Source organism: Phlebotomus papatasi, chromosome 1 (assembly GCF_024763615.1).
Source record: "Phlebotomus papatasi isolate M1 chromosome 1, Ppap_2.1, whole genome shotgun sequence".
Lineage (NCBI taxonomy): Eukaryota > Metazoa > Arthropoda > Insecta > Diptera > Psychodidae > Phlebotomus > Phlebotomus papatasi.
This window is the reverse complement of record NC_077222.1, coordinates 3,681,952-3,953,803: the sequence shown is the minus strand read 5'-3', so window position 1 is coordinate 3,953,803 and position 271,852 is coordinate 3,681,952. Positions and strand designations below refer to the sequence as shown.

The following is a 271,852-nucleotide window of genomic DNA, read 5'->3' as shown; positions in this document are numbered from 1 at the left end:
TCTGGATAGAGCGCAAATTAATGAGGCCACGTTGATAGAGATGATGTCAACGATATTCTTATATTTTGTCAGTATCACGATATTGTACGCAAAAAGAAGAACAAAGTGGAAAAGACTTTGACAATGTTCTCGCAAGTTCAATGATTTAACGAGGAACAAACATTTTATAGCCACGGATTTGAATATTAACATCTCCTCATGAAGAATTTTAAACCACGCCCCCTCTTGCATTACTAACAGTTTAACAAACATTTTAATTTTTGAACTTATTGATTTTATTAAATAAAGAGATGCAATAAAATTAATGGATCATACTATTTGCTCCTCTGAAATGAAGATAAGAAACACGAGGGGCCACGCCCTTGAAAGAAAAGGCTACGCCCCCCCACAGAGAAACAGTTCGGTAATAAAAATTAAGTAATTTTCAAAACTATCACTTTCACTAATTTTATGACTGTGATAAATCAACCCATTTAGCACTAATTAATCAGCTAGGACCTGGTTTTGGGTATAAGTGCGCAATTAGCGGAAACTCCCTTCTCATTTCATCGCGTGCATCTCACCTAAATCTTTTTTAATTGGCTGCATTTCCTAGGAGACAACAGTGTAGGGGAATGGTGCAATATATCAGACAATTCGGCTAACACAAGGTAAGCTGTTTCCTAGCGCAATTCTCTAATTAAAGACATTAACTATGATCTTAAATAAAGGTTTTGTCCAACAGCATAAAATAAGTCCTTAATAAGTACTTAATTAAAGCATTTTTTTGGCTATAGTTATGACATCTGGCGGTTAAAAGTCGAAACTGGAAGAATATCGAATGCGAATTAAAATAAAATAAAATAAAAAGAGATGGATCAACAAACTGCTACTACACAAACAGCTTAATAAAAGACTTTTACAAAGAGCTTAATTAAGTACTTAGTGTTAAGGCTGAGTCATGCCATATTGTTTTCACTATTCACCACAAAGTGCAGACGTTTGTCTCATTTTCATTTTTTAAGTAGAATGTTTTACAACACCTGTATTTTATGTAATTGAGTTAAGAACTAATGAAGTTCATAAAAAAATACTTAATGGTGCTATTCCAATGAAAAAGTGACCATATTTTTTTAGCACATTACTGTTCTCAAGTACTAAAAAAGACCATGTCCGTTCCTATACGTAATTTCAAGGAAAATAACGAGTAGAGAATATTAATGCTGCTCGCCGACTTTTATTTTGTATTTTTTTATATTTTTCTTCAAAATAATTCCTAAAATTGATTAAAAATGTCGTGGAATTTTCACAGAAAATTTCTACATAAAAAAAAACATTCACAAATAAATTGAGCATCAGTGCCAGTTGGCAACTTTGAACTGTATCAGACAACCCCATAGCAAAAAAAGCGGAATAGGAATAACACAAGCGAAAAATTCCTAGGAATTTTCCACTATTTTTCCTTAAAAAATTCCATAGGAATTTTCCATTAATACGTTCCAACGAAAATTTGATGGATTTATGCTGGATTTTTTATATAGAATACATCCATGGAAATTCTCTTGGAATTTATGTGGATTTTTCCACCAAAATAAAATGGAGAAAAAATGAAGCTGTCACATGCACCTCATGATTTTACTTCCGAATATTAAAGAAATAGCAAAGATTACGAGGATTATAATATGTTTTACTGAACCAGCAATAACAAATTAACACTTTGAGCAATAAAAAAATGTTTTATAAAAAAAAATTAATTTTTACTAAAATATATAATATATTAAATAATATAAAAACAGTATTATTTTAGGTTGGCGGCCTATTTAATGTAATCACGTTACTATTATCTACACGAAACGCAGTGTCGCATAATTAATTATATTATAATTCGTCGCAGGAGTCACTAAAAATGTTTGCGGAAGGTTTGGAAATAAATTTTCAATGTTGTCACAACACCATTTTATTTGTTTGGCATTTGAGAAAAATGTGGAAAAAACCATATAAAACCCTATGGAAAGATAGTGGAAATTTCTATATGATTTTTCCAGCTTATACCGTGGACGTTTCACGTGTGAGTTTCAATATAAATGTTCCACGGAACTCCGCGGAATTTAACGCTGGAATTCCAGCATATCGTACATGAAATTCCATGGAGAGCAAAGATTCCAATGGAATTATCGACTCCAAATTCCATAGGAAAACTTAGTGGAATTTTTACGTCAAATTCCGGCGAATTTTGCAATTTGGACGCAAGTTTTCCACTGGAATTTCAGCGCAATTTTGCTGTGGGGAAACACTCATAGTTGTTCTACTTTCGAGTTGAAGATATTGCTACCATATCGTACATTTGGATTTGAGTATGACTAGCTCGCGCGAATTATACCGCTAGAGTGAAAAAACAATTGCGGAATTTTCGCGTTTACTTTCATGAAGCCTTGGCCGCAAAGTTATCAGAAAATCTACTACGAATATTCAATGAAAATTTTTGTTTCAATTTCCAGGGAATGTTCTGAAGTGTATAAGAAGAAAATCCTTCGGATATATTTCGCGTATATCCAAACGAAAGAAAGATGATAACTTTGTGGAACTCCTACGCAGGCAGAATATTAGAAAGTTATTCCGTGGAGGCTACCGCGGAAAAATAGAGTATAAATTCCACAGATTCTTCTTTTAAAGCGAAACTTTGCGGTCTATCGGCTATAGGGTAGAAGGATGTTTTTGATTTTGGCAAGTGTTTGACAGCTGTCATCCGGATATCGGACAGTGATCTGCACTATTTTTTTTAACAAGAATATTGTTTCCAACACTTTAAAGCAATTTATCTCCTTTTGTTTTCTTTATAATCCGAGTTTTTTGAATCTTAACAATTTTTTTTGTTTTTAACTATTTTTTTTATTATTTTCCAAATTTTTTTTTCACTGATTTTTTTGCATTTTTTTATCTTTCATCTGCCACAAATTTGTAAGAGGGAAATACCCTATTTTTTGTGATGAATAAATGAATTGAATTGAATTGAATAATAATTCCTAATATCTTTAAAAGCTAATAAACATGTAGATATTACTTTGGGTAATATAAGAGACACCTGGTTTGGGAGAAAATGTAATACCGTACACCTTCTGTGAAATATCGTACAGGTCAATAGAAAATTTTAGCTCTTCCGGAAAATTTCCTAAATTTTTTTCACAGCAATTTGTTCATAGAGGTGAAACTTTCTTGCTTTTTTAGTCATTCTACATCTATAACTTATAAATTAAAAAATAAATATTTAGTTTATAGAACTTTGAAAAGTATGCAAATGTACGATATTACAAACACAGATATACTGACGAACCGCTGAGAAAATATCTACTTTTTCATTTTAAACGTAATGCACCTGGGAAATTTCAATCTCTAGATCTACAGTGCTCAAACCCTTTGTTCAGATTTAACTGGGAGCCTTTCATACACTCATATTTTGATTCAAATGAAGGTAAAAGAAACACTATTTCTAAAATATTGATTTCAATCAATATTCAATCCATCAAATGAGTTTCAGTGTCCGATATTTCAAGCAGTCCGAAATATTGCCCTGTTTCCTTATATTACCGTAAGTTTTACTTATTAAATACTGTAAAGATGTCTCTGATAGCCCGTCTGGAGGGCTGTTTGCCCTAGGGAAGAGATGTATTCCATAATTGAATTCTTTAACGACTTTGGTTGAGGCCATAACCGTCAAACTTCAATCTTTCCTACAATTTACGAACTTTGCATTTTAATTGAAAGTTTTATTCAAAATACATTTATTGAGTGTTGATTTTGAGACGAATCTGAAGAAGGGGAAAATATTAAAAACTCATATCAACATTAGGTAATAATCCTTTGAAATTTACCATAAAGTGATAAAAAAGATTGTGTTATAGGGATAAATAATATCCGAGATATAGGAATCTCAATATCGATAGATTATAGTATTGTTCTATCTCTTCTGTGTTTGAGCAATAAAATCCTTCTCACAACTCACTTTAGCCAAGAGCTTCAACTTAGCACTTTGGTACTCTTTGGCACTCACAAATTACCTATGTCAGTTCCAGAGAAATATAACACTCTGACGAATCATACAAAATTGGCCGCAAGGCTATAAACTATATATATTCACACTGTAGTGAGAAACCAGTCACTAAATGATAGTCCCTGCCAAGGGTTGAAGGTGACTCTTGTGTTAGGACAGGAAATAGACTGACAGGCGATGAAGAATATCTCTTTAACTAGATTTTCAACCATATACTCATTAAATTTACTCTCAAGCCACTCAAAGTCTGGAAAATTCATTCTTCCTGAGATTATTGAAGGGAAAGATAATAGTTACTACATCTCAGTAAATTAGTTATGTATTTTTTTCATTTTTTTCTTGTATATTATATAACAACTTTTTGTCTTTCATTTTAAAATATTTATGGCTCATCGAATCGTGTAATACCGATAAAGGGGTAGCGAGGCTTCCAAGCTTTGCAGGATGCTTGAATAACTTCGAGTTTCCATCTTTAATATAAACTCCGAGATGCAAAGAATATAGGTCATTTTTATTTTTCATTTATTGATTTAACACCGATTTAGATCGATTTATAAATTACCTCAAAACCTCTCTTAAAATGCGTAGAAGTAAAACAGTAATTAAAGAAAAATTTTATTCATTTATTTTTATTTATTTAAATATTTATAAATATTTCCTCAAGAGTTTTCTTACACTTATGACCTTGAAAACTGTTAAAAGGAATGTTTCAAGGTCATCATTATATGGTTAAAATTTCTGTCTGAATAACCTTTAAATCATATACACAAACAAACAAATGTTCGAACCGTTCTTGAAATACATAGAACAGGAGTATCAGTTTACTACCCAAGAAGCAAAATAGCTGCCTTATAGAACCAAGTATTAAACAAGTCTTTTAGTGCACTTTTAAAAGACTTAAAGTGAGAATTTTATGTTGAAATTCCTATAGAAGCTCTTAAGATCCTTAAGAGTACGCCACTGTACTTATTGTAATCTCAGTGATGGAACCAAGAGCATTACAAGCAAATAAAAAGATTTTTGGTTCTATAGTGTCTTACTTAAGGAATCCTACAAGACTTATATTAAGAAAAAATTGTTTCTTGGATAGTTCCTGAGCCCATTTTAAGGTTTTTCTCATCCGTACACTGACATTAAATAGTAAATCACACAGTGACCGCCATCATTTTATCAACTATCAAAGGTAAAAGTGCATAAGACTGGCTGAATTCCACGAATTTCATAATATTTAAATCACATAAACTCTAATTAAAAATTTACCGAAAGTAATTCAGTGAATAGCGTAAGAGGAACGAATAAAGACGACAAAAGAGACAACTTAAAATTATTAAGGTTTTCGCATTCTGGTTAATAAGTCAGCAATCAATGCGAAAACCCAAAAGAAAGGAAGTAAATAAAGTTATAGGGACATTGTGCCAAATTCTGGACATTCTTGTAATATCGGACATTTTATTTGTTTCTTAAAATTTGACAAATTTTTAGATTTTTCGATTTCTAAAGATTGTACAGCCCCAAAATGTATCTACAGTTGTACTGGGACATGAATCCACAAGCAAATAAATAAATACAGTAGAATCTCGCTTATCCCTGGACTTTTCGTGCGTATGACATAAAATAGTCCGTGAGTCAATTGAATTTTAAAAGTTTTATTGACTTATTATTCACGTTTTAGAAGTTTTCTAAAGCAAATGTGTTTCGGTTAGGTCAGGATTCAGTCCACTAACATCCTGTAAATAAAAAATCGTTGGATTTCACACGATTTAATGTATATCAATCTCTTAATCCGTGTGATATTTTGGTTCCGCTTGAACGGATAAGTAAGAGATGTTGTAGAAAAGTGTATGAAAAAGGTTCGAAAGGGTAGAACGGTTAGAATCTTTAACCCATTCCTTACCATGGTATCATACATCATACGCGAATTGAGTGATTTTAGATGATTTATTTCATGCAAAATTATGGATTATGATCAATTACACTGTGCAACGATGATTTTGTCCCTGAGTTCTCATGCTATTTTTTTCTATTGATAGGGTCAAATGATTTACGAAAATACTTACCATTTTGATTTCATTTGGATTTTGCGCCTGGAATCTAGGCAAAACCGTTTTTTTCCGTTTTTTGATACTTGGGTGCCTATATCTCCGAATTTGCTGAACCGATTTATTTCTCACTATGGAATAATTTGGTCTCCTTTATATGACCGATAAATCCTCTGAACAGATGAAGTTCGTACAACTGATACCAGGGGCGCTGAAGTCTCAAATATGTCAAAAAAACATGGAAAAATCGAACTTTTTAGCAACTTTGATCAAAAATATCTTGAAAACTAGGACTCTCCCTAACAATCTGTTTTATGGGTTTGATAGAGAATTTAATCAGCTACATCTTCGTCCATGTACAACTTTTCTCTCAGATTGTTTTTTAACCTCGATATTGAGGTTCAAACGAAAAATGAGCATTCAGCCAACAGGGCCAAAAAAAGTTCAAAATTGTTGCATAGCGTTATAGGATTATAGGATTATGATCAATCCGTTGTACTTTTAAGTAATCGTCAAGGGGTGAATAAGTGGCTCTAAGATTGAACCGTGAGCGACAATCGGCAAAAATGTGCCAATCAAGAGGTAAAAATAGACAGATCGACACAATTTGTTCAGAAATCGATAGATCGGCATGTTGAACATACCATGTTCATTCACATAAATCGGCAGATCGGCGCGATTTTAGTGAGGAATCGGCAGTTTAAGTGTCAGTTCTCTGTTATAAAGTTTGACGTTCGTTTAAGCTCATGTAACATTATAAATTTCCTACCGACAATTACAGTAGTAAATTTTAATATTCTATACTGGAAACAGTAATCTTGTAAACTTACTTGCGGCAGACCGGCGATCGATGGATCGGTACTCGAATGAACCGTGAGCGACAGAATTATCTACCTCTTGGTAATCGTATCTCCTGATCACTACTTTATGCCGGAAAACGTAGATTAGAATGGGAAAGCAAAGTGCGGTGGAGCGCAGGGTCTTGAGTAGGGAGGTGTCCTTAAAACCTCAAGCCGCTATCTCAAACAGTTTAGCCTTCAAATCCCATAAAGAGACATGCGAATCTGTAAACAGCGTTATATAATTTATCACAAAGCAAAGGCGTGCGGAAATATCGACGTATCTTAAAAAAAAAACAGAGGAATTATACATATTACATATTACATATTGCTCCTGCTCTGTGAAGTTCGAGCAATAAAAGAAGCAGCTAAGACAGTAAGCTTTTAAGAGCTTTATGTGCACTTATACATAATTGTCGGTTTATGGTAAGTAGTATACATTTCAAACTAATTTACTCAACAGTACTTTTTATAGACTAAGACTGTACTTCTCTCAATTTCAGACCATTTTACATAATCATAAGGATTTTGGAAAGCCACTCGAAATTGTTTTATGTGATGTATGATTGAAAACAAATCATTTCTTTCCCGGTAATTTTGAGTTCATAAAAATTCGAAATGATTCCATTTTACCTTCTGGTAAGGGATTATCGAGTCAGGGATTGCATTATCTCATTCATCATTCTTAATGACCGATACTTTTGTGTGAAAATTAATTTATTACCATTTTTGTGTCATCGAATTGCAATACAGAGAGACACCAATAAACACACAAGTTGTACAATGAAAGTGACGACTTTGAGCCAATCAAAAAGAAATTCGATGCAATGAATATTTTATATGCCACCAAGTGTGATCACTGCATGAAGTAATGAATATCAATGTGCATAAATACATTTATCTCCTTTACTTGAAAGATTGTGCACAAGACTCATGAGATGACCAGGAGTCTGTGAGATTATTCATTCTCTTTGCCAGATTCTCTCTTTCACTCGCTACGGAAATTTAGCAATAAGCACCTGGAAGGGGAATTTAGTTGCTAAAAGTAATAAAAAAAAGAAACATCGATTTATAGGTAGTTATTTTTTAAAAAGAATCTGCAACACGGTCCCAAAACTGTGATAGTATTTTTTTCGGAGAGACACTTAAATGTTATTAATGACACAAAAACCACAAAAAACATCAAAGAACAGACGTTCTGTTCTAATTGTAAGAACTTGATGATCTAGATAACGCTAATAAAAGGTCTTACAGAACCCTACAACTTGGGATATTTGAAATTAATTAGAATGCGCAAGAGGCGATATTGTTGCAAAAACTTTATGAACCAATTTCCATGATTTTTTTCTGCATAATTGCAGAAAGAATTAGGGGAAGGCTTTCAGGTTTCGCACACGCTCTGACTTAGAACACTTGATATTTTTTCCCATATTGGCTCTGTTTAGTAATAACCTTTCGAAGATTCGAAAATCTACCGGATGCCTAAAGTTCAGGTTCACGTATTCGCCGCTTTAGCGCTAATTGTTCTAGCACTTCGAATTTCGGTATTGCTGACGGTATTCTTTGAATTGCAGTTTCATTAAAATAAATGTTCTTTTTATGAACTTGCTCACTTTTGTGTACATAGTCAGTGTTAGAACTTCTAACGAGTTTTTAGCTACCTAAGTTCTCTTTGATATACCTTCGAATCGGTACAGAAAAAAGTTCAACCGGAGAGAACTCCCAAACCAGGAAGGTTATTACTGAACGAGAGGATTCTGTCCCTTATTTTATTCAAATTTCATTAAGTCACAGGTTTTCTGGAAAAAATGGCTCTGATTCATAAAAGGAATATGGGAAAAATCGGATACAGCCAAAACCCCGTAAGACAAAATCCGAAATTTTCGAAATACTAAAGAGGATGAATTTATATGGAGGATAATGTGTAGAATAATTTCCCAAGACACAGAAAATTTCCCTTTGCCTCCAGCAAGCGCGGGTGCAATCGTAAGAGTAGCTATGACATTTTTAAGAATTTGCGATTTTGGCCTATTCAGGATTTTGGCTTTCGGGAATTCTGAGTTCGGGATTTTGGCCTTCGAGACTTTGACTTTCAAGATTTTGGCCCATTCGGGATTTTGGCTTTCGAGATTTTGGCTTTCAAGGTTTTTGCCCATTCAGGATTTTGGCTTTCGGGATTTCGACGTTCGGGATTTTACCATTCGGTATTTTAGCTTTCGAGATCTTTCAAGATTTTGGCCCATTCGGGATTTTGCCATTCGGGATTTTGGCTTTCAAGATTTTGGCCCATTCGGGATTTTGCCATTCGGGATTTTGGCTTTCGAGATTTTGACTTTCAAGATTTAAACCCATTCGAGATTTTGTCTTTCGGGTTTTCGGCGTTCGGGATTTTGGTTTTCGAGATTTTGGCTTCCAAGATTTTGGCCCATTCAGGATTTTGGCTTTAGGGATTTTGGCTTTCGAGATTTTGGCTTTCAAGATTTTGGCCCATTCAAGATTTTGGCTTTCGGAATTTTGGCTTTCGCGATTTTGGCCCATTCGGGATCTTGGCTTTCGGGATTTTGACCGGGATCGGAAAATATATATATGATATGAAGTGTTCGAAGCCAGAGTGTGTACGAAACTTGAACGCCTTCCCCTATTCAGATTTCTTTTCAGTTTCAAATGTAAGAAAAATTACATTTTTACGACTTTCGTGTTGAATTACAATAAGAATCCTACCAATCGTAAATTAAAAACCAGCTCATTTGGTATTTTAGTAAGAAACTTTTTGACTTTTAACTTGCCAAACTGAGTCAATGATTAGTACGAATGGTAAATGCAGTTACAATAGCAACTATTATGCGTTGAACTTTAGTGTCCCAGGGCTTTATTTTATTATTACTAATATCTAAAGAGAGGCTTAAATTTCCGTGTTCCTGCAGACACAGAAAAGGCACTTTATCATAAATCACCTCATCCCCGGAAATTAATTTCCTTGGGAGAAGAATCATCTGAGATTTACTTACATAAAATTTTTATTAATTGTCCCACACAGTTAGGTTCAAATGCTCCCCCAGAGGATCCAATTTCCATCGGTGGGGCGCAATCATTTATCGTCTATTCCCTTGGACTCTTGCATTGGATATTCCTTGGAGCGAGTACATTTTGTGGCATAGAATGATATATTGTCACTTAAAATGTTAGAGAGGCACAAAAACAAACATAAGAGACAACCAAGAGTTTTATTACATTCATAAAATAATGTAATTTAACAGTGTTTTCCGTAAGATCTTTGGTAATAGTGTGGAAAATATCTAGGAAAAATTCAAAATATTTCTGCTGATCATGTAACAGTTGATCTTGACTCTAATAAGAATCCTTTGTTGAATGAATATCTATATAGTTCTTAAAAATTCTAAAAAAAAATACTCATAATCTTTCAGCCCTCTGCATTCATCTTTGGGAAGCATTTTAGAAATGATTCTCCTATATACCAAAATGCCAGTGCAAAGGTAAGATGGACAGAAGGTTATGAAAGAAAAAGAAGTGGAAAAACTCACGCCAAAAAGGGAGATGATTCACAAAGGGACAGACAACAGCATCTTTTTGAAACCTCCAAGAATAAGAATAGCATCACGACCAAAACAAAGAGGAAGAAGAGGCACAAAAAAAATGAATGCACCTGCGGTTAAAATTAAGATCATTTCTTTTTTCCCCTCAACGTTAACTCCTCCTGGAACTTACATATGTTACTTTTGCACAACATAATCTTCCTTTTTTTGTATATTCCAGTCCACTTTTCTGGTATTATATATCAAGTAACACAATGCTTTATGTACATGGTAGGCTATTTAAATTGCTTCAGGTTTGGCTGACTTTTTTTGTGTTAGCCGAGTTTAAAGAACAAGAAACATGGAATGTTTTGATGTTCTTTAAATCGTTGATTGCATTATGTTATTAAAAAGGTATGTTTACATAATTAAATAAATTTAAGAAGAAATTATAACTGTGTATTTCATTTGGAAATTAATATAAAAAAAATTAAGGGAAGGAACACACCGACCGACTAATCCCTACCAATCCGCAATCCCTAGCATGTCGATCGATATATCGGAATATCGTTCGATTTGTCGTACTGCAGAAAATTCAAACATTCTTGAAAATTGACAAGTAAATGAACGAAGAAACTGAACGAAAATCTACTAATATTAAAAGTCATCGAAAAGCTAATCCAATAGCACAATGTCGACTAGGAACGATAAATCGACTTAACGCTATTCAGGTTCTGTACACTCTCAAAGTATTATAGTGAGTTTGATCGATCTTTCGTTGAGTTGGCCTTTATGTACATCATACGTTGGTCACTGAACGTTAGTAGCTGAACGAAGTGGACTGCTAATATTAAAAGCTATCGAAATACCAATCCAAATGCCGATCAACAATTGGCAGCTGCGCTCAGAGTATTTCAGCAAGTTCGATTAATCTTTCGTTCAGTTGGCCTTTATGTACATTAATAACGTTATTAAAAATACTACACTTTTAGTATTTGACGTAGCGTAGAAAATCCAAATAGTCTTTCATATGCCTATATTCTGGAAGCAAGGAAGAAGCATTGACACAACAGGAAGGCGCTCCTGAACGGTCTTACAATGGACTTAGCAGATTCTTCTAACGCGGGATATGACATTGTAAAAAATGTTTACCTTGTAATACAAATATCTCGATACAATTAATAATAATATGCCCATCGAGAAAAAATGACAAGTAACTGAACGAAGAATCTGAATGAAGGGATCAGCAAATATTAAAAGTTACCAAAATACCAACCAATCAATATACCAGAATTTTTCAGCATTTTAAGCATTAGATGAAAACGTCAAAATTCTGTGAAAATGCATTTTTTGACGAAACTTACTCCCAATGTGTAAAGACCTTAAGACAAAAAGCCTTTTCTTTGGTTTCTGAAACAGATCATTGATTTAGTTTACTACTCGAACTCAAAGAAAGAGCAGCAATATCATCGGTTTTTTTTTTTTTTTTGAACTTGACACAGTTCTGGAGCCTGAACGGTAAGAGATATCGACTTGCGGTCTTCGATCACCCCCAATAAAAAGACAATGTCTCCAGACGTTTTTTTTCTGTTCCCAACCACCCTCCAACCCCTCCTAAACCATGTTTTTTCGGTTTTTTTCAAAATTGGCCCAAGCTTTTTAAATGTTTTTTGAATGTTTTAGAGGTAGTCCAGGCGAACATTTCGTTCAAACATACCTATAACCGGAAAATTCGCCATTTTGAATTATTGGAGATCAAAGTTTAACTACTTTGGAAGGCCCATTTTTCAACCAATTTGATTAAATATGATTTTTTGGAAAAGTATTGAAATTACGAATCCGATTGTATAGGTTTTCGTAAGTAATGAACCGGTTAAGTACCGATTTTGGATAATGTTTTCGATTTTTTTTTATTTGACCTTAAATTTGTTCCTGAGCTAGAGGTCAAACTGTAAGAGATATCGACTTCCAGTCCCCGATGACCCCCAATAAAAAACAATATCTCTTCTAGATGTTTTTCCTTTTTTTTTAATTTACAGCTGTGAGAAAAGTAAATAAAGGAAATTGTAGGATGTAGAAGTTAAAGGATTATTTTTCTGCTAAACATTCATAATGTATTTTCTCGAATAAATTTAAACCTTTAATCCTTAACTAATCACACAGAGTGGCTATATTAACGCTAAGCCAAGACACACACGCCAGTGGTGATTGTCTGTGCTACAGTCTGTCGCTTTCCTACATCTACAACCAGGGGGTGGCATTAGCTCTGAAAAATGCGACCAGTTTTAGTGTAATTTTTTCCTGTTTTCGTATACATTTCACGAGATAACTCCGGAACTACGTAGGTTGCGAATTTGGGGTTTTCGGCTGCACATTCCATATTAAATTGGCTTTTATTTTGTATTTGTATTTTTTGCTAATTTATTCCACAATGACAGAAAACACCGAATAAACTCGAAACTTTTCTCGGCACGCTAGAAATATAGGAAACGTCATGCCCCTGTCTACAACAGTTAAATCGAATAAAATAAGAAAATTTGAAACTAATTTAAAGTAAAAAGAAAAACCAGTTAGGGTAAGTGTGCCAAATTTCGGCATAGTTGCATGCAAGCGTCAAAGTCTCAAGTTTGAAATGTAATATTTTAAATACAAATTGATTTTTTTAATCTTTCCTCTGAAAGAGTGTTGCTTGGAACCTTGTAAAGAGTTTACCGTCTTTATTTACTCTAAAATCATTCTAAATATATTTTAAAATGAATAAAAATGTAGACATAGCTTTGGTGCCCTATTTCGGCCACCTTCATTCTCATAGGTCCTTGCCCTTCGGGAATTCTTTCAATATCTTTTTCACGTCATCTCGTTTGTCGAAGCTACATTTTTTGTTATTCTTTTGCATTGTATAATCTGTAGAGTACGTAAAATCTAAAAGTTCATGGAAATTCGAGGAACAAAAAAGGTGGCCGAAATTACAAGCTGGCCGGAATTTGACACATGTACCCTACACCTAAATTATATTAAAAAAAATATTTTTAAGGGCTGTTTTACATGTGTCTCGGCTAGCCATAATTATAATTGATAATTTTATCGGTCAATCTGTTTAATCCCTAAGTTTATATTCGAGAAACAATTGCAAAAAATAATGTATATATGTGAGAACAATGCAGACGAGGTAACTTTTTCTTGCTTTTCGTCGCCTAATGGTGCAATTCGATATAAAGTCAATGACGTTAGTACTTGCAGTCTTCAGCAAATAATCACAAGCCAGACAGACAGCAACTATCGTTAAAAAAAAATATGCTCAGTGTTCATCCGAAAATAATATTGGCGAATTTCAATGCAGTTGCAATATAATTGCGAATTTGGGGTAATTTTTGCCGCTTTAATTGCACTTAAAGAAGCTTCGTATTTTATGCGTTTTCACCCAAAGGCAGAGAACTTCCAAGATGATCGTGGTGGGTGCGAATAATTTCACTGGATGTTGAACATATATGTAGTCTCCTCCGTGTTGGAATATTTTACTCCACATTCAATAAAACCAACTAGTCCCCTGCAATATCTTCAGTCTGTGTTTGGCTTTTGAACAGTGCGGATGTGCCTTAAGTTAGTGTTTCGCGGTGTAACGTGATTTTGTTCTTACGTGCAGACATAAGAAATAATAGTTGTAAATTGAAAACTACTCGTAGTGAAGTGTACTAAGTAAAACAGTTCAGTTTATTGATAACTTTGAAACGTTCATGTGTAAATTTTATGTTTAAACTTAGCGTAAAAAACATTAAGGAATAAATAAACTATAAATTGGGTGAATATCTTGTGTAAGTTGATACTGTGTGAAATTATTTATGAAGCATTAATCTAAGACCAAAATCAATTAATGACCAAACGGTCGAGATAGTTGAAAAAAAAACGTTCCTGGGGAGACGGAGACTTATCTTGCAAACAAATGATTAACTTAACATGTTTGAGAAGTCTGCAGAAAAATCTCACGCGACTTTTCTCATGTCACCTTTTCCCATCCGGATCGCTAACATTATTGTCTCATAGAAAATCAAAAGGATTTTTAAAATGCAAGAGATGGAATAAATTGAAGTTTGGCCTTGCTTTGTGAGTGACAAATATTTGCACTTGTTGAATAAATTGCCCGACTGGCGCCTAAAAACGCTACTGGGGTTCATCACTAAAGCACCTCTCAAAGCTCAGGAAAAGATCATATTAAATAGTTAAATACATAATATTGAATTATTGAGACAGAGAAAAACCGCCATGAGTGAGACAAGAAGATATTCATGTGAAGGAATCTCGTTCCGGGTGATTAATGTACACATAAATAATATATGATACTGTACGCGAGCGCGAAGCGACTAAGCACAGGAATGTGATTATTATTATTAACTTTCATATGAGCACTAAATATCCAACATATTTGATTAGATTAAATATTTAGTCACATTTCAAAATTTCAAATGGAGATAGTGACACTTTCCGAATGCCGCACTAAACATAGCCATAACCATGCCACTTATGTACATAAGTATAATATCCGAATCACACGATGACCATTGACTTATTTCTACTCACCCGTTGTGATTTTTTTTTAGTTCATAGTTTTTTTTTTTTTTTTGCTTGTGATCTTGTTGCTATTACTCTCTATTTGACGTCCAATTTGGTCTCAATATCTCCGAGTTCAATTGACTGCATTTTGCATTATTGTAAAATTTTCCACGTTGTTATGCATCGTCGTCTTCATTAGCAAGTATCGTTTAAATATTTTAGGAGATTTTAAAGTGTAATTTTTTTTGGCTAATAATATTTTAAAAAGATGTCATTGCCTAAATAATATAAATCCATAAAAAAACGAATTGAAAATGAGTGTGGCTAAGTGGTTAATTAGTAGTAAAACCTAATCAGTGAAAAATATTTTAGAAAATCTGAAAAATAGACGGAAGAAAAATAAAGAAAATTTAATTACTACAAGCGTTACCTGTCTAAATTAATTCATTAACGAAGATATTTAAAGCAGTGATAAAAATTATTGCTTTATTGTGCTGATTGTGCTGATTGTGCTATTTCAATGAAAATAAGCATTTGTTTTTTAGAAATTTACTGTTCTCAAGTGCTTCTGCATAATCGATATTTCTTTGTTTAGGGCTCTGTCACAGCTATCTGATTGTTTCAGGACACAACGAGGACTAGGGCAAACAGTCGAGACAGGAACCAACACAAAGGAAAATCTATAATGCAGAAGCATTTAAGAACAGTGAAGTAATAAAAAAAATCCTCAATTTGCAAAAGCTTAACTTTCAATTAAGGATTAAATATTTAATTGAATTCGATTGTTTCTTTACTTAAAGATTTTAAATAGAAGATATACCTAAGCAATATTTTAACCAGGGGCCTCTCGACATTTCATTCTTCCATACGTTTTTGCATAGAGGCACTGAAAACTATTGGCAAGTTTTTTCCTAAAGAGAATTGACTTATAAGTCTGATATATTTCGAAATCGTGCATTAAAATCTATCTAAAAATACATATTTCATAATGCTCGCCGAAATAATACAAGAACTACGAGCAAATTTGTTTGAGACGCGGTGCAATAGCTGCAAAATTTTTACAAGGAAAAGTGAAAAATATCTTCACTTTTTATTAGGCTTGATGGGCCCCTGATTTTAACTACATTATTATCCAGTATTTTTTGTTTGATATATTGCAAAACATTTTGAAAAAATAAATAACTTCCCTTTTACATGGTATTCCCAACTGTTCTCAATTTGTAATTCTCATTAGGATTTCATACGAAAAAGTATAAAATCAAATTGTCGCATAAATTTGTTAATAAATATTTTCCATGTGAATATGTTTTTAAGAAAATATGTTTTAAAAAAAATATAAATAGGACAATATCAAAATTAAAATCAAAGTGGCAGAATTTCACTGATTTTTTAATTTTTTCTCACAAGCGGCGCTGTCAACTGTTCTCAATTTTGCATTTCCGAGTTTAAGTCGGAAAGTCTAAGAAAATGATCAGTTATGGGCCATTTTCATTGAGAAAATTTTCAGATTTTTGTAATTCTCAAAAGCTCACAATAAAGCTAAGCTTTCAATCTGAACATCTCATTGCTATTTAATGGTTTTGATTTAGCTTATTGGTAAAAAAGTGGTTTAAACAACCGAAAAATTCATTAAATCACTGTTAAAGGATATCTTTAGTCGTTTAATATGTGAATTGAAGGATTAAAAGAGATAATAAAGGAAATTTCTAACCATTACCACTTTAAAACAGCTAAGCATACTTTTTTTTCAACACAATTCGAACACTCTGCCTGCCTTTATCGTAAATCAAAGTTCGGGACATACCGTATCGTACACACACACTGAGAAAAAAGAGGGTGCGATTAACTACTTTTTTTCCTCATAACTTTAACACTTTAGGTGTTAAAATATATCAACATTTTTTAATGTTAATTTTACACCTTTTTAAGGGTAAAATTAACATGAAAAAGGGTAACTTTAACCTCCAATACACCTAAAAAGGGTAATATTTACACGGATTTCGGATCAATACGGAAAGCACTATTTTCACCTCCAAGGAACTCAAAATTACTTGATTTACATCTAAAAACACCTTCACTGTGAAATGAAAGCAAGTTTTTTTTTATAAGAATTCGCTCAGCTGACGACTGTCATGTAAGTGTCAGAATAAAACTCGATAGATGGCGCTGTTTCCGATAGGAACAGTCTGGAAAAAACTATTCCCATTTTTTTAATTTTAAGCTTTTGTACGAAAAAGTTCAACTAAATTGAACTTTTTCTCATAAAAGCATCAATTTTTAACTGCTCGAATTCCAAGACAGAGCAATTTCCATTTTCATTTGAAGTTGAAAATTTTCTAATAAATTTGTTGAGAAATTTTGCAAAGGAAATGGCCCATTAAAAGCAAAAAATTTATCAAGTAAAAAGTAAAGTACAATCATTAAAACATATATTAAAAAACTATAAGAAAAGGCTGAGAAATTGTAGAGCATTGAAAAAACAAATCATCAGGATAATTTTGGTGAAAGGAAAATTAAGATAATTTGATTATCCTAACAATTTTATTAGATGTGTTCACTTAAAATAAATCATTTAGGTTATTTTGTCTTAAAAAATTACAGTTTTACTATTTTATTGTTTTTAATTTTCTATTTACATGAGAGCACAAAATTCTAAGTTTTGCATGCCTTGGTTTTTAAAAGTTAATAAAAAACTTTCAATTGAATAGATTTATAAAAAATTAGTTGACTTTTAACCGCTTTAACTTTGATCAGAGATTTTGTTACGTGTGGATATTTAAGCACTATTTTATCTAGTTTTAGTATTTTCTAGTATATTTTTTCAATGTTTGTCTTTAAAGGAATTAAATGTATTCACTTCTAGATGGCGTTCTCAACTGTTCTCAAATGAAATATACCAAAGCTTTCGTTTTTTTAAGATGTAAATTAAAATCATGGCATAAATTTGTTAATAAATTCTCTTCAACTGAATACGTTGTTAGGAAAAGTTTTTTCAATAAAAGTATTGATTTATAATAATATCACAAATAAAATCAATCAAAGGACTTCAGTAATTCTGGAAGTCGTGCTGTCAACTGTTCTCATTTTTTCCTTTTTGAGCTTTAAATCGAAAACTCAAGTCATTACTGTTAATTTTTATTTTTGTCTTACCTTAACTGCTTATATACTTTTCGATTTAATGGTAATCAATTAATCGAAACAGTTCCTCTTCCACTATTGAACAGTAATTGAAATTTATTACATCGAAAGAGTTATTTCAAAATCGTCTATAGACGGTTATACGGGCTTCAGACCTAAGGCTTAGCCAAATGACTTAGCTTCTCTAACTGGGTGTTGATAAAGATTTTTGGGAAAATTTTGATTTAGGATTGAATATTGAAAACAAGTTGTAGCACGAATGCTACAGGCCCTACACCAGAACATGCAGGACCACCCTTAATCGGTAGCTTCCCGGAATTGAGCCTCATTGCCCATTTCAAGAAAGCCACGATTCTGGCGTCCTCCTCGCTTCGCTGATGAAGACCGATTGAGGAACCAATTCGATTGTGCCTTCGGAATATCTCGTTGAGCACTCACAACCCCATCTCTAGCTATAAGAACTAGCGATATCGTAATTTGAGGTTTTGCCGTTATAGCACCCCTCAGAGTTACCACCCCAGCTGAACAGTGATTGGTACCGTTGGCTTAGAAGAGTCTTCATCAGAACGGGCTTTCCAATTCCTCTAGCCAGTAAAAGTGATTGCGTTATTCAGGATCTTGAAACCTTCGGGAACGGGGCTAAACCTTCAGTCTGAAGACCACTTTAGTCTTCAAAGCAGAAAGACTAGATGTTTCTTCTGTTATTCTTCAAAGATGTACTTACTCATTAATTTTTTAGTAGAGGTAAAATTAATAATATTTCGCACAAAAAAAATTATATCTTTAGTATTTAATTAGCGACTAATAAGGCTTTTAATAGCAACTTTTTTATCTGAAATTTTCCAAATGCCAGTAAGACAATCACTGACAGAAACGACAATAAGTTCTCTCAATATTTGCAATACATGTAGCTTATAGGAAAAGGCTCTTGCCCCTACAAAGTTCATTATTGGCCAAATGATCAATTCAAATTGACCTCACGGGTATTTTGCTAAATGGAAAAGATGAATGAGAGTTGAATAAATTTGCAATATTTTGATTAAAGCTCTAAATAATATATGGCACCGGTGGACATATTACTATTAATTAATCTGTATAAATTTTACTCTAACTCGCCATATAATTTATTTTATTTATTTTCTAATGAAGACTACTGACTTTTCGTACTCTTTTAAATCATCTGCAAGATGTGTGCGATCCGGTGTTGAGTCTCAAATCATGTATATATGCAAATATATAAGTATACATATTTTACGTGTCTCATGGCAGAGAGAAATTCGTTGAAATAATATTTTTAGCTTGTTTGATGGTACAAGAGAAAATGAGCTAAAAAAAAGAAACAAAATAAACCTTTGCAAAAAAATGAAGATCAATTTAATAACTCTGACCAAATGATATGTATAAATTTTGTTTGTTATTAGAAATGCGTGATTAACATGCAAAACGTGACATAGGAGGATTTTTAAAGTAAAAGTTTAATGATCTTTGTACTTCTTTGATCACTTGCGTAACATATATTGTTTTAGAGACGATTTACAGCTAGAGGCTAAAGAGTATCAAAAACGTAGATCAAATTTGCCGAATATTGAATTGATTTTTTATTGCTCGAGTTATGGGAGAACAATATATTTCATTGATTTGCAAAAAATATTTGTCCATTTATCCGTTGCTGAATAGCGGCCAAACGGTTAGAGATAGTGCCTTTAGGGGTTGCGATGACCCACCCCTCAATAAATTAAACTTCAACGAAAGACGGCTGTTCTTTAATATCTCCCTATTTCTTTTTCAGCATGTTTCACAATGAAAGTATTATAATAATATCCAGAAAATTCACAAAAAATGCTGCAGAGAAGTTAATTATGCTGTTAGTGAGTTAAACACGAACATAATTTTTGTGTGTGACCAAAAAGTGCATTCTCTACAACCCAAAAGACACAAGAGGATGATTTTCAGATGCAGAGATCAATTTTCCATACGTGATAAATTGTGAGAAAAAGACGAGAAACTGTCACAAAAATTTTGTGACAATGACTAATTTAAATCGAATACGTGTTGTGGTTCTGGGCAGCTCAAAAACGGGAAAGACAGGTGAGTTAAAATCAATCAATTAAATTTTATGAAGGAAATTCTCTCGACCGAAAGACAAAGTAAAAAAAAAAAAATAAACTTCAAAATTTAAGTTCGATTAGAAACTTCCTCTTTTTTGCAAATTTCACAAATATTTCACAAGGCAAAATTAATGGTATTTTCACATGGGGAGAATGTAAAGATCATTGTAAATTATTGCTGAAAAGTAAAATGATGTCACCAGTGAAATTTGTTGTAATAAAAATGGCAATAAAAAGTAAATGGCACCTTTTTTCAAATGCCCCATTAAGTCAAAGGCATAATTCAGAGATTTAACACAAAAATCGTTTTATTTTAATTTGATCACCTTTCTTGTAATTGCATACAAATCACCAAATCAAATTTGTTTCTTTACCAATCTACATTAGATTTTTATTGGGATGGTGAAAATGTTGCGTATCGACTTTTTGTATAATATTTGCGACTTCTGATTTTCTTGTGTAACATTTTTGCGTTCGTGAAAGATGGGTGTTTCTATTATTCCTCCAGCTTATTGCTAAAATTAATTACTCAACATTAAATAGACAGGATATTAGTCAAGACAAAGTGTTATGCTGCAGAAGAAAAATTGGCTTTTCTTTTGAAATATAATATTTAGCACAGAAAAAAATTTTAGAATAATTTGACCTTTGGAGGATTAAAAATGGAGACGCGTCTCGACTTATGGTAACTTTAGATTAAAAGTTTAAATAATGAGTGATTTAACCTACTTTTTCGCCTGATTTTTTTCGAATTATTTGTAACTGAGGATGGTAGGGGAAGGCTTTCAGGCTTCGCACAAGTTCTAGCTTAGAACACTTCCAATTTTTCCTATATTCCAGTAATAAAACTGACTTAATTTTTTCAGGAAATGTGTGACTTAATAATAGGGGAATGTAGGCATGGTTCGCACAGAGGGAACCATGCTTAAATTTTTACAAATTGTCGATCTTATGGCTAAGAAATTACTAACAATCTGTTTGCAAATAAAGAGAAAATTTGCGTTGTTTGAAGGTTCACTCTGTGCGAACCATGCCAATATTCCCTTAGCTCTTAATATCGGAGGCAGCCTAAATTCCGAAAACCAATATCCCGGAACACAAAATCCCGAAAGCCAATATTCCGAACGCCAAAATCCCGAAAGCCAAAATCCCGAAAACTAAAATCCCGAATTTCAAAATCCTGAAAGGGATTAAATCGATGAAATTATATGGAGGATAATGTGTAGAAAAAATTTCACAAGCCACAGAAAAAAGAAGTAGGTATTACACTTTCAAGAATTGGGAATTTTGGCATTCGGAATTTTGCCTTTCGGATTTTTGGCTTTCGGGATTTTGACCCTTTCGGGACTATGGATTTTGGGATATTGACCGGGACCCTATTAAAATATATTACCATAGGTTAGATTTCTTAAAGGAATATGGAAAAAAAATATGAAGTGTTCGAAGCCAGACTATACGTGCGAAGCCTGAAAGCATTCCCTTACATATGTAGCAGTTTGATAATCTTTGAGGCATTATTTTAAAGTCTTACAAAGAAAACCAAAATGCAAGAAATAAAGAAGAATTTGTAAAAATTAGAATAAAAAAATATCGGTGATTAAGTGCAGCGCCTTAAATCCGAAAGAATTCCTAGACCAACTGACAAAGCAAGAAAATTGTAGATTTGACCACTGAGGGAGGCTTAGAGCCCGAGCTGAAAGCTTTAAGAAAAATCGATCTTTTCAAAACTATCCCCCTACCCAGAAGCATTTTTTAAATATAGTTTTGTAAAAGTTTCTAAGTAAGACGTTATTATAAAACCTTTTTTAAACCTTTTTTAACCTTTTTTTTACCTTTACTTCTATATAAAGTGAAATGGCATATTCTTATGCCGGCTTCAGTCCTGAGGTTTAGCCCAGTTCCCTAAAGTCTCAAATTTTAAAATAGCAACCAATTTTATTGATTTTTCAGAATTAACCGGATAATTTGCCTATAGTGTCCAATCCTAAGTAATATTTTCCCAATAAATCTGGACTGAAAAGGAAGTAGAGAAGTTAAGCCATATAGCTAAGTCTTAGGTCTGAAGCCTTTATAAAGGGGCTTAAGAGCTTCTACAGGACTTTCAACACAAAATTATCATTAGTTCTGAAGATAGCTATTTAGTTTCTTGGGCATCCCCCGATGCTCATCGGTTCCCTATTATTAAATCAATTCGTCGGAATATACTCAAAATACATCTTAGAACATAAAAGATATTTCACATTTCGATAAAGTTTACGATAAATTTACGGTATTATTACGATGGATTTCGTAAACCTTTAAAGAGAAGCAAAATGCAGCAATATTTCGTTGTCAGTAAATAAATTTTAACAAGAAAAAGTCACGTGATTGAGTATTTTTTTTAAATATCTTACGGTAAGTTGACTTACAGTAATAATGGTGCTATTCCAATGAAAAATCAACGTTTTTTTTAGCACTTTACTGTTCTTAAGTGCTTCTGCATTATCGACTTTTCTTGGAGTAGGTTTCTGTCACAACTGTTCGATGGTTGTAGAACACAGCGAAGACTGAGAAAAACAGTGGATACAGGAACCAACACAAATAATGGCCGATAATGCAGAAGTGTTTAAGAACAGTAAAGTTGTAAAACAGACCTGTGTTCGTTAAAAGACGTATAATATCGGAAATTTTGTGTTGATAATTTTAATGGAAATTACAGATAGCAATACTGGTAACACTAATCCCGCTTATTCATGGTGCCATGATGAATATTTTTGCGCAAAAAAGACATAATAGAAAGAAAACTCTCATAAAAATAAATTGTCTTCTTATTATCTTTGTCGGAAGACGGATAGCTGTTCACTACACATCCTTTTACTTGAATCTTGCAGAAATACAAAGAAATTAAATGCAAATATCACTTCAAATGGAAAGTTCTTAAATTACAGATAGAGACACAAGTAACTCACTTGACAAACGTCTGACGGCGCTGCGGTTGAAAAAAATCTCTAAAATTCCACAAAATATTTTCTTCTCTATTTTATGCTTATTAACAGGTCGTGTCCCTTCTTCTACTATGTACTTTTGCATTCCTTATTAACCAAAATAGTGTTGTACAAAATGGTTTTTCTCAAACCTATCCTGAATTTTGGGACAGCTCAAAAGAATATGAGTCTTCCAGATCAAAATTTCATCCCAATGTTTTTATTGTAATATCGACAATTATTCACAATTAACTCAAATATAACTGTATTCAACTAAATTATTAAAAGCATTTTCTTGTGAAAATGAGTTAACTCTAAGGAATTAAACAATTTTCACATTAAAAAAACCTTTCATTTTCTCTACATGAATTTTCGCGGCATTTCGAAGAATGCCAACTGGCACCACCAAATTCACTTCGGCTTTTCTTTTAGTTCAGGCCTGTTCTAAAACTTAGCTAAAATTTCAATTTCATTGAAATAGCACCATAATACGTTATTGAAAAGTTACTTTTACCTTTTTTCTTAACTTAGAAACCTACGGACCGTTTTTGATCGTTTTTCCTAGCGCGTTCGGACAAATAACAGACCGCGGCAGGGTAAGATACTCAACAAATTTTTCTTGGAAAAGAGCAAAAGATTAAAATTTAAATAATAAAAAAAATTTTACATGCAAATTTTAAGAAATTCATAAAATTTGATAGTGACATTGTACCGTTTAAATACATATGTGTTAATTTTAAAAAGTTTTTAAACCGCACAATTTGACCGGGTCTTGGTAGGTTTAGTGCTAAAAAATTATAAGATAGTAAATAATGAGTATTTTATAGCACAAAGACATTTCTTTTATAGAGTAATTCTAACGTAATCAACCAAGGTAAAAATTACCGAAAATTAACGTCGTCATGACCACGTTAGAATGACGTTATGCTGACGTGAATTTTATCATTCGGACATACCTGTACTACAGCTCTCAGAAATACTTATTGAAAACTGGGGCACCACCAAACACGGGGTAGCACCAAACACTAATTTTTATTTCTAAACTATTTGGACTATCTCGACCCTTTCAACAGTGGACAAGCATAACCATAATGCCTATAAATTTCTATAAGTTTTGTTCTCTGAAGTTGAATATCCGATTAAAAACTTGCAGTGTTTGGTGCTACCCCGTGTTTAGTAATGCCCTAATTTTCTCTACACTTAATAATTTGAAAAGTAATATTTTTTTTTCTAATTTTTTGCACTTTGAGTGTCAGAAATTGTTTAAAGTCACGGTATTAAACCTCCAATCTAAAGCCCGCATTGCCAATCCATCCAAGACTCTGAAAGATATTTGTGCAGAAAATAACGTATTTCTAGCGTCTAAAGTGGATCACGTAAGAGGTTCTGAAGATGATCTCATAATGTACATATTGAGTGAATTCCAGGCTCGTGTTTTCAGCTCTTCCTTTTTTTTCGAAGTCGGTTATCTGTCGACATCATCAATTTGGTGCATCATTCTCTTGTTAACATATCTTCTCAATGTGCATAAAGCTAGAAATGATTAATTATAGCCTCGATAATACCACGCGATAACGGATCATGTCAATAGTTAATTTCTTTTAGCCATCTTCAACACAACGTAGTCACTTTTCCACTCTTGTTAGAATTCAATTGATACATAAGATATATGTATGGGTCCAATACAAAATGCAACAGATGCAAAAATTGAGGGAAGGGTGCATTACTTGAATCTTTGAGTGGATATACAGAAAAAAAAATCTATTGCATATTGTGCTTCAATTTGAAGGAAGCTTAATTATAATTTATGATGATTTTTCACCTGACCGAAGAGCAGGTCAAATCATTGAGTTGAGAGGCGACAAAGGTCAGACGGAACAGAAGATAGCTGTTCATTAGTCACACCTTCATTTTCACCTTCCATCGTTCTATCCATGCAATCAATGGGTTTTTCATTCGAACATTTTAGAAGTGTTAGAGTTGCTGGAACAGCATATCAGATACAAAACTTGCAATATTAAAATATCTCATAAATATACACTGAGAAAAATTTGAGGGTAAAATGTGAATAAATCGGGGTTTGTCGTTACACTAAATTGTAATCAATTAAAACAAATAACAAACAATGAAAGGTTTCATACGATTTCATTAAAATCGTTTGGATAGTTTTGATACTGTTACACTTAACGCAATACTTTCCGTCACTAAGCCAGTGCTTAGTCTAGGCTTCGTACACACTCTGGCTTCGATCATTTTATATCTTTCCCCTATTGCTCTAATGAATCTGGCTTATCTATGACAATATATATTTTTTATTTAAGAATTTTATTTATTTGTAAAACATAGGTTGTTATTTTTACCCTTACTTTAAACCTTACTTCCCTGATTTCTTTCTCTGAGTATAGTAATCACGTGCCAAAGCCTATACAAATTCAAAAAACTGAAACTTGTTATATGGGATGATCTAAGTTGAGATCAACAATCTCCCATATTATTGAGAAGATTTAACTCCAGCAGACTTATGAATGATTTTTTAATGGATTATAACTTAAGTATTGACATAAAATAAAATCATTTTTTTCTCTTTCACTTGGCACTCACCACACGCAGTTAAGAAGTGCAAAAGTGTAATATATATGATGGATATATGAAAATAAAAAAATGCCCCTCTTTGCAAGTGACAAACTTTCGCGTTAATCTCACTTTTACAATAAAATCCAAGACTGAGTGAAAGAAGCCCCATAGAAAAAAGGCAAACGCATCCAACTTTATGATAAATTGGAGTAAAATTGTGCTTTTTTTTTCAAAAAAAAAAGAAAAAATAATCTCAGTTTTATGACTCCTAAAGGTTCGCTTTCGTTTCTTGGTAAACATCTGAAAATTGCATGAAGAGTAAATGAAATGGGAAAATCTCTGACCCTGAACCCATCATCATCTTCATCGTAAAAACATCTGAGGTGGTCACAAGATAATCCATCTCACTCGTCAACATACAGAAAAAGGCATTTGTGTCTCGAGATGTATCTGACCTGAATTGCAATTCAGATAATCTTTCACTCTCCCTGCATCACCCAAAAACAACAAAAAATGGCTAGGGATAATTCGCAGAATGCTCGAATTCACGATGAAAAAAAAAGAAAAAAAATCATTCTTTTAGGACTGCACCGGTGGATTACTGATACTTGATATTTCAAAGCCAAATCCGGTTTAGAAGTAAACCCGGAAAGATGGTATAACTTTAACCTTAAATATGAACGAAAAGTTTGTCTCAATTGCCTCCAAAACTCATCTAAAAAATGAATTACAAAAGCGTTCCAACTTTGCCGAGTGTTCGAAATCTCGAGATAGAGCTGTCCCTGAAGTATCCTTTCGAATAATTTTTGGATATATAGCGGTCTAGTATTACTTTGAAATGGTTTATAAATTACCAAAAAAAAATCTCAAAATTGAAAATTGAAAAATACGTTGTAACCGTTTTCAAAACTTATGAAAATCTTGATTTTCAATGGAAAATGTAGAGATTTAGGCGGAAAAAGTAAAACGCGTCTAAAGCGGTGGTAGCCAGAATCCCGTAATACGAGCTTCAGGCTGAAGACTTAGCCATATGGCTTTACTGCTCTAAATTCTTATCAATTAAGATTTCCTTGAAAAAATAACTTAGAATTGGTTTATTCTAAAGTTTCTGAAGTTTCTTATTCTGAAGTTTCTGAAAAAGCTATAACTTTGGTTGCTATTTAGGGTTTTGTGGCCTTCAGGAACGCGGCTAAACCTTTAGTATGAAGACCGTTTAAGGTTAAAAATCGGAAAAGTCATAATCCCGAAAGTCAAAATGCCAAAAGCCAAATCCCGAACGTTGAAATCCTAAAATCCAAAATCCCGAATTGACCAAAATCCTCAAAGCGATAATCCCGAAAGACAAAATTCCAAAAGCCAAAATGCCAAAAGCCAAATCTCGAAAGGTAAAATCCCGAATGTTGAAATCCTAAAAGTCAAAATCCCGAAATCACCAAAATATCGTGAGAGATAATCTCAAAAGCCAAAATCCCGAAAGCCATTAACCCGAACGACATAATCCCGAAAGTTAAAGTGCCAAAAGCCAAATTCCGAAAGACAAAATCCCGAACGTTGAAATTCCAAAAAACCAAAATTCCGAAAAAAAACCAAAATTCCGAAAGCCAATAACCCGAAGGCTAAAATCTAGAAAGCCAAAATGCCAAAAGCCAAATCCTGAAGGCAAAATCCTGAACGTTGAAATCCTAAAAGCCAAAATCTCCAAAGAACCAAAATCCCGCCAAAAGCCATGATTCCTCAAGCTAAAATCTTGAATCGAAATCTGTGCGTTTGGGTTTTTTGTCCTTTCTGGACTTTGGCTTTCCGAGTTTGACCGGGACCTATCTAGAGAATGTTAGTTTTTAGTAAGAGGCATTACGGAATGGTAGACAATATCCCTTATCATTTGATCTCTAGATCTGTAACAGATAGATAGGTAAAATAGAAACATAGCGGTACGAAAAAATATGATCCTCCAACAGATAACGTCTAAAAATATCCATAAGTATTATTAAATCAATGGATTGTATATATAGCTTCCTCTTAGAGTTCGAGCAACAAAAATCATCCATGAGAATCTGAAATTCTCGTGTGGTAAGGTGGAAATTGAAACAAATAATAATCGAATGATCTCATCGTAACGATAACCTATAATTTACTATACCCATTTTCCTTATACCCAGATATCAAAACTACCCGAACTTGGTGAAATAAAATTGAAACCACCAACTCTATACGCATAATTGCAAATGCTGAAGTTGAAAAGAAGCGAAAACGCCAAGAGAAAGAATAATACAATCAATTTGCAATTCACTAAACCACATTCATCAGCATCAAGCAGCAAACTCTCCCTATAGTGCATTCTTACGAGAAAATGAACCAATTGATCATTTACCTATACTTCCTGAGCACCGTCAATTTTAGTTGGCTTTTAAATCTCTTAATGCCAAACAATATTGTATTAAAGTTTTTCAATAGGACTTGTGCAACGACACAATTTTCTATATTCCACATCTTCCGCGCCAGTCAGAAAAAAAAGGCACTGATTCCTTATATACCATCTCACTCTTTCTCATCCATCTCACCCAGCCCCATGCTTAATTTCAAAATTGTGTGGTTGCCGCCAAAGACAACCTAGTTACAGACGCGATTTGTGACTATTATGCGAGGCATTTCGCTTTTATACCACTTTATTTATTGCTTGATGCACTCTGTTCCTGTGTGCTTCTCTCTGACTCCTTAGCTGGGACGATCGTTGACATATATTATGTACATACATAACGAACTCTCAATGTAGTACAATTATTTACTATACACTAAAAAGCAATCTAAAAAGTATTCTTCCTTCATTTCTTCCCCTGGTGAAAAGGGACGTCTAGAAATTCAAGAGTTTCTTTGGGATACGTAATTGACTAAGTGGTAGGACATATGATGATAGAGGTGTTCCGGGTTCGAGTATCCTTTAATCGAGCATTCAATTTTCTTTTATGATACCGGTATTGTCAAATTGTTTTCAGAAAGTTTAAATGTTATTTAATGTCATGGAAGACTGAGGGATTGATAACAGTATCTTTGTAAGCCCTCGAGTGAGTGGTTCGAGACTCCTCAACCCTCCGGCAATATATCTTTGAGTCTCCCACAGCTTCATATACTCGCTTTAGCCCAAATTTGCAAATATACCGGCTTGAGCGTAATAATTAACACTTGAGCATATACTTCGGGAGGGCAAGACATATGCCTTTGTCTTTAGAAAAAACACTAGGGGAAAGTACTCTCCCTTTGAACGTTCATGCCTTCGAATAATGTGAATTTAATGACGCGGTTCATAACCGATAACTAATTTTTATTCGAAGTTCAATTATATTACTCCTGAGATATATTTTGGTCAATATTCTGAGTGATTTATAAATCGGTTCAAACCGGTTGTGAACTGATAATGAACCGCTAATGAAGCGATAAGTAATTGTTGTCCTAAAATCGATTTTATTACTCTTAAAACTATTTTAGGGGTGCTTTGAGTGATTTATAAATCGGTTTAAATCGGTTGAGAACCGGTAAACAGTAAATGATGCGAAAGTACTTTTGAGGTATAGCATCTATAAGTCTTTGTCACCCCTTTTTAATAAACGAACTTGAGTAAAGAAAACTACTTAACCTAAAAAGAAATCTCAAATTCTTAAAGCGCTCTGCTCAGTCACTATAAGCTTTCCTCAGTAAGTTGAAAGAGCAGGAAAAATGGGGTCATGGGTTTAGGATTTTAGAGGATCTTGCCTTACCTTATAAACATGTTTGTTATTGAGAAATCAACTAACTAAAATATGTAGTCGACATCGACATATTGCTCTTTACAGCTTAAGCTTTTTATTAGAATTCATTAAGAAATATAAATTTTTATTAAAAACGCCCTATTACAAAATCATACTAATTGCGTTAATATTTTAATTATGCTAGAGCCCGTAACACAAAAACATATTGTAGTTCGCTAAGAATATGAGCAATTTATATCTCATTTTCCACTTTACCACCATTAAATGCAGAATGCAGGTGTTCCCAAAGTTATTATTAACTCCTCACTTAACTTGCGGTGCAAAAGATGATTGTTAAATGCTACATTAGTTGTGTGCAAATGTCTCTCCTTAAAAAACAATATTCTTGAACGAAGTTCTTCGCAGCATTTGCCAGGTACCTTTTGTCATCTATCAATTAATACAAGAAAAGGTGTTGCTGATTCGAATTCCATCTATGGAATATTCATTCATCTCTATATGCTTAGCTTCATCCTAAGCTCATTGATTGAGTTTATATGCGAAATAGTCTTGATCTCAAAGTATATTCCTGGATTAAATTTATATACGATACGTTTTTGCAATTCTGAAAGTCCGATAACGTCATATTGGGAATTAAACGAAAAAATATTTAATGACGTTCCTTGTGATCGAGTCGGTATAACCTAGTGACGTAGTGGCGAAAATCGTAACAGTTTCAGCGAAAATAGGAACAGTTCCGGCGAAAATAAGAACAGTTCCGGCGAAATTAGGAACAGTCGCGACAAAGGAAAAATTGGGATTTATTTCTGATTTACCCAAATAAATTACTATTTTGAAAGATTATTGCAGCGTATAAACGCAGTAGATGCGTTCATTTTCAAACAAACCAGAGATGCTCAATGGATATATTTATATACTTTATAACACACACCGTGTACAATTTCGCAAATATGCATACTTTACAATTACTAAATATTTTCCTAATCTTCATTACACACGACAAAAACAAAATAATGTTCAATGAGTGTCGTGGTGTCGTGTAATAAATAAGACGATAACTGTTTATTCCTTGTAGTCAATCTTTACTGTCGTCACTGCGTGCCGTTTGGCGAGTAACTTAGAAAGCTTTCCCAACCTGCTGAAGAGCCAAAAGAGAGATTTTCATTGCCACTTTGTCAACAGTTAATTTGATGTATTATGCTAACCATATCTCACATTCTTGCATTTGGGTATATTTTGAGATAATGCAGTCAGCAATTCATTGAGTAATTTTTTTCATCAACTACAACATACAATTACATTTCGTCGTAGACAATGAAAACCTAGATGAGTTTGGAAAAGCTGTGGATTCTCTATAGAGAACAATTTTTAACAGATTGGATTCTTTACCACAAACCGCAAATCAATATAAAAAGCACATGTAAAAAATTAACATACTATCATTGCTCCAACTCAAAGAGAGAGAGTGATATATATTATAATCCCCCGATTTTGCGATACGCACATAATCTCCATGCCCCCAGCGATCACATTCCGAAAAAAAACTTACATAACAATCGTGTTGACGTTTGTCCGTTTATCCGTTTGACCGGCTGTAATGCACATAGGCGCTAAAAATTGAAATTCCGGCCAAACATTTAAGAGTTCGGACAATCTTCTAAAAATTGGATAGGGTAAGTGTGCCAAATTTCGGCATAGATGCATGCTAACGCCAAGGTCTCAAGTTTGAAATATAATGTTTTTTAATAAAAATTGATTTTCTTATTACTTCTTTTTAAGGAGTGTTACTTGGAACCCTGTAGACAGTTTATCGTCTTTATTTTTTCTAAAATCATTCTTAATACATTTTAAAATGAATAAAAATTTAGGCATAACTTTGGTGGCTTATTTCGGCCACCTTCATTCTCATAGTTCCTTGAACATCCGGAATCCTTCCAATGTTTTTTCACGTTATGTCGTTTGTCGAATCGCCATTTTTATTTTTGTATTGTATAATCTCTAGAGTATGGAAAAACAAAAAATCATGGAAATTCGAGGAGTAAAAAAACTGGCCGGAATTGCAAGCTGGCCGAAATTTAGTACACTTACCCTATACAAGTAATTAAATAATTTTCAAAGTACTCTAGAGTTGAATATTTTCAAATTTTATTGCTGGATTATCAAAGGCAGAATTTCCTCATTAATTTGTCCGAAATTCTGCACTGTCCGAAATTTCAAACCCTACCCTTCTGTAGCTTCCGCTTTAACAATGACTGTTCACAAAATTCAAATATTCTCTATGTCCATTGTCTAAAAATCTCAAAGTTCCTTTCGAATTATGTTCGATACAGTACACTAAATTAGTAAACATAGATTTTTTATATTGTATGAAAAATAAAAATTGCTATATACAGTCGTATTTCTCAACCGTTTTTAACAAAAATCAGGTTAATCTGAAGAGTTTTTAAATAAATTAGAAAACTAAATTTGATGCATACAAAAAATGCATAGAAATAAATAAGAAAAAGATACTTAGGGCAGAGCAGTGATGTTTGTTAAATATTTTCTATATGAAGAAAAGCCTTTTAGATTAGATTAGGAAAAGCGAGTAAAGTTTAGCCACATATTAAAAATTAAAAACGACTTGAAATTTCCTTAGGTGAATTCCAAAAATAAAACGATTTATTTTAGTGATATAACCAAGGATATAACCATCAATTAAATCGTGAGTAATAAAAATACAACGAATATCGAAGTAATATTTGCTAAAAGTAGGAAAACATTTTTTTTTCAACCTAAGACGATTTGTACAACTGCTCTCTTTTGTAGTCCGAGCAATTAAAAAAAGTTTTTACAGTGTTTATTAAAAATCCTCGAAGTTAATTTTTACAATGATTATCTTGTGTAAAACAAACTAAGTGATTATCGTGTACAATAAAAACAATTTAATTATTTTAGCAATATTTGGAAAGTTTAATCGTAGCAAAAAACTAAATGTTTCAAGCGAAAGTAAATTTTTACAACGATTATCGCGAGTAATAAAAATAAACGTGATTATCTTGGAGATATTTACAACGATTAATCGTGACAAAAAATCATTTTTCAACCGAAAAATAGTTTTTACAATATTTATTAAAATTCCTCGGAGTTAATTTTTACAACGATTATCTTGTATAAAAAAAACTAAGTGATTGTCATGTACAATAAAAACCAACGATTATCGCGAGTAATAAAAATAAACGTGATTATCATGGTAAAATTTACAACGATTAATCGTGGAAAAAAATCATTTTTCAATCATAAGGTGATTTTTACAATGTTCATCATTTTAAATTCCTCAAAGTTTATTCTTACAACGATTATCATGTTTAAAAAAAAATTAAGAGATTGTCGTGTACAATAGGAATAATGTTATATTAGTAATATTAGGAAAGATTAATCGTAGCATAAAACTTAATGTTTTAACCGAAAGTTGAGTTTTACAGCTATTATCGTGAGTGCAAAAAGAACGTGATTATCGTAGTAATATCTACAACGGTTAACGTAACAAAATCATTTTTTTCTATCAAGAGTTGATTTTTACACTGTTTATCGTAGTATTCTTCTACCATAAAACAAATTCCTACGATTATCCTGTGGAATTGGTATCAATATTTCCAATGTATTTGTTGTTTTGTTTTGTCATACGAAAGAAGAAGAAGATCAATATTTCCAACGATTAATTGCAGCAAGAAGTTTACAAAAATTTAATTTTACAGAAATTATCGTTTAAAACACATATTAAAAGCGAATCAAAATTTCCTTCAGAAAAATTAATCCATAATTACCTTCGATAATCGTAGTAATTTGACTTACAGTGGAAGATTACGAAAGCATTTGCAGTATACAACTTTCAATTGAAGAATGATTTTTTTTATTACTAAGATGATTATGTTAGTCTTATTACACACGATAAACGTAGTAATTTATTTTGCAGTGTAGAAAATAATTTATATTTATTTGATAAAGAGGAAAGTTTAAGAAGTTTGAAGTACCTAGAATATCCTAGTCTTCCTATAAAGTAGAGTGGAATCACCACTTCTCGCCAGTGTCCCATTTCTCGCCACTTATATTGAAATCGCTAGTTTTTCACAATATATGAAATAAATGAGCCGAAAAGTTATTTATATTTTTATTGCTGCTACGTATAGAGTCGAAAAATAATAATTATTCGTTTTGGATTTAAAATTTTGAGCATTTTTTAGAGCAATATTTTAAGCAAGTGCATCGAATCCAATATTTCTTACCAAATATAACAAGTGTCATTAAATTTTCATTGAACAAAATTTACGTTTTTGGATAAATAATCTGTCTCTTGAATATTTAATTACATTCGTAGAATACATAAAATTTCTATTTAGTTATTAATTATTTCATTAAATATTATTTTTATGTAAAAATTAGGCATGGCGGAAAGTGGTAATGTTTTGAATTGATTTTACCACCTGTCGCCATTGCTTGCCAATAGGCGATGCTAACTTAACTTTGTAGATTCTCAGTTGTCAAATCTGCTTTGTTTACTTTTTGCAACAGTCTAATAATTTAATTTCAATAATAAAACCGAAGAAAATTTATTTAAAGTGAGTAATAATAAGGTGGTCATGACGAAAAAGAAATGCTGAATGTATTTGCATAATATTTCCCAAAAGTAATCCAGTTTGGACGTTTATAAGAGGGTGGCGAGAAATGGTTACAAAACTGGCAAAAAGTGGTAAAGAGTGGCGACGAGGTGATTATTTTTGCATTGTTAATAAAAATTAGTTTTTTAAGTAGTCCAGCGTTAAATTGGAGTAGTACTTTTTTGACGAATCTGGAGTCAATACATCTTAGTAACTTTGTGTCAAATTTGGAATATCTTATAATAAGGGGTCAAAAGTTATAATCGAATTAATTTCATATTTTTCTAAAAGTGGCGATAACTGGTTACTTCACCCTACATTATATATCAAAAGTATATTCTTTCGCTTATTTCCCAAAACTTTTACATATGCTTTTTCTTTGGGAGTAACAACCTGTTTAAAACCAAAAATAATAACTAAAACAAAACGTGTAGTAAGTTCGAGCATTCCGCGAATTCTTCCTCGTCAATTTGTATTTTTTTTATTTCTCGCGCCTTTAGACAATGTTTTTGTATCCGATGAAGATAATAAATTTTAATTTTATTAAGTTACACTTTCCCATGATCAATTTGCCTTCATAAAAAAATATAAGACCAAAAAAATACTTAAGATTTTTATCAACTGTCCCCTCATCATTAATTTTCTTCTTGGCTTTTGCTTTTTTTCTCATTAAATACACCACGATCGTTCACTATACATTAACCGAGACCTTTCAGTGTGAAAATCCAGACTTTGGTAGTCAAAACTTAATGTCAGGTTTAAAAAAATATATTGCAAAAATTAATGATTAGGTGGATTAGGTAATATTCTTGTTCTTATTGCTATCAAGAAGGTTCTAATGGTTTAGAGTTGCTTTTTGAAGGTGAATATCAATAAATCCCTATCTTAGAAGGTTCTAACAACTTGTGTATGGTATTTTCGTGAATTGTAATAAAATAATTAATTTGTAAATAAATATTGTGTTGTGATAGAACTTTGTGTTTATATTGATGTAAAGCCAGAGTCTTCATCAATTTCTTCTCTTGCTTTCTCTTTCTTTCATGCACTTTGCATTATAGATTGGTGTTTTGACTGAGAAAATCATCTATAGTGTACATCTTAAGACACACCATTGGATGCTTGTTATAACATCCACGAGAACATGATGATTTTGTTGCTCTTTGGAGGCCAAAAATCACCATGTGATTATCTTGTGTGTGAGAGAGGAGAAAAAGCAACTATGTATTCACGATTTTCATGTTTTAAATATACTCTTAAACTCATAAATATTACTACAATTTACTTTACTCTTATTTATTAACTTCTTAAAGATCCCCCTTTCAATTTTCATAAACCTAGGTCTATTGCCTGCATGGAAGTTAGGGATATTAAACTTATTTTTTAAATAAAAAAAAAGCTCACAGATAAAAAGCTTCAATTATTTATTTGATTTAGTTCGTTAGACGCATCTTTTGATAATTTATTTTCCATAATAATTGTTTTATTTGGAATTCAAGTGAAGCTCTAATAGTGGTAATAATCATATATAAGAGCTTCAATCCAAATACGATTTCACTGCAATTCTTGCTCCTTCAAATGGTATATGAGATTTTATTTCTATTCCGCAACATATTTCGAAAAAACCATAAAGATAAGAATTTGCACTTTCTTTATATGTCATACTCTTATGCCAATCTAAGTAAAAGTATTTATACATTATATGTAGGTATATTCTGGAAAGTGCAAAAATATTGCCATACTTCTTTTCGATGGATCGTTTAAATTGAAAAATATAATAAAAACTTAGACGTTGTTCAAGTGGAGGGACGACAAAAGCTCTCTTTCACATTGTAGGAGGAAATTTTAACTTTTAATTTCACCTTCAAGTATGTGTGAAAAAAAAACGATCAGCAACTCTTCACGTCAAAAGACATTTGATCGTATTTGAAGGTGAAAATAATTTTTCACTCCGTGAAGTGGAAAAAAGAGAGAAATACAAGAAAAAAAAACACTTAGGAGAAAATTGATGATAAAATAATAAAAAGGGCATCTTTCAGTCGAGAAATTTAACACAGGTCATTTTCTTGTAATTTAATTATTATTTTTTTCACTTTTTTTTTCACCTCTGCAGCTGTGACAGTTCGTTACCTAACAAAACGCTACATCGGCGAGTACAGTTCAACAAGTGGTAAGTCTTTCTATTTCTTTGATACTGAAGAATACAACTATTTTTTTTTAGACAACACACTTTTCCTTTCATGTTACACCTTAGCAAAACTCTTTGAATAACTTTGGAGAAATAAACTATTGTTGTGCGTGAAGGAAACCAAAGCAATTTAGACAATAATGCTCATTCATATTTTGATCTTAGAGAGAGGTAAAAATTATTCATAGTGATATCTTAAGTTAATTGATGGCTATTTGTGCTGAAATATGATATTCATTTCACAAAAGTACTCAGAAACAAATACTCTTTAAAATAACTATCGTGAAAAACATGTGAAAACAATGATGTTTAGATACTTTACACATGTATATGTACTAAAAAGAAATTTGCTACGCAGTAAATAAATATTTTAGTTTCTAGGGTGAAAGGAACGTCTATTGACACTTCAAGAACTCGTGTTGACACCCTACCCCGTACCATTGGGGATATAAAATTTGAACATCTCTGTTTATAGTAAAAGATATATTATAGAAAAAACGTTATATTACTTATATTTTACTAAATACATTAAATAATTTTCAACATTTTGACAAAAGTGTCAATAGGGGTTCCCTGTCGAACAGACGTTCCTCCGACCCTATTTAAAAATTTGAGGATGAACTTTTCAGTGAGCTTCTTGATCTATTTTACAACTTGAAGCGTATACGATCTCGTCAATGGTCAACGGTTTTAGAATCAAGTAAATAAATGTTTAAAATTTTGATATTTAAAGTCATATGATCTATGCTTTAAGTACTTTCTTCATATTTTAGAAATAAAAAAAAACATCTTTCAAGATTTTATTTAAAATGGGGGTCCGGAAATCGTCGGAAGTGGAAAATCACTCAGGAAAAAGGCATCAACTTTTTCCAGAGTTTTCGGCTCAATCTCCTAGCCTTCATTGGTAGTCAAGCCTTCAGGTTCTTCTCTGAGTTTCGTTCAACTTGATCTGACTTATTTAGACCGGGCACATTTAGAGAATGGTGACACATTCTTACTAATTTTCACTACTCTAGGCATTAACAAATTTTATATTTTCCTTTTTCTCGGGATTTTTGTGGTGTCAGGGAGGCAGTCTTTGTTCGCACAGTGTGCGAAAAATTGTTAAATTAGTATGAAAGTGTCAGTGAAGTCCACTGATGAAGGCTTGGAGACTGAGCCGAAAGCTCTGGAAAAAGTTCATGCATTTTTCCTGAGTGATTTTCCACTTCCGAAAATTTCCGGACTTCCATTGATAAAACTAGTTTCACATCGGTTTTTTCTTAACAATAAAATAATACTAGATTTTTTCGTTTTGGTTAGCTTAAAGATTAAAGGATATCGACTTTCGGTTTGCGATGATCCCCCCCCCCTCCTGACCAGTGTAAGGTAGGCTTTCGACCTGAGACTCATGCCAGTTCCTCACTAAGATGGCTTTGTTAGTGGCTGAAGATGAGCCAGAAACCTTTTCAGACCTAAATCAAAACTTAGTGTTTAGATTCTGACAACATCCCATACTTCCCATATAACCTAGTGAGTTTCACATACTTGAATTTGGAAAAGATCGTTATACACGACAAAAGACTATACAGCCTGAGAAGAAGCATTTCCGCCGTTTGGCTTTGGAGGCTGGTCACCAACGCTGAGTCGGCGGCGGACGCATGGTATAGGGAATTTTTGTAAAGACACATGTTGGCAAATAAATTACATACATACATACATACATACATACATACATCGTGTAAACCCTATCAATCCTGACCCATTTCCTATCAATCTCGTCAACCTAAGAATCTGACCGATAGTTTACAATTGGAATCTGGCGGGCTGTCAAATGGCATTTTCCGAAAACATAAACAAAGTTTAATTTTGTTTTTGGTATCTCATTTTTTCGTTCAAAACATAATAAAATAGGGGAAACTCGCTACCTTCGGACGATTTATGCTTCCCACAAATCATTTTTTTTCAAGGTGTTTTAAATGAATTTGGCTCATTATAATATTATATTTTAATAGCTAATCCCATGCCTCAAATTTTCAGAAAAGAGCTATGGGTGAAATCCATAAGGAACATAGAGAAAAAATTGAATTGTTCGAGGCTTGACTCGACCGAATACTACCTGAATACGTGTATAATTCTTTTTTCATCTCTATCATGACAGATTTTCCTGACTAAGAAAGCACTAAACCTTCATTTCAATGACAAGTTAGCTAAGTTTCCAAATTTTTAGGCTTAGCCATAACTCGAGATTTTCAGACTAAGACTTAAACGTTAAGTCTCAGCCATAAGTCTCAAATCTGCAGCCCGCATAAGTCCTCAATAACTGGATAAGTCTACATTCCCTTTTTTTACTCTAATTAACTTTCTAGTGAAAATTTTTATTCATTAAAGATAAAAAGATAAAATAAATAGTATTTTAGGATTACCTCTGTTTACTATTCTACTGTGCCTCAAGATCATGCTTAGTAAGCCAAACATTAAAAAACTGCTTAAATTCTATTTAGCAAAGGTCTGATTCGAAACCTTTACTAACAAACGAATCACTGTATAAATTATTTATTCAATTGCGATAATAAAATTCAATGGATTTCAATGATCTTGCACACCATTTGTTTATGAAGTAAGCTTTTAGTTAAATTCAATTAGGGTCGAAGGAACACCTCTTCGACAGAAAACCCCTATTGGCACTTTTGTCTAAATTAACACTGAGAAAAAAACGGGCGTGCGATTAACTTTGTTTCTTCATAACTTTAACACTTTTTAGGTGTAAAAATATATCAACATTTTGCAATGTTGATTTTACACCTTTTCAAGGGTAAAATTAACATGAAAAAGGGTAACTTTAACCCCTAATACACCTAAAAATGCGTAAAATTTACACCGATTTCGGATCAATACTGCAGGGTAAAGTAAACATTTCCGGAATGTTATTTTAACTTTTTCGGATTTCTCTCAGTGTACAATATTTGCACTCATTTTAGACCATATTTTCAGTAGACAACAATGCCTACACTGAGAGAAATCCGAAAAAGTTAAAATAACATTCCGGAAATGTTTATTTTATCCTGCTGTATTGATCCGAAATCGGTGTAAATATTACCCTTTTTAGGTGTATTAGGAGTTAAAGTTATCCTTTTTCATGTTAATTTTACTCTTAAAAAGGTGTAAAATTAAAATTAAAAAATGTTGATATATTTTTACACCTAAAAAGTGTTAAAGTTATGAGGAAAAAAAGTTAATCGCACCTTCGTTTTTTCTCAGTGTATTGTATATATGGATTCATAAATGTTTCCTCCCTGAAGTCTAATATTCAATTTAAAAAAAAATTTCAATGTTTACAACTATCCCATGTTTACTACTGCTCGAGTTTCCCTTACTCTTAAGCGATTTTGGGTAGTAGTCCAATCTTTGAGTTCGAGAATTTCGCTAAGTTATAACGCTTTATCACCATTAATATTAATGCATTAATGCTTACTTAAAGTTTATTTAAAGCAACAATCGTACTCACTTCTACATGGTTCGATTAAAAGAAAATTCAGGAATTCAAAGAAATATTCATTTCATTTTATTAAATGACCGTATAACCGAAAATGCAATTTTATAATTTATTTTCAAATTACCTACTAATCCTATTTGTTCCTTTCTTATAAAATTAAAGCTATTATCAATTTTCATCGTAGAAATGCAATTTTCTTTCATTTTTTCCATATGCAAAATAATTTCCATAAGTAGAAGAATAATATAAAAACGTGTAATTCAACAGCATTCCTACAGCATATAAACTTAATAGTCATTCATCTTTTTTGTTGGAGCAATTGCACAAAATAAAACTAGTGATAAGCTTGTTTCAGTTTATATTTAAATAAAAACATGTAAAATAAGCCGGTTCTATTTTATTTAATTTTATTATAGTCATATAAAAATCTGCAAAAGAATTGTGTAAAAAAAATCAATAGGAATAATGTTGCATGAATCTTATCATAGTGTAATAATCGATATAACCAGTCGACATTAAGAGTCACAGAGAATTGAAGAAGAGTTAAAAAAAATTTTAATTTTTCCCTCACTATTGTACTGAAAGTCTGAGGTACACAAGGACTGTCTTTGAACTCTTTGATCTTTTTTAGAGATTAACTATTTTACCATCCACGACAACACAAAATATTCACGGAATGTTCCACATTTATCAATTTTTACTTGGTTTGGCGAATTGAAATGAAAATGAAAAACGAACGCCACAGGGGAATTCTTTTTGTATTGTGAATCTTCTTCATCGAGAATTGCCTTAAAGGTATTCAATCATTTGACAAAAGTAATAATTTTGTGTTTGTTTTCTTAAATTTGAACCACACAGAAACTGAATCAATGTAAATATTAAAGACCAAAAATTGATAAATAAGCATTAGTGAATTTTTTGACCTTTTTTTCTTCCCAATATCGTTCATATATGCATATGATAAATCGTGACTTTGAGACTTCATGCCGTGATTTCACTCTCGAATGATCTCAAATCTTTCTCTCTAATCTGATGATGTCTCCTAATACTTTTGACAGTTTTGCCCTCAAGACAAAATTGGTTGGCATTATTGTGAGTTAAATGAAATGAGACTTCCTCTAACTCCATAAAGCTACAAAATACTCATCAAAGGAATTAAGGTAGATAAAATTGAAAATTTACGATAATTTCACATTTTCCACCATTAAGTAACATTACATATTAAATACACAATCATTAATTATATTTGTGGAAAATAAATCTTGTGCTTGTCTTTATACCAAACTCTCTGAGTAAAATGGTCTTATCTCACTTCTAGATGAACTAACAGTGTTAAAATGTAGGGGAAGCCTTCCCAGCTTCGCACACACTCTGTCTTCGAACACTTCATATTTTTCCCACATTCCTTTAATGAATCTGACTTATTTTATCATGAAATAGGATGTAAGTGTACAAAATTCCGGCCAGCTTGCAATTCCGTCCACACTTTTTGTTCATCAAATTTCCATGATTTTTTTTTGCATACTCTTAGGATTAAACAATGCAAAAAATAGCAAAAAATATCGCTTCGACGTGAAAAATGATCTAAAAAAATATATTGGAAGAATTCCGGAAGGGCAAGGAACTATGAGAGCGAAGGTGGCCGAAATAGGCCACCAATGCAATGTCTACATTTTTATTCATTTTAAAATGTATTAAGAATGATTTTAGAGAAAATAAAGACGATAAACTGTCTATAAGGTTCCAAACAACACTCATTAAAAGAAATAATAAAAAATCAATTTGTATTAAAAATATTATATTTAAAATTTTAGACTTTAGTGCTTATATGCAACTATGCCGAAATTTGGCATACTTAAGCGGTCGTCAGACTAGAGGTTTAGCCCAGTTCCCGAAAGTCTCAAAATCCTAAATAGCAACTAATTTAATTTGTTCTTCAGATTCAAATAGATTAATTCTTCATATTAATACATTTCTAAGTCAAAATTTTCAACTGATAAGAAATTAGAGAAATTAAACCTTATGGATAAGCCTAAAGCTGTCTACGCATTAGACGAATTATTGAAATAATAGCATTTCAAAGTGACATTGAAAAGTAACTTCAATATTGAAGCGAATATTCAAACCAATATTTCAAGAATTGCCTACACACTGCACAAATTGACTTCAATATTAAAACTTCAATATTAAAAACACCAGTCTAGTCAGGGATTCACATATCTTCTGGGATTTCTTCCGTATTTTTTGTCAAGAACACTCAAAAATAACCAAGTTGGTCAGAGGATTTCTGGAGCTTCCTCCAGGAAATCCCAGATCTTCTGGGATTTTCTTGTATTTTATGTGAAAACCAGTCAGATACTTTCTTTGGTCAGAGGATTCCCGGATGTGACTATGTGACTATGTGACTTAAGACTTATAGATACGTGAGATTCATTACAGGTATAAGGGAAAAACTATGAAATGTTCGAAACCAGAATCCTCTTGTTAGGTAATAACCTTTCCGATTTGAGGGCTCTCTCCGGTTCAGGTTTTTTCTCTACCGATTTGAAGGTATGTCAGACAGAACTAACCTAGAAACCCGTTGAAAAATCGAACTTTCAAACCGAAGAGTTGCATAAAAATTAGCAAATACATAAAAAGAACGTTTATTTCAATAAAACTGCAATTCAAGGAATACCGCCAAAAATACCGAAATTCGAAATTGCAGAATAATCAGCACTAAAGCGGCGAGTACGTGAATTACATTTCAGGTTTTCGGTAGATTTTTGAATAGGTTTGGCTTGGTTTTGGAGTGGACTTGTCTCTTCGAAGTGTTAGTACTGAACGGAATCGTGTACGAAGCCTGAGACACTTTCCCTATTTTGTTTCTGCATCAGCTTTTTTCTCGATAAACAGAAAAAAAGCTTCCTCCTCCAAAGGTCGATGTAAGATCTTAAAGAAAGCCCAACATCATGGGGCCTTCCGTTAGTTATACATTTAACAAACCATCTTCCCCAAGCTATTATATTGAAAATTACACACGAGCACCTTATTGAGATGAAATATTGAGAGATAGAGGAAAAAAGTCTCAGTGAAAACAGCTTATTCTTCTCATTAAAAGCCAGTATTAGCAGTAGAAAAATAAATAAATGAGATGGTGAATAGGGCAAGCAAGTAATGGCGAAAGGAGTCAATTCTTCGCATTGTCCAATAAATTTCACGGTCGTGATTGGCCGGGTAAGTGAGAAAAATCTGTGATAAACTTCTTTATTGAAAAAAAAAATAAAACAAAATCACAGTCTTACCTTAACTTCATGTCTCTGAAGAATAATTCTGGTTAATTTAATGCTTTATTGGCTTTTAAGTAAACATGCTTAAGAACACGTACCATGCATTAACTCTATATTGTAAACAAACTCGCATGTTCCAGTGAATAAATAATACATAATAATAGCAATAGAAAAAAGATATGCAAAAAAATTGACTCTTAACATATCGCCTAAAGTAATCTAGCCAGTCAATATCAAAAGAAACCCAATAGGAAGAATGAGAAGAAAAGAGAAATGGTTATTTGATATGATATGAGCATAACTATTTTACCGGATATTTATTTGCATTGATCTATCGAACTTTAATGGTCGTTTGTTATATGATTATGATAGGCCATAAAATAATTTAGAAGAATCAACTATTGTGGAAGAGGAAGGGAGCTAATATTTTCATGTTTGCAGGGCATAAATTTTATTATATCTTTTTAACTGAAAAAGCTCGTTGTTATTCAAGTATGTGGGCCACGGAAGTTTGATGTGCCAATGTGTCGAAGATGTCTAATTTTTTAAGTGTTTATTTGAAAAAAAGGCATAGTGCAAAAAACCGTAGTACCGCTTTACCAATTTAAGCATCAATTCTCAAGAAATTAACGATGCTACCAAAACGTCTCATTCCCTCAATGAAAAAACTAGAGCAAAATATAATAAGTAGGTATCAAATTCCAAGAAAATTCCTTGCAAAATTTAATATCTTGCTAGAATTTGGAAAAATATTTGCTTTTCGATTATACAGTTTTAATTGCGTTAAACTTCATGAAAAGCTGCTGGTTCTCTAAAAGTGTCTCGGCTAAAAGGTAAATAACCCTTAAAGTCTGACGTAAAGTAGGAGGATGGGATTTGCTATAAACCTCTAAATAAAACCTAGACTTTAAGTAACGACTTCAATTCCAGCGAGTATAGATACGAGAGTGACTATATAAATCCGCAAAATGTCGTTATGCTTGAAGAATTCAAACTAAATTTCGAATTTAGGGTAAGATAGAGTAATTTGGAATCATGTCTAATTTGGAACTTCGAAATTTCTTAACAATTTTAAATGGCAAAAGAAAAAAGAACGAAGTACTCTCCAATGTAAAGTCTTGTACTTCTTTATGTTTTTGTTATTCATTTAGGCCGTCTGAAACATTGAAAAAATCTCAAAATTCAAAATTAGACAAGGTTCCAAATTACTCCATCTTTACACACCAAAAATTCGCACAAGGTTATAAAAATTATTAAATGCCATACTAAAAAGCTGTCAAAGAAGTTAAGGATTATGAAGGAATTTAATATTGAATAAGGAATATTACGAGTTTCTTTGTTTTGATTTTTACAACAAAGTGAAACCTAAAACATGAGTTCGAAATTCGAACAGGGAATATTTCAGCCACCATGCGGACAAAACGAGTAGTAAAATGCCTTTACCGGGTGTAAACACAAGTAGATTTTGATTCTCCAATAGTGTCTTGGATAAAAGGTAAATGGAACTCTATTTGCACAAAAAGTCGTTGATGTTTGAAGAATTCAAATTCAATTTCGAATTTTCATACTAAATATTCGAACAAGGTGTGGAAAATTGATGAAATATCACACTAAAAAGCTGGCAAAAGAGTTACTAGGTGATTATGAAGTGATTAAATAATGAGACATGAACAGTAAGCATCGTTGTTCTGTTTTTACTCACAACAATGTGAAGACTGACACATTTTGACACTTGAGCACTTCGAAATTCGAACAGAATGTACTTCAGCCACTTTACGGAATTATCAAGAAGTAAGAAAGTCTCTTTTGAATCTTCAAATAGATTTTCGATTTTTTCTAGATCTACTCGTGGATGGTAAGACCCTGGCTTTCGAAATTGATACGGTATAGACTCCTACTAATGCGGCTCTTTTAAGATCGGGCTACTTTTTAATTCGGACAGCAGTTAAATTTAAATAAAGTTTGTTGTCATTTTTCAAGTTAGAATATGAAGCAAATCGATGGCTCAGAACTTTACAAAGCCACTTTAAAACCAAGGGAAACCTATTCGAAAATCAACTGGAAGTTTAGGGAGCATCTAAATGGGGGGATTTTATTTCGAAATCGCCATTTTGACACAAAAGTCCCCCACTGAGCTTTAGACCTGTGCATTTTTGTCTATCTTTTGGCGCTTAAAATCTCCCTCTTTGAAAGCTCCATTTGTTTATGTTCAAGACATTTTAAGCGATTTCAAATCTTTTTTTGTTTTTCATGAGATGTTTTTCTCGTGATCTACTTTCAAATTATCAAAAGTCGAAAAGCAAGTGAAATAGGGACACGGTATTGATCTCTCTTCTGAATGTATCGTTTAATCTTCTTAATATGGCCGAATTGTTAACTAGACATCATTAAATAGAAATAAAGAAATAGTTAAATAGAATAAAGTTGATTTATAGAAAAATAAAAACTTAGGATATTTTCTTAATTTAGCAATAATATTGGCATAAAATCCTGCGATAAGGCAGTTTTGATATAGAGGATGGGTGCCTCATCTCCTCTTCCTTATAAAGTATTCGTCACCAGGCATAAATATTGACTTTACCACTCTTTAACAAATTCTTTGATTGTAAAACACTGTGTGATTGACGTTTGAAACGCTTCGAAATAAAATAGAAAGTCTTCCAGAGTATCTTTTTTAGTTAGAGCACACTTGGAGAATTTATAACAGAGGGTGGAGAAAATTTATCTCAGGCATGAACCACTAGGGAGATTTTCCGAGACTCACCGGTGCATTTCGAAATCCCCCCGTATAGAAGACGCCTTAAAGTGCAATTTCACATAATCGCCGCATTAGTGCTGCCTGTTTTTCTATTTCAAATTTCCGGTATTATTTAGATTTAATCATCAACAACAATGCGTATAAATTTATTTATTAAATCGAAAAGATTATTACTGAACAGTAGGAATCATGCTCTTAATAGGTTTTTCGAGGTTGTAAGCTTAAGAACTAAAGCTAATCCCGAACAATTTAGAAATGGTTCCAATAGCCTATAAAAAAAATTCTGAACCGTTTTCTGGTCGGAAATTGAATTGTGTTACAGGTACACTATTTTGCAAAATTTTTAGGCAATTTGTAAACTAAAGTACCTACTGCATTATAAACTTTATTAATCAGGACAAAAATTAATTGTATACTTTGAAAAATAACGAAACTACTTCAGAGATATAACATTTAAATAACGAGTACGAGCAATCTGTAAAGCTCCAACCCTTTATCATATTTTCTTTTTAATCTCAGATTTTATTTGGTAAAGGCTAAATTTTTTAAACTATTTTAGAAAATAATTTTCCGTGTTTCAGATTTTTTTTTGGATTGTATTCTATAACACAGAATTTTTGTTTCCTATTCTTTCATCCTATTCTTTTCATTCTTGGAATTAGATTTTTTCTATAATCTAAAACTTCAATAGGATAGTCCATAAAAATTCTCAAGCAAATGCTATTTTATAGCCTACACTTTTTTATTCTTATAGAAAAAAAAATTCTCAATTTAAAATTATTTTTTTGGATTTTTATTTTTTCTAATTTTGAAATATTATAAACTTCAACTAAAGAAAACTAGAGTAAATTAAGCTAATTCAAAACCTGTTCCAAATGGAAACTTTTCGCTACTCTAAATGGAAACATCATTTTTCCCCATGATAAATGCAGTATTTAATTTTTATTTATATATTTTTTATACTTCAGTTTCACCATTTAGTTAATTTTACTCCAAATAAAGCAAAAATCAATTCATATTCACAAATTTTAATTTATAAATTTCTCAGAAAAATTAAAACTGTACCTTTTCACCATCGAATTTTTCATCTATCAACCATGTTTTCTAATGGAAAACACAATTAGGCTGATTGTTTTTTAATCGTTTTCTCTTACAATTGTGTAATTTTTTTTCCAGAATTATGTGAAATTAAGTGTTAATCTATATTGTTAACGGTACGTGAAGTTTTCAATTGAAATAATAAACTATTTCGTGAACATAAAGGGATTTTTCTGCAGTGTCTGCAACTGCTTCAATAGGAAACCCCGGAAATATGTTTTTTTTTGGAGTGATTTTCTTATTATTTTAGATGGGAAAGGAGAAAAGACCAGGAATAAGAAAAAAAATCTTGCACTCAAAAGCAACTCAACAAAGTTTTGGAAGCCTTTCGTCGTGGTTTTACTTACACTGTTTGTCTCCAATTAGAAACTTTCTCTTGTCTCCATTTGGATTAATTTGTTTCCAATTGCAGCATTTTACACTCGCGTATTTTTCTTGTATTTAAGAAGTTTTCAAATTATATCTAAATAATTTTCACTAAATAGTAACGTTCTAGAATAGTCAAGGAGCAAATTTATGTAATTCTATTCAGAAAAAAATATAAATTTAATGTGTTGAATCTTCTGTCAAAGTTAAAGCGTCTGAAAATGGTTTTGAATTAGGACATTTACCCTATTTGAGTTATTAATATCAATAAAAGTTCTGCACTTCAAATTTTCAATAGCAAATTGATTCCATAGCGAATGAAATTTATTTTCAATCAAGAGAAGCAAGTAGTGTGCACCAAATGAATGGTAAATCTTCATTCTTGTTTTCAATCATCTACAATCTCTTGTTATTCAAAAATTTCCCTGAGTGAATGTATCCTAAATTAGTTACAGGTAACCAAAGGCTAAAATTTTGATCTAAAAAGCGAAAGGAGAGCTTTAGACCGAAAACAAAGCCCAACATAGCCCATATATTCCTCCAATGTTGTCTCTTTCTTAAGTTTCTCAAATAATCTGCACAAGCATCAAATCGAGCAATAAATTAAATTACCTCGTACTTTGTGTGGAAGCTTTTTTTTCTCAGTGCAGAAAGGTGTGCACATTCAACGCCAATTTTATCTTTATTGCATTAATTCTCTTTTCACTTGCATACCGAAAAAAAATTCATTACACTTTACTTTTGAAATTGCGCATCGAATTTTATTGCTTCCCTATTTTCCAGTTTACTTTTGAAATTTTATAGAAGAGATTTTTGGGCGAAAGGAAACGCAATGTAAACATCGTTAACAAAACTAGCAACCTTTCAATGCGATTCCTTATAACATTTTCAAATGTGCAAACAAGATCTATGCTAATGATTCAATAATTTGAATATCGGAAATTTTACTTTGTATCACCTTATACAAGCTGCTAACAAGTATATATACATATAATACCGACATACATATGTATGAATGGACTTAATCAAACTCAAAGTTTTCTTATGTCTGGCCTTCTTATGGATTCTGTATCACCAGTTTTATAAAACCCGCAGCACCGTTTAGCATAATCATTTTTGCACATTCCTATCTCATTCTGCAGTCAGTTCTGTTTTTACCACCTAGATCTCTTCATATAATCTCAGACAAATATAAAGCTCGTTATTAATGAAATTTGTATACTATTGATCGCGAGAAACAGGTAAATTGGCACAAGCCAAAAAAAAAAGAACAGATACGAGAAATTAAATTGGATTAGAAAATGAGGGCAAAACCTTTGAGATTTTTTCTCCTAAATGGTTTGGATTAAAACAAGAAAGTTATACATTTGCCACTTTAAATAAATAATTGTCTAAGCAGAATCGATGCCTAAATGTAAATCCCCATAAGTAGTCATCAAGCCACTTTTTTTTTCTCCAAAATTATCATTCAATCACAAATGACAAACATAGAAGTGGATAGCACAAATTAATATAATGTAAGGACAGAGAAAAAGAATCATAAAACATAAATTCACGTTTTTTCTCAGAAGCTCTTGATAGTAAAGAAACTATACGGGAGGCAAGAAATGGTTTTAACACGGGCTAAGATTATTCCATATATACTTGTTCTCACACGCTCCAATGCTAAATATATAAACTACTAAATAAATTGAGAATTCGCGGATGAATCGAACACGATGAGTTGATTTGTAAATGGTCTATATATGATACAGGCTGTGAAATAACATAAAATTGTGCATTATTCTTATAGGACTTGCCTTATGAATATTATTACTTTTTACCTCAGGTGATGAGCAAGAATGTTTTTTGTTTAAAACATGTATTTTTTACACTATAAACTTTATAGCTATGAGAAATATGCGAATATGAAAATCTACTTTAAAATTTTAATAAAAAAAAAAAACAATAATAATTAAAATAAAGATAAAATGAGAAAAAATCTAAAAACTTACTTAACTACCTATTTTTTGCATAAAAACTTTAATGATGAAGTTTGCGATATTTTTTCTCCAACAGAAATAAAATATTTATTAATCTGTTAATATGAATTTAAAATTATAAAGAAATAAAATCGATGAATATAATTTATTGACTGTGGTATAGCAATCAAATTTAAACCTAAAAAAATAAAACTGGTCAGATTAAAACCAGAAGGCTCTTCTGGTTTTAATCAGACTAAAGAAATCTGAAAAATCTCCCTTAGTGGTAGTGATTCCAACAACGTCCAATAGGTTCCGATAAACTAGGTAACCTCCCTATCAGGGGCCCATCAAGCCTAATAAAAAGTGAAGATATTTTTCACTTTTTCCTTGTAAAAATTTTGCAGATATTGCACCGCGACTTAAACAAATTTCCCCGTAGGGTGGAATCTACACTTATGGATGTCATATACACTTATGGACAACGCAAAAATCTTCAGTTATTACACTAAACAGATTTCAAAAAATCAAGAAAAGTGTTAATTACATCATAAACTAATAATATAATAACTTTTCGAAATCTGTTTTACGTAAAAACTCAAGTTTTTTTCACGCTGTCCATAAGTGTATAGCATCCATAAGTGTAGACTCCACCCTAGTTCTTGTATTATTTCAGCGAGCATTATGAAATATGTATTTTTAGATAGATTTTAATGCACGATTTCGATATATATCAGATTTATAAGTCAATTCTCTTTAGGAAAAAACTTGCCAATAATCTTCAGTGCCTCTATGCAAAAACGTATGGAAAAATGAAATATCGAGAGGCCTCTGTCCCTATTCTGGAAAAGGTTTAAAAGCCGGTTTTTAGAAATGAAACCGGTTTAAAACCGTCTCTACAGGAATTTTAAAGCTTCTCTTAAGCTTAAGTTTATTTCTTGAAATTCAAGATACACTGCAAAATATTTCCTTGTAGGGAATTTCCCTTCCTAGAAGGGAACCTGGAGTGCAATATGGTTCTAAGTGTAATGCGTAGTATGGTAGTAATGCAAATAATATATGAAGGACTGAAGGGGAAAGATGGACTGCCTTTGAATGCTTTAATTTTTCTCTTATTTACCAAAGCTAAAATTTCTTTTTGTTAATCGAAGTTAATAGAAAATAGTTAATAGTATTAACTATAGTTCACAAAATAAAATTTTTGCTTTGAGAAATAAGAGAAAAACGGAAACGTTCAAAGGCTGCCGCATTCAAAGGCAGACCACTTTCCTCTAGTAATGGGTTTTCTGTACGTTTTTTTCAGTCTTTGAAAAGAATTATTTGCTTAAAGGTTATCGAAAATTATATAGTTCTTATTTAATGAAATATCTGTAAATAAATAATGTTACTTTGGCTTATACAACCCGTGATAGAGCTTTCTCATCGTTTTGGCTCTTAAGGTTGGCCACCAACGCTAAGACGGCGATGGCCGCAGGGAAGGTTGGAAATGTCACAATCAAGATGAAAATTAAATACAATACAATACAATACAATTATTTCAAGACTTCATCACTTGATAATATTTTATCTTTAACCTTAGTTAAATATTTAAAGGAAAAAAAAAGAATTGTATACTGAGAATAAAATTGTAAACAATTTAGTACAATCTTGTAAAAAATTGTTTTATGTGGAAAAGTAACAAGACGACAATCTACATTGGATTAGCTTTTCCGCGGTATAATATTATTGTGAAAACCCGCAATAATTTTCCTGCACTCTAAAATTTTCTGAACTATTTTAATATATTATTTTAAAAACAAAATAAAGCAATAAAATAAATAAGTTCTAAACTAACTGAGAAAAAGAATAGATTTAAGTATTAATGTTCTGAAAAATTGCTCAAAATACCATAATCTAATCCTCGATTTTAAACCGGTTAGCCGGTTTCAGAGTCATCCAAAACCCGTTAACCGTCTATCCTAAAAAGCCGATTTATTTGGAATTACTACTTAGTGGTTCGTTTCTGAGATAAACCTACTCTGTTGTCTGTTCCATTTTCCCTTTGTGTATTAACAAAATCTCAATTTTGTTATATTTCGAAATTACTTATAATTCATGTTGCAGAGTGTTTTGCAAACAAAAATTAAAATGAAAAGAACAATCAGCAGGGGAGTTCAGTAATATTCGGACAGTGCCATATAACGAATTTGAGATAAAAGAAATCAATGAAATGCATTTTTGAACTCATGCGATATGACAAAAAAGTTCGATTGGTATTGTCAAGTTTTGAACCTAGGGTGAAAGGAACACCTATTGACACTTTAAGAACTCGTGTCAGGACTTATTGACACGCTACTCCGTATCATTTGGAATACGAATTTCGAAGACTTATCCTCATCGAAAAACGCAGATTAATGAAAAAATGTTATATTACTTAGATTTTATTGGATTCATTAAATATATTTCAACATTTTGACAAAAGTGTCAATAGGGGTTCCCTGTCGAACAGATGTTCCTTCGACCCTACGTATGACAATGCCGAATATTTTTACAGAAGTTTTCATGCTTTATTTCACAAACAATAGGATACAATAATATAAAACGATAATAACAGAGTCGCATCATATTTTTCAAGTTTTTTTTTAAAGCTTCAGTTATAAAATCATCTCTCAAAACACAAAAAATAAAACAATCTAATAAGTTTAATTTGTTCGAAATGTTTGAACGTAAGCAGAGCTTTCGAAGAGGGAGATTTTTATTTCGAAATTGGAATTCCGAATTAAAATATTCGCATTTCGATGAGCCCTTAGAGTTATAAACTACTGAAAGAGTCATGGTTAAATGATAATCGTTAAACGGTCTGTGATTTTTAACGAATTAAAATTTATTAACAGTTTCAAAATATAATATTTTACTGACTATTTCGAATTAGAAAATTTTACGTTTTTCCGCCTATTGTAGATGGAGACTAACAGTGAAATTTCATGAAATTTGCCATCTATAACTGATATAAATATTCTTTTCATTTCAAGATAGATATTTGTCTACTCTTTATTTGTACTTATGTATATTTTTGGCTCTCGGTCACAATCCAGAAAGCCAAAACCTCAATTTCCAGATATGGAAATCAACATTTTTGTTTTCGAAATTCTGGCCCTTTTGTGATTTTGGCCCTTTCGGTATTTTAACATTCAGGAACAAAATCCTTTCGAGATTTGAGCCTTTTCGTGATTTTGTTGTTTAGGATTTTGTCTTTTGCAATCTTGGCGTTCGCGATTTTGGCTTCAGTGATTTCGGCTCTTTCGGTATTTTAGTGTTCGGTATTTTGGTTGCCACCGAAATTTATTTGATTTTGTATTCACTGAAAGCAAATTTTAACTTGTTATATATACTTCAGCCGAGATAGTTTTTATTTACGGAGAATCGTTCATTCTAATTATTAGACATATAATTTTCCATTTTGATTTGTTTCTTATTTTTTTTTAAATTTTTATTCATTCGAAGCTGTGAAGGGAAGTAAAAAATATTACAAATGAATTTCTTTTAAGATGACTTCCTCAGAGGTTATACTTTACAATACTCGTTTTGAGTAAAGTCAAAAACTTTTTAAAAGAAAAATACGTACAATTTCTCTAGAGAATAAGAGCGTAAAATAATAAACTGGGCTAAATTTTATTTATTTTATGCTATGAAGAAATTGCTCTACATATATTTAAAAAAAAATTCATAGACATACTTGCCACCAATTCATTAACAAACATTCCCATGTATTCTTATTTTACAATTTGACACTTACAGAAATAAAGTACACAACAGTAACCTCTCTCATTGCCTTTTACAAATATAAAATTAGCAAGAGTGTAATACTTTGGTCAGAAAACCATACCAAATGCAAGATATGCAACTATAAGAAAGTGTTTATAATAATAGAAAAGGAAATAACTTGAAGAACATAGAAATTGAGACCCAATTTTCCAACATTGAGTTCCTCACCACAATGTTACACTAATTTGAGAGATCACCATCATGCCAATATTTTTTAGTACAGACTGAGTGCATACCGACATTTATTTTCTGATTTTAATTGCATTCACAAGAAGTAAAATAATTGAATGAAAAAAAAATTATATGGTATATATTGGTACAAATTACTGGAATTTTCTCTTTCTTTATTATTTTTCCCTTTCCTCGGGAATCCATTGTAAATTTTATTCTTAACATGAGTAGAAAAATAATTCTTTGGATTTCTCCCATTGCATATCATTTGGTGGAGGTTAAATTGGCAAAAGAGAGGAGAAAACCTTTGCCATCATCACAAAAATCTATACAAAATAAGAATGAAAAAGGCATAAATAAATTCAAAATAGAAGGACGGACTTGAAGTTGGCAAAGTGAAACTCAAGAGGGATATACACATGAACTTGAGAGATAATTCTCATAGGTAAATTGTAAAACTAAGAAGCTCTCAAAAGGTGCCAACAGTGAGACACCTGAGATGCTATCATGGAAAACAGAGTGTTACCAAACACGCACACTACCGTTAATGTTAATTGCAATTTATCGAAATATTCGAAAATATCTCTTCTCACCATTTCAAGATGAATAGTCAGACTTTTTGCAGATATAGAAGCACTAGAGCATGTTTAGTCACTACATTACAACTTCATGTAGAACTTCATCTAAACAATACCATTTCACAATATAATTGTTCGTTGCATTGTCACGTGGATCCTTACTAGTGCTTAAATTTAAAAGGGGTGACCAAGTGATCAAGACCCCGTAAACTTCTTAAACTCTGATACTAAAGCGGTCTTAAGACTATAGGTTTAGCCAAGTTCGTAAGTAGCGAGCATTTTTATTGCTTTTTTTAGAGCTTAATATATCATTTATCTTTAACAATATAATCGTATGTCAAATTTTTCCATAAAATCGTGATTGATGAGAAATTATATTAGTTAAGCCATATGGATAAGCCTTAGGTCTGAAGCCCGTATAAGGCATTTTCAGTCCTGGGAGCGTTATTGGTCAAGTCTTATTACCTTGAATTGAAATAAATTATACTCTCAATTCTTCCGGTGTTCGTCAGAAGGATATTCCTCTTTCAAATTAAAAGAATCTGGTTTTTCTCCAAAGCTTTCAACCCTTGGTATGGGTCTTCTTCAGTGGGTCAATTTAGCCCAACATACCCAACAACATACCCACTGAAGAAGACCCATACCAAGGTTTGAAAGCTTTGGAGAAAAACCAGATTCTTTTAATTTGAAAGAGGAATATCCTTCTAATTAACACCGTGAAGAATTGAGAGCATGAAGTTTCCCGTCAGACTCCAAAAGAATGAAATAAATTATCTCGAACCGACTAATTCACAAAGTTTTTTCTTTCTTCATTAATACGCTAAAGAGAGATTTATTATTTAAAAAAAATAAATATCTTGAGAAAACCCTCTTCAAATACAAAATTACAGTTGAACATTTTGAATCTCAATCAATTTCCCCAATTAGCTGAAACTGTTCCCAATTTCGCCGTTTCTGTTCTTATTTTCGCCGCGATTGTTCCTAATCTAACTCACACTTGGGTTCCTCCGCAACGCCACGCTTTAGAAACTTCCAGAAGAACGTGATTCTTATTTCATTTCAATTAATTAAACGTTTTGAAAGAAAATTGAAACTAATTGAAAAAAATTTCTATACTAAGTTTTATTTTATAAAAAAAATTTCGTTTAAAAATATTTTTCTTAGAATTACGAATTCACTAAGATGTTCACAATTTCCTGCAAAGAAAATCTTTCCTATTTCAAGAAGTTTGTTAATTTTCTGTAATGTACATTAAAGTATGAAAAATGAAATAGATTTTGAAAATATTTAATTAGAGTTAACAAGTTTGAAGTCTCGAAAAAGTAATTAAAAATCCTCGTAATTTCGTTTAATTTTTAGCCTTGTTATTACTTCAAAAAAAAAAGTTTCGTCAAATCAACAAGAAAAATTTGTAAAAAGGCTGTGCTCCATACAGAATCTGAATTTTTTTTGTCAAATCTGCGGCCAACTAGATCTTTAAAAGTTTGTCAAAAGGATGTTTTTCCATAAAAAAAATGTTAAAAACAACATACTTTTGATAAAATTTTAACAAGATCCAATTGTCCGCTTAAAAAACCTATTTTAGTGCTCGAACTCCACGGAGCCGATAACTAATTTTTATTCGAAACTCAATTATATTAGTCCTAAGTTATTTTGGACAATCTTTTGAGTGATTTATGAAACGGTTAAAATCGATTGTGAACCGGTAATGAACCGATAAGTAATTTTTGTCCGAAAATAAATTGTATTACTCTTCCAAACTATTTTGGGAATATTTTGAGTGATTCATGAATCGGTTTCAATCGGCTAAGAACCGGTAAATAATGCGAAAGTACTTTTAAGAGATAGCAGCTAAGTCACGAGTTCGAGCACTTCGCAAAGTCTGGAACGCTTTGCCACCCCTTTTAGAATAGATTGAATTGGAAGAAATTTTTCAATTGACATATTTTTTTTCTGGCCAGTTGCTGTGAACAGCGACAAATAGCCAAAACAGCAAGGATTTTTTGGGAGACCCGAGACACGAACCTTTTTTCGAGAGAGTTTTAGTTTAATTTAGGGCAGTGCTTCACTTAATGTATTCTGGGGAGTAGCTTTATGACAATTTATCAAACAGAATTACTGAGAATCAATCACAAATTTGTAAAAAGTTTTAATAATTTTTATAAGTTAATCACCAGACGATTTTTATTCCATAGGGCTCAGAGTCCAATTCTTTATCGTTTATTGTAACTTTAGGTGAGTAATCGAATAGTCGAAAAGCGTCATTTATATATAAAGCTTTTATTATGATTTTATTTAAAATATCGCGTTATCAACTTTTTATTATTCATTATTAAATAAATATTTGGAATCGAAATTAATTCCGGGAATATTTAAGAATACTAATTTGAAAAATAAAGGAATTTTTGAAAGTGAAAGAGAATAGGGTGAAGTTATCACTTATGGACGTTATACATTTATGGACATCGTGCGAAAATCTTAAGTTTTCGTTAATCGCATAATAAACTACTACTTTCATGATTTTTCGAAATCTATTTTAGGTAAGAACTTAAGATATTTGCACGCTGTCCATAAGTATATATAACACAAGTGTACCCTCCACCCTACTGAAGAATATAAAATTTATATAAACGGTTGTAGAATCTATATATGGGAGGAGTTCTCCAATGATTCAAATGTGCTACTTCACATTATTTGGCTTTTATGATAACAATGGACAGTTAGACAAACGTTATTATACACTTATAAAAAACATGATTATAAAAAATTGTCAAAAAACCCAGAAGTTCAGGATTGGCCCTTTATCTCTGACTTCGACCATCAAAAAAGGTCTTACTGTGTTATCACACTTGCACATTAAAATTTGAATATGATTCGCATTAATTGTCGCTGGTGAGAGTCCAAATGTCTAATTTGTGTGTTTGAATCATTTTATAGTCAAAATTTGATCTATTAGTTGATAAAAAGGTAGACTTGGCCCGCAAAATTTGATATAAATTGATTTATAGCATTAATGCGAAAAATTAATGCGATTTTCTCTTTAATTTTTTAATGTGAAAAATATTTATGCTTTAGGTAAATTTAAACTTATTTTTGCAGGCCAAGTCCACTTCTTTATCAATAAATAGAAAAACCCCAAATATTAAGTGACTCAAAGACACAAATAACATATTTGGACGCTCACAAGCGACAATTAATGTGAATCACATTAAAATTTTAATGTGCAAGTGTGATAACACCGTTAAGCTTTGATGTCTCAGAATTCAACTTGAAAGTATAATCTTCCTGATGCTTAAACCCTAAAATTTTTGATTAAAAGAAGATTGAGGGTGTTGAAAAATAAAGTCCCAGCAAGTAGGACAAGACGGCTACCATTGAACCACATTAATTCGATTTTCAAAAGAATGCAATAAACACATTTCAACACAATTTCAGCAGCTGTGGAATTAATTCATCTGTCACGATAAGTGAAATTTTTGTTATTGAAATGTATCATAATGTTAATATGAATGTATACAAATATATATCCACATTTTAACAAATTCAGTGTCAAAGCCACCAAAAATATGATTGGAAGATGATCGTGAAATTTCACGGTTGTAGCCATGGATGATTATTTTTCATTTATATATGTATTATGTTCCCCATTGCCCTTCCATGATCAATTGTATTACAGTTGGGAAAGAAAACTTTCTAAATTATCTTCATCATTTAAATGTAGGTATACTTATTTTTTTATTTTTTTTGTTGCCCCTTTGCCGGGGAAATAAATCAAAGAAACACTTCCAAAGCAATTACAACATTTCAACTGGAATTCAGCAGAAGATTCAACCAAAATATTGCTGCGTGTTTCACCAACTTTTCTTCTTGGCCGCAAGTCACTCTTGGACGAATTATTGCAAAAATTATTTATATTGAAAAGTGAAACAATCCATATGCATTTAACATATTAGTGAAAATGTACTTTCTTAATGGAATCAGTATTTAGATCAGTACAATTTCCGTTTCAACATTCAAGATTCATCAAGCCATGATGAGACTCGATGTCACTTCAATCAATTCACTTCAGACCTATCATAAAGTTATAAGAGCAAGTTCATTTTTGCGAAATAAAAATCCAAAGCTGAAAGTCAATGGCATTATAGCATGAGTTAGCAATAATAAAAATAAGTGTCTTCTGTTGGTTTATGATGGAAATTATTTAGCGGAGTGTATGATCTTAAACATATTACGAAATGTAGAAAGGTTTTTGTAAAAATATGTTTTAGTTATTCAAATATCTGTATTTAAATTTAATTTTAATGGCTCCGGCACATCTTTTGGATCAGGAAAATTCCAGGACATCCTTTTCCTTGTCCCTTTCTTTCTAAAAGGTTCTGCATATGTCTATACTACTCTTTCGTACTCTTCTTCTTCCTTTGAACATCACACCAAATTAAATATAGTGCAGTCTAATTTTGAGTACAAAAGAAATGGGATTGACTTATGCAAATATAAAAGCTGTGCCAGAGGCATAAAAATACAAATTTATCCATGTTTTCTTTTGTACTTTTACATTTACTAAATTTGATTCTGGATTTACAAACTTCACTAGTTCCAGAGAATTGTCAACAACACTTAAAGACGTTTAATTTCCACTGTATAGGAATTTAAATCAGATTAGGTGAACTGGAGTTATCATAATTTAAGCTTCCGGCGTACCCTTTCAGATCAGGAAAATTTAATGAAATCAAAATTTACAACCCTTTCTTTCTCAAACGTTGAACTAAATTAAATTTGTTATGATATTCAAAAGAAGAAGAAGAAGAGTGAAAAAGAGTGGGACTCACATATGCAAAATATCTGAGAAGAAAAAGGATGAGAATTTCGATTTCACAGATATTTCCTGATCAAAAAGGTGTGCCAAAGTCATTGGATTTAATGGCTCCGGCATACCTTTTAGATCAGGAAAATTTCATGAAGTCGTAATTTGAATCCCTTTTTGCTCACACGCTTTGCATACATCTATCTCATTCTTTCGCACTCTTCTTCTTTTTTTTAAACATCATTCTAAATTCAATTTAACTCAATCGAATTTGGAGTGCGAAAGAATGAGATGGACATATGCAAAGAGTATGAGAAAGAAAAGGATGTGAATTTTGATTTCATGAAATTTTCCTGATCTAAAAGGTGTGCCGGAGCTATAAAAATGGAAAAAATAGTTTTGGTGTCAAACTAATGTTTTTTTCGTAAATGAACAGACCGAAGCTTAAAATTCAAAAATATTCTTAAAAGAGTTTTATACAGGAAGAAAACAAATTGTCAATTATCTTATCACTTTCTTCTATTTTTTTACAGATTTCCTTTATCGACATTCGATTACATTTGATAATGTTACAACAGAGGTTGAAATAATGGACACATCGAAATGTTCCGTAAGTACAAGTTCATTATATTTCTGAAAAGTTGGATACTGTAAACATAAACGTTTATCGCACTGTACAAATGAGCAGTAATTAAATTTAAGCAGTACTCAGTCTGTAATTAGTGCTTCAATAACGTTATGGAAAAATCATGAACATTTTTTGCGTAAAAATATTCTCTTGGAAAATTACATAATATTGGGGAAACAATTGTACTCACATTGATGATAGTTCACTCTTGAAAATTGATTTCAATAATAATAATTAGCGTCTTGTTCACATAAATAAGCTGGAACACTTTTAAACATTTTCACGATAAGGAAACAAAAGCAATTGTTTTCCAAATGCTGTGCAGTTCTCTTAAAAAAATTTCTATACAAATTTTTTTTAATGATTTTTTCCAAAATGAGAATTTAACATAAAAGCAGTTAACTGATTATGCAAAATTTGGCAATTATAATTATGTAAAATATAGTCTTTATTGTAAAGATCTTTTTAAATTATCAAAATTTTATATTTTTCTGCTTAATTTTTTTTTTAATTTTTTTACTGATTATTTTTTGTAACTAATTTTTATTAATTTTAAATTAGTTATACTCATTGCGAAGCAAATTTTTCGTATAACGGAACTGTGCCAAATTTCGGACATGTTGCATAGAAGTCACAGAGAGTAACATTTTTATTTAATTATTAAATATTTTTTTGTTATTTCCTTTTCAAGAGAGTTCTATGGAACCTTGTAAGATAATTTATCATATTTTTTTTCTTAAGAACTAGTTTCAATATGTTAGAAAGAAAATGAATAAAAGTATAGATATTTATTTGCGTGCTATACCGGACATCAAGTATCTCAGTCTTTCGTAAAAGAAAAGCTCATTTGTTTCTTTGACATTATGCAATCTTTAAGAATTGAAAAATTAAAAAAAATATGGAGTGTTCGATATAGCAAGCCACCCTAAATTTGGCCCAATCTCTCCATGTTTCAATGAAAATCTGACCATCAGAAAAGGCCTAAGTTTAGAACTCCTTAAACTTGTTCATAGTGATAATTTGCCTTTAAGTTTTTTGTCAGATAATTTTGTGGTTTAATCAGAATTTAAAAATTGCGATTTGATACTATAATTATGATTTTTATATTATAAACTAAATCGTATTTTCTTTCATCTATTTTTAAATCTTTTTAAAAAAAGAATATTTAATGAAAGAAAGAATCTTTGATGAAAACTAATCAATTTACCCTCTGCTTTTTACCACAAATCAAAAGACTGCTAGAAACATAATCGATCTGTCACATTTTTTGTAAGACTCTTTCTACACTGAATTTCTACAACACAATTTAAATTCAAATTATAACTAAAATTTAACGTTTTTTGTGTTAATACATCCTAAAACGAATAAATATTTAAGACCAAAATAAATTTATTGACTATTCTAAGATTAAATCCATAATTGTAATTCATTTAATTGCTTTCCCGAAATTACACTCAAAGTGGCCGAAATATGGCACACTTACCCTAGTCCAAAAAATGATGTTTTCCTGAGTATCCATATTTGCTTTAGGGTACCTAGATGTTCAAAACTTAGGGCTAAGTACTTTTAGAGTTATTTGTAACTAAATTCAAAGGGCTTCTGAAGTTATTCATCATTATAGTAAATATGCAAGGGTTCTAAATAATTTTATTCATTGACAATCGAACTAATAATTTCAATTTACAAAACTGATTTTCATTTCACCGCTTTAGGACTAAAATCGATTTTCTGTTGTATATGTTCTCTAATTCTGATTAATAATTTATATTCGATTCAATGAATTTTAATATGCTCCTGAAATTTTATATATATTTGCAATGAAATTTTGATAATGGGTAATTGAACTAAATTGTTATTTAATTTAAAATTACATTACTAGTGACTATGGTAGCCATATGAGATGTAATCATTCTCGGTCAGGTGGATTATTTATGCTACAAATGCCACTACAGAGTGGAAATATGTTACGAATACTGTAGATGAGGGTAATGTTGTCCCCTGCTGTTCGTAAGCTTTTCTTTAAATCTAGCATTTAAGGATAGTCTTACCTGATTCGAGATGTCAAGGTTTAATCGAAATGGTAGGTCGGATCCGTGAAAACCATCCTTAAGTGCTAGAATTAAAGAAAAGCTTACGAACAGCTGGGGGAAAAGACACCAGCATCTACGGTACCGTAGTTACGGGTACGACTGTCTTCAGACTGGAAGTTTAACCCAGTTTCCGAAACTCTCAAAATCCTAAATAGCAACTAACTTAATTAGTTCATCAGATTCAAATAGATTAATTCCCTTTGATAGTCCATTTCTAAGTCAAAATTTTCCAAAAATTTTCGACTGATAAGAAATTAGAGAAGTTAAGCCTTATGGCTAAACCTTAGGTCTGAAGCCCGTATAACTCTGCACCCTGTTTCTTGTAAACTTTTCTTTTATTCTAACACTTCTTTTAGCTTTTTTAGTTCAAATTAAAGAAAAGTACCGATATCTAGGGTATCGCATCTAGGGGAGACTGGGGCAAAACTTGTCAAAACGCATATTTAATTCTTTCACGAGCTCTGAGAAAAATTAAACGTTTCATAATGAGCATATTCTTATAGGAAATTTACTGCTCTACAACATTGCAGAAAACTATTTTCCTCAATCTCGAAAGAAATGTGATTTTCGAATCATTTTCCAAAAGTCGATTTTGTGGAGATTCTCAAAATTGCTGGGGCAAATTTTGTCAGTCTTCGGACAATTTGTGACGTTTTACTCTCGCAAACGTTAAAAATATCAAATAGACATATTTTTATAGGAAATTTATTTTTCTATAACTTTGTCGAAGATAATTTTTCTCTATCTTAACGAGAAATGAGCTTAAATTGAGCTAATCAGTATTGATATTTTCTGTAAGCCAAATATTCCAAAAATAGGTCTAAAAATTTCATCATTTTTTATTTTACATAATCCTTCCTCGAATCCCTTGAAACTTTGTAAGTTTAAGAAGGTTCATGAAGGCTATCTATAATAAAAATTTCAAGCCACAGTCTCTTTTATTTTAGAAAATAGTGAATATTAAAATTTTCCTTTTGACAAATTTAGCTCCAGTCTCCCCTACGTGCCGTAGTTGCGTGTAACTCCTGCACCATGTTTTTCGTATTTTTTTCTTTAATTCTAGCACTTATAAGTTTTATTCAATTCAAATTCCAATTGGCATTAATTTCCTCATAATTCATTAGGTGGCCATAAGGGGTAACCAGGGTGGCCATAAGTGGTACCCTGTTATTTTTAATGATTACCCGGCCGTAATCATATTATTTACAAGATTCAACATTTAAAAAGAAGTATCGGAAATAAAACCTTTGCTTATTTAACAAAATATATTTAATAGTTAGTAAAGTTTAATGTCAACTTCATTAGATATTTCGCAAAGTCCGGTGCGGAAGAAAATAGTCATTTGCAGGAGATATAAAGTCTATAACAATAATATGCGATTGGAAGAAAGTTGCGTGTGTCGCCTGTGGTGATTCTCATAAATTAATTAATACAAATGGTCGTGGATACATAAATTTACAAGAATGCGTGACTCCCTCTCTTTCTCACTTCCCCATCATCTGTTAAAATTTTGTGTGCATTTGAAGGTGTACCTTCACCTGGATGAAATTGACTTTTAGCTTAAAAACAAGATGAGAATGAGATTTTAGTGCAATGTCTCTTTTTTATTAATTGATTCATATACATGGGATATTTATTTTTTGCAATTTTTCTTTTTCAAAAACTCAAGGGCGTGTTTTTTACTTTATTTCATTTCAATATAAACCAATATAAGGATTACATGAAGAAAGTAACATTAATGTTGATCTCTGTTTTATCTCATTTCACTCATTCTCACTTTCGGAGACGTTGTAGAGATAAAAGTTGCATCATAATTTACAAATTGAAATAATTACACACACCCAGTAAGAAAGAACGACAAAGGAAAGCGATGGAGAAGAATTTGGCGATTGTAAATAAGAGGCGGATAGAGTTGTTGATAAACTTGCAAGATTATTTCACCAGATAAATGTTGAGATCTTATGAAAACGAAAACAACAGAAATTATTCATGAAATCGAAAATCCATCCAATTTCAATATAACATTTTCTGGTACACCAACATCGTCCTAATTTTCACCTTCATTAATTTCATTTCTTGTCTGTGCTTCATGAACTGTGATCTTTGACCTAAATATTGCGCTCATCAGACATTGGAAACCAATGGAACAAGCTTCTCGAGAATCTGCACTTAAATTTAAGTAAAGAAAAAAAAAACACCATCCAATTCCGCTGAATCATTAGTCTGATATAACAAACACTAAACTTTTTGCACTAATCCCCCTTCATGCAAAATATTGTCAAAACTAACGAAAACGAAAACATCATTTTACTTAATTTATCCATTTGGCTACCATCAACTTGAAGACTCGTTTACTCTGCTATATGTATTGTTAATATTCACATATTCTGTTTTAATGCAACAAATTGCAAAGTGAGAGAGAAATATGTCAGTATATTTCTAAAAGGTGTACACAAATCAATTGCAATAAATAAAGTCATAATGTGAAAGTCAATATTAAAATATTAAACACAAATATGGTGTAATTACGAAACGTTTTTGATACTTTGACGCTTTTATCTGTGGTCTTCTCTACTTCTTGGGATTGTTAGAAACTCCTTTCACGAATGGGCTACTCATTTGCAAATTAAGTCCTTCGCAGATTTCAGTGCTATCTCAGTTCAGTTGACTTAGAGATAAGCACTTTTTACCCCATAAGGAAATAAAACCCATTGTGCAGACAATTCATTCATAATAGTTCAATGTATACAGTACAGGGTATACCAAATTTCCTGGACAAATTTATTAGAAGCTATAATCTTCTCAATTCTGAATGAAATCTTTAATTTAATTTATTTTTAAATGTCAAATTTTCTTAAGCCTTGTAAAAATTTGTGATTAGATGAACTTAATTTTGACGTTAAATATTAAATTTAGTATGAGCGAGAAAAAGTTTCAAAGGAAACTTGGAAAAGTGTTTGGAATTTCGGACAATGTGAAATTCCGGACAAATCAAATTAAACTTCAGATAACTCTCTTAACCCTCTAACGGTGTTTTCTTTAATATGCGAAAAAAAAGTTCTAAAACAATGTTTTCTAGGATAATTATGATCCAATAAAGTCGAAAAAACCATCCAATCTTCATTATCTTTTTTAGTTTAGGCGCTAGGTGAGAAAATATAAAAACTTTTTGAAACTATTTTTGCTTCTAAAATTCACATTTTTAAGTTTTTTCAAATAAAATATACAAAGTAGAATGACATATCTTTCAGTAAAAAATAAATTTATTTTACTCGGATAACTTTAAATCGGTATTTTTATGGAAATTAGAAATGAGTTTTTTTGCACAAATATTTTTTTGTTACTTTTTCTCTGACCTGTCACACAAAACTGGTAATAGCAACAAAACGAAGAGTCAAAATGAGTTCAAACTTTCAAGAGATGTTTAAAAGACTATTACCGAGGACACTATAGCACTTTTAAATAAATGAAACCTTTATTGTCGCTGTAAATGTGATTTTTGTGAAGACCGCCTGGAGGCGGTCTTACCCGTTAGAGGGTTAATTTTGACGTTAAATATTGAATTTAATATGAGCGAGATAAAAGCAAATGAGAAAAATAATTAAAATGAGGAATAAATAAAAATAAGAAATACCATAATAATTTGAAATATTAAAAGAATATTACCTTTTAGTCAGTAAAAACCTATTTTTTCTTTATTTTATTACCCAATGCCCCTATAGCTCCTAAATTTTGCAAGCAATTTCCGTCAAAAAATTGTTTTTTTTTTATTCTAAAAATATTTTTTAAATTTCCCTTTGATACAGAGAATTTTCATAAAATTTTTTTTACGAATATTGCTCCCTATATGTAGAGGCCTTAAGCGCCTTAAGTATCTGAACTCTGAACTCTTCTGTTTTTCTCAGGAGTTTAGTTATCAAAGCTAAGACGGAAATGGACACTAAAATGAAAACTTTTTACAATTCCAATTTTTATAATTTATCTAAATATCACGTCTTTCACAAAGAATTTTGATCGTGAAAATGACTACAGAAGTGATCTTTATGATTAATTGAACAAATTGATAAGAAAATCTACTGTTAACATTTTTATCGAGAATCGTGTCATTTTGACAATCTTATAAAATGCTTCTTGAAGATTTAAAAGTTGAAAATATATGTTATATTATTTTGTTTAGTGTTTTGTCCATCTATATATAAAACTATTACCCGGAATATTAATATTGTTAATAAATGGTAATAAAGGTGATTTATGCAGAAACCAGTTAATTTAATAATTCGCTAACAATTAAGAAAATCTATAAATAGAAGTTAGCTTACGTATTTGCCAATGAGTTTTTTATTAAAATAAGAATTAAGAGATTAACTCTTTCGTATCACTCAAGGCTCACCCATAAAAAAAACTATGAATACCCTACAAAAACATTTTTTTCTGACCAATTAGTATTGCTAAAATATCTAATTTTTCTGGATGATTACTAACTATAAGAATGTCCAAATCTAGGATAGTTTTCTAGGAGCCTGATTAATTCCTGAGTTAAATTATTTAAGATAAAAAAATTATAAAACTGGTTCGCTGAATTATAATACGATCCAGAAAGAGTTAGTTTTAAATTAATAATTGTTCCTTTCCAGAATTTCACATTTAATTAACCTATGAAATTTGTGAATTTTAAAATATGTTTTTCGAAACAAACCCTATACATTTATTATCTCTTAAGTTAGATAAACTAAAAAAATTAGAATCAATTAATTTTATGCCGTAATTTACGCTTAATGTAATTTTATACAGTTTTACTCTTGATCGCTTTCAAAATAATAGGAACGGTCTCAACGAAACATTTTGAGAAATTATATTTTTTTGCAAATCTTGTTTAAAATAAATTAAAATAATTCTAAACAACTTCAAATTTTCATGGCTTTTCAAAATAAAATTTAGATTTATAATCTGACGATTCTATCTTATTCTTCTATCCAATTCGAACCAATCAGACCAGGGGATCCACGGGGAACCTAGGTAATCCACGCATTTGTCCAGAAAACTCTGATAATCCATACGTATCTCCAATGAACATTGAAAACCCATCCGTTTTCCAATGAAACATGGAAACCTATAAATTGTTTTTAGGAAACTCACGGGGACTCCATACGTGTTTCAGGAAACCCTGGGAACCTATATATTTTTTTCAGAGAGTTCACGGGGAACCCATACGCTTTTCCGGAGAACTTTGAGAACCCATACGTTTCTTCAGGAAACCTTAAAAAGCAACACTTCTCTCCAGGTGGGAACCTATACGTTTCTACAGAGAGCGTTTGGAGCCCATATGGTTTTCCGAAAAACACAAAATTATACGTATTTCCAGGGAACCCTGGGAAACTATACGTTTTCCAAGGAATACTAGGAACCCATAAGTTTTCAAGGAAGACCTGGAAATCCATATTTTTTCAGGGACCCCTGGGACCTATGTGATTTTCCAGGAAATCTTGGTAGCCTATACGTTTGAACCATTGCATCCTGGAATCCTATTCATTTTTTTATTAGGAAACTCACGGAGAACCAATACGTTTTCCAGGAAACCCTGCGAACCTATAAATTTTTCCAGGGAACACTAGGAACACATACGTTTTTCGAATGAACCTTAAAAATCCGTACATTTTTTTATTAGGAAGCTCACGGGGAACCCATAGGTTTCCAGGAAATTCTGAAAATTTCAGGGAACCCTGGAGGGCCCTAATGTTCCTGAGAACATTAGAAACTATACACTTTTCCAGGGAATATTATGAACCTCCACTCCAAGGAATATCTGGGAACTCATACGTTTTCCAGGAAACCCTGGGAACCTGTAAATTTTTCAAGGGAACCCTAGGAGCCCATACATTTTTTTTTCAGGAAGTTTACGGGGAACCCAAATGTTTTTTCAGGGAACCCTGGGAAACCATATATTTTTCTAAAGAACCGTGGTAACCAAAACATTTGTTCAGATAACCAAAGGAACACGCACATTTTTTGCAAGGAAGCAGGGACTTGAGCCATTGTAATTGTTCATGAGTTGCCCTTTGATCTTTTCTTGAAGTATCCAAATCAGTGATTTTCATCTACCCCGACATTGACTCAATTGATTTATCAATATTTTCGATTTCTGTGTGGAATTTAATTCAATATGATTATATTTTTCTTGACTATTCATTGGTTTTTCTTCAATAAATATAATACTTTTTTTTACAAAATCTACAAGGAAAACACTAGTTGCCCCAAAACGTTACTAGTCCTCCCCTCGGGCGGTGGCTACTGGAAACATAGTAATTAATTTGATGAGAAATTACCATAGCTTTCGTATGTGATTCCCTGAGTTTCGTACTTAGGTTCACTAATTTATTAACTAACAAATTAATAAATCAGCCGGTATCTGTGAATAAGACCGTTAAAGCCTCCACACTTTGGATTTGGAAGCAATTTCAGTTTAAAAAAAAATGTTTTTCAGAAGAAATTTTAACATTTACCTTAAGGTACTCTGAAAAAAATATTTTGTTAAACGAACAAATGGATTTTGTTGAAATTTTGTTAAAAGGATGTTATTTACCAATTTAACAAAACTTTTTCTTGTATTTTACATGGAAAAACACCCTTTTGACAAACTTTTAACAAGATCCAGTTAGCCACCGATTTGGCAAGACTTTTCCATATTCTGTATGGAAGAACATCCTTTATACAAACTTGTCTTGTTAATTTGACAATACATTTTTTTCAGAGTAGTACAGGTGATTTCATTAAAAAAAAGCAATTTTTGACGAAAACAGTTTTCAATGGGAGGGATTCCTTCGAAGAACATTTGTGGTACCCTGTTTGCATATTTCTATATAGATTATTGCTTCAATATCCATAAAAGAGTATTTAAACGCTAAATGCATCACAAACACCATTTACTACAATTCATCTATATGTAAATAACGAAAAATATTCGCTCTCGTTTTAAGACTTCCCTATCTGTTAATCTTTTTGATTAAATCTAATTTAATGTTTTGTCTCACAACGGAAAGTGTAGCTACTACAAGTTTTCAATGAACTTATGTGCATTAAATCAACTTTTCATGTTCAAATTGCACATAATTACAAGGGAATTGAAACAGAGAAAAGAAGTTTTTTTTTCTCATGTCGGAATCATTTGAAAAGTCCAGTAGCTTAAGTTGAAGTTATAGAGTTTTGTTTGATATATTGTATGTCCCAATGCAACATAACGCATTTTTTCTGTACATCGGAGTAGAATTTATTACTTATTAATCGTAAATAATTGACTGACAAAGTTGCAACATGTCGCAGAATCAGGGAACAATTTCATTGAACACGATTAAAAAAAGAATTTTTTACTTCAAGAAAGGTAATCTTTCTGATTTTCTTATGCTAAATAAATTTTAATAATATCAGACAATCGCCACGAAATTCCACTAATTCACCGGTAAAGCGTGTATGCGTGAAAAAGGTGTGGAATGCAAAAGAGTGGCAGCTTAAAAAAAGAACATTTTATTCAAAATCTTATATTCAGAAGTGAACAGAAAAATTTATTGTTCACCAAATGTTACAAATAAAAGAGACAAAGTACAGTTGGTAAAATTTTATATTTATTTTCTTTTGGCTGCATTTAAAACCCTTTAAAAATCATCCTTTACATGCAAATGACGAGGAGAAAGACAAAGTGAGAACATATGTGAAGAAATTCAGGAAGAAAGAATAAAAATTACATATTCTCTCTTAACGCCATCGAATGATCATCTTATGCACAATATTTGGACAATCAAATAACCGAAAATGGGAATGTTAAGTGCATTGTTTTTTTTTTGGATTGGAATGAGAAGAGCGATCTCTTATGAATTCAAGAAACAATGTACATAATAAATGTTTTATTCTTTGATTTTATTTTACGCACGGAAAAAAAAAGTGAAAATGGCCCAAAGGTGACAAGGATCATTGAAGAAATTAAATTCCAATCCTCATTCCCACTTTCTTATCCGGATCTCGAAGACATCCAAGATCACAGAAATCAGAATAGAGTTCATGTCAGAGGAGTCAATTGAAGAAATGCTAAAAATTTTATAATAAACCATTCTCAATCAGAAATTCCTTTCTCTTTCATCGATCTCATAAATTCTCACTGAGAGCATGGCTAAATTATTTTTCTTTTGCTTTTTTTTTGCAGAAAGCCGGCTGTTTGTATGAACATCTGAGATGGGGCGATGCTTTCGTTGTGGTCTACTCAATTTGTGATAAATCTAGCTTCCTGGAAGCTGAGGAGTATCTTTCGCAATTGGCTAAACTTAAGATGCCCTCGTACTACTACACTACACTCCTGCTTGGAAATAAACGAGATCTAGATCACACTAGGTAAGTAATGGATTCACTGACGACGCTACCAGACAATGATTTATTTCTGGAAACTTAAAAGGGATTCGAAACACAGAACAAAATATCCATAAACGTGATTCATAAAATGTAATCCCAAACGTTGTCAATCAACAAAGAAAACTGCATAATTCGATCAATTAATCGTTTGACTTTATTTCAAAAAATCGAACAGTATTTCGATAAATCAATAAATCGATCAGTGTTTATACAAATCAATCAGAATATTGATAAACAGATATTGATAGACGTTTCGATACACTTAATTTAATTTCAAAGTACCCGAATTCTAAATTCTTTATTTGAAGTCAAAACACGGTAAAAGACCTTAAAGAAATCTCCTCTATTTCCTCCTCTTACAACGTTTCGGAGATTGGTTGTCTCCTTCCTCGGGTCTACAATTTGTTTTTGGACTATTTTTTAAAATATTCAAATTTCTCATTCATTCATTCATTCATTCATTTTCAACCGCTTATCCCTATTGGGGTCGCGGGCCCATGACACCAAGGTTAACAGCCCACGCCTGTCGGTCCTCCGCCACTTCAGGAAGATGTTCGAGTTCGATCCCAAGGCGCTCCCATGCAAGATCCTGAATTTGATTCAGCCACCTTGTCCTAGGTCTGCCTCGAGGCCGAGGTCTCCTCACAATGACTTGCATAGCTTTTCTGGGGAATCAAATTTCTCTTTCAAATAAAAACTTACGTAAAGAAAATGTAAAAGAAAATATTTTAAAAAACTGTCAAAAAACAAATTGTAGACCTGAGGAAGGAAACAAGCAATCTCCGAAACATTGTTAGAGGAGGAAATAGAGGAGATTTCTTGAAGGTCTTTACCGTGTTTTGACTTCAATATTCATCGATAGAACGAAAAATCTATTTATTAATTCTTAGGGTCAAAAGAACGTCTGTTCGACAGGGAACCCCTATTGACACTTTTGTCAAAATATTGAAAATTATTTAATGTATCTAGTAAAATATAAGTAATATAACGTTTTTTCTGTAAGATACCTTTTACTATAAACAGAGATGTTCAAATTTCGTATCCTAAATGGTACAGAGTAGGGTGTCAATAGGTGCTGACACGAGTTCTTAAAGTGTCAATAGACGTTCCTTTCACCCTATTGCACTTATTGCATTATTAAATGCTTATAATCCTTATAATAATAGCAAAAATAAAAACTTAAAACTTCGATAGATATGCCGATAGAAAGTTGAACATTATAATAGAAAATTTATCAATATTTTAATAGATGTTGATCGACACTATGATCGAAGGCCGATCGATATTCAAACAGAATGATCATTGACATTTTGATGGAACGTCGATCGTCATTCTAACAGAATGACAATCGACATTATGAAGGAATTTCGATCAACATTGCAATGGAATTTTGATCGATATTACCCTATAGCCGATCGGCCGCAGTTTCACATTAAAAGAAAAATCCGTGGAATTTTCTACTATTTTTCCGTGTGAGCCTCATCATGAGTTACAGTGCCCGCTCTCTAATCCGGATCGGCGTAATCCGGACGAGTTCTCGACGGTTACATATAAAATAATTTTGAGGTTATGTATACATGTCTGTTCACTAATGAAAATGAATTATCTCGTAAAGTTTTTGTTTAATAAATGAAGTATAATTGCATAGTATTCTCTAATTATGTCTTTTTAATATTCTTTATAACTTTTATACTAATTATAGAAAAAAAATCTTGTATTATATTTTTGTATGATATTTTCGAGACGTTGAATAAATTCAAAAAATGCAACCGGATTACAAAGCGGGCACTGTATCATCATTCTTCCGCTTGGTTATCCACGAAAGAAACATTTCCTGAAGATTGAGACAAAATTTCCAATGAATATTCCAAGTACATTTTCTGATATTTTTCCGGCTAAGACTCCATCGAAGTAAGCGCTAAAATTCCATACTTGTTTTTCGCCCTAACAATATAATTCTTGCGAGCTAGACATACTCAAATGTACGATACGGTAGCAATATTTTCAACTCAAAAGTAGAACAACTGACCCGTCTGACACAGGGTAAGGGGGCCCAGTGTTGAGACGATTAAACGATTAAACACTTCAGAAAAGCAAAAACAATTGTATAAAAAAATTGTCTCCTAAAAAATACTCACGAAAAAGAAAGAAAAACACGTATTTCACGGTTGCAAACTTGTTTAGTTTTTGTAATCCTTGCACAGATCCTTCATTTATTTGTGGATGTTTTTATTTGCTAGAAATTTTCTATAAAAATTCCACGGTATTTTTAATCAATATTAGGAATTTATTTCAAGAAAAATGTACAAAAATCCACTGGAAAAGTCGTGGAAGCCTCTAAGGCCGTTGCATGGAAAATTCCGTAGAGAATTTCATGGAAATAAAGAGGATTTTCCTAAATTTTAAAGGCCCGACTGATGATTATACCGCTAATAATCTATAGGAAAAGACGCGGAAATATTCGTCGGAAAAGTCCATGGAAACTCGCGGACATTTCTTATTAGACGGTCATATACAGAGTTCCGCAAACTTCCATGGAACACTATGAGGAAATTTAGCGTCAAATTCCTCCTCGGAAGCTCACGCGGATTTTGAGCAGTAAAATCCAGGGAACTCCACGGGGCTTTTTAGCGGTAAAATCTGTGGACATGGCAGAAAAGACTCATGAAAATCCAGTGGAATTGCCGCGGCCGTTGGCTATAGGGGCTATAGGGTATGATAGAATATCGATCAATATTTCTCTAGAAATTCAGCCGACTCTTTATTAGAATGTTGGTCGACATTATAATGGAACATCGACCGAAATTCTAGTAGAATATTGATTGATATTTTCATGAAATGTCGATTGATATTCTTATAATAGAAAGGTGATCGGCATAATGAGAGAACGTCGGTCAGTATTTCGACAAAATTTTGATCGATATTATGATAATATTTCAGCAACGAAAGTTCCCTGTTTGAAAACTATTCAAGGAACGTGTTCGGAACAGAGTTCCGAACAGCGAACGCTGTTGAGGCATTTGTTTTCCTTGGTGGAAACTGCTTTTTGAACATTTGTGAGGCCGCCACCGTTGCGGCATGTTGAACAGAAAACTCTTTCGTTGCTGGTGTCTACAGTAGACTCTCTCTAAATTAGGCATTTGGGGCAACATTTCATCCGATTTATCGATAGATTTGGGCGTCAAAGCCTTTGTAAATTTCACAAAAAAACACGATAAAATAGGAAGAACTACAGCAAATTTAAGCAAATTAGCTTCATAATTATGCCCAGCGCACAATAACTTTTGTTTTGTAAATATGTTTTTGAAATTTGAATGAGAGTGAATGAGATGTAGATCTAGTCATCTCGCTCACTCTCATAGGAAATTTTGAAAACATGTTTACAAACAAAAGTTATTGTGCGTTGGTCATTAAACGTGAAAATTGTCAACAAAATTTTTCGCCCGATTGAAAAAGAGCCGATTGAGCGAGAGGTTTACTGTATCAATATTTTGCTAGAAAATCTTTCGGCATTTAAATAAAAAAATTGCCCCATATTATGATAGAATATTCATCAATATTATGCTAGAAAGTCTGTCGACTTTGTTATAGAAAATTGATCGACATTATGATGGAACGATTGATATTCTAATAGAATTGGAAATCGACCTTATGAGGAGACGTTGGTCAAAATTGCGATAGAATTTAGATCGATATTATGATAGAATATCGATTAATATTCTCCTAGAAAGTCTGTCGACATTAAAAGGGAATGTCGATAAACATTTCAATAGAATTTCGATCGATATTATGATGGAATATGATAAAATAATAATAGGACTGATATTTTTCCTAGAGAGTCTATCGACACTTTAATAGAATTTTGTCCGCCATCATGATGCAACGTCGATCGACATTATGATGGAACGTTGTAGTAGATCGTCGATCGATTGATAGAAATCGGAACGTTGATCGACATTTTAATACAAAGTTGACCGATATTATGATAGATAGAATGTCGATCAATATTCTGATGAAATCAACAAACAACGATACTTAATCTTTATTTCAGTAAAAGAGGAGAAATTGAGTATAATATATAAATATGAAATATGCCTTCTTCCAAGTCCTTTGATCGTTTAATTCTCTCTCTAGAATTCTTTATAGCACAGACAGTACAGACTTTATAAATTTACTTTTAGCTGAGAGAAAAATCCCCACAGGGTTGCTGAAAAGTCGTATAAAATGTCAATTTATAATTAGTAAGGTGATAACTTTAATAACAGCCCTTAAAATAAAAATGGTATATATGGAAGATTTCAAAGATAGTCGTCTTCTCTTGGTCACTTGGTTGCTTCGTGGTCTGATTTATGTTCATTTCCTCATTGCTCTCCATCTCAGATGGAGTTATGCACTAGAATTTACGTAGAGAAGAATGCCCCGGACGCATTTCTGGCCGCGATTCTCCAAAAGCACCAACGAAGAATATCTTGTTTCATCTCAGCCAACAATAGAGACGCTTTATCAAGATTGCCAAGAGAAGTGGTTGGGAGATTCGAATGGCTACATAGGAGCTCCATTTGAGCACTATTTCGCCCCATTGAGAGATATTTTACTCTTAATATGCACCGTAATATACCTCAAGGGTTTTTTTATAGGCGCCACGAAGAGTCCTCATTGTAAACAGTTTTCTCTCCCTCTCATAAGCCTAACACAATGATGCTGTGTATTAGATTATGAAGTCACTTTTTGAAATATTTGCTTGGTGCTTTTTAAGAATAACGACTAAAGAAAAGCCAGGGAAGATAGGAAGAAAGGCAAGTGTGGAAGGGGTTTTTTTTCTTGCTTTAAAGAAATCGACAGCTGCAAAATGCTGAATCTTCTCTACTATGAGCTTACAGCTATTTTCAAAGGCATAAAATTATACATTGCAATCTATGTATATAAATAATCAAGCTCGTACCACCAAGAGATGATATATTGAATATTGTTTCAGAGGTGAATTTTGCAGTCAACAATTAATGGATAATGAGATATGGACATCAAATAGTAGCTACATAATCTTCTCAACGGGAAGACAGCTCGATGAAAGAAAAAGTATTTTACCCAAAATGCATAAAGCTTAAGATATCACGTTGTTTCTCATTCACTTTCATCCAGCATTTTTATAATCCGCAGACATGATCATGATTGTTGGATTAGGAAGTCTTCAAAGTCACAAACTTCTTTGCTAATGGGCGGTCTTTTTGGAATTTCCTATAGGAATTAACTAAAAGTAATTTCGCGAGCGCGGTTTTTGCAAAAGAAGAATTACCAGCCTAAAAATTCCATCATATTGAAAACAATCATTTCCTATTGACTGATATCTTTATCCAACCGACTGAGAGTTATATTATTGGATTTTCACATTTTATGACTGTAGCAAAATAAATAAAATTTGATAAAAATAGCGAAAATAGCCAATCAAAATTCAAATTTGGTTCAAACAAAAAAAGAATTCAGTCCACTTTCAAAATAAATTTGCACAGTAAAAAAAACTGAAATTTGATTAGTGAAAAAATCGATTTAGATAGGTAAATAAAATCAATTTTGGTTAGAAAAAAATGGCCTGAGTTAATTTTGAAATAAAAATTTATTAGTTACATAAATAATATGTTCACTAACCAAAAAACATTTCTTTTTCTGAATAAAATTATATTTTTTATTTGTTGATACTTAAATTAATTGAAATTGTTTTTTTTTACTGACAAAAAAAAATTATTTGTTTCCCAACTGAAATTGATTCTTTTCTTTTACTAACCAAAATTGATTTTTCACTGATTAAAATTGGTTTTAGTAACCAACTGTAACCGATTGTTTTACTGACTAAATTCGATTTTTTGTTTATCAAATTAATTTTTTTTACTGACAAAATTCGTTCTGTTATGGCTCCGGCACATCTTTTAGATTAGAAAAATTTCAATAAGTAAAAATTCACATCAATTTTATTCTCAAAAGTTCTGCGAATATGTCTGTTCTACTATTTCGCACTCTCCTCCTTCTTTTTGATACTGTGTTAAATTTAGTTCAGTCCAATTTTTGAGTTCAAATGAATAGGATAGACTTATTCAAACCTTTTGAGAAAACAGGATGCAAATTTTGATTTCATGAAATTTTACCGATCAAAAAGGTGTGCCAAGGAGGCTTAAGTGATCAAATTGAATTTTTACTGACTAAAATTGATTTTCTTACTGCAAAAATTGTTTCGTTTTTGTAAAAAAAACAATATTTATTTCACTTATCGAAATTTACCCAAAATTGATTTTTTATGGGTCCGAAATACCGTTTAAATCAGGAAAATTTCATAAAATCAAAATTTACATCCCTTTCCTTCTTAAAAGTTTGGCATATGTATATCCTACTCTTTCGCACTCTTCTTCTTCTTTTGAACATCAAACCAAATTAGTTCAGTCCAATTTTGAGACAGAAGAAGTGGAACAGACTTATGCAAATCTTTTGAGAAAGAAAGAGATTCGAATTTCGACTGATCTAAAAGGTATGCCGGAGCAATTAACTTTTTTATTAGACAAAGTAGACTTGTTTAGTGAACAAAATTGATTTTTATACTTGCCAATTCAAATTTGAAACTTTTACTGAATAAAATTAAATTTTTACTTTAAAAAATCAATTTTTTATTGATTAAATTTATTTTTTTAATTAACCAAATTTTGTCAGTAAAAATTTGGTTGTTTCAAAATCAATTTAGTCAGCAAAACACTGAAATTTGTAAATAAAATTAATTTTGGTCAGTATAAAAATGGTTTCAGTCAATTTAAATCGACACATTGACTGAACTCATTGTCTAAAAATTATTATGGTTCCGACACAACTTTTAGATCAGGAAAACTTCATGAAGTCGAAATTCCAATCCTTTTCTTTTTCACATGCTTTGCATATGTCTTTCTCATTCCCTTCCAGTCTTCTTCTTCTTTTAAACATCACTCCAAATTCAATTTAGCTCAATCGAATTTGGTATGCGAAAGAATGAGATAGTCATAATCAAAACACGTTAGAATGAAAGGGATTCAAATTTCGACTTCATGAAATTTTCCTGATCTAAAAAGTGTGCCGAAGCCATTAGTAACAAAAATTAATTTTCTTAGCTGAACAAAATCATTTTTTATTTGTTGAATTGATTAAAATTGTTTTTTTCACTGATGCAATTCGATTTTTACTAAAAAAAAATCGGGTTTTTAATTATTCAAATTTCTTTTTACTAACAAAATTATTTGATTGCTAACTGAAATTGGTTCTTTTTCTTTAACTCACCAAAATTGATTTTTTCACTGATTAAAACTGGTTTTTCTGAACAACTGTAACTGATTGTTTTACTGACTAAATTGGATTTTTTAATTTATCAAATTAATTGTTTTATTGACCAAATTCGATCGTTAGGTGATCAAATTGAATTTTTACTGACCAAAATTCATTTTCTTTCTGAACAAAAGTTTTTTGTTTACGTTAAAATAATTTTTTTACTGATCGAAATTGAAACTTTCAGAAAAATAAATATTGGTTAGTAATAAAAATCAATTTTTCAGTTCAGTAAAATTTCTTTAAAATAAAATTCACATACCTTTCTTTATCCAACGTTTTCTGCATGTTTATCTCACTTTTTCGCACTGAATTTTAGTTTAAACTAAATTGAACTTATTTTTGCGCCTCCTTTTCTGTTAGGAACAAAAGTCAATTTTGATCAATAAAATGGCTCCATAACACCTTCCGAGTCAGTGAAATTTTATTGAAACCCAAATTCCAGTAGATGACAGTAGAATGCAAATGCAAATTCAAATTCAAAATTCAATTACTTTTCTTTGTCAAACGCTTTGTGCATTACTATCCCATTTTTCTAATTCGATATTGGATTGAACTAAATTGAATTTGTTGCGACCGAAAGAAGAAAAGTACGAAAAAATCAAATAGACTTGAGCAAAATGTTTGTGAAATAAAGGGACGTGAATTTTGATTTCATTAAATTTTTCTGACCTAAAAGGTGTACCCGGAAGCCATTGACGATTAAAATTGTTTTTTTATTGTTACTAACTAAATTTCTTTTTACTAATCTAAAAAATGAACTTTGATCAGCAAAAGTTTTAATTCCTATCAGATAAATACACAAAATGTTTGAGAAATAAAAGTATTTGAATTTCGATTTCATGGAATTTTCCTAACCTAAAAAGGTATACTGCAGCCATTGCTGATCGAAATTGACTTTTTAAGCTAACCTAAATTTACATTTAGTGACCAAATTCGGTTAAATTGAATTTTTTCACTGACCATTCCAACTTTTTTACTAAATAAATATTATTTTTCACGTTCTAATTTTGTGTTATTTACTGATCTTTTCTTACTGAAATACTGATCAAAATGTTTTTCCATTTTATATGTATTTTTTAATAGGTGTTTTGCTCTAGTCTCGAAAGATCTTCACCGAATCTAAAACGACTACCGAAATCTAAATAAACATCTCGTTCAGATAAATCTATAACCAAAAATTCGCCATTTTGAATTTTTCAAAATTAAAGTTTCAAACTTCTCTAGAGGACTTATTTCTAACCCTATTCGATCAAAATTGGTTTTATTTGAAAGGTATTGAGTTGGTCAATTCGTTGATATTTTATTCAATTTGTTTGTTGAATTGTTTAAGAAATTGTGTAATTTTTGTGTAAAACTTACACAGAGGATTAATTTTTTTTTCTATTTTTCAATTTTCAGAAAAGTGTCCGTAGACGATGGACATGAGCTCTCCTTACAATATTCCTGCCTATTTTACGAAGTATCAGCTGCTGAAAGTTTTGCAGGAGTGAGCCTAGCCTTTCAATCCGTCCTACGAGAGGCAAGATCCGTCCAACTCCTCAAGACACTTCCAATCAGACGGAAACTCGGGGTTAACAGTGTCTCCAAGGTAAAAGATCTTATGACATTCTTATCGGCTACCATCAATCTAAAATTCATTTTAATGTCTCCGGAACAGGTTTTGGGGAATATCTTTGGCAAGAACAGCAGCAAAGACAGGAAAAAACGACCATCCCTGAGTATATGAAAAATTTCTGCCGTTTGTGTGATAAAATTTAGTAAAGTAAACATTTGTATACTATAATTTATGAGAAAGGCAAAATGATGCATTTCATACTGAAAAGCTTTTGTATTTTTTTAAAAAGTTAGTTTTTCACTGTAAATTTTTTTTTTTGCGTACAAAAAGAAAACCATCCTACTAAAGTAAAAATTTATCTGTATACGTCTAAATGTAAGTAAATTAGTTCTAAGTAATAACTTACCAATCAGAGAATGAGATAAATTCAGAAGATTGTTGAAAATGTCATTCCCAAATTCATGTCATTCTCTCCAAAAAAAAAAATTCCTCAATTTGGCTAAGCAATTTTGTAGAGAAAAAAACAAACGTTGGAATAAAAAAAAAACATTTTTTACCAATTTACTTTTATCTATTCTACACATTTCATGATTAAAATCACTCTCATACTAGTTATAAATTCATCAAACAGAGAGTTTAACTCACTGTCCTCTGGATTATGGTACTTAAAGATGCATTATCGTTTCCTCTCAGAAAAGCGGACAGTCTGTTTCCGTGTGATAGCTCCTGACTCGGGAGAACCAGAGCGGAGGATATTGATTTGGAAGTAAATCGAAATTTGTTGTAAATTCTGCCTTGTTCTTGAATTGGACCACCTGGAAAATACGATTGAAAACAATCGACGCTTGAAAACGAACTTCAAAAAATGCTCGATGGAATGAATTTAGGCCTTTTCAAAATGAATCTAGGCCTGGAATTAAATTGATGATGGCTCCGGCATACCTTTTAGATAAGGAAAATTTCATGAAGTCGAAATTCAAATCCCTTTCTTTCTCACATGTTTTGCATATGACTATCTCATTCTTTCGCATACCAAATTCGATTGAGCTAAATTGAATTTGGAGTGATGTTTAAAAGAAGAAGAAGAGTGCGAGGTGAGATAGACATATGCAAATCATGTGATAAAGAAAAGGATTGGAATTTCGACTTCATGAAATTTTCTTGATCTAAAAGATGTGCCGGAGCCATGAGAATGAGAGTATCCATGAAGAGGAATTTGCAAAATTAATGGAATATGATAAGCGGAAGCACTGCCCTAAAATAAGCCGTAATCTACCCGAAAAAAGGTTCATGTCTTAGCTCACGGAAAGGCTATAACCCCAAAAATGGTTTACGCATTGGCTAGCACAAAAAGCCTATCATCTGGAAAAATACTGGGGTGACATGATAACTTATTTTCGATACTATCGACTGTCGATTCTGAAAAAATTAAACTATAGCAAGACTATCTGTAATTGATTTAGATATTTCTTAATAGTTACATTCTTTTAAGAATGTAACAATGAATGGCCCAACAATGCTTGAAAAGTCGACATTCACTTAATTTAACAGATATAGATTTATCGATACTATCGAATCGATAGTATCGAAAAGTTATCATATCACCCCTGAGTATCTTGGCTAACACAATAGGCCTATCACCCGAAAAATGATTGCTGTCTCGGCTATCTGTCGCTGATCACAGCAACTGCCCAAGAAAAATATATTTTAATTGAAAAAATTCTTCCAATGCATCAATCTACTCTGCAAAAAAGGTTTTGTTAAGCGGACAAATGGGTTTTGTTTAAAAAAAACCACATTTTTTCTTCATTTCCTTTTAATTGACATGCTTTTGGCTCGATTTTTTTCGCGTATCTTCGCGAGACGTGAATGTTTTCGAGGATTTCGCAGATCACGATTTTTTTCCCGGATTTTCGCGGGGCGCGAATTTTTTCGTGGATCTTCGCGAGACGCGAATTTTTCCGCAGATCACGAATTTTTCGCGGATTTTCACGGGGCTCGATTTTTTTCGCGGATTTTCGAGGGGCTCAAATTCTTTCGCGGATCTTCGTGAAACTCGATTTTTTTCGCGGATTTTCGCAGATCACGAATTTTCTTGGAATTATTTCAAGAAAACAAGAAATTTGACGTCTTGAAATCTTGAAATACTGGTTTCAGAATTGCAAATCTCGATATCCACACGGTTTGTGTCTTGGATTTCAAGATTCCAAGAAATTTCACAGATTTGACATCTTGATCTTGATTTTTTGATTTCTGAATACCAAAATCTTGAAATTTTCTTGATCTTGGTCTCAGAATTGAGGCCAATGTTACATAAATATTTTGATATTAGCCCAGACACACACCATAAAAGCCAAATCAATAAATCAAAAACAATAGGAGAATGGACACTCAGTATCTTTTTGCTGAGAAAAGAGCAAAGAAAAATGTTCATTGAATTGGAAATCAGGAAGGATTGAGAAACATTGTTAGTGAACTTTATTGCGAGTATTTTTAAAGCAGGATAGTGGAGGATACAGAGGATAAGTAAGTTCATAAAGCGATCAAGAGATATCAAAGCAGAAAGAAACAGAAAAAAGTGTCCAAAGAAAAGCAAAACATCGAAAAAATATAAAAAAGACATCGAAAATTAGAATATACAAACATAGAAAAAAGATAGAAAAACATCGAAAGAATAGAAAAAAAGCAAAAACATTCTGCAGGATACACATTTTTAGGCCACACGGAAACACAAAAAGTTAAACAACAAGGTAATGAAATGATTATCCGAACCGTTAAAACCAATGTGGTTGATAATTAGAATTTCGGACAACGCACTTTTCGGAAAAAAAAAACAATTTAGAAGTTCGAACTTAGATAATTAAAAATAATCTTGGAAATAATTTAGCAATCAAGCAATTCTAAAGTACTTTGAAGATGTTTTAGTTATTTTTGATCAAATTTTTAGAAATCGGTAAAATTCTAAACAGGGTTTCCCGGAATTCCGCGTTGTCCGGAAATCCATATTTTTCAGAATTCTATGTGAGTTTTTTTTGCGAGCCAATTAAATAGATTTTGATATATTTAGCTAAATATTGATATGATAAATTAGTAGAAATATAAAAAAAAATAAAGGAGAAGCCCTACACTTAAAGCAAAGACTCACACCATTAACACGATGGAACATTGAAAGTTGAACAGAATATCTATTATTTTAAATTTACAAGAACAAAAAAAATTGAGACAATTATATAAACTTTTTGGGTAGTTAAAAGCTAGTTAATTGATACCTTAGCTTTTTATTTATTTGATTCTGATAGTCAGCCGAGGCACAAACCAAATATTTGTAAAAACAAAATAACCAAAATTATTTATTTCCAATTCTCAATTAAAATTTTACTTTCTAAAATAGCATTGAAAATTTTATACACATAGAAAACTATAATCTTTTATAGAGGCAAAAAATAATTTAATGGTGTGTGTCTTGGCTAACTGCTGAAATTTAGCATAAAGTTCAAGGGGTTTTACTGTCTATCTTCTTTCTTTAGATGCAATATCTTCTTCAAAAGAAAAACATAATAGAATATGAGTTAAATTGGATTAAAAATAATAAGGTACCTCGCCATGAAAAACACCATACTACATCGAAAAATGTAGAAATTACTTTATCGTTTCTTTATCATTTGTGATAATGATATTATTATTTTTTTAATTTTAAGGGAAAGTCGTAAGCATGGGAACGGTAATAAATATAGGATTATAAGGTACTTCGCCACATTTAACTCTTCGGTACATCGGAATCTCATCGTCATAACTTTAACACTTTTTGGGTGTAAAAATATATCAACATTTTTTAATGTTAATTTTACATCTTTTAAGGGTAAAATCAACATGAAAGAAGGGTAACTTTAACCCCTAATACACCTAAAAAGGGTAATATTTACACCGTTTTCGGATCAGTACTGCACGGTAAAATTAACATTTCCGGAATGTTATTTTGAATTTTTCGGATTTCTCTCAGTGATGTAACTCACCGAATACTGCTTCCATTCCAGCTGGCAGAATCTCCTCTTCTTGGCCGCTGTATTAATCCTCATTTCGAGATAAAAGGTGTTGGTATCCCTCTCTGCGAAACAATTCTGCTGCCTCTTCGTCTCCCTTGGCAGTTTTTGCCTTCTCTGCTCAGATTTCTTGAGCAGAATCATGAGAATATCCTCGTGAATCTCATACTTTCCCACGAGCACTTCCTTCTTCTGCGGAAAGCGATCTTTCAGCTTTCCCACGCAATTTACCGGCTCATCCGGAGTTGTTAGCATCAGAACTCTCCCTTCCGGGAAGAATCTCATGTACCTGTAGTACTCAATCAGATGCACCGGCCGATAGAATTGATCCTGGAAGCTGTTCTCGCCGTAGCGCAAATAGCTGGTTTTGCTGATGTAGCATCCGTGGAAATTCACGCGATAGCGCTCCTGGAACATCTGGCGCCAGGTGGAATATCCCAAGGCCTTGGGCGACAATCCCACACTCGAACGCCAGACTTTTGTGCATGCCAATCGCCAAATCTCCGGATCACGGGCAAGTATGTAGAATCCCCGGCAAACTAAACCGAGGTACTCAAGGGAACGCACATCGAGATCCCGAGAAACGACCCATTTGAAGATGTACAGAATGATTTCTGTGGGCAGATCCGAGATGTGAAGGCTCGTCTGGAGAACTTTCTCATCAGACGGCCTCTCACAAACTTTACCACAGCGCCCCAGAGCACCCTAAAAAAATGGGATATCCCTCAGCTTTTGGAACAGTTTCGAAACGAAATTTTCCAGTATTTTAAATTTTTTTTTGCCGGAAGACTTGATTTATGAAACCCAAATTGGCTTATTGTAGGTGAGATTCTTACGTAATTCACGTAATTCAGGAATTTTCAGACATATTTTTGTTAACAGGGATCATTGTCGTATTCAGCCAATATAAATTCATTCGAAAAGTTTTAGGTTATATTAGACCTAACCTTAAAATATTTACACTGGAAATAGAGTATTTAACCTCAAAAAAAAAAAAAAAAACAATATTCAATAAATTGGCTCCCAAAATAATTTTTAATGTTAATTTTGACAATTCGTGAATAAAAATCAACGTTTTAGCACGAGTTTCCTTTAAAAACTGCGTTACATTTATAATGGAAAATTTCTAACCTCAAAAAAATTATAAGGTTAAGACCAATGCAATTTTAAATGAAAGAATAAAAAGAAATAAAAAATCTTAAGTATTTTTAAAATTAAAGGCTTACATCTGAAAAATTTGAGGTTAGCTAAACAGAACTAAAATCGAATTTAAATTAAAATATTTGTTATTTGAACTGAAAGAAAAACAATACGAACTAAATGGTAGCCCTGCCTACAAGTACTCTTCAAATATGCCGAAGTAATTATTCAAGAAGAACTCATTTTATGAAAAGTCAATAAATTTAGGGTTATGGGTTCTAGGAAGAGATTTTTTCGATTAAATTGTCCCTTGCATTGGTCTTAAGTTGGCTTTTAGAGTTCCTACGGACTTTAAAAGTTATGAAAAAAACTTGGAGTACTTTTTAAAGACTTTCATTTATGCGCTAGATTAGATCATGAAATTCCATAATGGTATTTGAGATTACTTATTTATTCTTTGCATAACCAGTTCTATTGACACCGCATTTATTCACAAAAATTTATGGGATCTACTTCTGAAATATTTATCAAATTATGAAGATAACATTTTTTTTAATTTGAGTGTTTAACCTTATTTTCATAGCTTTACTTAAAAATTTCTTTTAGATGTTAGGTTATGTTGTATCTAACCTTAAAAATTGAGCAACATTACTTCTAAACTTCCTTCTGAAGATATTTCTGACAATTTTAGACACAGAATTTATTTACTGCATAGGTTTCTTTCACTTATTTGGTTAATAAATTATTCCGAGGAGTTTTAGGTTATGTTAGATCTAATATCAAAATTTTAAAATAATTTTACGCGAAAAAATCTTCTGATTTTCCCAAAAAAATTATGAAATATAGGAAATATATAAAAAAAATTATTTACTAAACCACATTTTCATTATGCTCTATTTTTTCTTAACCCTTTAACGACGAGACACTTTTTACGAAATGAAAATCAACAATAAGAATTAAACTGAGAAACATAATCAATGATAAGTTTTACATCTAACCTTGGAAAGTCCAACAAAATCTGATTCGGGGTATTTTGTGCCTCTGTGAACAATAGGGACAAAAATAGCCCAAAAATTTAAGTAATTTTTCTGACAATACCAATGAATAATATTTTTCGTTTTACTGAAAAATATTACGTATGAGTATTGTAGTTTTTATTGCCAAAAAAAAATTGGAAGTATAAAAAATAAATAAAATCAGTTATGAATTTGAGAACTTAAAAATTCGCCATTTTTGAGCTTAAATAATTACTATATAGCATATAGCTACAGACTTGCAAAAAATATTTTAGATTCATTCAACCTTCTACTTTACAATTATGTACAGACATAAGAAAAAAATAACTTTAGGTGGTCATCAAAAATTACTTTCTTTATGGGACACCGGTGTTCCAATCGTCCTTAAGGGGGTAAATATGAGGTTATGTTATATTTAACCTGAAAAATCGAGTAATATTTTAGAAATTGTTTATTTAAAATAAAAAGAAATAGGATTGCGGTTTTTTTTTTATTTTTTCGCCGCAGAATTATGCAACAAAATATTTCTAATTCACATATTAAGGGACTTATCCTTTTTATAAGGTGTCTTCAATTTTTGCGGTTAAGTTTAGCATAACCTAAAAATTTTCCAAGCAGTCTATTGGCCATATTAGTCAAGAGAATATGAGCCAATGTCAGCATTAATCATCCAATTCTAACTCTTAATAAATTAATAACTGAATCAGGCCAAATATTTTTATTTTAAAATATAACCAAACTTCCTGGAACATTTTAAAAATCCAGAATTTGTATTATTTTTGAGGTTAGGAGTTTATTTTATTTTCTATTTATTTATATAAAATTAAAAGAACTCTTCAGGATTGCGGTGTATTTTTATCGTGAAAGAATTGTAAATAAAAATATTTCTATTTGACAAATTAAGAAAATCATCCTTTTAGAAGGGGTCTTGCATTTTTGAGGTTTGGCTTAACCACGATTTCCAAAGTTTTCCTGTTTTTAAGTAGAAGAATCAGGCCAAATATTTTTATTTTCTGCAAAACTTTAAAATTTTAAACATCCAGAATTTGTAGTATTTTTGAGGTTAGAATCTTATTCATTTAAACTAAAAGAACTAGGATCGCGGTGTTTTTTTGTCGCAGAAGAATTATAAATAAAAAGACTTGTATTTGACAAAATTCAGGGATTCATCCTTTTTATAAGATGCCTTGCATTTTTGAGGTCAAGCTTAACATAACCTAAAAAATTCAAAGAAAATATTGGATATGTTAAAAGAATGTGAACCACGGTTAGCATTAATTATCCAATTGTAACTCTTCATAAATCAATGAGTGAACCAGGACTTTCTTCTTCTCTTCTTTAAAGTTTTAGTAGACGCCGGAGGTATATAATTTTATTTTAAAAATCCAGAATTTGCAATATTTTTCAGGTTAGAATTTTATTCACTTTAACTCTTTCGTCTCTTTTGGGACTCTGAGTATCCAAAGCAGCATATAAAGCAAAGTACCTAAAGGTTCTGCGAAAAATAATGTTTTTTAATTATTCAGAACTGATAAAAATCCTATTCTTGTGGATGATTACAAACTATAAGGATGTCCAAATGTAAGATATTTTTTGTAGGACCTCAATTAATTCCTGAGCTTAGATATTTTTGATTAAAAAATTGTGAAATTAGCTTGCAGCATATGCTGCGGTCCGGAAAGAGTTAAATCCTTTAAATTAAGGTAAATTTTCAGGATTCAGCACTCGATTAACTTGGTAAATTAAATGATTTTTTTATAGGTTACGTATCATTTTTTGAGGTTAGAACCTAACCTCAAAATGACGAAAACACTTTTCAAGGACAAATTTCCAAGGATTGTAGTAGGTAACATTAAGAATCTCTTTCCAAATTGGTATAAATACTTTCAGGGGATAGTTTCTTGACCAATTGGGAGAGTAACAAATGCCACGTACCTGGAAACGAAGAGTTAAATCCACGTTTGATAGGTCCTCCTTGTCATCTGCTTCTTCAGGGATTTCTTCCGTCTCGTCGATGTTAGCAACTTCAGTCGCCTCATCTTCCTCCTGCTGAGCCAGGAGCGGTCTCACGCGGAGCTCAATGTCCGGAACTAATTGGACAGCCCGGCGATAGTGACGGATGGCATCAAAGACCTTCCCCATGCGCTCGTATTCCGTGCCCTGGAGGAACAGTCTCTGAGCCATGGACTCTTCACTGTCATTGGCAAGACTTAAATTCCCCAGAGCAGAGGAAAGATGATGAGTCTGCTGCAATTCCTTCTGCCAATTGTTCCGGAATTCCTCCAGAACATTTGCCGAGGAGGAAGAAGATTCCTCATCACTCTCCTCTTCACCGGCAAGAGCACCCGATGTCGACTGTTGGAAGTTTAGGAAGATGAGAATCCCATCCTGGTCAATCACCCGGAATTTCTTACCATCTTAGGTCAAGGATATTCCTGGTTAGTGCGCAGGAATTTAGTCAAAGACTAGTTCACGGTCAGAAAATCGAATAACAGAGCAAGATGAGGAGATATTCTTCAGGAGAATGATAAATGCACCACTTAACATAATTATCTTCATAAAATTGTGTGTTTTTCTCTGATTTTTCTGCGATTTTCCAGCAAATTCTCGAGGAAATTTATAAATATTTTGCAAACACGGCTGCCAACTTGAAGATTTTTTGACAGTCCTCACCACCGGAAATTTGTTGCCCGATGCGAACTGTGATTTCCCCTTCAGAAAAATATTCCCCACAGTGGTGAATATTTCAGTGAAGAATTTTGTGTGTGGTGTTGGAAGTGGAGAAGAAATTTGTGATTTTCATTGATAAAAAAGCAAGTGAGGAGGAAACAATTGAGGTAAAACTATTCCCTAAAGGATATTCTTGGAATTTTGCATAAAAATCAGTGAGTTGGAGTGATATTTGAGGGAGAAAAGTGAAGAAAATCGAATGGCCCATTTGTCAGCCATTTTTCGATGGCTACTCCGATTTTTGTTGCAATTGGAAACGAATCGCTGCCAAACACAAAAATTGACCTTTATCGCTTTAATTGATTGTTCCAAAAACAAATTAACCCAGCGAAATCAATTGAATTGGGCCTTGATTGGGAAATTCCGTGAGCCTCTTTTGGCACTCTGACGCCCCAACATCTGGATCCAAGTCAGTTATTGATTTTCCCCTTCGCGATTTTCTTCCGTTCTTATCTCCATGATTATCAGGAAATGCGGGAAATCTTGTGCAGACTGCGACAAATTGGAAGATAATGAAGATAATATGTGATTCAGACGCTGAACAAAAGAAAAAAACTGGAGAATTCCGCGAATTTGAGGCCCTGACGTCACTGGGTGAATTTCCAGAGAAAGCTTTTTGATGACTCCCGGAGTCGTTTATTGACTTGTGGCCAGAGTTTGCTCTCTCAATTACCAAGCAAATCACTATCTGCTATTCCATTTGCTCTAAAAGATGTGCTAATTCTCTCGAATAGAGACATAATTTTCAGTCCAGATGTCAGTGAAAAGTCCAAGGAGGGGTTTCTCAATCACGAGATTCTTGCCCAAAATCAGGGATTAGTTTTTTCCATGGAACTGATAGATAGGTTAATCTTATCACTTGGTTAATTAGAAATAAATCCATGCATTGCATAAGGAAAAAAATATCACGCGCCCTCGAAAGATAAATTATAAAGCATTTTTCACATTAAAATCAGGAGGACCGGAAAAGACTTTTGGAACGTTTCCTTGATTTTTTATTTCGTCCTTGTCAGTATCTTTACAATTTATTTGTTTGGCGCAATGCGGAAAATTTTGTCAAGATGGGAAAACATCTGGCCAGAACAGTTCCAGATTGAAAGACTAGATCACTCAAAAATTTAGAAAAAAAAACAATATATATCCTAAAAATAATTGATATTTAAAGTTTATTTTTTGGTTATTAATTATAATTTTCCTTAAATTTTTATGCATGATGCATACGGCTCTAATAATTAATAAATTAACCCTAAGAACACATAGGACACCGGTATTTGAAAAACAAAATTCTTAACTATAGAAAGTCCTTTAAAAAATGAGAAAAAAATATTTTTGTTTTTTGAGACACCGGTATCACACTCGTTCTTAAAAGTTAAGTAAATAGACATCACATGAAAAGAGCTTTTCGACCTGTTAAAAATCAATTTAGACAAACGGGTTATTATTTCGGACAGCTTTCAATATCGGCCACTTTGTTTGAAAACTGAATTAATTTAAAATATAGAATTATCTTTGAATATTTACTTAGTAGGGGAAGGTCGTCTGCCTTCAAACGAAAAATGGAGTTCCAAACTTAAGATTTTTTTTCTGAAGAATCCACAAAATGGATTTTATTTTCTACTACACCAAAAAATTCTCTTGTTAGCACTTGCAAGTCCTCAGTTTTTCCTTCTGAGGAAATTAAAAAAGTGATGTCGTTTTGTATGAAGGCAGCTGGCATAGTCTGCCTTCAAACGCGATGCAGCTGCCTTTAAATGTTTTTTTTTCACTGAGAATATTGAATCAATAAAACTAAATGGGCTATATATGATTAGGTTGAAGCCTAACGCACTCACTAAAATCATCACTGCAGTCAAAAGACATTAAACAATAACTTTTCTTCACGTTTTTCTGAAGCACTGTTTTGCACTTGAAAATTTGGAAGAAAAAGCCATTGAAGTTGAAAATTGTCAACTTGAAACATCCCGGCCGGAGCAAGATAGCAGGTTATAAGTATTTGTATGACGTTCGTCAGAGAAAAGTAGGAGTTCGATTTCACATACAGTAGACTCTTCGATATCCGGCTGACTGGGGGACAAAATGACATTTAGGTTTTTTGAATGATCAACGGTTTTTCTATTTTGTGCAGTGTGAATTTATTTTCTGTCTGACAAAGAACAAGAGAATTTTCTTCATGGTGTGCTTATGTTTCATTTTTTATCACAATTATGTATTAAAAACTTCGATACAATGTTAATAATACTTTAATTCACTCTGGACAAACTTCATGTTTAGTGAAAATAATTTTGAATATATCAACCGCCAGTGTTTGGCAGCTGTCACTCGGATATCGAAGTGCTGGATATCGAAGAGTCTACTGTATATTCGTGTGGGAATGTGCAATAATTTCTATCATTGTAATTCTCCGCAGAGAAATATTTGAGAAAAAGCACTATAGAATGTCTAGGACTTTGCTGGACAACTAAAATGAGAGGGAATATGTGAAATAAAACTTCTATTTGACCTGACGAATACCGCACAAATACTTGTGACTTCCTATTTTGCGCCCGGCCGGGAAGCTGTCAAATGTTTTGATGTATGGAAAGATAGGATTTAAAGGCACACGACATTAGCATTTAAAGGCTGCTGCAGGGTGATATTTGCAAATTTTTGCTACCCACAAAAATTGTGTCATCTGAACCAAAATGTATTAACAGAAATATTAAGCCTGATTAACCTTCTATGTGTCACAATGGAAGATTTATTTGTAAAATGATTTTTACTATGAAAAATCACATGATTTGTGGAACATCAAAATTACAGCTTAGAGCTCATTTTCATTTTTTTTTATCTAGCATCTAGGAAATAGGACCTAGGCTCTCCATTTTTTGATGATTTGTGAGGATGATGGATAGCTACCTAATAGTTAAGAGAATATAATTTATGCTTTTGAGAATAACGAAAAAATCGCAACATTTGAAGGCTGCTGCATTTAAAGACAGACGACTTTCCCCTATTGTTTTTTTTTTTTGTATATTTATTCTTTTTAAAATATGTCATCAACCAGGAAAGCCGTCAAGTTTTGAATTATGATTTGAATTAAAACTATTTTGTTAAGACTTCAGTGCGAAACGGGTTTTACGAAAAACAAGAAAATACTAATGATACTTTTGCTGCTATTTGGCTTAAATAAAATACAAATGAATTTAGTAACGCTTCTCGTTTGCCTTCTGCCATTGATGAAAAATTAAAAACTGCTTCAAAATGAAATTTTGGGATGTTTGATTTTATTCAATTTATAAACCAATTTAGTTATGTAGTTGTAGTAAAATAATTAAAATAAGTTTTCTAGTAGTTTCATGTTAAAAAAAGGTATCTAAATCTAAAGGTTTAGCCCAATTCACGAAGGTCTTAAAATCCTAAATAGCAACCACTATCATTGGTTTTTCAGAATGTAATAAATCATTATTTGCCCTTAACTCTTTCCGGATCGCAGCATATCGTCGGTTCCGAAGACTATTGTAAGTCTACTTACAATGGTATAAAAAGATATTATCATTGGATGCAGAAACCTTAGATCTACATCCCCACAAAATTTTATGTTGATTAAGATATTCCTACAAAAGTTACAAGAAGAAAACTTTAAATCTCAGCGTGCCCAATTATTGAGTTTTTTGCCCACAATTTTGCTATAATTAATTTAAAAGTAGTGTTAACTAGAAGATATTCAATGCGGAAGTATGATAAAATAGTTTCAAAAGCTTAAGGTATACTAATTGCAGTGATATTAATGAAAATAAATTTTAGCTGTCAAACTTTAAACCCTCTTTCTTGTAAAGTTTACATTTTGGACTTACAACTTGGACTTCGGAACCGACGATATGCTGCAAGCCAATTTCACCATTTTTTTAATCAAAAATATCTAAGCTCAGGAATTTATTGAGGTCCTACAGAAAAATATCTCAAATTTAGACATCTTTATAGTTTGTAGTGATCCACAAGAATCGGATTTTTATCAGTTCTGAATAATTAAAAATACTGTTTTTCACAGAATATTCATATGCTGCTTTGAGTACTCAGAGTCCCAAAAGAGACGAAAGACTTAAAGACTTTATTTATTTTGAGTCGTTCTAGTTGTCAGAATTTGATCATTGATGGTGTAACTTAAAGGTCTTATGAAATATACAATTCTTGGGAGCATCAAAACTTCGAGGAACCACCACCAGGGGCGCTATAATCGAAAATTTGATTTTCGTAATTCCGAAATCGGATATCCCGAAATCTGTGTTTCCAATTTCGACGAAATTTTAGTATGTTGTAGCTAAGGTTGAGACCTTTCTAACGATGGACCGCACTAGCCTCTCTGTGTTACTTGAGTCGACTTATAAAAAATAAATAATAAACAAAAATAAATTGAATTAATTTAGAAGGTAAATGAAAATGAAACTTCTTAAATATACTGGTTAATCGTGAATAATTATATAGTGATGATTTAAAGCTAAAATTGTGAGATTGGGCAAGTTCAATACCAATTTTATTGATGAAAAGAGAGTGGCACAAAGTTGCACAATTTTCGTTTACAACTTTGTGCCACATACACGAAATTTTCCTCCTTGTCCAAAGATACCTGGATTTTTTCTACCATGGGGCTATATTCTAGAGATGTGTCGTTATCTTGGATAAAAATCTCATTCAAATATCTCAACTAATTTGGAAAATATTCTAGAAAAACTTGAAAAAAGTGGCACAAAGTTGTATGATTTGACGGTAATTTCAAAGCAAATTTCAAGTCCATTTTGACAGATAAAGAAAAAAACAAATGAAAGAGAAAATCTGCTAAATGGTTTCCATCGCCATCTACTGGCGGTGTTTAGTTCCGCAATCATCCGCCGCGAGCGCAAAACAGTGCCATTTTCATATTTTGCTTAGCACTTTTTCTTCGAGAGCTGCTGATCGGCCAGCAAACCGATTCAGCAAAAATATGCTGAAAATTCTGCTTTTTTCAGCTGACTGTGCTAGCTGGGTACTTTAAATATTGACGTCATAATTAAATAAAAGTTTTTTATTATTCTTTTAATACAAAAATAAAGCCTGATAAATTTACTTGACACACAAATCAAAATTGTTATGGAGCTAACCCTTGAAGTTTCGAAAAGAAAATAAAATCTAAGTTTTAATTTTTTTACTGAATACCGCACAAACTTATTTAATTATGCCACAATGCCAAAAAATCTCTTATTAAGTTCCAAATCTTATCTTTCAAAATCTCTGGTATTTCTTAAATATTCCTGTAGAAGGAAATGAAAATTTTGTGGCGATTTTTATTAGGTTTTTTTCGGTTTGGTCAGCTTCGTATAAAATTTGGCCACCTATGTACGCCTAATTTTCGCCGTAAACATTATACCAGATGCAAAAATTTGCACTGCGATCTTTAAATAGAACTTTCATCTAGTTATTTAAATTATTTGTATGAGGTATCGTGCTTTTTAAAATCACTTGTAGAATTTTTCTAATAAGACATGTTTCTGCGGTACTTGGAAAACCATTTTTCACTTTTTTTTTTTGTAAAACGGAATCAATATCCAATCTCTTAAACTAAAACGAGGAAGTGAATAAAGGGATCAAAAATTTGATAAAGTATATTTTTTTTTTAGATTGCCAGAAAATAGGCAAAATCTTCATCTTGCGATCCATCGACCAGCCAAAGCAGGAAGATGGGTTCCCTCTTTCGAAGCGAAGAAATGACCTTGTGTCAATTGTTCCTTCAGAGTGAGGCTGCTTATGCCTGTGTCTCTGAATTGGGAGAATTGGGACTTGTGCAATTCCGCGATGTGAGTTTTTTTTTTAACTTTGCGAAGTAAGAAGATAGGAAATTCAATAAATCTGTGGCAAAAAATTACAGTTGAACCCAGATGTGAACGCTTTCCAACGGAAATTCGTCAATGAAGTCCGTCGTTGTGATGAAATGGAACGGAAATTGCGGTATCTCGAGAAGGAGATTAAGAAGGATGGAATTCCCATGCTGGATACTGGGGATAGTCCTGAAGCTCCTCAACCGCGTGAAATGATTGATCTCGAGGTGAACTTTTGTCCTTTTGTGTTTCTTAGGGGAAGATTTTGAGTTTTAATTAATTTTTTTAGGCTACTTTTGAGAAACTGGAGAATGAATTGCGTGAGGTTAATCAGAATGCTGAGGCTCTGAAGAGAAATTTTCTCGAGTTGACCGAACTCAAGCATATCTTGAGGAAGACTCAAGTATTCTTCGATGAGGTAAGTGACTTTTGATACCCTATAAATACTCTTGAAATTAGCTAATATGGTCATTCATTGATAAAAAATAATCCATTGCACTTTACTATGCCGTTTCATCTTAATAAAAAAAAAGAGAAATAATTCATTTTCGCGTGAATGACAATTTAAAAATTATTGAGATATCAATCATCATTTTTTTTTTACTTTCATAATGTCCTCATTTATCATGATTCTTTAATCATTTTTCTTTTAATTTTCTTAACTCAATGGTTGAAGCTACATGATAATCATATTCTTTTTTTAATTATTCATGTTTTACATGAGATAATGAAAATAAATCGTAGATTTGTAATTGCTAAAAGGGTTTTAGATTTTAGTATCAAAATCATTCGATATCTCATTTTAATAGCAAAAAAAATCTATAAATAGAATGAAATTTTGCAAAATTCAATGGCATAAGGGAGGAGGGAATAATGTTTTTAATCTTAATAATATCCTTTAAAAAAATAGCTGTTATGAATGGACAACACAACTGAGAAAAAATGACTAATTTTTTTTTTGATAATATGAACAATTTTCTTCAACATTTTCATACACAACACATTTTATTCAGTTACATTTTCGGTTTATTACTTTTTTTTTGTAATCTTAAAACGTTTTTTTCGTTCTTGAAACCTATCTTTCATTCTTTTTTCTTGCAAATCAAAAATCTGCTTTTTAATTCAAAGAATGCTTATACATTTTATCATTCAATTAGTCGCTGTTGTTTTGCTTGCTTGATTAAAGAAAAAAGAGCACAGAGACTTTGACTAAGATGATTTTCTGGCTCAGAATTCACCAATAGTATCCCAATATCTAACTGGTATTTTATGAGAAGAGGCCTCATGGAGAAATTTTGCAGAGCGATCTTCTTTTTACTGAAAATCTTGAAATGTTTCTTGAGAAAAAGAAGAAAAGAGGAAAAAAAATAAAATTTCGCCCGAGATTTGATATCGGTTCAGTGGAAGCTAGAAACTACGACACTTGTCGCTCTAATGAACTTTTGATTGAATATCATTATTTTAATATTCAATAGAAAAAAATCTCACTATAATCTGTTTGAACCTTGACTAAAACTCTATTTATTTCATATAAAATAGATTTTTTGTTTCCTAAAAGAAATCCTTAATTAGCAGTTTAAGAGATGCGATGTCAAATCCTGATGGTGACATTTTTTTTCACAACCAACAATGGAAAATGATTACAGGAAAGTAGATTCTTGTCAATTAAATATTAGAGACAGAAAAAAATGACCCAGGATTGAACTGGGGACTTCTCACTATCTAGGTTGATCCTTTAAGGTATCTACACATTTCGAGCAATTTTCGTCAAAAATCGCTTTTTTTTAAGGAAATCGTCTGCACTGCTGTACGTCAAAATTCTGTCAAAAATGCTATTTTTGTCCAAAAACTGCTTCCAATGTATAGCGACCTTTAGAGAGATAGAGCGCTCGCTTAGGTAGCTCGGAGTCTCCAGTTCAATCCTGGGTGGAGGCAGGATTTTTTTGTCTCTTTTTAAATGACAATTGAGTGTTTTAGGTATCATTCACTTTGATTAAGTTTTTTTTGTGAAAAAAATTACAAATTGAACTAAGGATCACGATTTTATATAAAATGAGTCGCTGAATAATTCTGGTGAACTTTGAGGTTTAGTCGATCTACAAATTCGACAGAATTGAGTGATTTTTGGGATTTCTGCCCAAAATGAATCTGTCGGACATAGTCGACAGACAGTCTAATAGACTGTCGGCCGACATCTTCTACACAAGAGCTATAAATTTCGTCAGTCATGGATTTCATGATTATTCCCTAAAAATAAGATCGCTAAGCTAAATAGTCCTTTCATTTTCTTATTTTCAAAGCGAGGTTACTTTATAATTTAAGGTTATGTTTAGTATTGTGCTGCAGAAACTCAGAAATATGATTAAAAAGGCTTCAAAAATTCTTTACACATTAAGAGAAAAAAATTGTTATACTTGTTATTTGTTAGGTATAAAAACGGAATAAAATCAATTTATCCATTTTTTGATAACGTACAATTTTAGATTAAGATTGGATTGTTCTAATTTAATCCAGTCATATTTCTTCATTTTCCAAAAATATTTGAAAAAAAAGTATGGGACAGATTGAATCCGATTTATCAAATTGGATTAGACTTATCGTTTATTTCGACAATATTTGAATTAATCAAAATCTAATCCGACGGTAAAAACGACTTCAGCTTTGATAATACTTACATTGCTAGTCACAAGCACGTTATGAATAAAATTTTATTGTTTCAATAAATTGAACCTAAATTAAGGGGTTACGTGGACCACGAAGACTATAAAGTATAAACAGCATAGTTTCTTTAATTTTTTTTAACAAATTTAAAAAAAAAAAAATAGAATAAAACGTAGGAACCGTCTTCAAAAAAAAAACATGCTTTTGGAGGGATTGGGGGGAAAATAAAAATCATAATAATGTTCCTTGGGTCGACTTATGGGGGGTCCTCCGAAGATCGGAAGTTCATATCTCTTACCGTTTCTCCTCTAAAACAGGTAACAAGTTTACCAACAGAAAACAGAATATTAAAAAAAATGTTATTTACGGGTATAGGGAGTTGTTCCGCTTTCAAAGAATTTCTCGGGACCAAAAAAATACCCCCGCAAATTCACTCCAGTGACACAGAAAAATTGCATACCCATAGGAGAGGTCTTTGGAATAAGTTACAGAAACTCCGTGATGTATGCAACAATTTTCGGCGCCAATTTTTCAGTCTATTTTCAGCGCCAATGGTTCATAAGAAAATTTACGACCATTCAAAAATTATTTTATAAATGATCTCCCAATAGTAGGCAATTCATATTAAATTCTTTCTATCCGTTTTCTCTCAAGCCGGGACGGGACGACTTCCTGTACTTAACAGATGCATTCGAATTGGAAATTTCAAGACCTTTCCAAAAAAATCCAAATTTATCTAAATCGGTTGAAAAATAGACACTGTAAAGTGGTAAAACTTTTTTCTTCACAAATTCAAGATGGCGATTTTTAGGTCATTGGTATGTTTGGACGAAATGTTCTCCTGGACCACCTCCAAAACATATCCAAAAATAAAAGAAATCGTAGGAGCCGTTTTTGAAATAAACGAAAAAAACATGGTTTTGGAGGGGATGGAGGGGGGTGGGGGGTGGGGTCACTGTAAATCGAAGCTCAATATCTTTCACCGTTTAAGCTCCAGGACGGTGACAAGTTGAAAAAAGTTGATTATATAACAGCTCCTCTTTGAGTTCGAGCGGTAATACATTTAATTCAAGCTCTTAATTATATAAAACTACAATATTTAAGGAATTTTTCTTGAAATTTTCATTTAAAGATTTTCAAAGTTCAGTCATTAAGTCCGATTTTCAGAGACCTTTTTTGAAAGACTTACTTCGCGGTAGTCTTGATTACTCACAGTAGATTTATTAGAAATAGAAAAAAAACAAAATAAATTTTTAAAAAAATTGTGTATTTTAAATTTTAGACCTCTTGACTCACGTAACCCCTTAAGAAAATTCTTTAACCTCAAAAACCTTTTTGAGGTTAGTTTTTTAGGTTTCTGAATAAAAAGAACTCATGTTTTTTAATGGAAAAATGGTTCCTTTTTGTCTAATGGCAAAATTTTATTTAAAAAACGACGTGCAGATGTCGCTTTTCAAAATTTATCTCTTGGCTTTTAAGGTTAGGTCCAACATAACCTCAAATTTCAATTTAACCTTGCTTTTTGATAAGAAAATATGAAGCCTTGTCTCATTTGCATGCTGTTGCAATTAATTTCCATTGTTCTAATCCATAATTTAAACATCTTTTCATTCCTGTAACAATACTCAAAAGGATAAAGCAAATACTAATCTTATTTTTTGCATGCATGATAAATAATTTGTTGTAACTTCTGTTTTAATTGTTAGTAATTATTTATCCACCTTATATTCTAGTATTAAGTGATTTTCCTCCGATTTTTGTTAACAATGAGAAAATTTCTGACCCCAAAATTTTCTCATTTTTTTGTGTATTTCTTTTTTGTGTAAGACAGTTTTGTTGAATTTTCGCTTTGAGTTAGAATAGTTTTAGCGTAGAGAATAGATAGCTAAAGATACTAGAAAAGCTGATAGCTTTAAAAGTTCTTATTCGAATTGGAAATTTTGATTTAAGATCTGAATTTGACTGAAAATACAAAAACTTTGATTATTTTCAAAGGCTTGTTAAAAAAAAAGATACTTTAATGTAGATTTTTTTCTGTCAAATTAGCTGACTTTTTCGAACATTTCTAATAGAAAAATTATTCTAAAGGATTGTTTTTGAAGGTATTACACCGTTTTTTAAGCTTTTTGAAACCAGCCTGAAAACATTTTTGACCTCATAAATTGAATTTTTGAAGTATTTTTCGTTTGTAGATTTTTAAGTAGAAGATTGCTTTTGCACAATTTCCTATTTTTTTTTTTTTGAATTTTCCCTTTATATTAGTTTTGCTTTTTATTTATCCTACTTTTACTGCACATTTAGCCAATATTTTTAGCGATTTCCTCTTATTTCTAGAAAAAAAAATCAAAAATACTTGAAATATTGGAAAATTTCCCGCGTTTCTTGAATTTTATGAAACATTGAAATATTTCTGTGAAAAAAAAATATTGGAAAATGTGAAAAGCAGTTGTTCCTTTTTATTCCTTTTATTTGTTTTGCTTCTGTTTGCAAACACTTTGAGCACAAAACTTTGTTTTTTTTTTATTTCCCAATTTTTCTCTATAAACATATTGCACATAAATATCGCAAAGAGATCAGGAAAGAGAGAGAGAGAGGACTAAAGGCTGGGTTGGCCGAGAAGGTCATCAAAGATAATGGTAAAGTTTAAAAGCGAAAGAAAATAGGGTTAGTACGAAGAATTTAAATTGAGAAGTTAGTGGGTCGTTTGAAGATTTTTTTAGGGTGTTAGGGGGTATTTTGGGTCAATTTTTTCGGTTGTGTTGCCACAGGCAGGACCTACCTTTGTCATGCCTACGATAAGATCCCGCTATAAACAGATGGCGGAGGCAAATCGCGAAGAGGAGCAAATCCAACTGCTTGGAGGTGGAGAAGAGGGTATTAGAGCTACCCAAGCACAAGGACAAAATCTCAAACTTGGGTAAATATCTTCAAGATTCTATTCTCTCACGTGCTCTAAAAGAGGAAAAGTTTGCAACGATGTTTGTTGAAAGTTTGTCAAAAGGATGTTCTTTCATACAAAATTTTATGAAAGTTTTGTTAAATTGACAAAAGAACATCCCTTTGACAGAAAGAAAGACAAACTTTGAAAGAAAAAGTTTGCAACGCTGTTTGTTAAAAGTTTGTCAAAAAGATGTTCTTTTGTACAAAACTGTGAGTAAAGTTTGTTACATTGGCAAAAGAACATCCCTTTGACAAACTTTTAACAAACTTACAAATCTTCTCTTTTAGAGTTTTATACTCTGAAAGGAAAAGATTGTGGTGTGGTTTGTTAAAAGTTTGTCTAAGTTTATATGCATTGAAGTTTAGTCAAAAGAAAAACTGACAGACTTTTAACAAACGAGGTGACAGACCTTTCCTATTAGAGTTAATTACTCTGGGAGAAAAAGTTTGTGAACTGGTTTGTTAAAGTTTGTAAAAAGGATGTTCGATGACAAACTTTTAACAAACTAAGTGACAAACCTTTCCTATTAGAGTTCAATGCTCTGAAAGAAAAAGTTTGTAATGCTGCTTGTTAAAAAATTGTTAAAAGGATGTTCTATGAATAAGAGTTTTGTCAAATCGACAAGACTTTGACAATTTTGACAAAAATTTTACAAACAATTGACAAACCTTGCCTACTAGAGTTTTTTATTTTGAAAGAAAAGGTTTGTAATGCTTCTTGTTAAAAGTTTGTCAAAGGGATGTTCTATGAACAAAGGTTTTGTCAAATCGACAAAAGACTTTGACAAACATTTTACAAACAATTGACAAACCTTCTCTACCAGAGTTTTTTATTCTGAAAGAAAAGGTTTGTAATGCTTCTTGTTAAAAGATTGTCAAAATGATGTTCTATGAATCAAAGTTTTGTCAAATCGACAAAAGACTTTGACAAACATTTTACAAACAATTGACAAACCTTCTCTACCAGAGTTTTTAATTCTGAAAGAAAAGCTTTGTAATGCTGCTTGTTAAAAGTTTGTCAAAAGGATGTTCTATGAACAAAAGTTTTGTCAAATCGACAAAAGACTTTGACAACCTTGACAAACATTTTGCAAACAATTGACAAACCTTGCCTACCAGAGTATTTTACTCTGAAAGAAAAGGTTTGTAATGCTGATTGTTAAAAAATTGTTGAAAATTTATTCATCCCAAAAAAATTGAAACAAATGTTTTGTCAAAATTACAAAACAATGCATCATTTTGACAAATTTTCATCAAACAACATTACAAACTTTTTCCTCCCTATCAGAGTATTCAAAGAGTATTGAAAAGAGGATTTTAAAAGAGAGAAAAATAGGGTTAAAGTATTCAAAACAGCAAAATTTTACAAACGAAACAATAATTCTTAGCAAAATATCCAATTTATAAAAAAAAACTCATGAACATTACTCCATTTAGATGGATAACAATGTAATATGGTTTTTTACTGTTGTGTTGTAATAACATATTACAGCTAAATTACCTTGATGAGGATCCCCAAAAACTTCATGATAGTATAAGGCAAGAAAGTTGTTATTTTGGAGTGATTTTGAGTTTCAACCAAAAAATAATTAACCAAACTTTACCCCCTTTTCGCAAGGCGAGCAAAGTGAAGAAGAAAAAAGATAAAATTATATGTGTAATATTACAGAATAAGTTAAAAATGCACATAATTTTGCCTGTAAAAACGTAAATAATATTTTGCACTGGCTTTGAGACTTAGCATTGGCATGTTTTTGGTTAATAGGCTTACAGTTTGAGGCTTTTTCTTATTTTTTTGTGTCTTCTGTCAACAAAAGCTAAATGGAGATTTTCAAAGCACTTTTTATTTTTGTTTTGGCTGTGAAAATGTGGCTATGAGTGTTTATTTGGTGTTTGAAGGGTTTGTATGTGCTTTTTATTAACATTCGCCTCAATTTTTAAGCAAAGATCAAAATCAGGAAGATTTTAGAGTTTCTACATTACTATATTTAAGATTTTGCAAATTAATTTCTTTAAAGTTGAAAATTTCATGAAATTTTACGAAATTTTTATATTTATTGTTATTTAAATTATTTTTCGAGTAGGATTTAAAAATTAAAAATAGATTTTTAAAAGAATACTTGTGAGAATGGCTAACCGGTTGTTAAAGATATTAGATACTGATGTTAGCTACTTTTCTTTGGATTTAAACGGTAAAAAATTTCTGCACATATTTGTTCCAAAAATTAGCTCGTCCACGGACACCATAATTCTCGGCACAATCTTGTTCATTTTACGAGACTCAAAAAAATAATCAATATAATAACGAATTTGTTCCAAAACGTAGCTCGTCCACGGACACCGAAAATTTTTGGAATAAATTTGTACCTTTTAGGAGAAACAAAAAGATACCCAATATTAGTAACGAATTTGTTCCAAAAAATAGCTCGTTTAGTATAAAATCGTATCCCTTCTCTCACACTGAGTCACCCGTCACCAACGAAGCGAGGAGGACGCCAAATCTGTGGAAAATTTCGTGCTACATGGTTTCACTTTTTTAATTCGAGATTCCCTTCCCTTGTCACTCAAACGCATACGCGTGGCCCTCCCGAAGTATAGTGCTTAAGTGTAAAAATGACACTTAAGCCAATATTCTGTGATTTTCGCCCCCAAAACGGGTAGTTGGTGCTATAGGAGGCACAAGGGCGCATTGTGATGGTGGGGGGGGGGGGGTGGTATATCGTGAATAATTATTTTCCCTCAGTCATTTAACAGGTAAATTCGTCACAATATCTAACAAGGAAGTACAAGATTTATTTAAGTTTCATGAACAGTTTCAAAGGCGTCGAATAAACGAACAGTAAAAAATTAATTTTGTTCAACAAAAAATTTAAAATTATTGGTAAATATTAAAAAAGGAACAGTAAAAAATAAAAAAAAACAACAGTATTTTATTAAAAACGGTCAGTGAAATATTCAAAAAGGGCTGCTAAATATCAAAAATGAGCAGGAAAAATATTCAAGTTGGTAAGTGAAAAAGCAAAAAGTGGTTAGTAAAAATGAAAATCGGTTAGCAAATTTTATATTTATGGCTCCGGCATACCTTTTAGATCAGGATAATTTCATAAAATCAAAATTCACATCTCTTTTTTTCTTAAAAGTTTAACATAGTCTGTTCTACTCTTGTGCAGTCTTCTTCTTTTGAACATCACATCAAATTAAATTTAGTTCAGTTCGATTTGGAGTCTTTTAAAGCGGGACAGACTTATGCAATTTTTTTAAGAAAGAAAGGAACATGAATTTTGATTTCACAGAATTTTACCGATCTAAAAGATTTGCCGGAGCCATTATAACTCAGGAACGCCTTTTAGATCAGACAAATTTCATGAAGTCAAAATTCGAATCTCTTTCTTTCTCACACGTTTTGCGTATGTCTATCTCATTCCTTCGTACTCTTCTTCTTCTTTTAAACATCGCATCAAATTCAATTTATCTCAATCGAATTTGGAGTGCGTAAAAGTAAGATAAACGTATGCAAAACGTGTGAGAAAGAAAATCATGTGAATATTGATTTCATGAAATTTTCCTGATCTAAAAGGTGTGCCGGAGCCATTATAACTCATCTTACCCAGAAAAAAATTAACCAATACCGTAAAATCAACTTCAGATTTCAAGAGAATTTCATGAAATTTTAGACATTTTAAAAATATTCATGAAATTTTCCAAATTTATCAAATCAATGTATTTTGTATGTATGTTGAGGCAAAGGGAAATTTTCTTCGTTTTGAAAAATCATTAATCACTTTTCTATTTTTCTCTTATCAAATTGAGTATTTTTACTGCTCATTTTTAACTTTTTGCTTACCAAATTTAACATTTTACTACTCGTTTTTTGGCTTTTCAATTGTACTTGAACCACGAAGAAAAAGATAAAAATTAAATATTGAATATTTTTATGGAAATCAAAACTCTTTGAAATATTCTACTTGTAAAGGAAATATGACACATTTCTATTTTTAATTAATTGCCATTGAACTTTCCAAAATTTCAAGGCATAAGAAATATCAAAGATGAAAAAAATGCAAAATTTCATGAAAATTTAAAAATTATTAAATTAAATTAAAAATTATTAAGTATTTAAAAAATAATTCATGAAAATTGAAATGAAACTCGCGAGGCAGTGCTATTTTCATATATTTGGCTAGCACTTTTGGTTAGAGAACTGCTGACTGGTCAGCATATTTTTGCTGATTGATTCAGCAAAAATGTGCTGAAAAGGCTGTTTTTTCGGCTAACTGCTCGCTAAAAAAATTAATTGTATGCATCTATCGGAATTAAAAAATCATTAATATATTGTATTTGTAAGGAAAACACCAAATTCATATTTTCAAAGTTTCAAGTCATCTTAGAAAAAATTAGTGATTAAGGAAAAAATAATTCACAATAGCGAAATTTCGTTAAATTTCATGAGAATTTCTTAATTTTACCTTTACAATCAGTTTATTGGAATTAAATTTCAGTGTTCCAATTAGATAGTTTAGAAAAATATTTTCCATAATCTACTAATTATTTATTGAAATTGTTATTTCAAAGATTAGAAAAAAAATCTAATTTTATCCTTATATTGATCTTTGCTTGAAACTTTAGGCTATTGCATGATTTTCCATTTCATTACCTTCCTCACATTTTCTTTATAATTTCCTTTTCTTTAGGTCAAATTTCCTCATAAAATATTATATTTTTCATTTTATTTTTTAACACATTCCCAAATCATTGTCATCAATTCTCATTGTGTTTGTCTTTGGACTTTTCATCTTTTATTTCATTTTATTTTTTAAAATTTTTTTTAACTCACTATCGAAATTTTAAGGGATACATGTAAAAACCACACACTTACACACAAATTATTTTTTTACGAACGTAAAATAAAACATTAACCGTAAAATTTGGAAGATTGTGTATACCCCAAAGTTGACAAAAAAAATACAAATTTGTAGCAAGAAGGTGGTATGCATACCACAGAATCCATGACGAGGGCTTTAATCACGGACGAATCTCGGGCTGGAAATGCAATGGGCACCGTTCAATTGGGGTAGGTATTAATATTTTTGAGAGTGGTTCAGATAAAATTTCATAAGCTTTTAAGGTTAACTTTCTCTATAATGCAAAAGGGACTAAAGAGTCTCTTTTTTTTAGTTGTTGTGATATTAATGTATTAACAAAATTTGAGATTAGGAAGACAAAAAAAAGTTTCTAAGTTTCTAAAAAGAACTAACATTCAGAGGATTAATTTGTGAAAAAATATATAATTTTCTATCTCTATTAGAGCTTTTAATAATTTTCTCTAATATACATAAATTTTTTTAAGCGAAAGATGAGGAAGGATATGCAATTTTATTTAATAATATTTTATCATTTCTTCAACACACACAACACAATTTTTTATAAATTGTGTATATACTATAAAATGGATGATTTGCGATTAAGTTTTCTGGAAAAATCGCAAGAGCCTGAAGAATTCCTGCCATGGTCAGTAACACAAAGTAACAATAAGAAATTATTCTTTTTTTTCATAATTTACAATAAAAGTTATTTCTCTGTATGTAGTGCTCGGAGATAAAAGATTGAGGGAGAAATCTTAATCTTTTATAAAGAAAAAATTGCAATTAAGTATTATTCACATAAAATTAAATATTTAATCATGTAAAATATTTTGTTTCGATCGTGTTCTCTGATTGGCTAAAGCTTTGAAAGCTTAGAAAGCTTTCAAGCTCTTCAGCCAATCAGAGAACGCCATCGAAATAAAATGTTTTATAGGATTAAGCTCAGCGCACAATAACTTTTGTTTAGTAGACATGTTTTTGACTTTTCAATGAGAGTGAGTGAGATCTAGATCTAATCATCTCGCTCATTCTCATGGGAAATTTTGAAAATATGTTTACAAACAAAAGTTATTGTGCGTAGGGCATTATACTTTAAAAAAATATGGATAATGCTTGAGAAAAATTTACAAAAATATATTTATTTGTAAATTTTTGTTATAAATATTTTTACAGTGGTTTTTCTTCAAACTTTTATCTCTGAGTAGAAAATTCTTCAGTCACATTTCTATATTCATTCATCACATTTTTTTAAAAAATTGTTCTTTATATCACTTTCAAAAATATTGCAGTTCTTATCACTAGTTGCTATAAATGTTTATTATTTTGCAAAGTTTATGTTTAAAGTTTTGTTTTTTCAACATTTTTTCATTATTTTTGATAAAGAGTTGCATTTATTGTAACTGTATTACTTTTTTCGCTTTAATGTGCTTCTTCAGTGTCTGTCTTTTTAATTTATTTTATTTGGTATTTTTTATTATATTTGCTGCACAATTTAATTAGAATCTTTTTATTATTATTATTACTCCTTACTCTAATCTTTGCTTACTGTCCCCCTTACACTTTGTGCAAGAAAATAATACAAGTAATAAGATTAAAAGTATATTCCAAAAAGTAAATAAATTCAACAATTATGTGTATCCTTTTTTTGTAGATTATTTGTTAATTTTCTCAGTAATTTTTTAGATAACAGCTTCATTTAATAGAATTTATATTAATAGAAAAAAATATGTGCATTTTTAATATGTATTTTACCATTCAATAGGATAAATTTATTTTAAAAAAAATAATAGATTGAAGCTTAAAGTTTGAAAAACTAATTGAGTTTTCTGAATTTTATCTTTTGTATTAAAAAAGAAAAAAAACATTGTTAAATTATTTTACCAAATACTCAATATTACTAACTCTCTTTAACATCCTTTTTTAACATTCTCTTTTTTTACAATTTAAATATTTAACTTTTTTATTGAATGAATATTAACAATTTTTTCGAGAAAAAAAATATTTCTTGACTGAGAATTATCAAGATAATTTTATTCTTTTGAGAATCTGATGACAATGTGCAGCAGAACGTGTTAATTGATTGTAAAATATTATTCCCACAAATTTTGACACATGTAGCTTTGTGGCTGGAGTTATTTTGAGGGAGAGACTTCCGGCCTTTGAGAGGATGCTGTGGCGTGCTTGCCGTGGCAACGTCTTCCTGCGTCAGGCTATGATTGAGTCTCCACTGGAGGATCCATCAAATGTTTGTATTTATTCTAAATTTACAATCTTTGGTATACGCACAATGACTTTTGTTTTGTAAACATGTTGACCATTTTAAAGTAGACCGGAAAATTTATTTTAGGAGATATATTCAGGATATTCAGAAGCAAGGGCCTGACCAAAAAAAGGCAGGTCCTGAGAGGGATAAAGGGCTAGACTACGCAAAGTTCGAAGACCATAAAAAAATAACTCTTTCAAATCTCAAAATGGATTTATTAATAAATTCTTGTTCTCAAGTTCCCCATGCTCCGAGCGAGATATCACATAATGGTGCACTGCACTGCACATGTCTTCATGAAACACTGTTAGGCATATTTCTAATTGATATTCTATATGAACTTTGTCACACAAAAATCTTGACTGAAGTATATTCTTAAAACGAAAACACTTAAGCATATACTTCAATCGAGATGAAATTTTACAACGAAAAAGAGTAAGAATTACATCGATATTCTTCGTGTTAATTCAACTTAATTGTTAATTGGCCATAGAGTTGTTTCATTAAATGATATCATTAAATCATCAGAGGATATCATTAAATGTTACTCTTAAAATTCTTCACACAATCAATGATAGGTATCACTTCATCTAGCAGAACAATAGGGGAAGCAAGAGTAGTAGGGCACCGATAACGACTCTAAATGACAACAGGTAGAGTTTTTTAAGGACTTTAGGAATTTTACATTTTTAAGGACTTTAGGAACAATGTCATTGTCAGACGACCATCCAAAGATCCATCAAAGATTATTATTTAACCCTTTAAGGACGAGTCATTAATTTATAGTCAGATTAAGTCATTTTTCCTGACTTTTTAAAGCAAAACATAACTTTCGACGGGCGTAGGAAATTTTTTGGGTCACCGGTGACCTTTAGGTTTTAGCTGAGATTGTTTACATTCTAGTTATTTTATTCTTATTTTTTGATTTTGTTTGATTTTTTTCGATAGATAGAATCCCCTCTGAAAAGCAAATTTCTTAAAATGGCCATAACTCCAGTTCTAATTGTCAGAATTTAAAAAGTGAGGGCATTTTGGAAAGCTCTCATGAAATGCCAATTCCCTATTAACATCGGATGTTTGTAAAACCACCTCTAGGGACGCTATTATTAAAAAGATAATTTATCAATTTTCTAAGTTGAATAACTCGAAAACTCCATTGTGCATCAGGCTCAAATTTTAGTGCGTTTTAGCCGCAGATTATATCTATCAAACAAAAATATACTTAAGTCGATCGATAACCCCTGACCCGAACTATGAGGGGTCAAAGTGCGAAAATTGACCGGCTTCTATCTCCGGTTCTAATTAACATTTTGACAAAAATGTTGGTAATGTGTGTTCTTCTCGATGAGCACTTTCTGATGGAAGTTCAAAACTCACCACAGGTAGCGCTGCAATAACGTCAAAATTCAAACTCCTTTTTCTCAAAATCGCCATTATTGGGAATTTTGATCAAATTTTAGAGCGTTGCAGTCTAGGCTATGAAGTTTCCAAAAAGTGGCATAGGTTCGCTTTGGTTACAACAGTACCGGTGAGATCAGGGGTCAAAGTTCACGAAATTCAAAATGCCATATTTTTGGTTCTATTTGATCGATTTTAACTCTTTCCGGACCAAAACATATCCAGCGAACGAATTTCAGTAAAATTCACTTTATTGTAAGTCTTAGTGGTCAAATATGATACTTTTGTAGAGAAAGATTTTTTTCCGCCTTTGTGGAAATTGGAAAACTCATGGGTATTACTCTCGTCCCCAAAAGAACGAAAAGGATACAAACTTCAATTTTCCAAAAACCAATAATATCAATTTTGTGAATTATTTTTGCGTGTCAAATAACTCCTTCACAATGTTGATCACTAAAACAAGAAGAATTATTGACCAGTATATTCTGAGATGTTCAGGAAGTGGTCAAGAAGACACCAAATTCCTGCTTGCTAACAGATTCAGACACAGACACATTAAGCTTTCTCAAAAGCATAAAAGACACTTCCTGGACAATTAGAATTCACCAAAATCAGGAAGAATAGGAAAAACTTCCTTGAAAGCAATCTCCCTCGCTGCCAAATGTCAAAATTATCGGCCATATTGGCAAAAATGTCGCTCCCGCTTGGAATTTTGTTACAAGGTTGGTGCCAAAAAGCAAATAGCGGGCATTGGCGGGATAACCTTACATTTGACCTCTAGATTTTTGGGGACGAGAGTACCCATAAAGTTTGAACAAGATTTTTGAAGATTTAAGAAAAACTTATTTTTCGAATTTATGCAATCTGTAATTGTTGGTTATCATACTTATTGGCCCCGAGAGGTTTTTCCTTATTCTGGTCTAGAAATATGAAAAAGTCGCAATATCTGCAAGGAAGCAGAAAATCGAAAATTCACGATTTTTGACCAGAAATATCTAAGCTCAGGAGTTAATTGAGATCATGCAAAAAATATTCTAGATTTGGACATCCTTATAGTTTGTAATCATCAAGAAGAATGGGATTTTTATCGATTCTGTCTAAAAAAAAATTGTTGTTTCCATGGGTACCCAGAGTCCCAAAGGAGACGAAAGAGTTAATACTTTCGGGACCGTATCATAAGTATGCATCAAGCCAATCTTAAAATTTTTTTTGATCAAGAACATTTTAGTTCGGGAATTCATCGAGGTTCAACAAAAAATGTCCTAATCTCTTTTTTTACTTTGGGTATCCAGAGACCCTAAAAATGTGAAAAAGTTTAGCGTTATCTGCGAGATCAACATGGTTAATAATTTCTTAACGCTTTAGGGACGCTTACGTCACCGGTGGTGACCCAAAACAATTTTTTTCCTCCATCCACCAAAAATTATGTTTTGCTTTAAGAAGTTAGAAGAATTTATTTTCTCTGACTTTTTTGATTTTAACTCTTTCGTCCTCGAAGGGATAATTTCTTCTTTGTCAAAGAAAATCTATTACACTCGACTCTTCGTTATCCGGGTGACAGCTGCCAAACACTGGCGGTTGATGTATTCAAAATTATTTTTACTAAACATGAAGTTTCTCCAGAGTGAATTAAAGTATTATTATCATTGTATCGAAGTTTTTAATACATTGTGATAAAAAATGAAACATAAGCATACCAGGAAGAAAATTCTCTTGTTCTTTGTCAGACAGAAAATAAATTCACACAGCACAAAATAGAAAAACCGTTGATCATTCAAAAAACTTAAATGTCATTTTGTCCCCCAGTCAGCCGGATAACGAAGAATCGAGTGTATTTTACATTTAAATGATATTTTCCAGTCATTTTTACCAATTTGAAGTACTGCCCAATTTGCTGCTTTAATGAAGTACATCTTTCCTCCACTTCAACTTTTGTAAAGCATTTTAAATAAAATAGAAAGTGTACTAAATGTTGTATTTTAGTCGAGACACACTTGGGAGATTATAACAGAAGTAAAGGGGATTTTATCAGAGACAAAAACCAATTGGAAATGTTAGTCGACGCAAGGTCTTAAAAGGGGAATGTTTATAAAACAAAAGGATTTGTGCGTACCATATTTGTTTTTTGTATGTTTTTGGTATTTAATAAATGGGAAATTTTGTAGGGTGACAATGTGTACAAGTCGGTGTTCATCATCTTCTTCCAAGGAGACCAACTGAAGACACGTGTGAAGAAGATTTGTGAGGGATTCAGGGCAACTCTCTATCCATGCCCCGAAGCCCCATCCGATCGCCGTGAGATGGCAATGGGTGTGATGACACGCATTGAAGATTTGAACACTGTTCTGGGCCAGACTCAGGATCATCGGCACCGTGTTCTCGTGGCGGCGGCGAAGAATCTGAAGAATTGGTTCGTCAAAGTGCGCAAAATCAAGGCAATCTATCACACATTGAATTTATTCAATCTCGATGTGACACAGAAGTGTCTAATTGCTGAATGTTGGGTGCCAGTGTTGGACATTGAGACCATTCAGATTGCCCTGAGACGAGGGACAGAACGAAGTGGATCATCTGTACCGCCAATTTTGAATCGAATGCAAACATTTGAAAATCCCCCAACTTACAATCGAACCAATAAGTTTACCAATGCTTTTCAGGCATTAATTGATGCTTATGGGATTGCAAGTTACAGGGAAATGAATCCGGCTCCTTATACTATTATTACTTTTCCATTTTTGTTTTCTGTGATGTTTGGTGATTTGGGTCATGGATCAATTATGGCACTTTTTGGGCTTTGGATGGTGCTCAAGGAGAAACCGCTGGCAGCTAAGAAGAGTGACAATGAGATTTGGAATATTTTCTTTGGTGGAAGATACATTATTTTCCTAATGGGATGCTTTTCAATGTACACGGGATTGATATACAATGATTTATTCTCTAAATCATTGAATATTTTTGGGTCTCATTGGAGAATTAATTACAATACGAGTACCGTGATGGAGAATAAGGTGTTACAATTGGATCCGGCTGGAGAGGATTATCTGCAGTATCCGTATCCATTTGGTATGGATCCGGTGTGGCAGGTGGCACCATTGAATAAGATCATCTTTCAGAATGCGTACAAGATGAAAATTTCGATAATTTTTGGTGTTATTCATATGATTTTTGGCGTTATTGTTGGTCTGTGCAATCATCGGTATTTCAAGAACAAAATGGCCATCTATTGTGAATTTATTCCACAAATTATCTTCCTGGTTTTCCTCTTTTTCTACATGGTTCTCATGATGTTTATCAAATGGGTGAGATTTTCGGCGGCCAATGAGGGTGCTTTTTCGGAAAATTGTGCCCCATCCATTCTCATAACCTTCATCAATATGGTCCTGATGAAATCTGTTGATTGGGATCCGGAAAAGGATATTTGTTCGCCCTACATGTTTTCCGGACAGTCAGCTCTGCAGACACTCCTGGTGATTGTTGCTGTTCTCTGTGTCCCTTGGATGCTCCTGGCTAAACCCATTCTCATTATGCGTGCTCGCAAGGAAGCCCATCATCAGCCAATTGTTCCCGTTGAGAATGGTGATGCAGAAAATGGGCTAAATGCCCAAAATGCCCTTGGGCAGCATGAATCCCAAGCAGCAGCAGCTCCAGGGCACGAAGAAGAGGAAGAAATGTCAGAAATATTCATTCATCAAGGAATCCATACCATAGAATATGTTCTAGGATCAATTTCCCATACAGCTTCCTATTTGCGTCTCTGGGCACTTTCCCTGGCCCATGCTCAGCTCTCTGAAGTACTCTGGAATATGGTGCTGCAAGTTGGACTGAAGCAGGGAGGATGGGTTGGAGGAGTTGTTCTATGGGTGGTTTTTGCCTTCTGGGCCATCCTCACAGTTGGCATTCTCGTCCTCATGGAAGGTCTCTCAGCCTTCCTGCACACTCTCCGTCTGCATTGGGTGGAGTTTCAGAGCAAATTCTACTCAGGACTTGGATATGCTTTTCAACCGTTCTCCTTTGAGACCATTGTGGATGTTTCTGGCACAACATCTGATGAATAAATCCCCGGATGAAAAAGAAAAAATCCCCCAATAAAAATTATAATCGAATAGTTGCACTTTAATCGCTTGATGTTCTTTGTGGCTCAAAATATTCTAGTGGAAATGAGAGAGATTAATGAAAGAGAAAGATATACGTAGAGGAGGATTGTAGGATGAATTCCATGTTAAAAAGAATATTAAATAAATGTTTCGCTTCATTCAACTTTATTTTTGGTGTATTTTTTATGTCATTCGCTTTTTTGAATTGAGCATCAAGTAGCCGAGACACACCCCGAAGTAGCTGTGACAAAAACCTTCAAAGTTAGTTCTTCATAAGTTAGTCTATAATGATCCCAAACTGAGGTAGATTTTGATTCTTCAATAGTGTCTTGGATGAAAGGTAAATCGAACTTTGCACAAAAAGTCGTTGAAGTTCGAAGAATTCAAATTCAATTTCGAATTTTCATAATAAATTTTCGAACAAGTTGGAGAAAATTTATCAAATATCACACTAAAAAGCTGGCAAAAGAGTTACTAAGTGAATATGGAGTGATTAAATACTGGGGCAAGAACAGTAAACGTCCTTGTTCTGTTTTTTTCCTCACAACATTGTGAAGACCGACACATTTTGACACTTGAGCACTTCGAAATTCGAACAGAATACTTCAGCCACTTTGCGGAATTATCAAGAAGTAAGAAAGTCTCTTTTTTGGATCTTCAAATAGATTTTCGAATTTTTCAAGATCTACTTCTGTACGGAAAGAATGCTGACTTTTACTGTTCTCATGTGCTTCTGCATAATCGACTTCTTGTATTGGGTCTTTTCATGTCTGGTGATTTTAGAACATGGCAGACTGAGAAAAAACAGTCGAGGCAGGAACCAACATAAAGAATAGTCGATAATTAGGATCACTTGAGAACAGCCATGTTCTTGAAAAAATGTTCAAGAGAAAGATTTCCCCTGATTTGGAAACATGTTTTATTTTATCGTTTTATTGTTATTAAATGCTTCTGCATTATCGACTTTTCTCTATGTTGGTGTCTGTCACGACTATTTGGTAGTTTTAGAACAGAGGTGTGCAAGAACCGTTAAAACCGAATAAACGTCAAAATAAGTTTGTTCAAGTAGCGTTTTAAGCACTGACGTACAAGTTTCTTTTGACGTTTTTTCGGTTTCAAACGGTTCTTGCACATCTCTGTTTTAGAACATGGCAAAGACTGGGGAAAAAACAGTCGAGGCTGGAACCAACACGGAGAATGACCAATAATGCAGGATAACTTGAGAACAGTCATATATTGAATAAATTCTCAGGAGAAAAATTTCCCCTGTTTTGAAAACATGTTTTATATTATCGATTTCTTGTTCTCAAATGCTTCTGCATTATCGACTTTTCTCTGTATTGGTTCCTGTCACGATTATTTGGTAGTTTTAGAAAGCGGCAAAGACTGGGAAAAAGTCGAGGAAGGAACCAACAAAACGAATGGTCGATAATTAGGATCACTTAGGAACAGCCATGTCCTTAAACAAATGCTCAGGAGTAAGATTTCCCCTGATTTGAAAACATGTTTTATTTTATCCTTTTATTCTTATTAAGTGCTTCTGCATTGTCGATTTTCCTTTGTATTGGTTCATGTCTCGACTGTTTTCCCCAGTCCACGTTGTGTTCCACACCAAACAGTCACAACAGCAAAGTAACACATAGAAAACTCGATCAAGTAGAAGAACTTGAGAACAGTCATGTGCTAAAGAAAAACATGTTTATTTCTCATTGAAATAGCACCATAATCCTTGATTTTATAACTTCATTTTTATGTATATTCTATTGTTTTTCATCGAGAAAAGCCTTTGAAAAAAAATATCGCAATTATTTAATTAACGTACAAAGGTAAGCTCCCCTGTGTAACGATGTGACATTGTCATATGACAAATTTTCGTGATAAATTTGGGAATAGGACAACGATAAAGGCCAGTGAGAATCGTATAGAAATTGCAAGGAGCTCTATGAAGCTCTTAGCAAGTGATATGAGTCTGATTATTAATTAATTTGTCCAAATTTACCAAATAAAATTTCTTTAATTTGTCGTATAAAATTCTCATATAGCTAAGAATTCCCCTACTGGAATGTGTCTTAGCTGAGCTCCAATTCACAAAATATACAGTCCAAATTGACTACTGAATACTGTATTTGGTGATTGTCTTTTTAAAATCAAAAATTCAGTAGTGGATTAATACTCCATCTGTTCCGAGAGAAATCGTACATTTAGTAAAAATTGTTATCGCGAAAACAATTGTTTCTTTCTGGTAGAATCATTAAGAATAAGGGTTCCTTTGAGGTAAATGTTGCATGTTTTGCAAATGCCTCATCTATGAACAATATTTGAAACTTAACAATAACAAAAGAATTTCTAGAAATTTATTTTTCATTGTTTAATTTTTCCGTAACGTACGATTTTTTTTTTGAATACGAAATAGTATCAAATATCTCGTACAATACACCAGTTTCTCTTAATCCGAGACACTTTCTCATATTCTGAACAGCATGGCGGAATAAGCTTCATTATTCATGAAAAAATAACCAGTGAGTTCAGGTTTAATTCTTGAGTGATGCCAAACAAAAGGATTACTGGTTGATCATTTGAGTAGCTGTTAATAGTAACTATTAATTACTCTTACAAAACTGAATTAAAGAATCTCAACTAATCAGATGATGCTAAATTCAACTTCAAAAATCGTTACAATAAAATGAATAACAATGAAAAATTCTATATCATCTTGGTTAATAAAATAATAAGATTTATTATGTAGACAATTTTTGATCAGTAAAAATATCGACCAATAAAAGAAATTCTTGGTAAAGCACTCAAATTATAATACAGGAAATTTTGTGAACAGTCTATATTTTCCTTGACCATCTATTTTTCTGATATCACCTTATCAAATCAATTGAACGCTTTTTCTTTGCAATTTTTTCCGAATAACGCTGTAATCTGAAATACATTAGTTTTTATTTAAACTTCAAGAAGTGCGTTATGTTGTTTTCTTTACAAAACAAACCTATTTTAGGATCGTAATTTATAATAATAAATAGTAAGTGATTTTTGTTTTAAATTGTATTTAGAAACTTTAAATAAAACGATAATATGAAATATAGTGTTTCCTATAAAAATAAAAATCAACCTTCTAAAACATGTGTTCTTATATTGTTTAAAATTTCTATTCTAAACTTATTTCAACCTTCAAGCAAGTGATATACTAAATAAAATTAATATCTCAGTCTATCTATATTTTTACTGATAAAATTTAATTATTTTACTGACTTATAAAAAGCAATTTAATAAAATTGAAAATAACCAAAAATCCTTAAATTCTTAAAATAAAAGTTGCACGCATTAAAAACACACATAAGGTTAAGTGAAATACTGCTCATTTAATGATTCAATTTAATTATTTTATAAATATTTTCAAATTTTTTGAGTTGTATTCGATTTATTAGATAAAAGATTTCAACGTTTTCTTGTTGTTATGACTTGGTTATTTAAAAATGTTTTTAATTTTCCACCAAACTGGAGCTCAAACGGTAAGAGATATCAATTTTCGATCTTCGGTGACCCCTCCATAAGTCGACATTTATAGACATTATGTTTTTTTTTTTTAGTTTTTTCCAAATTGGTCTAGACTAGTTCTTTAATTTTCGGATATGTTTTTGAAAGCAGGCCAGAGGAACATCCCGTCCATATAAACGATAGAAACCTATGACCGGAAATTCCTTCTAATTTTTCAAAGTCAAAGTTTAACTTCTCTAGAGGGCTTTTCTTAACCGATTTGGTCAAATTTGGATATCAGAGATAGGTATTGAAATTTACAACTGAGCTTTATCGGTCTACCAGGTAATTAACATGCCAATGATCACTATATTCTTTTTTTTTAAATTTTAAAGTGGTAAATTTCAAAGCCAATGTGGATTAAAGTTACAAGGGTTAGTTTAAGATTTAAGGTAAAGACATCAATGCTTTATCTATTTCCAATTTTGAATAGTTTTTTTTTAATGATCTGGGAACCACTTATTAGTAAACTATTTCTATGATATAATTTGCTATCTCTTTTATAATATAGAACTCTGAAAAAAAAAAACAAATAAATAAAACGCTCTGGGTGATGAGAGAGACAATAATCGCAATAATCCTACTAAATAAAAGAACATGCTTTTCAATTTTTATATTCTCAAATTTTATTCGATTTTGATTGATTTGTAAAAATGTTTTAAATCACAAATGATTTATTTTTACAATATTTTCATTATCTACCTACGGCTATACAAATCCTACAAGTTTATCAAGTTCCCTGATGAAATTGTTCGGATCACCTTTTTCGTACTTTTTCAATTTATTGAGATTAAACTGCCTCAGGGTTCGGCAGAGGGTGGATGGGGTACAGGAGATTAAGACATTCTCAGATGCCAGCTTTTCAGCCAATTCAGTCTGATGGTTGTGCATCAGGGAGTCATTAACAACAACAATAAGAGGTTTGCTCTGCTCCAGCACCTCAATGCACGTTCCAGCTCCAGCATGACTAATTACTAAATCGGACTCTGCAATAAACTGCCCGATATCTGAAGTGTATTGAAATTTATTGGTCTGGATTTCAGGGATTTCTGAACTAGAATTATTGCCCTCGTAGGAACCAGTCTGAAGATGTATCCTTTGGCATTTTAATTCCCTAAGGACTTGTGCCATTTCTTCGGAATTTATTGTATCAATTAACTCCCTGAAGTGCGTTGAGCCAACTAAGAAATTTGTGGGAAAAATAAGTAATAATAATTGAATACAATATTTAAATTAGTCGTATTACCTGTGACAAAAATAGTTGGAAACTCCATTGATTTCCAGAGGTTTTCCTCAAGAAAAATAGTTTATTCGAGGTTTTAAATGTTTATTCTGTTTGACACGGACACTTGTTCAGGGTTACCAACTCTTGCGTCAGCAACCCAGCCGGCGATAATGCCTCGTAGATACATTCAGAGTAAGCGCTATGAAATGCTTACATGTCGTGAGTACATTAGGCAGTGATTCAAAAGAAATAACGAAAAAATACAATTTTTAAGAGAGATAGGGGACGGATAGGACTGCTTCAAGCATGACCAAGAGCTGAAAATATGATGAAAATGTTTAAATACCTCATACCCAAGAGAAATTACATATATGATTAATAAGTTTGTGCTCATAAGTTTTTTACAAACAGGGCTAAAAGAAAATAGGGGAGACTGGGGCAGATTACGCTCCAAATAAAATTCTTCTTTACCCATAATTTGAATTAGACTGATAAAAATTTCAATGAATAAAGAGAGAATTAATTACTCTGAATAAGGAGTAATTTTTCTCAATAGTCTTTCTAAGGAGAACTGTAACATTCCACTGTCTAATTCTACCCCTGACTAAACTTGCCTCTATTTCCCCTACAGATGTCTGAAACTGCCCCATACTGCTCTAAGTTTTTCTTTATTTGAGCCGTTCAGAGCAAAAACAACCTATTTGAATAGAGAAATGCAACAACTCATTTAACACTATTCTATATCGCCTTAGAAAAATGTTACGGCGTTATCACACTTGCACATTAAAATTTTAATGTGATTCACATTAATTGTCGCTTGTTAGCGTCCAAATATGTTATTTGTGTCTTTGAGTCACTTAATATTTGGGATTTTTCTATTTATTGATAAAGAAGTGGACTTGGCCTGCAAAAATAAGTTTAAATTTATCTAAAACCTAAATATTTTTCACATTAAAAAATTAAAGAGAAAATCGCATTAATTTTTCGCATTAATGCTATTATAAATCAATTTATATCAAATTTTGCGGGCCAAGACTAGCTTTTTATCAACAAATAGATGAAATTTTGAATATAAAATGATTCAAACACACAAATTACACATTTGCACCCTCACCAGCGACAATCATATTAAAATTTTAATGTGCAAGTGTGATAACACAGTTAATCTTTAAAATATCTTACTTTTTAACTGATTTAAAGACTTATAGTGCTTATACATTTTTTTTAATTTAGTGAATCTCAATTTCAACTGCAATGAAATTCGTTTGTCAGTATATAGAGTAAGATGGAGTAATTTGGATTAATGTTTATTGTGGAATTTTGAGATTATCTCAGTGTTTCAGATAGTCAGAGACAAAAAAATACGAGACTTTACATTCAAAAGTACTTCTTCGTTTTTTTTTGCCTTTTTCCATTCAAATCTGTTAAGAAATTTCAAAGTTCCAAATTAGACATGATTCTAAATCACCCCATCTTACCCTAAATGTCAATTTCCCTGTCAAACTTTATCGCTCAGAAATGAATTTAAGACAAGGCTGAACTTTAGTTTTTACACACGAAACGAAAGACTTGGTAATTAAAGAGCACGAATATGTATTAAAAAAAAACTTTATTTCTATTTCAATTTGTTGGAAACTGTCAAAGAAGTCTGATATTTTAAAACATAGTGCAAAGGAGCATATTTTTAAATTTTATACGATTGAATTTCACTAAATTAAAAAGGCGTAAGAATAAGATTTCCAAAACCAAATATATTTTAACCGAATTTTATTTTTTATACCTCTTGCGTGATTTTTAAAACAAAAAGGAAAATTATGAAATTCCGATTCTCATCTTTCTTTCGCGTATAGTATATTTCTATCTTAATTTTACAAAGTAAAAATTGAATTGAAGTAAAACACACTTGGTGTGATGTTCAAAAGAAGAAGAAGAAGAGAGCGAAGGACTAGAGAGGCTTATGGAAAACTTTTGATAAAGAAGGGGATGTGATTTTAAATTGCCGGAGGTATTACTTACCAAAATCAATTTTTCAGAGATCAAAATTATTTTTACTCGTCGAAATTGATTTTTTCTGCTGGACGATTTGTTTTGTTTACTAAACCTGATCATCAATTAAGTAATAAGTAAGAACAAGTTGTCGTGCTGTTTAAATTTGATTTCTCAAGCCTACGGCACACTTTTAAGATTGGGAAAATTTCACTAAAACAAAATTAACATCCCTTTATTTTTCTAATGTTTTGCATGTGTCTATATCAATTTTTTATACTCAAAAATCGATTGAACTAAATTTAATTTGGTATGATGTTCAAAAGAAGAAGAAGAAGAAGAAAAGTACGAAAGAGTAGGATAGACATATGCAAAGGAAAGGGATGAGAATTTTGACTTAATGAAATTTTCCTGATGTAAGAAGTGTGCCAGATGAGCCATTTCTGACTGAAATTGATTCCTTATAGCTCCGGCACACCTTTTAGATCAGGAAAATTTCATTAAGTCAAAATTCGCATCTCTTTCTTTCTCACATGTTTGCACATGACTATCTCATTCTTTAGCATACCAAATTCGATTGAGCTTAATTAAATTTGGTGTGATGTTTAAAAGAAGAAGAAGAGTGCGAGAGAATGAGATAGACATATGCAAAGCATGTGAGAAAGAAAGGGATTTGAATTTTGACTTCATGAAATATTCGTGATCTAAAAGGTGTGCCGGAGCCATTACAAACCAAAATTGATATTTTTACAATCAAGATCGATTTTTGCTCCCTAATCATGTTTGTTTTTCTTATCACTTTCGAATCTGAATTTCTTTAGAGTTTTACTGATTTCAATTTTTCAGAAGAAAATTTCATATATATTTCAATTTGAACGAAAGTGACAAGAAAATCTGCCATTTGATGAGTAACTTCAATCGATAGAATTTCCCTAAAATGGAAAAGGTGTGGGCGTTGCATTATTAATTGATTACTTTTCCTTAAGTTTATTATTCAGTAAAATTTCTTCTGTTCTTGACATTCAAAGAAAAGTTAATGATATAATTTGACTGAGTATTTTCCCACAAGTACCTATGTATATAATCATGTGTTGTATAATTATGGAAGATGCACTATAATTCTTCCATAATTACATTATAATATTGTCACTTTGAGGAGTAAAACTTGACCTAATGAATTATCTGTGTACATATGTCCACAGAATAAGATCTTTCGTCACGGTGCTTTTTTTAAAAAATATGTGCTACTTGCTATTTTCTCATCTTAATTAATATCACATGGCATTTTATGGATCATAAAATGTTTTATGGGATTTGTGCATTAAATTGCAATATTTCAATGCGAAAAAAAAATACGAGACTGATACATCTTGATTTGGTACAATTTCAAATTCACCTAAAATAAATAGAAAATCAAAATAAAAATAAATAGAATAGGGGAAGGCTTCTAGGCTTCGCACACAGTCTTGCTTTGAACATTTCATGTTTTTCCATATTACTTTAATAAATCTGACAATTTTTTTTAGGAAATGTGTGACTTAAGACTGGCTATTAAAATTTATTGCCATTAAGGCCATTAGGTCAGATTTATTAAAGGAATATGGGAGGAATATAAAGTGTCTGTTGTGTACGGAGCCTGAAAGTTTTCCCCTATTAGGGTGGAGTAACCACTTATCGCCATGTTTAGGAAAAACGGGAATTAATTTTACTATAACTTTTGAACCCTTATTACAAGATAACTCAAATTTGACACAAGGTTACTTAAATGTATTGGCTGCAGATTCATGAAAACAATAGTCCTCCAGTTCAACCTTGGACTACTTAAAAAACTGATTTTTATTAACAATGCAAAAATAACCACTCCGTCGCCACTTTTCACCACTTTTCGCCAGTTCTGTAACCACTTCTCGCCATCCCCTTGGAAAGGTTCAAACTCAATTGTTTTGGGCAATATTATGCAAAGATTAGATTCAATAATTCTCTTTCCTCATGATCATCCTATTATTACTCATTTTAAATGATTTTTCTTCGCATTTATTTGATAAATCAAACTATTGGATTATTGCAAAAAATAAACAATGCAGATTTGACAACTGAGAATCTACGAAGTGAAGTTAGCGTCACCTATTGAAAGGAGATGGCGACAGGTGGTAAAATCATTCCAAAATATTACCACTTTTCGCAATGTCTCATTTTTATATAAATATAATATAAAATGAAATATTAATTAACTAAATACTAATTTTATCTATTCGACAAGTGTTATTAAATATTCAATAGACAAATTATTTATACAAATAGGTACATTTTGCTTGATGAAAATTTGATGACATTTATGGATAAGAAATATGGGATTCGATGCACTTGCTTAAAATATTGCTCTAAAAAATGCTCAAAATCATAAATTCAAAACAAATAATTACTCTTTTTCGACTCTATACGTAGCAGCAGTAAAAATACAAGTAACTTTGTGGCTCATTTATTTCATAAATTGCGAAAAATAGCGATTTCAATTTAAGTGGCGAAAAGTGGGGCACTGGCGAGAAGTGGTAATTCCACCCTATTCATGATATGATTAAATTATTAGTTTCTTGTTTTAATTCTCTTAATGTATTCGGATTAAATGCTACTATAATAGAATATTGGGTACCTTACAACCCTTACAACCCTCAAAAACATGCAAGCTTCTAGTGGTCACCGCTAGAGGTGCTAGTGTTCTTGAAGCATATGCTTCATGTGGGTGGAAAAAGGCACTTGGAGAAAAGCATGACTTTTGAATGGAAAGAGTTGTTGGGATAGATCTGAGAAAAAATGAGTGCACTTGTTGCGAGGGTGTAAAGTTAAATTAAGATGGAATGGAAAGAAAAGATGCTAGGACATAGATTTATCGTACACCCGAGGCAAAGAATATTGCTTCTCGATGTGGGAATCTTAGGATGATGAGTGACAGTTAATCTCCATCGTAGATATCACTCTTAATCATTCATTCACACTTTCATCCGCCCTCACGCCATTTAACACACTCTCGTGCGTGCCCCGGCGTCTGTGTAAATAAACACAATAATGTAGCACTTAATTCCTCTGGGTGGTGAGAGAGTGCCAAGACCTCGGATCTCGAGCGTCACTTTCTGTTTAATACCCTCCCGAGACTGGGCACGAGCATCATCAGCTGCCACCGACTCTCAGTCTCACTTGAGTCGTCGTTGGCTTAGGGAGTGCACGCTGGAGAGATCAGCCCTTGGTATTCCTTACCCCTTCACCCAGAAGATTCTGGTTCCCTCTGCAATTTTCTGTAGCCCTATCACCTGTTATCCAAAGTATTTCCCTATTATCATCTATCTATGCAAATCCTAAATATTCACCTTTCTTTTCCACGTGTATACGCCAAATTTCTGTTTTTATATTATTTGAAAGTGAAATTATTGTTAGTGAAAAAAAACCATATATAGTGCTGTATAATAAAAAAAAAAGTGTGTGCCAATGGAGATATGAAGTAGTGTCCTTCACTTAACATACATTTAAATTTTACTCCAATTACGGTATTGTGAATATTACTAGAGATAATCCGGCGCACAATTGTGATGGATTTATACTGTGTATAGTGAGACTCTGTAGCTTCACGGTGTAACCTTAAATATTTGTGAAATTCCAAACTAAATTTCCGGAATTTTTGTCTCAAAACCACTTGGATTCTATAAGGATATAAATCAACAAACTATTTGGTGAGTAACAAATATTTCTTGTATATCCTACCTATAAACAAAATTATAGTGAACGCGCAAAATATGCTCTTTTTCCTAAAAATTCGCAATTGATGATATTGATTGATGAAAGTTTCGTTAATAATTAACCCTCAATTACCCAATTCACTTGTTGGATTAGAAAAAAAGCACGCAAGCTTTTATTCATTGATATCAGAATTATCTCAGGTGATTCACTTCGTAACAACTTTTTAAAACAGACAAAGTTCGCCAAACCACCGCTGATGGCGCTAATACCAATTTTATTTAAAATTATCTATATTCTTGTATTTTTTGGACTCCAATAGTGTAAAATAATCTCAATAATGTGAATGACATTGGCCTAAAATTGTTTATTAGTTCGCACTGGGATACAAAGTTGTTTTAGATTTTTTAGATTAAAATTTAGTCACTCGACTAACACATTAAGTACTTGTTAAGTGTTTAATATGTGCTTAACTCAATGACACAATTTTAGGAGTTGTAGAACATTAAACTAATTAAAAGATATATAAATGAAAGAGAGAAACGTTATCGCTTTGTTGAGAATAGCGACAACAAGACTCAGCATTACCACTAAGTACTTAATTAAAGCCCTTGTTACAGCCCTTAATTAAGTAATTTGTATTAAGGACATTTTCATTAGGTATTTAATTAAGTACTTACTACTAAGCATTCTAAGTAGAAGATGAACGCAGGACACCAATGTCCTTTCCGTGTGTCAGTGAGAAGGTATCAATTCAAAGTGAAACTCCTAAGTTCTCCAAAGCTTTCGGCGTAGTGCACGTCTTCATCAGTGGTGTGCAGTACACCGGAAAGCTTTTGAGAACTGAGGAGTTTTTCACTCTGATACTTTCTCACTGACGCTTCCAGAAAGGGCATTGATGTCCTGCGTACATCTTGTAGTTTACTACGCCAGTTTAAAATATAGAATACAGTGGGACCTAGATAGAGTCAACTAATTATTTTCAGGCCTGTTGACTCCATTGGATTCGGTGACTCTATCGGAGTCCGAAAAAATCAAATAAAATTTGAAATTTTGGTAAAAAGGAGTATTATTTTATGTTTATACAAGATAATTGATAAATTTAACACGATAGTAGAATATTTTATTAAATTAACTCTTAAATTCTGCACCCTCTGGTCCAAAAAAGTCGTATGTTTGGGCAAAAGTTGAAGATTAAAGAATGATTTTACAGAATGTTTTTATTATTGCTAGGTAACTTAAGTGAAAATTACTATCTATGTGATAATATTGAGGTCCATCCACGATGTTAATTTCTTTTTTCACTTTTTTTAGAAGAGTTCCGGTAGATATTTAATTGTTGAAAATTCTGATGCAATTAAGATTATTAATTAGAATTTATTTTAACTTTTTTTCTATGAAAGAAGAAATTGATAGTTGTTCTATTCGTTATGACATAACTATGGCTCTAAACTTCACAAAAAGAGCAACAAAACCAATTTTTCTCATTTTCTTCTTGTTCTGAAAAGTGGGCGCTAAATGGTTGGAGATATCTACTCGGAGTCTTCAGATGACCCCCTAATAAGTCAACCTTGAGATTATTATTAGGACCCTCATTTCCTTCATACCCCTCCCTTTCACCGCCAAAATCGTTCTTTTTTTTGTGATTACAGGAAAACACGTCATACGGGATCATAGGGCTTAATCAAAAAATCTTAATACAAGAGAGAAAAGGCAAGCGAGCACTTTCAATCTGTCAAAACGCTTAAAATCACGAAAAGAAAATTCTTTTGTCGAAAATTGATTACACAGTTAATATACAAATTTTATCATAATATTGTTTTTCTTGTGTTAAAAACGTTACATTGATACACCCAAGCACTGATTTTAATTTCGAAAAAGTCATACAATATTATTAGTTCAATAATAATAAAAAAGTTGACTCTATCGGAGTCCGTAGAGTAAAAAAAACAGCTGTTGACTCTATTGGAGATTGACTCTATCGGGGGTTGACTCTATCGAGGTCCCACTGTATTTTCTAAGTGGTTCCCTTAATAGATATTAAACGTTTAATGTTTCAGACTTTATTTATTTGTCAACAATAAAAGAACTCTAAAAACACTTTTGCCTCTTTAAAGGTCTTTACACATTAGGAGCAATTTTCTTCAAAAATTGCTCTTTTTGGAATGTGAATTTTGATTTTATGACATTTTCTTTTCTATGCATTATTTTGCATTAAAAATAATTTGAATTGATAGATTTTCGCTTATTTATTGATATAAACTAATACTTGGCCCACCAAAACATACTTAAACATACTAAAATTGCATAAATGTGATTACTCAATTAAATTTGAATTCAGCGAATTAAAATGCTAAAAGTGCTCATTAATTTCAATTTTATTGCAGTTAAACAAGTATCCTTTTGAACCAAATTGTTCTTATTAAATTTATTACTCGTATTTAATTATTATTTGTGGCCAAAAAATAAGATAAGTACAGTAATTTAGTGATAAACTTGTACGCGAGTGAAGCATCAGTATCGGGAGTAATTTGCTAAGTTTCTCCAAAGCCATTATTGTGCCAAGAAATCTTTCTTCTGGTAAATCTTTCTTCTGGCTTTGGGGATTCTTCTGAATAACAGAGAAGTGACTTACAAGACATTTTAAGTACTATCACACATTTTCCGGAGTCATTCACAATTAAAAATTTCGCGGAAATATTTAAAATTGAGCAAATTTCTTGCAAAATGTGTCCTGGCTGTGAGGATTTTCAAGCAAATTCTAGAAATCTTATAATGCTCAATTGGCTCAATTGAATTTAAATTTAAATTGTGAAAATCTTAGTGTGATAGCACCGTAAAAGGTGTGCCAGAGGCTTAAAAACCCACTAATAAAAATAAAAGGATCAAATTAATACAAATTTGATCCTTTTGCAAAGGATGGATCAAATATCAAATTTTGAATGCACATATATGATAATAGAACATGTTAATTTGATCCATTCTTTGCAAAAGGATCAAATTTGGTTCAATTTGATCCTTTTATTTTGATCAGTGACACTATAACTGCTTCTTATTTAGGATTTTAAGATCTTTGGAACTAAGTTGCATTTCTATTCTGAAATTCGTGTTACGATTATATTATATAAGGGGAGTTAACAAAGACTTGAAAGCGATATCTCGAACCGTTCGGTCTCTGTTGTTTCCATTTGCAGGCAGACAAAATCAATTTAGATTCTGAAAAAGTGAGTTACAAAGTCAATTGGGGGTTAAAATACGTGTAAAGTGTGTGCTCTCCATCCGTTAGCAATTCGATTCGCCAAAAGGTGAGGGTATGGGAAAGAAATGTTCCATACGTGCAACTAAAAATTAAACTGGTAGAATTGTGTTAATCAATGATGAGTGATCAAGTCAATATTGTTCAGATGGATTTTTCCACCAGCATTGGAAATACCCAGAGGATTTTTAAATGAAATTATAGGGGCTTCTGGCTTTACAGAAAAAAAAAGATTGCAATTGGGTACCATTCGCAAAGAAATTTCTTTTTGGACAGAATAAACAAAGAATAGCAAAGTACAGAAGAGTTTTTAGAGAGGAAGGACACCAAGCTGTTTATAGCCTATTAAATTACATCAATATGATGGGTGTTCCAGTTCTAATTTTGAAATCAATAGCCACCATCATTTAAACTGCTATGCCTCATGATATTCAATAGCATCCGTGTGCACAGCTGGTACTATATGCAGGAAATTCGCGTAGTGTATGCATCCAGAAGATGCGTGCATGAAATCTTCATTTTATTAATGCTAAATTATAGTAATAGTAAAAGCTAATGAGCTAAAAATAGTCACGCGACAATTTTGTCCATACCGTATTTATTCTGTAAAAAAGATACACACAAGAAGATTGGGTAGCGACATCGTGCGTGATTTATGTTACACACCGAAAAATTTTCATTATCGCGTGGCGTCGATGAAACTTTTACGAGGGCGAGGAGTGTTGAGTCCCATGACAATTAAACAAATCTTTTAGACATAGAAGCAGGATTTCTTTGACGACGCACAGTGATCAAGCTCAAAGGGATTAGTTTGTTGGTAAAAGTGGGAAAGAATAACTAATGCAAAGGTCATTACTTTTGATCCCAAAAATACAATTTTTGGAAAATGTTTGGGGATCACCTTGAGAAGCTGCTTTCTCTGGAAATTTATCTACAGTCATGAATGGAAGAACGTTTGCTGAAGAATTAATGTCACAGATAAAACGAACTTATGGTACAGTACTTTCAGTAAGGGGAATATCACTGAAAAGAAATTGATATTCTATATTCGATTATACTCAGTTTTAGTTAAAATATTCACAGTATCTAAGAAATAAGTGGCGAAATTTGTTAAATATTCACGATATTCGCTCTATATTCGCAGTAAACATACATTGCACTCTCAATATTCTAATATCAATAATGCTTCCTAATCCGGGATTCTGAACTAACACTGAGAGAAATCCGAAAAAGTTAAAATAACATTCCGGAAATGTTTATTTTACCCTGCAGTATTGATCCGAAATCAGTGTAAATATTATGCTTTTTGGTGTACTAGGGGTTAAAGTTACCCTTTTTCATGTTAATTTTACCCTTAAAAATGTGTAAAATTAACATTAAAAAATGTTGATATATTTTTACACCTAAAAAGTGTTAAAGTCATGAGGAGAAAAAGTTAATTGCACCCCCGGTTTTTTCTCAGTGAAGGCTTAGCCAAATGGCTTGACAGCTCTAATTTCTTATCAATCATGATTTTTTGGGAAAATTTAACTTAGGATTGGATTATTAAAGATAAAGAACCTATTAGGCTCTAAAAAAAATAATTAAATTGCACGCTATTCAGGATTTTGAAGCCTACGGGAACTGGGCTAAACCTTTAGTCTAAAGACCGCTTAACAGTACCAGTAACAGACCACCTATTCTATACTAATATCGATATTTGAAATATTCGTGACATTCGCAAAATATTCTTGATATTCCAAATATTCATAATACTTGGAATATTCGCTTGATTAGATTACAATATTTAAATATTTGCCTCATTTGAAAGATTGCGTATTACTTTCAAAATATTTACGATATTCGCAAGATATTCACGATATTTGCAAAATATTCATCATAATTGCAATACTCACAATGTTCGAAATATTTGCTTGATTTGTGATATGATTTATGATTTTAATATCTGTGTAATTCGAAAGATTGCGCAATATTTTTAAAATATTCACGATGTTCGCAAGATATTCATGTTGTGTGCAGTACACGCAGTATTAGGAATATTCGCATTGTTCGCAAAATCTTTGCGATATTTACAATAATCACGACATTGTCAAGATTTACGAAATTTTCTACACTCAAAATATTTACAACTCCTTTTTTAATATTAGCAATATTGCCACATGTTGCCAAATATTGCCAATATCGCCAAATGTCACAAGAAGCCCGGAAACTTTCTATATCATTCATTAAAGTGAGATGACTTCTTCGGTATTTCTAGTACGCGCGGATTCGCGCATTCCCTGGCCTTTCCGGGAGCCTTTTAAGGCTTTTCCCACTACATCTCGTTCGTAGAGATGATACTCCTTTGTTTATCCAGGCATTTATACAAGCTAGTCATCATAAAATCTAAAAACTTCACGAAATTTTGTGTTTAAATCTTCAAAAAAGAACAAATATTTAGATAGAATTCATTATTCATCAAAAATTTTAAATAAAAATCCATCATTTTAATCAGTTTATTTTTAGTATCCATTGGTACTCTGAAAAAGTCCAAATTTAGAAACTGTCCAACATTATGAGCACTTCTCCTACTTGCCAAATTTTCATAATATTCGTATATTTTTATTTATTTAAAAAAATATTTCATATATTCGCAATATTATTAGAATTTGTGTTCTATAATCGCTAGTGGAATGCCCCTTGGGTTTGATTATTGACCCGGTTAAAATTTTCTTAATTATTGCACAATTAAATAAATAAGAATTCGAACTCATCCCAATTGCTTAACTGGAATTCTGATAAATTGTAATATTCCGTGATATCGCTTATTGTTTAATAAAAATGGTATTCAAATAATCGTCATCTCTGCGATATTTATTTTGTTTTTTTCTTCTTTATTTGCTTCTTTTCTCGAAATGATAATCCCATTGGAGTGAACATCGTGACTAATTCAAAAGAATTTTTGCGATTTTTATTGACTCTTCTTTTGACAAAATATTTACATACTTATAATTGCACTCGGAATTGGGATTGTACAAAACTTCAATAGAAATGTAATTTTTTTATTGATATTAAACGTAATAAAATGACGATTTTTTACCTTTTTAGAAAATACAAGGCTCATCCGGTCATTGCTAGTTTCACCCAATTCACATTCTAAAAAGAACATTCTCTAAAGTTCTTGTGGAGATATTAGCTTATGTACACAAAAAAATTGTCCAGCCGATTTCTTTTAAATTCAGTTGACTAAAAAGTTTGAACACTGCAAAGTTAATTCAAGAAAAACGAAATATTTTCGTGCTACACTGAGAGAAATCCGAAAAAGTTAAAATAACATTCCGGAAATGTTAATGTTATCCTGCATTATTTATCCGAAATCGGTGTAAATATTATGCTTTTTAGGTATATTATGGGTTAAAGTTACCCTTCTTTCATATTGATTTTACCCTTAAAGGATGTAAAATTAACATTAAAAATATGTTGATATATTTTTACACCCAAAAAGTGTTAAAATTATGATTAAAAAAGTTAATCGCAGCCTCTTTTTTTCTCAGTGTAGAGTTCTAGGTAATGTTAAATTAACTTTCGATTTTAAACTATTGTCTTGCTCTAAATTTCAGAATCAATATTTTTATCATGATTTGAATTTACCAGTTGCTGTTTAATTTCATATGGTCTAATTAAAACTATTGCATGATAAATTAATTTTTTGTCCAATTGTCTAAATCAGTCAGAGTACGTTACTACAGTTTCCTAAAAAAAAATACATTGTACACAGTAAAAAAAAGATTACAAGGATAATCACTGGTTTGCTTTTTTACCACGATTATTCTTGTAAAGTTACTCAAATAATATATTTCAGCAAAATGGGTAATCTGAAAATGTTTAATTTAAGTTTTATGTAAAGGTAAACTGTGTAACCAACTCCGAATGATTACACAGGTGTGCATATTTTCTTACATATTTCGTGTAAAATTGCACAGTTTTCAGACAAAATGTGTACAAATTACACAAATGTGTATCAGTACACATGATTACATGTTTATGTAAAATTTACAGGGAAAATTATGGTAAAGTAGCTGAAAATTTTTTACTCTGTACATTTTTTAAATGCTGTAAACTTTGGAGCTCTTTTAAAGGGTCACATTTATAATTCCGGACAGCGTGGAATTTTAAACACCCTTTTTGTAAGTTTGGGACTTTGACAATCTAACATGCGATTTAAAAATATTTTGAGGATTATGTTATTGTTTTTTTATCAAATTTTATGGGAGGTGTCCGAAATTTTGCGATGTCCGGAATTTCCAATATTATCCTAACGTGACTAAAGTTGGCTGATTCTTTTAAACTGTAATTTAAACCCTTTTTAAAGATTTTTATTTATTTTTTGCACCTTCTCTTTTGTCTTTTTTTTTGTTTGAAGCGCTGACTATAACCTAAAGTTAACTGAAGTTCAATTTTAAATTTACTCTCGTATTTTACGATTATTATTATTAATTGTATCGGAATACTTGTCACAATGTGATCATGTTTTATTGCTGTTGATTCTATAGTGGAAGAATCCGCTAAATCCGTGTGTTGACCGCCTAGGAGCTCCTTCGCTGTAATGTGGATGCATCTTCCATGCTCTCAGAGGTTTTTGGGCAGACGCGGTGCATTTATATTACGTTTATCACAGTGAAAATGTCTTTTCCTGACATTCAGTTGTTTGCACCGGGCGGGACTCGAACTCACAACTGTAGGAGTCGAAGCAGAGATCTCATTCGCCCAATACCCAACGCTCTTATCTATTGCGCCACTAAAATTCCCTTATTTTACGATTTTAGCTAAGATTATTAATTTTGATAGGTGCTAGAATCACTTTCTATTAATTATATTGTGCTATTAGGGCTAAATTAGGACTAAATAAAACAACACGTAATTCCGGACAAACCAATTTGAAAGCTCGAACTTTGTTAATCTAGTAATAAAAGTAACTCGATTACTTTGAATATTATGTAATTAACTTTAATTGTCAAGTTTTAAGAGAGTTATCCGAAGTTTAATTTGATTTGTCCGGAATTTCACGTTGTCCGTTGTCCGAAATTCCAAACACGTTCTTCAAAGAGTTTTAAATATTAGTTTATTCAGAAAACTTATAGGAAATTGCAAAATCTTCCTGAATCGGATCATTAATATGCTATCATAAAAAAAGCAATTCACAAAAAAAACAATTGTAGTTTTTTTTTTATATTTTTTATGTGAACTTTTCAAAAATTCATTTGGAAAAGATAATTTTTCCAACAATTTTCTGGGAAATTAACAACACTATTCTAGAAGTTGAACCTTAAAATCTCAAAGAACTGCCCAACCTTCCCCTATTACAAGCCCAAATACTAAAAATTCAACCAATCTTGGTAAAAGAATAGTAATAAAAGTAATTGTTATTTGCATAAAAGATTTATTGATATGTTCAATGCTGGTAAATATTTAGCGTGCTACAGAATGATTAGGTAATTGATTAGCATGTCTTTTCGTTATCCAAATGTCTCCAACTAAAATAGCAGGGGAAAGAAGTCGATTGACATACAATTATGAGGGCAATTCATTGTGTCGAATGGTAAGTGAGGTAAAACCAGCTGCTCAATATTCCTCATTCTCTGGGCCATTAGAAAAATTATGTTTGTAAGACACAAGGAAAGAAATGTTGCGCATGAATTCCTGTACACGTGCCAGAAGGTCTCATCAATTGCGAATTATTGCGAAAAGAGCATACTATTATCAATTGCGAATACCACAAAAAATTCATTAGGCGAAGTACCTCTTCAGAAATGCAAGTGTCCTCTTAGTTCACCAGAAAGAGACTTAATGACTTACTTAACATTCTAGGACCTCCTAAGCGGTCTTGTTGAGGAGTACTAGCTCAAAAGGAAACAAGAAAATGGGTACATACTTCTTAATTTTCGTTGAAGTTGACAAATAAATGTCGCGCATTGATCTTAAAGACTATTTTAATACGATTTACACAGGGATGCATGTAGGAGAGACTTTGGCCATTGATCAGTCACCAACCTTCACAAATCGCAGTGGAATTCACATTTCAAAGCTCACCCTTGCATTTATCGTTGGAATATTTGTTTGTGGAATTGTGGGATCAGGTTTTCTAGTCTATCACTTTATATCGTGTCCAAGTGATCCTTGTATACATCCGGACCGCCATGAAGAACCTGGTGATCCTTTTGCCGTGCACGAAGATTCAATTCTCACAGTTTCTGACTTCCTTCTGCCCACTGCCCTCAAACCTCATCACTATGACGTCAAAATTCAACCGTACTTTGCGGAGAAAAATTTCACATTCAATGGAGAAGTTATGATCACTTTAGAAGTTCTGGAGGACTGCAAAAATATCACACTCCATTCATTTGCACTGAGAGTCCCGGAAAAGGACATTCGAATTACTGAAAATGCAACAAAGACGGAAATTGCAGTTGCAGGAATATCTTCTGTAGAAATACAGCAGTTTTTCGTGATAAAAACAAATGAGGTCTTGAAGAAGGGAAAATTCTACCGAGTTTTCCTCAAATTTCAGGGAATTCTCAATGAATTTATGCAAGGGTTCTATAGGAGTTCCTATAAAGTAGAAAATTCAACACGTTGGCTCGCTGCCACACAATTCCAGCCAACGGACGCCAGGAGAGCATTTCCCTGCATGGTAAGTGGAATTTTTCACATTAGGACTATTCGAGTATAAAAATGGTAAGCCAAGACACATACCAACAGGCTGCGAAAAAGAATCTCGACTATAAGTTTTACTGTCGAAAGTTACTAAACTTTCTGATTCTTAAGCCTAATGGTGGCCTACACAGCTTACACAATAAAGTTATAACCAGTATTGACTCATGTACATATATAGGCTCAAATAACGCCATCTAACGCTTGGCGAAAAGAACTTATTTACACTCCTAACATTCCAGTTCAATCAATATCAAATGCAACATTTCTTCCTTCGTCGGATAAAAGCTTCAAAAAAACATAATAAAACGATGTGCAGAAGCTATTTAATTACCTATTATTTTATGATAGACTTTATAGTGCCTCTATCTTTTATTGCTTCTCAACTCACCATGAAACTTTTGCTTTATAGTATTTACCTCATCGTGTTTTTCTCTTGCTAATCTTACATCATGCTGTATACTTTTTACATTACTAAACACAAATTTGAGACAAGAAATTACTGAAAAATCATCTAGGCTATGAAGATTGGAGGAGAAGATAATAAGCCGAGACACACACCTATTATTATTAGTCGTATCGAGTTATTTGTTACAATGTAATCATGTTACAGTGTCGTATACTCCGTCATATCTAAGTTCATCAGAGAATTAGATAGATAGATATTAGATAGATATTTTATTCATCGACAAATGCTTTAAAAGCGCAACAACGTTACAGGAACAGTGACTTATTTCCCTCTATTGCGTCCACCGCCGTCTTAGCGTTGGTGACCAACCTCCAGAGGCAAACGGTGGAAATCCTCCTTCACAGGTTGTATAAGCCGTTGCAGAAAAAATCTGCTTTTAATGCTAAAACATTTCTTACAAAATTACATTAACAATAATTATGAAAGAAAAAGCAAAACAGTCAACTGCTGCTCCGTCGATTTCCGCGAATCAAAGCATTGCGAGAGTAGGATGGCTAGCTCAAGTGAGCTGTATGCCAAACGGGCATAAGCCCAGGTGTCATAAATATTAAACACTTTAGGAATTTTACTTATGTGGAAAGAACAAATAAAAAATTAAAAAAAAAAAACACAACGATGAAAAAAAGAAACCAAGAGGAGTCAGTGAGTCAACCTCGGATAGCTGAATCCAAAGGCAATCAATTACAGTATCTATAATCCAGGCACATCAGTACTTAGGATACCGCACGGCCGCCCAAATCCACCCAACAGAGTAGGCGATCCCGAAGGCGTGAGGCAGTCCCAGCCGAAGCAAGCCCGTACGTGCTTTACAATAAGTTACAATTAGGGGAGAGAGAGCTCGGTGAAGCCGAGAGAGAGAGACCCCGGCACGGGATCACAAGCCCGGACATAGTGTTTCAACATTAACACTATACCTTCACGCCCTCGTATAAATGTTAAGAAGATTCAAAAGGAAAAAAAAAAAAAAAAAAAGACCAAGAATAAAATGAAAAAATAATAAATATATATATAGCTCGCCCAAATGCAGGCATGAGAAGAGTGCAGCCGTAACAGAAATCCCTTTCGAGTTACGCTCAGATCACCAATAATGTCAACCCCACATGAGTTTCAAATACTATGACAGTATTGCAAAATCGCAATCCATTTCTTTAATCGCCTTGAAGAAAAAGAGAGTTATAACTACAACAATAAAAACATGAAAAAAAAGAAACGAGAAAAAAAAACTGTAATAATAACAGAAAGGAAGAAATATGAATGACGAAGAAGGCCCTTCAGGAGAGCAGCTACACTAGGAGTACAGAGCAAGTATCCCATCGTCATGCTCAGTGAATAGATATAATCTCAATTTATTGAATGTAAAAGAATCATTTCTAAATATAGACAAAAGAGAGTTAGCTAGCCTTGGAGCGCAAAAGTTAAAACTATGCTTAAAGAATTCCCTTCTAGGTCTCGGAACAGAGAAAAACTCCCGTAAACGAACATCATACGATCGGCCCAGATTGCGATGTCTAATTATTCTATTGCCACACATATTATAGAACAGTCTCATGGTTCTGTAGACATAAAGAGCTTTGAGAGTCATTATATGCCAGCCTCTGAAGAGTGGCATAGCACTCTCAAATCTTCCCTGAGACGACATTATTCGTAGAATAACTCTCTGCGCCGAATTAAGCCCACGTAAATGCGAGGAGTATGTAGCACCCCAGAAAGGAACACCATATTGCAACCTAGATTGCACCATAGCAAAGTAAAAGGATGCCATAACGTTCCTTGGACAAGATTCTCTTAGTCTGTAACAATATCTCATTGCCAATTTAAGATGAGTCCGCAGTGCATCAATGTGGTCCCTCCAATTAAGAGCCTGATCCAAGTAAAGTCCTAGATATTTATAAGTAGAGGCTCTTTCCAACACGACGCAGGAACTACTACATCTTCCATTCTCGCCATCACCAGAGCCACAATCACGTGCATGCAGAGCCGGAGCAGGGGCAGGAGGCGACCCTCTCAAAGAGAACACCATGAACCTGGATTTCTTACTCAAAAGCATAGAATGATAATCAAACCATGTTTTAAGACTACTCAGATCACGGTTCACATCACCTACAACACCATTCAAACAAGGACCAGAGTATGTAACCGCCAAATCGTCCGCATAGGCGGTCGGGACTCCCAGCAAACCAACAGTGTGCACATCGTTTATATAAATTATAAAAAGTATAGGTCCGAGAATCGACCCCTGAGGAACACCGGACTCCAAGCACAGCCCAGAACTCATCGCAGAACCCACCCTTACGCACTGTTGCCTTTGTGAGAGATAGGAGCGGAACCAGTCACCCACAATGCCCCGAATACCAAGAGCATCCAATTTTCTTAATAGTAGAGCATGATTTACTGTATCAAATGCTTTGCATATGTCCAGGAAGAGCGCAACAACATTTTTCCCCTCATTCAAATCACCAGACACTTTACCAAGAAAAGCTTCCAAAGCCTGCTCACAACCTCGTCCCTCCCTAAAACCATACTGAAAGGCACCGAGAACTCTGTGCCTGTCAAGGAAAGTCACAAGACGATTCTTCATGAGCTTCTCATATACCTTAGAGAATATCGACAACAAGGAAATTGGACGATAATTCTCTGCCAACTGTCTATCTCCTTTCTTATATATAGGAACCACAAAAAAAAAAATTAGATATGAAAGATATTTATTCGGGATATCTTGGATTTCTTGGGCCAGGCCGGTGCATTTTACTACGTTTTATCAAAAATGAAGGTGGGATCTCAGTGGCGCAATAGGCAAGACCGTTGGCTCTTGCGCGTATAGATCCTCGGCTTGACTCGTAGTATTGTGAGTTCGAGTCCCGCCCGGGGCAAATATCTGAATGTCTAGATCTAGAAAAAGACATTTTCACCGAAAAATTCCGGGAACATGGAAGAAGCATCCATACTGCGAGGAAGACGTTCCTTGGCGATCTAGGGTCAGCAGATTCTTCCAACACGAACACGTTGTAAAGACTACATTGTACAGTAGATAGAAAAATTTTGTTGACAATTTTTACGTTTAATTATGAAGCTAATTTGCTCAAAATTGCTGCAGTTCTTCCTATTTTATCGTGATCCTTTATAATTGAGCACTTTTTGTGGAATTTACAAAGGCTTTGACGCCCAAATCTATCGATAAACCGGATGACATTTTTCCCCAAATGCCCAATTGACAGAGACTCTACTGTAATACCAATTAAGTGTCTCGATACGATTAATAATAATCAAATGTGAGAATGTCCCCCTCTAGACATGCAATTCCTTTCAGCTACTGAACGGAACTTGAATTCACAAGTGCGAGAGTCAAGCCAGGGAGGGGTCTCCCGCTAATAAGGACCTGACGAATCTCACTGATACTCTTTCCAACCGTTTTATGAGATCCCCAGACACATACTCAATTCATAATGAAGATAATGTGATTTGTCCTTTATCCAGGTTGAAAATAAACCATTAATGATTGCGTCTAGACTTAAATTTTTTGGTATATGTCTCGGATTACAGTGGAATTAGTAAAATACGTTCCTTTCTGTGATTTTCTTCTTTTTTAGTAAAGAAATCAGTAGCATGTTAATTGTGATAATCAGAATTTGACAATCAATGCACTTTAATTATTAGACCTAAAAGATTAATCATAAAGGGGTAAAACCTATAAGCTCAGACACACACCAGGCATACTTCAACACAATAAACTTAGTTCACAACATTGGCGTAAAGTAATGTAATTTATTTTTTTAACAAAACAAAAATAATACTATTATGAATATGAGTAGAAGAGTCCCCAACCATGTAACAAAAACACCCTGGCGGACCTACTACCCACTAGGGTGTGAAGTAATCCATCCGTGGCCTTCATGGAGTAAAAACAATCGTGGCTTTCCTTAGTGATACTTTATTGCCTAACTTATTCCTTAATCTGGGTATAATGCCCTGGAATTCAGTTCCGGAATTCTTGTGGAGATAGTTACGGGTTGTTGTAGGCTCCGCGTGGTAGATGAAAAGTCCTCAAAGATGATTCACAGAAGAAATCTCCCTAACTTCGACGATTTTGCTTTTTCTGATAGTAGCCATTAGGACACTCCCAGGGTCTTCATATCCTCATGTCTTCCCCCTGGTTGAAGATCCTTCATTTTCCGAGAATCAAGAAGCTCCGAAACGGTCGACCTCACCAGATACTTACAAGCTAGGGCTCGAACTATGAAGTCGTGGAGATCTCATCTTCAGGAACGAAGAGGAGACAGGGATGCGCGGATCTGGCAGAAGTCGACACGGCTGTTGCATCCTCCAGGAGCTTCCCTCAATAACTCAGCCAGGTGAAGATCCCTCTGAGAAGAACTATCGGCACCGCTTCACTCGCATCTATCTTCGTCTTCCAACAGAGCCTTGCTTGCCGAACGAGGATCTCACCATGGATCAAGTGAGCGAGAGGAGCTCAGACAATTGTCTATAAGAGTCTCCCCAGGCACACAGCAGGCGATAATGCTCGCCTGCTATGCGGCGAGCATTATCGGCGTGGCATACACGGCAGACGAATTTGTACTGTGAAGGGGAAATTCAGCTCTTCCTCTATTTCTCTCTGTCTCCTCCCATCCACTGCCTCCCTTGTCTTTCACAGATAGACGTGTTGCCCTCCTGAAGTTTATGCTTAAGTGCAAAAATTGCACTCAAACAAATATGCTGCAATTTTCGCCCCAAAACAGGTACATGGGGCTATGGGAGATCGTTTGTTTACATTCTTTTTTTTCGTTCATTATGGTGTAAAGTTTTCGATCAGCCTACGCGGTTTAAGTCCTCGCTTACCAAAAAAAAAACGGTATTTTAATAAATGTGTTTTTTTTTTAATTTTGGTTAGAGGATCTCACGTGTTTTTATAGACAGAGTCTGTTTTTGATAAACATTTGACGAATAAAGTTTAAAAAATCCCTTCATTTAGTGTGTGTCTCGGATTACAATGGAACGGTTTTATCTCAATCTTTGTCTTTCTTTCGTTTTTCGTAAAAAAAAATGATGAAATTGTCATTGTAACAGCAATAATTTGACAATAAATCCACTTGAGCCGTTATACCTGAAAGATTAACCATCAAAAGTTAAAAATTATAAGCCTAGACACACACCAGACATTGGAAGAAAATGAATAAACTTAGTTAACAGTGTTGACGTTTGATGTTTAAGCTGTATATTAATTTTCTTAACAAATCAAAATAATGTGTTGATTTATTTGCTACGTTGATTTACTTCCTTAATTTTTTCATTCATGACCTACATAGATGACTGGCTTACAAGGTTTGTGTCTTCGCTTATTGTTTTGTGATCATACACTGAGTAAAAATGGAGTTGCGATTAACTGTTTTTCCTCATAATTTTAACACTTAAGGTGTAGAAATATATCAACAAATTTTAATGTTAATTTTACACCTTTATAAGGGTAAAATTAACACGAAAAAGGGTAACTTTAACCCCTAATACACCTGAAAAGCATAATATTTACACCGATTTCGGATCAAAACTGCAGGGTAAAATAAACATTTCCGGAATGTTATTTTAACTTTTTTCGAAATTCTTTTAGTGTGGAAAATTTCTTTGAAGTCCTCATGTGTTTCTACTCAGTCATTTTTGCTGATTTTTTTTCAAATTCGCAAAGTTTCTTCACACTAATTAATATTAAGAAAGAAGAAACACAATTAGACGGTGACAATCAGCATTTGAATGATAATATCCATTAACACATTGAACAACTTCCGTGTTCCAGGACCAACCAGATTTAAAGGCACGCTTCAGTATATCAATTGCACGACCCAAAACTATGACTTCAGTGTCGAACATGAGAAAAGTGCGAGAAATGAATGTGTAAGTATTGCAGAACATTAGTATCAATTATCATCAATTTGTGTCACACTAATCAAATGCCATGAGGGGTTCAAGAGAGTGATTTGGTATCATTATTCTCTCTGGATCTCACCCAGATGGGTGGCAATTTTCTAATTCAATTGACACATAAAATGTACATCAGCACTCTCATTGTTGTGCAATCTAAGAGACACAAAGTTATCTCTATCACGCTTATGGTTTAGTGTTTCCCCTTCATCTAACCCGCAGAGACGATGATCCGGACTACCTGTGGGACATTTACGAAGAATCTGTGCCAATGTCAACATATCTTGTGGCATTTGTCGTATGCGACTTTGCCAATCAGACCGACTCAACGGGAACGGTGGGTGTTTGGGCGAGACAGGATGCCATCAAATCCACAAACTATGCCTTGAGCATTGCTCCAAGGATCCTCAATTACTTCGAACGCTTCTTCAATATATCCTATCCTCTGGACAAGCTCGACATGATTGCACTTCCCGACTTCAGTGCAGGTGAGTTTATTAGCAGAAATGTGCAAATGAACTGAGTAATTATTGTGGCGTCTAGCCAACAAACTCTCATTAACATCTTTTGAAGACCTTTTTGGGGTCTCACGCATTTGCATATATCGTCAAGTGTGCAATATTTAAATGGCTCACAAACAGAAAGAAACCTGCGATTTTCAATTTTATCAAAATAAATTTCCATTATGGAAAAATAAAATATTTACCGTTCTACTTTTCATGGCAAAAGTTTTTCAAAGTCAAAGGTTAATATTCTGTAAAACGTTTTGTTAACCGGTTCGGGAATTTTGTTTTTGTTGCAGAGGTTTTTGAATCTTGAATAACTCTGAACCGGTTTCAACCGATTATAAATCGATTAATTTAACTCTGAAAATTTTATACCGGGAAACTTTCAAGTGATCTATAATTCGGTTAAAATCGGTTGTGAATCGATAAACGTAAACAATGACGAGAAAAGAAATTTTGGGATAAAAGAACCGAATAAAGCCATTTTTACCTATTTTATGGGTTTATTTTAGAACTTTACGAAAATTCGCGAGAATTCACGAGAATTAACGAGAATTCCCGATGGATTCCGAGAGTTTCTCGGCTTAATGAAATATATTATTTCGGGCTCCCGAAAATTACACGAACTCTTTAGCAAACCCGAGTATTTTTTTATTCTTAAAGTTACGTTCGAAAGAAATAAATGGTATTTTGTAAAAATACTTCGATTAATTTAAATAATGGGTATTTTTCAAAGATAAATGCAAAGAAAAGAATTATTTTTTCCTAACAAAGTAAAATTAAATTCTTGCTCGATTCAAAAATATCCCATTGTACCCTACATTGTTGTACAATAAAATTCTAATCAGCATAAAATTGTCAGCAACAATCTATCAACAGCATTCTGTCTAATCTCGTGTTATTGCTAATAAAAAATTTATTACTTCACTGAAAAGATCTCAATCACTAAAGCTTTTTTAAAGACAGATTAAATTTATATTCGAATAGCTTTTACTGAAAGTAGTTACTAAATCTAAAAATAGTAAAATGTTTTCTTTTGCAAAGAAGGTTTAAAATGAGTAGGGGAAAGGGGTTTGCCTTTGAAGGCGGCAGCTTTTGAACATTTCTATTTTTCTCTTATTGAAAATGTGTCTAGTAAACAAATTCCTGGAAAAAGGGAACCAAAGGATCAAAAGTTTGCGAAATGTTCGAATTTGTGATTTTAATGTTCCGCCTTTAAAATTGCTGTTGCATTGTGAAGGAAGAAAGTTGCTTAGCGGTTATGAATAAAGAAATGATTGGCAGGATCTTCCAGATTTGCGGAATACTAGAACTCGGGCTTCAGATGCTTTACTGCTATTTTTACTAAATTTACTGCTATTACGCATATTTAGATGTGGTTTTTTCATATTCACATTCCATTGTCATCCTCCAATTTGTTGAACTACCTCAAATCAGACTGCTTAAGGGGGTTACCTAAATCAGGAGGTCTAAAATTGGCTGGTTTTCGTGTTTTTTTTGCAAGACAAAGGACTAAACATCTGAAAATGTTTATTACCTATATAATATACTTATTTTAATTTTTCAAAGATAAATTAATTACAAAATGATGAACTGATGAATAATTCACTGGAGCGTCTCGTTACAGCAGTCTGAAATTAACGAGAAGCAGATCGCAATTCTTGTTTTAAAAAAATCAAAAAAAAATTTATTAAGTGTACTTCATAATTAAACCAAGAAATACTGAAGAGAATCGTGAAATCAGAACTTTTCTTCCTTAGGGATCTAAAAAATGCATATTTTGTAATAATACATTATGGATTTAAAAATGCTGTAGAAAATATTTTTAAAAAATCCCAAGACGGGAATTGAATTTTGAAGAGAACAAGCATATTAATTTTGATATCTTTTCCATCCTTCCCACCAATTTAGTGAAATCATAAGAATAACTCTAGTCTAGTAGGGTGAAAGGAACACCTATTGACACTTTAAGAAATCATGAATATGAAATTTGAACACTTATTGAAAAAACGCAGATTAATAAAAAATGACATTACATTTTATTTGATACTTTAAATAAATTTCGACATTTTGACAAAAGTGTCAAAAGGGGCTCCCTGTCGAAGAGATGTTTCTTCGACCTTATAAATAATTTGCAAAAAAAGGGTGGCAAAGCGGCCGAGGCTTTGCGAGCTGCTCGAACTCCCGAGAAAAAACTCTGCCTTATATTCTTTTTCGCGAAGTTTTTGGATGTATATAAGATTAATGTTGATTTAAATTTATCTATAAATCATCATAAAATCATTTCGAAATTGAAAATGGTTCAAGAAGAGAGTATTTAAAAAAAATGATAATTTAAAAAATCTTAAATATTTTATATAATTATTTGACCAAATTGAGTAAAAATTAGGCCCTTTTCATCTTAAATAATTCGGGATCATGATTTAACCGGTGAAAAGTATCTAAGGGCGAAATGTTCAGCTGAACTAACAACAAAATATATCCGAAACCAACGAATAGTTAGCCAACGAATGACCGGGCATGGGGGAAAGGACACTAATCTCGATATAATGTCATTTTAGGAGGTTCATCGAAGACCGAAAGTCGATATATCTTACTGTTTAAATTTTAGATACTTACAATACTTTCACGATACAGTCGGGTTAAGAATTATAAGACCTTTCAAAAAACTCCAAATTTCACTAAATTCGTTGAAAATTAGGGTGGTTAACTTTTGAACTTGAATAATTCAAGAGGGCGAATTTTCCGGTGAAAGGTGTCTAAGGACGAAATGTTCAGCTGGACTATCTCCAAAACATATCCAAAAATAAAGAAAATCGCCAGGGCCAATTTTTTGCAAAGTAAGAAAAACCTCATTTTTGACCTATTTTGGGGGATGGGAAACGCATGAAAGGGTAGGGGAAAAAATAAAGAGACTAGTTTCGAGATAATGTCATTTGAGGAGGGGTCATCGAAGACCGGAAGTTGATATCTCTTACCGTTTAAATTTTATATGGGTCAAAAGACTGAAAAAGTACGAAAAACAGTATTTTTAAAATAGAGCTAATAAATACCGTTACTTTCCCGATCTGTCATCGATTGCGACCGATGCAGTTGAGTTCAGCATAATAAGACCTTCCAAAAATATCAAAATCTGACCGAATTCGTTGAAAATTAGGCCCTCCTGAGTGGTTGTATTTGGCCTTTAATAATCCAAGATGACGATTTTTCTATGTGTCAACATCGACATGTTCAGCTGGACTACCTCCAAAACGGGTCCCGGTCAAAATCCCGAAAGCCAAAATCCCGAATTCTTAAAACTATCTTAGCTACTCCCACGATTGCACCCGCGCTTTCTGGAGGCAAAGGGAAATTTTCTGTGTCTTGGGAAATTATTCTACATATTATCCTCAATATAATTTCATCCCTTTCAGGATTTTAAAAATTCGGGATTTTGGCTTTCGGGATTTTGGCTGCCACCGCTCCAAAACATATCCAAAATTGAGTTAGTTTGTTAGGAAATATTAACTTTAAGAGAAGGGGGGGTTATCGAAAACCTGAATTCAATATCTCTCACCGTTTGGTGATGGATGCTGAGAAGTTGAATGTAAGAATTACACCTAGAAAAAAAATCGTTTGTGGAAACTGCTCTCTCTTGGAGCTCGATCAGTTAAAATTAATTGATTTTGCAGTTCAACTTTAAATCAATCGAAAAATATGCAAACTTTTGCAAATTTTTGCTAACAAGTGAACACTATAGCGGTGCCATCTACATTGATTTTTTTAAGGAATAAAAAATGTAGAATTATTTGACCTTGTAATTCAGGAAACCCCCTTAAAGCTCTTTATGCTTCATAACCATTTGTAACTTTTACATGCGGCATATACCTTACGGGATCATACTTGAATTTGATTTCATAAATTACCTTTTAGAATCTTCTGTAAAAATTCAGATGTAATGTATTAAACCCATCACTGCTTATCACCCTTTACTCTTCATGCAAATTAGTCGTTAGTTTAATTCAAAACAATTTGCGGAATGCGGCTTTATGCTGATTTTTACGCTAAAGTTTATTTTGAGAATAAAACACTCTTAGGAACTTTTTATTGTGATTCTCTTCAATTGCAAGAATTAATTTGCTTGTTTTTTTGAGGTATTTGAAGGTAATTTTCCGGTTGTTTGCTTGGCGATTGATTTCAGGAGCAATGGAGAATTTCGGTTTGATCACTTATCGAGAGACTGCAATGCTCTATGAGGAAGGAATATCGGCCATAAGCAATAAACAGAGAGTAGCAACGGTGATTGCACATGAAATCTCTCATCAATGGTTTGGGAATCTTGTGACTATCAAATGGTGGAATGATCTTTGGCTCAATGAGGGTAATTTATTCACTGTTCGGGTTTTTTTTCCTTTAGGGATTTTCAATTGAGATTTCTGTTTGAAGGTTTTGCCAGTTATATGGAATATTTAGGAGTGGATGCTGTAGAGCCATCGTGGATGTCTATGGATTTATTTGTTGTGGGAGAATTGCAGAATGTTTTTGCACTGGACGCTTTGTCGTCGTCCCATCCGATTTCCGTGGAAGTTGCCAATCCGGATGAGATAAATGATATTTTCGATAGGATTTCTTATGGGAAGGGAGCATCAATTATCCGGATGATGGATCATTTTCTCACGTCTGAAGTCTTCAGACGGGGTCTCAATACATATTTGAAGACTATGATTTTTGATTCAGCTACTCAGGATGATCTCTGGGGCTATTTGACGGACGAAGCTCGAAAAAGTGGAGTTTTCGACGGAGAAATGAGTGTCAAGGAGATTATGGACACTTGGACGCTCCAAACGGGCTTTCCACTGATCACAGTGGCCAGGGATTATGCTAGTGGAGCCATTGAGCTCCATCAGCAGAGATTTTTCATTATAAATCAAACGGTTGAGGAGGACAAGAGTCCAATCTGGTGGATTCCTGTGACTTTTACCACCAAATCTCAATTGAATTTTCAGAATACTACTCCCACGCATTGGTTGCGCGGAGAGAAGAGTATTGTTCTGGAAGGGGTAAAGATTGACCCTAGCGACTGGATAATTGTCAATGTGCAGCAGAGTGGGTACTATCGGGTTAATTACGGCGAAGAAAATTGGCACAAAATCGTCAATGAACTTAATAATCCCAAAATGTACCACTCGATTGCACCGTCAAATCGCGCGCAACTCATCGACGATGCGTTGAATTTGGCGCGCGGTGGGTATCTCGACTATGTGATTGCACTCGATGTCACCCGGTATCTTCGCCACGAAACCGACTATGTGCCTTGGAAAAGTGCCCTCGGTGGCCTGACTTTCATCGATTCCATGCTGCAAAAAACAGGACAATACGACACCTTCCGGCGGTACTGCATCTCCCTCCTGGAAAAAGTCTACAACGAAGTGGGCTTTGAGGACGTTCCCGGGAGTTCCATGCTGACAGTGTACAAACGCGTGGATATTCTGCAATTTGCCTGCAGCCTCGGGTACAGTGATTGCGTGGACATGAGTGTCCAGAAATTCAGTATGTGGATTCACGAGGCAAATCCCGATGTTCAGAACACAGTGTCGCCCAATCTCAAAAATCTCATCTACTGCACGGCAATTAAACACGGTGATCTGAGGATCTGGGACTTTGCCTGGGAACGCTTCCGGAAGACCAGAGTGGCCAGTGAGAAGGAAATTCTGCTCACAGCTCTCGGATGCAGCCGAGAGCCATGGATACTTATCCGGTACCTGGATCGATCACTCTCTGACGCCTACGGAATCCGGAAGCAAGATGTGTTCAGGGTATTTGGGGCTGTTTCTTCCAGTGACATTGGGCAGACCATTGTCTTCAAATACATGCGAAGCAATTGGGAACACATCAAAGAATAGTAAGTCTCATAAAAAAAATGAACTGGGATATTTTTTTGCAGGAGCCCGATTAATTAAATTAATTAGAAAATCCCCTTTACTGTCTTAAAAAGTCTTTTATGGAATTTTTAAAAGAAAATTTGCGAAAAATATAGGGGAAAGTGCTCTCCCTTCGAACGTTTATGCCTTCGAATAATGTGAATTTATTTTGTTTTTCATAATAGATTTACATTAAATTATCACGGAATTATCGACAATTGATGATAAGCCAACTAATATTTAATAGAAATGTGTAAGTTTCTTAGGAAAACTAAAAGAATATTCACATTATTCGAAGGCATGAACGTTCGAAGGGAGAGTACTTTCCCCTACTACCAAAAATTTTAAATAGGTTTTTTTGAGGACTTTGGAGAAGATTTTCAACAATTTTTCTTCAAAAAAAACTACAAAGCCTTGCATGAGCTTTCAGGGAATCGCTCAAGAAATTCCACGTCTTCATTAAAATAATCAAAATCGGTTTAGCAATTTTTTACAGATTTTTTGAAAGAAACTGCGCAATTTTCGTTTAAAATTCTCGTAAGCTTCTTTCAGAAAAAATTTCTTGATCAGTAAAAATTTAATTTTGATCACTTACAAAAATGGATTTTGATCAGAAATAATTTAATTTTGGATCTCAACAAAAAGTGGATTTTGGTCAGAAGAATTCAATTTTAGTTAGTAACAAAAAATTGGATTTTCGTCAGAAAGAATTAAATTTTGATCAATTTCAAAAATAATCTTTTAAGGAAGAATTCAATTTTGGCCAGCAATGAAAAAATAATTTTCCTGAGAAAGAACTTAACTTCAACCAGTTATAAAATCAATTAATTATAAAAGAATTCGTTTTCGGTAAGTTACAAATAATCAATTTCGATCAGAAGGAATTTAATTTTGATCAGCATCAAAAATATGATTTTGGTTAGAAACAAATTTAATATCGGTCAGTTACAAAAATTGATTTTGGCCAGAAAGACTTTAATTTTGGTTAGTAATGAAAAATTGATTTTCGTCAGAAAGAATTTAATCTTGATTAGAAATGAAAAATTGAATTTTGTCAAAAAGAATTCAATTTTGCACAGTTACAAAAAGAGAATTTAGTTGGAAACAATTCAGTTTTGGTTAGTCACAAAAATGGATTGTAGTCACAAAGGAATTGAATTTTGATCAATAAGTAAAAATAGATTTTGGCCCGAAGGAATTCGATTGTGGTTCGTAACAAAAAATTGATTTTGCCCAGAAGGAATTCATTTTTGATCAGTAACAACAAAAAATCGACTTTGGTCAGAAGTAATTAAATTTTGATCTGTTACAAAATATAGATTATGGTCAGAAAGAATTTAATTTTGGTCAGTTAGGAAAGAGTGATTTTGGCCAGAAAGACTTCAATTTTGGTTAGTAACAAAAAATCGATTTTGCCTAGAAGGAATTCATTTTTGATCAGTAACAAAAAACTGATTTCGGTCAAAAAGAATACAATTTTGATCCGTAACAAAACATAGATTATGGTCAGAAAGAATTCAATTTTGATTAGTAACTAAAAATCGGAGTTTACCAAAAAGAATTCAATTTTGATCATTTAGAAAAGAGAGATTTTGGTCAGAAGGAATTCATTTTTGATCAGTAACAAAAAATCAATCATGCTGAGATATAACTTAATTTCGGCCAGTTAGAAAAATCAATTTTGGTCAGAAAGAATTCAATTTTGATTAGTAACAAAAAATCGATTTTCTCCAGAAGGAATTCATTTTTGATCAATAACAAAAAAATGATTTCGGTCAAAAAGAATACAATTTTGATCAGTTACAAAAAATTGATTATGGTCATAAAGAACTCAATTTTGATTAGTAACTAAAAATCGGAGTTTACCAAAAAAGAATTCAATTTTGATCATTTAGAAAGGAGCGATTTTGGTCAGAAGAAATTAATTTTTAATCATTGACAAAAATTGATTTTGGCCAGAAAGACTTTAATTTTGGTTAGTAATGAAAAATTGATTTTCGTCAGAAAGAATTTAATCTTGATTAGAAATGAAAAATTGAATTTTGTCAAAAAGAATTCAATTTTGCACAGTTACAAAAAGAGAATTTAGTTGGAAACAATTCAGTTTTGGTTAGTCACAAAAATGGATTGTAGTCACAAAGGAATTGAATTTTGATCAATAAGTAAAAATAGATTTTGGCCCGAAGGAATTCGATTGTGGTTCGTAACAAAAAATTGATTTTGCCCAGAAGGAATTCATTTTTGATCAGTAACAACAAAACATCGACTTTGGTCAGAAGTAATTAAATTTTGATCTGTTACAAAAAATAGATTATGGTCAGAAAGAATTCAATTTTGGTCAATTAGAAAAGAGCGATTTTGGCCAGAAAGACTTCAATTTTGGTTAGTAACAAAAAATCGATTTTGCCCAAAAGGAATTCATTTTTGATCAATAACAAAAAATTGATTTCGGTCAAAAAGAATACAATTTTGATCAATAACAAAAAATCGATTTTTGTCCAGAAAGAATTCAATTTTAATTAGTAAGAAAAAATCGGATTTTACCAAGAAGAATTCAATTTTGATCATTTAGAAAAGAGAGATTTTGGTCAGAAGGAATTCATTTTTGATCAGTAACAAAAAATCAATCATGCTGAGATATAACTTAATTTCGGCCAGTTAGAAAAATCAATTTTGGTCAGAAAGAATTCAATTTTGATTAGTAACAAAAAATCGATTTTCTCCAGAAGGAATTCATTTTTGATCAATAACAAAAAAATGATTTCGGTCAAAAAGAATACAATTTTGATCAGTTACAAAAAATTGATTATGGTCATAAAGAACTCAATTTTGATTAGTAACTAAAAATCGGAGTTTACCAAAAAAGAATTCAATTTTGATCATTTAGAAAGGAGCGATTTTGGTCAGAAGAAATTAATTTTTAATCATTGACAAAAAATCGATTTTGCTCATAAGGAATTAATTTTTGGTCAGTAATAAAAAATCGATTTTGCTGAGAAATAATTCAATTTCGGTCAGTTACAAAAATCAATTTTGGTCAGAAAGAATTCATTTTTGATCAGTAACAAAAAATCGATTTTGGTCAGAAGGAATTCATTTTTAATCATTGACAAAAATCGATTTTGCCTAGAAGGAATTCATTTTTGATTAATAACAAAAAATTGATTTCGGTCAAAAGAATAAATTTTTGATCAGTAAAAAAATCGGAGTTTTTCAAAAAGAATTCAATTTTGATCATTTAGAAAAGAGATATTTGGTCAGAAGGAATTCATTTTTGATTAGTAACAAACAATCGATTTTGCTCAGAAAGAATTCAATTTTGATTAGTAACAAAAAATCAGATTTTACCAAAAAGATTCCAGTTTTGATCATTAACAAAAGAGATATTTTGGTCAGAAGGAATTCATTTTTAATCATTGACAAAAAATCGATTTTGCTCAGATGGAATTCATTTTTGATCAGTAACAAAAAAATTGATCTTTCTGAGAAATAACTCAATTTCGGTCAGTTACAAAAATCAATTTTTCTTTGAAAGAATTCAATTTTGATTAATAAGAAAATCGATTTTGGCCAGAAAGAAATAAATCTTGATCAGTAACAGAAAATTGATTTCGGCCAAGAAGACATAAATTTTGATCAGAATTCATTGACAAAAATTGATTTTGATCAATGAAAAAGTCAACATATTCTGTAAAAAGAAATCGAACAATGAATAATCAAAAAATAGAGCAAAACCAATTTTCCGGAAACCTAAGTCCTCTTTCTCTTTTCTTTCAATTAGAAAAAATATTTAGAATGATGTTATGTCCAAGTAATACTTCTTTTTCAGCCAGATTTAACTTCAAATGTTCAAACCGAATTTGCACGAAGTTCTCAATTTTCTCTTGACTAATCCTGATCAATCACAGGATTTTTCCTTTTATTTTATTTTAATTCTTTTAGCTTGGGATCTACAATGTCGAATTTGAACTCGATCCTCAAGTATGGCACAAGACGCCTGAATACCCGTTATGAACTGGATGAGTTGAAGAGATTTGCTGATGTTCATCTGAAGGATTCTGGGCGAACGGTGAGGCAGGCAATTGAAAAGACCGAAGCCAATATCGCATGGATGGAGAGGAATTTCGACGTGATCACCGAATGGTTGGAAAATGTTACAACAAGCTAGAAGCTCTCCTGATGCTAATTCAACTCTCCAAAGACTGTGCCCAAGGATAGAAGTGTGTCGTACTTAAGTAAAAAAAAAAAAACAAAATCTCGTGTTGCAAACGAACAATGTCAATGTTATAGAGTTTGTTGTCTTCATTCAATAAATTTCACATGATACAATAGCAAAGATTAATTATTTTACTCTACCATTGAATGACCATAACAGCAATTGAGAGAATTATCGAAATTGTCCTGGCAGCTAGTCTTCCAGCAATGTTCTTATTGCATGAATACTTCATAATTTTCACAATTTTCGGCATGTGTTCTTCATCCCAATCAAGCACCTCTCCCAATTTTTGTTCAGCCGTCACGAGTTCCATGAAGTAAATGTCAAATTTTTCGATTTGATCATTGATAAATCGTTGGAAGTTACTACGTTCCTTTCTCGTCTTCATTTGGTTAACAACTACGACAAAGTACTGGGCTACATCCTGGTATCCATTGCTCAGCCTATCGGAGGAAAATTGTGAGTACAGAAAAATTGTCTATCTTACACAAAAAAGCTTAATTTTCCAAATTTAATATCTTTCGCGCCTGCAATTTAGGCAAAGCTGTATTTACCGGTTTTTAGTACCTACACTGAGTGAGAGAAATCCGAAAAAGTCAAAATAACATTCCGGAAATGTTAATTTTACCCTGCAGTATTGATCCGAAATCAGTGTAAATATTACGCATTTTAGGTGTATTAGGGGATAAAGGTACCCTTTTTCATGTTAATTTTACCCTTAAAAAGGTGTAAAATTAACATTATAATATATTGATATATTTTTACACCCGAAAATTGTTAAAGTTATGAAAATAAATTTAATTAATTTGATACGTAGAAGATATAAATTTTGATCAGCAATAGTTTGTCAGTAAAAATTAAATCAACACAAATCAATTTTTATCCGTAATAAAAAAATTATTTTAATCAGGAAAAAGATCAATATTGGTCACCATTTTAGTCAGTGAAGTAAATCTTTGAATCCGTAATGATTCAGTCAGTAAAAGCTAAATTTTGATCTGTAGAAAACACTGTTCGGGTCAGTCAAAAATAAAATTAATTTTGTTCAGAAACAATTTTGCCTGTATAATAAATTCTGGTCACCAATACAAAGTAATTTGTTGTGTGAATTCAATTTTGATCAGTAACAAATTGATTTTGGTCTGTAATGCCTTCGGCACACCTTTTAGCTTGATATAATTCCATGAAATCAAAATTCGCATCCCTTTCTTTCTCAAAAGATTTGCATAAATCTATCTCACTCTTTCGGTCACAAAATGGGACTGAACTAAATTTAATTTGGTGTGATGTTCAAAAGAAGAAGCAGAGTGCAAAAGAGTGGAATAGATTTATGCAAAGAATTTGAGAAGGATGTGAATTTCGATTACTGACTAAAATCGTTTTTAATGGTTTCGGCACACCTTTTAGACCAGGAAAATTTCATGAAGTCGAAATTTCAATCCCTTTCTTTCTCACACGGTTTTCTTAAGTTCAACTCGTTCTTTCGCACTCTTCTTCTTCTCTCAAACATCACAATAAATTCAATGTAGCTCAATCAAATTTGTAATGCGAAAGAATGAGATAGACATGTACAAAACATTTGAGAATGAAAGGGATGTGAATTTCGATTTCATGAAATTTTCTTGATCTAAAAGGTATGCCAGCGCTACTGACCAAAATCGTTTTTAATGGCCCCGGAACATCTTTTAGATTGGTAAAATTTCATGGAATCAAAATTTGGGCGCCTTTCTCAAAAGATTTGCATATCTCTAGCTCATTCTTTCGCACTTCAAATTCAATTGAGATAAATCGAATTTGTTGTGATGTTCAAAAGAAGAAGAGGAAGAATGCGAAAGAATTAGATAGGCATATGCAAAGCGCGTGAGAACCCTGAGAAAAAAAAGGCTGCGAGTAACTTTTTTTCCTCATAAAATTAACACTTTTTAGGTGTAAAAATATATCAACATTTTTTAATGTTCATTTTACACCTTTTCAAGGATAATATTGACATGAAAAAGGGTAACTTTAACCCAAAATACACCTAAAAACGGTAATATTTACATCGATTTCGGATCAATACTGCAGGTAAAATCAACTTTTCCGGAATATTATTTTGACTTTGTCGTGTTCCTCTTAGTGCAAGAAAGGGACCCGAATTTCGACTTCATGAAATTTTCCTGATCTAAAAGATGTGCCGGAGTTATAACTGATCATGTTTGAATGTTTTTCTAACTAGGGTATCATGAGGTAATTTGGAAGCATTTACAATTTGAACATTTGAGATTTTCTCAATATTTTAGAGATTCAAAAGGAAGATATCTGTTCTTTTTTCTAGTATTTTTCTTGTATTTTGCGGTCTTTGTTTTCTCTGCTCATCTGCAACTGTGAGAAAATCTCAAGTATCCCAAATTGTAAATGGTTCCAAATTATCTCATTTTACCCTACTAATCCAATTACACTGAGAAAAAAGGAGGGTGCGATTAACTTTTTTTCCTCATAACTTTAACACTTTTTACGTGTAAAAATATATCAACATTTTTTAATGTTAATTTTACACCTTTTTAAGGGTAAAATTAACAACAATTTTACCCTGCAGTATTGAGCAGGAAATAGACGGAGACACTGAACCTTTCTTGATTTTCACAATTTTATTCAACACAGAATGTGTCGGCCAGTCGAATGGTGAACATCACGGATCAATTTGTGATCAAAGTTCAAGTGCAGTGTAACAACTCCCACCTGTACGTGATTTTCCCTGCCATATTCGATACCTAATGAAGAGGACATCCATCCTCGAAACGAAATTGTGAAAATCAAGACAGGTTCAGTGTCTCCGTCTATTTCCTGCTACATTCTGTCGAACCGAAATTCTTATGAAACATTTGCAGTATTGATCCGAAATCGGTGTAAATATTACGCTTTTTAGGTGTATTTTGGGTTAAAGTTACCCTTTTCCATGTTAATTTTATCCTTAAAGAGATGTAAAATTAACATGAAAAAGGGTAACTTTAACCCAAAATACACCTAAAAAGCGTAATATTTACACCGATTTCGGATCAATAACGCAGGGTAAAATTAACATTTCCGGAATGTTATTTTAACTTTCTCGGATTTCTCCCAGTGTAGGGGAAAGTGCTCTCCCTTCGAACGTTTATGCCTTCGAATAATGTGAATTTATTTTGTTTTTCATAATAGATTTACATAAAATTATCACGGAATTATCGACAATTGATGATAAGCCAACTAATATTTAATAGAAATGTGTAAGTTTCTTAGGAAAACTAAAAGAATATTCACATTATTCGAAGGCATGAACGTTCGAAGGGAGAGTACTTTCCCCTATTGACAGTTCTATTAACTTTTCAGTAAGGTTTACTTACTTTAAGCTCATTTCATCGAGGTTATTTTTCACGTAGTCCCACAATCGTATATAATTTGCTGGATTTTGCGTGGCAAGCATAGTAAAAGTCTTGAGCTTCATGTTTTCCCGAACATCGGATGAGAAGATCTTGTCAAGGAAGTCCCTTACAGTTGCATCAGTATTTGTGCATGCAAGCGCAGAGAGGATTGTGATTTGTTCCGTTTCGACATTTTCCAATTTATACCGCTTCCACAGGAAATTAAAGGCATCCTTACCACCCTCCCGTACGCCTACACAGAAGACCACTTGTCTAATATCTACGGGAATGTCGTAGGTATCGTCCTTTTTAAATTTGTTGAATTGTTCCCGAGCTTTGACCAAGCAATCGTGTAGTCCAAATTTGCATGCCATCTTCAATATGAGACTCCGATGAGAACTTACGAGTTGGTTGTCTGAGGGATCTGGCATGAATTGGAGTTTTTTGTAGATATTCTCAATGAGTTCTAGGACGTATTTTCTGAGGGCTTTGGTATCGTAGGCAGGAGTTCTGTAGATGATGAATTGAAAGTTCTTCATGGCCATTTTCCATGGGATGTAACTCGTTTCGGTTTTGAGATATTCCAGCATGTTAAATGCTGTGCAATAGGGGATGTGATCTGATTTTGCCAAGTTCATTAGATCGTCGATTATTTGTGCACGATTTAGCTCGTGAATCCCATCGTGATCCGGTGCTTTGAGACCGTCGATAATCCGATTCCAGGATTCAAAGTCGTAATTGACACGGTAGTAGCCAATATGCTGGACATTGAAGATGATCCAGGTATTGGGAACAGGAGTGACATTAAAGGTCACTTCAATGTCATGCATAACTACGCGGGTTTTGGTGTCGTTAAAGCTATATTGGTTCTTGCTGACGTAGGTAATGGGAATGACCCAAAAGCAAGCACGAGGGTGATCTTTGCAAGATGAAGAAACCGCATGGGAAAAATATCTCTTCTGTGTCAATGTAACGGAGTCACGGGTCTCATTCATTCGTACTGTCACTAGGGGATATCCAGGTTCTACGACAAATGAATAGAATACTCCGTCTATATTATCTTCCCGAACTGCGACTTTCCTTAACATTCGCAACAAATCCACATCACTAGCTGTTTTGAACTGTCGATCCTTGATGTACATCCTTAGGGCACTTTTCATATTTTCCTCTCCAATATGATGAGCTAGCATCCTTATGACAGATGCTCCTTTGGCATATGATATAGGCCCAAACATCCTCTCAATGTGGTTTTGCGTCTCAATCTTTTTGTTGACCAGAGGAAATGTTGTATTTGTGGAGTCAGCAAGAAGAGCTCTGTGGACCGCATTAATTGTGAATTGAGCAGAAAGATGCGTTGTTTCTTCAACACCTGGAATAGGACTGTGTTCAAAGTATGTGGCGAATCCTTCATTGAGCCACAAGTGACTCCAAAACATGCAAGTTACAAGATTCCCAAACCAATTGTGAGCTAATTCATGGGATATTACCCTTGCTATCTTTGCCTTTTGAGCCAAACTACCTTTGTTGGGTACATACAGGCTCAAAGCTTCCCTGAACGTTATCAATCCAGGATTTTCCATAGCTCCTTTAGAGAAATCCGGAAGTGCAACAAGATCAAGTTTTGGCATGAATTTGGAATAGGGAAAGTCAAAGTATTCGCTAAAATACTTTATTGCATTAACAGCTACCTTGGTCCCGTAGTCAGTGTATCCTTGCATTTCTGGTCGGGTTATCATACCAATACTGTCTTCACCGGTTCTATTGGTATATTCGGAAACCATAAAGGCAAGGTGATACGGCGAAATTTGCGGTGTTGTATGGAAGGTATCAAGGAAGAAGTCAGCATAAGGATCTTTGTCCGTTCTTTCAAGAGGCATATTCGACCAGGACCTCATGTATTCCCTTCGACGAACTACGAGGGTAAAGTTTGCTTTGAATTCTGGCTCATCGAAGCATGGCATGAATCTTCGAGCAGAAGAATGTTCAAATTGGGTCACTGCCAATCTTTTCAATTTCCCAGCCTCCCAATAGGTGCTCCTGTAGAGTCCTAGCATGTCATTCGATATTAAACCTGAGTACTCAATTTCAAGAAAGCACTCGACATCCTTTTCGAGGGCATCCAGCAGTTCATAGGTCAGCAATTGTGTCTCATTCTGGTATGTAGGGTGTCTAGCAATAAGATTCCTTTTTCTATCGTCATCACAAGTCAAAGTACTCCCTGTAATATTGAGTTTGTAGGCATGGAGAGTTATTGATCTCACATCAAGCAATTTTGCCTTCATTGTGATCTCAACTACAGCGTCAAAAGTCCATTCTGGTCCTCCATCTCCTTTGAAAATATACGGAGTCACAGTGATCTCATAGTGCGAAGGAATTACTTTAAAATTCAACCTGACCACCTTGAAACCATTACAATGGCCCAGGAGGAGGAATAAAAGCCACAACATCCCCATGATCTGTCCAAAAGATCCGAAAGAATAAACAAGAAATAAATCACTTGATGTGCCCCAAAAATAACTCACATTTTCTTTCCCTGAACAAGGGTGGAGCATTATCAGAATTCTAACTCATCCAATGACTTACCACAAAACTATGACCAGTGACAAATCCAGAAATGACTTCACCAATTGATCAATACAAGAAATTCTCCTTTTCAAAGATTCTTTTGTCCAATCGCAGAAATTTTGTCTACAATATCACTGAGTTTTCAGTTCATTTTATTTTCTCTTTAAATCCTTTATTTTACAAAATACTTTTATTGAGGAAAACCTCTAAAAAAAAAATACACAATTAGCGGAAAAATGATGTGAAAATTGCAGCAAAGAGCACAAGGAAGGCACTAATGGTTCGAATACCAGCTCCTCCAATTCCCTTCACAATGTAATCCATGTACTTGGAGTCCCAGTAGAGATCATATTCCAAGTTGGCTACTGCACGTTCGAGGCTGCTCCTGGAACCGCCAAAATTGCTTCCCTGAGTGTTCACGAATGTCTTAAGGAGCTCAAGCTCTTCGGTGGTTCGGAAACGATTTACAAGTCCAGAGATGTAGGATGCAACACTGCCATATCCACCAAGACTGAAGAGAAAAAAACAAAGATGAATAATATAAAATTTTCAAAAAACTTTTCGTCAGATAAAAGAAGCTGTAAGTCTGTAAGAGCTTTTAAGAAGTGTGATTCTTTAATTGCAAATTCAGTTTATGGGTAATCTCTACCACCTCCTGGAAAGTGGTTGAACTCGTGACCGTTACACGATATATGTCACATTTGAGGTGTACCTTGCACACAGGACTTCGTGCCTTCTAAAGAGGAATAAATATTCTAGATTTCCATCTACAAAGTCTTTCGCAACTCGAAGTGTTAGCTGATTTTACGAAAAAATTGCGCCCCGCGAAAAAATTCTCGAGCCGTGAAAATCTGCGAAAAATTCGAACCCCGCGAAAATCCGCGAAAGAATACGCGCCCCGTAGAAACCCCGAAAAAATTTGCACCTCGCGAAAATCCGCGAAAAAATATGCACCCCGCGAAAAAATACGCACCACGCGAAAATACTAAAAAGAATTCGAGCCCCGCGAAAATCTGCGAAAAAATACGCGGCCCTCGAAAACTCGCGACCTGCGAAAATCCGTGAAAAAATTCGCAACCCGCGAAAATTCGCGAAAAAAATTCGTGTCCTGCGAAAGTCTGCGAAAAAATTCGCGCCCCGCGAAAATCCACGAAAAGTTCGCGCCCCATGAAAATCCGCGAAAAAATCGCGCCCCATGAAAATCCGCGAAAAAATCGCGCTTCGTGAAGATCCGCGAAAAAATTCGCGAATCGCGAATTGCGTATGTCACCTTACAAATTTTCGACTGTAGACTCTCTATGTAAAGAGAGAGAGAGAGAAGGGAAGAGAGAAAGTGCTATAGGGGAAAGTACTCTCCCTTCGAACGTTCATGCCTTCGAATAATGTAAATTTTCTTTAAGTTTTCCTTACAGACTTACACATTTCCATCAAATATTAGTTGGCTTATCATCAATTGTTCATAATTCAGTGATAATTTAGTGTAAATCTTTTACGAAAACCAAAAGAAATTCAAATTATTCGAAGGCATGAATGTTCGAAGGGAGAGCACTTTCCACTATATATAAGAACAGCCTGTTCGATGCCGCTTCTCCCGCTTTTTTTCCGCCTGATGCTATTAGCAAATTTTCTTAAAATTGAAATCTTTAAACTGCAATATTTCGATTATTATTAATCGGTTCGAGATATATTCATTACAAAGGTAATCATTTTTACAATGTTCATATCCCGTGTTAGAAAAATCTGCTAGTCCGTTTATAGACTCGCCCAGGAGCGCCTTTCCCGCATTCTGGATGCTTCTTCCATGCTCCCGGAGTTGTTGGGCCTAGGCGGTGCATTATATTACGTTATTAACATATGAAAATTGTCTAAATTAGACATTCAGATCTTTGCACCGGGAGGGATTCGAACTCACAACAGTAAGTCGAGCCAGGGAATCGATCCGCCCAAGAGCCAATGGTCTTGCCTATTGCGCTACTGATTCCCCATATTTCGATAACTATTTCGATATTTCGAAATTCGATATTATATTATTCGATATTTCGATAACTGGTTGACCAATATCGCAATTTCTTTTTTCTAAGTTGGTTTAAATTTTCTGGGATAGGGTCGGATGAACGTCTGTTCGACAGGGAACCCCTATTGACACTTTTGCCAAAATATTGAAAATTATTTAATGTATCTAGTAAAATATAAGTAATATAACGTTTTTTTCTGTAATATACCTTTTACTATAAACAGAGATGTTCAAATTTCATATCCCAAATGGTACAGAGTAGGGTGTCAATAGGTGCTGACACGAGTTCTTAAAGTGTCAATAGACGTTCCTTTCACCCTACAATACAACATAAAATTTTCAAATTCTCATACTTAGATTTCGAGATAAACTACAAAACGTGATTTCTAACCGATTTTTTAAAAAACTAATAGCACAGAAATCATCGTACGTGCGAGTAGATGTATTTAAAGAAAAAATTATGAAAATATTTCTTTGCAAACGAGAGATATTGCGTACTACGGACGGCCGGCCTGACCCGAAATTGCCGGCTTATGATTTTCGGCATCAGGGATGTTCAAAACATATACCCTGTAAATTTCATCTCGGTCTGAGCACTTTGAGAAAATCGGAGGATTACAATAGACGTGATTAGAAAGAATCACACCTAATTCCAGTGATCATCGAATTGCCATTGCGAGCAGGTGTATGAAACTTTTAGTACCTGATATGAGACGGATTTTTGATTAATTCTTCCGAATTTATCACTTGAAAAATTTTAAATTTGTCATTTGACACTGTCATACTGTTACAAAATTCCCCTACAGATAAACTTAGGCCGGTTTCAGACCTGAGGTTTAGCCCAGTTCCCGTTGGTCTCAAATTTCAAAATAGTAACCGATTTGATTGATTTTCCAGAATTACCCAGATCATTTATCCATAATATTCAATCCTAAGTCATATTTTTCCAAAAAATCTTGACTGATAAGAAATAAGAGAAGTTAAGCCATATGGCTAAGCCTCAGGTCTGAAGCCCGTATTATGGTAGCTGCTAAGCCTTACAGGCGTCGAGAATCCTTAAGAATCGCGTCGAGCATATTTGCTCGACACGATTCTTTACTCCCAAAATTCAACTCACAATTGAAAATTCGAGAATTCCGAGTTGCACGTATAACAAGATCACCTGTAAAGAATCTTAGTTATCATAACCTTATCTGGGCTTATTACTGATCATTTTATATCTTAAATACATTGAGTGCAGTAGGCCAACAAAAGAAAAATAAGTTCATTAAAAGAGATTCCATTAGATAGAGATAGAGTCCGGTCAATTTGGATATGGTAAGGGTAAGGGTACAGTGAGTTGGTGAAGAGACGGATAGGTTCCATCGTTAGAAAGATCTCGATTTCAGATACAATATTTATATTAAAATTTTATCGAAATCGCTTCATAAACATCGAAAATATGGTCCGGTCAAGACATTTTCGATTATAGCTCGTCAGGGAACATCGAAGGAGGAGTGCGACCCACCGTTGGAAAGGTCTCGACCTCAGCTTCAAAATACTAAAAATTAATCAAAAAGCATTGTCTAGTTTTCGAAATATTTCATATCGAATTTTGGAAAATCGATTTTTCGATTAATCGGTCCTTCGGTAAAATCGGATGACTTTGGGGTGTTATAAGCGGTGGCAGCCAAAATCCCGAAGGCAAAATCCCGAAAGCCAAAATCCCGAAGGCAAAATCCCGAAAGCCAAAATCCCGAATGTACAAAATCTTGTAAGGGATGAAATTAATGGAGGAAAATGTTTAGAATAATTTCCCAAGACACAGAAGATTTCCCTTTGCCTTCAGCAAGCGCGGGTGCAATCATGGGAGTAGCTATGACACTTTTAAGAAAGCGGGATTTTGGCTTTCGAGATTTTGGCTTGCGGGATTTTGACTTTCGCGATTTTGGCCTTTGGGATTTTGGCTTTCGGGATTTTGGCTTTCGGAATTTTGACCGGGACCCGTTATAAGGGTTGTAGTATTTCACGAGTGCTTTCCGGAGTGGGCCTGTTATTACCTACTTCTAGCCACTCGTCGACATTTAAACTTTTCAGAAAATCTCTTATTGATATCTCTCTGTTCTCTCTCCAAAAGCGTTTGTACTCCAGTCGGGATGGGACGGGACGGGACGTCCATGAAAATTGACTTTTGGGACAGACATTCGTGATCTATGAGTGCCAAAACATGTAAATCCAAAATTTGCCGATCTTACGAGGTCGGATTTCATCTCGAATGAAATTCATCTTGGGGATCTCAGTGGTGCAATAGGCAAGACCGTTGGTTCTTGAGCCCATAGATCTGAAAGATCTGAATGTCTAGAAAAATACATTTTCACTGTGATATAACGTCCTATACGCGTTCCTGGGCTACGATCGCCAGATTCTTCCAACACTGGATATACGACAACATGATTGCATTGTAACAAATATATCCCGATACGATTAATAATAATCTCGGACCAGAAAAGATGAGATTGTAAAGAATTTCAACTATATAAAATCTCTCCCATGTCTGTTACTACTTGCCCCAGTAGGATAAAAAAGGCCAATTGTGAACCATATCTAATCCTAACTGTGTTATCACATTTGTATTTTAAAATTCTAATATGATTCACATTAATTGTCGCTGGTGAGAGTCCAAATGTGTAATTTGTGAGTTTGAATCATTTTATATTCAAAATTTAATCTATTTGTTGATAAAAAGGTAGACTTGGCCCGCAAAATTTGATATAAATTGATTTATAGCATTAATGCGAAAAATTAATGCGATTTTCTCTTTAATTTTTTAATGTGAAAAATATTTATGCTTTAGGTAAATTTAAACTTATTTTTGCAAGCCAAGTCCACTTCTTTATCAATAAATAGAAAAACCCCAAATATTAAGTGACTCAAAGACACAAATAACATATTTGGACGCTCACAAGCGACAATTAATGTGAATCACATTAAAATTTTAATGTGCAAGTGTGATAACGCCGTAAGTAAGAATAACACTTTGAAATATTACTTACGCTTCTTGCATTCTGGCATGATTTTGGGTGACGTAGTTCCACACGCGTGGAATATTCTCCTCATTGTGGGAATAGGTATTGGAGAAAGCACTAGATTTGTCCTGATCTCTAACAGCATCGCTCAGAATCCTGTCAATCAGGGCATTTACAGTCGCATCGGTATTTGTGCATCCCAAGGCACTGAGAATAATTGTCTGTTCAGTAGCCACATTTTCAGCCAAGTACCGAGCCCAGAGGAAATCAAAAGCCCCCTGTCCTCCTTCGCGGAGCCCAACACAGTAAACTGTCGGCCGGATGTCCACAGGAATTTCATAGTTTGAGTCATTACGCATTCTGGCAAATTGATCTCTGGCATTGGTGAGGCAATCCTCATGGCCGTATTTGCAGGCCCATGATAGAACATTTGCACGATTGTAGATGTCGATCCAGGCATCAGAACCCTTGGGGAGGAAGCCCAAGTGAGTATAGATATTGGTCAGGAGGTCAATCATGTATTCTCCGAAGAGTGTCTCATGTTCCTTGGGAATGCGTCGGCGGAAATGATTGAGGCCGTTAAAGGCGGACAACCATGGAATGTAGTTCTGCTCGTTTTTCAAGTATTCCAGCATTTGGAAAGTAGTACCATATGGAACATAACCAGCCCTTGCTAAGTTCAATAAATCATCAACAATTTGGGCACGATTTAGGACGTGAATGCCATCATGAGCTGTTTCCTTGAGCGCACGAATAATGATATTCCAAGATTCTTCATCGTAATTCACCCTGTAGTACCCAACTTGCTGGACATTGAAGATCACCCATTCACTGACGGCAGCTGTAAGGGTGATATTGAGCTCTCTGGCCGACATGATATTCCTAGTAGTTGTGTCTGTCAAGCTATGTTGCGTCTTACTGGCAAAAGTAATGGGAATTGCCCAGAGTTCATTTCCAGTTGTTTCACTGGAGTAGCTGTGGAATCTTTTCTGACTCAGACTAGCCTGAGTTCGGTCTTCATTGATTCTCACGGTGACTACTGGGTAGCCTGGCTGTGTAGTCCAAGTGTTGAAGACAGAGTCAATTTGATGGGTTGTGTCAGCTTGAGCCTGAATAGATCGTAGCAGATCAGGTGGTGTTGCAGTTCCGAAAGCATTTTCACGGAGATAGGCTCTCAGAGCATTTCTCAGTCTGTCAGTACCTAGATGTTTCTCAATCATTCGAATGAATGTTGCTCCCTTGTTGTAGGAGATATTGTCGAAAATTCCTGAAACTTCTGATGGGGTATTGACACTTGGGTCAGTCATAGGATGAGTGTTATTAGAGGAATCCAACTGGAAGACACCCTGAAGCTGTTCCACGACAAACTGATGCTCAAGTGCCCAATTTGTTTCTGACATTGCAGTTCCATGGTACTGGTAGTACCTTGCGAATCCTTCATTGAGCCAGGTATAGCTCCACCAGTCGCAGGTCACGAGATCGCCAAACCACATGTGAGCCTGTTCGTGAGCAATCACCGCAGCGATTCTCTGTTTGGTCATGGATAGGGTTTTAGTTTCGCTAAACAGGAGATTTGCCTCTCTGTAGGTCAAGAGTCCAAGATTCTCCATGGCACCAGCTGAGAAATCAGGAATAGCCGCCATGTCCATTTTGGGCATGAATTCGTAATATGGATATGCGAGGTGATCGCTTAGTTTTGCAAGGATGTCTTGGCCAACAGTGAAGGCATACTCAGAAAGGTCATACATTTCTCTACGTGCAATAACTCCAAAATGATTTTGTTGGGAGGCTGGGGTTGAACGACTAGAGAATTCTGAGACAATCAGAGCAAGAAGATAGGTGGATACTTTGGGAGTTGGATTGAAGGTATCCAGTTCTCTTTGATCAACGGTCTGAGTGTTATTTACTGCCATATTGGACCAGGCAATCATATTAGATGGTCGGAAGACTCTGAGGGTAACAACAGCTTTGAACTTAGGCTCATCGAAGCAAGGCATGAAGCGTCTCGCGAAGGTCGTTTGAAATTGGGTGGAGGCTAGTCTCTTCTCCAATCCGCTCTCACGATAAGTACTTCTGTACAAACCCCTCATGTCCCCATGGATCTCACCTTTGTACCTGATCGTCAAGGTGTAAACTGTGTCTCTGATTAGGGGTGTTGTTGTTGTATACGTTAGCTTTGCCGTATCGTTGTTGTAGGTTGGCTGGCCACTGAGTAACTCCCCAGGAACCGAACCCCTTCTGAGGCTTGAAGTTTCAATTTCAAGACTCGATGCATGGAGAACGATACTTGAAACTCCATCAACATTTGCGCGCAAATTAATAGCTACTTCACCATCGAACGTCCATTCTCTATTGGTTCCCTCAGCGTAGAGATAAGGAGTTATGGTGATTTCGTATGTGTCAGGCAAGACATTTGTCGGTAGTCGGTACTCTGCTCCACCTTGTTTTGGCTCAATTGTCTCTTCTGGAGGATCTCGATCTCCAAAAGGTGTTGTTGCTGTGGCAAGTACCACAAGTGCCAAAAGTACTACCACTCTTGGTGACATTGAACAAGTTTGCTCTGCAATTATAAGACGATAATTTACAATCATTCGGAATGATGTTGATTGATTAAGGTGGAATGACGTGAAATTATCACTTGACTTCAATTACATAAATACTGTTTGTACGGGGATTACTTTAAATGATAGGGCACTCAAGATATAAAATCATTCTTAAGTCTTATGTACTATTTGAATTTAATATTTGCAGTGGAATGTGCCATTAAGAAGTCTCATTCAAAATTTGCTTTTTAAGTATACACGAGTATGAGAGCTTTGGCGGGAAATACGTTCTCGTGCTTAGAATCATCCAATCATCCATTCTTATGAGATAGCAAATGTCGGTCAGTATGAGCAAATATATAATCTATAGTGTGCTTCTAATGATAAAACCGATTATTCGACTTTTAAATGGGGATCTCATCGTAATTAATGGACAAATATTTGAGTGAAAGATCTTCAAAAAACATCTCAATGTACCAATTTTTAGGATCTTAAGAATTCCTGGAGCTAAATACGTCGAAGTTACTAAAGCCTTAAAAAGGACTCTAGAGTATTTCAACTTAAGGCACTAGTTTTGATAGCGAGAGGTCTCTGGTTTAATTCTGCGTGGAGTAAGAAATCTTTCCGTTTTCTATTTCGTTTTGGTGAAGATTATGGATCAGGGTACTATGTCCACTGACTAACACCTCTTAATAAGTACACTGCCTTCTTGGAATTATACCAAGTACCGCTCAGAGTAACTATTACTAATTGCTAAAGAAAAGAAATAAAGAACTGCACTGTAATGTCGGCTTCAGACTGGAGGTTTAGCCCAGTTCCCAAAGGTCTCAAAAATCTTAATAACAAACAATTTTATTGATTTTTCAAAATCTAATGAATCATTTGCCCTTATAATCCAATCCTAATTTCCTAAAAAGTCAAGCTTGATGAGAAATCAGAGGAGTTAAGCTATTTGGCTCAGCCTTAGGTCTGAAACCCGTATAAGTGCGGGTGAATTTTGACACTCTCTCGTTCGTAAGCTTTTCTTTAATTCTAATGTTTAAGAGCGGTTCTCATTCAGACATGGTAGATGGAATTGGTAAAGATCATGCATAAGTTCTAAAAGTAAAGAAAAGCTTACGAACAGGAGGGTGTCAAAGTCACGTGCAGGGGACAAAGTCATGCGCACTTACGGTACAAAAATCCTCCTAATTGTAATAATACAGCAATATATTCATTTGGTAAACTGAACTACTAAAAAAAGATTACTTCGCCGAGTAATTTCACAGAATTGGGAAATTTAGTATACTCCAATAAATTATTATTCCCGACTTCCCATGCGGCTATCGCCGTCGCAGCGTAGATTCCAACCTCCAGGATGGAACGATGGAAATGTCCCTTCTCTGGTTGTGTGTTTTTGATTTACAATATGTATTACATTTCATTGGAGCTAGGCCAGTCAAAAAAGAAGGAGCAAGATTGCTAAGATAATTTAATCAGCTGCTCGATAGGAGGAAGTGGGGCTACTTTGAGCTGTGAGGCTAAATTGTTATACGACTTTTTCGCCTATTTCTAAATGAAGCTGGTTCTTACAATTATTTTATTTAGATCCACAATTGCTTTCCCTATCCAAATTACATCATGTTTAAGTCCAATTTAAAGTAAAATCCGTAACATACAACCAGAGAAAGGACATTTCTACCGTTTAGTCCTGGAGGTTGGAATCAACGCTAAGACGGCGGTGGCCACATGGGGGGTGGGAAAGATCAAGAATGAGATGAAATAAATTCAATTTGATTCAATTTGCATTAGTAATATGCGAAAATATCGTATAACAATGTAGTCCCACAGCTCAAAGTAGCCCCACTTCCCCCTATTGTTTTTATAATCTACGCTCTTAACTTCTCATAAGCATCACGATTTTCGTGGAAAACAGGTATTCTAATCGTCCTTAAAGGATTAAGGGAATGTTTATGGTCATAGTAAATATCTTCCGTATGTTCTACTATTTCAGGACAAAATTGTCCTTCCGGTGGGCATCGGTGAGATGATTTAAATCTAAATTAAAACACTGAAGTTTCCAGAACTTTCGACACTGTATCGTGTCTTCTTCAGTGGCTGTTAGAAGGAATTTTTATTTGAAATTTAACCAAATTTTCATTTTAAAATTATCTCTTAAGGTCGTTTTTCTCAACTTACTTCTTGGTTAGTCTATTATCCTAGATATTGTCACTATTTTGTTTAATTTTCTACTCATCAGATTTAGAAAACAACTGGGAGCTCTAGAATTAGGATCATAATTATCAACAATTTTCGGACAATAATTTTCTGTCGAGAGATAGATTTATTCGTGTTGGTGTTATTGGTGAAACTGTTCTAACGATACAATGTCGAAAGCTCTGGAAACTTGAGTGTTTTAATTTTAGATTAAACCACCTCACCGACACTCACGAGAAGGTCAATTTTGTCCTGACATAGCAGAATAGAAATCTCACCGTCGTCTGTACTCAAGTGGACCGTGACCGGCATAACTATATCCTACCCCTTGATATATTTAAAAGAAAAACATTTATTAAATTGTTCCTTGAAAACGGACCGGTCCGTTTAACACATTTATCTACTTGTTTCCTGTTTTTTTTTTTCAAATACTAAATAGGAGAAGGCTTTTAAGCTTCGAACACTTCATATTTGTCGCATATTTCTTAAATGAATCAGACCTATTTTATTTGGCAAAGGACAATTGGCAGAAATGTATGAGAGCTGGTCCAACCTTTCGCCAGAGACGGAACTAGGTCAATTTTGTAGGTATTAGTATATGACTTAAAAGTTACCAAGACCTAAGTCTAAAAGAACCGCCAGTCATTGGGAAATTACGATATATTTCAAAAAATTTACAATTTTGGTTATTTATTTCTTGAAAATGTCTTTACTGATCTTAATGAAATTTGGCTCAAAGTCGATGTATGACTCAAGCTTTAAATAAATATTTTTAGATTTTCTCTCTGACTGCTTCATCTGATAGCTTCCATACAAACTAATCATGTTTTAAAGACATTGAACATTACAGGGCAACAAAACGAAGACATTTTTCGTGTGATGGTAAACCACTGGTATTTTCGAAGTGCTTGATATCTTTTTAACATATCTCCCGAAGAAACTGATAGTCCATCATGTCCATCACGAGATATCTCAAAGTCTCAAAGTAAGGGTCTTTAAGAAATGGATAGAATTATTTTACGAGACTTACTTTTTCCCAATAAAGGTATATCGTAATCGAGAGTTATTGGTGCTAAAGAACTATTCTTAAAGGAGAACTCAAGGAACCTTTTCCTAGAAGAAATCATATCCCTATCTCTCCATTTTCCTTGTACTTATCCAGATTTTCCTCAATTATTCTTGAATGTCCTTTAATTCCATTTAAAGTGCTGCGTTCTTTTATATCCTTCACAAAAATATTCTCTTTAAAAAGGAGCTAGGATTACTGAAGATCATAAGGTTGAAAAGTTACCGTTAGCAAAAGAATTTTACCAACAGCTTTCAGTTGAACTTTCACGGTGAATCACGGTATCTTTTAGAACGACGCTTTCTTTCATTCGCTTCTTTCTTTCAGACGCTTTAACTCTTTTTCAAGGAGAATTGTTCTGCACAGGAAACATTTCCCTACATACAATCCTTTTTTATGAACTTGAAAGATGTTCAAAGACTTATTAGAAAGATCTAGAAAATTGCAATAAAAATGAAGAAAAAAATGGCTTGTTTTAGAAAAATCTTCCTTGGGCTCTCCTTTACAAATTATTCTTTGAAACGACCAACACAAGATAAACTTTTATTGTACAAAAAGGAATTTTGTAAAAAAATCATCACATTTCTTAAATAATGTATGTTTTATGCTCTAATACCCTTCTTACATACTTTTGGGGTTGGTGCCGGAGGAAAAGTTGTTACCTTTGCACAATACTTATTCGAAGATATGGGTCGCATTTCGTGGCGAAAGTTGGACCATTTTGTCCATTGACTTTTGTAACTTAAGATCAGCCATTAAAACACACGATAGATAGGGCAGATTTATTATAGGAATGTGGGAAAGCTATATTTCTCGGAGAAAGCCTTCCCGTAAACTTAAGTAATGCCTTGATTACTTGGTAACAACTTTACTTCAGTTTGCTATCTGGCTATATTACTAGATCCAGGGAATCTATTTAGGTAATATTGTGTATCAGTAGATTAGTAGATCAGTAGTCTAGAAAACCAATAATGTAATCCTTGATTTACTAAATTAATTACTAATTTACTAGATATAGCAAAATGATCAATAATCTAATCAAGAAAGAACGATACATCTTCATTTTTGCAAAGTTTTATCTAGCGTTATATGTATCATCAATAAATCCAATTGACCGTGATCTAAATTACTTTTTGCTCAAGGATCGAAGAATATTAAAGCTAAACTAAGAAGAATTTTCCTTGAATGTTAAAAACTTTGCAAAATGTAACACAGTACAATCCACTGAATTTCACAATATTTCCCAAGGAATCTGCTGTGATCACAAATTCACTAGCACTTTTGAGATACTTACAGGCTATTGCTAAATCTTAGATAGTACTTTCCACTTGTTTCTGGCCCAAAATTTGCTGGCCAACTGAATACCCGTGGATTATTGGAGTGGTATTTAAAGATATTGACACGACTTTTCAATTTAGCTAATCTCCAATGGTAGTGAATAATTCGACAATTGTTTCTTATCAATGTCTTGTCTCACTTCTATTATCGATATTTACTCACGTACTTTAGTAATCCTGTTTTTTTCTTCACTTAAGTCATAAAATTACCAATAACTCTTGCCAGGGTGATGGTATTTGAAGGAATTCTGGGAAAAAATACACTAGATCATCCAAGAAAAGTTTCTCAATCCATTGTGGGTTTGGCGTCAATGAAAAATATGATAAATAATATTACAACTCAATAAAATTTAATTGCTATTGATTGTGAAAAAATCACATTTTTTTGCTCGATCACTGGAACCACCCCTGATGACGAGAAACCTCCAAGTGCGTAAGATCATCGAAAGACTTGAAGTGTTATCATACCTGTTCAGTCATAAATAGGCTAAAATGAAATTGCCAAATATTGTGATTATATCATTTTTTTTTATCTCTGAATGAAAGTTATTTCTCTTTTAACAGCGCAATGAAAACTGAAAGTAGATAAGTGAGAGAAAACCTTCCCTTCTTTGGTTCTTGTTGGTGCTCTTTTTGAGCTTGAGCTTGAGTCATTTCTGATACCCCGCATTGGCAATTAATCAATCAATTTGTCGGTTTTTGATGTCTTATCTAAGTGCGGACTTTGTGATACTAGTGATTGTGATTTGATACTGTGGTGAATATCTTGACGGTTGGACATGAACTTATTTTCGAACAAGCATTGTTATCAAAAGCTCACCAAAGAGCTTCGAATTGAACGGCCAATCTCTCAAATCGTGACTTTATCTTGGGAACGAAGAATGGGACACTCTAGAGATAAGTCTTTAAAAAGACTCTGTGGTGTAATTCTGGTGCTTCAGTTGATCAAGTTTCGGGAATTCGGAAGCACATAGCAATGATTTGGAGGTATCTGGTGCTCCTCCTGGTCTTGGTTGAGATCTTTGCCAAGCCTGGTGGGGATTTGAAGTTAAATGAACTGGAAGAAGATGAAGAGGAAGTTCTGAATCCAGCTGACTACTATCTACCACTCAATGTGATGCCACAGAAATACAAAATCTCCCTGGACATCGATACAAATCTCTGGAATTTTCATGGGAGAGAAATTGTGGAAGTGATTGTAGTGAATCCCACTCGAGAGATTCGTTTCAACGCCAGAGGATTGACTATTCAATGGAATGAGGCAATCCTTAGACACATCACTGATCAAGGATTTACGGATTACACCCCATCAAACTACACGTACAGTGAAGAAACGGAAATTGTAGTTCTCTCCTTTGACCAAGAATTCCTTCCAGACAACTACGAACTTCATCTAAGTTTTATCGGAATAATTCGAAGTGATGTTTTTGGGCTGTATCGGAGTGAGTACACCATCGATAATCAGCAAAAGTGAGTGTATTGACGATGAAAAGTGGTTTCTGTGCCTTATCAAACAATTTCTTTCCCCCCAAAACTAAGGTATGTCGTTGTAACGCAATTTCAAGCAACTTATGCTAGGACCGTCTTCCCATGCTGGGACAATACAAACTACCGATCAATTTTTGAGATTGAGCTCAATCACCCTGATCGATATGAGGCATACTCCAACATGAGAATTGCCAATAAGACAGTGTAAGTTGTGTAAAATGATCTTCAAATAAGATATTACCGGAAATTAATTTTCCACAGATTGGAAAACAATCGCATAGTGACCCTATTTGATCCGAGTCCACCAATGGCAACATATCTTGTTGCATTTGCTTTGGCTGAGTACCAAACATTCCGTTCGTCCGATGATTTCATTGGGGTTCATGTTCCCAGCAATGTTAATGAAACCTTAGCTCAGTACTTCATAACTAATATCCGCAATGCCTTGAATATCTTCGAAGACTTCCTAAATCGCAACTATCAACTGCCAAAGCTCGACTTCATCTCCATCCCGAGGATGTTTTTCGGAGGAATGGAACACTGGGGACTGATTACTGCTCTATCCAGATATTTTGTAAACGATCCCAATACTGTTCTTGCCAGTCCTCATCAAAGTATGACTACGATAATTACCCACGAACTAGCTCACATGTGGTTCGGAAATGAAGTGACACCAGAATCTTGGAACTACCTGTGGCTTAGTGAGGGAATGGCGTCTTACTTTGAACTCTTCATCGGAGACCGGATGCATTCTAATTGGAGGTTGATGGACCAGTATCTTCTTATCCATGTACATAATGCCATGCGGCAGGATGACAAGATGAATGCACGTCCCATGACCGGTAGCTTCTACAAACCTATGGATTTCAACGGACAATTTGACTACATTCCCTACGCTAAGTGTATGTTGAAAGACTTGAAAGAGTACGAAACAGTGACGCTATTCAAAATTAGGTAAAGCGGTTTGAGGAACTCAGGAATTGTTTGAGAACTCTCAAGGATCTTCTCAATAACCTACGTCCTACCGTAATCTCCAATCGGAGTCGCTGGCCTAGGACTACTAGGTTAGCAGCCCATGCCTATCGATCTTTCGCCACTTGAGAAAGTCCAAGCTATTTTTAATAAACGGTTAAGGAACGGTTAGAAGAATAGATATCCTCTTTTGCGGTACTCATTACCTCTACCCGTGTTGTTGAGATACGCATCGGGCGCGTCCCGGGTGGCGGATAGGGAATCGCTGTAGTTGGTTTTAGAACTGGCTATAGTTTGTTTAGAAATAGCTACAGGCGCGTATCAGCATCTTTGCGTCTACCAGAAGTCCTTAGTGAATACTAAACCCCGGATCACCCCAAAACCCGTGTTTCCTAGGTAAGGAGGCCTGAGACCTCAGCCTTGCACCCTGTTTCACAATATTCTGCTCGCAAGAAAACACAACAAAGAGCCTCGGATGACGGACGGAATGCATTGGAAACGACCGACGCGAGACAATGGGCATCAGAGTAACGGAGAGGCTCTGCAGTGACTTCAGGTTTGGCAAGCCTACCATGACGACAACGGCACTTTTCCCCAGAAAAGCTATGCAAGCCATTGTGAGGAGACCTCGACCTCGGGGCAGACCTAGAACAAGGTGGCTGAATCAAATTCGGGATCTTGTATGGGACCACCTCGGAATCGAACCCGAACATCTTCCTGAAGTGGTGAAGGATCGACAGACATGGGCTGTTAACCTTGACCCCAATAGGGATAAGCGGTAGAAAATGATGATGATGATAATTAGCTCTAAAAGAACGTTCTTAATATCAGACAGTGCGAATTAGGGAAATTTTTGTTTAATATCAATTGTATTTATGTACAGAGAACCGTCAATCATAGCATGAAACTCTCAAATCAGCTGTTAAGTCTTTTCTGGAGAGGAAATAGAAAGAATACCTGCCTCCCCCAGAATCAGTTTGGAGCACTCTTATTATTTAACTGAGTGCTAAACGACCTTAACCAATTGCATTGTGCATTTCAATCAATCAGTCTCAGGGTTGCCACAACGGAGGGGCGTTGTAGCTTACGGTAGGACGTAGGTTATTGACAAGATCCTTGAGAGTTCTCAAACAATACCAGACGGTTTATGCGCCCTTCACTTGCAATTGATCTTAAAGCCTTAACTGCTCCTTAACCAAGCCTTTAGAGTGCTGAGAAAGATGATATCCTTGTTTACGGGAACGAGGTACGGTCTTGCAGTCAGACTCGTAAAGGTCGAGTAAGGAGCGTTACCGTTCGTGAGGAGATTGGTCGATCTTGAGACAGGCCTTAAAACGAAGACAAATTCAGGACCTTTCCTGGAAACGTATCAATCGCGACTCCAAAGACGTTCAGAATTATTAGAAAAAATCTCGATACGAGTAAGGGTCGAACTAGGAACTTTTCAATCGGATAACCAAGTCTAAGCGATTTAGCAAGTTTTTCTTTTCCTTCAGCTCAAATCAGAACTTGGCTTTTTTCTTTTGATTTAAACTGGATGTCAAAGAATATTATAGTCTTACTTAGGAGTGATATCACCTCTTTGTGAAACGTACTACGATCCGCAAATAATGTTCTGATCTTGTATTTCTGTTCAAGGCTATTGAATTAGTCAACCTTCGTTTTGATTTTTCTTTGCTCTTTTGGTATTTCTTATCAAACATTTTTTCTCAAGATTAGATTATTTTGAAAGGCCTTGAAATTCCGAAGAAATCTAAAACCAGTTCCAACCGGTAGCGAATCAGTTCTCTGAATTTTAATCAGAACACCAGCATTCTATCACAGCTATAGGTATATTGCGGCATTACTGAATAGGCTGTCACTGTTTTGTATCTTGGATAATCTCAATCCAGTAACAGAAAACTCATTTCTTAACGATTTTTGAATTCTTAGCGGGTTCTGTTATGAGAATGATCCAGCATATAATTGGAATACAGCGTTTCCGTGATTTCCTTTTTGATTACATCTCTGCTCGGAGTTTTTCAACCACAAATCCAGATCGTTTTCACGAGAGGATTCAGGAAGTTGTTGATAGAGCATCAGATATTCCCCTACCTTCCGATACATCAATGGCTACAATTATTCGCAGCTGGACAGACAATGCAGGATATCCTGTTGTTCTCGTAACTCGCACAACAAATGGCATTTCCCTAACTCAGAAACGTTTCCTTGTGGATTGGGAGCATACGACTGTTGTTCCATCGGAATTTTACATTCCTGTAAACACAAAGACTGCTTCCAATAACCATGTTGTGGGAACTTTGCCAATGAGTTGGATTGTTCCTGGCTCTGATCTTCAAATCGACAATATTGCTCTGACTGACTATGTTATCGTGAATCGCCAACAAACTGGGTACTACAGGGTTAACTATGGCGATTACGACTGGAAGTTCCTGTCAGAAGTTCTGAACAATCCGCAGGATCTTGAAGGTATTCATATCTTGAACAGAGCTCAACTGATTGATGATTCGGCAAATTTGGCCAAAGCTGGTCAAACTCGATATGACGCCTTCTTGGGAATTATTTCCTATCTCAAAAATGAAATTGACTACATCCCCTGGTCAGCTGCTACAAACAATATTCTAAGTCTCGAGGTTTTGATCCGTGGAATTGAGGAATATTCGAGATTTGAGTACTTTATTAAGAATCTTACGGAAAAAGTTTATCCAACGATCAGGTTGACAAATTATACAAACGCTGATCACATTTCTACCCTCCACACTCAAGTTACTGGCAACTTGGTATGTTACTTTGGGAATGAGGAATGTGTTCAGGATGCAAGTGTTTTAGTTGATGTAATGCTAAACGATACCCAAATGCTTGGGATTCCCGAACAAATTCAACCAATAGTTTTCTGCACAGTGGCCAAGCATCTCCCGGATAGCTCCATTGTTGCCAGACTTATGACACGAATTATCCAAATCTTCTTGACTGGAAGAGATGATCATGAAGATATTCTTATGAGAATTATTGATGGAGTGGGATGTTCAACAAATGAAACTATCATCAATAAGTATTTAGCAAAGTTTATCCCTAAAACTAGTTCTTGTAATTCCTAAAAAAAATCTTATTACAGCTTCCTTGATACTTCTATCCAACACCTTCCTGTACAAGGAAGCGGTATTCGCGGCAGCGATCGCAATAGGATCTTCCGCTCTGTATCTACTGGTAGTTACATGGGTACCAAACTTTCCCTGGAACTTATTCTGAATAATTTCCTAGAAGTTGAAAATCGTTATGAATCCATTGATAATGCCGTGCGCGGAATTTCTACGTTTGTCGTCACCGATGAACTGTTGGATCTTCTTCAGGAAATTGTTGACGTTCACTCAGCTAGAATGTCAGCATCCCTCCAGGCAATCTTCCAGAATGAGATAACTGCAGCTAAGAGGAATGTAGCTTGGGTGAACCACTTCCAACCTCGCATCAATACATGGCTGGAAGCTAATGTTGAGCTTCCGACTGGTGATTCCGGACACAGGTTGAAGGCAGTCAGTAGTATAGTTCTACTCCTTATCACCTTCCTACTCAATCGTGCTTTTTAGATAAAGCTGAGTGACTTTATTAATTAAGCCTTGTAAAGATATAATTGTTCAATTTATTGTACCAAGACTAAAGAATTGTACGAAATAAAACCAGAAGGCGTTAGATTGATAATGTGTTTATTGAACTGATTAGATTTTCTCTGAACTGAACGGAATCTTACAAACAATCCTCTCGGGGCAAAAACAGGCTATTTTAATAGGAAAATGCATATAAAATAGACTTCTTTTGATTGCAGTAACTCGAAATATCAGACACGAAATGCAATTTTTCTATGGTTCCTGATATATTTGAGACTACAGCGCCTCTGATGTCGATTTCACTCCCTTTGGAACTCTGTGTACCCAAAAAAATATGGATATTCCGGTTTAGTAGAAATGTATAGGTGGTTACCTATGGGCAGAAATGCGACTGAAATGCTTTTGCCTAGATCATGGACGCAAAAACAAATTGAAAGTTATTCCAATTTTGATATTCTGGAAAAAGATAGATTTTACAATATCCCGGCACCTTTAAATAAATTGGAAAACAATTTAACACAGGAAGAACATTTCTGAAAAGACAATGCGTCTCAGCTTTGCGGAATACTCGAACCCACAAGATAGAATCATTCATTGTGGGAATAAACCAACGTCAAATGCAATCAACAGTAACTGGTTCCGGAAGTCGTCGGGAAACTTACAATTATTCAGGGAAACACATCAACTATCTCCAGAGCTCTCGGCTCGGTCTCCAAGCCTTCCTCTGACCTTTCTAACAAAGGAAGACTGCCAGCAGAATCCAAGAAGTAATAAAATATTAGATGAGCACATATATTCTGTCACTAGAAGAGGTCGAAAGTTTGGAGTGGTATATCTCAGCTCCTGATGAACATAATTGGATGAGTGAACTATTGTTGGAAAGCTTGGTTCATTTGCTTTTAGAATCTGGTATACTTAATCTGTTATGGATAAACCATCGTCATCCAGAACCATTTATGTCGAAGAAAACACTTTTTGCAACGTCTTTTTTGGCTATCTACTGCTGGGACCAGGAGTAACTAACAATTCTCCCAAAAGGACTATTTGTTAGAGGAACTCAAAGGGTATAATTTATGGAAGAAACTTTTTTTTTGCACATCTTACTTTTTTTCATTCATCGACTTTTGCAAGAAAGAAGACAGTAGTGCCCCCGTTCCCTTTCATACCCTTTTGGAATACTGACCAAAAACCCTGAACGATCCTCAGAGGAAAAATTTACAAGACTTGACCACTGATGAAGGCTTGGAGACCGAGCCGAAAGCTCTGGAGATAGTTGATATGTTTCCCTGAGTGATTGTTAGTTTCCCGACGACTTCCGGAACTCCCTACTGTTGACCACAAGATAGAGCTCTCTGTTATTTATTCGCAAGATCTTTGTGTGTGTACAGGCATACTACCGATTAAATTGATTCAAAAATAAACTATTCTGAAGTAGAAAATTGATTCTACTTCAGAAAAGTCCTTAAGTGATTTTTAATTCTTTTTAGGTAGGGGGAAGTGGGGCACCTTTAAAATTGGGATTTTTCACCTATTTTTAAATAAAATTGAGCCCAATCGTGATATAATTTAGCTGCACAAACAGATTGAGAAGCTATATTGCATTATGATATTGCTCAGTTCCATTTAGACAAAGGTGAAAAGTTCCAATTTCAAAGGTGCCCCAATTCAAAGATGCCCCGCTTCCCTCTATAGGCATACAATATACATAATAAAAATAGGATAACAAAAACAGAATTTGTAGGCAGGTTTTTAAAGCGTAGTGTTCTGAACAACTCAAACGGTAAGTTAGGAACTGTCACGGCGAAAGTAAGAACAGATTTGGCGAAAATAGGAACAGATGAGGCTAAACTAAGAACAGTTGCAATCATTATCATTTAAAGGTGTTTATATCTCTACATTTATGCTAACTTTTTGTCAAAAATGATCTTCAAGAGGCGTGCATCAAAAAATTTGCCTACACATTAGTATGAATTTTTGTCAAAAAGATGGGTTTTTGATGAAAATTTGTCTAATGTAGGCAATTTCTTCCAAATAATCAGTTTAGTAGTCTAAAAAGTGTTTTATTGAGGAAAAAATTTCATCTGGATCCGAAGACAACAAGGTGGCCTCATTTGTGGTTACCGCACTGGATTCCACCAGGAACGACATCTCCAGGAAAACACTCTTCTCTTCCTTCACATTTTTGGGAAATTTTCCACATAAATTCACTAAATAGGGGAGACTGAGGCAAAACTTGTCAAAACGCATATTTAATTCTTTCACGAGCTCTGAGAAAACTTTAACGATTTATGACCAGCATAGTCTTATAGGAATGCTCTACAACATTGCAGAAGACTATTTTCCTCTATTTCGAAAGAAATGTGATTTTCGAATCATTTTCTAAAATTCGATTTTGTGGAAATTCTCAAAATTGCTGGGGCAAATTTTGTCAGTCTTCGGATAATTTTTGACGTTTTACTTTCGCAAACGTTAAAAATATCAAATAAACATATTTTTATAGAAAATTTATTCCTCTACAACTTTGTCGAAGATAATTTTTCTCCATCTTAACGAGAAATGTGCTTAAATTGAGCTAATCACTATTGATATTTTCTGTAAGCCAAATATTTCAAAAATATGGCTCAAAATTTCATTACTTTTTATTTTACACAGTCATTCCTCGAATCCCTTGAGACTTTGTAAGATTAAGAAGGTTCATGAAGACTATCTATAATAAAAATTTTAAGCCTCAGTCTCTTTTATTTTCGAAAATAGTGAATATTGAAAATTTCGTTTTGGCAAATATTGCCAAACTCTCCCCTAATATTTTCTCACTTTTAACACTTTTCTCACTTTTTCAAGCAAAGAAACAACAAATTTTCATGAAAAACAATTACAAGAGCAAGAGAATTATGGTGTTTAGATACTAGAAGTAATTTTCATCAAATTTGCATTTTTTTTTAAATCTGACGTTTCTACCTATAAGGATAAAGGAAATTTTCTTTAAAAAGGCATTTTTTTAAAGAAATTGTTCATAGTATGTAGAGGCCTTTAGGAATGATAGCAATCTGTCAAAAAATTTTGATGGAAAATAAACTCAATGTGGTAGAGTTTTTCTTCAAAAATTCCTTCAAAAATAGGAATTTTTCTTTCAAAAATTTTTGAAATAATTCTTGATTAAATCAGCTCCAATGTGTAGACACCTTTATATGGATAGAAGATTCAAAATGGATTAATTATAATGAAAACCCTCCCACTTCCCAGAATTTTCTATCATTTCTGGATTAGCTGTACGGCACTACTTACCATTATATTTCCCCCTTCTTGGTCTGAAGACTTTCCTGCGAGCAGTGCAAATTTGCTTTTCATTGATGTTTGATAATATAAAAACACAAATATATCGCTCCTTGGAAATTACAAGGGGCCAACTCACTTTTTGGCGATTTTGAGGTTTTAATGCACTCAGACAGAGAATTTAATAAAATTTCATATGATATGAGTCAATAAATTTCGTTATTAGAAAAGTTTTTCAAAATTTTACTCTTTATGATTGCTTGCGCGGTTTTGTTTGAAGTCAAGGGGCACAAAATAGATTTATCGTTCAAATTTTTGTAAAACAAGGGACTAACTCAAGCAAGTTGATCCCGTGTCATTTTAATTTCATGAAAATTTGCGCATTATTTAGAATGACAAAGAGCTAACTCATAAAAAATCATATTTTGAAAGGTAAAAATATGTATGTTTCGATGTTTATAATAATGCTCTTGCAAATAGAAAAGAATTAAATTGTTTTTATTAACATACATAATTGAGATAATTATTTATACAAAGTTGAATCTTTCATGCTGTCTCCTGAAAAATGGCTCAGATTGAGTTGGCCCCTTGTAATTTCCAAGGAGCGATATACTAAAACATAGATAATAAGTAATTTATTAATTATTATTATTCATAAAATAGGTATTAAAGGACATTGATTTTTATAAGAATATTTCAAAATTTTCATTTCCAATAAATCATAGGTGCATGTTGCAAATTTATTTTTTTATTTAAAATAATTTATTGTAGCTACAGCTATGAAGATCCCAATAGTAAGGATGTTTCTTGTAGCCATGCTAACACTCCCTGGTTCGAAATAGTTCTGTATCCACTCTTCAATATCCTTTTTATTGTCATTGACCCATTCGAAGTTGTGTTCCATTTCGTCTGTGATCCTCTTCTTCGCCACATCGGAAATATGACCAAAGGATTCTAATGTGTCCAGCATGGCTACAAAAGACTTGATGTCTTCATCGAGGTGCAGATAGGACGTCATTTCGCGCAAGAGCCCTTCAACAACGGCACGGAATCCGTAACGAATGGCGATAGCTGGGTGATTTTCCTGAAAGAAATCCACCACTAATCTGACGTGACCATTCCTGAAGGATGTGGCTAAAAGGGCAAGTCTCTCTTGAGTGGAATACATGAATTCGGGAGTGTCCTGGGCCAGAGTGGACAGCAATATATCCATCACAACTTCCTCGTCGTGGTAGCAGGTGAGTGAATTTGAAAAATGTGACCGTTCCTGTTCATGAGAGAGATTATGAAATTTTTCCCAAAAATACTTGAAAGTCTCGTAATTGGCATTTCTCAAGCCATGACAGTAGTAGACAGAACTGACTTCTCGTGGGACTAAACGATGTCCTGTTAGGGATTCAGCCATAACGAGAACTCTTGTGGCTGTTAGGCATTTCCCAGATCCTGATCTACAGGCAAGATCCACAATAATTGGTCGGATAAATGTGGAAGAAATACTTTCATTTGGGTTAATATTCTCAAAAACATCCAATTTATCCAAATGACCGTCTGTGAGATGTTGTAGAAAGCGCCCGAAGTATTTCTCATAGGCTGGTCCGTCTAGGAGTCGATTAAGACTCAGAAGATGACGATTGGCAGCTTGCCAGATTGTGTACTGATCCTCATTGATTACGTACTTGATTATGTCCAAAGCCAAAGGGAAGTCAATAACATCCGAATAAGCTAGACTAAAAGAGTCATCTATAAGTTGAGCCCTATTGAGAGGAGGAATTCTGAATGGATATCCCTGATGAAGTTCCCTAGCCAGTAGCCTCCAATTTCTTGTGTCATAATTTATCCTGAAGTATACCGTTTGTTGAATATTGAATAACACCCAATCATCCTCGCCCCAAGAATGACTTGCATCTGGTTTAAGCACAAGTTCCTCTATATCTGGCTTCATCCAAACACACGGTCTTGTTTCATTCATATTTGGTTCTTGAGATGTAGACATAGACAGGGGAATGTACCAAGATGAATTTGTAGGATCAGATTCATTTCTTGATGACAGGAATCTATGTTGAGTCAAGTAAATTTCATTTTTCTCATAATCCCTATTAGCAATTAAAAGTGGATATCCCGGTTGTTCGATCCATGATCTCAACAGATCACTGACTTTAATTTCAGGATAGTCATTTTCATACTGTTCTTCCATAGTTTCCTCAAAGATCTCATAGACATCTTCAGGTCCAACGACATCGTAAGACATTGAACGAACGAGTTTCTGTACACAATTTCGAAATTTTTCCTCGCCATAGGCATACAAGACCATTCTCATTGTAAAAGCCGCTTTGCTGAGGTATCCTTCGAGAATCCGACGGATTTCATCTGGTTCCTCAATGTACGCTGCTATTGAACGGGTCCCAATGAATGAATGCTCAATGAGACTTCTATACATAACATCAGTAACATACAATTCGCGCAAATTATAATCCGGCAGGAAGACATCCGTGAAATAGAATTCACCAAAGTTTGCAAATGCTTCTATTATCCACATATCTGTCCACCATTTAATGCCCACAAGGCTTCCAAAGTAATTATGGACTAATTCATGGGTGATAATTCGAGCCATGCGCACTCTTTGACTTTCTGTAGTTGTGTCCTTCTTGTAGAGCATGTACTGAGAACTGAAAAGATTGTAATTCTTGAAAATTCTTGTTATCTGGAGGAAATGAAAGGTCAATCAAATAGGACGATCGTTACAAGAAGTCTACAGGTTGGTTCGATTTTTTGCAAAAGATCGATAAATCTTCACGATCTTTGTAAATATCGACAGTTCGGTACGGTCTTTGCAGAAGATCGACAGATCCACACGATCTTTGCGAAAAAAGATCAACGAATTTGGACAATTCTTCCAAAAGATCGACAAGCGGCACGATTTTCGCAAAGGATCGACATGTCAGCCAATCAGCACGATCTTTGCAAAACCGACAGTTCGGTACGGTCTTTGCAAAATCGACAGTTCCGGTACGGTCTTTGCAGAAGATCAACAGATCCACACGATCTCTGCGAAAAAAAGATCAACGAATTGGGACGATTCTTCCAAAAGATCGACAAGTTGGTACTATTTTCGCAAAAGATCAATAAGTCAGCCAATCAGCACGGTCTTTGCAATTTTTGATAGATAAATATGATCTTTGCAAATACCGGCAGGTCGGTACGGTCTTTGCAGAAGATCTACAGATCTACACGATCTTTGCACATATCGATAGTTCGGCACAAACTGGTAGCTGGTACGATTTCTTCAAGGGATCGACAAATCAACACAATCTCTGCAATTACCGATTAGTATGATCTTTGCAAATGTCTAATAATTCGGAACTGTCTTTACAAAAGAATGAGAAACCGGTAAGTTATTAAAAAATAAAAGATCAATTAGGATGATTCTAACTAAAGATCTATAAGTTGGAACGATCACAAAGATCAACAAGACAGAACGATCTGTGGAATTGTCGAAAGATCAGTACGATCTTTGAAAGCTTCGTGAGTCCCGAGTGATCTTTATGGAAAATCGACAGATTCGCAAGATACGATCAACAAATTGATAGGCTCACACTATCTTTGCAAATGTCGACATTTATACGAACGATCTTTATAAAAAATTGGTAGATCTGCTCGATCCTTGCAAAAAATTAACAAATCGATAAGATTTCTACAATCGTCAGCATATCGGTACGATATTCCCAAAGATCAACCGACCAGAATGACCTTTAAGGAAGATTTTTCAGATCACTACGATCTTTGCAAGGAAGATCGACACGATTCTTGCAAGAAAGATTGACACGATCCTTGCAAGGAAGATCGATACGATCCTTGCAAGGAAGATCGACACGATTCTTGCAAGAAAGATCGACACGATCCTTGCAATAAAGATCGACACGATCCTTGCAAGAAAGATCGACACGATCCTTGCAAGAAAGATCGACACGATCCTTGCAAGAAAGATCGACACGATCCTTGCAAGAAAGATCGACACGATCCTTGCAAGGAAGATCGATACGATCCTTGCAAGAAAGATCGATACGATCCTTGTAAGAAAGATCGACAAATCGGTACAGTTGTTTATCCCTCGTAAAGTTACTTACTCAAACACAAACGTTCCCCAATTTTCCATGGCTCCTGGAACAAAATCCAGGAGACTGACGTAGTCCAACTTTGGCATGTTGTATTCGTAGCCCATGAACAATTCAATGCGCGGAATGACTGGAATGGTATAGTCCAATGCAAAGTCGACTTCATGGATGAAGCTCTTTGGTGCATAAATTGTCACTGGAATATCTCGTGGACCCATGCGAGTCTTTGAGGCATAATCCGCGACGGTTATTATGATCAAGTTTGGTGTTGTTGGAGGGGTTTCTTCGAAGGTAGTTGTTACAGAACCATCAGTGCTAAAAAAAAATTTCAGAACTTTGAATCCAAAGACTTTAAGAAATTCTATGAATAGTTACTAACTTGTTGGCTATGTAATCCACTGGCATGTTGGAAATGGCTTCCATGGAAGGATGATGTGTTACGTGGATGAGAAAAATTGTCCGATAGCGAGGTTCATCGTAGCAGGGAAAAGCAAATCTTGCATTTCCAGAGTGAAGATACGTTGTAGCAATGTAGGAGACTTCATTGGTTTTCTCTGTAAATCTTCTGTAGAAGAATCCATGGGACTGTTCATTGAGAATTCCAGTGAAGTGGATGTCTAACAAGTAATTTGAATCTGTCTTGATCTCATCACTTAGGATGAAACTCAGTATTTCCGTGATATTGTTAAATTCAATTTCAGATACTCCAATCTCATCTTGATCTTTAAGAATTCTATACGATTGAATCTTCACGAGTGAATGAATTGTAACAATTTTCGTTGGTTCCAAAACTCTGAAATTTATGATAACCCTTCCGGAATAGTTAAAAATCTCATCTTGCACTTGAGTTTCCATCCACAATTCATAATATGTGGGCTCAGTAGAATTATTTAAGCGATAGACAGGACCAGATTCTTCCACAGCTCTCAAAGATTGCCCAAGATCCTGCCATTCTGTATGAATAGTTGCCACAATAATGACTGAGAAGAAGAGGAAAATGACACAGAAAGGAAGTTTCACTAGCATTGTACTACTTCGATGAACTTTGCTAACTAACGTACTCAATAACTAAACGCACACTTTATATTAAGCCCTTTATCACAAAGATTTATTTGCCCAAATACGAAAGTGCTTATAACAAAAAATTCTGATTTTAGTTAATTAATATGATATTGATAGATTGATTTTATTATCATGTTACATTTGGATGTGTAAACATGTTACAACAGCAATAATGATACTGCACAGAGGATAAGAGATACTTCAAAGCGGACAGACATTGATTTATCCGTCTTTGGTTCAAAATAATCTTTGATCCAATCTTCAATTTGCGACTTATTGTCTCGAATCCATGCCAAGTGATATTCAATGTCCGTTCTGATACGTTTGACCAAATTCTCAGAGACATACTTCAAATCAAGAAGCATTTGGAGTACACTCTCAAATTCTTCGACGTCTTCTTCTTGAATATACATGGCGATCTCCTTCAAGGAATACTCCATGCGAGTGTTGAAAGTGAAGGTCTTATTGATATTCTCGTGGTCATTCTTTAAAAATTTCATTATCACCTTCAAATGGCCATTTCTCAAAGCAGTTACAAACATTTGATGACGTTCCATATTTGTGAAAGCAATGTCCGTAGGAGGATCGGCTAGTTTCCTTAAGATAGAATAGACGACGTCTGGATCATGATAGCAAGTTAGGGCGTAGGTTAATTGTGCTCTCTCCTGGTCGCTCGTCATTGTGTGCAGTTTATTCCAGAAATACTGCACTGTCTTCGCATCGGCATTCTTAAGTCCATGGCAGTAGTATAGTGAAGCCCTTTCCATTGGGACAACGCAATTTGTTGTAAGGGCTTCTGCAGTTACCTGAATTCTCGTTGCCGTTAGACACTTTCCGGACCCTGCTTGACAAGCTAAATCTACGATAAGAGGCCGTAAAAACGTAGTTCTTGGTGAGTCACGTCCCATTGAATGAGGGAATACATCCATTCTATCGAAGATTTCTTCTGTAAGATGTTGCAGGAATCTTCCAAAGAACAACTCGTATGTAGGTCCTTCCAATTTCCTTGCCATATTTAACAGGTGACGATTAGCAGCCACCCATACAGCGTATTCACTTTCATACCTTACGTATTTGATAATGTCCATGACCAAAGTGAAAGGAACAACATCCGAATACGCAAGGTTAAATACATCATCAATTAATTGAGCTCTATTGAGCGTTCCTATCGTGTAAGGGAATCCTTTGTGCAATTCATCAGCTAACATTTTCCAGTTTTGTGTGTCGTAATTCACACGGTAGAATCCATTTTGTTGAACATTGAAGAGAACCCAATCTTCTGACGTCCATGTTAGATTATCTGAAGTTCTGAGTACAAGTTCCCGAGTGCCTTGCTTCAGCCAGACCCAAGGTTTAGTGTTGTTCATATCAGGATTCTTCGCAGTGCTGATTGACAGGGGAACGTACCATGACAGTCGTTCGGTATCAACTTCTTCACGTGACGAAAGAAATCTCTGCTGATTCACAACAATCTCATTTGATTCGTAATTCCTTATGACTGTTAGAAGTGGGTATCCTGGTTGATCTACCCAGGAACTTAGGAAATCCTCCACCTTTACGTCATCTGGGAGAGAATTGTCTTCATCAGCTGCTTCCTGGATATTTCTGTATAAATCTTTCGGTTCGGCTACTTTGAATGCCATATCCTTGATGTATTTCTGAAGCCCCTTTCGAAAGGTTTGCTTGCCTAGAACATGTTCACACATCCTGAATATTGAAGAACCTGTAGAAATTAAATTGTGAGTTATTATTAAAATTCAACTTATCTCTATAGAGATTGGCTTGATTTAGCTATGATGAACTAGATCATGATACTCCTGGATCCTAGGAACTGTGATCTTTTAAGGATAAATACTTAGGAGAATGTAGGATTGGTTAATACGCGGTAAATCTTCAAACAATTCAAGTCAATTTATGAAGATTATGAATGCCGTAGTTGCGGGTGACTCTGTCTTCCGGTAGTGACTTTGGATGGTCTTCACCAATCCGATATCACATCTACTATATACGACCATTGAGGACTACCCCAAAGTTCTAGAATTGAAGAAAACCATACGAATAGAGGGGCAAGGTCACCAGCATCTACGATGCCCAGGGTACCTATCTTATGAGTGCGAAGTCAGGATCAAGCTCGTCGTAAACAAAGAGAAAATTCGCATCGTTCGAAGGTTTACTAGTTGGGAACATCGTCTACGTTCCCATAATGTCTTCATTAGGATCATATTTACGCGTACGAGAATTAAGGAAAAGCTTAAGAACAGCAAGGAGGCAAAGTTACCAGCGTCTACGGTACCGATGGTACTCTATCTTATCGGTTTGAAGTTATCAACTAGCTCTTCGCAAATAAAGAGAAAATTCGCATCGTTCGAAGGTTTACTATTTGGGAACATTGCCCACGTTCTTCTAATGTCTTCATTAGAATCATATTTACACGTACGAGAATTAAAGAAAAGCTTACGAACAGCAAGGAGGTAAACTTACGAGCATCTACGGTACCGACGGTGCCCTATCTTATGAGTGTAAAATTATGATCAAGTTCGTTTTGCAAACAAAAGGAAAATTCGCATCGTTCGAAGGTTTACTACTTTGGGAACAATGTCGACGTTTCCCTAATGTTTTCATTAGGGTTATATTTACGAACAGCAAGGGGTAAAAGCCACTAGCATCTACGGCACCGACTGTAACTATCTTACGAATGTAAACTCAGAAACAAGCTCTTTGCAAACAAAAAGAGAATTCGTATCGTGCAGTGAAGCTTCCTGAATGCAGTTTACACACCATTAACACCAGAATAATTCCTTCAGATTAAAGGGGAATTCGATTCGAACCCGGGACACTTGCATCATAGAGCAAGTACTCTACCACTTGACCCACTTGATCCATTGAGTGCCCAGTATTACACAGTGTCTGACACTATTTTGACCGGTTATTCTTTGCCCTACGTTTTTTTGAGAAGGAACATTCATAAATTTATGATTATAACCAGGTACTTGACATTTTTGCCATCTTATCTTTCCGAGAGCGAGGAAGGAATGCGTATTTAAGGCTTTAATCGGAACTAAATCGGTGCTCCTGGACAGTCCCCGGGAGCTGACTGATCCTTCCACCACGAGGCTTTAATTGAATATCGAAAGAACACGCGAATACCTCAACCACAAAGCTAGTGAAAACTTGCGGATTCTATCTTGCGGTAACGACTACACTCAATACAAAAGGGTCTTTTCAGGACCGCCCTTTAGTGTATCACTTCAATGAATATTAAGGGCCAGGGGGTGAATAAGTATGGTCAGCGAGTGTACCGTGACTGGCAGATCGGCAGATCGGCGCGATCAGTCCCAGGATTGTGCTGATCGCACTGATTGCAGCAATCAGTCTCCAAGATCACGCTGATCGCACTGATTGCAGCAATCAGTCTCCATGATTGCGCTGATCGCACTGATCGCGCGATCAGTCTCCAAGATCACTCTGATCGCACTGAAAGTGTACCGTGAATGGCAGACCTATTCAACCCCTGTTAAAGGCCTATCAACGAGCAAAGAAGTTCTTCTTTGTGATGTTTGTGTAAAACATAAATGTGGTATCCTTTGTGTTCTTGACGCCCATAGGGCTGAAGTTTCACAGGAGCTTTGCCCACTCTGTCAAACCACTTGACCAATCTCTGGAGGAGGCTAGACTCGATCTGTGGAAAGAAGTCTTTCCACCAGATTTTGTCAAATTAAGGGAGAGCCTTCCTCCTGATGGTGACCAAGACTGGAAGACATGGAAGTCTCTCAATTGTTTGAGAAGCGGCGTAGCGCGCTCGAGAGACAACAGACGGCGATGGGGATTCTCCGGTCAAAATTTCGAAAACCAGAATCCCGAAAGTCAAAATCCGAAACTCCAAAATCCCGAAAGCCAAAATCCCGAATTCTTAAAAGTGTCACAGCTACTCACACGATTGAACCCGTGCTTGCTGGAGGCAAAGGGAAATTTTCTGTGTCTTGGGAAATTATTCGGGATTATTGCGGGATTTTGGCTGCCTCCGATCTAAAACACCTCCCACGCCTCCTACTTATGTGTTTGTCCGTTGTGCCCTGCCTCATGCGGAATAGGGGATTTGACGTCGGCAAGTCCGCTTACGATTAACGTGGTCCGTTTTTGAGCAAGACAAACTTAATTTTAGGTCTCGACACGATTATTATTAATAATAGGGCCTTGACAGACCTGAGGATTAGCCGAGAGACGGCTTAGTGTAATTATATCCAAAATGGTTGAACTACATTTCCATCACTTTCCACTTAAGTCGTCTCTCGGCTTAAGTCGTAAGTGTATCTAGGACATTACCTTTCCCAGTAGTTGCAAATTCGTAGAGCGAATTTATCTCATACTGCGTTTCTACATATTTCGTAAGTGGTGGAGTCATTAGATAGGAGTCTTCTGAGAGACTTCTTTCCATGTAGTCAACAACAAAAAACTCATCTACGGGATAATCCTTAAGGTAGAATCCGGAAAATACGCTTTCGTAGTAATTGGCAAATCCCTCTGTCATCCAAGCAAGGGACCACCATGGAAGTCCAACAAGATTTCCAAAATAATTGTGAACGAGATGATGACAAACTGCCTTGGTGACTTCCATCATCTGACTGGGACTTGTGTAGTCTATTTTGTAGAGGAGATATCTTGGGCTGAAACATTGAAGAATTTTATCAATTTAGTTCAAAAGGATAGTAACAAGTTCAAAAGGATAGATTAAAGTGAAGACTTACTCAAAGACCATTAGACCCCAATTTTCCATTCCAATATGGAGAAAATCTGGGACGACAATGGCATCGAACTTTGGAAGGGTGTATCCCACCTCAAAAAAATTCTCCATCTCATCCAACATGAATGTGATTAAATCGAGAGCAAAATCCACTTCATCGCTCATATGTTTGGGCATTAAAATGCTCACATTTAATCGGTTTTTCTCCATTATTTCGGTTCTTGCTATATAATTGGATACGGAAAATGCCAGTAAATTTGTCGACATGGCCACGGTTTCCTCAAAAGTCGTTGTGACGGAATCATCTGGACTATCAGATGGGAAAAATCGTAAATTTAGCTCTTGGCATATTAGAGAAAAAGTTTTCAGGGATATATAACTCACTGTTTTTCCACTGAAGCTATTGGCATATTGGAAGAAGCATTCATGGATGAATGGTGGGTGATATGAATGATAAAGGGTGTTCGGTATCTCGGTTCATCATAGCACGGAAATGCAACTCTTGCATTAGATACGTGCATATGGGAGGTGAGAGTGTATCTGACTTTTCCATTTTCATCTGTATATCGAATGTAGCATAATCCACGTGGATAGTTATGAAGAATTCCAGTGAAATGTATCTCTAGTACATAATTCTGACCAATTCTCAGAGAATTTTCCACAGTTATTGCAAGAACTCTTTCACTTTTGTGCTCATTCACATGGGAAATGTGAACAAGATTGTTTAGATGATCGACTAAAGTGCAATTTTCTATATTTAGAAGTTCAGAATTAATCACAATAGATTCTGTGGATTCTAGGACTCTCAAAACAATTTTCACTCTTCCTGAATAATCCAATATTTCCTCATGAATCCTTGTCTTCAGCCACAATTCATAAGCAACAGGTTCTGTGGTGTTAGTTAACCGAGTTGAAACATGATCCACCAAATTTTCAGATTCCCCGTGCAATCCAACAACAAGAGAAACAATATACCAAAGTAGTAGACAATAGTTCATCACCAACATGATGTTCCAATGGTTCCGAAAGACTGAAAGCCCTATGAGTTTTACCTTCCCTCTAATCTTTACATACTTCACATGAATGTTTCATTATTCCCTGAAATCTCACAAAACTCTCCTCAATATCATACACCACAAAAAGGTAATAAACTGTCTCTTTTATTGTAATAAAATTGATATAATAGACATATACACTTCGACAAGATAATCATCTGATAAACATGCTAATATATTGGGAAAAATATATGTCCAATTGCGATAAGAACAACAAGGGTAGATACAGTAATATCCATACCAGAATTCTCAAGCTTCGGTTGGAAATATCCCGCGATCCAATTTTCAATTTTAATCTTGTTCTCATTAACCCATATCCGATGATTTTCCATATCAATAATGCACCTTTCCATGAGACTCCTACTGATATGTCCCTCTGCTGCAAGCATTTCCAAAATTTCTGTATACTCCTGATGATATTCTTCCGGTAAACAGTCAGCAATCTCTTTTAGGTTGTTTTCCATACGAAAATTATACGTATACGTCCTTGCAATGGTGTTATGGTTCTCTCGCAAAAAACGCATAACAACTTTCACATCTCCATTTCGAATGATATTCCACAAAATGCTGTGTCTTTCGTAGTTTGTGTAGAAAACGTCCGTTGCATTGAGATCTACCGTCTCCAGGAGTAAAGAATAAACAGAATCGGAATTGTGGTAGCATCCGATTGAGTGTACTAAATTTTTTCTTTCCTGATCATTCGTCAAGGATTTCAACTTCTTCCAGAAGTACTGGAAAGTATTCTCATCGGCATTCTTGAGACCATGACAATAGTACACAGATGGTCGTTCACGAGGAGCAAGGACATGCCCCGTCAGAGCTTCCGCAGTTACCATAATTCTAGTTGCAGTCAAACATTTCCCTGATCCCGAACGACAAGCCAGATGAACAATAATTGGCCGTAGAAATGTATTGCTCGTGCAATCTCTTAAATTGTCCTCAAAAACATCCAGTCTCTCAAAATGACCATCCGTTAGATGCTGAAGGAATCTTCCAAAATACAACTCGTAGGAATCTCCTTGTAATTTTCGATCCATACTTAGAAGATGACGATTTGCAGTTACCCAGACTGAATATTCTCTCTCAAACTTTACGTACTTGATGATATCAAGAGCCACGGTAAATTGAATATTGTCCGAATAGGCAAGACTGAAAGAGTCATCTATCAGTTGTGCCCTGTTTATAGTACCAATATTGCAGGGATATTCTCCGTAGAGATCGTTTGCTAGTAATTTCCAGTTGTGTAAATCATAATTTACCCGGTAGTATCCGGTTTGTTGAACATTGAAGAGAACCCAATCATCTGAGGTCCATGTTAGATTTTCTTCAGTTCTGATAACCAGTTCTCGAGTTCCTTGTTTCAGCCATGCCCTAGGCATAGTGTTGTTCATATCAGGGTTCCGTGCAGTGTTGATCGACAAAGGAATATACCAAGTTATTCGTTCATTATCAACTTCTCCGCGTGACGAGAGGAATCTCTGCTGATTCACAACAATCTCATTTGAATCGTAATTTCTCATAACTGTCAAAAGTGGATATCCTGGTTGATCTATCCAGGAATTAATTACATCTTCTACATTAACATCTCTTGGAAGTGAATTGTCTTCATCAGCTGCTTCTTGAATATTTCTGTAGAAATCCTTCGGTTCCGCTACTTTGAATGCCATGTCCTTTACATACTTTTGGAGTCCTTTCTGGAACGTTGTCCTTCCCAACATGTGTTCACACATTCTTATAATACTAGCAGCTGCAACAGAAAAATATAGTTCTCTTTTAATCTTGGTTACGATGCTTACGAAATATCGTCGTCTTCGATCGAATCTTTCTTAACACTAAACCTACCGACCGTTTTTGGTCGTTTTTCGGTCAAATGACAAACCGCCGCAAGGTAGAATACTCAACAAATTTGTCTTAGTAAGGAGCAAAAAATTAAAATTTAAATACTGAAAAATATATTACATGCATATTTTAAGAAATTCATAAAGTTTGATAGTGACATTATACTGTTTAAATATGTGTTAAATTTAAACCGGTCAATTTGACCGGGTCTTGGTAGGTTTAGTGTTAAAAACGAACAACGTATCTTTACAATATCTACGAATACAGTATCTCACGTAGTTGTATATTATCTTCAGTTTCTTCCATGTTAATGTTAAAATTGTCCAAAAGAAAATTATCTAAAATAATAAAATATTCTCAGCCCACAGAGGAAGACCCATACCGAGGGTCGAAAGCTTTGGAGAAAAATTAGTTCTTTTGGTTTTGAGAAGAAGGCAATACTCTGACGAACACCGGAAGAAACTGAAGATATCTTTACAATAGTTCGTTTTAAAACGTCTTGAATAGATTCGCAAACGATATTTCAAGATTATATTAGATTAGATATTAGGCTCAAGATCATTAACCGCTTCTTACAAAAGTGAACACTTTGGCAACTGGGTCAAAAGAAGCCAAAACTTCCGGCTACCTTTTATAAGCCGTAGGGGAATGTTGGCATGGTTCGCACAGAGTAAACCTTCAAACAATGTGAATTTTCTCTTTGTTTACAAAGAGCTAGTTCGTCATTTCTTATGCATAAAATAGATAATTGATAAGCTCATAAGACGAGATAAGAAATGGTAAGTCAGCTCTTTGCAAACGAAGAGAAAATTCACATCGTTTGAAGGTTCACTCTGTGCGAACCATGCCTACATTCCCCTATTAAAATGAGTAAATAATAATACTGGCACAACATTTCATGAACTACGTCACCCCGCAAACGGATTTCTAGACATGCATTATTATCTTTTCTTATACGAGATGAGGTTGTCAGTCCCATGCCCGTGGAATCAAATGCAGTGAACCTCAATGTATGCAATCCGAATACCTTTAACGCCAGAAAATTCCTGGTGACCTAAAGGGGATTCGAACCCGGGACACTTGCATCATAGAGCAAGTGCTCTACCACTTGACCCATTGAATGTCCTTTATAAGCCGTATTGTCTAAAGTGGAGTGATGCAATATATAGCCTCTCCCCCTGAGTTGCCATGTTCACCTCCTTGGGCTAGATGCCGGGCAGGACCTGATACTATCAGGGTATGAATTCTGAGATGCGTGAGTTTTTCACGTGAGAAACTCACGGTTTTAAGATCGTTTTCTGTAAGCGTTTGGTGAAGCTTTCACAAAAAAAAGTCATGTGAAACATTTACGGCATTTAAGAATTTACATGAAAGTTTTTACGAAAACTTAGCAAAATGCTTACTAAAGGTAATCTCAGAGCCGTGAATATCTCACGTGAAAAACTCACCATCTCAGAATTCACACTCAGGTGAGTGGTACAAGATTGGGTAACCAATCCTACTGAGGAGTTATGAACCTGAAGATAACGAACAAGGAATCTGGTATCTCTAGGGAGGGTTGGGCGATGGGCTAATAACCGCTCCCAGTTATACCAAGATTGTTACGAAAACTCACAATGAGCCTCGGAAAAGACGGACTAAACGACAATGGCCTATCCTACTTATGTACAAAGGGGAATATGGAAACTTCGTATTTTACATTTCGTATTTTTTACATGATCGTATTGCACATTTCGTCTTTCATAAATTTTGTGCGAAAATTGAACAGGCGCTACTGATAACTTTCCAAAGCACAGAAAATTTCCCTTAGCCCCAAATAGCCAATACTGATAATTAGAGCTTGAAATTCGACTTTAAACTCAGACCCGAGGCGTATAGCGCCCTTAACCCCATAAAACTGCAATTCTATTATTTTATTGGTTGATATGCTTGTGTAAAATGTATGGCAAACGAAATGCTCAATTTTTGCACAAAATTTGTGAAAGACGAAATGTGAAATACGAAATAGTAAAATACGAAATGTACTAGAATACGAAGTTTCCGCAATACAAAATGTGCAATACGAACATATAAAATACGAAGTTTCCGCAAACCGATTGGCTAACAACCCCTTCCAGTGATACCAAGATTGTTATGAAAACTCACAATGAGCCTCGGAAAAGACGGAGTAGACGATAATAGCCTATGCTACGTACGTACAAAGGACTTGCGATCTGCGTCAAGGAATGTGCATAACTGTAGGGATCCGATGGGGAGTGGTCAGGATTGGAGAATGTTAGTATGAGAAGCCCGGTCATTTAAAGGCACCTTGGTTGGATATAAAGCCCGTCAATCATTAGAATTTCGGTCTAGTGTTATTGTTTTGCTACTTGTGTTTATTGACCAATGTTCCGTTTCTTAATTGAAACCTTCGCCATATGGTAAAACGTTAAATATAGTTGATTTTTGTCTAAACATTGTTACTCCAGTTTTTTGATGACCTGAAGAAAGGACACAACCAAGGACCGGAAAGTCCTCTTATTAAACAGGAAAAAGAACAATAACAGACTGAAATTATAACAAGTGATTCCTAAGCCACAAATTTAACCCAAATAGGAACAGGAACAAATTGCTGCCTCCACCCAGGCTTGAACTTGGGGCCTTTCTCTGTCTAGGCGAATGCTCTACCAACTGAGCTATGGGGGCACTTGCTCTGATTGTCTCTGCCACTGATCTCAACCAATTGCCATGTGCTCTTCTATTCGTAATAAGGCTCGTAGTGAGTCAAAAACGCGTTGAAGTGCACATGGCAATTGGTTAAGATCAGTGGCAAAGACAATCAGAGCAAGTGCCCCTTAGCTCGGTTGGAGAGCATTCGCCTAGACAGCCTAAAGTCCCCAGTTCAAGCCTAGACGGAGGCAGGAATTTTTTCCTGTCGCTCACTGTGCACAAACACAAAATTTCTTGGGATTACGTACTAAGCAAACGGAAAGTCTGTTCAATTACTTTCACACTGAAATTATAATTGACATATTTCAGTTCTTTGTCAGTTTCTCTGGTTTTCTATTTTAGTTCATATTCTAAATGTAGAATACCTACATTGTTCCACTTCATTTTTTCAAGTTTTCAAGCGTTCCTTATAGGTTTCCCGTCTAAGAAATTCTAAGTTCATCACACGGAGTTTCCCTTGTCGGTTAGAAAAAAGTTTTCTACGATCTACGCGAAGATTTACGTCAATATGTTCAAAAGATCAGTGACCGTTTTTGATCTTGGGAAAGCATTAGCGCACTTTAGCATTTGGGCACTCAATAGGTCAAGTGATAGAGCACTCGCTCTTTGATGCAAGTGTCCCGGTTTCGAATCGCCATTAGGCCTCCAGGAATTATTCTGGCGTTAAAGGGGTTTGAATTGCATCCAGGAAGCTTCACTGCACTTGATTCCACGGGGCATGGGACTGACAATCCCATCCCTATATAAGAAAAAATAATAATGGATGTCCCTAACGGCGTTATCACACTTGTACATTAAAATTTTAATGTGATTCACATTAATTGTCGCTTGTGAGCGTCCAAATATGTTATTTGTGTCTTTGAGTCACTTAATATTTGGGGTTTTTCTATTTATTGATAAAGAAGTGGACTTGGCTTGCAAAAATAAGTTTAAATTTACCTAAAGCATAAATATTTTTCACATTAAAAAATTAAAGAGAAAATCGCATTAATTTTTCGCATTAATGCTATAAATCAATTTATATCAAATTGTGCGGGCCAAGTCTACCATTTTATCAACAAATAGATCAAATTTTTAATATAAAATGATTCAAACACACAAATTACACATTTGGACTCTCACCAGCGACAATTAATGTGAATCATATTAAAATTTTAATGTGTAAGTGTGATGACACAGTAACTCCCCTTGTGGGAAGGCCTAGTTCCTCTATGGAACGTTGTGCTACCATTATTATTAAAGCATTAGCAGTCAATGTTGACCAGAAGACAGATGTTGATCGCATCGATCTCCTCAAAAAGACAAACGAACAACATTTTTTTATTACCTTTACTGGTCATTCCCAGGCTAAAAACCTTTTCAATATCCCTGCGACGCTCTACGTAGGTGCTAAGTGAACTTGTCATTAAATATGAATTTTCTGCTAATAAGGGTTGTACGAAATCCGTTACGAATAGCTCATTTGTTGGCCAATCATTCGGATAAAAGCTAGTGAAATAGTATTCGTAGTAGTAGGCAAATCCTTCAATCATCCAAACATGATTCCACCATGAAAAGCCAACAAGATTCCCAAAATAATTGTGGGATAATTGATGACAGATTGTCATGGCATTGGCCATTTTATGAGATGGAGTTGTGAAGTTCTTATTGTAGAGAAGACTTTTGCTACTGCAAAGAGAAGTACTTCGTTAATTGATTTACTACTTAAGGTACTTGGGAAATACTATACTCGTAAACCATAAGTCCCCAGTTTTCCAGTCCGTTGTGTGTTAAATCATTGACTACCACGGATTCAAGCTTTGGGAGATTGTATCCAATTCCAAAGTATTCTTCAAGTTTGTCCACCATAAAAGTTATGAAGTCTACGGCGAAATCTGTTTCATCTAGTTGATGTTTAGGCACGAGAAAACTGATTTCTAGATTTTTTTTTTCGATAACCACCTTCCGAGATCCGTAGTTGCAAACGGTGAAAGCTACTAAATTAACGGACATTGAGACAGATTCTTGAAAGGACGTCGTGATAGTTCCATCTGAACTGAAAAAATTATAAAAGGTTTAATTCTCTGAAAAGGGATAACTTAGTCAGTCCAGTTTGGTTTACTTATTGGTTTTTGATAAAATCGGCATATTTGAAGCTGCCCTCATTGAGTTATGATGAGTAATGTGGATGGTAAAGGATGTACGGTAGTGAGGTTCGTCGTAGCAAGGAAAAGCCATTCTAGCGTTTGTAACATGAAGAAATGTACTAGCCACATAAAATGTTTCTCCATGTTCATCAACATAGCGCGTATATGAAAATCCTCGGGAAATACTTTGAAGGACGCCTTTAAAGTGGATATCTAGAACATAATTTTGACCAATTCTTAAAGTTTCCTCAAGGAAGAAAGCTAGAATTGTTTCTCTTTTGTATTCTTCGTGGTGTGATATTTGAATTTCATTATTCAGGTGATTATGGAGAGTTCTGTTGACTATTTGTAGATTTTCGGAATTGATCACTATTGTACTAGTTGGTTGTAATGCTCGCAGAACAATCTTCACTCTTCCAGTGTAGTTGAGAATTCGTTCTTGAATCTTCGTCTCTATCCACAATTCATAAGCTATTGGTTCTGTTGTGTTAGTTAAACGTAAAGACATTTGTTCCACATTCCGATTTGGATGAATACTATTTAATTTCACCGGTTCCATTTGAATTTTCCCGCACGTAATTGAAACAATTCCCAGGTAAATTAAGCAAACTTTCACAAACATTTTGTTCTAACTTCCTCAGCGGACACTACAACACTAAGTCGAGATTTAGTCAAAATTATTATCATGTTTCCATGTGCAGAAATCCACAAAAGACCCTTCATTAATTTCCACCTGAAACTCGGTAGCTAATGAAATTTTATTGCGCATATCGCTCTTTTGGTTAGTGTTACATGTAGATATATTTTGTTTATAATAATGTGCAATCTTGATAAATGAATAGGTTAGAATATTGGAAAAATTATTTGCCAAAGAGTGATAAGAATAACCGGGATAGATATCATAATGATCATGCCTGAACTCTGAACTTTGGGCTGAAAGTATTCCCCAATCCAATTTTCGATTTCTTGCTTGTTTTCTTGTACCCAAATTCGGTTGTATTCCATGTCATTTATGCATCTTCGATATAAAGTCGGACTGATGTGACCAGCTGATAAAAGCACTTCCAGCATATCGACATAGTCCTCCTTGTCTTCCTCTTGAAGACACTCAGCCATGTCCTTTAGAGCTTGTTCCATCCGGAAGTTGTTGTATGTATACGTCTGGGCAATATCTTCGTGATTTTCACGCAAGAATTTCAGTATGACCTTTACATGTCCATTTCTTATAGAATAGATAAGAATTTGGAATCTATCGAGATTTGTGTAGTAGAGATGAGAAAGTTCTGGATCAGCCGTTTCCAGAAGAAGAGAATAGACTGACTCGAAATTGTGGTAGCAACCAATTGAACTTGTTATGTGTATCTTCTCCTGCTCATTCGTTACAGTCTTCATTTTATTCCAGAAGTATTGAAAAGTATTCTCATCGGCATTCTTGAGACCATGACAATAATAGACTGAAGGTTTTTCATGAGGAACAAGGATATGTCCTGTCAGAGCTTCTGCAGTTACCATGATTCTCGTTGCAGTCAAACATTTCCCTGATCCCGACCGACAAGCAAGATCTGCGATAATTGGACGTAGAAGGGTGTTACCTATAGAATCCCTTCCGTAGAAATCTTCAAATACATCCAGATGTGCAAAGTGATCCTCAGTTAGATGTTGCAAAAATCTTCCGTAGTACAACTCGTAAGAATGTCCATCCAATCGACGATTCATATTCAGAAGGTGACGATTGGCTGTTATCCAGACTGAATATTCATTTTCATATTTTACGTACTTTATAATGTCGAGAGCCATGGTGAAATGTACGACATCCGAGTAAGCAAGATTGAACGCATCATCGATAATCTGAGCTCTGTTGAGCGTTCCTATGGTATAAGGGAATCCTTTGTGCAATTCGTCTGCTAACAATTTCCAGTTTTGTGTATCATAGTTCACCCGGTAGTATCCGGTTTGGTCGATATTGAACAAGACCCAATCTTCTGAAGTCCATGTTAGATTTTCCGAAGTCCTGAGAACCAGTTCCCTAGTCCCTCCTTTAAGCCAGACCGAAGGTTTAGTGTCATTCATATCAGGATTCTTAGAAGTGGTTATAGATAAGGGAATGTACCACGATAACCCTTCGGTATCAACTTCTTCACGCGATGAAAGAAATCTCTGCTGATTCACAACAATCTCGTTTGATTCGTAATTCCTTATGACTGTTACAAGCGGGTATCCTGGTTGATCTATCCATGATTTTAGTGCATCCGCTACTTTGATGTCATCCGGTAGGGAATGGTCTTCATCAACGGCCTCTTGGAGATTTCTGTATAAATCTTTCGGTTCGGCTACTTTGAATGCCATGTCCTTTACATACTTTTGGAGTCCTTTCTGGAACGTGGTTTTTCCCAGCATGTGATCAGACATTCTTATAATTGCGGCAGCTAAAAAGACATAGGAACAATTAGTTAACAGTTAGATTAGATTACAGTGGGGGAGGTTCCTTGCGGAACCGCTACACCCAGGCCTGCTTTTGGACCCATTATGCAAACACCATTAAACAGGGTGGCTTCAATATTGATAGGTCTTCATCAGAGAGTACCACTTTACCTAGCAGCACTCGTCTTGTGCACTCAGTCACGAGAAAAGAACGCGATTCATATCCTGTTACAGACAGAATCGCAGCTCTACTATCTGAAAAAATTTGAACTTTTCTACCCTCGATGCCAGATTCCATTAGACTCCGAGCACCAAGCAGCATTGCGACGACCTTGGGTAATCTTCCCTCAATGTGAAAGTCATCCCTCATTAGAAGGTCTGGATGTCTAGCAACAGGCTTATCGAGTATTCTTGTATGGCCTGCTGGGTGACAACCAACCTTCCAAGTTCCAGATCAGTTAACCCTTGTCAGATAGTAGATAGTGAACGGAAGAATAAACCTTTCTTGACTTTTTCTCTTTAATTCTTCACGACGTTTCGAGGATTCACGTTCTCTTCATCAGGTTTCGAACATGGAGGTAACATAGTCTATGTCAGTCCATTGATTAGATGGTGAACTTCAGAGTGAACAATTGTAAAAAAGTCCAAGTGCAGTGCAGCAGCAGATTTTCCCACCTGTACGTGATTTTTCCTCCAATTCGAAGCCTGAGGACATCCATCCTCGAAACGTCGTGAAAATTAAATCAAGAAAGGTCTATTTTTCTAGTCACTATCTGCCACAATCCATTAGACCCAAAATTCCTCCAAAGTTGTCAGATAGATCGCACATACTACACAATATTAACATTCAACATACCCTTGCTTAGCACTCCAAATCCAAAGGAACTTTCTATGTCTTTCCGAATATCTGCGTACCTACTGAGAGATACGGCCGTAGCATATGAATTTTCAACTAAGTATCTCTGAATTAAATCCGTAACTAGTATTTCACTGGTTGGAAATTCACTGATGTAGGAATTTGAGAAAGAATATTCGTAGTAATAGGCAAATCCTTCAATCATCCATCCGCTGTTCCACCAGGAATAACCCACTAAATTTCCAAAGTAATTGTGGGTTAGCAAATGGCATATTGTTCTAACGATGTCCATCTTTTGACTTATTGTCGTAAGGCTCTCATTGTAGAGAAGACATTTGGAACTGAAAAGAAGGAAAGGATTTGAATGTTTAGGTTCTTTAACGAACATGATCCTTATACGGTCTTACTGTGTTATCACACTTGCACATTAAAATTTTAATATGATTCACATTAATTGTCGCTGGTGAGAGTCCAAATGTGTAATTTGTGTGTTTGAATCATTTTATATTCAAAATTTGATCTATTTGTTGATAAAAAGGTAGACTTGGCCCGCAAAATTTGATATAAATTGATTTATAGCATTAATGCGAAAAATTAATGCAATTTTCTCTTTAATTTTTTAATTTGAAAAATATTTATGCTTTAGGTAAATTTAAACTTATTTTTGCATGCCAAGTCCACTTCTTTATCAATAAATAGAAAAACCCCAAATATTAAGTGACTCAAAAACCTAAATAACATATTTGGATGCTCACAAACGACAATTAATGTGAATCACATTAAAATTTTCATGTGCAAGTGTGATAACGCCGTTTAGACATCAAGGCTTAGCCATATGACTTATCTTCTCTAACCAGTCAAGATTTTTGGAAAAAATGTGAAATGCTATTTAAGATTTTAAGACCTTCGGTAACTGGGCTGAACCTCTAGTTCTAGTCTGTAAGACCGCATTAAGGAACTTAGGCAAAAAATTAATGGAACGAGTACGAAGCTTCCATCGTTGTCGTTCGAAGCTTCAAACCCTTCCCCAATGTAAGGGTTTACTTTATAAAAGCAGAACATACTCATAAACCATAAGGCCCCAATACTCCAATCCAGTATGCATAAAATCATTAACAATCGTAGATTCAAGCTTCGGAAGATTGTATCCAATTCCAAGATAGTCTTCAAGTTTATTCATCATGTAAACTATGTAATCTATAGCAAAATCCAATTCATCTAATTGATTTTTTGCCACGAGAAAGCTGATCTCTAAGTTCTTGTCTTCGATCATGACTTTCCGAGATTCGTAGTTGCAAACGGTGAATGCAACTAAGCCTACGGACATGGGGACAGATTCTTGAAAGGATGTCGTTACGGTCCCATCTGAACTGAAATAATAGTCGACAAATTATTTTTTATTGAAAAAAGAAGTTTCATAAAAGATTTACTTGTTAACTATTGATGCAATGGGCATATTTGACGCGGCCTTCATTACAGGAAGATGCGTAATGTGAATGATAAAAGAATTCCGGTAGCGAGGTTCGTCATAGCATGGGAAAGCTTTTCTGGCATGTGTAAGATGAAGGAATGAAGTGGCCATGTACGACGCATTCCCATTTTCATCAACATTTCGCGTATATCCAAAACCTTGAGGACCACTCTGAAGACGTCCAGTAAACTCAATATCGAGTACATAATTTTGACTAACTCTCAGAGATTCATCCAGGAAAAATGCCAAAATTGTCTGTTTCTTGTATTCTTCGTAGTGTGTAATTTTTATTTGGTTACTGATATGATCAAGGAGACTGTATTTGGTGATTTGAAGATTCTCCGAGTTAATCACAATTGTATCAGATATTTCTAATGCTCTTAGAAGAATCCTCACTCTTCCCGTATAATCAAGTATCCGTTCATGAATCTTCGTCTCAAGCCACAGTTCGTAGGATACCGGCTCTGTTGTGTTACTCAATCTGTATGGGATATCTTCAGAACCTTCTTTCCACAGAACACTGTTCGTATCACTTCCCGTTGCATAACGAAATATTGTGAACAAAATGCAGAGATACTTTATTACGAACATTTTCCATCAACAGCACCGCATGAACTGATAAATTTTCTTATAGGCAGGCCCTTTTAGGAATATTCTTATCCCAAAATCTAATTTAGCTGATTTCAGAGGACCCCCATAAATCTTAAGTAAACATCAAGCGCATATCAATTGTTTATTGTGATTGACTTTCATACAAGCAAACAACCAAAGTAAAAATATTTACCTAGTTTGTATTTTATCGCGATAGTATAATTACAGAAACTGAAAAGATAATTAAGGCCAGATAGGTAATTTGGTTAGCTGCCTTGCTCTGACTTGGTTCAAAGTATTCCATAATCCAATCTTCGATGGTTAACTTATTCTCTTCGATCCAAGTCTGTTGGTATTCCAATTCCAGCTTGTACCGCCTAACTTGATTCGAACTTATGTGACCAGCTTCAAAAAGAATATCTATGACTTCCTGATACAGTACAACTTCTTCATCTAGAACATTCTGTGCGAGTTCCCTTAAAGTTTGCTCCATTCTCAAATTAAAACTAAAAGTTCTGGAAATATTTTCGTGATTGGCCTTAAGGAATTCAAGTGCAACTTTTGAATTTCCATGACGAACAGCTGTAATGAGAATCTGGAATCTCTCCAATACTGTGAATAGACTGTAAAATCTATCCGTTGCTAGTTCCATCAAGACATCATACACAAAGTCGAAATTGCGATAGCAACTGATAGATTTGGCTATTTGAGCTCGCTCTTGTTCATTTGTCAGGGATTTAAACTTATTCCAGAAAAATTGGAAGGTTTTCTCATCGGCATTCTTAAGACCGTGACAATAATAAACTGAAGGTTCTTCTTGGGGAGCAAGGACATGTCCTGTCAGAGCTTCCGCAGTTACCATAATTCTCGTTGCAGTCAAGCATTTTCCAGAACGCGATCGACAAGCAAGATCAACAATAATTGGTCGCAGTAAGGTATTCTTCACGGTATCCTTTTCATTTGAGTTTTCAAATACGTCGAGTTTCTCGAACAGGTCCTCCGTGATATGCTGCAAGAATCTTCCGAAAAACAATTCATATGATTGACCTTCGAGATGTCGGTTTAGACTCAGAAGATGCTGATTAGCTGCTACCCAAACTCCGTAATCTGGTTCAAACCTAACGTACTTGATTATATTCAAAGCCAGAGGAAAGGGTATAACATCTGAGTAAGCAAGATTGAAGGAATCATCAATGATCTGAGCCCTATTAATAGACCCAATTGCAAATGGAGGTCCTTGATGGAGATGGTTGGCCAGTAGTATCCAATTTTCCGTATCATAATTTACTCGATAGTATCCCGTTTGGTCGACGTTGAACAGAACCCAATCCTCAGACCCCCATGTTAAATTATCTGATGTCCTCAGGACGACCTCCCGGGTCCCTTCTTTGAGCCAAACCCAAGGTTTAGTGTCGTTCATATTGGGATTCCTTGCAGTACTGATTGACAATGGTATGCACCAAGATAACCCTTCGGTGTCAACTTCTCCACGTGATGAAAGAAATCTCTGCTGATTCACAACAATTTCGTTTGATTCGTAATTCCTTATGACTGTCAGAAGTGGGTATCCTGGTTGATCTATCCATGATTGTAGTACATCCTCTACTTTGATATCCTCCGGGAGGGAATGGTCTTCATCAGCTGCTTCTTGAAGGTTCCTATACAAATCTTTCGCTTCCGCTGCTAAATGCTGCATCTCCTTGAGGTACTTTTGGAGTCCTTTTTGAAACGTATCCTTTCCCAGGAAATGCTCAATCATTCTTATTGTAGATGCGGCTTGAAATAGAGGCATCATTTTTAAAATTGAATTGTAAGAGAAAAGAAATATAATTGTTTACCTCTACTGATCATTCCAAAATCGAAAACTGAGAAAACTTCTTCAGGATGTTCTATGTACTTATTGAGTGATACAGACATCAGAAGAGAATGTTCAACAAGATTCCTACGCATTAAATCTGAGACGAAGAGATCAATCATCGGGAAATCTTCCAAGTAGTAATTGGAAAAGGAATATTCAAAGTAGCTGGCAAAGCCTTCGGTCAACCAAAATGAGTTCCACCAGCTTATTCCAACGAGGTTGCCAAAGTAGTTGTGGACTAGTTGATGGGTTATAGTTCTTGCAATATTCAGCCTTAATCCCGGACTAGAGTTTCCTTTGTAGAGGACATTCTTCGGGCTGGAAGGATAGAAACATTAATAAGGTTCGGTCTGATTGGGTGAACGGAAAGACCTATATCGTTCTCTTTATTTCTGTTCCATACGGCGTTTCGGGGAGCTAGGTTTCCTTCATCAGATATGCAATGATAGGGAAGAACCATTGACGAAAATACTGGATTGTGGAACTCATCAACAATCAAAGGGCATACTCAGAATTTGGAGAAAAAGGTTTGTGGAACTCATGAGTTTCACAATCTTGCTTCGTTCTCTAGGTCCCCTTCATCAGATTTTGAATAATAGGGAAGAACACGTAAGATTCAATTTGTCCACATTACTTTTGCACGGGGATTGATTAACTGGACATACAGGATTGTGGAACTCATTACCGATGAAAGGGCAAACTCAGAATTTGGAGAAACAGGTTTGTGGAACTCATGAGTTTCACAATCTTGTTCCGTTCTCTAAGTCCCCTTCATCAGATATTGAATAATAGGGAAGAAACACGTAAGATTCAATTTGTCCACATTACTTTTGCACGGGGATTGATTAACTGGACATACAGGATTGTGGAACTCATTACCAATGAAAGGGCAAACTCAGAATTCGGAGAAACAGGTTTGTGGAACTCATGAGTTTCACAATCTTGTTCCGTTCTCTAAGTCCCCTTCATCAGATATTGAATAGTAAGAAAGAAACACGATTCAATTTGGCCACATTAATTATGCACTGAGATTGATTGACTGCACATACAAGATTGTAGAATGTGGAACTCATTACCAATGAAAGGGCAGACTGAGAATTCGGAGAAACAGGTTTGTGGAACTCATGAGTTTCATAATCTTGTTCCGTTCTCTAAGTCCTCTTCATCAGATATTGAATAATAGGGAAGACACACGTAAGATTCAATTTGGCCACATTACTTTTGCTCTGGGATTGATTAACTGGACATACAGGTTTGTGGAACTCATTACCAATGAAAGGGCAAACTCAGAATTCGGAGGAACAGGTTTGTGGAACACATGAATTCCACAATCTTATTTCGTCCTCTCAATTTTTTTTTTCATAACGACGTTTCGGGAAGCTAGATTCAATTTCTCCACAATAATTTTGTTAAAGGTAGACTTCGATCTTTCTCCGTTCACCATTTCTTGATGAAAGTCATGAATCTTTTTGAATCAGTTCCATTTGTCTTCCAAAGATGTTTACTTACTTAAAGTATATCAGTCCCCAGTTCTCTACTCCTGTTAACAACAAATCATTTATGGTAATCCCATCAAGTTTTGGTAGTTGAAGATCCATATCCAGGTATTCTTTCAATTTTTTGAGCATGAATTCCATAAAATCGAGTGCAAAGTCAACTTCCTCCAAATGCCGCTTGGGTACAAACATACTCACACCAACGTTAAGAGATTCAATGAACCTTGTTTTAACTGCATAATTTGAAATTGCAAAAGCTATAAGATTTATTGCCATTGGCTGAGTTCTTTGAAAAGTTGTGGTTGACGAATTTTCCGATCTGAAAATATTTAAATGGAAAATTTCAAGATTTTCGGTAGTTGACGAAGGCTTTGAATTTCAGATGACGGAAGCTTCGTATCATTCGTTTTTTGCCATACTTCTTAAGTATTTTTGAGGTATTATTATTAATCCTATCGAGACACTTTATTTTGGTATTACAATGTAATCATTACTAGGTGCCTCGTCTTGGAAGAATCTGCTGATCGCAGATCACTCAGGAACGCATTGCCTGTATGTAGTGAATGCTTCCGTTCTCCTGAAGGTTTGTGGGCAGAGGCGGTGCATTTTATTGCGTTTTATCACAGTGAAAAATATCTTCTTATTGTAGTCGTTTTTTCCCGCCAACACAGTAAAGTAGGGTCGTTCTCTATAACCTCACTGTGGCAATGTCCGTCACATTCGAACCATGACGGTTCCTTCCCACCAGGCACTGAGTGTGTGAAGGTGACAAGTAGCGATACGAGTGGTGTAGTTACTTTGTCACGAGAGCTTCGCCAGTGTACATCGTGTGTGCGAGGAGCTCGTACAGATAGAGGACCATCACCAGTGAGTCGTAAGTGCCTCTCTCAAGGGGATTTCGTGTTCCGGGAGTCCGGGTATGAATTGGGGGCGCTTCATTATCATTCAGTTGATTGCACCGGTCGGGACTCGAACTCACAACTGTGAGAGTCGATTCAGGGATCTCACCGCCCAAGAGCCAACGGTCTGGCCTATTTCGCCACTGAGATCCCTATTTGAGTTATTCAAGAACAAACGGGAATAAATCGAATGGTACGAAGCTTCCGTCATCCAATGCTTCAAAGCATTGCACTAACGATTTAGGATACTTACTGGTTACTGACTTGTACAGGAGGCATATTGGAAACTGCATGTAGGGATGGATGATGTGTCAGATGAATCGTAAATGGAGTTCGATAGCGAGGTTCATCGTAGCAAGGGAACACTTTTCTGGCATTAAAAACGTGCATGTGAGTTACAGCGATATACTTAGTTTCACCATATTCATCGACGTAGGAACTGTAACAGAATCCATTTGGAATTCTCTGAAGTTGTCCGTTGAAGTAAATTTCAAAGACGTAAACCTCTTCGGGTTTTAGTTCTTCCTCTAAAGAGAAAGTTACAGTTCTTTGAAGTTCCTGCTCTTGTATATCTGATATTTTTAACGGGTTGTTCATTAGATCCCGAAGGGTGTAATTGTGAAGAGAAATGCCTTCGGAATTTAACATGATGGTTTTTGTGGCGTAATTTGCTTTTAAAGCGATTTTAACTCTTCCTGTGTAATCACGGATTTCCTCATGAATCTTCGTACTAACCCACAATTCATAGGAAATGGGTTCGGTTGAATTGCTCAATCGGTAGGAGATTTCCGAGATTTCCCTAAGATCCTGTACATTTGATTTTGACCCAAAAACCTGACACAATCCGGAGCTTTCGAACAAGAGCAATAACAGAATATTCACTGAGATAGTCACCCACATATTGACACCGTTAGGATCAGCACACAATTGTTATGCCTCCTCTGAAATATTCCCTTTTTATTAGATTTCTTATCTTACAATATAAAAAAAGCATTAATCTGCCTATCAGACTCAACGTCAATCATAGTTATTTATTGAATATCCACTATATGAAGATAATATTTCAAGTTCATCATAACTTTATCAAATATGCGTTATACATAGAAGCATAATAGAGGATTAGAATATACTGAACACTAGAAGAAAAGTTTAAGAAGGATTCCAAAGAAGACGATTCCAAGCGAAATATGTTTGGTAGATGAAGAATTTTCGACAGGATCGAAGAAGTTGCTAATCCACTCTTCGATTTGATCCTTATTTTCATTTATCCATTTTTGATTGTGTTCCATTTCTTGCCTGATACCGGCAATTTGGAAAGAACTTAGATGTCCAGCTTCAAAGAAAATTTGGAGCATTTCTTCAAATTCAGTCACATCTTCTTCAGTTCGAAGATATCCAGACATTTCACGAAGTGCCTCATCCATTCGATGGTTGAAAGTGTAGGTTTTCGCTACATCTTCATGGTGATCCTTCAGGAAGTTTATGACCACTCTCACGTGACCATTTCGGAACGCCGTTGACAAGATACTGAAACGTTCCAGCATACCGTAGACAATTTCTATTGTATCTATTACAGATGTGGTCAGTAGTAAGTCGTAAACTGAAGAGCTACTTTGGTAGCAACTCAGAGCATTCACAAGGTGATGCCTTTCTTGGTCATTTGTGAGTGAATGCAATCTATTCCAGAAGTACAAGTACGTTTGCCAGTTGGCGTTTTTCAAACCATGGCAGTAGTACACGGAACTTTGTTCCTGAGGCACCAGACGTTGTCCAGTCAGAGCTTCTGCCATTACAAGAACCCTTGTAGCTGTAAGACAAATTCCAAGTCCCGAACGACAAGCTAGGTCTACAATAATTGGTCGGAGGAATGTGATCCGGGCACTTTCTTCATCATTGACATTCTCGAAGACATCTAACTTCCTGAATAGGTCTACTGTTAGATGTCTGAGAAACCTGCCGAAATATTGTGTATATGTAGGTCCTTCAAGCCTACGATTGAGACTTATGAGGTGTTTATTAGCTGTTGTCCATACAGAAAATTCTGCTTCTTCTCGGATGTATTTAATGATATTCAGCGCGATGGGAAATTCAATGACGTCGGAATAGGCAAAATTGAAGGAATCGTCAATAAGTTGAGCCCGGTTGAGTGTGTCAATTTTGAAGGGTGGTCCTTGATGGAGTTCAGTTGCTAGTAGTCTCCAATTTTCAGTGTCATAATTTACTCTGTAGTAGCCCGTTTGCTGTACATTGAACAACACCCAATCGTTTGATGTCCAAGAATGATTACCAGAACCTGTGAGGACTAATTCCTTCGTTCCTCTTTGCATCCATGCGAATGGTTTCGTATTCCCCATATCGGGATTGGTAGCTGTTGCGATTGAGAGTGGAATGTACCAGCAAGAACATTCAGGGTCATCTTCGTTGTTTTGGAAGAGGAATCTTCTTTGATTTATGACTATCTCGTTGGATTGGTAGTTCCTCATGATGGTAACTAGAGGATATCCTACAACGTGCTCCCATGGATACATAAAATCAGCTACTGTGAGGTTCTCAGGCAAAGCTTGATCTTCAAGCACCGCACGCTGAAGATTTCTGTACAGATCACTTGGTTCTGCGATGTCGTATGCCATTTCTTCTAAGAAGTATCTTATTCCCTTCTGGAAGGTACTTTTCCCCAGTACGTGGTCTAGCATTCTAAGCACCGATGGACCTGTGGAAGATGTCAGGAATGTCAGGAATTGTTATCAAAGAGTTCCGATCAAAACCCTTTCGGAGTTTTGACCGGTATCGGTTTTCAAAATTCAGGCGCTTCAGCCTTAGGGCCCAAATAAACTCAGGCTGATCCTCGAGAATATTTAGTCTGTAAAATTTAGCAATAAAGATTTATCCCAAACTGTCATTTACTTAGGGCTTAGGATCATCAGTTGGAGGTCCTTTGCATAAATCTTAGCTTCTAGGACGTGGCATAGTTCACAAATGCTGTGCCATTAAGCTGCAATGGTTCAACCAGCAATGGACTATATTCCTGAATGAATCAGAAGTATTTCGGGCCTTCTGGATCCCGTTTCAGCGCTGAAGTATCAGACCACCCATATTCCTATACCTAATCCTTTATCATCGAATTTTAAAAGCTAAATACTCTCGAGGATCAACCTGGATCTATTTGGATATTTACCTTTTCTAAGAGCTACGCCATCGAAGACAACATCAATGTCAAAGACGTCTTCAACATAATTAGTCATTGGTCGTGTAGAAATGAGAGCATCTTCATAGAGACTTCTTTGCATATATTCAATTACAAATATATCAGACATACGGAGTTCTGGAAAGTATTCATCAGTCATGTAATATTCGAAGTAAGTTGCAAATCCCTCTGTCATCCAAGTGTACGACCACCAGGAGATACCAACTAGGTTCCCAAAGTAGTTATGCATTAGATTGTGTGTTATTATTTTTACAATGTCCACTGTCTGGGCTAGATTTGTCACTCCCGGGGTGTACAGCAGAAATTTGGTGCTTTGAACATGATCATAAAGTCATCAATCAAAAATTTATAAATCCCAGTATATTATCATGTAATCCCATCAGACTTACTCGTATGTCATTAATCCCCAATTTTCCATTGAAAGGTATATAAAATCATTGATTACAATGCCGTCGAGTTTTGGTAGGGAAAATGGTCGTGCTGTATACATTTCAATTGCTTGCAGGAATTCCTGGGTGCGATCTAGTGCAAATTCCGCTTGTTCAATGAGATGAACAGGAACTAGGATACCTAGAGGTAACTGGTTGGGAGATAGATATCCCCTGGATACATAGTTGGTCACTGCAAAGGCCACCAAGTTCACAGACATCGGTGGACTTTCTTCAAAAGTTGTGGTTATTGTATCGTTTTCACTGAAATGGGATATTACAGGATACGGTTTATAGAGATGGTATTACAACCGCAATCTTAAGATAAACTTACTGATTTTGCGTTGAGAGCACTGGCATATTCGATACAGCGTGATAGAGAGGTCCATGGGTGATGTGAATGGTAAATGGTGTACGATATCGTGGTTCGTCGTAGCAAGGAAAAGCCCATCTGGCAAAAATATGCTGAAAAGCTGTTGCGGCAATATAGAAAACTCTCCCAAAATCATCCAAATACCGACTGTAGAAAAATCCTCTTATTTGATTTTGAAGTTGTCCGGTGAATTCTAGCGTTACAACGTAATATCTTCCGGAGAGTAGCATACTTTCCGTATTTAAGTTAATTATTTGATTATCCTCAACTGTTCTACTAATAGGAAGCATTTCAGATGTCCTTTGGTCACTAAATAACTCAGTGTAGTACAAATTGTGGATGTCCAATCCTACAGAATTGAGCTGGATTTGCCGAGTGGACTCTAAAACCCTTATTGTAATTGCAACACGTCCGGAGAATGCAAAATCCCCATTGTGAATTTGTGATTCTATCCACAATTCATATCGCACAGGTTCGGTTGTGTTACTCAAACGATATGTTGATGCATCCTCTAAAGGATCTTGTTCCATAGATTTACAATGAACAGGGGACAACAACGCAATTATCAATAGAGCACTAATCTGCCACACTTTCCCCATGTTTGAGGCACCGGATAGTTAATGAGAAACTAATGGTTTTTGCGATGAATCTCTCGTCTTTTATAGATTTTACCTTATCAATGATTTCCTATGGGTTAAATCCCACAGGCTGCCGAAATGTTATCGTTTGAGTGCCAATCATTTGTTATGCACAATAATTCCATGATTACAGAATATGATAAGACTAAAGAGACTGAGAGTTCACTGATATATCTGAATGAAAATAAGCTGCCGCAGATGCTGATGACTTTGTATACTCCGGGGCGCCTTCGTATCCTTGCTTTTCTTTAATTCTAGCACATCAGGATGGTCTGCACTGACCGGACATGGTAGATCGGTAAGATAAATACCAGTCTTAAGTGGTACAAAAACAAGGGATGTAAAATCAACCGCATCTATGATATAGACTTCATCTTATCAATGATTATCAAGCCTTATCAAGTCTTCTGTCCCATTGTTGTGTCGATACAATCTTATCACATTTCATCTTCTTCTTAAATTGTATCAATTATTCAGTATTGCTCTGATTACAAGAAGCGACATTTATATTGTAGCTTGCACCAAATGCAGATACGACAACGATCGATGCAATTGAAGATATAGCCTTGATCGAAAGACCGGTATTATCGGTCATCTGGAAATTGTGTTCTCTCATTTATTTTCAATCAAGTCAAAGGTTTCAGTGATATTTCACACTGATCTTGATTTCCAAAAGTTTTGCGGGCTTTACGGGCCTTATAGACATATACGACTTCAACAATGCAGTATCAGACCACCTTATGAATTGAAATCCTTTTATTATGGGAATGTTCCTCACATTCCGACGCCACGAGATATTGGAAACTCTATTAATCCATTATTTAAAAATGTCTGTAAATCAATCTTATTGTATACACACAACATTTTCTGGCATATACGATCTATGATTCAGGGTTTCTGCCGTTTACCTGATGAGATCGGTAGTGGTAAGTCGGCGGCAGACGCAACTAAGCAAGATTTGAGGAGAAATATATGATTGATTCACAGGAGTCACGCACCTGAAGACGAATCCCTCCGTCACATACCCCGCACGGTCATTGAACGCCCAAGTTTCACATATGGAGGTTGAGAGAGGCTAGAGACCCTCCCAACGCAGGAATCCAAGCCGAACGACCTTGAATCATAAGGTATCCCGTGGCGCATAAGACTGCCCAAGAAACAATTTTTTCTTAATATAGTCTTGTAGAATTCCTTAAGTAAGGCACTATAGAACCAAAAATATTTTTATTTGCTTATAACGCTCTTAGTCCCATCTTTGAGATTACTATAAGTAAAGTGGCGCACTCTTAAGGATCTTAAGAGTTCCTATAGGAATTTCTACAGAAAATTCTCACTTTAAGTTTTTTAAAAGTGCACTAAAAGACTTTTTTAATACTTGGTTCTATAAGGCAGCTATTTTGCTTCTTGGGTGCCTCTCGGCATATAACCCCTCAACCACTCCAACGGTTCAAAGCCTCGGGCAAACCTTAAATAAGAATATTACAATCTTTACTGTACTTCATGAGTGCTACTGATGTTAATTCTATATAAATGTGCGTTAACCCCAGTATGGCTACTTGCTATTCTGCATGATAGAGTGATCTCAGATCTGGTAAATCGCGCTGTACCCTTAAACCACGCATTTAAAGACACTTTAGGCAGTATAGAGTGACAGTACCTGCCCAACTCCCCAGAGTCCCAGATTTCCTGCCATGTACAATGTACACAATGCCCGATCATGTATCTTCTCATATATTGCACGCACTTCGGACTGAGAAGAGAAACCATAGTTATGCAGCCTAGCCATAACCGTAGCCACTAGGGCGTTTCAACTAGGAAAAAAATTTTTTTGGCACTATTCTCACGGTGCTGTATTTGATGAGACAAGAAAGTTTTTCTTCTACGACCATATGATCAGACGCTGTTTAGAGGTGGCTGAACGACCCTCTCTGTAGTGTAAAATCCAGTAAAATCAGAAATTTGTTCTACAGAGAGGGTCGTTCAGCTACCTCTAAACAGCGTCTGATCATATGGTCGTAGAAGAAAAACTTTCTTGTCTCATCATGTAGAGCACCCTCAGAATAGTGCTAAAAAAGTTTTTTCCTAGTTGAAACGCCCTAGTAGCCACCCTACCACTAGGGAGACGGTCCTCGATTCTAAGCACGTCCCTTAACAACTGCTCCTGAATACTTAGTGTACGATAAAGAAATCGTTCCATTATATAGTCAAATCTTAATTCTAAAGGCAGAACCCCAGCGAGGACTTCGACTGAACCAGTATACGTACTAGGCATTAAACTTAAACAAGCTCTCAGAGCATGCCATTGAACTCTTGAGCTTTAATATATGTGTCATAGCAGCTTCGAATGCAAAACAACCATACTCTAAAACCAGAATTATGGTGGTCTTAAAGAGAATTAACATTAAATGTGGCTGGGCACCCCAAACGTAAAATAGAAATAACAACAATCCTTACGTTAAAAATAGTATTTCTTTGCAACTAACAAATTTGGTACAAATTTATTTCCGAGGTAAGAACCTCATCGTTCAATTGAGGAATTGACTTAGCATGGCGGAGATACAAAGAAGAATTATCGATGCAGCAATTGAGCCTGCTCCTCCGTCTCCACCTGGAGGAGCGGTAGTTGGCTGTCCGGGCTGAGGAGTAGTGACAGTTGGTACCGGAGGATCGGGTGTTGGAATGGGTGCAGGTGGTTTTCCATTAAAGTCAACATCTCCATAGACCTCCGTGAGGAAACTATTGATTGCATTCTCATTGGCTGCAACCCAGTTCAAATTGTTGGTGATGGCATTTCTTGCACTTGTAGCTTGTTGAGCTGTGATACTGGTACCCAAATTCGTAATAATTTGCTCAATGATCTGCCTTTCTGCATCTGTTGTCACTTCGCCAGCCAGTGAGATGAGCCTCGATCCTACTTGGTTTCCATAGATTGCTGATACACGGGCGGTATTTGAACGGAAGAACTCGAGGATGACATTTAGACCGACAGATGAAGCACCATAGATTCCATTGAATGCCCTTTGTTTCTCACTTGACGATGCTGAGGATTGACTTGTGGCAGAAAACAGCTCATTGAGGAAGTTTCTCAGAACCACTGCATTTTCGTTGCAGACCAGAGCATCAATGTAGAAGTTTCGGTCACTGCTGCCAGTACTATCCTCAAACTTTGTCCAAAGAGTTCCAAAGTCATCTTGATTGGCTCCTCTCATACCATTGCAGTACATTACGGTGCGAAGATCAGGTTCGATATCTTGACCAGTGAGGAAGACTTTCCTAAGTTCGGCTGTTGTTCCAGCAAGACAAGCAGCATTGCCAGATGAGCAGGCCCACTTAATTCCCAGATTTCTAGCCAATTTGTCAAAGTATGTCTCGCAAGGGACACTTACAGCTCGGTATTTGTTGTAGAGTGCATCTGAAATCTCGCGTAGGAAATGCCTAAATCTTCCAGTTGTATCAGAATTGATTACATAACGGCGAACCCAGGTAATTCCAGAATCTGCTGCAGTCCAGGGAATATAGTCAGTCTCACGACGAAGGTAATTAACGATGGAAAGTGCTGTGTCAAAACCTAAGCGTTCGTATCTTGCCAAATCGAGGGCATCGTCGAGAAGTTGTGCTCGGGAAATGAGTTGAATGCGTGTATAATCTCCGTTGACCAATTCATCAGCCAACAATTGCCAGTTCCTCGTATCGTAATTGACGCGGTAGTAGCCAGTTTGCATTTTATTGATAAGGATCCAATCGGAATCGGTGTAGCTGAACTCAATGGGTCGTGAAAAGTTCGTTTCAGTGGTTCCCTAAAGATCAAAAAGTCCATTTATAGTGAATTAGTTTCGGTTTGATTATTTAATGATTACCTGTGGGAGCCAGAAATTCGGAGCTGTGTTGTAGAAGTCAGGGCGATCTCTTGAAGCCAAACTAATAGGCACCCACCATGTGGTATCAATGTTGTGATTAGCATCAGTAGCAATGAATCGTCTCTGGCGAGTAGTAAAGGTATTGCTGCCTCCGTAAACTCGGCTGACTTCAACAAGGGGATACCCAGCTTGAAGCGACCAACTATCGAGAATTGTCTTAACAGTAACGCCAGTGGGAAGAGGAGCAAGTCCACTGGCCGTAGCTGCAGCTTGCAGAGCATTGAAGAGATCGTCAGCTTCGGCAGCATCGTATTGCCTTGCTGCAAAGTATCTCTTGAGACCATCCTTCCAAATAGTTTCGGTGAGGAAGTGTTTGGTCATTCGCAGGACAGATCCAGATTTGGGATAGGCAATGTTATCGAATAGCCTATCAATTGCGTTTGGTGACTCTGCATAAGTGGACATGGCTCTAAAAATACAAATATTTGGTATTAATTTCATATCTCATTGAAATCAAGAACAAATTTACCTAGTACTTGTGGTAGAGTCTGATCCGAAAACCCCATGCATTGCTTCAACAGTAAAGAGTTCCCCAATCCTAAGTTCCGGGAAGGCCATATCGGCAGCTTCGTATTCATAAAGCGTAGCAAAACCTTCGATGAAACATGAAAAACGCACAGTGAGAAAATTTCTAACAAAATCGGAAATAACCTGAGTTCCCAAGAAGCAAAAAAGCTGCCTTATAGAACCAAGTATTAGACAAGTCTTTTAGTGCACTCTTAAAAGACTTAAAATGAGAATTTTCGGTTGAAATTCCTATAGAAGCTGTTAAGATTCTTAAGAGTGCGCCACTTTACTTATAGTAGTCTCAGTGATGGAACCAAGAGCGTTATAAATAAATAAAAAGATTTTTGGTTCTATAATGCCTTACTTAGGGAATTCTACAAGACTATATTAAGAAAAAAATGTTTCTTGAGTAGTCACCTTCATTGAGCCAGATGTAGGTCCACCATTTGGGACTAATGAGATTTCCGAACCATTGATGACCATATTCGTGAGCCACAATAGTCGCAATGACGTCCTTCTGTCGTGTTAGAGATGTCTGGGGATTGAGATAGAGAGCACTCTCACGATAAGTGACCAAGCCCCAGTTCTCCATGGCTCCGGCAGCAAATTGAGTGATTCCTATCTGATCCATTTTCGGTAGAGAATAGGGTATATCAAGATATTTCTCAAGAGCTTCGAGGATCTTAACTCCAGCTTCAAGTCCAAATTCCGTCTCATCGATGAGACTTTGACGAGAATAGATGCGCTGGGGCACTTTTGGACGGGCATCTTCGCGATATACAAAGTCTGACACAACAAATGCCAGAAGATATGTGGACATTTTTACTGTAGTGCCAAAAACGGTTGTTACATGATTGGAACCTCCCACACTTAAAAAAAAACAATTGGTATCAGTTCGATCTTATCTTTGGCTATTGCTACTACTACTTACGGAATTATCTCTCTCACTGGCATATTAGAGATTGCATTGTATGTGGCATTGTGGGTAATACTGATGTCAAATGTGGCTTTGAAAGCGGGCTCATCGTAGCATGGGAAAGCGTGACGAGCATCTGTAGACTCAAATTGAGTTGTAGCGTACCAACTGAAAAGAATTCCCATTTGTTTTGAATTTTTCTTATAATGCTTAAGTATTTCGACATTAATTCCAATGATCCGAAGTCTTAAGTGATGTACTTATAGATAATTTATGGATCTTCTTATCGATGTACTTATATTGGGGATTTGACACACTTGAGTGCAAGATTATTTTTTCAAGGCTTCTTCACCTATTTTACCAAGATCCATCCTATTTGACAATAAATTCTAGTTCACAATGATCTAGCTTGGAAAGCCCCAATAGTTTTGAGGCATTGAGATCTGTACAAAACTAAGGATTAACCAAGAATTCCAAATCATTTTTCCACTACACAGTCTCTTGACTTAAATAATAAGTCTCTCGAGGCTTTTAATCAATTAATAGAAACAGATGGGTATACTTCTCAATGGAGAAAGACACAGTTTTATTCGTTAAGTGGGTATTTCCTTTATTGTATTTTCGTAAAAAACAGTTCAACTGTATTTCCGTTGCAATACGCATGCCAAAGAGAGGTTATTGATTTTTCTGGATCATAAAGTATATTTCGTAGCCCTACATACTAAGTTACCATACTCTGGGAAGCCCCTAACATACAGGAAGGCAAAGTCATCCCCGGAGTGCAGTCACCTGAATCTACACTACCTAGAGACAAAGCTGTTGCTCGCAAGAAGTATAGCCTAAAGTGTAAATAGCGTGTAATCCGTGATATTCGTCGATTGTATCGACCGCTGTCGTATCTCCGTTTGGTGCAAGCTGCAACTAACGAAACTTCTTGTGTGAAATGCTGACACAAAAGAAATGCAGATACAACATCGGTCGATACAACCGACGAATATCACGGATTACACGCTATTTACACTTTAGGCTATACTTCTTGCGAGCAACAGCTTTGTCTCTAGGTAGTGTAGATTCAGGTGACTGCACTCCGGGGATGACTTTGCCTTCCTGTTCGTAAGCTTTCCATTACTTCTAGCACTTAAGATGGGCTTTAATTTTAAAAGATTGGATGTGCTCGATGAGATCGCTAAAATTAAAGTGATTAAGTGCTAAAATTAAAGAAAAGCCTACGAAAAATAGGAAAATCAGGAATGCAGAGTCACCCGCATGTACAGTACAATTGATATAAACCGAACTCGTTCACCAGTTTGTCTAGTTTACTACTTAGCCGACCGAGTTATCCAGGGTACTACAACAAGTATTTTTCTGCGGTACTGTCTGCTCCTCTGAAACTCAGCTTACTGATTGAGATACCGATCTCTACAGTAATACCGTTTTGCTACATTTGAAAGATTTCTCCCAATATCTCACCCCGTCTTGTGCTTTCCTCTACCTTTACGACGTACACCCCACAGAACAACTTGGACTTGTAGGGGAATTCTGTAACAGTATGACAATCTCATAAGACAAATTTAATTCTTTTTATATAATAGGGTAAAATTGGAACCATTTACAATTTGGGATACTTGAGATTTTCTCACTGTTTCAGATGAGCAAAGAGAAAACAGATTTCTTCCTTTTGAATCTCTAAAACACTGAGAAAATCTCAAATGTTCCAAATTGTAAATGGTTCCAAATTACCCCATTTTACCCTAAATCCAGAAGAACTAATCATAAAGGCTTTGATGGAGTTTTCCACCGTTTTCACTCATGAGGTTGGTCATCAACGCTAAGACGGCGGTGGCCGCCAAAAATTACAATGTACTTTTGCCTCTCTTGTGATGTTCCTTATAAGCATTGCTGATGAATAAACCTAGGGTAAGTGTGCCAAATTTCGGCATAGTTGCATGCAAGTGTCAAAGTCTCAAGTTTGAAATGTAATATTTTAAATACAAATTGATTTTTTTTATTCTTTCTTCTTAAAGAGTGTTGCTTGGAACCTTGTAAAGAGTTTACCGTCTTAATTTACTCTAAAATCATTCTTAATACATTTTAAAATGAATAAATATATAGACATAGCTTTGGTTCCCTATTTCGGCCACCTTTATTCTCATAGTTCCTTGCCTTTCGGGAATTCTTCCAATATCTTTTTCACGTCATCTCGTTTGTCGAAGATACTTTTTTTCTGTAAATCCGACTTGTATTTGCCACTAAAAACTTTATTAGAGCTGCTTTCAATGGCCATTCGATGCTCACTAGGCTATGTTATCCTTCTCCCGAATTTTACCATAGAACTTTGTCATATGACATTGTCATGCTGTTACAGAATTCTTCTTCTGGTTTATTAACTTTGAGTCCTATGAACGTGATGGGACATAAACCTCCTAACAAAAAGCACATCTCAAAGATGTCTTCTCCTTTAATCTAGGGCCCCGCCCCGGGATAACTAACAATCCGCTCCCCTAGTCCTAGAACATGGAACACAGAACACGATGCTTCCATGCTTCCCTTTTCGTATTTATTCCGAAACGTCCTGTTCCCAAACATTCTCGTTCCTGTCATCCTCTCTCAGAGGGCAAATAGAACATGACTTTTAAATCTTCATCGTAATGATCATCGTAAAAATCGGACTTTTACAATAAAATGATTAATGAACTAATGTCGCAAGAACACTTTGTAATCCTTGTACTCACACTCTACCACCAGGAGTATCATAATAAGCCCTGTAGAATCCAGCTTGATCATTTCTAAGGGTTCCAGTGAAGTAGATCGTTAGTTCGTAAACTTGTCCCAAAACCAGACCTTCTTGAGCTTGAATGGGAATCGTTAGGAATTCATAGGTGCTGTTGTAGGTGAAAGGATCAATTGGAACGTCTACAACTGGAAGACTTGTAACTCTTGTGAGAGTAACATTTGGAGCAATGTTCAGCTGTCTATGTTGGATGGTGATGTATCTGGTGTTTGCTTCCACAGGAATCAGTGTGATTGTAACTCTTCCTTCAAAATCAAAATTCCCTTCATCAATCCATGTCCTTAGCCATACGCTGTAGTGCTGTGGACTGGTATTATTGGGCAGCCTGTAGGTCTCGTCATCGTCTAGTACTTCTACATCGGCTATCCTGGATTCTAGAAGAGGTTTTGCTGCAACCACAGCAACTGTGGCCAGTAGCACTACAAACCACTTGAGCATCTTGCCCAACTCAATTTTGCACAACAACTGACTGTCTTCTCACCTTAGCTCCAGTACATATTTGCGAAGTTGGCATCTTATCAGAAAATTTATTTGCCATTTTTACTTGAAAGCCACTATCAATAGCCTGTGGTCAAGTGATCTATTGTGAAAGAGGGGATATTTTTTTTTGTCTAAATATTATCGTGGAATCTCAAGAGTATCAATAGGCTATATAGCAATATTGTGGCGGGTAAATGCGAATGATTTGCGATTCTTGCTAATCTCTTTAGCGCAGCGTCTAATCAGTGATATTGACTACGATTGTCCCAGTTAAAAATGGACCAATAATCGCACACGATATTTATGGGTACCCCAAATGAACTTGTTTTGCCATAGTATTGTGTACAAAAATAAGAGTCTCTTAAAAAAAAATGGCACCTTGCGGGCAATTATAGACACTCGAGTATTTGGAGTGCTTTTTGAAAGAGACTTATGTCTTCAAGTACTTTTTCGCATGGCATGCGAGCAATAAAAAAAATAGACGACAACAAATTATCTAACAATGTTATCAATGATTTAATAGATTGATCGCTGTATTGTTACATCAGACATCTTATTTTATTGCAAGAAGACGAAAGAAATCACAGCGATGAAGATAGCCATTGTAGACATGAAGATGTAGGATCCACTGGCAACGTAGTAGCGCATCTGATCAATAGCCGGATTCGCTACATCCTGCATCCAATTCATATTTCCTGAAATTATTCCATTGAATTCAGTCTCAAAGTCTGCACCCAGTTGCGTTTCGTAGGTCTTGAAGAGGGCCTGAAGTTGCTCTACGTTGCTTTCGCTGTAGGTTTGTCGACTGAGCTCCCGGAAGATGTTTTGGATTTGGAGATATGTAAAGCGATATTTCAGGACAAAGTCATTGTCGCGCAGGAAGTTCAAAATCATTTCGTAACCATGAAGATTTTTCGTTGCCATCGTTGTAATGATTCTTGAGGCTTCAGTGGTGGTAATTTGGGCTTGGGTCATTGATGACAAAGCTGCTGTCAGCAGAAGGTCCAGCTGATTGTGTTTATCAGTGCAGACTAGGTTATCAATGAGGGTATTGCGAGATGATGTAGTTGTTCTCAGACGATCAAAATACGCTAAGAAATCCTCATCTGTGGCATTTCTCATTCCGGCACAGGGCATCACTGAGGCATAGTCCAGAGGGAAGATTTTGCCATTGTTGATGTGATCACTCAATTCCTTGCGTGTATCTTCGAGACAATCACTATTTCCTACCCGACAAGCCCATTGGATCGCAAGTGCCCTAGCCAATATTGTGAAGTATACATCACTTGAAGTACCTGTCGCTCTGTAGGCTCCGTAGAAATTCTCCACAATTTGTCGGACATAATCCTGCAGAGATAAATACCATTCAATCATTAATCTTTATTACTGATGGTGTTTTTTCATGAATTTATGATTCCACACTACATTATCTTGAATTGCTGTCCAGTATGTGAGTTACTTATTTATGGCCTAATTTTATTCTCACAATTCAATCAAGAAACTAAGGGCGCTATCTCTTTTTTTGAGATTTCTAACTTATTTATTTAATCCCCTATAGAGTTTTCTCCCGAAGTATACGCTTAAGTGTTAATTTCTTTATAAGGATCCAATTAGTGAATCTTTTAAATTATAAAAACTATTTTAATGAAGGAACCTAACAGGTTATCGAACTTTCAAAAGTAAAACTCACCATTATTGTCTCAGAATGATCAGAAAGAACAAGTCTATTGAAGAAAGTTGTGAATCCAGAACTCCAGCTGGCAAAAGGAATATAATCCGTCTCACTTCGGAGGGCATATGAAATTCTAAGTGGAATATCTAAGTCCAAGATGCCAAATGAGGCCAAATCTAGGGAATCATCAATCAATTGGGCACGATTGAGAAGGTGAATGGTGGTATAAGTGTGATTGTTCAGTTCATCAGCAATTTTGCGCCAATTATCAATTGGATAATTTACTCGGTAGTAGCTAGTTTGCTGATTGTTGAGGACCAACCAATCTTCCTCACTATTCCATCCATTGACGGTAACCTCGAGACTATTGGTATTTCCACGGAACCACTCCTGGGCCTTTGTCTGGTCAAAGTTTGGATTATTTCTGGTGCTGTACGTGATGGGAATGTACCAATTTGACGCTGGTTTATTTGGATTATCATTGATCATGACTTTCTGGGTGAGGCTAAAGGTATTTGTTCCAGTTATTGCAACTGTGACAATTGGGAATCCTCCGACCCTTGTCCAGGAGTTCATGATATCCAATACTGTGAGGCCAGCTGGTAGGGCATTGTCTTCCGTTACGGATGTCTGAATTCCAGCAAATAAGTCCTCAGCAACGGCATTTCCATATGCACTAGAACAAGAGTCTCGTTAGATTTTCTCAAGGCTCTCAAGGGAATTTTTGGAGTATTACGTCTTACTTTGCTTCAAGGTAGTACTTCAGTCCTTTGTGCCAGGTTGATTCGGTTAGGGCATACATCATCATCCTGAGAACAGTTCCTGCCTTTTGGTAGCTGACGTAGTCAAATAAGCCTCGAATGTTAGCCCTTGTTTCGACATAATGGGTCATTGGACGGGTACCTTCTACTCCATCCCTCAACATAATTCCTGTATTTAATAAATACATTATTAATTAGCGTTTTCCTTACACTGAGAGAAATCCGAAAAAGTTAAAATAACATTCCGGAAATGTTAATTTTACCCTGCAGTATTGATCCGAAATCGGTGTAAATATTACTCTTTTTAGGTGTATTAGGGGTTAAAGGTACCCTTTTTTCATGATGATTTTACCCTCAAAAGGTATAAAATTAACATTAAAAAATGTTAATATATTTTTTACACCTAAAAAGTGTTAAAGTTATGAGGAAAAAAAGTTAATCACACCCTCTTTTTTTTCTCAGTGTAGCAATAAACCTCCAGAATGCTCCCAAATTACTTAATTTTACCCTATATCTTTAAAATTGAAAAATTCAATTAAAAAAAAACTTCATCTCACGTGTTATTTCTATTTTGTGGAATTTCTCTTTATATCTTATATTATTTCAATTTATTTGCATTGTTCATAAAGTTTATGTGGTTTCCATGCAAGCGGCCTTTAAAAGCCATTGCATTTTCAGTTGCTCCAGCAATTTAATAATCCCCAATGAACAGGTGTAATTTGAGATGGTAAAATGTTGGGGGTTAATTCAATTTGATCTCTAACATGATGGGATGATTTTCCGATAATTCCTCTTTGTTTTATATCAGTTTAACTTCCATCACCTACACCACTGTGATTTTACTATCAATACACAAAATTGCCATTGAATAAAAATTATTTTAATATGATATAATGCTGTAGCTGGAATCTCATTAATATTTCAAAGGGCACGAGCATCCTATATTATGAGGCACGTTATTTGTGTTATATGCAATTTAATGAGATAAAAAAGGGAATGGATGGGAGCTTTTTGATATTTGAGATTTTCCCAATAACAACCACTACATTGCATCAAAAATTTGTTATTGGGACAAGATCAAAGGAATTACCACGATATTACCTTGTACTGTTTCATACACCATCAAGTCCATTAGTCTCATGTCTGGATAAACCTGTGAAGCAATGATAAAATATTTTATAATTGGTTGTACTTCTATACATGGCAAAAATTTATCAATTTTATTTAAAGTGACACGGAGGCAAAATTGATGTTCTGTATTAATTTTTTAAGGGAGAAAATGTAAATTTAAGGGTCAGGAGACCCGTAAAAACCTTCTTAAATCAATAGCGGCCAAAATCCTGAAAAGCCTTAATCCCGAAAACCCAAAATCCTGAGAAGCCTAAATACCGAAAAACCCAAATCCCGAAAGCCCAAATTCCAGAATCCTAAAAACCCAAAATCCCAAAAACCTAAAATCCGGAAAAACCAAAATCTCGAAAAGCCAAAATAAAAAAAAACCAAAATTCTGAAAGCCAAAATCCCTAATATCCAAAATCTTGAAAAGTAAAAGTCCATAAAAGGAAAAATCCCGAAAAGCCAACATCCCGAATAGCCAAAATCTCAGAAAGGCCAAAATACCAAAAAGTCAAAATGCAACCGAAAAGCTAAAGTTCCAAAAAAAAAAAAACAAAATTCTAGCGAAAATCCGGAAGAGCCAAAATCCTCAATAGCCAAAATCTTGAAAAGTAAAGCCCCCGAAAAGCGAAAATCCCGAAAAGTCGAAATCCGGAAAAGCGAAAATCCCGAAACCCCAAAATTTTGAAAAGTAAAAGTCCCAAAAAGCGAAAATCCCAATAAGCCAAAATCCCGAAAAGCCAAAATCCAAAAATAAAATAAAAATCTGAAAGCAAAAATCCCCAATAATCAAAATCTTAAAAAGTAAAAGCCCTGAAAAGCCAAAATTCCGGAAAATCTAAGTCCCAAGAAGCCAAAATCCCCAAAAAGCCAAAATGAAAAAAAAAACAAAATTCTGAAAGCCAAAATCACGAAAAGCCAAAATATTCAAAATCCAAAATACCGAACATCTCAAGTCTCGAAAAGCCAAAAACCCGAAAATTGAAAATTCCGAAAACTAATATCTCCCAAAACCAGAATCCCACAAAAACCAAAATCCCGAAAAGCCAAAATCCGGAAAAGTCAAAGTCGCGAAGAGCCAAAATCTCAAAAATCCATAATGCCTAAAAATCAAAGTCCCGAAAAGACAAAATCTCTAAACGCCAATATCTTGAAAATCCCAAGTTTCGAAAATCTAAAATCCCAAAAAGCTAAAATTCCAGAAAACCAAAATCCTGAAAAGCTGAAATCCCGAAAAGCCAAAATCTTCAAAATCCCGAAAATATAAAATCCCGGAAAGCCAAAATCCCGAAAAATCAAAGTCCCGAAAAGCCAGAATCCCGAAAGCCCAAAATCCCGAGAGGTTAAAACCCCGAAAAGCCAAAATTCTGAAAATCCAAAATTCCGGAAAGCCAAAATCTCAAAAATCCAAAATCCCTAAAAATCAAAGTCCCAATAAGCCAAAATCTCGAAAGGCCAAAATATTGAAAATCCAAAGTTCCGAAAATTTAAAATCACAAAAAGCCAAAATCCGGAAAAGTCAAAGTCGCGAAAACCCAAAATCCCGAAAAACAAAATTCCGAATAGTCAACATCTTGAAAAGGACAAAATTGTACAAAGAGTTATGTGCAGAAGAATTTCCCAATACACAGAAAATTTCCCTTTGCCGTTCGGATGTAACCTATATCCGACTGTACCCATGACTCTTGTTTTTCTTCGGATTTTGACTGGGATACGTTTAAAACTAAGGTATTTCGAAATGCTCTTCACTTAGAAAATCTCTTCTTGTGGTTCTATTCTGAGATAAAATCTCCTATCTGCCTGTTATAATCCTCCCAAATTTATCTGGAGTAAAAGCAAAGTCCCAAGTATGCCTCGACTAAAAGGAAAGCAAGAAGCTAGTGCCAAGGTATTTTTCTTTTCAATAATAACTAATCAACAGCTGATTCCGAAAAGCGCGGATTTTTGAAAATTTCTCGAATATAAAACTTAAATTGTGAGAATTAGTTCAATATTAATTGTATTTAAGTATGTACAGAGAAATCGTCAATCAGAGCAAATGACACTCAAATCATCCAGTTTTTTCTCAGTGGAGATAGGAAAAATTCCTGTCTCCACGCAGAATCGAACTGGAGACCTCTCGTTAACTAGACGAGTGCTCTATCAACTGAGTTATAGAGGCCACGTGCTCTGCTTGACTTGCTACACGACCTTTAACCAATTGCATTGTGCACTGAAATCGCTTACTCTCGGGGTTGCGAGATTTGGAAACGATGTGGTGCGTACAATTGAACCGGCAGCTCATGGTGTCTATGAATTTAATAAAACATAAATAGGGGAATGTTGGCATGGTTCGCACAGAGTGAACCTTCAAACAACGAAAATTTTCTCTTTATTTGCAAAGAACTAGTTCATCATTTTTTAGCCATAAGATAGATAATTATTAAGGTCATGAAACGAGATGAGAAATGGTAGGTCAGCTCTTTACAAACAAAAACAATTCGCATCGTTTGAAGGTACACTCTGTGCGAACCATGCCTACATTTCCCTATTACATAAAATTGATTGGAAGATCTAAATTGTGGATTTTAATTTTAAAAATGAAGATTTCGAGAAAAGTATCATCGTATAAATAGGTTTTTAACGGAAAGTTTAAAAGTATCTCGATAGTGAATCAGATTAATTGAAGGCCTTAAAGTCGTTTAAATTGATAACGAGATAATGACTCACCCTGGTAGTACCGTAGTACTCGTAAAGTGTTGCAAATCCTTCATTTAACCATAGATAAGTCCACCATTGGGGACTGACGAGATCTCCAAACCACTGATGGGCAAATTCATGCAAGATCACAGTTCCAATGCTGTCCTTTTCGCGGTAATTGTACCAGGATTCATTGAGCAAGAGACGAGTCTCGCGGTAGGTCACAAGACCCCAGTTTTCCATAGCACCAGATCCAAAATAACTGTCCGGAATTGCGATTTGATCGAGCTTAGGCAGAGGATAGATAACACCATAAATATCGTCAAGAGCTTCTACACCTTTGATAGCTGTATCTAGGGACCACTTAACAAGATCCTGAGCATTTGGTCGAACATACGCACAATGACTACGTGACTGTCTGTCCTGACCACAGAGTTTATCAAAATCGGATACAATGAAGGCCAGCAAATAAGTTGACATGACTGGAGTATCCTCGAAAGTTGTGGTTTTTGTTCCATCGGGATTGTTTGTTGTACTAATCACGGGCATATTGGAAATGGCATCATATGACTGATCGTAATTAATGGTAAATTTGAAAACTGCTTTGAATTCGGGACTGTCGTAGCAAGGGAAGGCCTGACGAGCATCTGGTGCTTCAAAATCTGTTGTTGCAAGCCATACTTGAGTTCCGTCATTATTTGTATAAGCTGCTGCATACCATCCATAAGTCACTCGAGTCGAATGAACTCCTTCGAAGTCAATAAGTACTTCATAATTGCCAACCGTCAAAGCTCTCGTTGTGGTTATAGTAAGGAATTCTGTATCACTATCATAAGCATCGGATTGATAGAGGTTTTCTGTGCCTCCCTGAACGCGCACAATAATGTTATTCACTGCAATATCTCGGCTGTGCATTGTGATAACATCGGTGGGTTCTGTGACACTAATGAGGATCGTCACTGAACCTGTGTAGTCAAAATTAGCTATGTGGATTTGGGTCCTGAAGCTGACGTCATAGCGAATAGGGTGGGTATTGTTAGGTAGGCGATAGCTAACTTCTCCTTCTTCTGCAACCATAACACTAGAGGTTATATCAAAGATAGGAGATGCACTAATTTGGGCATAGTATAGGCCCGCTATTAGGCAAATTAATCCGAATTTGCCCATCTTCTAAATACACTTATATGCACTACCTTGAGGCACTTTAGTACTCAACTGAAGATCAAAGGCCTCGTTAAGAATGCTTTTATACCTTCGTCCTTATCAGTACATGATGAGACAATCTTCTGGTATTTTATTGTACTAATCACTATCTTTCGCTTGAGATTATCGCATATTGAATGGGACTAAGAGAACATAGCGTTCGATTGATGGGAAAGAGTTTGTATGTTTTTTCGTTTAAATACAAAATTGATATCTATCATGACCATGAAGTCATTTCCAGATTATATCATTCACAACTCCAATTTAGCAATGAAAGAGGTTTCATAACCATGGGGTGTGTGCTTTTTGACTAGACATGACGAAAAAATGCATCTCACGACTCTGTCAACTCTCTTTTACCTTTTTAAATGAAATATTCGGAAAAATGACATCACGATGGTTGAATGATTGTCCATCTGCTTTTTTTTAGTTGTATAAAGATCAAACGGCTATAGATAGCAATTTGGCATTTTCAAGGGACTTTCGATATGTCTACATTGGCATAAAAAATAAAGCCTTTATTCTTCTTTAATGCTTTTATCCTTAAATGATCTCTGAATGGCATTTACGATAAACGAAATCATTTCCTGTCACTTTGTTATCAGGAAAATAACAACAATGAACTACCCAAGTAGCATAAAGTGGACTCTACACACGAGGTAAATTTTAGTAATTTTCTCAACGATGAACTGGCGCAATTGATTTCAGAGGTATATCCCTGGTGTTTCCAGTGGAAAAGGTTAGTCACCCTAAGATGAAAACACTATTTTAGTTTTGCCCAGAGCTTTCGATCCTAATGGAGATATTCTGCAGTAGCTAATATTTTAAATGCCCTTTCAGCCACTGAAGAATATCCCCATTAGGATCGAAAGCTCTGGGCAAAACCAAAAAAAGTGTTTTTTCATCTTAGGGTAACTAACCTTTTCCACTAGTAATCACCGGAGATATCCCTCTAAATTTTAGTAAGTTTGAAACATTGATTAAGTCACATCTTAGGCAACTTATCAAAAGAAGCCGTGAGTAGCTTTTTTTAAGTCAAGAAACACGGTATAGACCTTTTTTAAAAAATTCTCTATTTCCTCCTGCTACGACGTTTCGGAGATTAGTTTTCTCCTTCCTCAGGTATGGATAGGTATGGGGAAGCTCTTATCAGGTTTCTGGGGAATCACTTGAACAATTACATACACTTTGACTTCATAAAACACTTTCTGGGAGTCCAAGTGTATGTAATTGTTCAAGTGATGCCCCAGAAACCTGATAAGAGCTTCCCCATACCTACCCATACCTGAGGAAGGAGACAACCAATCTCCGAAACGTCGTAGCAGGAGGAAATAGAGAAGTTTTTAAAAAGGTCTATACCGTGTTTCTTGACTCAAAATTATCCACAAAAGACCGAGAATACAATTCAATAGCTTTTTTTAATTAATTAACTGAAGTTAAATTAATTAATTAAAATCATGTTGCATAAAAGAGTTATTCGAAGCTTGATGATATAGAGTTGTCCGAAAGTAGCACACTTTCCCCTATGTACAATCCAGTTTGTTAAGCTTGCCTCCGCTTCCGCTTTATATAAAGGCCGAGGCGGGTAAGGCAGCACTAAGACTGCGTTCAGCAGGAACGTGGAAGGTTGGGTGCCACCCAGTGGGACATGTTAGAATCATGGATTCATTGGCAAGAAGGCACCCTGACCTTCTAATGAGAGACGATTTCCACCTTGAGGAAAGACTGCCTCCAAAGAATGTAAAAGCTATACTACACACGAGAGATGAGTGGAGAGACCGGGGAGGGGACATCACTGAACCCGATATGGTAGCGCTCTTCACCGACGGCTCCTCTGGAGCCGGGTACCACTGTCCAGAACTCCGACTTGGCGGGTCTGTGCCACTCGGCCGGTATACTACTGTATTCCAGGCTGAGGTTACAGCAATGCTAATTGGGATTCGAAGCCTGACTGAGTCTGATGTTTCTGACAGGAAAATAAACATATTCTCTGACAGCAGAGCTGCTTTACTTTCCATATCAGGAAACAACTCCCGCTCTTCGCTAGTGCTCGAGTGCCGGAAAATGGTGGAAGCGGTCTCACTTACCCGTGAGATCGACCTACATTGGGTACCTGGGCACTGTGGAATTGCGGGTAATGAAGAGGCTGACCGCCTCGCAGTGGCAGGAGCGAAGACCGAATTCATAGGTCCTGAGCCTGCCGTGGGAGTGTCGCCCCAAATGAAGAAAACCATCATTGGGGTGGATTTACTCGCACAACATCAAACGGTCTGGGCGGCTACAGGCAACTGTCGTGTGTCCAGACTGTTCATGCCACTTGTGGACAGGAAAAGGACAGAGTACCTGGTGAGCAGTAACCGCTGCGAAGCGCGGAAGTTTGCTGATCTTCTTACCGGACACTGTCTAAACAAACACCTCAACAGATTGGGTGTTGAGTGTAATCCAACCTGTGGAGGTTGTAACAACGCTGAGGAAACGGTCCTACATTATGTATGTCCCAGCCTTTACAACACCAGACGAGCGCTACTTGGGAAAGTGGTGCTGAACTGGAATGATCTACCAAAATTGAAGCCGGCTTGTCTAATGGAATTTATCCGAAGGACTGGCTGGCTCAATACACAAAACCCGTAAGGGATAACCTTAAAAGGGGATGCATAAGGGGCCCAAATGGAGGCCTGGATGCAGCGGGCGAGTCGGCGAGAACATGATACGCAAGGAGGATGGAGCGGCTGAAGCTGAGGCTGGAGCTGAAGGTGTATGGATGGACGCCGCCTTGCTGCCCCCAGAATAAATCTATCTATCTAAGAAACGACAATACATTTTTTTGAGACCTCTTTTCCAGAAGTAGCTTCACTGGTATGTTATGGCCTCTGCGCACTAGAGGCATTTATATCTATATTGAATCAAATTGCCTACGATTGTGTGGGAATAACTCTAAAATATGGACATATTTTTCCCTAATATGTAGAGGCCATTGGAAAATCCATAGAAAGAAATTCTGTTGGTCGTAAAACACAGATAATATTAAAATATCGTTAGTACACTGAGAGAAATTCGGAAAAGTTAAAATAACATTCCGGAATTGTTAATTTTACCCTGCAGTATTGATCCGAAATCGGTGTAAATATTACCCTTTTTAGGTGTATTGAGGGTTAAAGTTACCCTTTTTCATGTTGATTTTACCCTTAAAAAGGTGTAAAATTAACATTAAAAAATGTTGATATATTTTTACACCTAAAAAGTGTTAAAGTTATGAGGAAACAAAGTTAATCGCACCTTCTTTTTTTTCTCAGTGTATGCAAGAATATCTGCTGCTAGAAATTCAAAATATAAGAAAAATATTAAGAGAAAATACATGTAAAAATAAATTTCTTGACAATTTTTTGAGTTTTCTTAATTAGATTTTTCATGATATTAAACAAATTATTGATTCCTAAGTATGAAAAGTGCATGAAGTGCAAGAAGTGCTAGAAGTTTTGCAGCATTTTCGGGAGTCTTCCGAAATGCTGGAAGTGTAAAGGGCTCCTTCATACAAATTGTGGAAGTGTCTGGAAGTGGTGTACACATTTTCATCCTAATATCTCCCACTTGAAAAACACAGATTTTAAATATTTTTTTTTTAGCGTTTTCAATAAAATTCGCGTGTGAAATATAACCACGGTGTGAATATTCTAACTATAACTTTATGGTTCATTCTCTAGAAATTTTCTGCTAATAACTGTTTACGCTGACGCGGTGGTAAAGGGGATTTTCAAAGTGAAATTTGGACACTGGATATTGGAATTTTCAATTGATGTTGTAGTTTTTGGCCACTCATTTACATGTTATTTGATTGTGAGGTATTTTATATATAGCCTAAGTCAATTTTGTACATTTTCGCACCAAGGGGAACATGGACAGAATGATTGGCATGGTAGATGTTTACATTGGTTTATTTTGAATAGTAATTCTGAATAAATAGATGTATGGGACATCATATCGAGTCTCCATAACACAATTAAATCGTCAGACAAGTTTGAAAAGCTATATAGCCAATTTTCAAAGCAATATGCCCCTTCTAAATTATTTTCCTTAAACATTGTCATTATTAAACTTCAGTGGGTGCCTTTGAAATGAATTCCACTAAATAACCACTTGTTGGTTTTAATCTAGCATACTAAAGAGATTTTCCCCATCCCCAAAAGTGATAGTGTTGCGCCTCGTCGTTTGCCAATAACTCTTCCAACAACCATTGAATATGTATTTCTGTTATGTATAGTGTGACTTACGCAAACAAGTTGGCTAGTCAGGGATTATTGCATTTTCTGCTAATGCTTTTGAGGGCTAAAAAAGATATTTTAAATATGTTGATGTTGTAGGATTAGGCGTAGTTCAGATATAAAAGCTAATGCTTTAAGATTTTATAACATCGGTATATATTTTGGTGTATATGCAAAGCAATTACGTCAGTCAATATACAACATTTAATCTATACAGTATAACACCTGTAATTAAACGCATCTCATTTGAAATAACATTCCAAAATCGCTTTCGCTTCTGAATTTCTGCTCAAGGAGGAATAATGGGTGGAGTTGTGCCAAAGCACTGATGGTTTAGTGCTTAAGTGAGTTGATTCTAAATCCACCTCTATCATGTCGAAAGATACGATATTAAACTCCGTAGATTTCTCTCTAGTTTGAGTATATACAGTTCCTTACAATAATGCAAAGAATTTCTACTAAACCCTTTAAATTGGGATTGAACTTTTATTTCTTTAATCCACAAATAACTAAGGTAATAATTGCATTGAACGTATTTGATATCTATGCTGAGAGAAACTTGATATACTTGTGAAACACTTTTTGAATTGGGCGTCACGTAATCTAAAAAAAAAACTTATCTAATATTCCGTTTGTATCTTTCCGATTAAACTGCACGTGATTGACTATCAACAGGAAATATTGTAGTAACATCTTATAGTATAAATCGTATCTATTAATGTGAAGCACGGGTGCCACTTGAAAAATTTTATTGGGGTGAATCTTCGATCTTACTATGAGACATTGGTAGTTTGAGCTAAAGAGCACCAACGAAGGGTGTCAGTCATGAGGTGGTAACTACGCAAAATATAGATGAATATCTCTGGAAAAAATCTACTGAATTATTCATAAAAAAAATACTAAATTTTCCCTTCTCTTCTATTTTTTATTCCACCCTCAAATCTATTTTCGCAATCTTACCACATGTCTCCTATCTTAAATCGTCTGGTAGTACTTTTCTCCTTTGATTCTCAAAGCTACAATTTAAAAATATAATAGAGCTTGAATATAAGGTGAGGAAGTATTAATATGTACTTGACTGATTTTTGCTGGAATTACCGTCGTTGCGGGTGACTTTGCACTTTTTTCGCTATTTTTCAACTTTACCTTTCAACCCATTCAGTCAATGTACCAGAAATACTTGAGATAGAATGTTCAATGTTCATATTTTGGAATTAGTTTCCTATTATGGGGGCGCGGGGATTCGTAGGCAAACACACGTCTTAACGGTCACTGAATTTAAATTCTGTGCATTAATTCATTACAAACTCTATTGATTTAGATAGAGTAACTATCCAAGAAAACAAATTGGCAACCAGAATTCAAATCAGGAAAGAGGAAAGACGCCAATTTTAATAAATTCGACGGGATGTCGAATTTTCCGTCCGCCATTTTGAGCAAAAATTTTGCATGACCTTCCGCGAAGCAAGAAAACAATAAACAAAATGTATTTTCATCTCTGTCGGACTATTTTTCCCAAGTAATTGAAGAACTAAAGTTACTAAAAATCCATTCCCGACAGCAATTCGGATAAAAATTGACCAGGAATAAATCATCTAAAATCACTCAATTTGCGTATGACGTATAATACCATGGTAAGGAATGGGTTAAAAGTAGATAGCTAAAATGAAAGGAGGGAGTAAATAGGTAAAATTATTTGTCTTAAGTTGTTGCAGGCCTGCATTTGGGATAAGGTGCGAGTGACTTTGCACCTTTCGATAAATATTAAAAAATCAACAATTTCTAATAATAAACAACAATGAAGATCTAAACATCTAAGGGGTAATTTTGAAACATTTTACTGCTCGAACTCAAAGAGAGACCAGTTATATAATCTACTCTTTCTAACTTGTGACGCGGCTAGAGATCAAACGGTAAGAGATATTGACTTCCGGTCTTCGACGATCCCCCCATAAGTCAACATTATCTAAGAAAGTCTTCTTTCTTACCCCGCATCCCCTTCCTTCTTCTCTAAAACCCTGTTTTTTTAATTTATTTCGAAAAAGCATCCTAGATTTTTTTTTTAATTTTTGAATGTATTGGAAGTACAGTGAGTCCCGCTTTGAAAGAATTTTTCGGGACCGAAAAAAGATCGTAAATTTACTCCAGTGACACAGTATAATTGCATACATGCAGGAGATATCTTTGAAATAACTTACAAAAACTCCCTTATGTGTGCAAGATATTTTCGGCGCCAGTTTTTCAACCTACTTTCAACGCCAACGCTATTTAAGAATGCTTTTCAAATTTACCACGTTAAAAATATTGCATGAATTCAGGGAAATTAAAAAAAAAATGATTTTTATAAATTAGCTCCCAATAGTAGGCAATTCGTACCAAATTCTTTCAGTCAGTTTTCTCTTAAGCCGGAACTCTCCGTAGTCAAGATGAATATTTTGTTCTTAGACACTTATGTTCGAAAAACATTTCGATAATGAGTTTTTGAAGGTCAAAGTATAACCTTTTTGGAGGGCCTATTTTCCAACCAATTTGCTTTTTTGGGAAGGTCTTGAAATTTGGCCGTATGCTTGTTACTCATGCTAAAATATTGAAAAATGTGCTTTTCTTAAGCAACATTTTATTTCGGAATTTTTTTTTTTTAATTTATGAATCGATTTATTCGGTAGTATGAACCGGTATGCACCCAAAAAGCCTGCGAAAAGGTAATACACGGAGAGCTCTTTCTTGTGAGTTCGAGCACTCTGCAAAGCTGAGACGTTTTGTCATTGCTTTTTTAAACATTTTGAATAACTGTCAAAACCTAATACTCATCCGATTGGGCTGAAATTTTAGTATGTTGTAGCTGATGTCAAGACCTTTTCAGAACGTATCCATATATTCAGTCTACGTCAATCATTTACCTAGATACAGAGGCTCAAAAATTTTGAAATATTTATAGGTGAGACCGGGGCAAATTAGCCATGTATAGTATTAAATAGTAGTTTCTTATAATTTGCCTTCGAAGAAATATTGAGGAAACCACTTTTTATTCGAAGTATCTACTTCCCTTTCTATTCATTGAAATATTTATCAGCCTCATACGAATATTTTTGTATAAATTATACGCAATGAAAAATTTCATTTGGTGGCTGATTCTATACCGATCTCCCATATTTTTGTAGTCTTTATTTTTTGATCTTGAATATTTAAAACGTAAATAAAATGTCTCAGTGAGTATTAAAATACAATAGGTGTCAAAAGTTTGTTGTCTCATATATGTTCGGGAAACCAGGTGTAAAAAAACGATAAAAAAATTACTTTTTAAATTTTTTTGCGAATCATTTGCCTGTAATCCGTAGATCTTATTTATGAATTTCGAAAAAAACTATTTCAATTTATTTCATATAAAAAATAATTATTTTCCAAAATTTGCTCATTTTTCACGCGTCAAAAGTTTGTTGCCTCATTTGAAAAGTTACTCAAAATGGTCACAAACATGCAAATAACTTAAAATAAATCGACTATATTTTGAGTTTATGTCATTTGAGAGGCCAATGGCGGGTTTGGACATTTCTAAAGTTACCTATGGTAAATATGTATGTATAAGAGTCATGATAAATAACAAGAAATAATCTGTTATTTTTTGATAATTCACAATTTAGGTTAACCCTTTAAGAACGATTGGAACACCGGTGTCCCATAAAGAAAATAATTTTTCCTGACTACCTAAAATTATTTTTTCCTTATGTTTGTACGTTTTTGCAAAGTAGAAGGTTGAAGGAATCTAGGATATTTTTTGCAATTCTCCAGCTTTTTGCTTTATAGTAAATTTTTAAGCTCAAAAATGACGAATTTTTAAATTCTCATAATGAAACTTTTTTTTTTCAATTCAATTTGAAGTTTATTTCATGCCTAAAGATACAATGCTGTTCCTATTTAAGGCTATACAAATTAATTTAATTTAAAATAACAAAGACTTAATTATAATTATTTTTTATACTTCCAGCAAAACCCTTTTGCGAATTAAAACTACAATATTCAAACATAATATTTTTCATCAGAGTGGAAATTATCATTCATTGTCATTCATTGTTTATTGTCAGAAAAATGACTTAAATTTTTGGGCTATTTTTGCTCCTATCGCTCATAGAGGAAAAGAATACACCGAAAAAGACTCTTTCAGATTTTCTAAGGTTAGATGCAAGACCTTTTACTGATTTTGTTTATCAGTTTCATTTTTATTGCTGATTTTTTCGGTCCGCGAAAACTGTCTCGTCGTTAAAGGGTTAAAATAGCAAGTTGGAAGGAGGTAAAAGGTGGGAAATCGTCTAGAGATCGTTGTTCATATTTTCAGTGCTCTATTTTCGTTTGAACCTCAATTTCGAGATTAAAAAACAATCTGAGAGAAAAGTTGTACATATATGAAGATGTAGCTTATAAAATTCTCTATCAAACCTACAAAACAAATTGTTAGGGACAGTCCTAGTTTTCGAGATATTTTTTTATTAAAATTGCTGAAAAGTTCGATTTTCTATGTTTTCTGATATATATGAGACTACAGCGCCCCTAGTGTCAGTTGTACGAACTCCATATGTCCAAAGAATTATCGGGCATGTAAAGGAGAACAAACGTTTCCATATTAAGAAATAAATCGGTTCAGCAGAATCGGAGATATTGGCACCCAAGTATCAAAAAACGGCAAAAACGATTTTGCCTGAATTCCAGGCGCAAAAATAAAATGAAATCAAAATGATAGGTATTTTCGTAAATCATTTGACCCTAGTAATAGAAAAAATACCATTAGAACCCAGGGACAAAATCACTGTTGCACAGTGTTATAGAATTATGGGAGAAATATTAAGTGTTCAAAGCCAGAGTGTGTACGAGGCCCGAAAGCCTTCCCTTATAACCAGTAATTAGCCAAAAAACGTGAATCGTATTGCGTATAAACGGATAAAGTTTCTCCGAAGAATTTTTGCATATTTAAAGGATTTATTGTATTATCAAATTGATGCAGATATTTACGATGAATATCATTGAAACTGAAGATGTAAAATAAGCTTGATTGAAACTCCATACAGTCAGTGTAGTGACTCTTCAAAAATACTCTTGGAGCATTTCAGCAGAAAAGCTTCATGTGGAGTTGATTTGAAACCGCCTTTCTGGAGAAAAGCTCCCTTTTTAACATTCCATAATTCACAATCTTTTTTCCCACCATCCTTTTTCTTTTCTCATTCCTCTGTCGTCTTTTCTGTACAACCAACTTGTTACAAATTCACTTCACAAGGAATGAAAATATCTTTGCAAAAGGGAGAGAGTTAGAGAGTGAGAAAATTCAGCGTGTAGATTTTCTGTGTTCTCTAGAGCTTGATTTTATTTGTGGTTTGTGGCTTTAAATAAATTCATGTCCCTGTCATCGCTACTCTTAATAATAATAAAATTTTCTATTATGGCATGGGGCATTATGGAGGGCATGTACTGAAAAAAATATATATATACGACGAGGTGGGCTTTTCCAGGCTGTCTCAATATTACTTTTCCACCGAGTATGTATTAAAAGCATTTTGGTGTTTTAACCCTCTTTTAACTTTAAATATCACATGGGCTAATTTTGAAGAGGACGAGTGTGAACTTAATTGCTCAGTGAATTTGATATAGAATACCTACCGAGATGTGCAAAACCAAATGTACATAATGGAAGTCAATCGGGGAGTATTAAGGGACATTCTCAATAGTCTCTTTTAATGAAGCCTGAACAAAATTACATATTCTCAGATTAGGCTCAAATTTTGCCAAAATATTGCTCACAATTCCCTAATCATAAATATTTCGATAGATTATTTTTTTTCGACAGCTTTAGATTTATCGACTTGAGATTTTCCGATAAGTTCAATAAAATCATTGGTGTTGTGATAATGAAAGGGCTTATGAAATACCACATCACTTTGAAATGTTGCATGTTTATTAAACTCCTTAGACCAATAGGAGAAACTGGGGCATCACCAAACACGGGGTACCACCAAACACTAATTTTTATTTCTAAACTACTTGGACTATCTCGACCATTCCTTCAGTGGACAAGCATCCCTATAGTGCCTATAAATTCCTATAGGTCTTATACTCTGAAGTCGAATATCCGATTAAAAAATCGCAGTGTTTGGTGGTACCCCAGTTTACCCTATTCCATCTCTTATCCTATCAAACGAGACAAAATTTTAAATAAGTATTAGCCCTAACTTTATGACTTTGAAACAAAATAAAAGCAACTCTTTACCTCAAAATTTAGAAATTGACCGAAATATGTCTCTCATACTATCTAATTCCAATTAGAATTCTAATGCGATCTAGTGTTTTCCACCGTTTTACTCTGTAGGTTGGTTACCTATGCTAATACGGCGGTGGCCGCTATAATACTAACATTGAATTCCTTGAAAACCTATATCTGTCAAATTTTTATTTTCAATAGCACTAGCAGTAGGGTAAAGTGGTGCAATTTGGACAGGGCTTTTTTTCTTGATAAATTTGGTACTTCATTTTTATTTGTATATTTTTAATGCTTTAGTTTTATAATTTGGTTCCTTGTCCTTAAAAACAAATTTTGTACTGTATTGCCATATCCAACTTATATCGGCGAATTATCCAACTAGTAACACTATGTCCAACTTATATCACTTTACCCTACATGAATAAATTGAAATTGAATTGAATTTAATACGAGAAAAGCACGCTACCTTCGGACGCCTCAAGCTTCGCACAATTCATTTTTTTCTATGATCTTAAGGGATTTGACCAATGAATCATTTCGGGAAATTTGAGAAACTGAACTAACTATTAATATCAAAAAAATGAATCAAATTTATTAAAACCATATTGAAAAAATGAGTTGTTCGAAGCTGGAGACGTCTGAAGGTAGCGCGCTTTCCCTTAACATTTTCACCTCATCTCTATTCATTTTTTTAATTAAATCTGTTTTGTTCAAATTATGATCTTTTCAAAGTTTTTTTAATCATCATAGCTCATTAGGAAAATTCTTTTTAAGTGAATATTGTATTTACACTTTATGTTACAATGAGCTTATACCTTGACAGAACTTTATCACTTGACATTTAAAAAAAAAGACGTTAAAGGAATAATTTGAGGTTATTCACGTATTCATTAGCTATTGGGATTCGGACTAATGTAGCCAAATCGAGAATTTCAGGACCTTTTATTAAATTTGAGTTTGACAAAATCTAATAAGAAATACGTTATCCAGATTAGTTTAAGTTTGATCTTGAATAATTCAAAATGGCGAACTTTACGGTCTTAGGTGGTCGTAGGTTTCCGTGGACGAAATGTTTAACTAGCCCAAGCAGCACATCTTGGTTATAATCGTTGGATAACGTTTTTATAACTTGTTTCGTTGAAATAACCGTATTTTAACGTTGGTAGAACGATAATTTCTGGTTAAGTTATTTTGTGCTGCTTGGGAGACTACCTGCAAAACATATCTGAAAATGGGGTCCCGGTCAAAATGTCGAAAGCTAAAATCCCAAAAGCCAAAATCCCGAAAGCCTAAACTACGAATTCTTGAAAATGCTATAGCTATAGCAAAGGGAAATTTTCTGTATCTTGGGAAATTATTCTACACATCGTCCTACATATAATTTTATCCCTTTTAGAATTCTGAATATTCGGAATTTTGTCTTTCGGAATTTCGGCTCTTTCGGCATTTTGGCTGCCTCCGCTGAAAATGAACTAAATCATTTTGACTAATTTGAAGAAAACTAAAAATCACGATTTTGAATGGGAAGAGGGGACTAGGGGAAAAAATATAAAAACATCTAGATATAATGTTGACTTCTGAGAGGGGTCAACGAAAACAGAAAATCAATATCTCTTACCGCTTTGAGGTTCAGACCGGCAACAACTGATAAACAAATCATTCACCATTTAAATTGAGATGTTACTTAAAAGTAATGCTACTGAAAATAGCTTGAAAATCGTTTTTATCGTTCTGTTAGAAAAAAATGTTGTTTTACAAAGGTGTAGAGGAATAAATTTTCTATGAAAATATGTTATCTAGGTTTTTTTTTTAATTTACGGAATCCCGTAACAAAGCGAATCAAAATATGATCCCATGCCAGATACTATTTGTCTCAGCATTTTTGAGAATGGTCACAAAATTACCTTTTAAAAATCGGCTCGATAAACGTATTTCCTTACAAAGTAGAGGAAAATTACTTTCACAAATTTGTAGAGCGTTAAATTTCCTAGACAACTGCGCTAATTAGAAATTTCTGGGGCGTTCGAGTATTTAAAAAAAAATAAAATATCCGTTTTGTGACTTTTTGCCCCAGTCTCCCCTACTAATTTCTAAAACATTTAAGTTTTCAAAAACCAGGATGACTTAATCGAAAAACCAATTTTGATAACTTTGTTATAATTAAAAGTGACAGTGAGGCTTGTATTTTAAACATTAAAGTTGTAGTAGGACTATTGAGCCTGGAGGAGTTAGAGAGAGGAAGTCCGTCCTGACGAAGATTCATCTAAGCCAACGGTACCAATCACTGTTCAGCTAGGGTGGTAACTTTGAGGGGTGTTATAACGGCGGCTAACTTCAAGTTACGATAACGCTATAAGTTCCGCTAGATGGAGTTGTGAATGCTCAACGAGTTATTTTGAAGGCACAATCGAATCTGCTCCTCACTGAAGGCGCCAGCTTCGTAGCTGTCTTGGAATAGGTGAAGGGGCTCAATTCCCTGTGGGACCTGTAGCATTCGTGCTACAATAGACAAATTACATTCTCCTACTTGGGCTTCAAATCGAACTTGTAGTCACTGAAAAGTTGCATTGAAAATCTTACGCACAGTAAGCTTATCTGGGTTTATCATTGGTTTTTATTTCTTGTGGACATTGCTATTAAACCCATACATTTTATCACCAGGGTGTAAAGAAAAGGTATTATTATGCGTTGAAGCTTATGCGAACATTCGAAGTTCATACTGTCGCCGTTAGTGGCGCTGAAATCCCTTCCTTTAGTCGTATTGAATTTAATTGAAAATTTGACTTACTAATTATATTTCTGTCAGAATTTTGTGATAATTAAAGATTTGACTGTTTGAACATAAGCTACGTGTGCGAAGCATCAGTTCTACATAATCAGTGGACTGTGAATTAATTCGAAATGTACGAACGACATTATAATTAACAAAACTACAGTCGTCATTATTTGAATGATGCAATCAATTCCAAATTCTATAATGCAATCCACCAAAGCAAAGCTTGAGTTGGTGAGTCCACAGTACTTACCGGTAATCTTTTGTACATATACCATATACCAATGTTCTTCAGCTTTTTCGACATATTTTCAACTTCACACTCATATTTAGTGTAAACGCATTCAAACCACTGCTTGTTGACACTCTTGGCGACCTATCCCTCTGACTGCAATCAATTTTAATTGGAATCATCTCAATGTTCCGCATAGCTATTCGCCCAGACTCACTTTCTCCTGAATGATCTCATTTGGCGACCCTTGTTGAACTCTTAATTGCTTTCACACTTCAATCTATTACATATCCTGCGTTGAATTTATCATCGATTTTCTATTGGTGCATTTTTTTCTGCTCATTTCATTTTCCACCTCTTTTTTTTTGCACCTGGACACACTAATTGAATGAATCTCGGCAACGAATTTAATTAAGATTTTGCAAAGAGAGAGAATGTATTTGATATTGATTATTGTATTTGCAATGTAAAGGTATTTTGTGAAAAGGCTTACAAAATGAATTGGACAAGGGCAGATAGGGAAGTTTTTCTCTTAGAATTTTATACAAAAATAATCAAATAATTTTTGCTGAATGGGGTTTCGCTAGGAAATAGCTATCCAGAAATAGTTGTACAGATTTTCAGATAGCCAATACCCAAGTGAAAGTAACAAGATTTTTTGATACTGTTCACATTCGTTTAGCAAATTAGTCTTGAAAAATAGTTCCACTGTCTGGAACTGCCCTACGTTAAAGCGTGTGCACGTTAAGATTGCACCCAAGAATAATGCTTTGAAAGTGAAGTCTAACGTAATATTAAAAAAAAAGAAAAATATTTTTTGAAACAATAATTCATTTTAGATTTATTAGATATAGAGTAAGTGTGCCAAATTCCGGCCAGCTTGCAATTTCGGCCACCTTTTTTGTTCCTCGAATTTCCATGAGCTTTTAGATTTTACGTACTCTCTAGAGATTATACAATGCAAAAGAATAACAAAAAATGTAGCTTCGACAAATGAGATCACGTGAAAAAGACATTGGAAGGATTCCCGAAAGGCAAGGAACTATGAGAATGAAGGTGGCCGTAATAGTGCACCAAAGCTATGTCTACATTTTTATTCATTTTAAAATGTATTAAGAATGATTTTAGAGTAAATAAAGACGGTAAACTCTTTACAAGGTTCTAAACAACACCCTTTCAGAAGAAAGAATAAAAAATTATTAAAAATTATTAAAAAAAAACACTCAAAAAAAATAATTTCAAACTTGAGACTTTGACGCTTGCATGCAACTATGCCGAAATTTGGCACATTTACCCTATTAGTTTTTTTATTCAATTATTTGATTGGCGAAATCTCGAATCTTCTTCTTGAGTCCTCCCATCAAGGTCTGTACAAGATCATCACCGCAGTTCTTGATTGTTTCATTCCATTTTTTCTTGAAGTCCTCGATGTTCTCGACGCGTTTAGCCTTCTTCTTCAGATCGTATTTGATAATAGCCCAATATGCTTCAACTGGACGGAGATTTGGAGTGTTTGCCAGATTTATCTCCTTGGGTACATAACGAACGTCGTTCTCCTCGTACCATTCTTTGGTTGCTTTTGAGTAATGGCACGACGCCAAATCTGGTCAAAAGATCGGGGGTATGTCATGGCATCCGTACAGAAGCAACAGGCATTTTTGGAGAGGTAAATTGACAAGTTCATGTTGCCCCGCATGAAGAACGCCTTGCTTTGACGTCCACATGAGCAGATCGCTATCCAAACCATGTATTTTTTTTGGAAAGTTTTCATAATTTTTGTACCTGTACTTTTTCTTACATCCTGTGCGAGACTTTGCGATGTAATATTGCTGTCCTGGGGCCGTATCCTCCAGATGTGAGAGTTTGATTTTGTGAGAAAAGCCAACTCTCCGTGTGGAACTCGCCTATTTGGTATCCACGAAATTTTCGATTGGAAATTTTCTCATAAAAAAACGGGGAAAATTTTCGAGTGGTATTCCCGGTGAGAGTTTGATTAAATTACATAGAAAATAAGCAAATAAATTAAAATATCACACTGACACAGTCCTTTCACAGTCTGTGAAAGGACGTTTCCATCGTTTAGTCCTTGAGACTGGAATCAACGCCAAGACGGCGATGGACGCATGGGAAGGGGGGTAAAAAGACAAAATGAGATGAAAATAAATTGAATTGAATTGAATTGAATATCGCATTTTTTAAAGTTTTAAATGGTTTTTAAATAATTATTTCACTTAATAAATACAATTTCCGTATAGATTAGAGAAATAGAGATAAAATCGTATTAGAGATAAAACCGGATTCTGAAAGGGAATAAAATTCTATATATCTAATTCTGAAATAATCGAAAAATCAAAAAATCCTCAAACTACTATTAAAAAAGAGGAAGTGCGAATTGATTATCAAACATTGCGAAAATATTATGAATATTTGTCGAGATTCTCAAGTATTGCAAAAATGTTACAAAAATACTCGTCAAATCCGAAAACAATACCAAATTAGCTACTAAGAAAACTTTTCTTGGCGAAAACTCGTAACCTCTTAACATTTAATATGCCTTTTCGCTTCAATGGTTCGAAAAATCACAAAAAAAAATATTAGAAAATGTGAAAACATTGAAGATAATCATGGTCAAATTGTATAAAAAAAGAAAAATTAAATGAAAATTGGCTTTTTGTTATAAAAATCTCTGAAAATTCACTTTAGCATTATTTGACAATTTTCAGAAAATTTATACAAAACCACAAGAAAATGAGAAAATCTTTATAGGTATAAATACGTATTTGTAATTTAATTAGTAAAAATGTAAAGGGTTTTTTTTTACTGTAGTAAGATATTAAAAAGAGAAATTTGGAAAAAAAATCCATTGCAGTCATTTAAGTGTTAAGAGGAGTCGCGATGAATAAATCAAAGTTTATAACAATGTTATTTAATTGTTTAATCATTCATTGAATTTATAATTACTTAATAATAATAATAATAATAATATTTATTAATCACAAAAATATACTTCAGTATTACTTCAGTGTTACTTCAGTATTCAGTTTTTTTTCTGTGACCAAAAACAACACGCAGAATGCCAAAAAAACGATTTCCACTAAGAGTTCCACACGGAATCTCACCTGATTCTCTCCGATATTCGTGGATACGGAGAGTAGGCAGGTGGGAAAAATAGGAGAAAACGTCACGGAGAGAAGCTCGCGTAAAATCTTCTCTCACAAATAGGATACGGGCCCTGGTAATTATTGTTTGAAGTCTCCTTTTATGTATGTTTCATCATCCATCAAGATGCACCCAATAAAGCCAGATATCATCTTATCGTGCAGCCTTCGACCTCGTGTTTTAGCTGACTGACTTTGTGCATTCGTGCTATGAGGGGCTGCTTGGGCCTTAAAGGTCTTCAATCCATTCCTCTTTTTGATTTTGTGCACAAGACTGGAGAACATATCCCTCACAGATGTCGAAGGATTGTTCTTATAGCGCATGATCATCTTTTTCTCTAAATCTCGATCTCCAATAACCCGATTTTTTTCCACATCCAGGTTTCTGGTCAGTGGTCTTACTGTCGAGGAATCGAAGAATCACCTTCCGGACGGTCTGGCGTGAGGTATTTGTGAGTTTTCCAAGGTCCGCGTAATTGATTCCTAGATTTTTTAGATACGTGTACACGATCAGTTTCTTTCTCTTTTCCATTATTATTTAGTATCTCACAGTGAAAAATGAACATAACTTAATGAGAGTTTCACCAAAAGAAAGGTAAAAAAAAGTGTTACAATTTTTACATACAACGAAATCAAATCAAATCATTTGATACAATCTTAACGTGGACACGCTTTAATATAACGTTTTTTTCATTAATCTGCGTTTTTCGCTAAGGATAAGTTTTCAAATTTCGTATTCCAAATGGTATAGAGTAGGGTGTCAATAAGTCCTGACACGAGTTCTTAAAATGTCAATAAGTGTTCCTTTCCCCCTACAAAATATTTGTTCCATGTATTTATTTAAAAATTCTTGATTTTAGCCACCTAGCAAGCACAGTTAACTGAAAAAGCAGCGTTTTCAGCATATTTTTGCTGAGTCGATCAGCAAAAATATGCTGACCGGTTAGCAGTACTCGAACAAAAAGTGCTAACCAAACTTTCATTTTAAGCTTAACTAGCTGAGAAGTTCAGTAGTTTAAATTCCGGTCTTAACGTATCGTACAAAACATTTGTGTATAATAGTCAGTTTTTCATTACTGTGAATAAGATTGCCCCGGTCCCATCTTCCTCAAGGTGTCTGGAGAATTCTCTCTGTTGCTCACTTATTTCATTCTGTAATGTAAAATTCCTTCCACTTAGCTAATTAGAGATATTCTCAAAGCTTGGGTATCATTCAACATAATGACACTTTCCACATATATTGCAAAATTAATTTATAGCAATGACTGAAAGTACAAATGGTAAAATCATGAGCGAATGTCTGTAATTGAATGTTTTAAGCCACGAAACAGTGAAGCGTGCTTCGGTGGTTGAAAATTGTAATATACCTGCATTCCATTTTCAATTGCCTTTACCATCTCAATCTTGTCATACCTTCAACAATGAGCTTTTATGAGACAATGAGCTTTCTCCCTCATGTATAGTTTTATTATACCAAAATCTGAAACAACTCCGCTGTGCTTAATGAAACGACAGTTTCTACTTGCGTTCCCTTGTAGTTGCCTGGTTGTGTCTCTAAAAAGTTCCCCGCAGGTAAATGAACGGAAAATAGTGAAAAGTTTCTCAATTTATATATAACATGGTCTTGATCTTTTTTTTTCTGCCATTCAATTCACACAAATCACATTTCCACGTTTTGTATAATGTATGTACCATGAGGGTATAAGCAGATACACAAATTCTATCTCTTGTGCTGAGACAACAGGAAATTGGAAAAATTGCAAAAGTTTTCCACCTTTGCTTTTCTTAGCATCACAATGAGCTTTTTGTATTGAAACTCGTGTCGATTTTTTTAATATAATCTCATTAGAAAAAAATAGAAAATAAAATATTTTAAAATATAAATTAGGAGATTTTTTAAAATAAAAATCCGGAAAATGTGGAAGGACATAAGTAGATTTTTTCTATGATGAGATTTTCCACCAGAAGTCCTGCGCCTGCGTACATTGCAAAAGTTTTCCTGGCTTTTGGACTCCTTGCACGGCTGTGAGCAACAAATTTATCAGTTTATCGTCGTTGTTGCAAGGAGAATGTTCAATAATTTCTAGAATTGTTCAGGAAAAGTAATTTTAATCTTAAGACGCGTGTGTGTAAATGTGATTTTCTCTTGATTCACTAAATCAATGCCCAATCTGCTGATGATGAACTGACGAGAATATTTCCTGCCACAAAAAAAGATCTCTTCAAAAATGCCATAGAAAGGCAAAGGCATGACTCTGAAGTAGAGATAAAAAAAATAGGGCAAAATCTACATAAAATCACGTGATTTTTACATTTTCAACTAATTTAAAATTTTACCTGAAATAATTTCACAGTTCTCTGGTGCTTTAGTTTAATCCTCCTTCCTGAAAATTTTTATCTCATCAAAAAATGACAAAAAAGTGTGACAGAAAATACAATACATTATAAAAAGCATTAAAATAGTCGAAAAATTTAGAAAATCGGACGGAAATAATAAATTTTCTCAAGTTTACAAAAAAGCACTTCATCGTGTTATCAAAGAAATTCATCAAAGCTTTGTTCATCTTCATCAAAATACAAAAGGTAATTAAATTTTCCTGTTTTCTTTTTGTGGTGCCTGTGACTTTGAAAAATTAGGATTCGTTTTTGGATTTTATCTAATTTTATTGCTTAATTATTTTTTCTAAGGGTTATCTAATTCATTTTGATTGAGATAGAGAAAATAATAGACCATCCTCCAACGTGAAGAGTTCAAGATTAAGAATAATTGACTTGAAGTGTTGATAGGAAGTTTCTGATTCACTAAGATATACGCTTGTTCAGTCTTCAGTGAAATTTAAATGCCAAGTAGAAGAGGATAATTTATGCATTGTACCTTACTTAGTGATTTTTCTTCCTCAATAAGAATCCGCACAGTGTCATCCAGGATCTCCTGAGAATTCATGGAATGTTGTAAAATTGTCTGCCTTTAGTGTCGAATTTTATGATTTTGATGTCTTTTTTTTCTGCCATAATGCCATATAGAGAAGATACATAGTATCTAATCTCAACGAGGATTCCCATGAGATTTTTTCCATTATTATCAGTGATATATGCTAGAGGTATGTGGTTAGGAAATAGCTGGCAGATTGTCGTTTTGTCTCATTTATTTTCAACTAAATTTCCTTCTCAATTTCCGCATTTACGCGATTTCAATGAGTATTCACGGCATGTTTAGCTGGGTTTCCTCAATTTTATCCTCCATGGAGCAAATTCATGGAAATTATCATTATCGTCATTTCAGCTCAGCGCTAAATAGGAAAATTCAACTTTTCAATCATCTTGTTGTCACTCTATTTCGTTAACGAGTAATTTTGCATTCCCCGAGAAAAGGACTTTGAATTACCGGAACATAAGATCTCATTATTGCAGCAAAGATAAAATTGTAGGAATGCGAATTATTTATTAAGAATTTCCTCTTTGAAGTATAGAGCAAGAATTCCGTTGATGTATTTTAATATCGCGAAAAATTTCAAACTGTATAGGACTTGGGGAAATCCACTGCTTCTCGCCACAGCAGCATTATTTCCGGACTCGTGGGTCATTTGAAAATTCCTTCGCACTAAATATCATGCTATAAAGCAGTGAGTGTTGGAAGACTTCCCCTGGGGGTTCATTTCTAAGGTAAAATCCTTCCATCGTCTGTTATAATATCCCCAAGGGTGTCCTGGCTAAAATAGAAAGTCTGACAGACTATACAAAAATAAATCACTGACTAGTAGTTTTCTGTAAAATCTATGAAATTTTACACAATTAGGGTGGAGTAACCACTTACCGCCACTTTTAGGAAAAAGTGAAATTAACTGTATTATAACTTTTGACCCCTTATTATCAGATAACTCAAATTTGACAAAAAGTTACTTAGATATATTGACTTTAGATTCGTCAAAACAATTGATTAAACTGATTTTTATTAACAATGCAAAAATAACCACTTCGTCGCCACTTTTTACCACTTTTCGCCAGTTCTGTAACCACTTCTCGCCACACACTTGGAAAGGTTCAAACTCGATCGTTTAGAGCAATATTATGCAAAGAATACATTCAGCACTTCTTTTTCCTCATGATCACCTTATTATTACTCACTTTAAAAGTTTTTCTTCACTTTTATTTGAGAAATCAAATTATTAGACTATTGCAGAAAGTAAACAAAGCAGATTTGACAAGTGATAATCTATGAAGTGAAGTTAGCTATGGCGACAGGTGGTGAATCACTTTTAGAATATTACCACTTTCCGCCATGGCTCATTTTTACATAAAAATAATATGAAATGAAACAATAACTAACTAAATACAAATTTTATGTATTCGCCGAATGTAATTAAATGTTCAATAGACAAATTATTTGTTCAAAATCGTAAATTTTGTTCGATAAAAGTTCCATAACACTTACTATATTTGATAAGAAATATTGGATTCGATGCACTTGCTTAAAATATTCCTCTAAAAAATGCTCAAACATTTAAATTCAAAACAAAAAATTAGTGTTATTCGACTATATAAGTAACAGCAGTAGAAATACAAATAATTTTACTGCTAATTTATTTCACTAATAATGGAAAAATTGCAATTTCAATATAAGTGGCGAAAAGTGGTGCACTGGCGAGAAGTGGTGATTCCACCCTACAGCGAACAGACTGGGCTTTTCTACATGGTCATTGCTTTTTTACCCGTTCATTGCTTTTTTACACGTGGAAAAAATATTTAAAAAATTGCGGCACTAAACCAATTTTTGCACCAATTACATGTTTTTCCGTTCTCTGTGAGACAATATTATTAAATAAGAAAATGATTTATTAGTAAAATTTGCCAAATCTAAAAACCTCGAATTAAGAGCATTAGCAATTGACCGGTCAAATGTTCTTTGCTCTTTTCTCAAGGTACTTATAATCGGAAAATTCTATTAATATATCATTTTCTTCTCAAAGAATATTGTCTCATAAGGCGTAAAAAATATCAAATTAGTGTAAAAATTGGTTTGGTGCCGCAATTTTTTGATTATTTTTTCCACGTGTAAAAAAACAATGAAGGCGTAAAAAGGCAATGACCATGTAGAAAAGCCCAGTCTGTTCGCTGGGAATATGTATACAACTATGTAATCATTTTCCAATCTTGTCGTCTGATTACGCAGTGTATCACTGTAATAAAATTTTTATAATTGGATGAACAAACTGGCGTGATATGTACATTAAGAAAAAAACTGTAGAGTTGAAACAACTCTATTGCCGAGTTGAATTAACTCGAAGAATACCGAAGTATATGCTTAAGTGTTTTTGTTTTAAGTTCGTAAATGTTCGTAAAAACACAAAAAATGTTCGTAAAATTTTGTCATTTATTCGTATTTGTTCGTAAATTTTTGTCAGATAAACAAAAATTTATGAACAAATGACAAAATGTTACGAACATTTTTTGCGTGTTTACGAACATTTACGAACAAATGTTTGTAAAAGTACAAAAAATGATTGTCAAATGATCAGTTTACGAACAATGTTTGTGAAAAAAGTACAACATTTTACGAACTTGTTTGTGGGTTATATGATCCACGAGCATTTCGTAAGTCCTCCATAGAATTTCACAAATATTTACGAACAATTTTACAAAATATTTTTTTCTGTGTGGGTTAAAGTTACCCTTTTTCGTATTAATTTTACACTTAAAAAGGTGTAAAATTAACATTAAAAATGTTGATATATTTTTACACCTAAAAAGTGTTAAAGTTAGGAAAAAAAGTTAATCGCACCCCTTTCTTCTCAGTGATGCATCATGTGTAATATCTCGCTCGGAATATGGGGAATTTGAGATCAAGAAAATATTAAAACAGGAAATTATAAATTGAAAAAATATATAATAAAATTGCAAAAACTATCCCTTTTGGGATATGAAAGTGTTATTTTAACTCTAAACAGAATTCTCTTAACTCTTGAAACGAGTTACTTTAACTCATAAAAAGAGTTATTTACACTCTTGTCAAGTAAATTTTAGGATAAAAAAGTTGAAACAACTCTTCCGAATATTACATCTAAATAGAAATAAAATCAACTAAAAATATAGTTAATCGAAAACCACAACAAAAAAGAGTTAATTTAACATTGATTCGAGTAAATTTTACTCGTTTATTTTTCTGAGTGTTTAGATCGGGGACTCTCTGGTGATGTCCAGTGGAATTGAAGTCACTTCACAAAGAAAAACACTTTTTAATCTTGCCCAGAGCTTTCAGTCCTGGATATAGTCCTTCTTCAGTAGTCGACAAAACTATGTTTTCAGTTTAATCGAACATAGTTTAGTCAACCACTGAAGAAGGTCCTAATCGAGGACCGAAAGCTCTGGACAAGATTTAAAAAGTGTTTTTCTTTGCGAAGTGTCTTCAAATCTACTGACCATCACCGGAGAGTCCCCTGTCTAAAATTTTTATTACACATTTTTAGGCTACACATAGGGAAAAGTATAGTAACGTTCATGCCTTTGAGTAATGTGAATTTCTTTTATTTTTCCTAAGAGATATGCACCTAATTTAATTATAACATAATTATCAATAATTGATAATATGCTAACTTATATTTAATAGAAGTGTGCAAGTTTCTGACGAAAAGTAAAAGAAAATTCACATTATTCGAAGGCGTGAATGGTCGAAAAAGCAAATTATTATCCTTGTTATTTTTTATTGTGTATTTATTTTATTTTGATAGATTTTGCAAAGTGCACTCATTTTATTAATAAGAAAATAGCAAACAAAAAGAAACCACGCAAGTTATTTACTTCATTTCAAAGTTTTAGTTTAAAAAATTCGACGACTAGATTCGAAAACTAATGAAAATACATTGATGCTTCTCTTTTCGTCCGCATGGTGGCTGAAATAGGGGGAAGTGGGGCATTTTGAAATAGGGTTTTCTTTTTTTTTTAAAGAACTAGACAAGAAAGGGAAGTGAATTTTAATTTCATTAAATTTTCTTGATTTAAAATATGTGCTGGAGCCATAAAACAATATATTTTGGTCAGTAAAAATTTAAATTTTGAGAGGAAAAAATTAAGTATGTTCAGTGATGGCTCCGGCACGCCTTTTAGTGCAATATAATTTCATGAAATTAAAATTCGCTTCTCTTTTTTTTTCAAAAGATTTGCATAAGTCTGTATCATTTTTTCGGTCTTAAAATTGGACTGATCTAATTTTAATTTGGTGTGATGTTCAGATGAAGAAGAAGAGTGCGAAAGAGTAGGATAGACGTATCCAAAGCCTTTAAGAAAGAAAGGGATGTTAATTTTGACATTATAAAATTTTCCTCTTCTAAAAGGTGTGTCGGAGCCATTATAAAAAAAAATATAAAAAATACAAATATTTTCTCAAATAGTTCTAAATCGAAATATTTTGAAATTCACCCTATTACAATACTATGCTCCGGTTATTGTCTGAAAATCTCCTTGATTACATGGTGTCTGAGATAAACTTTCTCAATAGACTGTTATAATCTCCTAGTATGTGTCTTGGCTATAATAAGAAAACATTTTTTTTAATTATTATAATAGATTATAAAAACTGGTCAGATTTTTTTTTCAAAACTTATACAAATTTCATCTTGGCTAAAAAAATTTTATTACTTATAAATATAGTGTTTATAGTAAGGTGGGGTAATTGGATCGTTTTCCGAAGAGTGCTAATTAAACGCTTGTTTTTGGACTGACTGATGAAATTCTATTTTCTTCTTCTAAATCCATAGAATTATTCACTGCTTTATTCAGAAACAAAATATTAAAAAAATTATCAAAAATATTAAAGAAAATTTATAAAATAATGATAGTACTGAAATGAGTCAGCATGCACTAACTGGGTAGCCTTTTCGCTAATTCACTTTTAATTAAACCTATGCATTTAAAATACTGTTTTCACACGATTAATAATAATAGTACAATAAATTAGTAAAGAGCCTTGTCTAGCAAAAGTTTATCTTTTGCGTTTTCTGAACAAAAAAATAAGAAATAAATAGATGAACTTATTAATAAAAATGTATTTTAAAAAGTCTTATTGTCCTTTAAGTGTGAATGAATTTAAAAGAGTGCTCTGATAAATCCTTTTATTACGTTGCTCCGCAATATAATTAGATTTATATTTTGTTGCACAAAGAAAAACATTCAAAGCTATTTTGTTCTCCAAAAAAAAAATAAATAAATAAGTTACGAGAATAAGAAAAACACTGGTATATATAATTATAGGATACTTACATAAAAAGAAAGTATTATTAAATAATGTATTCCACATCGGAACCAATTTATAAGTATAACAATTTTAGTAAAAGTAGCAATAAGTAGGGTACTTGCGGTAGATAGTTCAAGTACTCTACATAAGAGTATTTTCTCCAAAACAAACCAACAGAACTTATAAGCATATCATTCCTGCTGGAAGCATTCCAAAAGATTCCCACGGACCCAGACACACAGAAGAAGGTGAAAAGACAAACTTTCAATACAAGATTTTCAAACAAAATAAATTAATTATTCATTAGTCGATTTTCGAATGAATTTAAATATTTTCCACTCTATATACCTTTTTGTACTTTTTTTTACATTTCCGTGCTTTGCGCAGGATTTTTTTCCACCTAGGATTTTCGTTAGAATAATTGAATTGGAAATGTGCAATGTGAAAGTATTGTAATTAGACTTATAAACTTTTGCAAAGTCAGTCTGGCGTAGAAAAATGATGGCACTGTGAGTGTTGGATTTAAAGTGTAAAGAAAAAAAGAGACATTTTAGTACATGATGAATTATTGAGTGTTTTGAAGCATAAATTTTTATTAATAATTTCATTTAAATGATTTATAGTAAAGTTTTTAATTACCTTGAAATTGGCATGGTGGAAAATACGACATGACATTGAGGGTCTTGGGGGTCTTTGAGGGTGAGAAAAGATGTTCTATGTAGATCGGGGATTCTTAAGAGTTCTTAGGGGGGGGAGTGCAAAGATTTTGGTATGGCAACGAAAAGACGTTACGATAAAAGTCTCCATCATCTCCTCATGTAATGATGGAAAGGAGATGATTATTTCCGTTGGGAGGTATCTAATTTCAAAATATACACATTTTCGCTCAAATAAGTCTAATTAAAAATCGATTTCTGTCGGTGGTCTTATGATTTTGATGGGAAAATTGGATTTTTCCACCATCCTTCACACGTCTTTTTCCACTTCTCAAACTTCCGGTGAGTGCGTAGAAAATGCCATTCATTTCAGCTAGAAAAGGCTACTGAAAACTGTCATCTCAGCATATATATGATACAGAATATATATAAAATATAGAATTTATTTATACTCAGTTAAAGTTTAGAACTACAATTTCAGAAGTGGGATTACTGAAATTCAAATTTTAAACTACATTTTCAGAAGTGGGATCAACATTTCGAACTGAATCGTGAATAATACCGATCTTTATGTTATAAATCCTTTTTATCCTAAGTTTTGGAATTAGAACCATAAAAACAACTCCAACGATCCCTTTTCCTCAAATCCAAAATACTAAAAGAACGTTCTTTTTCTGATTTCCTTATCATGCATCAATTGTTAAGGACTAAACCACAAAATATTCATATTTATTGGAAAGTTGCGACACCTTTAATACAGAAATAAACTTTCGGTGAGATTGACGTGAAACATATTACATAGTCGGTAATATACGACTTTCATATCTCATGCTTTCTGTCGTAACATCTCTCTCCTTCAATCTCCATCTGTCTTTCGAATGCAGTGAGCTTAGGAAGGCATGGTAGAAACCCAAATCCCAATATATAAATATAAATTGATTTTTAAATAGCTCCACACTCAATATTACAGCTTCTGCGTCAAAGAAGGGACAGGAAACTGTGGCAGGTAGAATAGGAATTACTGAGTGAGGGGGATTAAAATCACCCTGTGGTTGAATTGGTGAATTGTGCTAAAATGTCACAAACAAATTGGGTGAATACCATTTTTCCCATGTAGTTTGTATGAGTCTTGCAAATAAACCCAACTAACTTTTCTTCAAATAAAAAAAATTACGAAATCCTCAGCGCCACTTGCGGCAATTTGATAAAGTTTGAATGTACTATGAGACATAATTAAATCAGAAATTACACAGAAAATGCATAAGAGTTAATGCATGCAATAAAATCCAATCATATCACTGTGATTGAGCATTAATGTATGTTACAATATTTGCTTAGCTTTAAATTTCATGTAGACGCTATTAGGACGGGTGGAAAAAAATCTTCTAATGCTGTAAAAGGAATTATGGTGCCCATGTCAAATTTTTACGATTTATTTAACTAATAAGATTGATGCTTTTCCACCACCCAAGGGTTTCTCTTTCAACTCTCACAGCTCTCACCCTATAACATGTTCTTTTTGCTCGACTTCTTATATTAAACACTGATTATATGTACATGGGTTATAAATTTTTAAAATCTATAAAACTGATTAAAAAAATATACAAAAAACTCATCCATAATAATAATTTTCAACAGAAAATAGCCTCAAAAATCAAAAATTTTCTTTTTACCGAAAAAAATGTCCAAAATACTAAGGTAAAAGGGACAGATAATCCTACCCGGCTTATGTAGGTGAGATTCTTAACGTGAGCTAACTCGGAGTGCATGCAAATTCAATTTAGAGCTGAAATTGTGAGTTGCCATTCAGTTATCTTGAATCAAATTCGTGAAATTATACAAGTTTTGTATTTGAACCAAAATGTCAAGGATTTGGATGAACTGACAGAAAAGTGTTATATGGGTGAAATGTAGACCAGAATGTTCTCTATAATTTTGCCGTAGAACTTGAACTCATCGATTACTCAGAAGCCAAGATAAGCGAGGTTTTTTGTTTCTTAACTCGTTTTTTCATCCAGAGTGCCCCAAGTAGTCATTTGTTGAGCTTTAACTATTTCAAATAATTGTTGTATTTTGTGGGACTTTCCATTTAAAACCCTATTTTAAGTGTCTTGGTGGAGTAGAGGCAGTCAAATTGGCATCTGAGTGATTTCAAAGCGTTATTATGGGAAAAATCAATTTTTTCACACTTAAACGGCAAAATCGGAGTGATAGCGTAGTCTGAGTGGAAAATGATGTATGGACGAAATGTAGAGACAAATGTGCTCTACAATTATGTTGAAGTAATCATCAAAATCGGTTCAGCGACAGTCGAGATAATTGAGGTTATGTGATATTGAAATTCGTTTTTTGACTGTAGCGCCCCTGGTGTTGGTCCCACGAAGTTCAAATGTTCTAGAAAGTTGTAGCATTTGGTAAGATCTTTCGTTTAAGCCCTCATTCATCAAAATCGGTCACATAGAACCGGAGATATGATTTTTTGAATTTCGTGAACGTTGACCCCTCATATCTCCGGTTCTATTAAAACCACAGCGCGCATACGCACCATTTTGGAAACGTCCTAGACTGGACTACAACATAATAAAATTTCATTAACTTGCACAATGCCGTTTTTGAGAAAAGTGACTTTGAATTTCGATGAATTTTGACGCTATCACAGCGCCACCTGTGGTGACTTTTTGAACTTCCATCTGAAAGTGCTCATCGAGACGAAACCAAAAAGGTAAAATTTAGGTCGCTATGTTAATTAGAACCGGAGATAGAGGCCGGTCAATGTTCGAACTTTGACCCCTTATAGCTCGGGTCAGGGGTTATGGATCGACTTAAGGTTTTTTTTGTTTGATAGGTATAATCAACGGCTACAACATACTAAAATTTCAGCCCGATGCACAATGGAATTTTTGAGTTATTTAACTTATAAGATTTAAAAATTTTCTTTTTAATAATAGCGCCCCTAGCGGTGGTTTTATGAACTTGCGATGTTAGAAGGGGAAGTGGCATTTCACGAGTGCTTTCCAAAAAGCCCTCACTTTTTAAATTCTGACGATTAGAACCGGAGTTATGGCCATTTTAAGAAATTTTTTTTGGACCCTTATAGCTCGGGTCAGGGGGGTCGGGGGACCTTAAGTTTGGTATTGATGGAAAGCTCTAAGGCCCAGCTATAACATACTAAAATTTGAACCCGATCGATGCCATAGGGGCGGAGCTATTGAGAAAACATAAAAAGGGGGGTCTTCAAAATGGCGGAAGGCGGCGTGGGGGGTGGGGGGTCAATGCACCAAGTTGCAATTTTCACCCGATATATAACCTTTGCCGAAAACCGCAAGTCGATATCTTTTTTAGTTTAGGAGCTATTAAGCTCCAAAGAGCGGCCGGCCGGCCGGCCAGCCGGCCGGCCTGGAACGTAAAATAGCCACATATATATTCGTGATCAGGAAGTGCTGAAACACATTTTGGCCAAGTTTGAGGTCGATCGGACGACATGAAATTTTGTTAGGATTATAGTAGGTGAGATTGTTAAGAATCTCACCTAATAGAGTAATTTGGAATTATTTCTAATTTTGAACTGTGAGATTTCCTAACACTTTTTGATGGAAAAAGGAAAAAACAACGAAGAAGTAAGGGAGACTGGGGCAAAAAGTAACAAAACGGATATTTTATTTTTTTACAAGCTACCCTAGCGCCACAGAAACCCAGAACCCAGAGACGCGAAAATGACGTTTCTTCTCGCCATGAGACATCAGAAATTGCTTCGGTCTTTGTTACTTTTTGCTCCATACCTTTTGTTACTTTTTACCCCAAGTGGTCATTTTTAATAAAAGGATTTCTGGAGAAAAGGGTCTTTGTCAAAATCTAAAATAGATAGTGGTTTCGTATTCAAAGAATCCAAATTATTTAGGAAATACTTACCAGTGCATTAATTTTGGAAAATAAGTAGGTCAAAATTGATATCTGTTATAAGGAAAACACTTAAAAAATAGGGCTAAAAATTTCAATAGTGCTAAATTCCGGCCAGCTTGTAATTTCGAAAACATTTTTTGTTCCTCGAATTTCAATGAATTTTTAGTTTTTGCGTACTCTAGAAATAATACAATGCAAAAAAATAACAAAAAATGTCGATTAGACGAACAAGATGATTTGAAAAAGACATTCGAAAAATTCCGGAAGGGCAAGGAACTATGAAAATGAAAGTGACCGAAATAGGCCACCAATGATATGTCAACATTTTTATTCATTTTAGAATGTATTAAGAATTAATTTAGAGAAAATAAAGACGATAGACTGTCTACAAGGTTCCAAGGAACACTCCTTACAAAAAAGTAAGAAATAAATTCAATTTGTATTAAAAATAATACATTTCAAACTTGAGACTTTGGCGCTTGCATGCAACTATGCCGAAGTTTGGCACACTTACCCTATATACATATTTTTTTATTTTCTGAATTCCTTGTTCGAATTCTAAGAAGCTTACGACTTTGAAGAAAGTCTATGGAAAAAATTTTAAGCCGCTATATTTTTTATCTTGGAAGATATTGAATTTTCAAATTTTCAATTTGTGACTTTTACCCCAGTCTCCCATACTCTCAAATGTAAAGCCTTGTACTTCCTCTTGGTTTTCGTTTTCTCTGCATCTTAACTCTTTCGCGTCCCACTTTTATTCAGCAGATGAATTCATGCAAAATTGAGTTTTTCCTAATGCTTTATGATCAAATATAATAGTTCAGAGAGGAAAAAAATTTTCCATTGCGTGAAAACTCGGAAAAAACCCCGGGTCATATATGACCCTGTTGTCCTCAAGGGAAGTGTATTTACCATTTTCAAAATCTATATCACGGGCTTTTTAAGAGTTTTTTTGCTTGAAGTTATTAATTTGGCCAAAACCATGGCAAATTGGATTGTTGTGATGAACACTGTACTCCTGGTGTTCAAGGAATCTTCCTGGTAATGCCTTGAACAGTCACTGTCACAATATTTTGAGTGGTATTTGTCAAAAATAAACTTATCCACATATTTATTCACACACAATACAATTGCACAATATGAGACGCTTGCAGAATACTCTAAAATATTGCAAAATATGTTATAATTCATCAGATATAAGATGAAATGTCCAGGAGCAAGATGTCCCACCTGCATTTCACAAAGAAAAACAATGTCCCAACTACATTTCGCTGCAGGTTTGGGACGAAAACACTGTTACCCTTGGGGACTATAGGGTCATATATGACCCGGAAAATTCTACACGCTTTTTTGGAAAATTGAGAGTAATTTATTATATCAAAATATGCAATATACAATCTTTGGATATTCTATTTTGTATTTCTAAAGAACTTTTTGCTGAAAAAAATAAATGAATATAAAAAATTTTGAAAAAGAAGTCATTTCACAAAGTTCAAAATTCGTGATTTTTGATCTCAAATATTTTCTTTTCCTGAATATCTGGAGTCTTGAGAAAATTAGCCAAGAATCTTACATCCTTCTATTATGATGTCGTGCACAAACCGATAGATTTCAATTAATGTAAATAGTCAAAAGAAATTGTTTTTTCCCCGGGTCATATATGACCCTAATGACGCGAAAGAGTTAAACTGTGAGAAAATCTCAAAATTCCAAAATAGCCATGATTCCAAATTACCCCATCTTACACTAAAACAGGGAAAACACTTTAATTTCCAAAAATAAAGCATTTCAAATGTCCTGAAACCTTTCTATTGCTAATCAAATTCACTCAAGAGAGTTCAAGCAAACTGAAAAGTCCTTTCAACTTTGCCTTTCATTTTCCTTCTCTGTTTTTGATGGATTCAAATGCCTGTGTAAGTTTTCCAAAAAAAATGCCATATAATTTATTTAGAGTGAGAACATAAGAAGCAAAAAGAAAAACCTTTAAGGATAAATTTCTCAATACTTCACAAAAAAAAACAGAAAGGAGAAAAGAGCAAGGCAAATCTTATCAGAAACGACTTTTTTATTCAATTTAATTTACACATGCCTCTTCATATAGTACTTACATATAATATGTACATCCTTAACATTCTTTTTTTATGTTCACGATGCTTACCCCTTCGTAGAGGCGAAAATGCGAAATTTTACATGGATTTTTTCTTTGCTCTGCTTGAGAGTAATTTTCTCATTTGTCAAAGCATAGGTAATATTTTATTTCTTCCTGACTCTAATACACACTCTTCAAGGATTTGAAGAGGATGAGGGAGTACAACTGCAAAGAAATTTCTTTCGTTTTTCTATATAAGTATTTTTTAACACTTTTTCTTGGTATACATGTGGAAAACATCAAGGGAATAACCTCAATAGACTTTTCTTCCCATATTGGATTACAAGTTAAAAATTTTCTGGCTTTAAGACAATAATTCAATTCAAAAATTCTAATTAAAATACAAGTTTTTTACAGAATTACTTGAATACTTTAAATGAACTAATTTAGAGAATATTAAAAGTAATCTGAAAAAGCCTTTAGATATTATGATTTCGAGATGTGATTCTCTTGAAAGCACGCAGAAAAAAAGGTTGAAGATTGAGTTATCGACCACCGCCGCCTTAGCGTTTATGACTAACCTCCAGAGTAAAGCGATATAAACGCTCATAAGAGCCGAAATAGAATATTTAAGATGTAAAATTTTAGAGTAAAGATTTATCTCGAATTGCACAGAAAAATATATCGTAAAACTGTTCGTAAATGTTTAAGAATTCCCAAGGGGTTATTCTTATGCAAATTGAGTGGCTCGAGTTCCCGGGTTCCCTGAAAAAAAAAACGTATGGCAGGGGCCTCTCGACATTTCATTTTTCCATACGTTTTTGCATAGATTATTTTTGCTTTTTCTCAAAGTTGAATAGTTATATTATGTTACTGTAGTGACTATATTACGGAAATTAAAATAAAAATATTATTTTAAATGGATTTTATCCACTTAGCGTAGTCATAACGATTCACATAGCGAAGCGCCCGGATTAGCGACTTGACAGTATTGAAACTTTAAGAAGTCGTGTCAGGCTCATGACTTTTTGACAACCTACTCTCCACTCTGTACCATTTGGAATAGGGAATTTGAAGACCTATCCTTGTCAGAAAACGTATATTAAGATAGATTAAATTTTTTACATTTTATTAGAGACTTTAAATAATTCAGGGCGTAGGATCATAGATTTAGAGGTTCTTTTCCGTAAATTTATCTTGCCTAATCATTTGCAGCCAAACTTTGCAGGTTAAACGTTCTCGATGATGAGTGGTATGTTTACCTGTGGCGGTAACAAAGGTGTGATGAGGATATGAATGATGTAATGTATGACCCTTTAGTGGGAATGAATGTACCTGTGATAAATAATTTGACTACGTTAAGTATGTGATTGCTATATTAAAAGACCCGTTGAGGGTATTGAGAGATTCTTGGAAGAATGTAGAAAAGAGTTAGAATCCGGCTCGAAGGACCAGTTTTATGGTATGTTTACTTGTAGTGGTAAGAAAGGTAGGATGAGAATATGAATGATGTTATGTATGACCTGGACTGGAAGAATGGATAAAACAGTTAGAATCTGGCGAGATTTAACAAGATTCCCGATTTCTACCAATTCCTGCAACAGCGCGATGATAAATGCACCTTGCTTTAATTCATGTACAAGTTTATTTCACAAATTTTAACAGAATAACTGAGATAATTAAGAAAAATTCTTAAGAAGAAATATTTCAGTGACGCTTCGATGACAGCTCGTTCAAAAGTGTTCATCATGAAAAGATGTATGGCGCTACGTCAATCAGTTCCGAATTTCGCCGCTTCGAAATCCGGCATTTCGGATGAGCAATTCAAATTTTAACCGACAGTACGGTACCAATCAGCCTAAGTCTTTATGGACCATATACTTACTGGACAATCGATACATAAATCATCTTAAGGGGGATATTAATTCGCAATTTTTTGAATTATTAGTTAAAAACAATTTACAACTACACACTAAAAATAACTGGATATGTATAATTTCGATTTTAGGCTTTTCCTTTTGCTAAACATCTAACTTATTTTTAACCTTCCTTCAGAATTCAAATGATTGTCTTATCAATTAATCATTGCAAAAGCAAAAATAATAATTTCTAAAGTCATGTATGCGTGAAACTGCCCCACACTTCTCTATATCTGCGGAGGATTCGAGATTCTATTTCATAGAGCTTCTTGAAAGTAATTATTTTAAGAAAGCTCACGCACATTATAGGAAGAAAACTGATATCGTGAAAGGTCTTTTTTTTATATTTTAGTCTCATTTTCATATCATCCCCATCAATTGCTATGTAAGTGGTGAATGAGTTGGAAAACTTTGGTTTGAGGGTAAATTGTGGGAGGGAGTGATGTTCAACAATAGTTTACGATAAACGGTGAGTGATTTTTCTCCGGGATGAGGTAGAGGATGTGGCACACACAAAAGTCAATTCCAGACCATAGAAGGAAAGACATCCCAGAAGAACCTATGCAAGCGTTTGATATATAAAAGGATGGACTTGAGTGGGTTGGGAAACTATAAATAGCGACATTGTTAGTAACGGAGTGAGATTTCAACCTCGGTTTCCTTCCTCTGTATAATGTTCTGATTTGATATATGTAACTCCTATGGAGACGTTCGTCAAAGGGTGAACTTTTGCTGAGAGTATAAGACACAATTTATTGATACATTTAAGTATCAGAATTTCTTCATCTTCCCTCTTTGTGCCATAACTCGATTTTTTTTTCAACTTTCCTACTCGGACAATTTCTGAGTTTTGTCTGTCCTCTCGAAATCAAGTGGTGTAACTTCTTCATCCCCTAAATAGAGCTATTCCCTTTCACTTTATCTCTGGGAAATTGGAACGAAACCCTTTATCATTATCATCCTGTTCTTATTATGGGCACTTCTTCACAGAAAGATATTTTCTGTTGATTCCACAAAAAAATTGAGTGGTATCCAATTAAATGTTGAATTGGCTTTCAAAAGTCATTTACAGCGAGAAAATGTTAGTTGAATCAACTAAGATATTAGTAGTTAATGACGATGGTCATCAGTGCCAACGTTTATATATTATGACTTTTCCTACTAAATTAAGCGCCAATTTTTACGAATAAAAGGATGGCAATAAGACAATTGAGAACAGTTTCCAGTGCCATTCGCGCCGTAAAAAAATTAATTCTCTCACATGAGAAAAAAGGCTATCAGTATCAGTGAATTTTTACACTGGAAAAACCATTTTGATTCCATTTTGAGAAAATTGCATGAAAAATTTTAAATTGAGAACAGTTTCCAGCGAAATTCAAGATAATAAACAGTGATCTCAAGTGACAGAAAGGTTGTCAGTGTCAGAAAATTAGCCACTTCACTGGCAGACCCAGTTTGATTCTACTGGAAGAGTTACTTGTAAAAATAAAATTGAGAACAGTTGTCAGTTCCATTTGCCACAAAAACTGTGCTCACGCATAAAAAAAGGTCACCAATGTTAGTGATTTTCAACACTCCTGACAGAGGAAGTTTGATTCATTTGAGAAAATGGCAAGAAAACCTTGACAATTCAAAATTAAGAACAGTCGCCAGCGCCATTTGCGTTGTAGAGAGCAGTGCCCTCACATGAAAAAAAGGTTGTCAGTATCTGAGAATTTTTACACTACTGGTAGAACCACTTGATTTTCTATATCAAAAAGAGCGTGATAATTTAAAATTAAAAACAGTTGCCAACGCCATTCGCGGCACAAAACAACTTTGCTCACACAGAAGCAGAAGAAAGAAATAAAAATTTGCCAATGTCAGTGAATTTTGACACTTGAAAACCCACTTTGATTTTTATGCAGAAATTTATTGACAATTTAAATTTGAGAACAGTTGACAACATCAGTCGCGGTGAAGAAGAACTCGCGGTGAAGAAGGAAAAGGATGCCAATGTCAGTGAATTTTGACACTGACAGAATCAGTTAAATTGCTAGAATAGCTTACCAATTTAAAATTGAGAACAGTCGCCAGCGCCATTGCGGCAAAAAGAATTATGTTCACACATAAGGAAGAAATAGCCAATGTCAATGAATATTAACACTACTGGCAGAAGCACTTTAATTTTCATGCACACATTTTTCGACGATTGAAAATTGAAAACAGTTGCCAACGCCATTCGCGGCAGAAAACAACTTTGCTCACACAGAAGAAATAGAAATTGCCAATGTCAGTGAATTTTAATACTGGCAAAAGCACTTTGATTCTTTTGCAGAAATTTGTTGACTATTTAAAATTGAGAACAGTTAACAACTCCATTCGCGGCAGAAAACAACTTTGCTCACAGAGAAGAAAGAAATAAAAAATTGCCAATTGTCAGTAAATTTTGATACTAGGCAAAACCACTTTGATTTTAATACAGAAATTTATTAAGAATTTATATTTGAGAACAGTTACCAATGCCATCCGCGGTGAAGAAGAAATGTGCTTACACCGAAGGAAGAGGATGCCAATGTCAATGAATTTTGACACTTACAGAACTAGTTAAATTGCAAGAATAGCCTAACAATTGAAAATTGAGAACAGTTGCCAACGCAATTCGTGGAGGAAAAGTCCTGTGCTCACACAAAAGGAAGCAGTTGGCAATTTCTGTGAATTTTTCCACTGGCAGTCAGTTTATTTATTTTGCAAGAAGTGCAACAAAATCTTGACAATTTAAAATTGAGAACAGTCGTCAGCACCATTTGCGGCAGAAGAACTATGTTCACACATAACCACTTTGATTTTTATGCTAAAATTTTTTCGACAATTCAAATTGAGTACAGCTGCCAGCGCCATTCTCGGAGAAAAAGACATGTTCTCACACAAAAGGAATCAGTAGTTGCCAATTTCTATAAATTTTTCCACTGACAGAGCCAGTTTGTTAATTTGCAAGAATGGCAACAAAATCTTGACAATTTAAAATTGAGAACAGTTGCCAGCGCCACTTGCGGTAATAAATGGAGATCTCATGAGGAGCAAAATGATTTCACAGAATTTGTACGCTTAACGTCAAACCTTTAAAAGCTTAAAGAGTTGAAGAAGAGAGTTCCCATGATATTTTCACATGCTTTTTATCATTTTAATGATTACCAAATTATGTGGTCCATAGCACACATAAAATTTATTGATTTTCTGGGTACTTTTTTTCTCAAAAATCTCAAGCACAAAAAAAATGGGCAGAATCTTCAATTTGATCTTAAGTGAAATCTCTTGACGGGATGCCAATAAAAATGGATTGTATGTATATTGATGGGAGAGAGATCATCATCATCAATGAGGAGGAAAAAAAAAGTGCTACATTCACGTTTTTCTCATCTCATTCTCCCAACACATGGATTTGTTTGTCCATTGGGGATTTTCCTCAGAAATTCTCCCGATATCGACTTTGGAAATGACCATCATTCTGCATTTTATTGCATTTCATCCCTCTATCTTTTAATCTTGTGTAATCTTCGGAAGTCTTTTCTCAGCCAAAGAGTTTTACAGATTAAGAGATTTTCCAAAATTACAGTGAGATTTGAAAGAAAGAGAGAAAAATGTTAAAGAAGATTTTCCGACTTCAATGTTTTTTTCTAGCTTTGTTCTAAAATACCGCACACACGATATCGAGTAAAAGAAAAGCCCTCAAGGAGGACTTTTTCTGTTCACTGTCACATGTGCTAGTCATGAGATATTCTTTATTGGAGCACTTTTCTTTTCTGCCGTAAGACGGTAGAGGAGGAGGACGGGAATGCATTGAACAAAAAAAAAAAAAAGAAAGACGGAAAAGTTGAGTAAATTTATTTTCACCAACATTCATACAATAATTTAACATTTTCCCTGGAAGTGTGACATTGAAGGGTTCACATAAGAGAATGGTAGTTTGAGGGCAATTCTTTGGCATAAGAAAATCCATCAAGCTTGCACAATCATATCATCCTCTTGTGCGTGTACTATTTGGATGAATCGATGGTGAGAGGGTGAATATCTCTTTATGGAGCATAAGTGAGAGATCATAAATAAAATGGGGCTCTTTGTCATATTTTGTAAGATACAATAAGTAACAAAAGGGGATTGATACATTTCCTGAACAGATGCGGATTTTATTTTCATGACACATGAAAGGATCATAATACTCAAGTGCCCTTGTTGTACAAGATGATAAAAAGTCCAGATAAGCTTATGATAGCTGAGATTCTTCACAGGAAACGGCTCGTGCCGCCTTCTCAAAGTGCCAAAGGGTATTAACAGATTAAATTAATAAACCTCGGAGATGTAATTCGGCCAGTTAATAATTTTTTACCCAAGTAGCAAATATTGGTCCTCACGACGTACTTTTCCGAAATATAGAAAAATTCTTTTTGCTCCAACAAGTAAAATTAAAAATTTCCCTTTGATACAGCAGATAAAACTGATAATTTATCAGAACACAGAAAATGTCCCTTTGCCCCTAATGGCCTCTACACATTGGGAGAAATTTTTGTCAAAAATTGCTTTTTTGAATGAAATTCCCTGCATCGTTGTTGGGGGAAACGTCAAATTTCTGTCAAAAACGCAATTTTTGACGAAAATTGTTCCCAATGTGTAGACGCATTAACATCGAAACTAATAATTTCTCAAAAGACAGTAAATTTCCCTTTACTTCATCAGCGAAATTAATAAATGTCCAGGATACAAAAAATGTCCCTTGCCCCAAAGCAGCTATTTGTTAACACCGTTTTCGCCAGGGAGAGGTGAAACAAAAACATTCCCAGAACGCAGAAAGTGTTCCTTTTCCCAAACAGATGACTATGATAATTTCCTAAAACTCTGAAAATAAACATTTAGCCCAAAAGGTAAGATCGGGTGAAAGGAAGTATCTGGAAATTCAGAGGAAAATTATAAAGAAAAATCAGAAAATTCATCCAAAAGAAAAAATATTTCTAACGTATTCTAACTGTTCCTAAGAACAGCACCTATTACCCAAAAGCTGAAACTGATTATTTCCCAAAACATAGAAAATTGCCCCACCAAGACAAACTAATAATTTAGAAACTTGATGTACGACTCTAAATTCAGACCCGAAGCGCGTAACGTCGTTAGCCTTATTATGTTGCAATTCTATAATTTTATTGGTTAATATACTTGTGTGAAGTATGTCTCTTTTGAACTTTGGCTATTCGAGACTTTGACCCAATAGCTCAGTTCAGTAATAACCTTTCGAAGAGACACACTGGTAAAAATAGAAGGATCAAATTGATTCAAATTTGATCGTTTTGCAAAGGATGGATCAAAATTCGAACTATGAATGCACATTTCTCATAATAGGACATGTGAATTTGATCCATCCTTTGCAAAAGGATCAATTTGATCCTTTTATTTTTACCAGTGCAAAGCTGCTCCAAAGCCAAGCCAAACCTATTCGAAAATCTACCAGAATTTAGCGCTGATTGTTCTTCCATTTCGAATTTCGGTATATCAACAACAGTGTGTAAAAGTTTGCTAGGAAAAGTGAATTTTTGTGTAGTTTTTTTTTAAATTCAAGATGACAGAACGTTTAATTTACAATTTCAATAAAATAAATGTCCCTTTTGTGCACTTGCTCGACTTTATATAGGGGAATGTAGGCCAGCTTCGCACGTGTGAGCTTTCGAACGATGAGAATTCTCTCTTTATTTCCAATGAGTTGGTTCCGCATTTCTTAGCCATAAGTTAAGTATTAATGAACCTTATCTTCATTGTAAAAATAGGCAGCCAAGCCCTTCTTTCCTAGGTGCTAGGATCACAAATAGAAAATTGGTCCAAAATGGGTAGTTTTGATGGCGCACATTTCATTTGATTTCTCATAGTTAAACTCATTTCTAAAAAAAATCACTTACACAGTGGATGAAGAGTATACTTGAGATGATATTTACGTAATAACTTTTTGCATCGGAGGGAAATTATTCTCACGGTGGCGTAAAATTCTAAAGTATTTCTAAAGTGTGTGTGGTTTCAAACACTGAAAGTGTGAGCGTTCGCACATCCATCAGACAACACCAGCTTGAAAATAATAGCCTCACTAAAGCCTCATAAGCCACAGTGAGACATTCGCGGTCATTTCCTCTTCGACAGGCGTATAGTCTCCTTCTCATCTCCATGAGACGACGGTTATTGACAGTGTGAACCCTGTGAACATGTTCATAGTTGATTTTTCGATATTCATTAGGAAGAAAAAACAGTGCTTACGAAAATGTAAAAAAAAGGTGTTTTAAAGATCTTCTTTTAGTGCAGTGATAGTTTGCGCGGATTCACGGGGGTACAGTATAACAATCGGAAAATAATTTTTAATTGTAGATAAAATTTATTTCGAGAAAAAAAGCAATGACGAACCCAAACCCCCATCGTGTGAATGCTGTCCCCGGAGGCAAGAATCGCACAAATCGTCATATTTTTTTCATTTTTCTATCCAGCAAAAACCAACAATTCTGTGATAGTAACCTAGGCATGCATAGAAACCTAAAAGATCAGAGAACTTTTTGGTGTAGTGCAATTCACTGCCCATTTTACAGTTTAGTCAGAAAAAAAGTCCTGAATATGATGCACGAAAAAATGTGCGAAGGCTGCCTACATTCCCCTAACTTGTCGTTTTAACCCTCTAAGGACGAGAAGGTCAAAAATCGAGGGTCAGAAAAAAATTATTCCTTCTAACTTTTTTCAGCAAAATACAGCTTTAGAAGGCCGTAGGAAAAATTTCATTTTTGGATCACGGGTGACCCAATCGTCCTTAAAGGGTTAAACGTTCGAATTTCGAATTGAGATACTTTCGAATCGGTAAAGGAAAAACCATAATCGGAGAGAGCTCTCAAATCGGAAAGGTTATTACTGAACGAGAGGAACCGGAATTTTGTCTCTTTCTGGGGACGGGATTTTGACTTTTTGGAATTTTAGCTTTTCTGGATTTCGACCCATTGCATTGTATAAGTCATAATTTCTTATCGTTTTGGAATACCGTAGATGCAGGCGACTTTGTCCTACGAGAGTGAGTGGCCCCTGCTTTCCGTAAACTCTTCTTTAATTCTATCACTTAAGGATGGTCTTTATCAACCGGACACGGTAGATGGGATCGATTAAAACCATCCTCTAGTGCTAGAATTCAAAAAAGCTTACGAAGAGCAGAATGGCAAAATAAACTCCGAAGGGAAAGGGCACCAGCATCAACGGTAGGGATTTTTTTACTTTACGTGACTGGCAGAAATGTGCATTTTGCATGGGGAATATATTTTTCACAACTGCTAATTCATTCAGGTATTGGACAGAGATTAGTCAATATTTGGTCAATATTTGGTCAGATTCTTTGTAGTTATCGCGACATTATTTCATATGATTTCATTTCTTGTTTTCTACATTTTTTACTAATTCATTTATTTAGTTTTTAATTTTCAGTGTTTTTAGCCATATAAAATTCAAACGGTATGAGATATCGACTTCCGGTCTTCGGTACCCCTCTTCAAATCACATTATCTCGAAACTAATTTCTTTATTTTCTCCCTTCCCTCTTTATACGTTCCCTATCCCCCTAAAATACGTCAAAAATGAGGTTTTTCTAACTTTGCAAAAAATTGGCCTAAGCGATTTCAATGATTTTCAGATATGTTTTGTAATTAGTCCATCTGAAAATTTCGTCCTTAGACACCTTTCACTGGTTAAATTGCCATCTTGAACTATTCAAGGTCAAAGGGCCTAATTTTCAAGAGATTTGGTCAAATTAAATTAATTAAAATATTGATGATTTTTGAAATACTCTCTTCTTGAACAATTTTCAACTTCAAGATGTTTATATAAGGCAGAGTTCCTTCTCGGGAGTTTTTTTTTTCAATTATCAAATTTTGCTTCTTGGGATTTTTATACAACAAATTATAAATGCTCCAATGGTTCCAAAGACGCAAGTTTAGATGAATTTTTCTTAAATTTTTGTTTAAATGACTGGATATTCTTTTAATTTGCTTTGTGAAGTCGCATCAAGTCCAACATAATATAATTTAAATAATTTAAATCTTACTCATTTAACACATTTAGCACACTAATTTATTTGACACCAAAATTAATTTATTATTAAATTCTGTAATTTTATATTATAAAATAATTAATCAGATTGCAAATGTATCTCTGATGGTTTTTTTGAGCGAAAATGTTGAAACATTTTCATAAATTTCGCACATGATTTAAAGGATATTTACGATATTTTCAATGTGTTATATTTTAGAATTTTGGGATACATTTTCAACCTGATTGCCTAATGATTTCAGGTGGAAAATGTTGTCTCAACCCTTCATGAAAGCAAGAAATCAGGAACAGTTCTTTATAGCTTCCCCAGGAAATAAATGTGATATTTTATTCTCTTAAGTTTACGGAGATGGGAGAGGAGTGTGAAATAAATGCCAATAAAAGAAAACCCAGAAATAACCATATCTTGTTCTTGAGGCAATATTTCTAACCCATCCACCCAAAGTTTTTCACTTTTTTTTACCCACTTTTACTATTTCCCTCCCAGAATATATCCTACCATGTAAGAAAAACTTTCAATCTCCTTTGCAATACTTTAAAAAAAAATCTCCCTCTGCAATCGCTATATTTTCAAAAGCCCTTGATAAAAAAAATCCATTTTAACACTTGTGTTTTTGTGTGATAAAAATAAAATTGAATGTTCATTTGCAATAACGAAAACAATGGATTTGTAATGCCTTGGGCAAAATTAAATTACCCATTGAATTTCATATAAATTATTTTTGCATAATTAGTGGTGGCCAAATTCACCGCAAAAACACAATTTATTTATGACAGAAATGGCAACAAATGCAAATTAGTTTGACAAACATTTTTAGGATATATGCAACATGTAATGCAATTTAGAGTAGGGTAAATCTCAATTTAATACGATTCATCGAAGCTTTTCGGGTGCGTTAACAGGATAGTTTTTTCCTGAACAATTATTTGGATAAAGGCACCCCATATGGCCATTCTGGAATAGAATTCTGGAGTTCCAAAAAGATAGTAAATTGGCTGGTAGTACATAGTAAATTCAATGGTGATAAAACCTGTTCAAATGAACGCAAAATTCAAAACATAATAATTTCAAAGTAGAAATTAAATTGAACGATTTAACTGGTAAAAATAGTTCAAATTGGTCGAAAACTCGAAAACCTTTCAAATGAATCCTTACTTTTCGCAATCGGTTAAAAAATGCGATCTCCGGGGCCTTTATACACTTTGAATTTGAAAAAGAACGTTAGGAAGGTTATTGTCATCTAAACCAGTGTGTTGTATAAATAAAATTTCAGGGTAAGAAAAACGTTTTTAAATGTCTTCTACCGACTGTCCTATACGTCCTGTACCGCCTCCTTTCCAGATTGCTTTATCTATGGTGTACGGCGAGTAGTCTTCTGCAATTATTATTATTCGTATCGAGACACTTTATTGGCTGTTACAATGTGATTATTACAATGTGCTCCGTGTTGAAAGAATCTGCTGATAGTAGATCGCTTAAGAACGCCTTCTCCGTAGTGAATGCTTCTTCCGTACTCCTGAAGTTTTATGAGCAGAGGCGGTGCATTTTATTACGTTTCATTACATGTGAAAATGTATTTTTTCAAAACATTCAGTGGTTTGCACCGGGTGAGACTCGAACTCACAGCTGTGAAAGTCGAGTCAGAGATCTCACCGCCCAAGAGCCAACGGTCTTCTTGCCTATTGCGCCACTGAGATCCCCACTTCTACAATGAGAATTAATGGCTTCTCACTTGATTTCTGGCGAATCCTTCTGCCAGTGATTCTTCTATGTCTCACTGACCTCTATAACCTCGCTGTAGTCTCCTCGACTTTCCCGATCTTGTGGAATAAAGCGGTAGTTGAGCCGATTCCCAAAGTGTCTACACTACACTATCTTCCCCATCTGATTTTAGGCCAATAAGTATTCCACCCGCTATTTCCCAACCTACCCTTTCACAATATCCACATCCTGTGCTACTGTCCGGCATTTGGGGAAACAGGGGAGGATATCCCTGGGCGACTCTGCTCTGCCTTCGTCATCCTGGAGTTTTATAGTCCTTCATTAAATACGCCACAATAGAGGTCTAACACTGATCAGTCGCATTTTCCGGACCTGCTTTTAGGACTGCCTTAACATAAGTTATAAATAAATTAAAATCCTTTTGGATCCCAGTTTGGATCGGATGTCAGTAAGGTAAAGTGCCCTCAAGTCAACCGGATCCTCAATTCGACCGGTAGAGTTATTTATTCAATTTATTTATATTTACGCTAATATTTGTCGTATGATCTAACATTAATAGGTCAATTATTCCATAAATCAATACCAACCAGTGACAATTTTATAGAAATTCACCATTAAAACATTCAAATATTGACCACCGGTCGAGTCGAGGAACCGGTCGAGTCGAGGAACCGGTCGACTCGAGGGCACTTTACCTTACATTTGGAGAGAAACAACCTTCTTTGCGATGTGCGAAGATCAGTCTGCTTTTCGAAAGAATCACAACTGTTTCGGCTTTATTTTGAGTCAATCATGATTTTCGATTGGCCTTGGATAGACCCATGTTTAGCATTCAGTTCCTTTGGGACTTCTCCAAAGTTCTTGACAGTGTATCTCATGAGTTAGTCTGTCACGAACTTTGTGACTTGTTTGGTTCTCCAGAAGTTTCCGTTCGCCTGGTCTTGTCTTACCTTTTAACTCGATCTCAAACTTCGTCAGATCTGTTGACTTGATCTCAAACTTCGTCAGATCTGTTGACTTGATCTCATCTTCCCTTGACCTTACTTACAAAGTACTTCAGGGCGTCAGGGCTCTATTCTGGGTCCAATCCACTCTTTTCATCAATGGCCTCCCACAGGTGACGTAATTTTGGTTTATTACTTGTATTCAGATGATCTCTTATATTTAAGGCTGTAAATAATGATCTTAAACGGACTTTCATTCAAGCCTTGAATAATGGTTAGGTTCTCAATCTTAGGAAGAGTCACGCTTTTGTCGTTCATCCGAGAGATAGACGTTGGCACCCTATTACATTTCCATAGTAATCCGATCACTGAGAGAAATCCGAAAAAGTTAAAATAACATTCCGAAAATGTTAATTTTACCCTGCACTATTGATCCGAAATCGGTGTAAATAATACCCTTTTTAGGTGTATTAGGGGTTAAAGTTATCTTTTTTCATGTTAATTTTACCCATTTTACCCTTAAGGAGGTGTAAAATTAACATTAAAAAATGTTGATATATTTTTACACCTAAAAAGTGTTAAAGTTATGAGGAAAAAATGTTAATCGCACCCTCTTTTTTTTCTCAGTGATGAAGTGATTCCATTCTTTCCTAGGGTCAAAAATCTGGTAATTGTCTTTAATAAGACGAATAAAACACTCACTTGTAGGAGAATTCTGTAACAATTTGACAGTCATATGACAAATCTCCGTGATAAAGTCGAAGGCAAACCAACATTAAGGACGAGTAAGCATCGCACATTTACAATTAGTTCTATGAAACTCTTAGTAACTGATGTGAATCTGATTGTCGATTAATTTTTTCAACTTTAGAACGTAAAAAAAAATAATTTTTCATATGACATTGTCATATTGCTACAGAATACCCCTACTGGTCAGATCATGTGACTGAAATCTATCGTCCAGTGAATGAATAAATACTACTGCCAATGGTGCACATTAGCAAAAAAAGTGAACCGCCTAGACAATAGATGCAGGTACGAAATTGAGTTTCGAGTTTCGACATGAAAGTGGGTATTTCAGTCGATAGAAATATTCATTGTCACTGATCCAAACACACCGAGATGGGCTGCTGTGATATAGTAGCGGCACTGGTTGCCCATAAAGCTGTGCTATAGAACGGCTACTCGTAACGGGGGATAACATAGAATAGGAGTGGGGAAGCATTAGGCTAGCGCATACTAAGACGTCCCAGACCGGTATTTCTAGTGCCTTTCAGTCGGGGTAGATTTTTTTTTGTTTCTCATTTTTTCTCTTCTCTATTTAAATTTTTCTGACTTAATCTTCTTTTCGTTTTCTTTTCTTTTTCTTGTATTTTGTTTTTTCTTTTATCTAATCAGACATTGTAAGAGGGGAGGACCCTAATTATGTTTAATTTAAAACGAATAAATAAATTCAATTCAAAATTCATAAAGGGCCCAATTGTTGCCTGGATGCATCGGTTATCCAAAATGGAGAAGTGACCCCTGGAAAAATCTTATCTTAGGGCCCTGATAATCCGATTTTTCACCTATATGGGCTGGAGTTCGTTTTCAGTGCAAGTGTCGAGGAGAAGAATAGCTTGAAGCTAGTTTTCATTTTATATTTACGTTACGTCTTCAAACTCTGTGAATACGATCATGTTTGTGATCGAACTGATTCTCTTCTTAGTCTAACTACTGCTCTGCTATCTTGAAGTTCGCGTGGTGGACTTTATTTCCGGCTTCTTTGCACCGGTAGGCCCTAGTACCTTGTTAATACATAGCTCGTAATTCTTGAATTTTCTACTAGATCTTCAGGTCTCCGTGTACCTGGTTCAGGGAATCGCACTTTCTTAATTATTTCTTTGGAAATACAAGGTGTCATTCTTTGGAACTCCCTCCTCGGAAACGAAAATAGGGGCTTATTTTGAGTCATGCGACTTCTAATTATTCCTCAAGCCCTATATCACAATTATAATAGTTTAAGATTATAAATGAGCAAGAACCGTTTGAAACCGATCAAATGTCAAATGAAACTTGTTCGTCAATGGTCAAAACGCTACTTGGACAAACTTATTTTGACGTTTATTCGGTTTCAAACTGTTCTTGCTCATCCCTGCTTTAAGGCAAACTTTTGCACAAAGGGCAGTCTGTTTTATTTTATTTCGAAATAAATTGAAATTAACATTAAAAATTAAATAGTTCAAAATTTTTTAAAGGTATGTTTCTTATAAAAAAAAACTACAGTTTTAGTAGAGGTTCCCCGAAGACCTTAGTTAGATATCTCAAGCTGTTTGGTCTCTGGTTTAAATTTGATTTTAGCGACCCTGATTATGTTTTTGCAAATAAATTCTATTATTTTTCTATTAATAAAATTGCAATTAAATTTTATGAAAGTGACTATAGTGAGTATCATGACCCTAAAATATTAGAATAATATGACTCTTCAGTAATCCAGTCACGCGATTTCTCCGGCATATTTCATATCATCACTATTGTTTGACCAAAAATTGTGCGCGAAAGCAATATACTCGATATAAATATATGAAAAGCGAGGAAAAGATTTCACAAGATTTGACGAAAAAGCATCTGAGAACAATTTCCTTTTTGTCCGGTCTTAGCTAGACATGACAAGAATGTTAAATTATCCCATAGAAACATCTGAAAAAGTCGAATTTGTTTATCGCAGGAATAGATTTTTTTTTGTTATTTTTATGGGCAATATATTGGGTGGTATAAAAAAAAAGCTCTGGATAGTTGGAAAAACTTTCTGATGCGAAGATGCAGAAGAACTTTTCACGTACTAGAAGTAGCAAACGCAAAACTTTATCATCGCACTTGGCGATAGAGGCACGTTCTCTATTTAGATTTTTCTTCAACTTTTACCATTTTACTTGTCATTAAATTATTATTTTCCCACCTCTAGAGTTTTCTTTGAGTGGTATCATTCTGCTTGTAATTTGTAGGTTTGGGATGAGGAAAAAAAAATGCGTCACGTGTTTGAAACATTCTGCATGTTAATCTCTTTTGGAGTTGTTCTTCTCAGGACTAAAGTAGCTCTCTAGCCAAATACTTGTTATGCGTATAATGAAAAAACAGTGTAAGGATTCTCATCAGCATTTTAATGCGTTACCATGATACTTCATACACTTCATCCCATGAGCTTTTGATGACAATGTTGAGTCTCACTGAGAATCCCATGAGAGATGTGTGGGAAATTCTAAGTGACTTTTATAGTTCCAC

At 34.4% G+C, this 271,852-nt stretch overlaps 15 protein-coding genes across 18 annotated transcripts; 4 read left to right on the top strand and 11 right to left on the bottom strand.

Annotated features, from left to right (window-relative positions):
• The first annotated feature begins 13,738 nt into the window (after positions 1–13,738).
• Positions 13,739–79,185, top strand: LOC129798518 (ras-related and estrogen-regulated growth inhibitor-like protein). Its single transcript, XM_055841719.1, has 7 exons — positions 13,739–14,250; positions 19,914–20,212; positions 36,260–36,316; positions 59,152–59,228; positions 69,528–69,712; positions 78,464–78,653; positions 78,723–79,185. The coding sequence occupies exons 2-7, from the start codon at positions 20,152–20,154 to the stop codon at positions 78,789–78,791; spliced, it is 639 nt and encodes a 212-aa protein (XP_055697694.1). The 5' UTR covers positions 13,739–14,250; positions 19,914–20,151; the 3' UTR covers positions 78,792–79,185.
• LOC129798507 (F-box only protein 9) lies at positions 78,890–87,501 on the bottom strand. The gene is made up of 4 exons (XM_055841693.1): positions 87,231–87,501; positions 86,752–87,171; positions 82,634–83,365; positions 78,890–79,435 (listed from the first exon to the last, which is right to left on the bottom strand). Exons 1-4 carry the CDS (start codon positions 87,231–87,233, stop codon positions 79,310–79,312), a joined length of 1,281 nt encoding a protein of 426 aa, XP_055697668.1. The 5' UTR covers positions 87,234–87,501; the 3' UTR covers positions 78,890–79,309.
• Positions 87,486–111,760, top strand: LOC129798500 (V-type proton ATPase 116 kDa subunit a 1). Of its 4 annotated transcripts, XM_055841679.1 has the most exons (8): positions 87,531–87,653; positions 93,177–93,353; positions 93,425–93,601; positions 93,664–93,792; positions 103,952–104,046; positions 104,442–104,483; positions 105,956–106,082; positions 109,664–111,760. In XM_055841679.1, exons 2-8 carry the CDS (start codon positions 93,237–93,239, stop codon positions 111,551–111,553), a joined length of 2,577 nt encoding a protein of 858 aa, XP_055697654.1. In that variant the 5' UTR covers positions 87,531–87,653; positions 93,177–93,236; the 3' UTR covers positions 111,554–111,760. The 4 variants fall into 4 exon arrangements, with proteins under 4 accessions (XP_055697656.1, XP_055697654.1, XP_055697655.1 ...); XM_055841681.1 differs by lacking the exon at positions 104,442–104,483 and having other exon boundaries at positions 87,486–87,653; XM_055841680.1 differs by lacking the exons at positions 103,952–104,046; positions 104,442–104,483 and adding an exon at positions 98,852–98,952.
• Positions 111,761–115,736: 3,976 nt separating this feature from the next.
• Positions 115,737–116,526, bottom strand: LOC129798523 (UDP-N-acetylglucosamine transferase subunit ALG13 homolog). The gene is made up of 2 exons (XM_055841725.1): positions 116,382–116,526; positions 115,737–116,316 (listed from the first exon to the last, which is right to left on the bottom strand). Exons 1-2 carry the CDS (start codon positions 116,407–116,409, stop codon positions 115,844–115,846), a joined length of 501 nt encoding a protein of 166 aa, XP_055697700.1. The 5' UTR covers positions 116,410–116,526; the 3' UTR covers positions 115,737–115,843.
• Positions 116,527–121,490: 4,964 nt separating this feature from the next.
• LOC129798773 (uncharacterized) lies at positions 121,491–173,272 on the top strand. The gene is made up of 20 exons (XM_055842114.1): positions 121,491–122,068; positions 131,176–131,231; positions 131,316–131,998; positions 138,273–138,370; positions 138,620–138,885; positions 143,084–143,263; positions 143,329–144,784; positions 148,746–148,966; positions 149,179–149,227; positions 149,317–149,478; positions 155,216–155,412; positions 160,425–160,603; positions 160,694–161,100; positions 161,386–161,473; positions 161,568–161,634; positions 168,025–168,592; positions 168,662–168,814; positions 168,872–169,512; positions 171,515–172,634; positions 172,698–173,272. The coding sequence occupies exons 2-20, from the start codon at positions 131,228–131,230 to the stop codon at positions 173,164–173,166; spliced, it is 7,008 nt and encodes a 2,335-aa protein (XP_055698089.1). The 5' UTR covers positions 121,491–122,068; positions 131,176–131,227; the 3' UTR covers positions 173,167–173,272.
• Positions 149,063–155,121, bottom strand: LOC129798499 (membrane alanyl aminopeptidase-like). Its single transcript, XM_055841676.1, has 3 exons — positions 154,980–155,121; positions 152,379–154,852; positions 149,063–149,462 (listed from the first exon to the last, which is right to left on the bottom strand). Exons 2-3 carry the CDS (start codon positions 154,847–154,849, stop codon positions 149,156–149,158), a joined length of 2,778 nt encoding a protein of 925 aa, XP_055697651.1. The 5' UTR covers positions 154,850–154,852; positions 154,980–155,121; the 3' UTR covers positions 149,063–149,155.
• Positions 155,097–167,154, bottom strand: LOC129798498 (membrane alanyl aminopeptidase-like). The gene is made up of 3 exons (XM_055841675.1): positions 167,080–167,154; positions 160,008–162,540; positions 155,097–155,472 (listed from the first exon to the last, which is right to left on the bottom strand). Exons 2-3 carry the CDS (start codon positions 162,524–162,526, stop codon positions 155,187–155,189), a joined length of 2,805 nt encoding a protein of 934 aa, XP_055697650.1. The 5' UTR covers positions 162,527–162,540; positions 167,080–167,154; the 3' UTR covers positions 155,097–155,186.
• A 3,933-nt stretch (positions 173,273–177,205) lies between the features above and the next one.
• On the bottom strand, positions 177,206–181,595 carry LOC129798772 (aminopeptidase N-like). The gene is made up of 3 exons (XM_055842113.1): positions 180,949–181,595; positions 180,582–180,884; positions 177,206–179,123 (listed from the first exon to the last, which is right to left on the bottom strand). Exons 1-3 carry the CDS (start codon positions 181,593–181,595, stop codon positions 177,206–177,208), a joined length of 2,868 nt encoding a protein of 955 aa, XP_055698088.1.
• Positions 181,596–181,649: 54 nt separating this feature from the next.
• Positions 181,650–187,383, bottom strand: LOC129798487 (aminopeptidase N-like). The gene is made up of 4 exons (XM_055841646.1): positions 186,757–187,383; positions 186,377–186,682; positions 185,955–186,295; positions 181,650–183,354 (listed from the first exon to the last, which is right to left on the bottom strand). The coding sequence occupies exons 1-4, from the start codon at positions 187,377–187,379 to the stop codon at positions 181,790–181,792; spliced, it is 2,835 nt and encodes a 944-aa protein (XP_055697621.1). The 5' UTR covers positions 187,380–187,383; the 3' UTR covers positions 181,650–181,789.
• Positions 187,384–187,527: 144 nt separating this feature from the next.
• On the bottom strand, positions 187,528–194,609 carry LOC129798771 (aminopeptidase N-like). Its single transcript, XM_055842112.1, has 4 exons — positions 194,077–194,609; positions 193,705–194,010; positions 193,303–193,643; positions 187,528–189,174 (listed from the first exon to the last, which is right to left on the bottom strand). The coding sequence occupies exons 1-4, from the start codon at positions 194,607–194,609 to the stop codon at positions 187,598–187,600; spliced, it is 2,757 nt and encodes a 918-aa protein (XP_055698087.1). The 3' UTR covers positions 187,528–187,597.
• A 335-nt stretch (positions 194,610–194,944) lies between these two features.
• LOC129798753 (aminopeptidase N-like) lies at positions 194,945–199,440 on the bottom strand. Its single transcript, XM_055842066.1, has 5 exons — positions 198,809–199,440; positions 198,443–198,748; positions 197,442–197,719; positions 196,694–196,942; positions 194,945–196,527 (listed from the first exon to the last, which is right to left on the bottom strand). Exons 1-5 carry the CDS (start codon positions 199,438–199,440, stop codon positions 194,945–194,947), a joined length of 3,048 nt encoding a protein of 1,015 aa, XP_055698041.1.
• A 152-nt stretch (positions 199,441–199,592) lies between these two features.
• On the bottom strand, positions 199,593–202,986 carry LOC129798752 (aminopeptidase N-like). Its single transcript, XM_055842065.1, has 3 exons — positions 202,808–202,986; positions 201,279–201,616; positions 199,593–201,216 (listed from the first exon to the last, which is right to left on the bottom strand). The coding sequence occupies exons 1-3, from the start codon at positions 202,984–202,986 to the stop codon at positions 199,646–199,648; spliced, it is 2,088 nt and encodes a 695-aa protein (XP_055698040.1). The 3' UTR covers positions 199,593–199,645.
• Positions 202,987–204,690: 1,704 nt separating this feature from the next.
• LOC129798486 (aminopeptidase N-like) lies at positions 204,691–207,563 on the bottom strand. Its single transcript, XM_055841645.1, has 3 exons — positions 207,288–207,563; positions 206,869–207,209; positions 204,691–206,403 (listed from the first exon to the last, which is right to left on the bottom strand). Exons 1-3 carry the CDS (start codon positions 207,545–207,547, stop codon positions 204,830–204,832), a joined length of 2,175 nt encoding a protein of 724 aa, XP_055697620.1. The 5' UTR covers positions 207,548–207,563; the 3' UTR covers positions 204,691–204,829.
• A 3,299-nt stretch (positions 207,564–210,862) lies between these two features.
• On the bottom strand, positions 210,863–224,379 carry LOC129798751 (uncharacterized). Its single transcript, XM_055842064.1, has 11 exons — positions 223,207–224,379; positions 220,483–220,534; positions 219,364–219,550; positions 218,639–219,296; positions 217,509–218,295; positions 216,410–216,941; positions 213,693–213,845; positions 213,179–213,630; positions 212,724–212,847; positions 212,195–212,663; positions 210,863–212,134 (listed from the first exon to the last, which is right to left on the bottom strand). The coding sequence occupies exons 1-11, from the start codon at positions 224,341–224,343 to the stop codon at positions 210,863–210,865; spliced, it is 5,823 nt and encodes a 1,940-aa protein (XP_055698039.1). The 5' UTR covers positions 224,344–224,379.
• Positions 224,380–226,185: 1,806 nt separating this feature from the next.
• LOC129798750 (uncharacterized) lies at positions 226,186–227,170 on the top strand. The gene is made up of 2 exons (XM_055842063.1): positions 226,186–227,006; positions 227,065–227,170. The coding sequence occupies exons 1-2, from the start codon at positions 226,186–226,188 to the stop codon at positions 227,168–227,170; spliced, it is 927 nt and encodes a 308-aa protein (XP_055698038.1).
• The last annotated feature ends 44,682 nt before the right edge of the window (positions 227,171–271,852 follow it).

Bases quoted from the DNA above. Each gene is read 5' to 3' on its own strand.
- LOC129798518 (XM_055841719.1), top strand. From the start codon at position 20,152: ATGACTAATTTAAATCGAATACGTGTTGTGGTTCTGGGCAGCTCAAAA. The intron at 20,213-36,259 runs GTGAGTTAAAAT...TCACCTCTGCAG, and splicing joins CTCAAAAACGGGAAAGACAG to CTGTGACAGTTCGTTACCTA. The intron at 36,317-59,151 runs GTAAGTCTTTCT...ATTTTTTTACAG, and splicing joins CGAGTACAGTTCAACAAGTG to ATTTCCTTTATCGACATTCG.
- LOC129798507 (XM_055841693.1), bottom strand. The intron at 83,366-86,751 runs GTACGTGGCATT...CCATTTTTTTAG, and splicing joins ATTTAACTCTTCGTTTCCAG to GGTGCTCTGGGGCGCTGTGG. The intron at 79,436-82,633 runs GTGAGTTACATC...CGTATTTTCCAG, and splicing joins TGGAATGGAAGCAGTATTCG to GTGGTCCAATTCAAGAACAA.
- LOC129798500 (XM_055841678.1), top strand. From the start codon at position 93,237: ATGGGTTCCCTCTTTCGAAGCGAAGAAATGACCTTGTGTCAATTGTTC. The intron at 93,793-98,803 runs GTAAGTGACTTT...GTGTTGCCACAG, and splicing joins CTCAAGTATTCTTCGATGAG to GCAGGACCTACCTTTGTCAT. The intron at 98,953-105,955 runs GTAAATATCTTC...TGACACATGTAG, and splicing joins GGACAAAATCTCAAACTTGG to CTTTGTGGCTGGAGTTATTT.
- LOC129798523 (XM_055841725.1), bottom strand. From the start codon at position 116,409: ATGGAGTTTCCAACTATTTTTGTCACAG. The intron at 116,317-116,381 runs GTAATACGACTA...CAAATTTCTTAG, and splicing joins TCCAACTATTTTTGTCACAG to TTGGCTCAACGCACTTCAGG.
- LOC129798773 (XM_055842114.1), top strand. The intron at 138,371-138,619 runs GTAAGTATTGCA...TCTAACCCGCAG, and splicing joins AAAGTGCGAGAAATGAATGT to AGACGATGATCCGGACTACC. The intron at 148,967-149,178 runs GCTAGAAGCTCT...TGACCATAACAG, and splicing joins GTTGGAAAATGTTACAACAA to CAATTGAGAGAATTATCGAA.
- LOC129798499 (XM_055841676.1), bottom strand. From the start codon at position 154,849: ATGGGGATGTTGTGGCTTTTATTCCTCCTCCTGGGCCATTGTAATGGT. The intron at 149,463-152,378 runs GTAAGTAAACCT...TTCCTCCGATAG, and splicing joins CTCGATGAAATGAGCTTAAA to GCTGAGCAATGGATACCAGG.
- LOC129798498 (XM_055841675.1), bottom strand. From the start codon at position 162,526: ATGTCACCAAGAGTGGTAGTACTTTTGGCACTTGTGGTACTTGCCACA. The intron at 155,473-160,007 runs GTAAGTAATATT...TTTTCTCTTCAG, and splicing joins CATGCCAGAATGCAAGAAGC to TCTTGGTGGATATGGCAGTG.
- LOC129798772 (XM_055842113.1), bottom strand. From the start codon at position 181,595: ATGCTAGTGAAACTTCCTTTCTGTGTCATTTTCCTCTTCTTCTCAGTC. The intron at 180,885-180,948 runs GTTAGTAACTAT...ATTTTTTTTTAG, and splicing joins GTGGATTACATAGCCAACAA to CACTGATGGTTCTGTAACAA. The intron at 179,124-180,581 runs GTAAGTAACTTT...CAATCTTTTCAG, and splicing joins TGGGGAACGTTTGTGTTTGA to TTCTCAGTACATGCTCTACA.
- LOC129798487 (XM_055841646.1), bottom strand. From the start codon at position 187,379: ATGTTGGTGATGAACTATTGTCTACTACTTTGGTATATTGTTTCTCTT. The intron at 186,296-186,376 runs GTAAGTCTTCAC...TCAATGTTTCAG, and splicing joins TGGGGTCTAATGGTCTTTGA to CCCAAGATATCTCCTCTACA. The intron at 183,355-185,954 runs GTAATGTCCTAG...TAATTTCTACAG, and splicing joins ATTTGCAACTACTGGGAAAG to GTTCTTCAATATTCAGGATG.
- LOC129798771 (XM_055842112.1), bottom strand. From the start codon at position 194,609: ATGTCTTTACGTTTAACTAACACAACAGAACCAATAGCTTATGAATTG. The intron at 194,011-194,076 runs GTAAACCAAACT...TAATTTTTTCAG, and splicing joins ATTTTATCAAAAACCAATAA to TTCAGATGGAACTATCACGA. The intron at 193,644-193,704 runs GTATAGTATTTC...TTCTCTTTGCAG, and splicing joins TGGGGACTTATGGTTTACGA to TAGCAAAAGTCTTCTCTACA.
- LOC129798753 (XM_055842066.1), bottom strand. From the start codon at position 199,440: ATGTTCGTAATAAAGTATCTCTGCATTTTGTTCACAATATTTCGTTAT. The intron at 196,943-197,441 runs GTAGGTACGCAG...GTCACCCAGCAG, and splicing joins TGCTACGGCCGTATCTCTCA to GCCATACAAGAATACTCGAT. The intron at 196,528-196,693 runs GTAAAGTGGTAC...ATGTCTTTTTAG, and splicing joins CACAAGACGAGTGCTGCTAG to CTGCCGCAATTATAAGAATG.
- LOC129798752 (XM_055842065.1), bottom strand. From the start codon at position 202,986: ATGTTTGTACCCAAGCGGCATTTGGAGGAAGTTGACTTTGCACTCGAT. The intron at 201,617-202,807 runs GTAAGTAAACAT...CTATCCTTCCAG, and splicing joins TGGGGACTGATATACTTTAA to CCCGAAGAATGTCCTCTACA. The intron at 201,217-201,278 runs GTAAACAATTAT...CTCTATTTCAAG, and splicing joins TTTTGGAATGATCAGTAGAG to CCGCATCTACAATAAGAATG.
- LOC129798486 (XM_055841645.1), bottom strand. From the start codon at position 207,547: ATGTCTGTGAACTTGGTGGCCTTTGCAGTGACCAACTATGTATCCAGG. The intron at 207,210-207,287 runs GTAAGTCTGATG...TCATGTTCAAAG, and splicing joins TGGGGATTAATGACATACGA to CACCAAATTTCTGCTGTACA. The intron at 206,404-206,868 runs GTAAATATCCAA...CATCTTCCACAG, and splicing joins TGGCGTAGCTCTTAGAAAAG to GTCCATCGGTGCTTAGAATG.
- LOC129798751 (XM_055842064.1), bottom strand. From the start codon at position 224,343: ATGGGCAAATTCGGATTAATTTGCCTAATAGCGGGCCTATACTATGCC. The intron at 220,535-223,206 runs GTGAGTCATTAT...ATTGCTTCACAG, and splicing joins AGTACTACGGTACTACCAGG to GTTTATCCAGACATGAGACT. The intron at 219,297-219,363 runs GTAAGACGTAAT...CTCTTGTTCTAG, and splicing joins AAGTACTACCTTGAAGCAAA to TGCATATGGAAATGCCGTTG.
- LOC129798750 (XM_055842063.1), top strand. From the start codon at position 226,186: ATGGTAGCGCTCTTCACCGACGGCTCCTCTGGAGCCGGGTACCACTGT. The intron at 227,007-227,064 runs GTAAGGGATAAC...GCCTGGATGCAG, and splicing joins TGGCTCAATACACAAAACCC to CGGGCGAGTCGGCGAGAACA.